The 238,028-nt window shown below is 41.1% G+C and overlaps 17 protein-coding genes and 2 pseudogenes across 21 annotated transcripts; 10 read left to right on the top strand and 9 right to left on the bottom strand.

Annotated features, from left to right (window-relative positions):
• The first annotated feature begins 3,920 nt into the window (after window positions 1-3,920).
• LOC146633626 (methionine-R-sulfoxide reductase B1-A-like) lies at window positions 3,921-6,093 on the top strand. Its single transcript, XM_085351590.1, has 4 exons — window positions 3,921-4,029; window positions 4,572-4,714; window positions 5,136-5,250; window positions 5,610-6,093. Exons 1-4 carry the CDS (start codon window positions 3,975-3,977, stop codon window positions 5,627-5,629), a joined length of 333 nt encoding a protein of 110 aa, XP_085207716.1. The 5' UTR covers window positions 3,921-3,974; the 3' UTR covers window positions 5,630-6,093.
• A 249-nt stretch (window positions 6,094-6,342) lies between these two features.
• On the top strand, window positions 6,343-7,852 carry LOC146633627 (methionine-R-sulfoxide reductase B1-A-like; annotated as a pseudogene). The gene is made up of 4 exons (XR_014906139.1): window positions 6,343-6,450; window positions 6,543-6,685; window positions 6,802-6,916; window positions 7,017-7,852. The product of XR_014906139.1 is annotated as a methionine-R-sulfoxide reductase B1-A-like (transcript).
• A 26,931-nt stretch (window positions 7,853-34,783) lies between these two features.
• Window positions 34,784-48,524, top strand: LOC146633628 (heparan sulfate glucosamine 3-O-sulfotransferase 6-like). The gene is made up of 2 exons (XM_085351579.1): window positions 34,784-35,277; window positions 47,906-48,524. Exons 1-2 carry the CDS (start codon window positions 34,784-34,786, stop codon window positions 48,522-48,524), a joined length of 1,113 nt encoding a protein of 370 aa, XP_085207705.1.
• An 11,229-nt stretch (window positions 48,525-59,753) lies between these two features.
• fahd1 (FAH domain containing oxaloacetate decarboxylase 1) lies at window positions 59,754-60,846 on the bottom strand. The gene has a single exon (XM_085351588.1). It carries the CDS (start codon window positions 60,769-60,771, stop codon window positions 60,109-60,111), a length of 663 nt encoding a protein of 220 aa, XP_085207714.1. The 5' UTR covers window positions 60,772-60,846; the 3' UTR covers window positions 59,754-60,108.
• A 291-nt stretch (window positions 60,847-61,137) lies between these two features.
• Window positions 61,138-67,560, top strand: LOC146633630 (hydroxyacylglutathione hydrolase, mitochondrial-like). Its single transcript, XM_085351581.1, has 9 exons — window positions 61,138-61,267; window positions 61,610-61,794; window positions 64,248-64,312; window positions 65,193-65,310; window positions 65,394-65,502; window positions 65,611-65,714; window positions 65,851-65,952; window positions 66,043-66,122; window positions 67,293-67,560. The coding sequence occupies exons 1-9, from the start codon at window positions 61,201-61,203 to the stop codon at window positions 67,390-67,392; spliced, it is 930 nt and encodes a 309-aa protein (XP_085207707.1). The 5' UTR covers window positions 61,138-61,200; the 3' UTR covers window positions 67,393-67,560.
• A 2,132-nt stretch (window positions 67,561-69,692) lies between these two features.
• On the top strand, window positions 69,693-74,756 carry LOC146633631 (hydroxyacylglutathione hydrolase-like protein). 2 transcript variants are annotated; one of them, XM_085351584.1, is made up of 9 exons: window positions 69,693-69,788; window positions 70,024-70,165; window positions 70,949-71,013; window positions 71,106-71,223; window positions 71,352-71,460; window positions 71,730-71,833; window positions 72,110-72,211; window positions 72,526-72,605; window positions 74,196-74,756. In XM_085351584.1, the coding sequence occupies exons 2-9, from the start codon at window positions 70,061-70,063 to the stop codon at window positions 74,344-74,346; spliced, it is 834 nt and encodes a 277-aa protein (XP_085207710.1). In that variant the 5' UTR covers window positions 69,693-69,788; window positions 70,024-70,060; the 3' UTR covers window positions 74,347-74,756. The 2 variants fall into 2 exon arrangements, with proteins under 2 accessions (XP_085207710.1, XP_085207709.1); XM_085351583.1 differs by lacking the exon at window positions 69,693-69,788 and having other exon boundaries at window positions 69,865-70,165.
• Window positions 74,757-75,299: 543 nt separating this feature from the next.
• Window positions 75,300-80,114, bottom strand: LOC146633632 (cytosolic Fe-S cluster assembly factor narfl-like). Its single transcript, XM_085351574.1, has 11 exons — window positions 80,049-80,114; window positions 78,967-79,062; window positions 78,739-78,882; window positions 78,522-78,651; window positions 78,301-78,435; window positions 77,637-77,755; window positions 77,411-77,540; window positions 77,258-77,330; window positions 77,000-77,137; window positions 76,588-76,745; window positions 75,300-76,201 (listed from the first exon to the last, which is right to left on the bottom strand). The coding sequence occupies exons 1-11, from the start codon at window positions 80,112-80,114 to the stop codon at window positions 75,960-75,962; spliced, it is 1,431 nt and encodes a 476-aa protein (XP_085207700.1). The 3' UTR covers window positions 75,300-75,959.
• Window positions 80,115-82,600: 2,486 nt separating this feature from the next.
• Window positions 82,601-83,617, top strand: LOC146633633 (transcription factor E4F1-like). The gene is made up of 5 exons (XM_085351874.1): window positions 82,601-82,607; window positions 82,717-82,898; window positions 83,004-83,124; window positions 83,229-83,381; window positions 83,529-83,617. Exons 1-5 carry the CDS (start codon window positions 82,601-82,603, stop codon window positions 83,615-83,617), a joined length of 552 nt encoding a protein of 183 aa, XP_085208000.1.
• Window positions 83,618-85,097: 1,480 nt separating this feature from the next.
• Window positions 85,098-89,386, bottom strand: LOC146633634 (cytosolic Fe-S cluster assembly factor narfl-like). The gene is made up of 11 exons (XM_085351573.1): window positions 89,320-89,386; window positions 88,238-88,333; window positions 88,010-88,153; window positions 87,790-87,922; window positions 87,569-87,703; window positions 86,908-87,026; window positions 86,682-86,811; window positions 86,529-86,601; window positions 86,266-86,403; window positions 85,854-86,011; window positions 85,098-85,460 (listed from the first exon to the last, which is right to left on the bottom strand). The coding sequence occupies exons 1-11, from the start codon at window positions 89,383-89,385 to the stop codon at window positions 85,219-85,221; spliced, it is 1,434 nt and encodes a 477-aa protein (XP_085207699.1). The 5' UTR covers window position 89,386; the 3' UTR covers window positions 85,098-85,218.
• Window positions 89,387-91,872: 2,486 nt separating this feature from the next.
• On the top strand, window positions 91,873-94,087 carry LOC146633635 (transcription factor E4F1-like). The gene is made up of 6 exons (XM_085351875.1): window positions 91,873-91,879; window positions 91,989-92,170; window positions 92,276-92,396; window positions 92,501-92,653; window positions 92,801-92,991; window positions 93,968-94,087. The coding sequence occupies exons 1-6, from the start codon at window positions 91,873-91,875 to the stop codon at window positions 94,085-94,087; spliced, it is 774 nt and encodes a 257-aa protein (XP_085208001.1).
• LOC146633636 (cytosolic Fe-S cluster assembly factor narfl-like) lies at window positions 93,820-98,657 on the bottom strand. The gene is made up of 11 exons (XM_085351572.1): window positions 98,591-98,657; window positions 97,509-97,604; window positions 97,281-97,424; window positions 97,061-97,193; window positions 96,840-96,974; window positions 96,178-96,296; window positions 95,952-96,081; window positions 95,799-95,871; window positions 95,533-95,670; window positions 95,121-95,278; window positions 93,820-94,729 (listed from the first exon to the last, which is right to left on the bottom strand). Exons 1-11 carry the CDS (start codon window positions 98,654-98,656, stop codon window positions 94,488-94,490), a joined length of 1,434 nt encoding a protein of 477 aa, XP_085207698.1. The 5' UTR covers window position 98,657; the 3' UTR covers window positions 93,820-94,487.
• A 1,470-nt stretch (window positions 98,658-100,127) lies between these two features.
• On the top strand, window positions 100,128-107,458 carry e4f1 (E4F transcription factor 1). The gene is made up of 14 exons (XM_085351568.1): window positions 100,128-100,254; window positions 100,507-100,637; window positions 100,731-100,815; window positions 101,589-101,770; window positions 101,876-101,996; window positions 102,101-102,253; window positions 102,401-102,591; window positions 103,540-103,779; window positions 103,939-104,050; window positions 104,870-105,087; window positions 105,168-105,366; window positions 105,455-105,618; window positions 106,660-106,719; window positions 106,868-107,458. Exons 1-14 carry the CDS (start codon window positions 100,158-100,160, stop codon window positions 107,231-107,233), a joined length of 2,319 nt encoding a protein of 772 aa, XP_085207694.1. The 5' UTR covers window positions 100,128-100,157; the 3' UTR covers window positions 107,234-107,458.
• A 3,065-nt stretch (window positions 107,459-110,523) lies between these two features.
• grid2ipa (glutamate receptor, ionotropic, delta 2 (Grid2) interacting protein, a) lies at window positions 110,524-141,038 on the top strand. 2 transcript variants are annotated; one of them, XM_085352382.1, is made up of 24 exons: window positions 110,524-110,605; window positions 111,989-112,242; window positions 112,333-112,665; window positions 112,746-112,900; window positions 121,656-121,931; window positions 122,924-123,009; window positions 123,089-123,158; window positions 123,542-123,838; window positions 130,214-130,365; window positions 131,751-131,927; window positions 132,365-132,471; window positions 132,600-132,747; window positions 133,609-133,940; window positions 134,859-136,187; window positions 136,236-137,249; window positions 137,383-137,470; window positions 137,866-137,955; window positions 138,092-138,288; window positions 138,376-138,531; window positions 138,824-138,910; window positions 138,997-139,126; window positions 139,297-139,415; window positions 139,514-139,678; window positions 140,894-141,038. In XM_085352382.1, the coding sequence occupies exons 1-24, from the start codon at window positions 110,524-110,526 to the stop codon at window positions 140,972-140,974; spliced, it is 5,925 nt and encodes a 1,974-aa protein (XP_085208508.1). In that variant the 3' UTR covers window positions 140,975-141,038. The 2 variants fall into 2 exon arrangements, with proteins under 2 accessions (XP_085208508.1, XP_085208507.1); XM_085352381.1 differs by having other exon boundaries at window positions 131,751-131,912; window positions 134,859-137,249.
• A 3,309-nt stretch (window positions 141,039-144,347) lies between these two features.
• slc5a11 (solute carrier family 5 member 11) lies at window positions 144,348-150,111 on the top strand. The gene is made up of 15 exons (XM_085352383.1): window positions 144,348-144,494; window positions 145,257-145,328; window positions 145,417-145,521; window positions 145,610-145,669; window positions 145,782-145,886; window positions 145,986-146,091; window positions 146,175-146,255; window positions 146,344-146,549; window positions 147,140-147,275; window positions 147,449-147,556; window positions 147,645-147,795; window positions 148,472-148,640; window positions 149,066-149,281; window positions 149,598-149,772; window positions 149,882-150,111. The coding sequence occupies exons 1-15, from the start codon at window positions 144,348-144,350 to the stop codon at window positions 150,109-150,111; spliced, it is 2,067 nt and encodes a 688-aa protein (XP_085208509.1).
• Window positions 150,112-150,576: 465 nt separating this feature from the next.
• Window positions 150,577-176,185, bottom strand: arhgap17b (Rho GTPase activating protein 17b). The gene is made up of 20 exons (XM_085352384.1): window positions 175,821-176,185; window positions 171,318-171,357; window positions 162,723-162,827; window positions 161,662-161,738; window positions 161,321-161,432; window positions 160,956-161,032; window positions 160,728-160,830; window positions 160,429-160,497; window positions 160,199-160,280; window positions 159,326-159,453; window positions 158,633-158,744; window positions 158,466-158,547; window positions 158,267-158,347; window positions 156,725-156,838; window positions 156,509-156,600; window positions 155,395-155,530; window positions 154,290-154,568; window positions 153,547-153,671; window positions 153,087-153,470; window positions 150,577-151,541 (listed from the first exon to the last, which is right to left on the bottom strand). The coding sequence occupies exons 1-20, from the start codon at window positions 175,871-175,873 to the stop codon at window positions 151,369-151,371; spliced, it is 2,424 nt and encodes an 807-aa protein (XP_085208510.1). The 5' UTR covers window positions 175,874-176,185; the 3' UTR covers window positions 150,577-151,368.
• Window positions 176,186-180,883: 4,698 nt separating this feature from the next.
• Window positions 180,884-184,160, bottom strand: LOC146633641 (meteorin-like protein). Of its 2 annotated transcripts, none has more exons than XM_085352387.1 (4): window positions 184,084-184,160; window positions 183,258-183,646; window positions 182,039-182,098; window positions 180,884-181,271 (listed from the first exon to the last, which is right to left on the bottom strand). In XM_085352387.1, exons 1-4 carry the CDS (start codon window positions 184,158-184,160, stop codon window positions 180,943-180,945), a joined length of 855 nt encoding a protein of 284 aa, XP_085208513.1. In that variant the 3' UTR covers window positions 180,884-180,942. The 2 variants fall into 2 exon arrangements, with proteins under 2 accessions (XP_085208513.1, XP_085208511.1); XM_085352385.1 differs by having other exon boundaries at window positions 183,240-183,646.
• A 2,632-nt stretch (window positions 184,161-186,792) lies between these two features.
• Window positions 186,793-189,605, bottom strand: LOC146633642 (chromobox protein homolog 8-like). Its single transcript, XM_085352388.1, has 5 exons — window positions 189,414-189,605; window positions 189,243-189,286; window positions 188,735-188,800; window positions 188,255-188,321; window positions 186,793-187,826 (listed from the first exon to the last, which is right to left on the bottom strand). Exons 1-5 carry the CDS (start codon window positions 189,480-189,482, stop codon window positions 187,044-187,046), a joined length of 1,029 nt encoding a protein of 342 aa, XP_085208514.1. The 5' UTR covers window positions 189,483-189,605; the 3' UTR covers window positions 186,793-187,043.
• Window positions 189,606-191,634: 2,029 nt separating this feature from the next.
• Window positions 191,635-195,705, bottom strand: LOC146633643 (uncharacterized; annotated as a pseudogene).
• Window positions 195,706-197,901: 2,196 nt separating this feature from the next.
• cbx4 (chromobox homolog 4 (Pc class homolog, Drosophila)) lies at window positions 197,902-204,903 on the bottom strand. Its single transcript, XM_085351591.1, has 5 exons — window positions 204,631-204,903; window positions 204,479-204,522; window positions 203,717-203,782; window positions 201,738-201,804; window positions 197,902-200,415 (listed from the first exon to the last, which is right to left on the bottom strand). Exons 1-5 carry the CDS (start codon window positions 204,901-204,903, stop codon window positions 199,015-199,017), a joined length of 1,851 nt encoding a protein of 616 aa, XP_085207717.1. The 3' UTR covers window positions 197,902-199,014.
• Between the last annotated feature and the right edge of the window lie 33,125 nt (window positions 204,904-238,028).

Here is a 238,028-nt window from a genome sequence, read left to right on the forward strand (position 1 = left end):
GTGAAATGTACCATACAGTCATTGATCATTACTAGGGTTGCCAACTCCCTGAAAAATAAATAAGGGACACCTCGTGGCCAGGGCCGGGCAACCCAGTTGTCTTCACCCTTCCCAGCAAGGCTGGACTGGGACAAAAAATCGGCCCGGGCATTTTGACTAGAGACCGGCCCACCAGGATAAAGATTGAAATGTGACGTCATTCAGGGATAAAACCGCAAAGGATTCTGGGAACTTGTGGCAAGAGGTACTAGCGCACGCAGGCTTTCAATTGAACTCAGTTACACAGCGATAAAAAGAAACCCAAAAAATGGCAAGAAGCTGTTGTATTATTAACTGCAATAGCCGGTCGCATGACAGCCACGGGAAGCCGATGGGTAAAGAGATCGTTTTTTTTATCGGATTACGTCGTTGAAGTGAAAATTTTTAAGCCATGTTTCCGAAGTAAGAGCCGACGGATGGTCTGGATATACCAAATATAACATCTCAGAACACTCCAGCTCACATGTTAGTCTGATCCAAGCATTCCCACAAAGGTCAGAGTTTTGTAGTAGTTAATGCGTCATTTTTCTTAACATAATTGGTGATATAGGTTACAAGCAAGTCTGGCGCTGAACAGAAATTGTCGCGCTATGCTCCTTTGTTTATTGTGCATAAATAGTGAATTGTCCTGACACAATATTGCGTTTCGCTTCTGTTATAACCATGGTACACTGACAAAACCATATACTTTTATTCACAAGATAAAACAGTTGTTTTGTATCACTAATTGTCCATTGCGATTACAACATACAATATTATTGTCACTGCTACATTTCTGTAATGCTACTGTAACCGGTTTCTGCTTCATCCCGCTGCAACAGTTCGGCCCAAACAGACTCCTCGACTCTGCGTTGTGTAGTGTTTTTAAAAAGACAAGGAGTCTCTGATCGATCGTTGCCACTTTATTTCCTGAATGGAAACAACGGTGCATTATCAGTGCACAGGCTCGCCACACACCACTCCGCACAGCACACTACGGCAGAACATCTCATTAGCATTCCGCTTTAGCATGCAGTTTCACACATTAATAAACAAATGAAAAGTACATAAAACTGGTGTTGGACATGTGTCCACTAAGCACTTATTACACTCGGTGCTCGTCAGCTAATCAAACATGTTTTATGTGTCTGTACTACTTAGCTATATTGTGTGCGGAACAATACAAATCACCTCTCGTATGGCTATGGCAGACTGGCAGCGATTACTGCAGCCAGCCACACCGAGAGGGGGGGCGCTGTTTCCCCATTACACTGATATTTGTGGCAAGTGGAATAATACCACATAAACACTGTTACACTACCAGAAATTATTTCCACTACTAATTAATTACCGTTGAGCTCAAAGGTCCTATTAATAAACTGTTAATGAATGTGTATTTATGAAGACGATTTGTGAGACTGGTAAACTTATGATATGTACAATAGTCTTTCGTTCTACACGGTGCGTTTCAAGGTCCTGTACCCATCCGTCGGTAAACTGTACCTGGGCTTGTTGCAGTGACCTGAAGTTACTAAACTTCATGAGTGTATGCACTCACTCCAAGAAGCGTATAATTATAAATCTGAGCGTGGTGAAAGTTGGGCAGCACGCTGACGTCTTTTGTCCACTCTTTCACTCCTTTGATTTTTTCCTCGTATCTTTTCTTTGTCTTTTCGTCGAGTCTGTCTTTGTACGGACCGGCATTGTTCTCCTTTTGTTTTGTACATTCCTTTTTTGTGCGGCAAAGAAAAAAAAGAAGGTATTGGAACCGGAGAATGAACGTTTTGCGGTGCTGCAAATGTTTGCATTTGATGCGGTACTTGGATTGTTTTGCCACGAGTTCCCGGCATGCAATGCGCGAAAATCACGTGATTGCTAAACAAGGGGGAGGGTGCATCCAGCCTCCTCGGCTGTAATTGGTCCAGCCCAGAGTCGATCATGACCAATTGGCCAATCCAACACCTTCCATTATATATACCCTTCCTAAAAAAAAAATAAATAAATAAAAAAAATCCATCGGCCCATAAAAACAAAAAATCGCCAGCGGCCCACCGGGCAAATGCCCGATGGCCAGTCCAGCTATGCTTCCCAGTGTGGTAGCTCTTTTTTTGTGTGTGAAATTATTTTTTTAACCATTTGACTTGAAGTTGATTTAAGCAGATGCATATTCTTTGTGATATGAACACATGGGAAACAAATGATCATTTAGCCATTTATTTTTAGCTCAAAATGACAACATTAACACAGTAAAACAGGTCTCCTTCTTAAACAGAAGCCTGTCATGCTTAACTTTTGAGAATATAAGTAAATCTTTCTTTAAAAGAACTCTGTCCTGCTTAACTTAAAATTATATAAATTAATAGAAAACAATAGAAAGAAAAATATTCTTGTAACTGTGCACATTTAGTGCATTTAGTACAATTGGCTTCAGTTGAGGTATTATTTCAGCTTTTCTAATGCTAATCAGCTGCTCCTGTTTGTAAACCCGCTTGTTCCCATGATTACGCATCATAACTCATCATCATTATTCATCTATGTATTACTTTTATGTATTAGTCATCTATTTGTTGTAATCATCTATCCTTACAGATGTTTATTACACAAAATAAGTTATATTATCACACTTCTGGCCACATAGCGCTGATATTCACTGCACATGCCCATATTAACTTTTTCCAGCCAGGTGTTTTCCTTTTCCCATTCCTCCCTGTGCTTTTGCAGCCTATTTTTCTTTCTCTGAGCGAACAAACATTGCTGCTCTAATGCTGGGCTCACACTGTGCGATTTTTGGCCCATTTTGAGACGATTTCTGAGTCGTGCGACGGATTTGGTGATCAGACCGATTTTGGCCTTCATCGTGCGTCGTGTAGTATACGTGGGGTAACGAGAAGCGATTAACACCTCACGACCAGCTCCCGATCATCAATCGCTCGTGAGGGTGTCACCGCAGCCGCTCACACTGCGCACGCGCAAACACGTAAACGTCGGTGAAAAAGACGGAGCAGCACAGCTGTGCAGCGTGTGATCTGGACACAAGCCATGGAGGCACAACTTGTAGAACTTTAGAAAGCTCATCCGAGCCTTTTCGATGTGGCATCACAAAATTATCACGACCACAACAACCGTGAAAACAGTTGGATTTACACTGCTGCTTAATCACAGCTGCCTGATCAGTGTTTTTCATTAGCAATTTAGCAAAGTTGATGGTGGTGGTGTGTGTGTCTGTGTGAGTGTAAGACAGAGAGAGCGAGCGACAGATTGTCTGTTATAACCTTCATTTTATGGAGGCACAGTGTGAGCACTCAGGTCGCATCAGAGCATCGGGCGGTATAGTGTGAGACCTGCATCGTGACCTACCAACTTCTAACCCCTGCGAGTCAATCGTGCAGTTTGAAAATCGCACAGTGTTTGCCCAGCTTTAGGTGTACTGTCATCCGAGACTTGCACCGCAGTGTCGGCGTTTGTTTCCCTGTTGGCCATGCTTGTTGTTGTGGTCATCTGTTGTCTTCCGGTATTTTCTCTGTAAGCGACCTTTCCTCGACCAATGAGATAATCTGAATTGTCATACTCGAATTGTCATAAGTGTGCTGTCAGCTCATTGGTCACAAAGCAGGAGAGGGGCTGGGAATTATGTTTTCAAACAAAGCGTTAATGCCATTAACATTTATAGACTACTTTTGATTCTCACTATATTACGGGACAAAGTGCGTCCCTTATTAGCTCAATACGGGACGTGTACTTTTGTTTCGAAATACGGGACGATTCCGTATTTTAAGGGACGGTTGGCAACCCTAATCATTACCCACAAAAAAAGAAAAAAGAAACAAAAGAAAAAAGTAGCAGGATGCTTTTAGTTTGAAGGTCAAAAACTTGGACCGGAAGTTGTTTTGTTTGCAACCGGTTCTTTCTGTGGACTTCAGTGTAGGTTCACGTTGAACATACGGAAAGAAAAAGCGATGTCTTTTTGCTCTTTCTTCGGTGGAGAGGTCTTCAAAGACCATTTTAAGTCAGGTACCGCTATGACTTTTTTTGTTTAAACTTATTGTATTTTATTTAATGTTTCTATATAACTTAATCGGTTTTGGAGACAGGTGAACTATCCAATACAGCACAAATAACTTTTCAAACTGCTGGTTAGCTCGTTCTAACTCGTACTCATTGTCCTATAAAACCTATTAGGAAGTACTGTTTTTATATCCATGGTCGCAGGTGATTGTGATGTAAATAGCGAAAAACGTTCAACCTGTTGTGTAACCATGTTCAAGTTACATAACAACCAGATTACCAAACTAGATTAAGTTTCACATACAAGGATGTCATTAAATTTTTTTTACATACCCTTAACCACAGCTAAAAAGGTAACGATATCTTTAAAGAATTAGTGTTTCAAACGATGTAAAAAAAAATCTTTATATATATATGTGTGTGTGTGTGTTTGTGTGTGTATATATAATAACTGTATATATTATATAAATGTACATATAATTTTAAAACTGCAGTAGAGACACTATCGCTTCATGTTACATAACAGTCTCCTGCCTATTATTCCTCAGGGATTTATGTGTGCACCAAGTGTGATAACCAGTTGTTCTCCAGCCGCTCCAAGTACGAACACTCTTCACCCTGGCCAGCTTTCACAGAGACCATCCATGAAAACAGTGTGTCCAAACATGAGGAGAGGCCTGGGGCATACAAGGTACCATAATTAAAATAGTTTTAAGTTTTTAATTGACTAGGTTCTTCTTCAACTGCCCATGCGCAGTTTCACATGTGTATGATCAGTTTGAATAGGATTTATATCACTTCATTCACCTGCTTGCTTTATACATGCTACTAATGCACATTCACCTAATGTATATATTATGTATAATGTTCTTCCTCCCCCCCACCCCCCTCTTTTTGCACAAGTCGAGAGGCGTGTCATGTTACATTTCACTGTGTGTTATACTTGTATAACTATGCATGTGACGAATAAGGAATCTTGAACCTACTCTCAAGCACTAGCTGGCTGTAAGTCAGAGGACTCCTGTGATGGACTTTCTTGGCTGCTCTAAATGCTGGTTAATTAATTTCTATCACTTTTTTCTCTTCTATCTGTCACTTTTGTCTTGTTCAAGGTGCGGTGTGGGAAGTGTGGGAATGGACTTGGTCATGAATTTGTGAATGATGGGCCGTCCAAAGGAGTCTCTCGCTTCTGAATATTCAGCAGCTCACTGAAGTTCATCCCTAAAGGTATAAACAGCCAGGCTATTTCTCCACACGAGGTTGAGACTAGTGTACCTGTCAAGTTATAATTTGTGATATGAGCCTAGGAATCGCGATTTGCAGTGAGCTCAAAGTTCTAGTGTTGTTAACCAGCTCCCATGTTATTTTTTCATCTTTAAATTTGCTTTAAAACCAGAATGTTATGTCCTCGTTCATGTGTGTAGTGTAGAGGAGCCTAAGGATGTGTTACTGTTGTGACACAGTCCTCAAAGGTATTAGTTAAAATCAAACCAGAGTTTAAACATTTCTTCAGAGGAGTTTCACAGTTAACTGTGCTCATCAAGATTTACATATTCCATCTCCTTTTCTTTGTCCCTTGTCCACAGATAAAGTTGATGGACTGTAAGGTGAGATTTCAGGAGTAAGTGCTGCTGGATGGATGTCTCTTTGCATTGCTAAAGGTGTGAACAGTCAATGAAGTACTCTGGGACAAAGCCCAGCGTGGGAGCACCAGAGCTCTGATGGACGATGGTCTCACTAGACAGCAAGAACAGAGGACAGCTCTCAACACATCTGCTATGCAATCATCACAGACTTTGCAACTTATTGATCACAACCTCAATGTCTCCATGTCTCCTTGGTTTTTATTTCGATTGACAGTGCAGTACTTATCACAGTCGTCCCATGAATCTTTTCCAAAGATTGCTCATTTAAAAAAAAAAAAAAAAAGTCCTAAACTCTTGTTTAAGGCGCTTGGTGTTGAAAATTAGGGGCCACGCAAACCTTTTTTCATTGAATGAAATGATTCCTGTGCAATATACCTCTCTCTCTAGAGAGGCTTTATGTAATAGGTCACAATAACCTGAATACACAGCAATAAAAAAATATATTTTAAATTATAAATAGACTATTTGTTAATGATTATATTTTTATATTCATTTGGTTGATGAATTTTTTGTTCCAGTATTTGTGAATGAAGGTAAGTAGGTATGCATTTTAGTTTTTCAGAAAATTGCCACCAGGTGGAAGCAATGAGAGAAGGATCGGGCATTACACAAGAGTCACGGAGCTGCTGACACTTGATCTGTGCACGAAGGTTTTTCAGGCCTAAGCTGGGCAACTGTAGAGATAAACTGCTTTGGCTCTGATGACTTTTGACTGAAATGGATGAAATGTCTCACTGCTCTTTTTCTGGTGGTGAAGAATATAAAAATCACTTCCAGCCTGGTGAGTGAAAGAAAGTGTGAGGCTGCATGTGACTGTGTAACAAGACACTGCTGTAAAAATATAGAAGACTGTGCCTCTTTCCTCATTCTCAGGTATATATGTGTGCTCCGAATGTGGCCACGAGTTATTTTCAAGCATGTCGAAGTTCGAGCACTCTTCTCCGTGGCCGGCGTTTTCACAGACTATCCGTGAAGACAGTGTCTCAAAACACCCTGAAGCTTGGGGACCGATAAAGGTAGTAAACAACATTTGTTAGGAAGCTTCAAATAATAAGCTGGACTAGATGTGATTTAACACTGTTACCAATCAGGTATAAGGTTTGACTTGCACAATCTGGATTAAAATACTTAGGTCTGTTGTGGGAAGTGTGGCAATGGACTGGGTCACGAGTTCTTGTATGATGGACCAAGAGAAGGGCTGTCACGCTTCTGAATCTTCAGCAGCTCACTTATGTTTATCCCTAAAGGTGACTATCAAGGGTTTCCTACATTGCACAGCTGGTTTCATACATTACACCCCCACTGTCCACCTGCAACCAGCTGTTGTTTCTTCTTTTCTCTAAACAGAAAAGGCTGATGGACAGAAAAGTGAGCAGTGAACGACAAGAATTTTCCCTCCTGCTGATGTGTTCACAGCAAATGAAGTACTCAGGATAAAGTTTAATGGATCTCCTGGGCACTGATGAGAAAGTGGACACTAGGAAGAAAGGACTGGTCTAAACAAATCGTTCAACTGTGAGCATACAACACAAAAAATAGCTACAGCTACAGGAAATAGCTCAAATTCAGCCACATTGTTTGAACTTTGCACTTTTTTTTTAACTTGTCCCCTGGGCAAAGAGTGTCAGATGTTTATCAGCCACAGTCTCAGTTTAAATTAACCCATGTCTGGGAAAATGTGTTAATGACTGTGTGCCAATGTCTAATTTGTGATTCCACCAGCTGATGGTGCTATATAGCCTAAATAAGCTTTGTTTTTCTGCATTATTAGTCACTCTATGATGTTACTGTATAAAAAAACAAAAAACCCTTTTGGTTTGATTGGTCCCAACCTCTAAAGCTCTCAGAGTTTCATGACTGGACTCATACAGTTAGAATCATAAGGAACTATCTTCATTCACACTGCGCTCAAGGAGTGAGCCCTACATGTGCTATAGTACCTGCCAAGTACCTCAAACACTGCACCAATTTGGCTTAGAGCATTGATACTGATTTAAAGTCATTTTAGTTGTTAATTTACCTTACGGTTGTATGAAAGTATCACATTGTACATCAGTTCAATATACATTTATTGGCTACTTTCTTAGGTAAACAGTGCTAATACTGTGTAGGATCTTCTTTTTCCTTCAGAACTCTTAATAAAGTGCTGGAAATATTCCTCAGAGATTTTAGTCCATTTTGACATGATAGGATCACACGGTTGCTCCAGGTTTGTTGGCTGCACATCCATGATGAGAATCCCGTTCCACCAGATCCCAAAGATGCTCTATTGGACTGAGATCAGCTGACTGTAGAGGCCAATGAGAACAATGAACTCACTGTCATGTCACGGCCTGAACTGTTGGTGCATGGAAGAATGGATCTGTGCTTTCATGGTATTTTTTTTTCCAGTCTTCTATTATCCAGTTTTGATGAGTCTGTGGGAACTGTAGCCTTTCTTTCCTGTTCTTAGCAGATTTCTCAGCTGCACATCATTTATGAGAATCCTGTTCCACCAGATCCCAATGATGGTCTATTGGACTGAGATCAGCTGACTGCGGAGGTCATCTGCGTAAAGTGTCCTATCCAAAAAAAACTGTTTGGGATGATTTGAGCTTTGTGGCATTGTTTGTTATCCTGCTGGAAGCAACGATTAGAAGGTTGTTCCACTGTGGTCATAAAGGGATGGACATAGTCAGCAACGATAGTTGGGTAACTGGTGTTTAAAAGGTTCTCATTTGGTGCTAAAGGTCCCAAAGTGTGCCAAGAAAATATACCCCATCCTATTACACCCCATCACAAGCTTGAAGCGGTGACACAAGAAGGGATGGATCAATGCTTTCATGTTGTTTACATTAAATTCTGACTAAATGTTGAGACTGATCAGACCAGGCGACGTTTTTCCCGTCTTCTATTGTGGAGTTTTGTTGAAAGCCTCAGTTTCCTGTTCTTACCTGAGAGGAGTAAGAAGTCTTCTGCTGCCTTCTGCTGCTGTAGCCCATCTGAGCCAAAGTTTAAGATGTTGCATATTCAGAGATGCTTTTCTGCATACCTTGGTTGTAATGGGCACTTATCTGACTCACTGTTGCAACTGTTATCAGCTTCATGCAGTCTGACCATTCTCCTGTACTGTCTGACATTAACAAGGCATTTTCACCCAGAGACCTGCTGCTCGCTTGACATTTTTTCTATGTGTGTGGGAAAATCCCATCAACAGTTTCTGAAATACTCAGGCCTGTCTGGCACCAACGACCATACCACATTGAAAATCTCTTAAACGACCTTTCTTCCTCATTCAGAAGCTCAGTTTGAACTTGAACAGATCCTCTTCACCACGTCTACATGCCTAAACTGATTGGGTGGTGAGATATTTGTTTTAACAAGAGGTTGAACTGATGTACCTAACAAAGTGTCCAGTGACCTTGACCTTGATTAGTGTGAACTGAATGACTGGAGTAAATAGAGAAGAAAGTCTCTATCAGCTCTCTGTACTCAAATTATCCTCATTCTCTGTAGCCAGCAACAACAAAGCAATGCTGAACTTATCAGCAACTTTTCACAGATGTTGTTCATTCACTTTAAGTAATTGTAGTAAAAGTAAGACGCTTCTGCACAAATAAGGCCTGATTTTCTTTTTCTAATGGAATTTAGGTGAGTTTTTTCTAAGATCCACTGATTGAGAGTGCTGCATATATCTGTACATCATGTCTCCACCGCACCGTGCTGTCTGCCTTTCAAGCCGGCAGCTTGTTTCCCAATCTAGATCCTGCAGTTATGGGGCGCTGAGCAGTAATACTCTGGTACAGACGTTAGGGGGTCGTGTGTGGGGTTTTTTTTCTCCACTTGGTAAAGTTTTCTAAATATCTCAGTAAGCAGCAGTTCTTGGCTGGTGGAGTGGTGGAATTTTAAACAAAGTGAGCATGTGGGTGTATATTCAACAGCTCTCATGCTGTTTAAGTGTCTAGGATGAGCAGGTGTGAAGCTGCTGATTTTCAAAGGCTGGTAGATCTAAGGGGGAGATGAAAGCTTCGCTGTCAGACAGAGGATTAAGAACGGAAGTGCAAACATTCATAGATTGTGATGTTAAAGTATTTAAAGCATAGACTTCTTTGCTCGTTTTAGCGGTGCTGATGTTTTCTGCAGCTGCATTTCCCAAAAAAACGAAAACAAAACACTAGTGGAACATCTCACCTGGTCAAACATCTCCCATACAACCTGTAAGTAACATATACAGAAATGTTACTGGATAGAAAAAGAGCATCAGTCTTTCACTTGGAAAAACTGGGAGACGCTAATTTCTCAGCGTATTTTTCTGTGTGGAAGACGCAAGGCTGAATGTAGGGTCGTGATCTCCAATCCTTCAAGCAGCGCTACATTAAAAATGTATACAATTCCATAAAAGAAATCCCTGAATGGGAACACTGAAACCACAGTCGGTAAATAAAGTTGTCACTGCATCCACAGTCCAAGGTAAAAGTCTAGCACGCTTCTAATTGCCTTCTCTAAGCAAAAGCTAATTTTAGGTTTTAGATTTTTTAATGGTTCAAAACCACAAAGCAGTCTTTTTGTAAATCCTGGATTTTGATGCTTACCAGCGCATAGTTTAAAAGTTAGTATCTCTCATGGTGTTGTGGTACGTTAGTGCATCTGGATTTGGAGCAAGAGATGCTGCCATCTCTTGATAAATGATGTGTTTTTCATAGCAGGCCTTGATTATTTTAGCAGGAATTACATCCTAGATATATTAACAGCATAGTAAAGCAGTCTGGTTGCTAATGTGGCTTGCCTGCAGTTGAGACCTGTCACCTACGGAAAATACATTTGGCAAACTATGAAACAAAAAACAGCAGCAGCTGGTCATTGTAGTTTCTCGTGGCCTTGTTAAAAGAAAATGTGATATGTACCACACAGCAGTAAATGTTCTCTGCAAGCCAGCTGCTGGCATCAAAAACTTGTTTAAACTAGTTTTTTTTAAAACCCAAAAAACCATAAACTAACATTTTAGGAAAGCACGATCAAAACAGCAGCTACAAATGTGCAGATATGATGTGATTTTGTCGGGTGTTTCTTGCTGTCAGAGCTTTGTCTAAAGTACTGCTCAGTTTTTCCACAGACTTTAAATCATCAGGCAGACTACACCGGGCCCAATCCCTCAAACTGTCAGCTCTAACCCTAATGTTGGCTCCAGTGTTTACCTCAAACTCTCATTAATTAACTAATACCTTCCATGTGACTGATTAGATGTTGCTCATTCTCTGTAATGTCAACATACGAGTGCACAGACTAAACTGCCCTCTGGGATGAGACAAAAATGCAGAGATAAACCAGATGTGACAACGAGAGATGGAGAGGAAAAGAAAATTGCTCCAACCCCACCTCCAACAAAAAAACAAAACAAAAACAGGAGTACAATTAGCATTTGCTATCTGTGAGAACAGCCTTTCTGGCTGGCATCTGAGCACAGCTGTATGGCCAAAAGGAAGCAAACAGGAAGGAGGAAGTGGCAATTCTCCGATAGAATCACAAGACAGACTTTATTTCCACTGACCTCTGTGTCTCATCCTGCTCGTAAACAAATGGGATCCTTAATTACATTAAACCACCACTGCTCCAAAGTCTTCCTCAGTTCCAAAGGCCAAGCCTCGAGGTTGGGCTAACCATATGTGTGTGTGCGCCAGTGACTCATTCACAGGACATCTTGCTTTAATTGTACCCTATATGAGGCTGTTGCTTAGATGTGGATGTTTACGGGCACTACACCTGCTTCTGTTTTGAGCCAAGCCAGACAAAAAAAGAAAAAAAGGGGAAAAAAGAGCTTATTTTGCTTCCACACGCCATGGCATTAGATTCAAGTTCATCAAGGTAGCAAAGCTCACTAAAACATCTGTCACCCAGTGGCTGCGCGTCTGCACACACCGCAAGCTGTGATCATTTTGCTGGAGGAATAAAGTGCCTGAATGCGTGACTGCAACTTAAATAAAGAGATATCCTTTCATCAGGGGGTAATATTTGCAGTATGTGAGCTAACCCACTATATGTCTCCATCCATACATACGTTGAGGGCCTGCCCTCCACATGTTTTAGGCATACATATGTTGGCCAAAACTCCATCTCCCTGCATAACGAATGAAAGAATAAACAAAGCTTTTATACGAGACACTGGTGGATGATTTCCGCTCTGGATCAAAGAAAGATGGAAACTCGAGGCGATCCAGGTTGGGCATAGTTATCAGGTCAGCATGTGTTCGAAGGAGACAGGGCTTAAACCGAAATGAAAATCCTCTTTGCAAGGTAAACCGCACCTCAATGATGTGTGGTTTACTGGAACTCATGTTATGTGCTGTGGGTATACAAAAAAGCATATCTTGATGACTTATAAACATAGTAAAAGCAGGAAGAAGAGTTATAAAACTACAGTTACTTTAAGGAGGAAACAATAGGCCACCTCACATTTCTGTTCTTTCCAGCAAAATGTCAAAGGTTTCAAAATGCAGGAGACAAAAGCAGACAGAAGAGCCAAAGCAGCGCACTGCACAGCTTACAGCATGAGGGCTCTCAATGAAAACAAAATAAACAACACGTGAAATCTCAGTGGCTTCTGCCACTTTATTGTCATCTCTATCACATTCCTGTCTGCGAAAGCCGCCGACTTCAAAAACACGGCGAGGGTTTTTGAACATATACATGTTTGCAAACATCACTCAGCTGCTATCTGATCTGCTTTAGAGAGATAGCACCCTGAGAGAGCAGCGCAGGTTGGTCCTAAAAGCTTCAAAGGAATACTTGAGGTGTGTGGCACAGGTATTGTTTGCACAGATCAGGCTAGGGTGGTGGTGGGTGGGGGTCGTTATTTTCGGGGATGCTGGACCGACTGAGGGATAAAAGCGGAGGTTTAAGAGGAGAACAAGACTGGCTGATTGTGTGCCCACATGACAACTTTTATCCGGCCTTGATCAGAGACTATACGGGGTTTGAAAGGCCTCAAAGGTGGGCACTGTAATCCAGGAAGGAACTTTGGGAAGGTTCTGCCCTCATGTCATGCAAATCTTTTTACTTTTCCTGTTATTTTTCTATATGAGTTCAGCCTCACAGATCACCAAAATGGTCAAATGGAGTCAGGGAAACCTTTATCAAAGCGCTATCTTCAGGCTATGGAAATACGAGCAAGGTTTAGGATTTCAGTTGAAAAGCTCGCAGATATTCAGAACAGTGACAGACTGGGAAAATGCAGTGTTTTTGTCAGCGCATGCCGAGAAATGTCACAAGTCTTTGACGTCTAAGTAAATGACTGCACACTACAAACATCTTTTTAGACATTTAAATTGTGCTGCAGAGAAGAAAGCAATTACTTCAGCCTTTCTCTGGGTATCGTGCCACAGAGTCATTTTTTTTATTCACATCCCACCCCCTTACCCAGACTACACCCACCCAGTCAGTTAACCCGAACTCCCTGCAATTTGTAGCTGCTCATCCTCTATCATCTTCATTAACAATCTAAGCATGCTTCATGTGCCATCCAGATCATACTGTGCGATTTAAAGAAGACTGCGAGCATGTCGATGCACACCCCTTCCTTGTTTGAGCCTGCATTTTTCTCTTACCGGCTGTCTGTATTTGCATTGTATATACACTGTGTACTGTACATATGGGGTTGCATAGAAATTGTAAACCCTTTACTCCCCACAGACCCCAGATGGGTGGTCGTAATAGTCAAAATTGCTCCTTTGGTCATGCTAATTGCTAACTTCTGTGCAGAAAATGTTCAGAGGTGCCTAAGCTCTTCATTCCACTCGACTCAATCAGAAACCTATAATCTACAGCATACATCATTCTCGGCCTCAGTCACTTGTATAGTATTTGACATTTTTCAGATGACTTTTTCACCAAAGATCAACAAGTAGAGACAGTGAGAGGCAAAAGAGGTATTTTTGTGAGCTTGTGTGCAGTGATAGCTACATCAACAGTTTGACAGTTTTTTAAAAGTGTGCTATGTTAGATGGGTACAGTGATGATACACAGATCAGGCATAACATTCTGACCACTGACAGGTGACGGGAATAACGCTGATTATCTCTTCATCGTGGCACCCGTTAGTGAGTGGGATATATCAGGGAGCAAATGAACATTTTGTCTTCAAAGTTGACGTGTTAGAAGCAGGAAAAATTGCCAAGTGTGAGGATTTGAGCAAATTGACAAAGGCCAGAATGTCAAACTCACAAAAGTGGTTCAAGAAATCCAGAACTAGACAATGGAGCAATGAAAGAAGGTGGCCTGGTCTGATGACTCAAATTGTCTTTTACATCATTTGGATGGCATTCAGGTGCGTCACTTAACCTGGGGAACACCTTGCACCTGAATGCACTATGGGGAGAAGGGTAGCCAGTGGAAGCAGTATGAGGCTTTGGGTAATATTCTGCTGGAAAACCTTGGTTCCTGCCATCCACATAATCAGATTTTGACACATACCACCTACCTAAGCAAACCATGTTCCCCCTTTCATTGAAACAGTACTCTCTGATGGCTGTGGACTCTTTCAGCATGATATTGCACGCTGCCACAAAACGAAAATGGTCCAGGAATGGTTTGAGGAGCACAACATTGAGTTTGAGGTGTTGACTTGGCCTGTAAATTTGCCAGATCTCAATCCAATCGGACATCTGTGGGATGCATGTTGGCCCCACCTCGCGACTTAAAGGACTTAAAGGATCTGTTGCTAACATCTTGGTCCCAGATACCACAGCACACCTTCAGGGGTCTGGTGGAGTCCATGCCTCCATGGAACAGGGATGTTTTAGCAGCAAAAAGGGGACCGACACAATCTTAGGCAGGTGGTCATAATGTTATGCCTGATTGGTGTAAATCATTAAGGGGCAGTTTACGGCCTGTAAGTTTAGCTTAACATAAAGCCATAAAGCAAACATGAGGATGTTTCTGATTAGCACAGAGAAAATCAAGCAAATCATGTTTTTCAAATCTATATGAAAACCAGAATGCAAAAGTACAGTTTTCCTAAGGGTTCATGCACCAGATAGGTACTTACTGCCAGGGAGGAGCAACGTCTGACAAAGAAGTAACTCAGCACGTAAACCGCAGGAAAATAGCAAATTATTGTTTTTACATCGCACTGCTTCAATAGGGCACAAGCGGGATGTAATGCGTGAGCTTTGGAGCTTAAGTTTGGAGAAAAAGAGCCGTCTTCCAAGTTAGCTTTAAGTGTACAAACAGGAGAATTATATGGATCTTCTTATTTAACTCACCATCAGGAAACAAAGGACATTCCTCAAAATACTGTTTCTTTAAAGCACATGTGAACTCTGTGACACTCTACCCAAAAGAAGAATAATGATTGTATTGTGTATTATATCTGTGAGATTATATCTGTGTGTATTGTATTTATATGTGTGTGTGTGGATGTGTGTGTTTATTTGTATGATCATATCTGTCCCCATGTATGGGGGCGAATTCCATACCTCCATCATAAACCCTTCAGCACATATTGTGAAACACACACACACACACACACACACACACCTGGTTCCTTAATTACTCTTAGATTAATATGTCTTCACCTTCAGCACCCACACCCGCAAACCTTCATTTACTTCCATTTACTTCTGTGCCAGAAGAGCACACATCCCCATCAACTCCTGTGAGCTATTCTGCAGTAATTGCTCCTCTTAGTCCTTCAGCCTCTCCCTATTGGCTTGTCAGTGCCCTGGATTTTTGCAGAGAACACCGTGTTATGCCAATATTAACGACACTGACGACAGAGAGCAGTCTGCGTTTTTTTCCCCCTTGTGTATCTTTAACAATGATTGGAGGAAGCGAATGATTGCTCGGTCAAGAGAACAGAATCCAAATTCTTTTAAAAATTTATTTTGGGGGAGTTCACAGAAGTAAAAAAACTTCTTTTGGACCAGCAAGCTCTGTTGTGTCCCCAAAAATCACAGCCCTCAAAACCTAAAGTGAGTCCAGATGAGAGCTGAAGGCAGAAGAAGAAGAAGGAGAAGGTCTGCGTGTGCGTGACTTTATGTGTGTTGGTGTAGAGGGGGTTTAAAAAGAAGAGGTCAGAGTCTCAGAATACATTCCCACAGGAATGAGGCTAACAGACAACCCGATGTGATTATCACCTTAGAACAAAGTGAGGGTGTGGCGGTGTCGGTTTGACTAAAGAGAGCAGATATGCAAAATGATAAATGTGTTGATGTGCAAAAGTTGAATTTACAACTAAGATTAAAGACATAACTTTTTTAATATAACCTTTAAAAAAAAACCCCACTCAGATAGCCAAAGTATAAAACTGAAAATTCACTTCGTTTGTACAAGAAAGTGAAAATTTGGGGCTGCAACATAGATTTTGGTGACTTTGGACACACCCAAGCTGTATCCCCTCCATTTTTTTTATCCTTTTGCTTTAAAATATGCGAGTTGAATGCATGCATTAGCACAAGATAACTGAAAAGATAATGCAGACACGTGTATGTTAAAGCAATATTAACACTGTCAAATGCTGGATTCAGATGAGCCAAACAAGTCAATCTTTAAAGTGAAAAATCCAATTTTTCACACCTCATCTATCTCCCACAAGGTCTGATATGTCACGTCTTTGGTACACTCTTGTCGCCCTTGGCCAGAACAACCATCAGCACCTTAGCTGATGGTTTGCTTGTTTGAGTCACACACAATTTCACATTCCAGTGAAACGCAGACAGGGCCCACGGGGGTGGAAGCCTATCTCCTGTTTCTGCAGCATAAAAACAGTTTGGCACACGTGCTCGCTCTCCCTCTGGCCTGCAGGATCGCACAGGACAGGTGAGACCTGACTCAACTGTGAGGCAATGGACAGAAGACTTCTTTTTTCTCCCCCCTCCCTTTTCATTTTGAGGCTGACAGTTCTCGTTTTCTCACAGCCGCGGTGACAGATTGGAATTTGGAAAACATGGGAAACTCCAGAAAAAGGGGGAAGACAAACTGCTTTGGTTTTTACAGCAGTAATTACAGTCAGTTAACACCCGCCTGATGACTGTTTGTGTTTTTATTTACAGACACACATTTACAGACTTGTTACACATGGGGCATTCGCTTCAGTTGATCAATTCACATCTTTTTCCCCACCCTTTTAATTGTTTTGGACCAGCCGAGCGATTGTGAAAATGGACGAGCGCCTCCATTTGGGTGGCGGTTCTGGCCCGGTAACAGTAGCACAGTGTTCAACCCAAGTGTCCGTGTCAGTGAACTGCACTGATGGAAAGAAAGTTGTTTTTCACGCAGTGGGCGGAAATAGATGGTGACAGTGACACATAAAAGGCAGGGCTGAGGTTTAGAGCTGACGTCATGGCAATCAACATTTAGGAGGACTGGGCCTTTCAGTGAAAGGAAGCCACACAGAGCAGCCCACAAGCATTTCACTAACAGTCTGAGACCGGGTACCGCAAGCTGTACATGAGCGTGCAGACAGGGAACAATAGGGCTCCACAGGCGCGTGGTTATATGTAGTATAAAAGCGTGAAGTTATAAAAGTCTTCGTGCATGCCAGTGCACTGCTTCACCTTTGCAGCTCTGTCAGATTTGGAGCCACATGACTTACTGAATCCCCCAAACTGAGCTCGAAGGCATGAAACTCTATACTCCGTCTCTTTTTTAACATCTCTTTTTAAACTTTCTCTCTCTCACACACACACAGCTCCTGTCACACAGGCAAAAACACATATAGGCACCCTTCACATCCCCGTCTCCCTGCTCCTCCGCCCTTCCTCACACACCCAATATCACTTAAGAGCCAACCACCAGATCCCATTTTTCACCACAGAGCTGCGGATTAGAAAAGAAGGCATTTCCCAAACGGTCTGCGGCTTATGTGATGACATGATTGTCATTCAGTTTAATTCCCTCCGTTCTCTTTAGATTCCTGCTCCCCTGATTCTGGTGCTACAATAAAGCACAGAAAGTAAATAAGAGTTAAAAAAAAGAAGAAGAAGAAAACACGAGGCTCCTGTAGGGACATGCTTCCTCGAAAGGCATTTTAGATTAAATTGTCAAGATGAAAGACGTATAGAAAATTGTTATGTGCAGCTGGTTTCCAGTCGGGGAAGGCTTTTGTGCATTTTTGTTTATGCAAAACATATCCATAGGCTTATACGTGCATAACTGCTACGTAATTGAAGCTCCTGGTTTTGGGGTATTGCCCAGATTTAACTCCAGTGAAGTCAGAATGAACGCCAGCGAACTCTCCCTCAGCTATAAATTATTCCCATGTTGAACTTGAGGAATGATGTGAGCCTAGCACTGTCTAATGCTTCCAAGGCCGTTCAAAGTCTTGCATAATCTCCGAACATCTCTCCTCTCAGATCTTTACTACATTGATCCATTTAGTGATGTCTCTATAAAGTTGCAGAGCAAGTCTGGGACTCCGAAGGTCCCGCTGGAGGCAAAACAAAGAAGAAAAGTTTGATACACCTGCGTGAAGGTGGCGGGACACGAGGGATGGTGGGTAGGAGGAGAAGAGGAAGCTGTGGGGGCAGAAAAAAGTGCGCGGCTGGAGAGATCAGAGTGATTTTGTTCAGTCCTCCATCTCCTCCTTCACGCTGTCCATCAGTCATTCTCACTGAGGTTGCTTACATTTGCAGATAAAAGTTAGGAAGGTGGGGCCTCGCAGCTGCTTTGTTGTGGGCCTTTGAATTCATCCTCACTGCCTGAGGGATCCACCACTGAGCATATTGCATGTAGGAAATAGTGTGCATGGCATCTGTTGTTGCTTCAAAGAGAGATTCAGGCACAACGTGCACATTACGAGCATAAAACTTTCTTTTTGACAAGAAATCTAGGCGAAAAGCGAACATTGTATTGTATTTTTTTTTTTTTGTATTTTTGTATTTATTTATTTATTGTCATTGTCAGAGAACAATGAAATTGCATTTGGGGCTTCCGTACAACCCGTAAATAAAATAATGAAGAAAATAATAAATACCCCTTAAAACCCAAGTGTAAATATTTAACCCAGTGTGACTCCAGTGCAATAAGACAATCCTTAGCAACAACATGAGAACATGACAAGTAAACATGAGAACATGACAAGTAAACATGAGAACCTGACAAGAACATTCATCAGAATCAGAGGGGGACGCTCTTTTGTCCGTATATACTACTTTGCAGTTAACTACTACGAAATGTCTTGCTGATATTCATTCCACACACACACACACACACGGTTCAGGCTCCATTTAAAGGAAAATACAGCCTTGCCTCTGCACTGCTTGATGAGTATCTCCTGGTTTCAAACATCTGTCATGATGGTTTTAAGGCGGGGACTCCAAACTCATTTTATATTGTGGGCCACATGCAGCCCACTTTGATCTTAAGTGACCAGTCAAACTCTTCTTTTTGATACTGTAAAATTTAATCACACATTTAATCCCTGGGATATTTTAACATAAAAAAGCGCAATTTTAACAAAACACCTCAATTTTCTTCATGATAAAGAAATGCTGCTTTGGGCCTAAAATGTAAAAAGAAACATGGGAAATTACAGAAACAGTTCACTTAGCTTATTGCACAAACTTTTTGTCTTTTGTTTTGGAAGGGGGCGATTTATGGTGAACCCACTGTAAATATCATACATTTCTATAGTACATAGTGAAAAAACTGGAACTTTCTTTCATTTAACGGTTAATCTTTTAATTATTTACTTTGGTGTAGTATGAATGAACATGGAGGAAGTCTTTATCAATGCGAAAAGCTGACAAACTTGTGAAAATAAAGTTAAAAATCTCAAATGTATGCCCTTCTTCACATTTCCAAAGCCATCCATTGGGCAGGATTGGAGTCTTTGGCAGGCCACTCTGGCCTCAGGGCCTAATGTTTGACACCCCTGTTTTAAGAGTTCTGCTGGGTTTTGCAAATGGGCGACAGCTTCTTCCTCACACTGGAAATTACACAACGAGAGTGGAACATTCAGCTTTTTGCTGTGCAGGATTTGTAATTTGCTGTAATGGCTGACACATGTACGCGCCATCGGCAGGCTTCCGGCTATGGAAATCTCTATCTGTGGTGCACACAGGGATGCGGCGCCAGCACGCACCTGCAGGCACAGCGGTGGGAAATATAGTCTGGACTGCACACATGCATACATAAAAACGTGAGCACACAGAGATAGAGAGGAGCATACAGGCAAACACACCCACAGATTGATATACTGTATTATCCGACCTCAATCCTATATACACAGATGCAGCTCACGACTTGTATATCACATTTGTTTCTTCAACACTGCTGCTGCCTGTTTGTTTCTTTAATCTCACTGTTTATATTTCTGCGTCCAAACCTGCCAGTATAACTCCAGCTAGGGCAATTAGCATGAGGGAAAAGCAAATAAAACGTCTGATGAAAGCAAAGCCCGGATCCTGACCTCACTCTGACTGAATGTGGCACTACAGCCAGCGGACGGTCATTTCCAAAAGCTGTGAATTCCTCGATGCCAAGCTGGCCTCTTTTGCAGTGGATTTACAATGGCTGTTTGTGTGTCAAAACATATCATTATTCTATATTTGCCTGGGTCATGTACGAATCCACAGAGACCTTTGTTTCAGCAGACGGCGGAAACTGCAATCACGGGCTCTGCAATTCTTAACTTTGAAAGCTTTTCCTTAAAGGAAAAGTTAGACACTGCGGGACAGAGCTATTAAGAGACTGTCAAGACTTAGATGAAAAGATTGATACCACTCTCCTATCAGGATGCTAAGAATACTAATAGCAATCAGCTAACTTGGCGCAAAGACTGAAAATGGGAGGGAAATCTGAAAAGTCACAAAATTCACCCAGGATCTACACTTGTGTCAAGCCAGCCTCCAATTCGAGACTTGCAGTCAAGCCAGCCTCCAGTTGATTTTACGTTCCCTGTGTATTCAAAGTATTACGGGAATGGATGTGGAAACCGGATTTCAAAATAAAAGCCAACTTCGAGTGAATTAACAGATATGTTAAGAACATAATAACATATAATTTAGGCTTTTTTTTTTTTTTTAGAAACTCTAATGTTACATCTACATGACACAGCCTTGTACCCTAATTGTGCCCTGTCAAGGCCATCTTATTTTGGATTTCAAAGTAAAAGCCCTGTGAATCTTCATTTTTGAACTACTCTTTCAATGAATTCATAATGCTCTTAAAAGCAAAAGTCGTATTTCCAAATACTATTTGAACTTTGTATCAACACTTTCCAACCGCAGTCTTTTTCACAGTAATACCATATCAAATAAATTCTTTCTGATTTTGCTTTTCATAGTAATGGCCCTTTGAAATTGCCGATATTTGACTTAATCTCCTAACGATTCAAAATGCTCTAAAATGGAAAATTCCTGTTTCCACAGGGTAATTCCACTTTAGATCAACAGTATACAGCCCCGCAGTGATACCATATCAATATCAAGTCATTCTGATTTTGCTTTCAAAAATAAAAGCCTTTTCAAATTGTCCATAATTGACCTACCTTTCAGTGATTTCAAAATGCTCTAAAATGGAAAATTCCTGTTTCCACAGGGTAATTCCACTTTAGATCAACAGTATACAACCTCACGATGTTACCATATCAATATCAAGACATTCTGATTTTGCTTTCAAAAATAAAAGCCCTTTCAAATTGTCCATAATTGACCTAACTTTCAGTGATTTCAAAATGCTCTAAAATGAAAAATTCCTGTTTCCACAGGGTAATTCCACCTTAGATCAACAGTATACAACCCCACAGTGATACCATATCAATATCAAGTCATTCTGATTATGCCTTCCAAAATAAAAGACTTTTCAAATTGTCCATAGTTGACCTACCTTTCAGTGATTTCAAAATGCTCTAAAATGGAAAATTCCTGTTTCCACAGGGTAATTCCACTTTAGATCAACAGTATACAACCTCACAGTGACACCATATCAATATCAAGTCATTCTGATTTTGCTTTTCATAGTAATGGCCCTTTGAAATTGCCGATATTTGACTTAATCTTCTAACGATTCAAAATGCTCTAAAATGAAAAATTCTTGTTTCCACAGGGTAATTCCACTTTAGATCAACAGTATACAACCCCGCAGTGATACCATATCAATATCAAGTCATTCTGATTTTGCTTTCAAAAATAAAAGCCTTTTCAAATTGTCCATAATTGACCTACCTTTCAGTGATTTCAAAATGCTCTAAAATGGAAAATTCCTGTTTCCACAGGGTAATTCCACATTAGATCAACAGTATACAACCTCACGATGTTACCATATCAATATCAAGACATTCTGATTTTGTTTTCAAAAATAAAAGCCCTTTCAAATTGTCCATAATTGACCTAACTTTCAGTGATTTCAAAATGCTCTAAAATGAAAAATTCCTGTTTCCACAGGGTAATTCCACATTAGATCAACAGTATACAACCCCACAGTGACACCATATCAATATCAAGTCATTCTGATTATGCCTTCCAAAATAAAAGACTTTTCAAATTGTCCATAGTTGACCTACCTTTCAGTGATTTCAGAATGCTCTAAAATGGAAAATTCCTGTTTCCACAGGGTAATTCCACTTTAGATCAACAGTATACAACCTCACGATGTTACCATATCAATATCAAGTCATTCTGATTTTGCTTTTCATAGTAATGGCCCTTTGAAATTGCCGATATTTGACTTAATCTTCTAACGATTCAAAATGCTCTAAAATGAAAAATTCTTGTTTCCACAGGGTAATTCCACCTTAGATCAACAGTATACAACCCCGCAGTGATACCATATCAATATCAAGTCATTCTGATTTTGTTTTCAAAAATAAAAGCCCTTTCAAATTGTCCACAATTGACCTAACTTTCAGTGATTTCAAAATGCTCTAAAATGGAAAATTCCTGTTTCCACAGGATAATTCCACTCTGTATTTACAGTATACAGCCCCACAGTGATACCATATCAATATCAAGTCATTCTGATTTTGTTTTCAAAAATAAAAGCCTTTTCAAATTGTCCATAATTGACCTAACTTTCAGTTATTTCAAAATGCTCTAAAATGAAAAATTCTTGTTTCCACAGGGTAATTCCACCTTAGATCAACAGTATACAACCCCACAGTGACACCATATCAATATCAAGTCATTCTGATTATGCCTTCCAAAACAAAAGACTTTTCAAATTGTCCATAATTGACCTAACTTTCAGTGATTTCAAAATGCTCTAAAATGAAAAATTCTTGTTTCCACAGGGTAATTCCACTTTAGATCAATAGTATACAACCTCACAGTGATACCATATCAATATCAAGTCATTCTGATTTTGCTTTCAAAAATAAAAGCCCTTTCAAATTGTCCATAATTGACCTAACTTTCAGTGATTTCAAAATGCTCTAAAATAGAATTTTGCTGTTTCCACAGGATAATTCCACCTTAGATCAACAGTATACAACCTCACAGTGATACCATATCAATATCAAGTCATTCTGATTTTGCTTTTCATAGTAATGGCCCTTTGAAATTGCCGATATTTGACTTAATCTTCTAACGATTCAAAATGCTCTAAAATGAAAAATTCTTGTTTCCACAGGGTAATTCCACCTTAGATCAACAGTATACAACCCCACAGTGACACCATATCAATATCAAGTCATTCTGATTATGCCTTCCAAAATAAAAGACTTTTCAAATTGTCCATAATTGACCTAACTTTCAGTGATTTCAAAATGCTCTAAAATGAAAAATTCTTGTTTCCACAGGGTAATTCCACTTTAGATCAATAGTATACAACCTCACAGTGATACCATATCAATATCAAGTCATTCTGATTTTGCTTTTCATATTAATGGCCCTTTGAAATTGCCGATATTTGACTTAATCTTCTAACGATTCAAAATGCTCTAAAATGAAAAATTCTTGTTTCCACAGGGTAATTCCACCTTAGATCAACAGTATACAACCCCACAGTGATACCATATCAATATCAAGTCATTCTGATTTTGCTTTCAAAAATAAAAGCCCTTTCAAATTGTCCACAATTGACCTAACTTTCAGTGATTTCAAAATGCTCTAAAATGGAAAATTCCTGTTTCCACAGGGTAATTCCACCTTAGATCAACAGTATACAGCCCCACAGTGATACCATATCAATATCAAGTCATTCTGATTTTGCTTTCAAAAATAAAAGCCCTTTCAAATTGTCCACAATTGACCTAACTTTCAGTGATTTCAAAATGCTCTAAAATGGAAAATTCCTGTTTCCACAGGGTAATTCCACTTTAGATCAACAGTATACAACCCCACAGTGACACCATATCAATATCAAGTAATTCTGATTTTGCTTTCAAAAATAAAAGCCTTTTCAAATTGTCCATAATTGACCTAACTTTCAGTGATTTCAAAATGCTCTTAAATAGAATTTTGCTGTTTCCACAGGGTAATTCCACTTTAGATCAACAGTATACAACCTCACAGTGATACCATATCAATATCAAGTCATTCTGATTTTGCTTTCAAAAATAAAAGCCTTTTCAAATTGTCCATAATTGACCTAACTTTCAGTGATTTCAAAATGCTCTAAAATGAAAAATTCTTGTTTCCACAGGGTAATTCCACTTTAGATCAACAGTATACAACCCCACAGTGACACCATATCAATATCAAGTCATTCTGATTATGCCTTCCAAAATAAATGCCCTTTCAAATTGAGCATATATACGACCTACTTTTTTAACGATTTCAAAATGTTCTTAAAAAGAATTTTGCTGTTTCCACAGGATAATTTCACTTTAGGTCAACAGTATACAACCTGACGATGTTACCACATCAATATCAAGTCATTCTGATTTTGCTTTCAAAAATAAAAGCATTTTCAAAATGCCCATATCTGACTTGATCCTGGAACAATTTCAAAATGCTCTAAAATGGAAAATTCCTGTTTCCACAGGGTAATTCCACCTTAGATCAACAGTATACAGCCCCACAGTGATACCATATCAATATCAAGTCATTCTGATTATGCCTTCCAAAATAAAAGACTTTTCAAATTGCCAAGATACGACCTACTCTTTTAAAGATTTCAAAATGCTCTAAAAGTGAAAATTGCTGTTTCCACAGGATAATTTCACTTTAGGTCAACAGTATACAACCTCACGATGTTACCATATCAATTTCAAGTAATTCTGATTATGCCTTCCAAAATAATGGCCTGTTGAAAATGCCCATAATTTACCTAACTTTCAGTGATTTCGGAATGCTCTAAAAAGGAAATTTTCTGTTTCCACAGAATAATTTCACTTTAAATCAACAGTATACAACCCCACAGAGATACGATGTTAAGATCAAGTCACTCTGATTTTGCCTTCCAAAATAAAAGTATTTTCAAATTGCCCATAGACGACCTACTCGTTTAACGATTTCAAAATGCTCTTAAATTGAAAGATGCTGTTTCCACAGGATAATTCCACTTTAGATCAACAGTATCCAACCCGACAGTAAAACCATGTAAATTTCATGTTGGTCTGATTTCGCCTTTCAAATTAATGGCCCGTCGAATTTGTCCATATGTGATATACTCTTTCAATTATTTCAGAATGTTTTAAAAATGAAAATTGCTGTTTCAACACATATTGGGTTTTCATTTTGAAAAGCAAAATCAGACTCAATTGATTATGACAGAATTGAATCATAAAGATGATGTAAAAGGAAGCTGAAATTGCCACTAGGTTGTAATTGATAGTACGTTTATATTTTAAGTCTGTGGAAAGATGTCATTCTAAATAAAGAAATTACAAAACAGCTTGCAAACCAACCATGACATCTTTCCACAGACTTAAAATATAAACGTACTATCAATTACAACCTAGTGGCAATTTCAGCTTCCTTTTACATCATCTTTATGATTCAATTCTGTCATAATCAATTGAGTCTGATTTTGCTTTTCAAAATGAAAACCCAATATGTGTTGAAACAGCAATTTTCATTTTTAAAACATTCTGAAATAATTGAAAGAGTATATCACATATGGACAAATTCGACGGGCCATTAATTTGAAAGGCGAAATCAGACCAACATGAAATTTACATGGTTTTACTGTCGGGTTGGATACTGTTGATCTAAAGTGGAATTATCCTGTGGAAACAGCATCTTTCAATTTAAGAGCATTTTGAAATCGTTAAACGAGTAGGTCGTCTATGGGCAATTTGAAAATACTTTTATTTTGGAAGGCAAAATCAGAGTGACTTGATCTTAACATCGTATCTCTGTGGGGTTGTATACTGTTGATTTAAAGTGAAATTATTCTGTGGAAACAGAAAATTTCCTTTTTAGAGCATTCCGAAATCACTGAAAGTTAGGTAAATTATGGGCATTTTCAACAGGCCATTATTTTGGAAGGCATAATCAGAATGACTTGAAATTGATATGGTAACATCGTGAGGTTGTATACTGTTGAACTAAAGTGAAATTATCCTGTGGAAACAGCAAAATTCTGTTTAAGAACATTTTGAAATCGTCAAAAAAGTAGGCCGTATATGTTCAATTTGAAAGGGCTTTTATTTTGGAAGGCAAAATCAGAATGACTTGATATTGATATGGTATCACTGTGAGGTTGTATACTATTGATCTAAAGTGGAATTACCCTGTGGAAACAAGAATTTTTCATTTTAGAGCATTTTGAAATCACTGAAAGTTAGGTCAATTATGGACAATTTGAAAAGGCTTTTATTTTTGAAAGCAAAATCAGAATGACTTGATATTGATATGGTATCACTGTGGGGCTGTATACTGTAAATACAGAGTGGAATTATCCTGTGGAAACAGGAATTTTCCATTTTAGAGCATTTTGAAATCACTGAAAGTTAGGTCAATTGTGGACAATTTGAAAGGGCTTTTATTTTTGAAAACAAAATCAGAATGACTTGATATTGATATGGTATCACTGTGGGGTTGTATACTGTTGATCTAAGGTGGAATTATCCTGTGGAAACAAGAATTTTTCATTTTAGAGCATTTTGAAATAACTGAAAGTTAGGTCAATTATGGACAATTTGAAAAGGCTTTTATTTTTGAAAGCAAAATCAGAATGACTTGATATTGATATGGTATCACTGTGGGGCTGTATACTGTAAATACAGAGTGGAATTATCCTGTGGAAACAAGAATTTTCCATTTTAGAGCATTTTGAAATCACTGAAAGTTAGGTCAATTGTGGACAATTTGAAAGGGCTTTTATTTTTGAAAACAAAATCAGAATGACTTGATATTGATATGGTATCACTGTGGGGTTGTATACTGTTGATCTAAAGTGGAATTACCCTGTGGAAACAAGAATTTTTCATTTTAGTGCATTTTGAATCGTTAGGAGATTAAGTCAAATATCGGCAATTTCAAAGGGCCATTACTATGAAAAGCAAAATCAGAATGACTTGATATTGATATGGTATCACTGTGAGGTTGTATACTGTTGATCTAAAGTGGAATTACCCTGTGGAAACAGGAATTTTCCATTTTATAGCATTTTGAAATCACAGAAAGGTAGGTCAATTATGGACAATTTGAAAGGGCTTTTATTTTGGAAGGCATAATCAGAATGACTTGATATTGATATGGTGTCACTGTGGGGTTGTATACTGTTGATCTAAAGTGGAATTACCCTGTGGAAACAGGAATTTTCCATTTTAGAGCATTTTGAAATCACTGAAAGTTAGGTCAATTATGGACAATTTGAAAGGGCTTTTATTTTTGAAAGCAAAATCAGAATGACTTGATATTGATATGGTATCACTGTGAGGTTGTATACTGTTGATCTAAGGTGGAATTACCCTGTGGAAACAAGAATTTTTCATTTTAGAGCATTTTGAATCGTTAGAAGATTAAGTCAAATATCGGCAATTTCAAAGGGCCATTACTATGAAAAGCAAAATCAGAATGACTTGATATTGATATGGTATCACCGTGGGGTTGTATACTGTTGATCTAAAGTGGAATTACCCTGTGGAAACAGCAAAATTCTATTTAAGAGCATTTTGAAATCACTGAAAGTTAGGTCAATTATGGACAATTTGAAAAGGCTTTTATTTTTGAAAGCAAAATCAGAATGACTTGATATTGATATGGTATCACCGTGGGGTTGTATACTGTTGATCTAAAGTGGAATTACCCTGTGGAAACAGCAAAATTCTATTTTAGAGCATTTTGAAATCACTGAAAGGTAGGTCAATTATGGACAATTTGAAAAGGCTTTTATTTTTGAAAGCAAAATCAGAATGACTTGATATTGATATGGTATCACCGTGGGGTTGTATACTGTTGATCTAAAGTGGAATTACCCTGTGGAAACAGGAATTTTCCATTTTAGAGCATTTTGAAATCACTGAAAGGTAGGTCAACTATGGACAATTTGAAAAGTCTTTTATTTTGGAAGGCATAATCAGAATGACTTGATATTGATATGGTATCACTGTGGGGTTGTATACTGTTGATCTAAGGTGGAATTATCCTGTGGAAACAAGAATTTTTCATTTTAGAGCATTTTGAAATCACTGAAAGTTAGGTCAATTATGGACAATTTGAAAGGGCTTTTATTTTTGAAAGCAAAATCAGAATGACTTGATATTGATATGGTATCACTGTGAGGTTGTATACTGTTGATCTAAGGTGGAATTACCCTGTGGAAACAAGAATTTTTCATTTTAGAGCATTTTGAATCGTTAGAAGATTAAGTCAAATATCGGCAATTTCAAAGGGCCATTACTATGAAAAGCAAAATCAGAATGACTTGATATTGATATGGTATCACCGTGGGGTTGTATACTGTTGATCTAAAGTGGAATTACCCTGTGGAAACAGCAAAATTCTATTTAAGAGCATTTTGAAATCACTGAAAGTTAGGTCAATTATGGACAATTTGAAAAGGCTTTTATTTTTGAAAGCAAAATCAGAATGACTTGATATTGATATGGTATCACCGTGGGGTTGTATACTGTTGATCTAAAGTGGAATTACCCTGTGGAAACAGCAAAATTCTATTTTAGAGCATTTTGAAATCACTGAAAGGTAGGTCAATTATGGACAATTTGAAAAGGCTTTTATTTTTGAAAGCAAAATCAGAATGACTTGATATTGATATGGTATCACCGTGGGGTTGTATACTGTTGATCTAAAGTGGAATTACCCTGTGGAAACAGGAATTTTCCATTTTAGAGCATTTTGAAATCACTGAAAGGTAGGTCAACTATGGACAATTTGAAAAGTCTTTTATTTTGGAAGGCATAATCAGAATGACTTGATATTGATATGGTATCACTGTGGGGTTGTATACTGTTGATCTAAGGTGGAATTATCCTGTGGAAACAAGAATTTTTCATTTTAGAGCATTTTGAAATCACTGAAAGTTAGGTCAATTATGGACAATTTGAAAGGGCTTTTATTTTTGAAAACAAAATCAGAATGTCTTGATATTGATATGGTAACATCGTGAGGTTGTATGCTGTTGATCTAAAGTGGAATTACCCTGTGGAAACAAGAATTTTTCATTTTAGAGCATTTTGAATCGTTAGAAGATTAAGTCAAATATCGGCAATTTCAAAGGGCCATTACTATGAAAAGCAAAATCAGAATGACTTGATATTGATATGGTATCACTGTGAGGTTGTATACTGTTGATCTAAAGTGGAATTACCCTGTGGAAACAGCAAAATTCTATTTAAGAGCATTTTGAAATCACTGAAAGTTAGGTCAATTATGGACAATTTGAAAAGGCTTTTATTTTTGAAAGCAAAATCAGAATGACTTGATATTGATATGGTATCACCGTGGGGTTGTATACTGTTGATCTAAAGTGGAATTATCCTGTGGAAACAGGAATTTTCCATTTTAGAGCATTTTGAAATCACTGAAAGTTAGGTCAATTGTGGACAATTTGAAAGGGCTTTTATTTTTGAAAACAAAATCAGAATGACTTGATATTGATATGGTATCACTGTGAGGTTGTATACTGTTTATCTAAAGTGGAATTACCCTGTGGAAACAGCAAAATTCTATTTAAGAGCATTTTGAAATCACTGAATGTTAGGTCAATTATGGACAATTTGAAAAGGCTTTTATTTTTGAAAGCAAAATCAGAATGACTTGATATTGATATGGTGTCACTGTGGGGTTGTATACTGTTGATCTAAGGTGGAATTACCCTGTGGAAACAGGAATTTTTCATTTTAGAGCATTTTGAATCGTTAGAAGATTAAGTCAAATATCGGCAATTTCAAAGGGCCATTACTATGAAAAGCAAAATCAGAATGACTTGATATTGATATGGTATCACTGTGAGGTTGTATACTGTTGATCTAAAGTGGAATTACCCTGTGGAAACAGGAATTTTCCATTTTAGAGCATTCTGAAATCACTGAAAGTTAGGTCAATTATGGACAATTTGAAAGGGCTTTTATTTTTGAAAGCAAAATCAGAATGACTTGATATTGATATGGTATCACTGTGGGGTTGTATACTGTTGATCTAAAGTGGAATTACCCTGTGGAAACAGGAATTTTCCATTTTAGAGCATTTTGAAATCACTGAAAGTTAGGTCAATTATGGACAATTTGAAAGGGCTTTTATTTTTGAAAGCAAAATCAGAATGACTTGATATTGATATGGTATCACTGTGAGGTTGTATACTGTTGATCTAAGGTGGAATTACCCTGTGGAAACAAGAATTTTTCATTTTAGAGCATTTTGAATCGTTAGAAGATTAAGTCAAATATCGGCAATTTCAAAGGGCCATTACTATGAAAAGCAAAATCAGAATGACTTGATATTGATATGGTATCACCGTGGGGTTGTATACTGTTGATCTAAAGTGGAATTACCCTGTGGAAACAGCAAAATTCTATTTAAGAGCATTTTGAAATCACTGAAAGTTAGGTCAATTATGGACAATTTGAAAAGGCTTTTATTTTTGAAAGCAAAATCAGAATGACTTGATATTGATATGGTATCACCGTGGGGTTGTATACTGTTGATCTAAAGTGGAATTACCCTGTGGAAACAGCAAAATTCTATTTTAGAGCATTTTGAAATCACTGAAAGGTAGGTCAATTATGGACAATTTGAAAAGGCTTTTATTTTTGAAAGCAAAATCAGAATGACTTGATATTGATATGGTATCACCGTGGGGTTGTATACTGTTGATCTAAAGTGGAATTACCCTGTGGAAACAGGAATTTTCCATTTTAGAGCATTTTGAAATCACTGAAAGGTAGGTCAACTATGGACAATTTGAAAAGTCTTTTATTTTGGAAGGCATAATCAGAATGACTTGATATTGATATGGTATCACTGTGGGGTTGTATACTGTTGATCTAAGGTGGAATTATCCTGTGGAAACAAGAATTTTTCATTTTAGAGCATTTTGAAATCACTGAAAGTTAGGTCAATTATGGACAATTTGAAAGGGCTTTTATTTTTGAAAGCAAAATCAGAATGACTTGATATTGATATGGTATCACTGTGAGGTTGTATACTGTTGATCTAAGGTGGAATTACCCTGTGGAAACAAGAATTTTTCATTTTAGAGCATTTTGAATCGTTAGAAGATTAAGTCAAATATCGGCAATTTCAAAGGGCCATTACTATGAAAAGCAAAATCAGAATGACTTGATATTGATATGGTATCACCGTGGGGTTGTATACTGTTGATCTAAAGTGGAATTACCCTGTGGAAACAGCAAAATTCTATTTAAGAGCATTTTGAAATCACTGAAAGTTAGGTCAATTATGGACAATTTGAAAAGGCTTTTATTTTTGAAAGCAAAATCAGAATGACTTGATATTGATATGGTATCACCGTGGGGTTGTATACTGTTGATCTAAAGTGGAATTACCCTGTGGAAACAGCAAAATTCTATTTTAGAGCATTTTGAAATCACTGAAAGGTAGGTCAATTATGGACAATTTGAAAAGGCTTTTATTTTTGAAAGCAAAATCAGAATGACTTGATATTGATATGGTATCACCGTGGGGTTGTATACTGTTGATCTAAAGTGGAATTACCCTGTGGAAACAGGAATTTTCCATTTTAGAGCATTTTGAAATCACTGAAAGGTAGGTCAACTATGGACAATTTGAAAAGTCTTTTATTTTGGAAGGCATAATCAGAATGACTTGATATTGATATGGTATCACTGTGGGGTTGTATACTGTTGATCTAAGGTGGAATTATCCTGTGGAAACAAGAATTTTTCATTTTAGAGCATTTTGAAATCACTGAAAGTTAGGTCAATTATGGACAATTTGAAAGGGCTTTTATTTTTGAAAACAAAATCAGAATGTCTTGATATTGATATGGTAACATCGTGAGGTTGTATGCTGTTGATCTAAAGTGGAATTACCCTGTGGAAACAAGAATTTTTCATTTTAGAGCATTTTGAATCGTTAGAAGATTAAGTCAAATATCGGCAATTTCAAAGGGCCATTACTATGAAAAGCAAAATCAGAATGACTTGATATTGATATGGTATCACTGTGAGGTTGTATACTGTTGATCTAAAGTGGAATTACCCTGTGGAAACAGCAAAATTCTATTTAAGAGCATTTTGAAATCACTGAAAGTTAGGTCAATTATGGACAATTTGAAAAGGCTTTTATTTTTGAAAGCAAAATCAGAATGACTTGATATTGATATGGTATCACCGTGGGGTTGTATACTGTTGATCTAAAGTGGAATTATCCTGTGGAAACAGGAATTTTCCATTTTAGAGCATTTTGAAATCACTGAAAGTTAGGTCAATTGTGGACAATTTGAAAGGGCTTTTATTTTTGAAAACAAAATCAGAATGACTTGATATTGATATGGTATCACTGTGAGGTTGTATACTGTTTATCTAAAGTGGAATTACCCTGTGGAAACAGCAAAATTCTATTTAAGAGCATTTTGAAATCACTGAATGTTAGGTCAATTATGGACAATTTGAAAAGGCTTTTATTTTTGAAAGCAAAATCAGAATGACTTGATATTGATATGGTGTCACTGTGGGGTTGTATACTGTTGATCTAAGGTGGAATTACCCTGTGGAAACAGGAATTTTTCATTTTAGAGCATTTTGAATCGTTAGAAGATTAAGTCAAATATCGGCAATTTCAAAGGGCCATTACTATGAAAAGCAAAATCAGAAAGAATTTATTTGATATGGTATTACTGTGAAAAAGACTGCGGTTGGAAAGTGTTGATACAAAGTTCAAATAGTATTTGGAAATACGACTTTTGCTTTTAAGAGCATTATGAATTCATTGAAAGAGTAGTTCAAAAATGAAGATTCACAGGGCTTTTACTTTGAAATCCAAAATAAGATGGCCTTGACAGGGCACAATTAGGGTACAAGGCTGTGTCATGTAGATGTAACATTAGAGTTTCTAAAAAAAAAAAAAAAAGCCTAAATTATATGTTATTATGTTCTTAACATATCTGTTAATTCACTCGAAGTTGGCTTTTATTTTGAAATCTGGTTTCCACATCCATTCCCGTAATACTTTGAAAACACAGGGAACGTAAAATCAACTGGAGGCTGGCTTGACTGCAAGTCTCGAATTGGAGGCTGGCTTGACACCAGTGGATCTACAGAGATCACGTTATGTGTCACTTCTGTAGTTTGCACAGAAACTGTAGAAGTAAAAAGTGTAAAAACACATTTTTTTTGCACTTTGGAGCGAAACATAGAGCGTCTGCTGTTTTTAGCCTCGCACTTCACACCCTACAACCGCTGACACTCTCTTGCCATTTTTGATTTTCTATACACACCAAATACAATATGTTAATAAGCCAGCTCCTTCTGTTACCTTTAAACACAACTGGCAAGATGTTTCACTCGTACAGAAATCAAAAGAGCGCATTTTCAAAAATGCCGAACTCTGTTTTCTCTGAGGATGTTAAAGAACGAAGGTGAATGATAATAAAAAGCATAAAATTCTCAATTAGTCGGTGCAGTGCCAAGTGGATTTACTATATCTGTCTGCTCCAGGGCTGAGCGTGTCACAGACAGATTATCTACCCTTTAACCCCCCCCATCCTCTCATCCGTTCAAACAGCCGGTGTGTTAATCAGGTTCAAAGTCTGAATTCATCTCGTTGCCTGAAGAAACTCTATATCTGCTCCAGCTCGGAGTCAGGGGAATGTCCCAGAGCCAATCCTTCCTGCTCACCCCCAAAGATGACACACTCAGTCTCAGATACTGTATTTATGGGAAGAGGGTACAAGAGAGATATGGGTTGCAGGTATCCCCTCCTTATGTTAGGCCTATTATTTTTGGGGGGGAGGTTTGTGCCAAGAGACCATGTGTTGAGCTTCAGAGTGCAAGAAGAGTACAAGAGGTTTTAGATAGACGTCCTCGGGGCTCGTGTTATTCACAAAGCTGACTGGGATGTCTATCATGAGTTCAAAGGGGCGAGGAAGATTTTCTTTGGTGGGGAGTCATCTTACATTTGTAAAACACTGACGTGGGCTCTTTAGAATAAAGTGCTCATCATTTTTTCCCACATTGCTGAGCTAAAGAAGCTAAATCATGTGCCTTACACTTGACTTGACATAAAATGACTAAATTCTTTATTAACTTATTAAAAAAATCATTTTCCTAATGGTGCTTTAATACGCTACAGTTGTTTTCTTATGATGATACATACTGTAATGATTTATTAAGAATGTTATGCCTCATAAATTTTTAATTATACAGGATAAAAAACCCTTCATCCTATCTGTGCTGGAACGATCTATCTATAAGATGTCACAGCAGGAAAAGGGTGGGGACATGTAAAAGGAAAAAGGGAGGGGTGTAGGGGGTGTAGAAGAAGCAAAGAAACCTTGAATGAGAGCTTCCAGGACCCTAGAGCGCACAGACACAACAAGCTGGAAAGTCTCAGCTAACTGAGTTTTAAAGGACAAACGATTCAAAATGATCAGAGGACATCTTTAGTAGCTCTTTTCTGAATTATTAATGTAACTTCTGACAAGTCCACTGTGCCACTCCACTGCTGAGAGAAGCTCCCCGTGTGATGGATCAGCTTTGCGCAACAGGTTCTCCAAAGAACATTTAAGCTCGAACTCTGATCCATGTAGGGAACAAAAAGAAGCATGCTGTCACCGCTTTGGCCCTTTGGCATCGAGCAGGAGATCAACTCATGGGATGTAGTGGATGCAGATTCAGGGTCAACTTTGGTAAGGCGCTGTCCAAAGTCTCGGTCTTTTTCACCATGGTCCTAATCTTCACCTACTTCTTCTACTGCCTCACCGGATTTTGTGATTCGGCTCCAAGAGCTGCATACAGACAAGAAACTTCAGACTTGGACTATGACATTTTGGACGATCTGCGGCCACCCCGGCGTCTCTTCCCCGATGCGCCGTTTCAGCGGAACCGCACAGGCTCCGAGGACGCTCCGGCTGAGCCGTCACAGAATACGCTGGACAGCGAAAAGGAGACTGTCCAGAGCAACGGCATCCCCGTGTCCAACACTTTCGGGACCAAAAGGTTTCCGCAGGCGATTATAATCGGCGTGAAGAAGGGAGGGACACGCGCCCTGCTGGAGTTTCTCCGCATCCACCCGGACGTGAGAGCGTTCGGCGCGGAGCCGCACTTCTTCGACAGGTTTTACGATAAAGGGCTGGAGTGGTACAGGTAAGGATGAACGCACGAATCCACTCATACAGAATGTGGCTGGCTTTTAGCCCAGGTTTGACCGCAAATCATAAAATGTAAAAACTGTAAATCGTGGACCATCGTAGGCAGTCCAAAACTTTAAAACGACACAGGGTGTCTGCTGTAAAAACCGATGTGCTCTTTATAAGTGAATCTGACGGGTTTATTTGGAAAAAGTTTGAACACGATTGCATATTTGGATGTCATGCGGGCCAATGCAGGATTGTATATGCTGTAAGGGTAAAGGGTCAGCTGAGCAGCACTGATGTTTTTGCTGACATCTTATCACCTGTGCAGATGTGCTGATTTCCTCCGTCAATAGAAGAGACAGCAATGCATTGGCTGGTTGATAGATTCGGATCAGCTTTAGACAATGCTCCCTCTCTTGTGCTGCTCTAGATCAAAAGGGCTAGTGAGGTCCCAGAGGAGCGTTTCATCATCTTGACAGCCATCTAAACACCATTTATTCACTTCAGCATGACATCCTGTATAGTGTTCCCCTTTTTGCTCTGCAACAGAGCCACAAAGAACCCATGCAAACATCACATCGATTACTCTAACATGTAAAATCTACAGCAAATACCTCATCATATACCATATAAAGCACCTTGGGGTGATTTGGAGCTATATAAATAACATGAAATTGAATTGAATTAGAGAATTTTAAAAAAGCAAAAACACAAAAATCTGATTGACAAGGAGAGCAAACACTGAGTGATGATCTTAGTTAATGTGATCGCACAGTTCCTTTACAAAAGGCACATAAAATGCTACTGTCATACTGACAGCACATGATTTGGGGTGGCCAGGCTGACCAGAGCCCTCATTTGGGTGTAGTTAAGGCCCTAAAGAAGGATTTATTTGTCCGTGAAGCTGGTCCTGATCATCTCCATATGTTCTACGAGCTTCTGGACATGATCCCAGCTGAGCAGCGTGTGAGAACACAGTGCCATTTGGGGACCTTTAAGCAAGAAAGGTGTCATAACTACACAGAGGTTTGACAGGGTACGGATCATGAATAACAGGCACTTTGATAGCAAGATGGTGTAATTTAATCTTCCTTTGCCTTATTTTCTAAACCCCCCTTTGCTGCCTTTTAATAGGGAACATAAGGACACATGGAAACGGTTTCACCACTGATAATTTTAGCATGCCGTTAAATTTCCTCTCTCTCACTTTTTCTCTGTGCACACACAAACACTCATATATACCGTATGTATGTTAGCAATCTTAAGCACTATGTTACCTATCCTCTGTCTCTCCATGCCACATTTACAACTCATCCTTCTCCCCAGATTCTTCCTTGTGACTTTCTCCTTCTCTCCTTGCTTCTCTTCTCCTCACTCTCCCTTCAGAATAGCAGAATGTGAAAATACCTGTGACCAAACTGGTGTTTCCGGGGCATTTTTTTTATGTGTGTTTTAATTAGGCTGACTTGTGCTGTAAAGCTGTTAGGCCTTAACGGTGTAACACAGCACTGCCACTAACACGGCCTGTAAAAACACGGCGTGTAAAAGGTAGATCAGTCGTGCAGTAATATCGCCTAAACCCAACGACAAATCTAAGTCACCACATGCAACATGAACATTTTTCAAAGTGTAGCCAAGTTAAGAGGTGTAATTACAGTAAAGTGATCACCTGTAAGTGTTTAAGAGATTAAATGGGAGTTCTGCATGGATATAACTGATAATACCTGCATTTGTTCACATTCACAGTATCAGAACGTGAATGTGAATTATGGTTTTGTCTTTTGCTGTGATTTTTTTTAAAGAAGTGAACTTCACTGAAAGTTGAGGCGGAGAAAAGTTGGAAGGATTAATGCAACAATGGAGAGCGACAGCAGCAACATGATACCGGATGAAATCACTGAAAGATGATTCCGCTGTTGTCACTGAATCGCAAAAATTGAGCAAATCTGTTTGCTGTCATCTGCAGTGACCCACAAAGAAGCCGCTGGAAGTTGTAGACAGCAGCATTTTGTGTATGTGTGTGTGTGTGTGTGTGTGTGTGTGTGTGTGTGTGTGTGTGTGTGTGTGAGAGAGAGAGAGTCAGTGACAGAAAGAACTTATCCATGTGGAACAAGCAAGTCCTCCTCATCTGACTGTCAGTCACAGGGTCAACTCTCTGTCACATCTGGATGTGACACACACACACACGCACACACTCAATGCAGTGTAAAGCAGGAGTTTAAGACAGGCTCTGAAAACGCAACCCCTGCTTTGACATTTAATCTTTCTGAAGTTCTCTGTCTCATTTCATCTCATAAGATAGAGAACCGATTGCTGTAGATATTCCTCCGGATCATCCATTTAATATTACCACAGCACTTATTTATCCATATCATAGGTGATAAAGTGATGATAAACCGCTTTAATCCTGAATCTTTTCCTTCAGACAAATATGACGTTTGCGTGCTTATATATCTGCCATAATCCCCATGAAAAAAAAATGATGCGTTGGAACTGCTGTTGATTATTTTTACAGACGAGTCACGATTTTATAAGTAACAAACAGCCGCTTGCCAAGATACATGGTCACACACTTGCATATCTGAAAGCAATTTGTGCACTGTCATAGTCTGCTCTCTTTCCTGGATGGAGAAATAAGCACAAACCGAAGGCGACTGTAGCAGATGGATGAGGGTTGTAATCTGTCATATTTGAGTCATTGCTGTCAGATGTTGGATGAAACCAGGGACGATCTGCATGCTGGAGACACTTCATAGATTCAGCAGACAGAAGTACCCTCCCGTGCGTGTTGTTCCAACAGCACTGTCTTCTCGAAGACAAGCTCAGACCTCATGCATGTGTGTTTTCCATTGCTTTTATCTGAGCGATCAAGTCAGTCTCCGCTCTCTTTCCCTCTCCGCCCTGTCTGTCTCTTCATGCCGTTCTCTCGTTTGCATGTGTGCATACGAGCCCATTACGGGAATGGAAAAGCCACAAATAGTGCATTGAAAATAAGGCAAAGATTTAACGGTTTTCTGTGTTGTTTTACGGCTTTAAAGAGACTTCACAGAGTGATGGGTTTCATATGGGACTTAAGAGCCACCGCAGAAAGCTGAAAAACCTCAGCTTTCCATGGCACAATAGTTGTAATTGTCACGGCTTTGTCACAGTGATGAGGCCTGGAGTGAGTAATGATTAAATTCTGTCTGATGACGTCAAAGTGAGCGCATTTATTTCTCATCTTGTAGAAGAACAAACTCTTTTTAGAAAGATTACTTCTTCATTTCTGTTTGAGGAAAAACTCAAGTTCTCATGGCTCATCAATATTTTACAAGGTTATCAATTAGCTGACCTGTAGTCTTGACACCGCAGGCCATGCCTGATTGGATTGCAATTAAAACATGGTATAAATCCATTAAGGGTAACAGCACAAGGGCAAGCAAAAATGCCAGCTCTGCTAAAAATTACATCAGAAATGGATTTATGCAAACAAGACTGGAAATAGATGACAACAGATCAAAATAAGAGGAGGACATGCCGATCTTTATGGGGTCAGACTGATATACACATTTGATTTTATTACTTTAAAACGTATAATCAGCATTTACACCAGCACCAAAATTTAATTTTATCCCTTGATTTTTCTAGCATAACCATTAAAATATACATATCTGCACATTTTAAATGTCTCTTTTTATTTATTTATTTTAGATTACTGTTATATTTCAGCTTTAGTTACTCTGGAAATCCTGACGATGAGAGTCCTAGCCAAAAAAGACAGCAGTGCAATCAACTAAGTTGCATAAACTAGACCACATGCACAAATATAAACAGAATAATACACAAATTAACTATACAAAAATACAGCTGGTGAAAATAAAGTACGACGACAACCAAAAATTTATAAACGTCAGCAGCAATGAAGCCTAAAACATCAATATTGTCTCACGCCAGAAACAAGGGTAATATTCAGGCAAAACATTTGCAGGATGAACGAACTGCATCCAAGTCATTTAAAATCGCCTTAGATTCATTTTAGTGTGACCACTTCCTTAAATTTTAGCTGATTGTATATAAAAAATGGACGCAACCACAGTGCGGTCACCCATTGGTTAGTGAAATGCTGGCTTGAAGCCTTAAGCTGGGCGCTCTCACTGCCACCATCAGACTTCACTTGTGCGTGGTGAGGATGGCAGCTCCAAACCGTACCCTGCTTTATCCTCCTTTTGGACTCTCATGGAGACTTTAAATTACAAAGTGAATGTCACGTTCTATTAGGTAAGACTTGAAATTTGCATCTGAGCCCACAAACTCATCAGAAAAGTGTTTAATGAGGTCATAGATCAAAGGAGCCAAAGGCGTGTTTTCCCACAGGCTGAGGTTTTGGAGAGACATGGCTGCTCACAATGTCACATCAACATGTGTTGCTGTAGGGTCAAGTGAATAAGACCCCGTTCACACCGGCCTTTTAAGAGGGGGAAAATGTGTATTCTCCAACCAGTTGCTGCAGGCTGATGGCAGGCACGATGGAATCTAGCGCTAAACTCTACATAGGCCTAGAGCTCTGGTTGGTGACCCATAGCAACCACCAGCAACCCCAACCAGTTGGCACAGACCTCCTTGCAGTTGCTTTGGTTGCCAGCAGAACGCCACAACTGCTGGTAATTTGCATGGAAAACGCCAAGTGGTCTGCAAACACTCATCAACAATCCTCAGAGCTGTAGCGAAGCTGTGAAAACAGCAACACAAACTAGAAGTTGCCTTCAAAGTAAAAGTTGCACCTTTTCAAATGTATTGGCTGCAGCACCGGAGTCAATCCTTTCTTCGAATGTGAACATTCTCTGTTTACGGTTTGCATCGCAGTTCTTTCAGTTTTCATTACGTGTTTGCAGACATGTTAGCGTCTTCTATGCACAATAATGTAACTGCTGTCACTGAAGGTTTGCAAACCTATATGTCAAGTATAATCCGTTCAGCTGAAAAAAAAAAAAGATATTTTCAGGCACTTTAGTCAGCTGGGACAGATTTGTGTGCACATCATTTAACAACTTATATCTTTAATATTATTTGAAGTATAAATAAGACAAGATATAGCCACAGTTAAGTCCATAAGTATCTGGACAATGACACACTATAATTTTGTGGTTTAACAAAATCATTGCTTTTTAGGATTTACAACCATTTCTATGCATAGCCCCCCTTTTGCATGTGCTCGCCCTGAGTCCAAATAACAAAAGTTATGTCGCTGTCTAAATACTTAAGGAACTAATGGTACAGTTTGGATTGTTCCAAAGTCATCCTGTGCTTTGTGCATGCTTTATCTCAGTATTATCCGAGAGGGGAGATTCAGGCACTTACCCTGTCAGTTTGGATTTTTGACAGCTGAAATGGTGAAAGTGGAGCCTAATGCACGTCCACGGGGGAACGTTTTCCAGAGTGAGGGTGATTTTCTCAACACCTCATTCTGTGCACAGCCCTCAGGCCATTAGCCTTAGACACTGAACATGGCTGATTGGTGTAACAGGCCAGGAAGTGGTCTCTGTAGTGTTGGGTTGTAGTGTGTTTTAATGGTGCCAGGTTTTGGCTGGACTTAAGTCTAGGTGGTATTATAAGGTTTGAAAATAGCCACATTCACACTTCATATGGTGAGAATTATAATAATTTGGGGTGCTTTGTAATCCATTATGGGGCGCCTGTAAAATCTTGGGGAGGTTTCTGTCTTGTCTTTTTCCCCCCCCCTCAGCTCTATGCTGCAGTTAGCTGGTGAGAAAAGTACTTTTTGAAGAAATAATAGTTTGGGCCAAAATTAAATGTTTCAAATGCTTGGTAGTCATGTTCAGTCAGGCAACCATTTCCAGAAAAGAATAGCGTGAGCCTGAAAAAACACGAGAGTATCCAATGGAAACACAATAATATGGCTCCTGGGAAATTTGAAAAGACTATGTTTTACCACATAGCTTCGATGTTTAAAGGGTTTGAATGAATCCAGATCTATAAAAGAAAAGTATGTATCTGATTCTCATAAGAGATGAACAACAACAGAGACACACTCACAATTTTCTCTTTTAGCTCCCGGGTTCATCAAACTTCAGCAAAATCTGTCTTGATTATTAAAAATCCCTGTTTACATATTTATGACAATGTTAACATGCTGATTTAATAATTATAGAGTTTTCACCGCCTTAGCGCAGGGTGTTAGCATGCCAACATTTGCTAATTTAGAAGATCACAGCAACTCTCTGCATGTCCTCCTTCACTGCATTTATGAATCTTTCTTCTGGTCTTCCTCCTGTCTGGCGGCTCCATATTAAGCATCCTTTGTCCAGTATATCCACTATCCCTACTCTGCCTGTGTCCAATCAATCTAAGCCTTGCCTCTACTCAACTTTGTCTCCAAAGTCCTCAACCTGGGCTGTCCTTCTGATATACTCATTTCTAATACTGTAAGGATGCCCAAAGAAAATCAGAGCATGCTCTTCAGCTCTGCCAACTCGAGCTCAGCCCTTTTTTGGCAGCCCCATCATGTCCAAATAAAACATCATATCAGGTCTCACTACCAACTTGTGGACCTTCTGTAACAAATCACCCCGACACTCATCGCCACCCACTCCACCCTCCTGCCTGCATTCTGTTCTTCAGCTCTCTTGCGCAATGACCTTTAATTTGGATGATTGACCTCATGATGGACCCAGTGGAGGTGGTGAGTGACAGGAGAATGGTGGCTAAGCTGTCATCACTGTTGGACAACATCTCCCACCCCATGCAGCAGACTGTGACAGCACTGAGCAGCTCCTTCAGTGGGAGACTGCGGCACCCACGGTGTGGGACGGAGAGATTTCGCAGGTCTTTCCTCCCCACTGCTGTCAGACTCCATAATAAAGACTTTAACTGATCAAACACACACATCCATACATATGCAATAATACTAAGTGCAATAATCCTTTCTGTCATCGTTGTATTTTTACTCAGTTGTATATAGCATTTGTATTTGTATTCTATTTTTATCTTATTGTATATTTATTTTATTTTATTCTACTGTATATAGTATTTTATTTTATTCTATTCTGTACAGTTGTGTACTGTATTTATTCTTATTGTATCCTAATTTTTGCCTCATAACTTTTGCACTGTCCACTTCCTGCTGTGACAAAACAAATTTCCCACGTGTGGGACTAATAAAGGTTATCTTATCTTATCTTATCTTATCTTATCTTATCAAGTGTTTAAACTCATCCACCTTAATTCCATCCATCCATTTGCTTCCGCTTATCCTTTTCAGGGTCGCTGGAGCCTATCCCAGCTGTCATAGGGCGACAGGCAGGGTACACCCTGGACAGGTCGCCAGTCTGTCGCAGGGCCAACACACAGGGACAGACAACCATTCGCACTCTCATTCACTCGCACATTCACACCTAGTGACAATTTGGATTATCCGATTAACCTATCCCCACAAGCTGCATGTCTTCGTACTGTGGGAGGAAGCTGGATACCCCCATGCAGGCACGCTGAGAACATGCGAAGACCTTCGCTTGCTGATAGATTCAAACCCAGATTCTCCCCCCAGTGAGAATTCTGCCCTTGTGGGCGCCAACTTCCCAGCAAAGCATCACGGACTTCACATCCTGTCAGGACTCCTAATTATAACTGGACATTCAGTCTTTAATTGGGCATCGACCTGCATAAAGTAATTCCTTTATAGATGGACTCCCCCCTTCCCATGTATGTGTGTGATTTTAACTCCTTTCCACCCACACACTCACACTCTGGTCTCTGTGGAAGTGTTGCACTTCAGCCAACCTCATGCAGAGAAAACCATTTACTAACTCCATTACTTTGTAGAGGAAAACATCATCCAATGCAATTAAAACTAGAGGGTGGCAACAGTTTTTTCTCGCAGCTGGGTTCCAATTGTGATCAAACCATCCAGTGGTCCTGTGACTGACACTTGCAGAGGTGTTTAGTGTGTTTGTGTCTGGTTGAAAGTCACTTCAGTGGTAACACACACACATACGCAATACTATTTGTAAAGTTTCTGCTCCACACTTTCTCATTCAATGTTTCACTTTCTACACATCAGCTTATGTTCTTTTCCAACTTTGATGTGTGACACTTTTAGGTCTCAAACATGGCGATAGCAGGGGAAAAACTGCACTTTGTATCCTAGAGACAATAATGCCTCCTGCTGTATGTGTTCACTTCCTTGTAGCTAGATGAGATTTGCCCCACACTCTTGTTTGTACTGGTTTAGCCCACCTTAGCTTGGTCAGAGGGGAATAGCAACATATGTTTCATCCAGACATGATGCTGTAAATCAAGGTTCCCACACTTATCCTGTCAGACTGACAGACTTTCCGTTGCCTCCAGGTTGCTTCTGTCACTCTTCGAGCATAGCGACACAGTTGGGAAATGTTTCCCTCAGTTTGACATTTATGCTCTCTCTCGTTTTTATAGCCTTGATTTTTCACCACCTGTTTAATTGGATCTCAGCTGAAAAGGCCTTTTGGTGTGGATGCCTGCCAAAGCAGAAGCCTCCTTCAGGAAGACCGTGTGTAGCGTATCTGTGATAACTGATGGAATTTCAGATCGACAAACCGACGTGATAATTGGATTTTCCGGCTCCACTTCTGTGCAGAATACCTTTTGTTTCTGCGCCGCAGGAGTATGTGGCTCCCGCTTCAGCGGGAGAGCCCATAATCTTGGGGGGCAGGAAGTCTCTTGGCCACATCCTTGTTGCCAGGGTTGTTATTTAATCTTATGATCCAGGCTCCCTCGAACATATCAGTAGAGTAATCAGCTCTGGAGCACTTCAGGGAGGAAAAGCACTACATCCTTTTAACAGCAGGGAGTTCCAGACTAGAGTGGCGAGTCAGCAAGTCTTTCCGATACAACGCTAAATAGAAAACATGTTTGAGTTCTTCTCTTTGCACATTTAAATGTTAACAATAGTAGGCTAAAAGGCATTTCCCTTAAGCTAAATCAAAGAGGTGTATGTAAAGCATATATTATTGCAGATTAATTGTCCCTGATCTGTTTACAGTATACTGACACCACATACAGACAGATTTATGACAGAAAATGGCCTCTATCGATTCTCCGATAATGAGACTGATTGTGATGAGGGAGATAGGGACCTGAGCAGAGTGGGGGTAAAGTCACAATTCATTAACTATTCATGAATATGGAAAGACAACTTATGGTCAATTACAGAAGTGTCGTTTATGTGAAGAAGTGAAGGAGAAATCCAAAACTATGAATGAGAAAGCAGAAGACGGACACTGTGGGTGTAAAGATGTTCATTTTCTCATCAGTATTCACTGACACCTCCGTGCTCAAATATGCACATGTGCAAAAAAGCAGTCATACACACAGCGACACACACTGAGCACAATCTGTCATATAGAGACAGACGTATTGATCAGACACAGATAAACAGGGGACGGGCAGGCAGTGATAGGCCATTTGCAGCTCTTGAAATTGGATAGTAATCAATTAATGGTCTTTTATTATGGGGATCATTTAATGGGGATGGATTGAAACGGCTTAACTTTAAATGCAGAGGAAAGACTCAAATCTCTAAAAGTTTCCTTCTCACTCAAAGTCATGTACTTTATTGTGCACTTTTAACCTTTGTTTCCTCTTAAAACTTCTACAGAGAACATTTTACATAAATAAGAGACCAAACTAAACACTGAACCACAGAATAGAGTTTCCATCAGGAGTTAAATGAGCAGGAACACCTTGTTAGTACCACATCTTTTTACTTTAGAGCTGACTTAATTCTTTGTGGCATAGATTTACTAAGTTTCTGGAAAACCTCCTCAGAGATTTAGGTCCACGTTGACATGGCAGTATCAAACAGTTGCCCAAGATTTGTCGGCTCTGTACATCCATGATGGGAATCTCTCGTTCCACCACATTCCAAAAATGTTCTATTGGGTTGGGAGCTGGTGACCTGAGAGGCTGTTTGAGTACTGTGAATCCAGTGTCATGTCCAAGAAACCAGTTTGACATGATTAGAATTTTGTGACATTTCACGTGATCCTGCTAGAAGGAACCATCAGAAGATGAGTACAGTGTGGTCATAAAGGGATGGACTTGTCTGTGACATTTTTAATTAATTAGTAATAAGGGTCCCAACAATCTACCGCCAGCAACCCTAACTGTTGATACAGGCAGGATGAATCAGTGCTATCATGTTGCTTATGTCAAATTCTGACCCTACTATCTGAGTGTTACAGCACAAATTCAGACTCATTAGACTAGGTAACTTTTTTTTCTCCAATCTTTTATTGTCCAGTTTTGGCGAGCTTGTGCAAACTGCAGCATCGGGTTCCTGTTCTCAACTGACAGGAAAGGAATCGGTGTGGTCTTCTGCTGCTTTAGCCCATCTCCTTCAACACGTTGTTTGTTCAGAAATGCTCTTTTGCATGCCTTGGTTGTAGTGAGTGGTTATTTGAGTTGCTGTTCCCTCCTGATCAGCTCAAAGCAGTCTGGCCACATCAACGAGGCATTTTCAGCCAGAGAACTGCCACTCACTTTTTTTTCAACCCTAGAGATGATTGTGTGGGAGAATCCCAGTAGATGAGCAGTTTCTGAAATGCCAGCCAGTCTGGCACCAACAACCATATTTTATTCAAAGTCATTTAAATCAACTTTTTTCTCTGTTCTGATGCTCAGTTTGAAATTCTGCAAGTCTTGACCATGTGTGCATGCTTAAACGCATTGAGTCGCAGCCAATTATATGTTTGCGTTAATGAGCAGTTGAGGTTAATGACGCTTAATGAAGCGTGTGTGAGCACTGTTTTTACGAAGAAGGTTAATGCAATTGCACAAAACCTATCTAGGTGGTCAAAAGTTCTTATAATGAGATTTTACTGTGTTTGGTTGACTTTGTTGAAGCGTTAAGATCTTCATTTTGAGTGAAATATCAACAGCCTATTTCTTGTTCTTCATTTGATGTACATTTTCTCATATTTCCCTGGTATATTGTATTAGATATGTTTTTAAAGAGCAAAAGTAAAGTCAGTGAACTTGCATGGACTACAGTCATCTGCTGCTTTGTTTCCGTGAAAGGGAAGTCATGAAACTTTGCTGAACCTTAATTCCCTCAGATCAAAGAGGAAACACTTTAAATAATGTGGGCATGCAACTGTCATTACTCAAGTAAACCCATTTGAAAGTGTTTATTTTCCTAATTGATTAAAAGCATTTTTACTACATTGCACTAATACACGGTTACTTTACAAATACTCATTAAAATAATCAGGAAAATGAAAAACAAATCCCCCCTCGGATGTCATCTACACTTCTGAATGGCCTTTTGTCATTGACATTTGGAGTTAATGCAAACTTGCAATCTGAAACAAATAAAGCACATATGCTCCATTACTTGTTTATTTTACGGGAAACCACATGAACGCTCTCTGTTTCCAGTAACACAGTAAAGGATGTGTTGGGTAAATGAACTGCAGGCGATTCATTTGCTGCTTTAAACATTGCTCATCATCCATTTGTCGTGCAAACAATTTGTTTCCGAAATCCAAATCCACCACAATGCTGGCTCAGGCAGTTTGTCAATGTTAAATGTAAACACATGAATAAATGCTGGACCTGTTGAACGCCATGTTTTCCCTCACTGTCTGTTGGCCAGATATTGCTGAAATAAGAGGAGTCCGCATCAGTCAAGGGTGTTTCATGCAGCTGTGACTCGATGGTTTTAAATCAAATCAGTAGAAGAAGAAAAACTTGCTTAATCATCTCAGGAGAGCAGGTGCCATGAAAGATAAATCAGCAGATTAGATGTCACAGCGCTGGTTAAAGCTTAAGGTACATTTTGCATCATAATGCAAAATCTATCACCCCAACACGGTAACACCTAATTTAGCACAAGTCTTTCCACTGGTATATTCTACCCAGCATCTCTCCTCATTACTGCCATGTGTTTAACACACTAGCTGAGCTCAGCAGCTCGCCATCCCGGTCGCACTTCCTGCAGACTTTGGCCTGCTTGAGTCCTTGTTGGAACCTATTGGGGAGGTGATGGTGAGGGGGTGGGCATTTTGCTCTTGCAGGAAGAAGAGGGGGTGGAAATCTGTAGGAAATTGCTGTTAAGTGGTTCTCGAGGCTTTGTGGTTTTGACTCACTGGGCCCGTGGTGAGTGGATGGTCCTGTTCTGCAGACCTTGCAGTGAGACCCGGAGGGGCTGTCTGGGGCCCTCGAACATTAACAGAGTAGTGTCTGAAGCTTTGATCACACAGATTTTGAGATGCTTTAATAGCAACAGTGTGTGATGTTCTTACATTATCTCTTAGTGGTCTTTTTGCTGAATGTAGCATGGGATTAAAACAGCAAGTGGTGCTGGTTTTGAGTTATAAACATGGAAACTTTATTGTGGTAGCTCAGAAACCAGTGGTGTAGCCGGATCAAGAGTGTTTTGTTGAGTTAAATACATGTAACATAGCAGGTTCACACAACTTGGCTCGACATATAACGTAAGCAGAATATGGACATAATGTCTTCAAGTGGCCAAATTTAAAAAAAAAAAAAAAACACTTCAAGAAATCAAAACAAGTGAAGTTAAGCTCCAGACCTGCTGGATGTACTGAAGTGAAATAGACTGTGTCAATATTTATCTGACAGTTTCTTCTTTTTTAATTTAGGAACCTGATGCCTCGGACACTCGATGGGCAGATCACTATGGAGAAGACACCCAGCTACTTTGTCACCAAAGAAGCTCCAAGTCGCATCTGCACTATGAATTGTCAAACCAAGCTTATTGTCGTCGTCAGGGACCCGGTGACGAGGGCTGTGTCTGACTACACCCAGACGCTGTCCAAGAACCCAGGGCTTCCATCCTTCCAGAGCCTCGCTTTGAAAAACTCCTCCACAGGTTTGATTGATACCACGTGGAGTGCTGTGCGCATCGGCCTCTATGCCAAGCACCTGGAGAACTGGCTCCAGTACTTCCCTTTGTCTCAGTTTCTGTTTGTTAGCGGCGAACGACTGGTGTCTGATCCAGCTGGGGAGATGGGCCGAGTTCAGGACTTCCTGGGTTTGAAAAGGGTTGTTTCAGACAAGCACTTCTACTTCAACCAGACAAAAGGTTTTCCCTGCTTGAAGAAGCCAGAGGGGAGCAGCAGACCCCGCTGCCTCGGAAAGTCTAAAGGCAGACCTCATCCCCAGATCCCCTCTGAGGTACTGCAGAGACTCAGAGATTTCTACAGGCCCTTCAACCACCGTTTCTACCAGATGAGTGGACAGGACTTTGGCTGGGACTAAGCAAGAGTCTTCTTTGTGGAGAGATGCTCATTTACTGTTTCCACAGGGCCAATGTTCTCAGGGTACTGGGAGAGACAAAGTCCATTCTGCCTCAGTGGAGTCAACACGACATGCAGCACTCATGAACTGTCACTGTTTTGTTGTATTTTGAGGCTCAGACGGACATAGTGCTGCTAATATGAAAACGACAAATTTAGTTAATGGCTTAAATATATAACCGTTAAACTGTTTTTGACATTCTTTATGTACAGATTAGAAGAAAAGGTGATATTTATAGTTTCTGTTGAATACAACAGGTATTTTTTTATTATTATTATTAAAGAAGTGTATTTATTGCGTGACAAAGCCGGACATAATACCAACATCTGACAGGACATTGGGAGTAATGTAATACTCTTTGCCTGCATTTACATATTTTCCAGTCTTTTGAATGCTACATACAGTTTGATGTTGCAGGACATTCCTCAGTGCATTGCAGTTGATATACCAATGATACCTCATTTGTAAATATTAAGTCGAAACCATGCGTAGACACATTCCATTTGTAAGTATTTTCCAATAAAAGCCGCATCATATTTTATATTGTAATTCCTGGATGGGATCAATTGTATCAGCTGTTACTCACAATAAATTGCTACTTTTGATCTGTGATTATTCTGAACCACTGTAACTGTAAAAAAAAAAGTGTTCAAATTACAGTGTATAAAAAATGTGCCTCTGATTCTCTGTGTTGTGAAGTAAACTTTTATCTGATGTGACAAACGAATTTGTTTTCATTTCATGTGTTAGCGTTAAGGTCAGATTTTGTATGGTTACATCAGGCTGCAAAATTGTCACCAGAGGTTGAAGACTGTACTGTACTGCCCATTCTCTATGTAATACAGTTTACACAGCTGGATCTTTTCATATCAAGAAAACAAAGTCCTGTGAAAACAAAGGAATGTGTAAGTACCATCCGTGAAAGTTTTTAGACTGTTTAAACGTTTTAAAAATATGGTTTCTTAGAGAAAAAGTGTCTCTGTGGCTCAGTTTGCATCAGCTTAAGGGATAAGTGGACCATCTGGGGGTAAGCTGACCATTTAAATGAATGAGTAAACCAATCAAATGAAGTTTAAATTTCAATATCTTTTGATTGCATTTAAAGAATAGAATAGAATAGAATAGAATAGAATAGAATAGAATAGAATAGAATAGAATAGAATATATCTATTGTCACTACCATACATATATTGTACAGTGCAACAAAATCTGATTTTCAGCTGTACAGGTGTTCAAAGAAAGATTATATTAATTAATGTTAATGAAAAATGCAAGACACAAGAAAACCTCCCCCCTAAAAAAATAAAATAACAAGTAAAACAGAGACATTATTGAGCAAAATTAAATAAAAACATAAATTAAAATGATTAAATAAATTGAATACTGTTACCAAAACTATCGGAGATTGAAACAAAGTAATGCCACTCAAATGAATAAAAAGAAAAAAAAGTTACCACCAGAATTTAACTGCCCCAAAAGTGAGATGTGTAGCATCAATATATGTTTATAATCAGGTGCAAAGTATATTCTGGTTGTCATCAGCGATGGGTTCTCTAGCAGTTCAGATTTAATTTAACTTCAGTGGCTTTTGAAGGGCTGAGTGGCTCAACTTAGCCCACACATTTGACTCACTTTGACCCAAAGGTGCCATTTTGGAGAAAACTAGTTAGCTCATTAATTCAGGCTAATATTTAGCTAAATTATTTGCACACATCATAAATACAAAGACAGCAGGCATTACATCTGATATGCTTTTTTTTTTTTTTTACATTTCTTTGACAAGCCAAATATGATATATAGCACTAAGATGCCAAAGGCAGTTTTTAAAGTAAATTGGTGTTGTGCACTCGTCTCAGGTGCATCACAGTCTGGCAGAAATGAGTTTCAAAATTAACAGTCACATATCAATAAAAGTGCCTCTCTGACTTCTTGGGCTGTAATCTGTCAACCATCCATCTCATGAACGATGTCACAAGGCTAAAGATACGTTCAGTTTTTGGCAAAATCATTTTTGTATATGCTTTATTTATCCAGATAAAAGTGTTTTTGATATTAAAATGCCATTTTCAAGAGGGCAGCAGAAATGTCATCACAGTTGTGAGTACAAGCTTGTGTCCACCTGCAGCTGGGCTTGTGACTCCTCCCAGTCTTGAATATAGGATTTTCAGCAAATTAGGTGAAAGTGAATGTGTCTGAAACACGACTCAGTTCCCCCCTTTTTTATATCAGTAATTTATTTCAAATATATGTTCTTTTGCCTCCGTTAATAACATGCTTCCCCATAGAAAAGAAAAGTTAACCAAAAGATAACTTCTTGCTGTCTGCCTACCACTTTTTCCCTATTGACTATAATTCTGATTGATAAAAGTTGTTTATTCAACTTTTGACAAAGTATTGTGCTGTTATCCTGGCACTAAGATGCTTTTATTCTTTCCTCCCTCTCTTTCTCTCTCACTTTGCCCTTGTTCACCCCTCCTCCCATCACTAAACTCACTCTCTCTGCCCTCTAGTCCCCAGTCTCTCGCGCTGCTTGTCCTTACCACTTCCATGCAGTGCGACCACATTACAGTCTGAGGTCTCCATGTGTTGTGGCCTTTAATTATGAAATATGTCAGATCACACAGAAAAAAACCCTCCTTTCACTCGGGGCTTACAATTAACAGCAGAGATCTTCTCTTTCATGGTGTATATTCCTGTGTGGAAGAAAATAAAAGGTTCCTGTGAAGCAACTAACAAAAGAGCTTGTGAAGTGAAATATACACATAGTGGCGTCATGCGTTTTTTAAAAACTAATTTACTGAAATATGTCTAACTGTTAAAATAACTGTTAAAACAGAATTTAAATTAAGAGTGAGCTTTGTTTGTGGAAACGTCAGTGGCTTGTGAATGAAATGGCCGGCTGCTTGCATGAGCATGCTGATGTGTGTATATGTGCAAGTTTAACATCACAGCACGCACACTCCTTACGTCTTCTCTCCTTTAGCTCCAGTCAGTATTTCTCTCACATTCCCCTTCTGTTTTATTTGTCTGGCATTAACGTTTAGTGGGTCTCACTAAAATTTTTAACATACTTGGCTCATTTCATTTGTGCCAACTTTTATTACTCTGTATTACCAGGCACGCTGATAGGGCACTGCCATTTTGCCGTGCCAGCCCAGCAGCAGGCATTAAAAGATAACTGATATCCCATTCTGCCATCTGGGAAAGATGTTTGTATCAATCTTCACAGGACTAGCCCAGTCATTAAGGGTGATTAAATCAGCAAGACATTCTGCATAATCTACAGCTGTCACTAAACATTGGTAATGATGTGAGAAATCTAATTGAGGTGAATGAAGAATTGGCAAGTGATTGAGAGCCAGGAACAAAATGATCTACTGCGCATTTATAAAAGTAGAACTTCATCCAACTTTTTAATAGAAGCAAATAAGTCTTAAAGTGTTGTCTCTGAATATGACCTCACGAGAAGCCGCCCTCTCCTTGCGGCTGCCGCAGCAGTCTGTCGACATCACCAGCATTTTGTCATATTTTATGACCGCCATCAATCCAGCAATTCACAAAAGTCTTGGTTTCATTTAAAGTGTCAGACTTCACCAGACATTTAAATAACAATCAAAATGTATATGGATGTATTTTACAATTCCAAACCAGTTTGTTCTCAGAAAACAACTCATTTTCATTCTAAAGAAAGAAATTGTCTCTGTGTTCACTAAAATATGAAATATCAAAGCGTGTATTTGCAGTTCGTTGGTTTTTAACCAGTCGTGATCCACAATGCAACTTTAAATTGCCCAGGTCTGTGTAGGCCTGTAAAAAACTAAGTAAACCCATAGGAATTAATAATCCAAGTAGCAGCCAGGTGCTTCTAATTAAATTAACTGATCATCAGCAACCACCTGTGAAAATGACAGGGTTTGGAAGTTTGCTGGCACATTCCGCTGTGTGAACGCAATGCCATCACAGTAAGAGTCCCAGCAAACTCACCTCAAGGTCAGACCGTGCCATTCTCAGAGAAACTGCAGAAAAGCCAGCTCATACTAACTGTTAAAACACGGTGGAGGAGGGGTCATGTTTTGGACCCCCTGCTACAGGACCTGAGCGCTCTGCAGTCAGTGATTCAACCATCAACTTCTCTGTATACCAAAGTACTCTAGAGTCAAATATGAGGCCATCTGTCTGACAACAATTGCTTGGCTTAAATTGTCTCATGCAACAGGACAATGATCCGAAGCACAGCAGCAAACAGCTGCTGAAAAAAGCCAGGTCAAAGTCTAGACCTCAAACTGTTTAAATTGCTGTGCCTTTCACATACAACAGAACAACAGCAGCGCTGTGCTAGGAAAACAGTTCTTTTCTATGGCTTGTGTTGAAGCAATAAAGGATTCCTGCTGCATCAAGCAAACTGCAGCACAAGCGTTTGGGCTTTGAAGACCTGCACATTTTGCAGTCAGGCAACACAAATTTTGGGCCGTTTGTTCAACATAGTAGTCAGTCACATCCAGATGAACAGAATGAAACTTTTAAAATAAAATTAAAATAATACTGTAAATTAATTAATTAAAAAACTGCAGTAATAAATGGTAATAAACCATTGTTACTCTGCAGTATAATCGAACCTCTTCTACACCTGCTCTTAAATGACAGATAACATAATGTGCTTTTTAAAAGTCAGAAAAGTGCTGTCAGGAGTGTCGTGTGTGGATGAGAGGACGGGAGGAAGGGACCCAAACGCTGGACTCACGGTGTCGGATAATGGTATTTATTGAAACGGCTGGCTGAAATGAAGTGACTGAACAGAACTGAACACACGGGAACGGCAGTGACAACATCAATGACACGACGGTGAACAGAAGGAAACTGAAGACTTAAATACTCTGACTAATGATGACGATTGCAGACCGGTGAGTACACAGCTGAACATAATCTGACTAATGACACATGCAGTGGAACTAGAACATAATGCACAGAGACAGAAGGTTGGCACAGTGAAACACAAGCATGTAGGAAACTGAACACGAACAAACTGAAATCGCTGGGTCAACGACCCAGGAACCCTGACAAGTGCTAACGTATACACAACATTTCCTCTAAGATTGCTTGAAATATAGATAATCTATAATACCATAACTGGTCAAAACAACTAAAATGCAAAAGATACATTTATAAATTGCACGTTTGTAATCCTCCCCTTGTCATGGGAACAGTAATTTGTTTAGCTTTCACCAGCATGCAGCTTCCAGTGATTTCAGTCTGCAGTTGCACGCCATCAATACAGAACATGAGGGATTTGTTTTTATGAGAGAAAAACTACCCAATGTGGATTGAGTTACAGGCCACGGTGACTATTTGAAATTAGGCATGATGGTGGATGTCTATTTCCTTCTTTTTTTTTTGATGACTCTCATTTTTGAATAATGGGCACCCAGCTAACTAATCAGAAACACTCGGGAGGGGGGGCTATGAACTGAAGACCACGCTGAGGGGAAGAGCGCTGATTTCTACACACCAGATTAAAAGTAGGATTAGCGTGTAAAAGTGGTTTCCCCTTTGAGCAGCCACAAATGAAGATAGTTCATACTGAGCACTCCACACATTTTCCACCCTTACCGCAGACTCCGTGGATTCAGGGAAGAAATGCTTGGGGATTTTCTCCCTTTTCGTTGTGGTTAGGCCTCACACTATCTTGTTAAATTTTGACTCCGCTTTTAATTGATGAGAAAGAAATTTGGGCTGGGGAGATTTTCAAATGCTCGTGGCAGTTCAGTGCAAATTAGGAAAACTTTTGAGGGACGCCGGATTAAGAACTTTTACAATAGGATTTTATAGCATTGTTTTTCTGGACACATTTCAGCACATGTTTCCATTTCTATTTTAGACTACAGAATACCAGCTCCAGTTTGCTTATTGAGCTTTGATTGGAAACCTTTACAGAGAAGCTTGCACTTAGTTGATGAGGTACAGCGTGTTGCCAAATGAATGGAAAGCTTTCACACTAAAAATAAAACTGTATTCAACTCTTCTGGAAACACTCTTTGGAGGAGCTTTTATTTTTATTTTGCTGCGTCCACATCTGTATGGAAGCAACGTGTTTCGCAGTTTAGCTGTTAAATCTGCTCCGGTTTGCCTTCCGCCAGCAGCTTCAAACAAAGTGTTAACAAACTGTGTGCAGTCAATCACTTTGAATGAAAGAGGTCTGCACCTGGGCGTCATGCATGGTTCTTTTTAATTTGTCAAAGACCCCATTCATTAGTCGGTGAGAATGAATTATGGCTCCGCAGTTTGGCCCGTGAAGATATAACACATCCGTTTTTAATTTCCTCCATTGTGTTAGTAATAACTAATGATTAATGCAACTGTCGTGTGCACACGCACAGGAGAGTCCATCAAACACGGGATAAAGACACATATTCACCGAAAAACCTCAGTTGATGTATAAGTATGCACATAGAGTCCTGTCACACGGAGCTGCTTTTATGCCTTTCCAAAAATGACATCAAATCAATTTCTTGGCCGTATGAGAGCATGTCTCTTTGATGCAATATGTCATATGCATTCCCTCTGACTCAGTCCTTCCTATGGTTGGTATTTTTTTCCCTAAGAATAGCCACACCACAGCCCCATCTGGTGACTTGCAGTGCAGCACGCAAATCTAGGCCTAACGAATGGTCAATTGCTCAACACACAGACAGACACGAGCTGGTAATCAAGGGATAACGCTTTATTCTCTCAGAGAATGGACAGTCCAACGTCTTATTTAAAAATTTATAGTTGTTTTTCAGTTAGACTCAACGCTGCAGCATTCTTGCCTTACACTGTATATTCAAAAAAACAAAGGCTGGATGCTGATTTAAACTGATATTACACACTATTATAAAACAAACTGAAAACAGTTCAGTTTCCCTTCAGTGAATCATTAAAGAATAGGTACATGTTCAAGCCTGTATTCACATGCACATTGTTTTTCATCTGAACCTGCGATATTTGACGCAATTACCTCAAGCAAGATGATACCTCGGCACTAAGTCTCGCGATGAGCTGATGGCTATTAACAAATGTTGAAACAAGTCTGCCAGAATATGCCATAAATGTCATTTTACAATAGATTTAACAGGTCTCAGATTCAACCAGCCACATCCTGCCAAATTATTCTACCCTGTAGTCTTTTTGTGAACCTCTGTCTTCAGACACAATATGTGGTTGTTTATTCTTGCATTGTGATAATCTGTAGATGAGGAAGTGTTCATAAATGTTGCCACTTTCCGCGTTTAGATTTTTATACATAGCACATCGCTGGTCCCAAATTCTACAAAAGCCCTAAACTCATCAACATTGAGTCAGTCTGGGATTACATGAAGTTACAAAATGTGTTAAATCCACAGGCTGAGGACAGTTTGCTCTGTCTATGATGTTCACTGTTACCATTCAAGGGACTGTGCATAACATTTCTGTCAATCCATTTTTTTTTTTACCCATTTCGGGGTCATGTTTGGGCTGGAGCCTATCCCAGCTGTCATAGGGCGAGAGGCAGGGTACACCTGCACAGGTCACTAACCTATCACAGGGCTGTCACAGAGAGACAGCCATTCACAGTCACACCTATTGCCAATTTGAACCATCACTTGACCTAATGTGCACATCTTTGGACTCCCGGAGGAAGCTGGAGTATCTGGAAAAAACCCACACAGGCACAGGGAGAACATGCAAACTCCACACAGAAAATCCGAGCAGGCCAGTAGCCTCAGCCTGTAGTGCTAATCACCACACGACCACATAACAATTCTCAGATACTAAATGCACACCAGCAGCTCTCTGACAATGTACTCTGATCGACTCTGTTTATAAGACTCAGTTACCACCTGGGCTGACATCATGAGTGATGTCACCGTTATTGTTGCTGAACCGAAAGACTGTGGTCCTCAAGTAATCCCTGCTCAAAGCGTCAAAAAAACCTTCTCAGGCTCGTTGACACGGTGCTGGTTTATGTGCTGAATGTTAAACCAGAGCTGAGCTCCAGCTTTGAAGCCGTTGTTAAAAACCTGTGAGGCTTTAATACCTGCAGTCACACGGGTACAATGAATAGTATGATTCATACCTCATAAAAGACGACACCTGTGAGCACATAGCATACTAACCCTGTGATGAGGAAAAAAATGGGCCATGGAAACATTTCCCAGCTCCTGAATCTAATTGAATCTGTCATAACTGTTCTAATGACAGACATACATAACCCCAGAGTTCCCTGCAGGCCAGGGCTTGGCACTAAGAGTGTTGCAGACAACATGCCCTACAGGTGTAGGAAGATGATGTATATAGACTCAGGTTACGGCAGATTGGCCTGGGACAGGCTGATGGAGGCTCTGATTGATCCTGAAAACAGAGAAGCCTGTGGGAGAATTGTCTCTGAACCTGGAAGAGAAGTTTAAAAGTCTAAGAACTATCAGGGTACGGTGAAGGTTGACATCCTAGAAGTCAAAATTACACTGGATGTGCAGAAACACCACAGCTGATAATCTGGGTTAATGGAGGCCCTCTTTTATGTGTCTCAGATTGTTTCAAGCAAATCAAAGAAAGTATCAAATGCAGTATTTAGGTGTGACGCAATTAAACATTCGGAAGGAAATACATCTCGGCTGGTTCAATGAGCAGCAAAATACACCCGGTTTAACAAACGCTTTGTTAGTTATACCTGTTAGGCTGCTTGTTAATGCAAATATCTAATCAATTACATGAGATGAGATGAGATAGCCTTTATTTGGCAGTTGCAGGTCTTTTGCCCACAACCGAGATGACAGACCTTGCCGACCGTACATACAATACAAACATCACATTGGGGAGACAGGTCAGGCTAGGTAGCGAGGAAAAAACATTGAAATGTGTAACACAAAAGGATAATACAGGAATGCACAGGTATCAACACACCATAACACAATAAACACAGACAAGCAACATGGGAAAGTGTTCCAGTGTGTACATCTCATCTGGGACCGCTGCAATCTTTCGACTGCGCCTCCAGCTGACCCGATGTCCACATCATGGGGGAGGTAACCGTTGGAGGTGGCGTTGGATAGGGAGGGTGATGCGTCAGTGAGTGCTTATCAGTATCAGTATATGTATGTGTGTGCGTGTCCATAGTTGAGCTGAGACAGTGTCCTTCGCCCCGCCAGGCTAAGTAAACAATCTTCCAGCCAACCCAGGTGGCCTTGTAGGGAATGGGAAGGAACAGTTGTTCGGCTCCAGCCTTGAGCCCACAGCTGGCGCCGAAGGGGTAGCCGCATTATGATGGTAATTTTTCTTTTGCAAACAACTCATGAGAATTTCAAGCTGTTTTTAACACTCCGATACTGGTCTCTCAATCTCCCGTTAATAGCTGCGAGTTTCTCCGTGACGTTATTAGCCGTCGATTCTGTGGTCTTGTCACTCTTTTTTGCTCACATAGCAGATTCTGAGACCTCACAACCGCATCCAACTGATCCGAGATGTTGCTTCCGCCCAGAGATGTTGTTCTGAGTTGATGGTGACAGCACCTTGGTGCGTTTAGGGTTGTTGACATGGACAAGAAAGCTGCTGAAGTTCAAACTGAGCATGAAAATGGAGAAGAAAAGTGACTTTTAGTGACTTTGACTGCGACGTGGTTGCCAAAGTATTTCAAAAACTGCTGATCTACTGGGATTTTCCCCCATAACCATCTCTACGGTTTACAGAGAAAGACCCGAAAAAGAGAAAATATCCAGTGAGCGTCAGTGCTCTGGGTAAAAACTTGTTACTTTGTTAATGCCAGAGGTCAGAGAAGAATGAAGGCAACAGCAAATCAAATAACCACTTGTTACAACAAAGGTATGCAAAAGAGCGTCTCTGAACACCCAAAGCGGATTCATCCTGTCTTGTACTAACAGTTCAGGTTGTGACATGACAGTGAGTTCAAATGCTCAAATGGCCTCCACAGTCAGCTGATCTCAGTCCAATAGAGCCTCTTTAGGATGTGCTGAGAAAGGAGATCCTCATCATAGATGTGCAGCCAACAAATCTGCAGCAGCTGTGTGATGCTAACATGTCAATATGGGCCAAAATCTCTGAGGATGTTTCCTGCACCTTGTTGAGTCTGTGCCGTGAAGAATTAAAGCACTTCTAAAGGCAAAAGCAGGTAGCTACAGTATGTACTGAACTGGCTGGTAAGTGTAGCCATGTTCCTAAATTAAGAACAGCTGGGTAGTGAAACCTGTATTTCAAACTCCCGCAGTGACAAATCTGATGTTACTTTCAGCTGCTCCCTTATTCACAGGGGGCGCCACAGTGGGTAGCTCCACATGTTTGATTTGGCAGATGTACTTTTTTTTTTTAAACTCCGGATGCTTTTCCTGATGCAACCCCAAAGGGATTTGTCTCTTCTCCTGGGATTGTAGAAGGACTTTTCACTCATTGGGTAAATGTGTAAACTGCTACACTATGGAACTGATCCCGTGCTAATCAAACAGGTTTTTTCAAACTGAATTCTTCTGAGGACAACAAACATTTTCAACCCATAAGCTTCTCTAAATTGTAATAATTCCTTAGATATATTAAAACTTTAATACTTAAATGAACCATACGTTTTGTTTTGTTTTTTGTAAAACTCATGGTCTTTCATGCAATTTACATCTACACTATAATGTAAGGAATGCTTTCTTAACGTTACCTGTACCTTACTGTTATTATTGTAATTTTAGATTTTACTATATAACCCACTGGGAACAAAAGCAATGCCACTAATTATTGTGGGGGGAAAAAATCAACTTTTATATCAACATTTTGAAGTAATTGTTTTTAAGTATTTTGAGTGTGTTTCAAACATCTGGTGTACAAGATTACGAAGAGACACTTTTTCAACATTAACATAAAAACATATATGTGATTATACATAGATCACATCTGCGCTGAGAATACTATTTGAACTTTAATGCATTTATAAAAAGATGAATACTGATATGAACTGTCATTACCAATGACAAGTATTTTTTTTAATGGAGGACTTGTTTTTATTATGAAATAGCTTTCTTATTTACTGTTTTATTTACTGTTTTCTGAAAAATATGAAGTTTCTCAAAAAGGAGAATACAAGATGCTGTTTTCAAGTTTCTGCAATCCTTTTATTTTTTACAGCAAATGATTAAAAAAGAATAATAAATTACAAAAATATAATGATCTAATGCTCATTTTAGTTTTGTTTTTTTACATCATTACACCTTTCATTTTAATACTATAAATTACTTCATAGTCTGGTGAAAGACATAGTGACACTGTGTGATGAATATGTTTTTTATATCATGGCTAAAATACAGTAAAATAGATTATAGTTGTCCTGATTTTGCTCAAACGGTGTCACGAAACTGTGTGTTGTACTTCGGCTCTTCTAAAATGCTGGGCAAGGCAGCAAGAATTGATCAGAAATACAGTCTCGGTGGCACAGCACTGCCATCTGCTGATGCGCAAAGATTTTAAAAAAGATTGAAGCACCTTCTCTTCACGAGTCTTTATTATCTCATCTGCCTCAGTTAAGTCTCTTTTCCCGCTAATGGTCTTGTCTGTCTACTGTAAAGCTCATCGTAACAATGTCCTCGATCCCAGCCTGCAGCTCATCGTGCTCCTGCACGGCGGAGACTCCTTTAGGGGTCCCGGTCAGGATGAGATCCCCTTCCTCCAAGGTGATGAAGTCGCTGATGTAGCTGATGAGATATGGGACGGAGAAGATCATCTGAGAGGTGCAGCCGCTCTGTCGAAGCTGATTATTTACTTTCAGCCACAGGCTGACCTTCGCCGGGTCAGGGATGCGCTCTTTGGGGATGAACTCGCTGACAGGACAGGAGGTGTTGAAAGCCTTGGCCATGGTCCAGGGCAGACCTTTGGACTTGCACTCGTCCTGGATGTCTCGGGCTGTCATGTCCAAGCACAGAGCATAACCCGCAACATGCTCCATAGCGGCGGACTGCGGGATGGCCGTGCCCCCTTTCCCGATCACCACCCCCAGCTCCACTTCATGGTGCAGATTAGTGGTGTAAAGGGGCACCAAGATAGGCGAGCCCTCTCTCACATATGCAGTAGGAGGCTTCAGGAACAAGACAGGCTCCTTAGGAATCGCGTTTTTCAGCTCTTTGGCGTGATCCGCATAGTTTCTCCCAACGCAAATGATCTTCCTCCCCCATTCCCAGAACCGGGAAATATTCCGTGCTGTCATCGTGGAGAACCGTGAGCTGTTTCGGCTGCCTTGATGCAGTCAGCACGAGTGTAACTAAACTTTGACCGACACCGTTTTGACCGCTCCGGAACATCAACCTACGGCAAGCCTGAAGGGACATGCGCAGAGCACAAACGTCGAATCAATGCTATCTTATTTGAGATAATTACTGGGACTAAAATGTAAAACAAAACCACTTACTAACTTTATTAAACTACTCTTGTGCAGAATTACGTAAACAAGTTAGACAGTCACGTGTAACTTGTTTACGTAAATAAATACGTAGATAGATCATTCCCGATCTATATACCCGAGACTTGATTGGCGGAGCCTTGGAGGGCAAAGGTCAAATGGAGCGGAGGCGGAACTGAACCAAAACCAAACTTTTCTGGTTTGCACAAACGTGATAAGACTTTAGCTACTGTTGTTATGTTATTCAAGTCACTAGTAGGGAGTGCCTGCACTCTATTAGGAGCTGCGACAGCCTTAAAATTCGGTACGTCCACACGGTTTTCTCTCATTTTCAGCCCGCGAAGGTTTAGCGTAGTTTTCGCTTGCTTCGCTGCCGTTAGGTGGGTAGATGGCGTTTGTTCGTTTGTTTATGTTTTGTCGTCTTAAAATGGGGGGAGCTGTCACATGAGCACAGCCGGCCTGTCTGAGCGCATACCTGTTTCGGCGGTGAGGTGTGTTAAGTTTCTCGTGTTTGTGGCATTAAACGAATGTAAGGCAAGGAGTATGTGAATATATTACAGAGGTACAGGGGACTAGAAGTTAAACTGTCCCGATTTCTGTCTGATGTGGCTCGGTGTTAAATATCGGCTTTTATCCCCTCATGAAGCTCCGGTGGAAGTCAAGGCCCAGGCAGCCGCCCTCCTTCACAGTGTGGTCAGGAAATCTAATCTGGTGGAGCAAGCAAACATGAAGATTGAACTGCTCCCTGCGCTGTCTGACAACTACATGTACCTACTGATCGATGTGGACTCCAGAGAAGCAGCTGTTGTAGACCCCGTGGAGCCAATAAAGGTCTGTTCAGTCACTGTATCATATCAAGTAATGTTATATAAACCAGTTGACAACACTTTAACACCAATGCAGAAAGTCTACCTACAAGTGATTGTGTTAATCTTTACACACTATTCAAGTCAAAATTGTGTCCTTTTACAAATATTTGATAGCAACATAGTTTTCTTTTTGTTTTGTCTTTTATTTATTTTTTTATTTTGAGCCTGAAAGTATTAATATTATCATTATTATTGTTGTTGTTACTATTATCATTATTATTATAATTATTACATGATATGGTATCTGAGGAAGTGTCTAGTTACAGGACAGTTTGCAGTTCGTTCAAGGTGCAATTGTACCTGCTGCCAGTTCACCTGAGGTTAGTGTGTGTGTGAGGAATAACCAAGTTAAATTAAGTATTTACTACACAGAGTACTGTAGTAGTTGCTTCATTTAAATGAGAGAAAGTGTGTGAAATAGTTTAGACATTTTTTTTGTTTAGTTTTTGTGTTTCTGACTGACTTTATGACTATACCTAAAATGATCCAAAATCTTATACTGTTGTACAGGTGCTACAATCTTTTGTAAACTGAGGCTGTTTGTGATGAAATGTGATTTTTAGATCTACCAGTGTGGGTCAAATAAAAAAAATGTGGTTTTAGGGAATCTTGTGTGCAAGTCATGCCTATGTGGGTTTTTTCCTTCTTTACTTTTTATTGGACAGACGTGACAGACGTCAAGGGGGACCTTGACACTGTCACGTAGACTGTCTGCGTCCTCACTATATTTGCCCAGGTTCCCACAGAGACCGGTACCAGCTGGTCTGTGAGATGGAGTGATCTCCAAACAGTGCACAAGAGGTTACATAGATGTCAGTGAGTGCCTTTAGGGATGGTGCCTTGACACAGACATGAGATTTGAAATGACTCAGCATGATGGTGCAATGGTTAGAAGTATTAGAATTGTTGCCTTTCAGCAAGATTATAAAGATACCTGAACTGGCATTTAGGTGAGTGTGGGAAACACTTGCGCAAGTTCCACACATGCAAGGTGTCCTACCACTGCCCTGAATAAACACATTAGTTTGCAATGAACAAGTTATTGAATTATTATAGATATTGTTATAGGCTGCAGTTACAAGCAGTTTTTTTATGACATATCAAGGGGCAGTGTTTAACAGTTGTAATAGTTTTGCATTGTTATATAATAAATCCCAAAAGTTGAGGTCATTAACATTTTCACATTGAGTAGAATATAATTAAATCATAATTTTTCTCCTGCTTTCAAGTATTAGATTTTTTTTTTTTTTCACTAAAAATGAATCTTGTAAATCTCAAAAAAACACTATCTGGTCTCTGAAACATTAATTAAGCATTAATCATCCAATTTTTTTAGATATGCTATTTATGCATATTCTATTTATATAATCTGTAGTTCAAAATGTTGTATAAACATTTATACCAGTTCTTAGCATGGGTCAAAACTGACCCCAACCATATTCTGAAGGCTTGAAATGCGAACAGTTTATAAGGGTTAAAATAGTCATTCATCAATGAGAATACATATAGTGTTCAGCATCATAACTCTGAGAGAATCCACTCTGCGTTTTGCTGGTGATATTGTGGACTTAAGAAAAATATATTATTGTTGTTGTTATTATTATTATTATTATTATTGTTGTTGTTGTTGGGTGTAGGTCAAAACATAACCCTAGACTATTGAAAACACTACGTAATTCTATCCAAGCGTGATAGATTTCTTCTTATTTATGTATTTATTTATTTTACTATTTTTATTTCATTATTTTTGTATGGGAGGTGCCTACTTTCAGGACAGTTTGCAGAAAGGTGCAGAGTACCTTATATCAGTTTGAGGTTAGTGTGAGAAAAGGTTAAGTATGTACTGGATAGAATACTGTAACTGTTGCAGGAAAATGCATCCAATCTTTTTATTCAGAGAATACTGAGAATGAAATTTGATATGATGTGCATTTTTATCTGCCCGACCTTTGTTTGGGCATTATAATGATATGTAGTGAAGGACAGACACAACTTTCCAACTACGCAGTAGTCCTTAGTTTGGAAGAAGACCAATCTCCTTTCAACTATATACAGAATCTGCATAGTTTGAAAGTCTACTATCAAGTCAAAGGTATTTATAATATTAGAAAATATCAAGTATTTGGTCATTGCTACATTTAAAACTAGCGTGTGAGTAAGAAATACCAATTTGATGTTTTCAGCAAGTTTTCAGCAAGTCTAAAATCCAAGAACCCTGACTGGCCCTAATAAATTAGTAGTAGGGCCCAAATCTGTGAATTCTCCATAGAAAAAGCTGTAACTAACAGCTTTTTCTCTCCTATTCTTCATTAAGACCTTTAATAACTAATTGTTGTTGGATACTTATTGATAAATTAAGTAGTTATATTGGCATGGCTCCACTCAGCATTTTTTTTGTGTGTGTGCTTTGAACAGGTTGTTGAAGCTGTCCGAAAGCATGGTGTAAAACTCACCACAGTTCTAACCACCCATCACCACTGGTAAGCTGCTGCTTATTTTATAACATTGATGAATTTTTTTTTTTTTTTTTCAAGATTATTTCTCCATAATAAGTAAGCTAAAAAAAATACTTATTGTACCTGTTAAGGCAAAAGATACATTTTATATTCATCACCATTACCATTAATATAACCACGTTCACATCCAACGTGCTGTGTGAACAAAGTATTAGGTCCACTCTGATCATGGAAGGCTGTGACTGCAAAGTAACCTACCTACTGTACTGTACTCACTCAAAATTTGTAAAGTCTTTTTTAGGACAAGGTATGCTTATATATTTCTCCACCAGTTTCTCACGCAGGGCTGCAGTAGGAGTCAAGTGATTTTGTTTGCTTTGATTTACTTTCTTTTAATTTTCTCATGCTGATGTGCATCTTACTACCTGGTCACATGCTGCATTTAGCAGCAGCATTCTCCAGTCTAACAAAGTGCTTCTAGGAAAAGCTTGTGGCAGACATTGTGTTTAGCTTGATGCTGGCTGACAACACAGACCACAAACTACCTGCATCATTATACTAGCATTACTATAGTAATGGTGCAAATAGCCTGCAAGAGAAGGAATGATGGCCTAAAAGGTGTTGCTGTGCAAACATGATCCCAAAACATCAGATGCTGAAGTCAGAAGATGCTCCTACTACTTAAGACGTCATCACCCCACCCATTTCCTGTCATTATGTTTCCCAGAAATCGGCAAATTGTCTTGATTGTTTTGCTGTGAATACCATTTACTGGTATTAAACGCTACTGCCCACTAAATGCACGCTTTATAAATAAACATTTCCTTTGGCTTCTTATGCTAAGAACCTGCTAAACCTGTATTGGACAAAAGAGTAATACCAACACACTAATTTTCTGTTTTAGGGATCATGCCGGTGGAAATGAGAAGATGTTGAAACTAATGCCAGGTCTGAAGGTCTATGGAGGGGATGACAGAGTTGATGCCATTACAAAGAAAGTTTCTCATTCCAACACTTTCAAAGTGAGACGAGCAAACTCTCTGCTCTGTGGTCCAACTATAAGCTTCAAATGAATGATTGCTCACTTATGTTTTTCTCTCCTCAGGTTGGCTCACTCCATGTTAAATGCCTTTCTACTCCTTGTCACACGACTGGTCACATTTGTTACTACGTGACCAAAGAAAACAGCACTGAACCACCAGCTGTCTTTACAGGTGTGGTTACTTAAGTTAAACATTTATATGAGATAAACTGCGAGTGTAAATAAAGACATGTTTTGTGTGAACTTAAAGGCCCTAAGAACTCCTGTTTTTCCCATGTAGGGGATACTCTGTTTGTGGCTGGCTGTGGGAAATTTTTTGAGGGTACAGCAGAGCAGATGCACAAAGCCTTGATAGAAATTCTGGGGCGCCTTCCTCCTGAAACGGTAACTGCAAACATAGGCGTTAATTTTACAGATTTTTAGGATGGAAAAGGAAAGACTTAAATTCTTCAGTAGTTGATGAGTTAACTTTGCTGTATGTTTAAGGTGTGTGACTAACTTTAGCGTGTTTGTGTTTAAGCGTGTCTATTGTGGTCATGAGTACACCGTCAACAATCTGAAATTTGCACGTCATGTGGAACCGCACAATGAAGTAATTCAGAAGAAGTTGGCCTGGGCAAAGGTACGTGATTCATACAGTAACCACTTCAAATCAGTTATCCTTAATTAATTAAAACAACTTTGCAATTTTTGTGTATTTATCTGTCTGTAGGAGAAGTGCAGCAACGGAGAACCAACTATTCCGTCCACTCTGGCAGATGAATTCACATTTAACCCCTTTATGAGAGTAAAGTATGTATAACTTCATTAAAAACAGCCTTGTGAAAAAGAGTTTTCACAGGACTTAATGTAGTCTTGTAAAAAACTAAGTACAGCAATACTACTTCTATAGGAATTTAGAGAATAAGCAGTAGCCAGATGCTGCTAATGAATTGGACTTAATTAACTGATTATCAGCGAGTGTGGACTTGTAGAAAAGCTGACATTTGGGCAGCTTGCTGGTCTGGCGCATTTAGGGGTATGTTAATATAACTAAGGTAATACAAGTCTTCCCAGGAGTAGATGTCCCGGCACAATCATCTAACAGTCAGACTGTAATGCTCAGAGAAAGTGAAAAAAAGAGAGCTCCATCTTAAACTTGACAGGCATAATTTAGCATGTTAAATGTAAAAGTTTGTGACATTACAATTAGAAAAATGCTGAACAAGTAGGGCTGGTTTGGAAGGGTTGACAGGAGAAAGCCTCTTCTCTCTACAAAGAACATGGCAGCATGACTTAAACTTTGTAAAGTTGGATCAAACCACAATTGCCTTTGGACAGACGACGCAGGAGTGGAGATGTTTGGCCATAATGTACAGCGCTAACACAGCATATTTGAGGTGTTATTGGGGTGATGATTTGGGCTTGTTTTAATCCACACGACCTTGGACATGTTGTCCAAAAGAATTTTAGAATCAAATGTGAGGTTATCTGTCCAGAACTTAAACCTTGGCCCAAATTGGATCATGCAACAGGATGACGCACAGGAGCAAATCTATACCAGCATTGCTGAAACCAAAAAGAGTGGAGGTGTTGCAATGGCGCAGACAAAGTCCAGACCTTAATCCTGATTAAAATGCTGTGGTGGGACCTTAAGAGTGCTGTGCAAAAACAAATGCCCACAACTATCAATGAACTGAAGCAACGTCATGTAGAGGAGAGTATGTCGAAGTTCCTCTGCAATGATGTGAGAGACTGCGAGTCATACAGGAAATCATTACTTATTGCTGCTAGAGCTGGTCTACAAGCTACTGAACCTGGGGTGCACTTACTTAGTACAGGGCCCTGTGAAATTTCTCTTTTTCACATCACTGTAGTAGTAATTACAGATGATTATAATTTGTTTTGAGGTACCTACAGTGAGAGTGCTGCCTGACTACATTTGTTTCTCCCCCCCCCCCCCCCCCCCAATGTGTAATTTAGAGAGCCGTCCGTTCAAGAGCATGTGAAGCAGACAGACCCTATCGAGACCATGAGAAGTCTTCGGAAGGAAAAAGATAATTTCCGAGTGCCCAAGGAGTGAAAGTGCACCAGAGTTGGCATTTCAACTGATTACAACACTGCAAGCTGTCAATTATATACTCAAAGAAATACCTGCAACTAATCTGTAAACCGACTGAAAAACAGCACATCCATTGCATTGACTTTAACTCAAGGTCCATTTTTTTCTATCACAGTGTTCAGCATAACATATTAGACTATAAATCTATAAATAAATCATTCTTTTAGATATATTTGAGTTTTTTGGGTTGGCAGTTTTAAGGAATAAATGGCCATTATTTGAATGTTTTAAAATGAGAAAAATGTAGTTATTCTGTAAATGTATCAGAAAAGTTATTTAGTCTTATGCTTTAATATATTGATGTTCAAACTACTGTTTCACTCAGCGTTTAAACATTTAACAAGACGAGGACCACATGAGTAACAAATGTTGGCGTATGTGGACACTTTCCGTGAGTTGGTTTAATAATAGGTAATCATTTCTTCGCCTACAAAACTTTGTATCAATGTTTCTTCATGTCATTTATTTTCACGCTTGCTTAAAAGATGCTAGTTTGGTTGTTTATGTGCAAAATACAGCATAGCTGCCTTTACATATAAGTAATCAAAGTGATCTGTGAGCTCAGCCTTGTCTACCTCTTGTGTCAGCATTGTTAGAAACCCCAAATCATATTTTGCTCGTAAAGTAAAATTTTTCAAGGACTATTGCATGAAGCAATTTGGAAAAAGCAATAAAGCACATTTGTTTCAGTAGGTTTACACAAAAGTTTGTGTCAATAAATTGTGTCATAAGCAAAATATATTCCTGATGCAGAATAAGGCCATTAAAACTGTTATATTCTCATATACATCTCATATTATTGGATTATTACAGTAGTAGAAGTTTGCCTTTGGCGAACGCTTTCATCGGTGTTATCTAACTTTTCCAGTTACATTTTGGGAGATGCTTTGGGTTATAATTGCTAAATCTTGTCTATTAGCAAACCATGGAATTAAGCTTCTCTCATGTCTAAATATGATGAAAGTATTAAGAAGCAGGTCCGGTAGCATTTTTTAAAAATAATTATTATTTTGTTTCATTTAGTAGGTGATTGATGTGGACACATTATTATTATTATTATTATTATTATTATTATTATTAGGACTGTGTGCACACAGTCCTAATAATGAAATTGAGGGGAAAAAAACATATGTGTAAGCACATTATGGATATGTAGCCATACTTAATCTGTGGGCTACTCAGAAACAATAGTTGTGGGCCTTTCAAAGAAGCCCGGAAAAGGGAACCACAGTTTATAAAATGTGTTTTTTCACCCACAAACTGTATATCTATTTTTTTCTAAATCCATACAGGACATATCTTTTACCCATTGCACATACGAGGGGGGAGAAGAGTCTTTCCACTTAAGTAAAATAGCTCATCTGGCCAGCAGTAATGAAAAGTTTAATGTTCTGTGTCTGGAGTTGGGCAACTTCAGGTTCTGGCCCGCACCAAACATAGCACAGAGTGACTCTGGTTTAATTTGATGCTGCATGACTTCAGACATTATATAGAAAGCAGAGGTCCAAAAGTTGGCCAACGAAGGACAGGATCAGTGCATATGAAGTAATCTACCAGGGGCACCCCCACACCTTCTACAGGTTGGGTCTGCCTCTGGCACCAACTTAGCCCTTAAATTCAATCTTAAATTGAATGAGTGTGTGTCGAGCACACAATGATATAATGTGAACTTGGCCAAGGATAGAGTCCCACAGTTCTTTTGTCAAATGAGAGTTAAGGTCCTGTTCCCATTTAGATTTGATGGCAGCTACTGAAGAACATTTTAAATTGGAAATTGAATTGTACAAGGCTGATATTATGCCCCTAGAGGCTGGATTGACTATTAAAAAGCCATACTTTATCCATTGTTTAGTAATTTGAACTATATAAATGCACCACATTCATGTTTGCTTCTATATAAAAACTCTTTGCAAAATAATGATTAGCCATCCTAAAAGGTGTCAGATAATGTCTGAAAATGCCTATTCATGCTTTACTAATAGTTAATTACTATTATAAAATAATTATAGTCTTTAACAATGTAAAAATGTGAATAATTATTTGAAATTTTAGATGTTAATAATTTAACTGGTTTTTATTTTTAACCAAGGCTTGTACATTTCCAGGGGCAGAGAAGCATGAATCAAGAAAAAACACATTGATAAATAAGCCCCTACGACACACACACACACGTATATATTTGTAACAAATTTAAAGGCGTTTGACTGTTTCCAGCTCGATTAAAAGGTCTTAGTTTTGACCCTTTGATTCCACGATGTCGCGATAACTTCTTCGTCTGACAGAAATGTGAGTTAATAATTTGAAGATGGGCACCGTCCAGCTGCAATAAACGACCTGATCGGTACACTTAAAGAGAGGTAGCTCTTCTCTGATTTTTTTAAAACTATTTTTAGATTTTAGAGTCATGTGACATCATCAGGAAGTACTCGGCTACATGACACTGTAGTTTACGGGCTGGCGCAGCTTACACCGGCCAGCATGCTTATATCGACTACCTGTTTATGCTTGACGAAGTATTTAACATCTCGTGCAGAAGACAGGTGCGTTCAAGTAAATGATTCATACGTTAACTAATCAAACCTCTTCTTGAAGCGTCGCTCACTGTGGTGCGCATGCGTGTGCGGGTACCATGAAGGTAAAGGTGATCTCCATCCTGGAAGACAACTACATGTACCTGGTGATAGAGGAGCAGAGCAAACAGGCGATAGCTGTGGACCCGGCTGTGCCACACCGGGTGAGAGACATTGTTGTGCCTGTGATTTAAAAATGGCGTCATACTTCAGAAAAGACTTCAACTTATTTTTTTGATCATCTATGTATCTAACAAAACAAGGAAACAGTTTAAAAATTGATTCAGTGAAAAATCGAAAACTGGTTTGTTAAAAATAAGGAAATTTTAAAAAGCAATAAGCAATATTCATAGATACTGTAGAGAAAGTGCACTACAGATACCATACTTGCTTTGAGAGTGTTTATGGAGAGGTCAGAGGTATACAGAGGTCAAAAGGAATTGCACTGTCTCCAGAGAAGGCATGATAGGGTGCAAAGAGACACACTCTGGAAGTCAGTATGAGGAAGTGAGGAGTGACAGAGAAGTAGGGTGATGCAGGACCTGTATGAGGACAGCGAGATGGTGGTGAGGTGTGTTTGCTATGATGAGGCAGGAGTCAGGCAGGAGTCTCTGTGGGGACTATCATGTTTGCAGCAGACACTGTGATTTGTAGTGAGAGTGAAGCAAAACAGAATACATGTGTGTGAATGAGAGGGCGACAGGTGTGACTCTGCAAGGGGCAAAAGAAGGGAAGGTGGATCAGTTTAATTATGAGCCAACAAAAGAAGAAGAATTTTAAGGGCTGCAATAAATGTTTGCTTTCCTCATCATTTAATGCACCTTGTACATTCTCCTACTATTACACTTTTCTGAAGCTAAAACAATCATAGGACAAAGAAGCTGCACCTGAGGACTGTTTGGCTGTTTTGCTTTAAAAGTGACTGGATGATTTTTTTCCCCCCACAGCTGCTAGAAATAGTGAAACGAGAAGGCGTCTCCTTGATAGCTGTTCTCACCACACACCATCACTGGTAAGAGGAGCGTTTCGTGTCAGGTAACAACACTGCAAAGCATCTCAGTCAAATTGAGGCTAATGGAGTAATTTGGTGCCTCTGCTTACTAGGGACCACGCTCGTGGGAATGAGGCTCTGGTGAAGGAGGTCCCTGGCCTGAGGGTGTACGGGGGAGACGATCGAATCGGGGGTCTGACGGATAAAGTGACAAATGCACAGGAACTGAAGGTGTCCACAAAGCACCTACAGGAGCTCGATGAAGATGCCGTTTAGCTGCGTTTTGAAATTTTACAAACCTGTTGTCTTTTTCAGTTCTGATTTTTTTTTTGCCTCGTTGTCCTTTTCTTCATCTGCAGTTTAGCTCCATCAATGTGAGGTGCCTGTTTACTCCCTGCCATACCTCTGGTCACATGTGCTACTTTGTTTGGGAGGATGAGTGCACTGACGCCCCTGCTGTGTTCACAGGTCTTTTTCTGTACACATAAAGAATCAGTGCACCGGTTGAAATCCAAGACACTAGTAGATTTCGCCATACTGCTTCTGACTGTACAGTAAAGGCAAAAAAAATGACTCACTTCATGTTGCAACTGTTGTGTCTTCAGGCAAATAATCTTAATAACTGATTTCTGAGTGGCTAGAGATATGAATACTATAAGTTGTCCATGTTGTGTGCGATGACAAAAACTGACCACTGCCTCCTGTGACATCCCCTTGTCCTTTCTTTGGGTTGCTAGGGGATACGTTGTTTATTGGTGGATGTGGACGGTTCCTTGAGGGTACAGCAGAGCAGATGTACCACAACCTCACCCAGGTGCTTGGTTCCCTACCTCAAGACACGGTTAGTGGAAACAAGAAATACTAACTGTTTGCGTATGCATGTGTGTACGACCTCTACAGGGTTAACAACAGCTAGCATGACCTCAGATAAGTCTAAATCACTATAGTGAATCATCACTCCACAACAATCAGTGAATTGAGGGCAGGACTGGCTCTCTTTTCACCCTTCATAGTACAAACTGTCTTAAAAATGGCACAAAGCCCAGAATGAGTAAAGATACTGAAGCTGTGCTGTGAGCTAATCCCTACTTTAAATGAGGCTTTGTTCATCTTTTAGAAGGTGTTTTGTGGGCACGAGTACACCATAAAGAACTTGAAGTTTGCCATGCTGGTGGAGCCAGAAAATGAAAAGGTTAAGGAGATGCTGAGCTGGGCCAGGGTGAGCATGATACAGGAAGCTGCTACAAGAATAAGGCTTGCAGTTTTCTCTGGTGTTAGCCTGTCTCCTGATACGCAAATATATACAGATTACATAGTAGGTGATCCACAACTATTTCCAGTGTGTTAAAGGCATTTCAGTTAGATCATTGTTGTTGTTGTTTTTAAATATCTTGGACAACAATGGTGGTCTGTTGCACAGATAAGTAATCCTTTACAGGCTTTTGCTGCACAGAGAATAGTCCAAGCCTTAATCTTTAAATACATTTAAATATGTTTATACCAGGTTTCTTAAAGTGTTTGCTGTCTCTGCAGGCAAGAGATGATGATGACAAACCCACAGTGCCATCTACACTGATGGAAGAATTCGAATACAACCCTTTTCTTCGTGTCTCGTGAGTCTGGATGTTTATGTATAGCATATATAGAGTGATGGGTCAGGTGAAACACAATTACTTTAAAATCAAGTTAGTCACTATAAGCAACCTTTAATTCCTGTTCCAGAAACAAAAACTCCCTTTGTGGGAAACCCTTTGGGTCATTTCCAGCTCTGTGCTTTACCAGCTTTGCATCATTCACAGTTTAAAATAACCCTTGTTTATGTTATAATGGCTCTTGGAACTGCCTCCTACTAACTAAGTAACTAACTTTCTTGTGATTGGCTACCCCTCACAAACAGATTAGATACATTTTCTAGTCACGATTCATCTTTGTTTATATTTTGCTCAGAAAATGGGAAATGGGTGGAGGGATTCATTGAAACAGCTACAAACATATACATCAAATAAAAGTATATAAGACAAAAACATATTCTGTACAATCCTAACAAGCTTTAAAGTTAATATTTGATATGACCACCTTTATTCTTTAATACAGCCTGAACTCTCTTAGAGAAGCTTTCTCATCATTTCTTTAAGTAGTCTTCAGGAAAAGTCTTCCAGACTTCTTGAATTAGCTTCAAAGCTCTTTTTTTGGATCATGGCTGCTTTTTGTTCTGTTTTCTGTCCAGATGATCCCACACTGCTTCAAAAATGTTGCAGTCCAGCCTCTGGGGAGGCCAGTCCATGACTAATAGTGTTTCACTGTTTGTTTTTCTATCCAAGTGTGCTTTTACTGCATTGACAGTGTCGTTTCCACATTGCACTGATCTTCAGTGCAGTTCTTGTGTAATTTGGCATACCTCAGCTTTGCCTCCCTGTCCTTAAAAATTGCTTCTTAACAGCCACCCTTCCACTTCCTGCGGCTGAACAGATTTTCCTATTTGTTAATGGCATGACTTTCAGATGGTGTTCATCTGCTATCAATATATATTTTTTTTTTTAGGCGTGCCACTTCTTCTTTTGTCTTCCACTTGTCCAGTTTCCTCTCTTTCTTCTTGGTTTTTTTTTAAGGACACTGTACACCAAGCTTTCAGCGAATAGTTTTTTAAGCTACTATTTTGTGTCAGTCAAACTGTATTATCTTTGGTATTTTTCATAGATGTAACTGTAACAAATTATGTGTTTTTGTTACAGGCTGCTAGAAACAAAGTGCCTAAAGATACTGTTTAAAATAGGTTCTTTGCTAATTTGTCACAACACCGGTTCATCACTTGAGTTGGATTCGTTGTTTATGCTCGAATGATTCATAGGTCAGTGTTAAGTGGCTGAGTAAATAATAACAATAAAAAAACATTCCTTTGAAAATGATTCACACTATTTTGCTCAAGACCACTTTAAAACGTTACAAGATAGTTTGATTCCTTGGAAGCAAAAGGGTGACTCAAGACTTGCACAACACTTCACGTACGACTGAAAAACAGGAAACGCTCAGTAACCGTGTGTTATTCTCTATGCTCGAATCAGTTTGTGGTCAACTGTTTTTAAAACCTGGACTGAACTAGAGGGAAGCTCTTAGTTTTCTCAAATATTTTAATTTTGTACTATAGTGTAGTGTAGTGGTGCATCAGTTGTGTTTCTTCCTTTTCAAATCTTTTTTTACTGCAGGGAGGAAGCAGTGCAGAAGTTCACGGGGAAGACTGACCCCATAGAGGTGCTGAGGGTCCTGCGAAAAGAGAAGGACAAATTCAAGAAGCCCAAGGAGAGACTTCCTCCTCACGCCATGCTGGCTCTGGAATGGGGGCTCCTCAGACCTTGAAGTCCACATTCACAGGCATCAGCAGTAGTATGTAAATCAGTTAACCAGAGCTAACAGAATGAGGATGAGGGTGAAAAACTGAATGCAGCGAGACACAAGACCTGTAGAGTGCATTGTTTTGTTGCTTTAAAACAAAGTCTGACCAATACACCCCTGAGTGCTGGTTAACCATCAAGTGGAATCCCCTCTTTGCATTTAAAATGCAGTACAAAGCTGCTGTCATTAAATATTCCTCAGAAACAAATTAATTTAGAGGCCGGTCTCCCAGTCTCTTACACACCAACTGCACCAGTTAACGTCTGTTAATACCAATTTTCAGTAAAACTGTCGAGATTACATTTTGTGTATTTATTGATTCAAATAACTGGTTTTGGAAGAAATGTAACCTTCAGTTCATTATTATTTGTATGCATGTGAAACTTTCATTGCTTTGATATTTACTTTTTTTTTTATAGACATTTTTCTGTCTGGTAACATTGCTACAGTTCTCTCATTTAACTTTTTTGGTCAGTTTAGAGATGATGTATATGTGTATATATATATTTCCTAGTGTCTTTGTCCTCTTAATTCTGGAAGTGAAAGCTTCAGATCTAATTTACCTTAATTTAAGTGAATTTGTTTGTCATTTAGACTCTACCTTGTGCTCACTATTTTGGGACAGGTATCGAATATGTTAAAGTGTATTACAAGGGTAGAAAAATACATGCAGTGAACATCACTATGAATGTAAATTGATGATTTTCATCCCAAAGATTACATGCACAAAATACAAGAGCCTAAAAGCTGTATATGGGAGTCAAAAGATTATTTAATAAAACATCGGTCTCAATCCATATTCAGGACACAGTGTTCTTTTTTCAGTAACTTATAAAACACACAGCTATAATTAATGTTTATTTTCAAAATGTGTACACACATGTAACGATCAAATCAATGAATAAATTTTGCTTACATTTTAACAGGTTTTCACATATTTACTAAGAATATATGAGCTTGTTGGCTGTGTCAACTTTATACCAAAGTTTTCAGCAGCACAAAGGTGGCCCAGTGGCTAAATCACTGCGATGACTTTTGCTGAACCTGTTCAAAGCAGGTTAAATGGCACATTTTCATCTTTAAATGCAATACAGATTCTCTGCTGGTGGAATACCTTACATATGTGCACGTTATTAAGCCGTATCTTAGTAACATCACAAATGAAGCTCAGCTGTAAAGCATCATCTCTGATTAGAATTGGATGACACTCATAGGGATCATTTTGTGTGCAAGAGTCGTCGTGTGATGTGTGAAATGCTCATTTTTTAATGTGAGTGTACATAGAACCTGAAGCAGAAATGCCAGTTTAACAGAGAAACTTGATAACCACCTCCATTATCGCCGACTCTGGTTTTAGGTTTTGTCAAGGCAGCTAAGGAAGAGACAGCCTGACTGTGTTGGTCTTCCTTCATTGTATACCCCTCTGCCATAAAGCTTTTAGGTGAGGAAAGTGTTTTACAAAGAGGTATTAGCAAACAAATATTATATATTTGGACGATCTGTAGACACAGCCTGTCCAAAATTTGTGCAAAATAAAACTCTGCAGAAACACTCTGCTGGACAACAAAAAACATGTATCACCACTTCATAGCGAGACCATTGGTCATTTTTTCCACAGTGTGGTATTGTGTGTGTAACAGCTCTTTGGCTCTTTCATCTCCTACACTGTTGAGCCAGGACTGGTACAATTCAGCTACGCGAGCGTCATCTTCTGGCAACAGGGGGCGCTCTGCTTTGTAGAGATCCTCAACTTTCTGGAGCAACTCCTTTTGGTTTTGGCCAGTCGAGGGCTTCACCTGCCCGCCGCCATTCAGGCATCCTGAACAAGAGGTAAAGACAAACATAGATAAACATTAAATAACAAACGGCAAGCTGATGTGACTATTGTGGAGTTTGTTTGTTGGTTATTCCCCTGACGATGTAATGCATGCATGTTGTACTATTCACTTCACAGATGTGACTAAATGCTGCATCTTATAATTTCATGTCCATTTGTATGTAGCAATGCCATTTTTAAAACATTCGGACCAGCTTATCGCTTAGCGTGGCTAATTTGCATGTAAAAATGATAGTGCTGAGGTAACAATTCAGTCTCTTATGTGGGTAACCTCCTATTCTAATAGGTCAAAAGTTCAATGGCTCACATGAAAAAGAAAAAAAAAAAAAGGTATCTGGAAAGTTGAACATCTGCATTTTTCACCTCACCTGATGGGCAGGCCATAACTTCAACAAAGTGGTAAGGCGATTTTCCCCTCTTGAGTTTTTGCACCAGGTTCTGAATGTTGCGGAAGCCGTAGGCTGAGGCAAAGCACAGCAGGACAACGCCATCTTTCTCTAGACTCACCTCCTGGAAGTCTTTATTCCTGTGGCAAAGAGTGATTGTGTCGGGTTCTTGCATCATATAAATCAACAGAAACTGAACATTCCCCTGACATGGTGGAGTGGCATAATCAGTCTCATGAGTAGTGTTACTTTGAGATGATCTAGCTACTGTGAATGTGCATCACGAGCACAGAATGTGTCCTCATTTATATTTGGTTTCGAGCTTGGCTGTTCCAGGACACATCACACCACCGTGAAGCGCTTCTGCTGCTTTAAGAAGAGGCGACATGCTCACCTGAGGGTCTTGTAGGTAAGATTCTTCACCTCCTCTCCGAAAAGGTGCTTGGCAGCATGTGTAAAAACGTGATGCAGGTAACCTCCTGATCCACTCCCAGCATGACTCAGGAACTCATCTCCACAGAAACTGCTGAACCTGTGATAAAAAAATAAATGAACAGGGAATGAGTCTAGCTATGCAGGTGGAATTGTATAATTACTTTATGTGAGTGAATTAACAAATGTAAAAAAAAATGCAAAATGAAAAAGAACGTACATTGTATCTGGGGCAGCAGACTCCAGATCATTAAGGGACACATTTTCCTCCTCCAGCATTTTCAGAACCTCCCCTTTAATAGATAGGAAAAATAAGACCGACGATAATGCGAGTCCATACGCACAAAGACCACTATAGGAGTAATCACTGTACCAGACGTGATGACACAATCCACTTCACGGGTCTCAGCGTTGGGCATGTAGAAGTCTGACCGTGAAGCCTCAAGTTTCTTGTCAAAGCAAGGCATTACTGCCACATGGTAGATCTGCTGTGGACTCAGCTTCTAAAAATACATGGAACACACATTTCAGCAGCCTCTCTTTTTGAGACTTTTGAACTGTGTATATTTACACCACTCCTCAACAAATACAAAGCTCACCTGTCGTTCAACAAAATAGCTTTTGACCAAAGATCCCATCATCTGCTGGGGGGAGCGAGTGGTACTAATAAATGGAAGAATATACTCCCCGTGAGTCTTCTCTGCATAACAGATCCACCCTGAACCAAAGACAGACACTTGCCTAAGACAGTCCAGGCTGGGTTGAAGAATAAAGTTGGTCAGACTAATTATTGACTTTCAAGCTTGTTAGAATTGTACAAACTCTGTGTACCCATTATCTACTCTATTTCAGTTTCATTTTGCACATTTCAATAAATCACTCCATCTATTTCCACCATTTTTCTAGCAAAATATAAAGAAATGAAGGGTGGCCCAAGACTTCTACACAGTATTATGTCAGTTATGTGGCCCATCACTGTTAACTAACCCAACTGCATACTGGATTACTAGATATTATTTGACACTGGAGGACTGACTTCTGTTAATTTAACCTTTGATCAAATCAATAAATATACCAAGTACCTAATAAAATTTTAAACATTCTATCTTTCTTTGTGAGAGTGGAACATTTTTTTTTTTTTTTTTTTTTTTTACACACAAGGACAGTAAACGATGAAAGACAAACAAGGATGACGTGAAAAAGGCAGGACCCTCCAACATCACTAATTTTACTTTGTGCTCCTGAGTGTTTCTGGTGGAATACCTGGACAGGCTGACGTTAGCATGGGCAGGGCCTTACTATCCTGTTCCTTCCTTTGGAAACGCTCCACAAACTCTCTCTGACTTTCCAGCAGACTAAAGGTCCGACTGAAGCTGGTATCAAACACATGATGAACTCCTGCAACAACAGTAACAACAACAATTTTCAGAGGTGACTATGTCAACCTAAATAAGCCCATTGTTTGAATGCATATTTACACTCACCAAGGTCTTTGAAGAACGAGGTAAGCCTCCTGCCTGCCTCACTACTGCTCAGGTTATAATGTGCTGCCAGGGAGGCTCTGGCCTGTGGTGACACTGACACCACCACAATCTTTTGCTCTGTCTCATTGGCCTGAAGTTGAAATGATTCACAGGTGAAAATGATGCCAGGCTAAATTATTAGTCTCATGTAAGTAGCATTCAGACGACGTAACTCTACCTTGTTCCTACGGAGCACTTTGAAGAGCTCTTCATGGCTTTGCTGTGTGATGAGGACACTCTCAGCTGAGGTGATACAGCCACTGCAGGCCAAACAGTCGTTCAGTGTGATCTTTGCTTTCTCCAACTTCTGCTTCCCACCATCCTAAAAACACATTTGATGAACTCAAAATATGGGGCGGTGCAATACCTGAAATTCAACAACTCAAACTCAAGCCTTTAAACCCACCTTGTTGACTTGTACATAACTGCCATCATCTTCTATCTGTATTTTGGCCACAGATTTACCTTGTTTCTTCTCTACTTTGACAGGCTTAACACACTCCTGCAGAAAAAAGTCAACAAGAAAAAAGAAATTAGCAATTTTTTAAATGCTAAATCCACATACAATGTTCTTTTAATTCTTTTATTGTTCTCAATTTTGGGGTTTGCCACGGTGGATCATCTTCCACCACCTGGCCCTAGTATCCCCTCCTGTCACACCAACTCTCTGCATGTCCTTTTTCACTACATCCATGAATCTCACTAAGGTCTACCTCTTTTCCCCATTCCTGCTTTCTCTGGTTCCACAAAGACACAGTGCAACACCTTCAGACCTTCTCTATCAACACTCTCAAAGCAAACATTGCTCCTTCTCGGAGCAACATACTGAAACACATACTGCTGCTCACTGATTGGTCACCTTCACCTTAGGTCTTCTTAACCTAACTTCCACACCTTTTTTCTCATATCTTCATGGTGTGGCTCATCAGCTTAATCTGGTTAAAAGGTTCACTAGGCATTTCATTCCTCCATAGGTATGTCATCTCGATCAACCGCCTTTCCATTCATGTACAATAGAAAACAATTTATGACAACGCCCAGAGGCACCAAAGAAAACTAAAACAACACAGGAAAAAGTATATGATAGGACATAAAACACAAAACCATTGCTAGCGAGCGCGATAAGCTCTTTTTAAAAGACTTGTTTCCAGCAGTTCGTCATACTTGCGTCATGATCGCTATAACTAGCAGTAAGCTAACTGCGCAACATCCGTCTCGTCACTTTAAAGTTCACGGATTTTACAAACTGAGACAAAATTACTCCAATTTATAAATATCGTAATATGGCGAACTTTGTTCGAAAACTACTCTATGTCAACTCACAACAGATAAGAACAGTTACGGTTAGATATGCTAGCGACTTGGGTAGGTTTTCTTCAATTAGTATTATTTTTTTATACATACACGTGAAGCTAATCACTCGTTAGCGATGTCCCACAAAAATACATATGATATTGTAAGATGTTACACGAGTGTTACAAAACCTGCCTGAGAAGGAGTTATAAAATCATCGAGGTCTGTCAGCTGCAGCACACCGCTGAAATGAGAAGCCATATTTACTGCCGTAAAGTTTACTCGTATGTCGCGAATAGCAGGGAGAAACACAGACACAAACCTTAGAAATGTCAACTGTATACCTATGTCAATAAATACATAAATTATATTGTTTTACGAAGCCAAAACACTGATACCCACAATTATCTTTTTTCTACGAATGTTTTCTTTAAAGCGTAAAACCACTTGACCCTTAAATGACCCCCCCACTGCAAGGTCATTTAAGGGTAAAAGATCACCAGTACATTTGCCAAAGTCTTATTTTTGTATTGCGTTGTTTAACTGTATAAAAAGTGATCCATATGAGGACAATCTTGACATGAGTAATGACACAATAAGTGTAAGGACACATGAAGTATATGAAGCCATTCATAGGTTGTCTGATAATAAATCCTCTGGTTTGGATCACATCACTGCAGAACATTTAAAACATGCTAGTTTAAGGCTAGCTCCTCTTTTAGCACTCTGTTTCACTGGGTTTATGATTCATGGCATATTACCAGACTCAATGCTGTGTATTTTACTGGTACCAGTTATGAAAGACAAAGCTGCAAAAGTGAGCTGTTTGGATAATTACAGGCCGATTGCACTAGCCAGTATTTTATCTAAGGTGTTAGAAAGAATCCTGTTTGATAGAGTTAGTGTGTTCATCTCTTCTCTGGATAATCAGTTTGGCTTTAAACCAAAGCACGGCACTGACATGTGCATATATGCACTCAAGGAAATAGTCAGGTTGTATAGGGCTAAAAATTCATCTGTCCTCATGTGTTTCATTGATGCCTCTAAGGCTTTTGATCGAGTGAACCACAGAAAACTTTTTGATAAATTGAAGACACGGGGAGTTCCTCAATACATCGTGAGGATTCTCTCTTACTGGTACGCTCATCAGAACATGCAGGTTAAATGGGGAAGCAGTATTTCTGCCCCCTTTGGTGTCAGCAATGGTGTCAGACAGGGTGGGATTTTGTCTCCAATTTTATTTAATTTATATGTCGATGATTTGTCCATACAGCTGAGAGCCTGTAACACTGGGTGTATATTAGGTGAAGCACTGATAAATCATCTTGTGTATGCAGATGACCTGGTTGTTTTTAGTCCAAGCAGTGCTGGGTTACAGGATCTTCTTAATGTCTGTACTGAATATGGTGTGCAATATGACATTGAGTACAATGCTGCTAAAAGTGCTGTTTTGATATGTAGAACCAAGCAGGATAAACAGCTAAATTTCCCTTTGTTTAAACTGGCACAAAAAACTCTTGAAGTTCATAAAAAGGTGAAATACCTCGGTCACTTTATTACTGAGCAAATGAATGATGATGATGACATATACAGACAACGATGTAAGCTCTATGTGCAGGCAAATACTATTGCACGCAAATTCAGCTTTTGTTCACTTCCAGTTAAAGTGGCTTTGTTTAAAGCGTATTGCACACCGCTATATACTGCCCCCTTGTGGTCATCCTACAAACAATGTAGCATGCAGAAGCTGCATGTTGCATATAATGATGCGATGAGAATCCTTTGCAGGATACCTAGAAGTGGTAGTGCCAGTCAGATGTTTGTAGCTGTGGGTGTCTGGACTTTTAAAGCACTTTTAAGAAAGTTAATGTTCAGTTTTAGAGAACGACTGGATGGTTCGAGTAACAGTATAATTTTAGCACTTACAGATCCGACAGTGAGTGGTTCCCGTTACTCATCCAGTCTCAGAAAGCACTGGTTAAAGTGTTTGTGTATTTATTGATTTATTTTAAGTAATTGTGTTTTATGTATATTATGGTTTTATATTTTTACAAATGATTTATATACTTATTTATATACATATATATATTTAATGGTATACCTTGTGTTGTGTGTGTGTGTGTTTCTTGTCTTGTTTTTATGGACATGTAGTCTGCCAATAAAGATTGAATTGAATTGAATTGAAATATAAATAAACAGAATTTAATGATTTTCAAACCTCTTAAACCCATATTTTATGAAAAAGCATTAATGATGCCTTTCCAGATGCCCAAGCTTGTAATTACATAAATATTAGTGCACACTCATAACATCAGAGATGCAGGCTTTTGACCTTAGCGCAGACGACAATCCCATGGTCTCTCTGTCTTTAATCCAGAGGACACTGCATCCATCTTTTCCAAAAAGAATTTCAGATTTTGACTTTATTTGACCGCAGATCTGTTTTTCACTTTGCCTCAAATCCATTTTAAATGAGCTTTGGCCCCGAGAAGCCGTGATACAGTAATTTTGATGAGATAATCGTGCCTGGTATCAGTTTAAACATTTAATGGTTTTTTTGTGTTCTATTGTGAATAAATTAAGGGTTTATGAGATTTAGAAATGGATTCTGTTTATATTTACAGTTTACACAATGACCCATCTTTTTGAATTTGGCTTGTATTTACCTGCATTTTCCACATTGTATTTTTCTCAATGTGTGTTTAATCCCAGCATTAATCTAAATCCTAAGAGGCTGAGATGAGACAATGTTCAGTATGTTAGTGACAAGTCTCTTCAGCTCAAGTTAACATTGTTTTAAGCTTTTTATTAGATTTCAGATTGAATTATTACTTTGGCTTTTTTTTCTTTTTCCTCCTCACAGATGTAAGCGACACTCAGTTAGGTCGAGGGCGCAGGAAGAAAACTGCTTCCCTTAAAGTGTCTGACCAGTCAGATGAAACAGAAGGAGTCGTATCTGACAGTGGTGACAGTGACAAGCTCATGTATAAAGTCAACACAGAGGGACGTTACATTTGCCACCTTTGTAAAAAAACATTTAAAACTGTGAGTTTGCATTTATTTTAATTGGAAAATGTAAACACAATGGTTATTAGGAGTTTATGTTGCTAATTTGGCCTGTGTGATTTATTCATTTTTTCTTCTTCTCAGACCAATATCTTGAGAACGCACATGAAAACTCACAGTGACCAGAAAAACTTCTCATGTGACCTATGTGGGACGTCGTTTCGAACAAAAGGTTCCCTGATTCGTCACAACCGTCGCCACACCGGTACGACGAGAAAACCGACGTCACACGAGACCTATTTATTTAATCCGACGTCATCTCGTGAAAATGACCTAACTACATTTTAAATGACATCTTTTCTCTTGCAGATGAGCGGCCGTATCGATGTACCCTGTGTGGCCAGGCCTTCAGAGAATCCGGTGCTCTCACCAGACACCTCAAAGCTCTCACACCATGCACAGAAAAGATCCGCTTTGTTCAGTACAAGGAAATCCTGGTCAGCAAGGATGGAGTGCAGAAAGGTTGGATTTAGCTCCTGTCTTTGTGTATTTGTTCTTAAGAAACTAGCTAAAAACTAACAAGTCGTCTTTATGGATGTATAGTCAGTTTAATTTATAGTGTATTATGCCTCAGTTTGAAGATTTGCTGATTCTTTGCGATTTGTTCAGGAATCGACGCTGATCAAGCTGCAGTGGCTGCCCAGCAAGAGGTTGTAGTTGTGGAGGAGCAGCAGCCGGTGGAGCAGGAAATGGTGTAGGCTGAGACTGCTGTGGTCAGTGTGGTAGAGTCTGGTTCCCAAGAGGTTCTCCATCAGGTCCACTTTACAATGGAGGTTGATGGAACTACACAGGAGCAACAGGTTAGGATGAAGATTCAAACACTATTTTTAAACTCTTGCTAAAATGCACACATAAGACATACTGAATCCTCTCCTTTAAAGTTATTTGGTGCATTTTTGCACGAGATTCTTTTGAGGCAGTTTAAAGTAGAGTTACACAGAATTTTTTTTTTTTCTTCAAATCTGCAAAGAGATGATTGCCAGCATTCATAATTTCTGGAACTTTTCTTTGATGTAGTTTTCTATTTGTTCAAATGTAACATTTCTCACAGTGCTCCAGCTTACTACAGAGAGCTTTCCTGTAAAAATGAAATCAGTTTATCCCACTTATATCTAACATGCTTTTCAATATCTGCACCCCTCTGTAATTACACTGGTAACATTGCTACAGTTCTCTCATTTAACTTTTTTGGTCAGTTTAGAGATGATGTATATGTGTATATATATATTTCCCAGTGTCTTTGTCCTCTTAATTCTGGAAGTGAAAGCTTCAGATCTAATTTACCTTAATTTAAGTGAATTTGTTTGTCATTTAGACTCTACCTTGTGCTCACTATTTTGGGACAGGTATCGAATATGTTAAAGTGTATTACAAGGGTAGAAAAATACATGCAGTGAACATCACTATGAATGTAAATTGATGATTTTCATCCCAAAGATTACATGCACAAAATACAAGAGCCTAAAAGCTGTATATGGGAGTCAAAAGATTATTTAATAAAACATCGGTCTCAATCCATATTCAGGACACAGTGTTCTTTTTTCAGTAACTTATAAAACACACAGCTATAATTAATGTTTATTTTCAAAATGTGTACACACATGTAACGATCAAATCAATGAATACATTTTGCTTACATTTTAACAGGTTTTCACATATTTACTAAGAATATATGAGCTTGTTGGCTGTGTCAACTTTATACCAAAGTTTTCAGCAGCACAAAGGTGGCCCAGTGGCTAAATCACTGCGATGACTTTTGCTGAACCTGTTCAAAGCAGGTTAAATGGCACATTTTCATCTTTAAATGCAATACAGATTCTCTGCTGGTGGAATACCTTACATATGTGCACGTTATTAAGCCGTATCTTAGTAACATCACAAATGAAGCTCAGCTGTAAAGCATCATCTCTGATTAGAATTGGATGACACTCATAGGGATCATTTTGTGTGCAAGAGTCGTCGTGTGATGTGTGAAATGCTCATTTTTTTAATGTGAGTGTACATAGAACCTGAAGCAGAAATGCCAGTTTAACAGAGAAACTTGATAACCACCTCCATTATCGCCGACTCTGGTTTTAGGTTTTGTCAAGGCAGCTAAGGAAGAGACAGCCTGACTGTGTTGGTCTTCCTTCATTGTATACCCCTCTCCTCACCTAAAAGCTTTATGGCAAAGTGTTTTACAAAGAGGTATTAGCAAACAAATATTATATATTTGGACGATCTGTAGACACAGCCTGTCCAAAATTTGTGCAAAATAAAACTCTGCAGAAACACTCTGCTGGACAACAAAAAACATGTATCACCACTTCATAGCGAGACCATTGGTCATTTTTTCCACAGTGTGGTATTGTGTGTGTAACAGCTCTTTGGCTCTTTCATCTCCTACACTGTTGAGCCAGGACTGGTACAATTCAGCTACGCGAGCGTCATCTTCTGGCAACAGGGGGCGCTCTGCTTTGTAGAGATCCTCAACTTTCTGGAGCAACTCCTTTTGGTTTTGGCCAGTCGAGGGCTTCACCTGCCCGCCGCCATTCAGGCTTCCTGAACAAGAGGTAAAGACAAACATAGATAAACATTAAATAACAAACGGCAAGCTGATGTGACTATTGTGGAGTTTGTTTGTTGGTTATTCCCCTGACGATGTAATGCATGCATGTTGTACTATTCACTTCACAGATGTGACTAAATGCTGCATCTTATAATTTCATGTCCATTTGTATGTAGCAATGCCATTTTTAAAACATTCGGACCAGCTTATCGCTTAGCGTGGCTAATTTGCATGTAAAAATGATAGTGCTGAGGTAACAATTCAGTCTCTTATGTGGGTAACCTCCTATTCTAATAGGTCAAAAGTTCAATGGCTCACATGAAAGAAAAAAAAAAAAAAAAAAAAAAGGTATCTGGAAAGTTGAACATCTGCATTTTTCACCTCACCTGATGGGCAGGCCATAACTTCAACAAAGTGGTAAGGCGATTTTCCCCTCTTGAGTTTTTGCACCAGGTTCTGAATGTTGCGGAAGCCGTAGGCTGAGGCAAAGCACAGCAGGACAACGCCATCTTTCTCTAGACTCACCTCCTGGAAGTCTTTATTCCTGTGGCAAAGAGTGATTGTGTCGGGTTCTTGCATCATATAAATCAACAGAAACTGAACATTCCCCTGACATGGTGGAGTGGCATAATCAGTCTCATGAGTAGTGTTACTTTGAGATGATCTAGCTACTGTGAATGTGCATCACGAGCACAGAATGTGTCCTCATTTATATTTGGTTTCGAGCTTGGCTGTTCCAGGACACATCACACCACCGTGAAGCGCTTCTGCTGCTTTAAGAAGAGGCGACATGCTCACCTGAGGGTCTTGTAGGTAAGATTCTTCACCTCCTCTCCGAAAAGGTGCTTGGCAGCATGTGTAAAAACGTGATGCAGGTAACCTCCTGATCCACTCCCAGCATGACTCAGGAACTCATCTCCACAGAAACTGCTGAACCTGTGATAAAAAAAATAAATGAACAGGGAATGAGTCTAGCTATGCAGGTGGAATTGTATAATTACTTTATGTGAGTGAATTATCAAATTTTTTAAAAAAAAAAAGCAAAATGAAAAAGAACGTACATTATATCTGGGGCAGCAGACTCCAGATCATTAAGGGACACATTTTCCTCCTCCAGCATTTTCAGAACCTCCCCTTTAATAGATAGGAAAAATAAGACCGACGATAATGCGAGTCCATACGCACAAAGACCACTATAGGAGTAATCACTGTACCAGACGTGATGACACAATCCACTTCACGGGTCTCAGCGTTGGGCATGTAGAAGTCTGACCGTGAAGCCTCAAGTTTCTTGTCAAAGCAAGGCATTACTGCCACATGGTAGATCTGCTGTGGACTCAGCTTCTAAAAATACATGGAACACACATTTCAGCAGCCTCTCTTTTTGAGACTTTTGAACTGTGTATATTTACACCACTCCTCAACAAATACAAAGCTCACCTGTCGTTCAGCAAAATAGCTTTTGACCAAAGATCCCATCATCTGCTGGGGGGAGCGAGTGGTACTAATAAATGGAAGAATATACTCCCCGTGAGTCTTCTCTGCATAACAGATCCACCCTGAACCAAAGAGAGACACTTGCCTAAGACAGTCCAGGCTGGGTTGAAGAATAAAGTTGGTCAGACTAATTATTGACTTTCAAGCTTGTTAGAATTGTACAAACTCTGTGTACCCATTATCTACTCTATTTCAGTTTCATTTTGCACATTTCAATAAATCACTCCATCTATTTCCACCATTTTTCTAGCAAAATATAAAGAAATGAAGGGTGGCCCAAGACTTCTACACAGTATTATGTCAGTTATGTGGCCCATCACTGTTAACTAACCCAACTGCATACTGGATTACTAGATATTATTTGACACTGGAGGACTGACTTCTGTTAATTTAACCTTTGATCAAATCAATAAATATACCAAGTACCTAATAAAATTTTAAACATTCTATCTTTCTTTGTGAGAGTGGAACATTTTTTTTTTTTTTTTTTTTTACACACAAGGACAGTAAACGATGAAAGACAAACAAGGATGACGTGAAAAAGGCAGGACCCTCCAACATCACTAATTTTACTTTGTGCTCCTGAGTGTTTCTGGTGGAATACCTGGACAGGCTGACGTTAGCATGGGCAGGGCCTTACTATCCTGTTCCTTCCTTTGGAAACGCTCCACAAACTCTCTCTGACTTTCCAGCAGACTAAAGGTCCGACTGAAGCTGGTATCAAACACATGATGAACTCCTGCAACAACAGTAACAACAACAATTTTCAGAGGTGACTATGTCAACCTAAATAAGCCCATTGTTTGAATGCATATTTACACTCACCAAGGTCTTTGAAGAACGAGGTAAGCCTCCTGCCTGCCTCACTACTGCTCAGGTTATAATGTGCTGCCAGGGAGGCTCTGGCCTGTGGTGACACTGACACCACCACCACAATCTTTTGCTCTGTCTCATTGGCCTGAAGTTGAAATGATTCACAGGTGAAAATGATGCCAGGCTAAATTATTAGTCTCATGTAAGTAGCATTCAGACGACGTAACTCTACCTTGTTCCTACGGAGCACTTTGAAGAGCTCTTCATGGCTTTGCTGTGTGATGAGGACACTCTCAGCTGAGGTGATACAGCCACTGCAGGCCAAACAGTCGTTCAGTGTGATCTTTGCTTTCTCCAACTTCTGCTTCCCACCATCCTAAAAACACATTTGATGAACTCAAAATATGGGGCGGTGCAATACCTGAAATTCAACAACTCAAACTCAAGCCTTTAAACCCACCTTGTTGACTTGTATATAACTGCCATCATCTTCTATCTGTATTTTGGCCACAGATTTACCTTGTTTCTTCTCTAGTTTGACAGGCTTAACACACTCCTGCAGAAAAAAGTCAACAAGAAAAAATAAATTAGCAATTTTTTAAATGCTAAATCCACATACAATGTTCTTTTAATTCTTTTATTGTTCTCAATTTTGGGGTTTGCCACGGTGGATCATCTTCCACCACCTGGCCCTAGTATCCCCTCCTGTCACACCAACTCTCTGCATGTCCTTTTTCACTACATCCATGAATCTCACTAAGGTCTACCTCTTTTCCCCATTCCTGCTTTCTCTGGTTCCACAAAGACACAGTGCAACACCTTCAGACCTTCTCTATCAACACTCTCAAAGCAAACATTGCTCCTTCTCGGAGCAACATACTGAAACACAGACTGCTGCTCACTGATTGGTCACCTTCACCTTAGGTCTTCTTAACCTAACTTCCACACCTTTTTTCTCATATCTTCATGGTGTGGCTCATCAGCTTAATCTGGTTAAAAGGTTCACTAGGCATTTCATTCCTCCATAGGTATGTCATCTCGATCAACCGCCTTTCCATTCATGTACAATAGAAAACAATTTATGACAACGCCCAGAGGCACCAAAGAAAACTAAAACAACACAGGAAAAAGTATATGATAGGACATAAAACACAAAACCATTGCTAGCGAGCGCGATAAGCTCTTTTTAAAAGACTTGTTTCCAGCAGTTCGTCATACTTGCGTCATGATCGCTATAACTAGCAGTAAGCTAACTGCGCAACATCCGTCTCGTCACTTTAAAGTTCACGGATTTTACAAACTGAGACAAAATTACTCCAATTTATAAATATCGTAATATGGCGAACTTTGTTCGAAAACTACTCTATGTCAACTCACAACAGATAAGAACAGTTACGGTTAGATATGCTAGCGACTTGGGTAGGTTTTCTTCAATTAGTATTATTTTTTTATACATACACGTGAAGCTAATCACTCGTTAGCGATGTCCCACAAAAGTACATATGATATTGTAAGATGTTACACGAGTGTTACAAAACCTGCCTGAGAAGGAGTTATAAAATCATCGAGGTCTGTCAGCTGCAGCACACCGCTGAAATGAGAAGCCATATTTACTGCCGTAAAGTTTACTCGTATGTCGCGAATAGCAGGGAGAAACACAGACACAAACCTTAGAAATGTCAACTGTATACCTATGTCAATAAATACATAAATTATATTGTTTTACGAAGCCAAAACACTGATACCCACAATTATCTTTTTTCTACGAATGTTTTCTTTAAAGCGTAAAACCACTTGACCCTTAAATGACCCCCCCACTGCAAGGTCATTTAAGGGTAAAAGATCACCAGTACATTTGCCAAAGTCTTATTTTTGTATTGCGTTGTTTAACTGTATAAAAAGTGATCCATATGAGGACAATCTTGACATGAGTAATGACACAATAAGTGTAAGGACACATGAAGTATATGAAGCCATTCATAGGTTGTCTGATAATAAATCCTCTGGTTTGGATCACATCACTGCAGAACATTTAAAACATGCTAGTTTAAGGCTAGCTCCTCTTTTAGCACTCTGTTTCACTGGGTTTATGATTCATGGCATATTACCAGACTCAATGCTGTGTATTTTACTGGTACCAGTTATGAAAGACAAAGCTGCAAAAGTGAGCTGTTTGGATAATTACAGGCCGATTGCACTAGCCAGTATTTTATCTAAGGTGTTAGAAAGAATCCTGTTTGATAGAGTTAGTGTGTTCATCTCTTCTCTGGATAATCAGTTTGGCTTTAAACCAAAGCACGGCACTGACATGTGCATATATGCACTCAAGGAAATAGTCAGGTTGTATAGGGCTAAAAATTCATCTGTCCTCATGTGTTTCATTGATGCCTCTAAGGCTTTTGATCGAGTGAACCACAGAAAACTTTTTGATAAATTGAAGACACGGGGAGTTCCTCAATACATCGTGAGGATTCTCTCTTACTGGTACGCTCATCAGAACATGCAGGTTAAATGGGGAAGCAGTATTTCTGCCCCCTTTGGTGTCAGCAATGGTGTCAGACAGGGTGGGATTTTGTCTCCAATTTTATTTAATTTATATGTCGATGATTTGTCCATACAGCTGAGAGCCTGTAACACTGGGTGTATATTAGGTGAAGCACTGATAAATCATCTTGTGTATGCAGATGACCTGGTTGTTTTTAGTCCAAGCAGTGCTGGGTTACAGGATCTTCTTAATGTCTGTACTGAATATGGTGTGCAATATGACATTGAGTACAATGCTGCTAAAAGTGCTGTTTTGATATGTAGAACCAAGCAGGATAAACAGCTAAATTTCCCTTTGTTTAAACTGGCACAAAAAACTCTTGAAGTTCATAAAAAGGTGAAATACCTCGGTCACTTTATTACTGAGCAAATGAATGATGATGATGACATATACAGACAACGATGTAAGCTCTATGTGCAGGCAAATACTATTGCACGCAAATTCAGCTTTTGTTCACTTCCAGTTAAAGTGGCTTTGTTTAAAGCGTATTGCACACCGCTATATACTGCCCCCTTGTGGTCATCCTACAAACAATGTAGCATGCAGAAGCTGCATGTTGCATATAATGATGCGATGAGAATCCTTTGCAGGATACCTAGAAGTGGTAGTGCCAGTCAGATGTTTGTAGCTGTGGGTGTCTGGACTTTTAAAGCACTTTTAAGAAAGTTAATGTTCAGTTTTAGAGAACGACTGGATGGTTCGAGTAACAGTATAATTTTAGCACTTACAGATCCGACAGTGAGTGGTTCCCGTTACTCATCCAGTCTCAGAAAGCACTGGTTAAAGTGTTTGTGTATTTATTGATTTATTTTAAGTAATTGTGTTTTATGTATATTATGGTTTTATATTTTTACAAATGATTTATATACTTATTTATATACATATATATATTTAATGGTATACCTTGTGTTGTGTGTGTGTGTGTTTCTTGTCTTGTTTTTATGGACATGTAGTCTGCCAATAAAGATTGAATTGAATTGAATTGAAATATAAATAAACAGAATTTAATGATTTTCAAACCTCTTAAACCCATATTTTATGAAAAAGCATTAATGATGCCTTTCCAGATGCCCAAGCTTGTAATTACATAAATATTAGTGCACACTCATAACATCAGAGATGCAGGCTTTTGACCTTAGCGCAGACGACAATCCCATGGTCTCTCTGTCTTTAATCCAGAGGACACTGCATCCATCTTTTCCAAAAAGAATTTCAGATTTTGACTTTATTTGACCGCAGATCTGTTTTTCACTTTGCCTCAAATCCATTTTAAATGAGCTTTGGCCCCGAGAAGCCGTGATACAGTAATTTTGATGAGATAATCGTGCCTGGTATCAGTTTAAACATTTAATGGTTTTTTTTGTGTTCTATTGTGAATAAATTAAGGGTTTATGAGATTTAGAAATGGATTCTGTTTATATTTACAGTTTACACAATGACCCATCTTTTTGAATTTGGCTTGTATTTACCTGCATTTCCCACATTGTATTTTTCTCAATGTGTGTTTAATCCCAGCATTAATCTAAATCCTAAGAGGCTGAGATGAGACAATGTTCAGTATGTTAGTGACAAGTCTCTTCAGCTCAAGTTAACATTGTTTTAAGCTTTTTATTAGATTTCAGATTGAATTATTACTTTGGCTTTTTTTTCTTTTTCCTCCTCACAGATGTAAGCGACACTCAGTTAGGTCGAGGGCGCAGGAAGAAAACTGCTTCCCTTAAAGTGTCTGACCAGTCAGATGAAACAGAAGGAGTCGTATCTGACAGTGGTGACAGTGACAAGCTCATGTATAAAGTCAACACAGAGGGACGTTACATTTGCCACCTTTGTAAAAAAACATTTAAAACTGTGAGTTTGCATTTATTTTAATTGGAAAATGTAAACACAATGGTTATTAGGAGTTTATGTTGCTAATTTGGCCTGTGTGATTTATTCATTTTTTCTTCTTCTCAGACCAATATCTTGAGAACGCACATGAAAACTCACAGTGACCAGAAAAACTTCTCATGTGACCTATGTGGGACGTCGTTTCGAACAAAAGGTTCCCTGATTCGTCACAACCGTCGCCACACCGGTACGACGAGAAAACCGACGTCACACGAGACCTATTTATTTAATCCGACGTCATCTCGTGAAAATGACCTAACTACATTTTAAATGACATCTTTTCTCTTGCAGATGAGCGGCCGTATCGATGTACCCTGTGTGGCCAGGCCTTCAGAGAATCCGGTGCTCTCACCAGACACCTCAAAGCTCTCACACCATGCACAGAAAAGATCCGCTTTGTTCAGTACAAGGAAATCCTGGTCAGCAAGGATGGAGTGCAGAAAGGTTGGATTTAGCTCCTGTCTTTGTGTATTTGTTCTTAAGAAACTAGCTAAAAACTAACAAGTCGTCTTTATGGATGTATAGTCAGTTTAATTTATAGTGTATTATGCCTCAGTTTGAAGATTTGCTGATTCTTTGCGATTTGTTCAGGAATCGACGCTGATCAAGCTGCAGTGGCTGCCCAGCAAGAGGTTGTAGTTGTGGAGGAGCAGCAGCCGGTGGAGCAGGAAATGGTGGAGGCTGAGACCGCTGTGGTCAGTGTGGTAGAGTCTGGTTCCCAAGAGGTTCTCCATCAGGTCCACTTTACAATGGAGGTTGATGGAACTACACAGGAGCAACAGGTTAGGATGAAGATTCAAACACTATTTTTAAACTCTTGCTAAAATGCACACATAAGACATACTGAATCCTCTCCTTTAAAGTTATTTGGTGCATTTTTGCACGAGATTCTTTTGAGGCAGTTTAAAGTAGAGTTACACAGAATTTTTTTTTTTTCTTCAAATCTGCAAAGAGATGATTGCCAGCATTCATAATTTCTGGAACTTTTCTTTGATGTAGTTTTCTATTTGTTCAAATGTAACATTTCTCACAGTGCTCCAGCTTACTACAGAGAGCTTTCCTGTAAAAATGAAATCAGTTTATCCCACTTATATCTAACATGCTTTTCAATATCTGCACCCCTCTGTAATTACACTGGTAACATTGCTACAGTTCTCTCATTTAACTTTTTTGGTCAGTTTAGAGATGATGTATATGTGTATATATATATTTCCCAGTGTCTTTGTCCTCTTAATTCTGGAAGTGAAAGCTTCAGATCTAATTTACCTTAATTTAAGTGAATTTGTTTGTCATTTAGACTCTACCTTGTGCTCACTATTTTGGGACAGGTATTGAATATGTTAAAGTGTATTACAAGGGTAGAAAAATACATGCAGTGAACATCACTATGAATGTAAATTGATGATTTTCATCCCAAAGATTACATGCACAAAATACAAGAGCCTAAAAGCTGTATATGGGAGTCAAAAGATTATTTAATAAAACATCGGTCTCAATCCATATTCAGGACACAGTGTTCTTTTTTCAGTAACTTATAAAACACACAGCTATAATTAATGTTTATTTTCAAAATGTGTACACACGTAACGATCAAATCAATGAATACATTTTGCTTACATTTTAACAGGTTTTCACATATTTACTAAGAATATATGAGCTTGTTGGCTGTGTCAACTTTATACCAAAGTTTTCAGCAGCACAAAGGTGGCCCAGTGGCTAAATCACTGCGATGACTTTTGCTGAACCTGTTCAAAGCAGGTTAAATGGCACATTTTCATCTTTAAATGCAATACAGATTCTCTGCTGGTGGAATACCTTACATATGTGCACGTTATTAAGCCGTATCTTAGTAACATCACAAATGAAGCTCAGCTGTAAAGCATCATCTCTGATTAGAATTGGATGACACTCATAGGGATCATTTTGTGTGCAAGAGTCGTCGTGTGATGTGTGAAATGCTCATTTTTTAATGTGAGTGTACATAGAACCTGAAGCAGAAATGCCAGTTTAACAGAGAAACTTGATAACCACCTCCATTATCGCCGACTCTGGTTTTAGGTTTTGTCAAGGCAGCTAAGGAAGAGACAGCCTGACTGTGTTGGTCTTCCTTCATTGTATACCCCTCTGCCATAAAGCTTTTAGGTGAGGAAAGTGTTTTACAAAGAGGTATTAGCAAACAAATATTATATATTTGGACGATCTGTAGACACAGCCTGTCCAAAATTTGTGCAAAATAAAACTCTGCAGAAACACTCTGCTGGACAACAAAAAACATGTATCACCACTTCATAGCGAGACCATTGGTCATTTTTTCCACAGTGTGGTATTGTGTGTGTAACAGCTCTTTGGCTCTTTCATCTCCTACACTGTTGAGCCAGGACTGGTACAATTCAGCTACGCGAGCGTCATCTTCTGGCAACAGGGGGCGCTCTGCTTTGTAGAGATCCTCAACTTTCTGGAGCAACTCCTTTTGGTTTTGGCCAGTCGAGGGCTTCACCTGCCCGCCGCCATTCAGGCTTCCTGAACAAGAGGTAAAGACAAACATAGATAAACATTAAATAACAAACGGCAAGCTGATGTGACTATTGTGGAGTTTGTTTGTTGGTTATTCCCCTGACGATGTAATGCATGCATGTTGTACTATTCACTTCACAGATGTGACTAAATGCTGCATCTTATAATTTCATGTCCATTTGTATGTAGCAATGCCATTTTTAAAACATTCGGACCAGCTTATCGCTTAGCGTGGCTAATTTGCATGTAAAAATGATAGTGCTGAGGTAACAATTCAGTCTCTTATGTGGGTAACCTCCTATTCTAATAGGTCAAAAGTTCAATGGCTCACATGAAAAAAAAAAAAAAAAAAAAAAAAGGTATCTGGAAAGTTGAACATCTGCATTTTTCACCTCACCTGATGGGCAGGCCATAACTTCAACAAAGTGGTAAGGCGATTTTCCCCTCTTGAGTTTTTGCACCAGGTTCTGAATGTTGCGGAAGCCGTAGGCTGAGGCAAAGCACAGCAGGACAACGCCATCTTTCTCTAGACTCACCTCCTGGAAGTCTTTATTCCTGTGGCAAAGAGTGATTGTGTCGGGTTCTTGCATCATATAAATCAACAGAAACTGAACATTCCCCTGACATGGTGGAGTGGCATAATCAGTCTCATGAGTAGTGTTACTTTGAGATGATCTAGCTACTGTGAATGTGCATCACGAGCACAGAATGTGTCCTCATTTATATTTGGTTTCGAGCTTGGCTGTTCCAGGACACATCACACCACCGTGAAGCGCTTCTGCTGCTTTAAGAAGAGGCGACATGCTCACCTGAGGGTCTTGTAGGTAAGATTCTTCACCTCCTCTCCGAAAAGGTGCTTGGCAGCATGTGTAAAAACGTGATGCAGGTAACCTCCTGATCCACTCCCAGCATGACTCAGGAACTCATCTCCACAGAAACTGCTGAACCTGTGATAAAAAAAATAAATGAATAGGGAATGAGTCTAGCTATGCAGGTGGAATTGTATAATTACTTTATGTGAGTGAATTATCAAATTTTTTAAAAAAAAAAAAAAGCAAAATGAAAAAGAACGTACATTATATCTGGGGCAGCAGACTCCAGATCATTAAGGGACACATTTTCCTCCTCCAGCATTTTCAGAACCTCCCCTTTAATAGATAGGAAAAATAAGACCGACGATAATGCGAGTCCATACGCACAAAGACCACTATAGGAGTAATCACTGTACCAGACGTGATGACACAATCCACTTCACGGGTCTCAGCGTTGGGCATGTAGAAGTCTGACCGTGAAGCCTCAAGTTTCTTGTCAAAGCAAGGCATTACTGCCACATGGTAGATCTGCTGTGGACTCAGCTTCTAAAAATACATGGAACACACATTTCAGCAGCCTCTCTTTTTGAGACTTTTGAACTGTGTATATTTACACCACTCCTCAACAAATACAAAGCTCACCTGTCGTTCAGCAAAATAGCTTTTGACCAAAGATCCCATCATCTGCTGGGGGGAGCGAGTGGTACTAATAAATGGAAGAATATACTCCCCGTGAGTCTTCTCTGCATAACAGATCCACCCTGAACCAAAGAGAGACACTTGCCTAAGACAGTCCAGGCTGGGTTGAAGAATAAAGTTGGTCAGACTAATTATTGACTTTCAAGCTTGTTAGAATTGTACAAACTCTGTGTACCCATTATCTACTCTATTTCAGTTTCATTTTGCACATTTCAATAAATCACTCCATCTATTTCCACCATTTTTCTAGCAAAATATAAAGAAATGAAGGGTGGCCCAAGACTTCTACACAGTATTATGTCAGTTATGTGGCCCATCACTGTTAACTAACCCAACTGCATACTGGATTACTAGATATTATTTGACACTGGAGGACTGACTTCTGTTAATTTAACCTTTGATCAAATCAATAAATATACCAAGTACCTAATAAAATTTTAAACATTCTATCTTTCTTTGTGAGAGTGGAACATTTTTTTTTTTTTTTTTTTTTTACACACAAGGACAGTAAACGATGAAAGACAAACAAGGATGACGTGAAAAAGGCAGGACCCTCCAACATCACTAATTTTACTTTGTGCTCCTGAGTGTTTCTGGTGGAATACCTGGACAGGCTGACGTTAGCATGGGCAGGGCCTTACTATCCTGTTCCTTCCTTTGGAAACGCTCCACAAACTCTCTCTGACTTTCCAGCAGACTAAAGGTCCGACTGAAGCTGGTATCAAACACATGATGAACTCCTGCAACAACAGTAACAACAACAATTTTCAGAGGTGACTATGTCAACCTAAATAAGCCCATTGTTTGAATGCATATTTACACTCACCAAGGTCTTTGAAGAACGAGGTAAGCCTCCTGCCTGCCTCACTACTGCTCAGGTTATAATGTGCTGCCAGGGAGGCTCTGGCCTGTGGTGACACTGACACCACCACCACAATCTTTTGCTCTGTCTCATTGGCCTGAAGTTGAAATGATTCACAGGTGAAAATGATGCCAGGCTAAATTATTAGTCTCATGTAAGTAGCATTCAGACGACGTAACTCTACCTTGTTCCTACGGAGCACTTTGAAGAGCTCTTCATGGCTTTGCTGTGTGATGAGGACACTCTCAGCTGAGGTGATACAGCCACTGCAGGCCAAACAGTCGTTCAGTGTGATCTTTGCTTTCTCCAACTTCTGCTTCCCACCATCCTAAAAACACATTTGATGAACTCAAAATATGGGGCGGTGCAATACCTGAAATTCAACAACTCAAACTCAAGCCTTTAAACCCACCTTGTTGACTTGTATATAACTGCCATCATCTTCTATCTGTATTTTGGCCACAGATTTACCTTGTTTCTTCTCTAGTTTGACAGGCTTAACACACTCCTGCAGAAAAAAGTCAACAAGAAAAAATAAATTAGCAATTTTTTAAATGCTAAATCCACATACAATGTTCTTTTAATTCTTTTATTGTTCTCAATTTTGGGGTTTGCCACGGTGGATCATCTTCCACCACCTGGCCCTAGTATCCCCTCCTGTCACACCAACTCTCTGCATGTCCTTTTTCACTACATCCATGAATCTCACTAAGGTCTACCTCTTTTCCCCATTCCTGCTTTCTCTGGTTCCACAAAGACACAGTGCAACACCTTCAGACCTTCTCTATCAACACTCTCAAAGCAAACATTGCTCCTTCTCGGAGCAACATACTGAAACACATACTGCTGCTCACTGATTGGTCACCTTCACCTTAGGTCTTCTTAACCTAACTTCCACACCTTTTTTCTCATATCTTCATGGTGTGGCTCATCAGCTTAATCTGGTTAAAAGGTTCACTAGGCATTTCATTCCTCCATAGGTATGTCATCTCGATCAACCGCCTTTCCATTCATGTACAATAGAAAACAATTTATGACAACGCCCAGAGGCACCAAAGAAAACTAAAACAACACAGGAAAAAGTATATGATAGGACATAAAACACAAAACCATTGCTAGCGAGCGCGATAAGCTCTTTTTAAAAGACTTGTTTCCAGCAGTTCGTCATACTTGCGTCATGATCGCTATAACTAGCAGTAAGCTAACTGCGCAACATCCGTCTCGTCACTTTAAAGTTCACGGATTTTACAAACTGAGACAAAATTACTCCAATTTATAAATATCGTAATATGGCGAACTTTGTTCGAAAACTACTCTATGTCAACTCACAACAGATAAGAACAGTTACGGTTAGATATGCTAGCGACTTGGGTAGGTTTTCTTCAATTAGTATTATTTTTTTATACATACACGTGAAGCTAATCACTCGTTAGCGATGTCCCACAAAAATACATATGATATTGTAAGATGTTACACGAGTGTTACAAAACCTGCCTGAGAAGGAGTTATAAAATCATCGAGGTCTGTCAGCTGCAGCACACCGCTGAAATGAGAAGCCATATTTACTGCCGTAAAGTTTACTCGTATGTCGCGAATAGCAGGGAGAAACACAGACACAAACCTTAGAAATGTCAACTGTATACCTATGTCAATAAATACATAAATTATATTGTTTTACGAAGCCAAAACACTGATACCCACAATTATCTTTTTTCTACGAATGTTTTCTTTAAAGCGTAAAACCACTTGACCCTTAAATGACCCCCCCACTGCAAGGTCATTTACGGGTAAAAGATCACCAGTACATTTGCCAAAGTCTTATTTTTGTACTGCTTAGTGTTGCCACTCATGACTCATAAAGGTCTCTGTGTAAATATGAAATGACTGTAACATAAGGCAACGAAGCATTGAAACAGGCGATGTGAAGCAGGGACAAGAGTTTGTTCCTTCTCCATTTAAATCAATACAAATGTAAGTTCATAAAATTAGACCTCTTGAAGAAGTCTCCCTTGCATTAAGTGCAATGCCATGGGCCATTATCAAGGTTCGATGTGAGCAACTACAGCCAGCATGAACCTAGACTACACACTTGTTACATGGATGTGGAAATTTATTTCTGCCACAGTAAAAAAAAAAAAAAAGTAAGGCAGAGCTGGGTCGAAATCTTGAGTTATTATCTCAAACTTTCAAGTTACATATTTCCACTTACTAAGTATCTTAAAATTTCGAGTTATTTATGAAATTTCAAATTTTTCAATATATCTAAAGTTTGTCTTACAAATAGCAAAAAACAGTTTTCTTCAGCAGTGGGAACATGTTTCTGCTGAAAATTTTTGTTTCCTGTCCATATGTTATGTATCATACATTTTCAAGATACTCAGTAAACTGACATTCTAACATAATAATCTGAAATTTTGAGAGGATGATTTAAAATGTCGATTTAGCTCTGGCATTAAAGAAGAAGAAGAAGAAGAAGAAGAAGATAAGTATTACAACTTAGAAGTGATTTAAAGTTACCTTTCACTCAGCAGTTAGCTCTAACCATACCAGGAAAAATACCAACTGGAGCATAACAGAAACCGTTGTTTTCCTCACTCCTTTAAGTTTAACTCATTTGGGATTAACTCGTTTAAGAGTGTGGGTGCAAAGGAGCACTCCTCACATGTATTATTGCCACCGGTTTGTGGGATTTCCCAGTGGTTTGTAAAGACATACATGTATACAGCGAGCGCCATTTATAGTTTGTTTTCTTCTAGAAATGTCTCTATATATTATTTACCCGTCACACGTCATTTCAACTGCGCATATATGAAGGAAAAATAGAAATAGAAATATTGTATATTCTTTCCTAATAAATCTTATATTAAATGTACTGAGCTGAATGAGAGCTGCCTGTATTATGTGTATGTAAACATGCATTTTCAACATAATGAATTTTCGCCTTTCTGTCCGCGAGAAGACATACGCACGCGCTCTTTGTTGTTATGACTACGGGGTCGTAAATCCGCCATGTTTTCCTCCCTTTTGCAGCGTTGCGACAGAGACGGAGGATTGAAACGACATGAGTGTGGAAAATAATCATACGGCAGAAAGTGAGCGGGAGCAAACGAAGAACGGCAATGAGACGATCACCATTCAAACCACGCTGGGAGACGAAGGTGAGTCCTCATAGCAGCTAAAGCAGATCTGAACTGTTTATTGATTATTGTGTTTGGGCCTAACTTCCTTCATCTTCAAATGTTGCTAACTGCCGTTAGCAAGATTAGCTTGTTTGCGACCTCGCCTCAGCGTTGTCCACGTTAGAAGTCCAGCCAGTATTTGGGAAAACTTTACAGCAGACAGGTGATGGCTTACTGCAAAAACAGGTGAGGTTGCCGCACATTGTAAGGGCTTGTTTCTGTGCTTTTTAGATGAAGATGTACACAAGTGCGGACGCTGTCAGTCCGAGTTTTCCACATTGGAGGCTTTCATCCAGCACAAGTTACACCACTGCAAACGTGTGGAGGCACGGGACGCCAGCAGCCTCGATGGCAGCCCAGAGGTATAAGATGTGATGTGTGTTTTCGGGGAACACTCTAAAATCGGAGGGTTTTTACTGAGTCACATCAGGTTGAATGCTGTAAAATTTTCACAGGTTGCTGCGGTCAATGGAATTTCTTCTTCAGAGGCGAAAACGGCTGAAGGAGCATCTTCAGCAGAGGCAGTGAAGACTACCGACGGTGAGTCAAGCAGCAAAATCTATTCCCCTGTTAGCCGTTTAGCTAATGCAATGATAGACCTCATAATACAAATTTTAAAAATGGATCCTTTGTAAATATAAATAAACAGAATTTAATGATTTTCAAACCTCTTAAACCCATATTTTATGAAAAAGCATTAATGATGCCTTTCCAGATGCCCAAGCTTGTAATTACATAAATATTAGTGCACACTCATAACATCAGAGATGCAGGCTTTTGACCTTAGCGCAGACGACAATCCCATGGTCTCTCTGTCTTTAATCCAGAGGACACTGCATCCATCTTTTCCAAAAAGAATTTCAGATTTTGACTTTATTTGACCGCAGATCTGTTTTTCACTTTGCCTCAAATCCATTTTAAATGAGCTTTGGCCCCGAGAAGCCGTGATACAGTAATTTTGATGAGATAATCGTGCCTGGTATCAGTTTAAACATTTAATGGTTTTTTTGTGTTCTATTGTGAATAAATTAAGGGTTTATGAGATTTAGAAATGGATTCTGTTTATATTTACAGTTTACACAATGACCCATCTTTTTGAATTTGGCTTGTATTTACCTGCATTTCCCACATTGTATTTTTCTCAATGTGTGTTTAATCCCAGCATTAATCTAAATCCTAAGAGGCTGAGATGAGACAATGTTCAGTATGTTAGTGACAAGTCTCTTCAGCTCAAGTTAACATTGTTTTAAGCTTTTTATTAGATTTCAGATTGAATTATTACTTTGGCTTTTTTTTCTTTTTCCTCCTCACAGATGTAAGCGACACTCAGTTAGGTCGAGGGCGCAGGAAGAAAACTGCTTCCCTTAAAGTGTCTGACCAGTCAGATGAAACAGAAGGAGTCGTATCTGACAGTGGTGACAGTGACAAGCTCATGTATAAAGTCAACACAGAGGGACGTTACATTTGCCACCTTTGTAAAAAAACATTTAAAACTGTGAGTTTGCATTTATTTTAATTGGAAAATGTAAACACAATGGTTATTAGGAGTTTATGTTGCTAATTTGGCCTGTGTGATTTATTCATTTTTTCTTCTTCTCAGACCAATATCTTGAGAACGCACATGAAAACTCACAGTGACCAGAAAAACTTCTCATGTGACCTATGTGGGACGTCGTTTCGAACAAAAGGTTCCCTGATTCGTCACAACCGTCGCCACACCGGTACGACGAGAAAACCGACGTCACACGAGACCTATTTATTTAATCCGACGTCATCTCGTGAAAATGACCTAACTACATTTTAAATGACATCTTTTCTCTTGCAGATGAGCGGCCGTATCGATGTACCCTGTGTGGCCAGGCCTTCAGAGAATCCGGTGCTCTCACCAGACACCTCAAAGCTCTCACACCATGCACAGAAAAGATCCGCTTTGTTCAGTACAAGGAAATCCTGGTCAGCAAGGATGGAGTGCAGAAAGGTTGGATTTAGCTCCTGTCTTTGTGTATTTGTTCTTAAGAAACTAGCTAAAAACTAACAAGTCGTCTTTATGGATGTATAGTCAGTTTAATTTATAGTGTATTATGCCTCAGTTTGAAGATTTGCTGATTCTTTGCGATTTGTTCAGGAATCGACGCTGATCAAGCTGCAGTGGCTGCCCAGCAAGAGGTTGTAGTTGTGGAGGAGCAGCAGCCGGTGGAGCAGGAAATGGTGGAGGCTGAGACCGCTGTGGTCAGTGTGGTAGAGTCTGGTTCCCAAGAGGTTCTCCATCAGGTCCACTTTACAATGGAGGTTGATGGAACTACACAGGAGCAACAGGTTAGGATGAAGATTCAAACACTATTTTTAAACTCTTGCTAAAATGCACACATAAGACATACTGAATCCTCTCCTTTAAAGTTATTTGGTGCATTTTTGCACGAGATTCTTTTGAGGCAGTTTAAAGTAGAGTTACACAGAATTTTTTTTTTTTCTTCAAATCTGCAAAGAGATGATTGCCAGCATTCATAATTTCTGGAACTTTTCTTTGATGTAGTTTTCTATTTGTTCAAATGTAACATTTCTCACAGTGCTCCAGCTTACTACAGAGAGCTTTCCTGTAAAAATGAAATCAGTTTATCCCACTTATATCTAACATGCTTTTCAATATCTGCACCCCTCTGTAATTACACTGCAGATACACTAGTTGGCAGTGGTGGTACTATTGAGGTTTTGCAGATGTGTGACTGGTAACCATGTGACATTAACTGGGATGTAACAAGCAAGGTGAAAATGTAGGATTAAGTGAATAAGGCCTGAGTCACACAGGTCAGTGACCATCTGGCAACCGCAGGTCATGAGGGGAAAAATAAGTTCACTGACCGGTTGCATGTGGTGGCTGCAGCTTGATGACAATTGCTGGGAAAATCATTGCTAAAGCCCCAGTCACACAAGCCTAGAGACCAGTCAGTGACACTGGTTTTCTCATAGCGACTCATCTCTCCCTGGGGAAAACATTGTGTATTCCTCGATCAGTTGGCAGAAACCTCTTTGTGATTATTTGGTTGCTAGCATATCGCTGCCATCGCCTTTAGTTTGCATGTAAGAGACAGACTTGTCTACAAAATGCTCACCAGCTACTCTCCGGGCTGCAGTGACTGGTGAGAGGCAACAGTCAGCTGCAGGATAGTCTAATGAAATTAGCACAGATTGTGTTATGACTCATGCTCTCTAGTTTAAAGCCTGTCATTCTTTCCTTGTCTGTGCTGTCGGTCTCTCTCATGTCAGGTGGTGGTGGAGCAGTCTCAGGCAGAAGCTCTGGCGGCTGCTGCAGCAGCAGGTGACAATCTCATCTGTCAGGCCATCATCAACTCTGGCATTGCACTGGGGACAGAGGAGACTGTAGTTGAAGAGACAGAGACCCCACATGCAACTGAGGAGATAAATAAAGTTGTTTCGGAGCACCCTGAAGCCGACGGAGGCGTCATTGAGATCCAAGTTAAAGAGGAGTTTGTGGAGATGGAGGAGGTAAGTACTGGGAGTGTGAATTGACACAGCATATACATTCACCAGACCAGGAAATGGTACGCTTCGTTATTTTGTTAAAAGTCAAGGTTTTTCATCACGAGACACTGTTGTATTTTCTTTCTGGTGCATTTTAAGTTTTCTGTGGTTTTTGTTTTGTAGGAAACGGGTGACAGTGGTGATCGGACATCATCAAAACTGCACACTTGTCCACACTGTAACCGCTCCTTCAAGGGATTGAATTATTTCCGCTTTCATGTTAAGGGCCATTTAGGTAAGTCTCTACCCAGCACTGCGACTTCATCAATTAATGGTTGTATGGAGGCTGTGTCAGAGTAAACTGGTATGAAACCACTTGACTACAGGAATCACATTCTTCATGGGCGTGTGGATGTTAAACAGCAAGGACTGAAGGTTGCTGACTCTAGCACTGCTAACGTTAGCTAAAAATACGACTTCATTATTAAAGATTGTTTGTCACTTTCCAGTGGCTCTTAAATATATGCTGAATATTCTTGCTACATTTAACCACACCCATTATACTGGTGCCAGGATTTTGTTTAAAAAAATATAGATAAATAAGTAATTTATTTATGTTTTAATTATTAGGCCTTTATTTTCACAGGGCAGTAGAGTAGATGGGGAAAGTGAGGAGAGCAAAATGTTGCGAATGACTTGGAGTCCACTCTGTCATTCACACGTCTTTTGGTTGCTTGCTCAACTTTGTTAGCTATACTTTCGTAATTTTATTTAACCTGTAATTTTTTTTATTAGGGTTAATGAGATTTTTTAGTCACCAGAGACCTCCCTCGTCCTTGTCATGTTTTTTTGTTTGTTTGTTTTTTTGTTTTGAAATTAACTCTCATCGTGTGACTCGGTCTTACCAACTTCCAACATAGTTGTTCCTGTTGCCAAATACAGAGAAATACAGAAAGTCGCCGCTGATTTCTCTATCGTTATTTACACTCTACAAAGTCATGCCAAGTGTGCTGGATTCAGTCTTTTGTTGTCTCAGTTCTGACCTTCTTGCTTTATAGGTGCCACTTGTGGTAAAAGATGTTTTGTTCTTGTGTTTCCCTTCCTCTTTATGCAGGTTATAAGCCCTTCAAGTGTACATTGTGCCATAAAGAGTTTCTAACTGGTTACCTGCTGAAGAAACACATGGAAGTCCATGTCAACGAGAGGAGATACAAGTGCGGCGAGTGTGGCAAGCTCTACAAAACCATCGGCCATGTACGGGAACACATGAGGGCACACTCAGATGACAGACCTTACCACTGTACCAGATGCAACAAGGCATACAAAACCAAGGTAATTCATTAAAAAAAATTCTTGAACTAATGGCATGGGGGATTTCACTCCAGTCTAACAGATTTTCTTCTCTTTCTCAGAATGCCTTGCAAGTGCACCAGCGGACTCATGGTGATGTAAGACCGTATGTGTGTCAGTTTTGCTCGAGGGGCTTCAGAGAGAAAGGCTCTCTGGTACGACACATCCGCCATCACACCGGCGAGAAGCCTTTCAAGTGCCCAAAGTGTGCACGGGGCTTTGCTGAGCACGGGACTCTCAATCGGCACATGCGCGCTAAAGGTCAGGACGACACACAAAGCCTAACTGACTTATGTACTGGCAGCACAGATGCAAACAGCCCAGTTAACACAACCTGTATTTATACCAGGCGGCTGCCATAAGGATGACGCCTGTGAGCAGCAGGTTGTTTTAACAGAAGGACAGACAACACTGGACAGTCCCGATGCAACAGCCATCATCTCAGACGATCCTAACGCTGTGTTGGTGGAGTTCTCCTCAGTGGTGGCAGACACACAAGAGTATATAATCAAGGTTAGCACTACAGGTTAACAGAAAACATAGTCTTTGCATAACAGTTATTAGATGGGCAGAAAAAAACAAAGCTGTTAAACAGTTGCTGTGAGGGGGGGTTCAAAGTTTGGAGCATGTTGCCAAATCTGTCCAGAGTTCAGTCACAGCAGGTGCTATTCTCTCTTTTAGATCAGCGACTAAAGTGCAAGCTGAAGTGTGTAATTTCACTCTTCAAGTTGTACTAAATGATTATATCTGCAGCGAACTGATTGGGTCGCTGATTACAGCCAAACAATTTCCTTTGCCATGTTTAGGGCCTAGATTACGAGATTTCCGAACCACAGCAAAATGTTGTATGTGATATTTCATTAGTTTTAAAGAGAAGTGTTACTGCAGAATGACTGGAATGGGGTTGAAATACTTGAAGAGCAATTTTGTATTCAGTGGAAAGTCAGAACTAAGGCAGTTTGTAAAGGTCTGAATTTCAAAAGGAAAACTCCTTTTATCTTTTTAAACAAAAAATCAAAAGTTTTTTTTAAACCAAATTAGTACTTTGAGCATTTTCCATTCATACCAGAGAAATTTAGTTTGAAAACCAGCAAAAACAAATATGACTTTTGTCGAGCACTGTTTGAAGCATTTTTTTTTTCTGTACAAGCTGCCTTAAGGCTGTGAAGCATTTGTAAGAATTCATGAACGCATATATTTGGCCTATGATTTTGTGGACTTGGGGACCTCCTGTTCTTGTGTCCATATGTGGGAAGATTGAAATAGGGAGAGCAGGAACTGGAAGTACATAATAAAATGTGCAACAGATATGACTTTGTCAGGAATTGTAATGTAGGTGGATTTCAAAGCAGCCAGTAGATTAAAAGCAACTGTGTGCACTCTAAATCAGGGCCAATTAGACTTGTACTCTGGAGAAGGACGTTGTGTGGTCCTGTTAGATACCTTAAGTCCATTTGCAGTCCACTCAAAGGATTTGTTTGCATGCATCCACAGTGTCTAAATAAACACAAAAATCCTGATTATTAATTTGCTTTGTTGTTTTCCATCATTCAGACACAAACGGAGGAGGAAGTGCAGCAAGAAGTGACGGTCATTGAAGACAGCCAAAATGAGGTTGGTTCACAAGGATTATATGAACGTGTGTTGGAGCATTTTGCAGAATATGTGAATCTCATTATTTGCTAAAATTCAAGTTGAACCCATATAGTGTTTTAAAAAAACAAAATGAAACAAAAAAGCCATCAAACTCTGTCCCTCCCAGATGGGAAACCACATCGTGAAGGTGGTGCAGAGACTCGTCAGCCAATCGCAGAGTGCGGGTGGCGCAAGCAGCCACCAGATCATTGTGCGAAATGTGGCCGAGAACGAGGAAGGCCTGTCCATCTCTGACTGCGGCGATACCATCACCATCGCCACGCCCGAGAGCCTCACCGAGCAGGTGGCCATGACGCTGGCCTCCGCCATCAGTGATGGCAGACTGCTGGCCAGGGCAGGTACAGCGGAGGGAACTGTTACTATGGTTACCACGGAGGAAACATTGGAAGAAGGAGTACAAGTGGTGCAGCAGCAAGAGGAATATGTCATCACCTCCCCAGACGAGGTGGAGTTTCAAACAGTCGTTGTATGATCAAAGCGGATGCTAACTACAGACTGTTGTGGCTTTGATTATGACTTTGTAGCCAGTAACTGTACAGTTTATTTGCACTTCAAGTGAAAAAAACCCAAACTAAGGCCAAAGTGTTTTTGATTCATGCGGTACACAAGTGTGCCACAGGACTACTGCTTCATCACACAGCTCATTTTTGTTGGTCGATCTACTAACATTATTCTCTTCATTAAATGTTTTGTCTAATTTGGGAACTTTTGGATCTTAAAATGATAGGCATGCACAAATGCATGTTTGTTTTTTGATGAAATAAATGAAACATGCCATTTGTCGTTGCCTAGTTTTTGGCAGTTTTTGTACGGCAAATAAAAATAGCTGTTTTTTACATAAAATGACATCATTTAATTTCAGTTTTTCCTTCCTTCATGTCTCGGTCAGGTGTGAAAAACACTGTGGCTGTTCTGAGCTGGTCAGTCACAATGAATCTCTAAGTTTGATAGATGTAAAAATATCAGATTAGCTAGAGTTTGCATCAAATAAATGCTATTTTCTTACATAGTTCAGTTTTTTTGGGGGGGTTTTTCCAGTCATGTTTTCTCTGAGTGGAAAAACTCCTGATGCTTCTACTTTGTGTCTTTGCTGCTTGACTAAAATAATGTGTTGTTGGTCATTTTACTTTATGGTCTTAAATTAGTTCTTATTTCTTTGTTGTAGAAGTGTATATGTGGCTGTAGAGCAGGGGTCGGCAACCCTAGGCACGCGCGGCACGCGTGCCACGGCTGGCACGCGAAGGGTTAACCGACGGTGATATTCTGTTTTTATGGGCCGATGATTTATTTTATTTATTTTGTAACGGTATAAACAATGAAAGATGGTGGATTGGCCAGATGCTGGCCGGTGTATAAAAATAACTCAGTAGTTTGGTGGTGGCTATGGCGGAGCTTCCTCAGATTCAGTAACATTAGCAAGTGGTGGAGGCCAGCAGGTGGATGAGGGAAAGGGGAGGCAAGAGGAGAGCCCCTAGGCGGCCGCCGGTCCGAGTGTGAACTGAACTTCAGGTAAGAAGTTATGACCTGTAGTCTATCTGGGTCAGATATAAACCAAGTTTAAGTGGAGTTTATTTTCGTTATGCTGACTTTTTACAGTCAGTTACAACAACTGGTACTGCAGCTGGGTGGGTGCTATGATGTTACTGATAGTGAACTTTATTTTATTCATAAGGTTAGTAGAGTTGCCAACCGTCCTGTAAAAAGACGGAATGTCCCGTATTCAGAGAAAATATTACGCGTTTGGTATTGAGGTGAAAAGGAACACAGTTTGTCCCGTGACTGACTCTTCTCTCATCCTCTCCCCTCCCTCTCCTGTTGCTTCTTCAATCATGAAACTGATCAATGATCAGCTGATCGGCTTTTCTCTCTTGTTTGTTTATCGCCTGCCTTGCGCCAGAAAGAGGAAACCAGCGGATGTCGCGCTAAACAACAGCAGCATGTTTAAGCTTGATCAGCTGTTGTTAGAATTGATTTAATATTAATTTCCAGTATCAGCTGATGTTTGCTGGAGCCACAGCTGTAAAAGCTGCTGGTCATGATGTCTGTTTGGATATGTGTTAAGAGGGAAACATGAAAATGAAACCAGGAGATGTCCTTACTGAATCATCAGAGCTGAACAGGTGATGGAGAAACAGGTTTACCTTTTAGGTGACATTAATGAGTTGAAGGGAAGTTATAAGGGAAGGAAGAAATACACGGATACATCCGTAGACTCCAGACACAATGCATTTTTGCGACTTTCAGGTGTATGGACCAATGTTTTATTTTCTGATCAAACCAGAAATCTTTAATGAGCAGCTAGACTTCTCTCGCATTAACTGGCTGAGTTAATGCCAGTTAATGCAACATTGAAGCAGCTGGAATCCATAGCTGTGTGTGTTCATGGAGCTTGCATTTTTACCTGCTGGGCATCACTACCTGACAAGTTTAACTGTCTTCAGAACATTGCAGAGGCCTTATTGACAGTACTTGGCTCTACATATCTGTGTGAGCAGATTTTCTCTCACATGAGTGTCTGAATGCTGGACACTCGGAGACCTGTGTCTCTGAGTGGGAGACCAGAGATCAGAGTGTATTAACAGACATGCCATATTGGCTCAGTTTATTTTTCTTATCATTGTTGTGAGGAGACCATAAATAGCATTTGTATTTTCTGTTGTACAGTTCATTTGCTGTTATGGATAAAAAGTCGTTTTTTGTTTCAAAATAGCTGATAACTATTTGCTGATAGCTGCGAACAAATATAATTCTATAAAGTGGTTCTATATAGTGTGTAACTATTAATATAGAGCGCTATTAAATTTATTGCTAATGCAATCATATGGCACACTGACTTCTGAGGAAATTTTAGATGGCACTCGTCATCAGAAAGGTTGCCTACCACTGCTGTAGAGTGAACACCACCTGCCGTCTTGGGAATCCTACCTGTTTTGAAAGCATACACACCTGGCAGGTAAAGCACAGCATCCACTGCTGTGGCTCCTTTGTAGGAACATGAAAGCACCGCTGTTCTGTCATAATTCCTACAGAGACAAACTGGATCTATTGATCCATTAGCCCTGTGGTCTTGTGGCAAATTCACTGTGGATGATTGGCTTAGCCAAAAAAAAAAAAACCCTCCAAAAAACCACTGTTGTATTTGATGTGTGTATAACCTTGAGCCTATCTGTAGGCTCCATCTCTGTAACCAGTGCTCCAGTAGCAAGGTTAGCACAGATGCTATAATCAGAGACGTGTCCCTGGCTCATACTCTACAGTTTCTGGGTCATCCCTCAGCCCTCTGAGAGGGCCTCATGCACATGAGCTACAGAGGGAGACAGAGAGAGGCTGGGAGTGAGAGAGAGAAAGGTATTTATAGAAAAATGGGGCTTTGCTGTACCTTTTCTCGCAAATAACCATTTCAGGACCAAGTGTGCATGTCCCAGTTTCCTGATCGTCAGCCACAGGGTTTGGACTGAGGCTGCTTCACCCAGGATGGAGAACCTGACTTTCAGACACTCTCCCTTCTCCTCCAGCCTCCACCACCACTGCCTCAGATTGCTACTTCTCTGAGAACAGGGGGAGGCACTGGCCTACGTAATCTCCAAATGTGACCTCTCAGGTACACTTGATTTACTTACGTGGGTAGAAGCCTTTGGAGGTAGTGAGCTCAGGTGAGGAGCAGCGTGAGGGTGTCCTGGGACACTCTTTGGCTGCATCGGCCCCCAAGCTGGGGGTGAAGATAGGCTGGCTGGAACGTGCCCTGCCGCAAGCCGGGCAAGGATGAGGCGTTTCCTGAGCAGAAAGGGCCGCTTCTCCCTGCGCCAGAGCAAGTCGGGAACTCGGAGTGCCTCCAAAGATTTCTGTAAGTCTATTTCTCAGAATGATAATTATTTTTATGCTATTCCCGAGGTGTTTCATCTAGTGGAAGTCAGATAAAGAGGGACGCTTTAAAAGGACCTGGAGCTCAGATGTGTATCTGTGTCACAAGCTGGAGAGAAGAGGACAAGAAAGTCTCGATAGTGCCGCTTATGTTCTTGCAGGGAGAGAAGATTACGATTCACATCTCAGTAGTAGCGATTTTCCAGTCTGTTTTAAAGCCTTAATCAGCTACTGTTTGTTTCTGAGATCAAACTCTGTGGGTTTTTGAGTCTGTATATATGTATTGTATTCACCGCCCTGAATATTCATCCCTGTGCTCTGGTAAGATCTGTTTTTTTATGTCTTGTTTTGAAGTAGAGTCTGACATTTTCAGATTACTTTACAAAGGCTTGCAGAGAATTTGAGCTTTTTAATTAGTCTTTTTTCTTTCTTTCTTTCTTTTCTTTTCTGTGTCTTTACAAGACGAATCATTTGCAAGAAGAAAAACAATTCTTTGGTGCTGGTTGTTGCGATTGGTAAATATTTTTTAATGTGTTTTCCTTTCCGGTTTTCTGCCTTGGGATCATGATGTCATAATTTATATTTTTCATGGAGTAGCGGCACTGGCTTGACTTGTTTGATCAAATAACTTGCATCTAAGTTTTCAATCTTGGCCACATACATGACAACTATGTACAAATTAGCTGGTTCTAATAAGCAACACTGTAATACAAATACAAATATGGATGCTGCAAAAGACAAGAACATAGACAGAGATTTTGGAACAAAATAAAAGCATCTACATGTAAAGTCAAAGTGCACTAAACAGTCCCAATAATGTCCTACATATATCTTCGATGCATTCGGATGGCTGTGGAAGACGAGTGATTCTACTGGGAGACCTACAGCAGCTTAATGAGGCCAGTGACCAGGGGAAGGTCGCTGGTTTGACATGTGGGCTAGATAGCAGCAGGCATAAATAACCTCCTTTGGTTTATTAAAAGTCAATCTTTCTAAAACAGAGAGAGTGCCTTGAAATTTTGCAGTTTCATTAAATAGACCAGTGCACCTGCTGCTACAGCTACAAGCAGCTCCATATCTCAGTTGGCCCATTTAAACAGTCGGTTTGACCTCTATTCTACAGCTCACAACCACCTCCACTGTATTAGGAGCTTTGGACCAGATTAGCAATGCTCTTTTTATGCTTTCAGAACATGCGATAAGCAGCAAAGCAGAGATGGTTTCACCCCTTCATAAAGTGCCTATTGATATAACCATCTTTGAGTCTGAGGCTTTGCTCTGTTAATACCTAATTCCGCCCAAGAAATGTATAAATGAGCTATTTCTTTGCGTCTCTCCAAGTTTTATTTCTCTCTCTGTTATCCAGACCTCGGCCTCCCAGCCACCAATCAGAACTGGCCAGAGGCATTTGGCTTCCGACTTGGAGGCACTGGGCCCAGCTATATCCTGTCTGTTGTAGAAGGCAGTAGTGCCTACCTGGCTGGCCTACAGCCCGGTGACCAGGTGGTGGACATAGAGGGCCAGGATGTGACCAACCTCAGCACACCGGCGCTGATCGCTTTGGCTCAGACCCTCAAGACGGTCCCACCGAGCATCGGGGTGGTGTCACGGATTGAACAGGTCAGCTGAAAGTCAATAACCCACATTCAGCTCTACAATGGTGAAGACGGTGCAAAGGTGGCAAACTTTATTCATTTTTTGCCCTCTCAGATCGACATCAACCCTGGCCCAGATGGCCGTTTTGGCTTCACCATTGTGGGAGACAGCCCCCTAATGGTTGAGGACTGCATGCCTAATGGTCCAGCTGGCCGCAGTGGCCTCAAGGCAGGGGACTATGTCATGGAGGTCAACGGCATTCCAGTGAAGCACCACGAAACAGCAGCCGCCATGATAAAAGCAGCTCAGGGACGACCTCTGCGTTTGGGTGTGCTCAGCATGGCTCGTCGACCCAAGCGGCTGAGCAGCAGCATGAGGGTGCTGTCACAGAGCGGTGATAGCGTCAGGGAGAGCCGGGCCCACAAGGCCATGGAGTTCAATAAAAAAGTAATTTTCTATCATTTTTCTGCATGTTTTGAATTGAAACTTAACATATTTAATGATGCCTTTTTTTCTTTCTCTGTCAGGTGGAGGAAGTGTTAGGAGAGGAGCCAGATGTGAAGGAACAGCTGTTTGAGGTGCTAAAGCAGTACGCTGCTGAGAGGGATGTGGAGAGCCTGGCTGAGGCCCTGCCTGATATTCTGATCACCGAGGAGCATCAGCAACTGATTGACAGTGTCAGGTAGCTATTCATTCACCCAGATATGCAATCAGAGAGAGACTTGGGGGTAAAACAAGCCTGACTAAATGCCATGTGCATCTTTCAAGAAGATTGGCTTCAATGATTTACTTCTTCTTATGCAGTGATTAACAACACTTTCTCAGAAAAACGGGAGTTTCTTAAAACTGTTCCTCCCGTACTTAGATGTCCCTGGAATACCAATGAGGGGGAGACTCACAGTGCAACACAGTTCTGATCATTTTTACATCTGGTTTCAGACCAAAGCCAAACCTGATATGATATTTAGTATTTAGACTTGGATTATAATCATCTCTTTCACTACTCCAAGCTGTATAAAATGCAAGCTCACGTACTCACATTTTATAGTCTTTACATTGGTTCCAATATGTTTCAGGAAATTCTTGTATTTACATACAGAGCACTAAACAGCCAGTTTTTTTTTCTTATCTCAGCTTCTTACAAAATACACTGCTGCTCGCTGTCTTCACAGGCTCAGAATTTGTTAGTTGTTCCCCAGTTTACGGGGAATTTTATTGAATCATTATTATTCAGTTATTTTTAAAAGACCTGTTTATTTCATCGTGTCTTACGGTGCCTTTTTATTGGCTATTATGGCACTTCATTTTCTTATTTATTTTATTGTTATTGTGAACAGTGCTGTGTGACTGCTGTACCCTGCCTCTTGCTTGCTCATTCAGCATTTTACTGTGTCAGGGGCACGTCAAAACCACACATAAATAAGTTTCTTTTATGTCTAACACTGCTCTTGGGTGCTTGAATGTCACTCTTCTGTTTCCCCCCCACCTCAGGTATAGTATGCAAAAAGCATATGATTAGAAGTGTGACCGCCGAATATTGCATTTCTTCCTTCTCAGCAATCATTGGAAAATCAAAACCCAAACCACAACACAGCTGCACACGCTTGCATTTCCGCTCTCTCTGTCTTTTCTGCTCACTTCACTCTCACTCTGGTTTTTTCTCGCTTGGTCTCTTTCTTTCCCACATCTCCCTGTCAGCTGTGATGCACTCTTTGATACACGCACCAGTTTTTTGTGTGGATCACATTACTGGATGCTCTTTATTCCCTCCTCTGCATACAGCTCTTAGCTGCTACAGCCAGTTTGCTGCCGGTGGATGAGATTTTGCACACATAGTAACACACAGTGAAACATGCAGATGCTCAATCTCCATCCACACAGTCGTGGCTTTGAAGTTCCATACTGGGAGACATTATGAGTTGCTGTCTCAGGTGAGTACCGAACAATTTGTCACGATTAATTTTCAGAGCGTTTTCAGCATATAACTGGTCATTGAGTTTGCCTTCTTTGGCATCTGTCGTGTGTGGTCATTTCTGATTGGTCATCAAGTAAACTGCACTGCTGTTAAAGCACTCTGTAACAAGTCGGCTGTCATAATCAATTAGTGATGAGTTTTCCCTGTGCCTCTTTTTTTTTTTTTTGGTGACGAATCTGTTCTACCTGCAGCTAAAAAAACAAAGCTGCTGTCCAGCCGTCTCAGTTTCATTTGAACACAGATGTCTGTCTCACAGCACTGATGGCTCATTTCCATCCTTAGAAAGCTGCCTGGGAAAAACAAATGGTTTGCAATGTTTGTTGTCCACAGGAGAGCCATCAATTATGCATTAGCTGCACCCATAGAGGACTGAGGACTGTTGAGCTGTTTTTCTCACTTTCAGCAATAACTCTAACAATAATTGTTTGAGTCTGTCTTTAAAAAAATCAACTCTACCTTCTTTTACCCACAATTCCATACTGTGGTGCTGAATCAGGAATGCTATAACCTTGAAAGGATTTGATGTACATGTGCTACGTTCCACGCTTTTGTCTTTGTGTCTGCCTGTTATGTTGCCTACAGCTAAAAAAAAGATTTGGAAGGGTTTTTTTGAGTTTGTAGTCTCAAGAAAGGCTAAAAATAAACTTTATATTCCACATTTAGAAGAAAGGTCTTTATGTTTCAGCTGAATCTTTAGTTTGTCTGTGGTGGGAGCCGTATGGAGTTGTGCTTCCAGGAGCTGTGCCTCAGGCGTTGTGTTGGTCGATGTAAACAGTTTCTGTGGACAATGAAATTTGTAATATGAATGCAATGTCTTCTTAGCTAATTTTGCTCAGACTTTCATGGTTCCCCATGAAAAAGCCCTCTGACTGCAGTTTATAGGCTTGACTTTCCAGTGAGCATCTTTTATTAAAACCATGAGGTTTACATTGCTCGTTTTGAGTGAAAAATCTCCAGATTAGAACAAGGTCCACAAAATTGAGTGCATGATCCCCTCACAATGAATTGTCATAATTTCAGCTATTTGCTTGTGACCTTTCTTAAAACTTCAGATGCATTTTGGTGCTAACTAGTAAACTGTGTTCCCCATTTATTGCATTTAACTTATCAGCATGACGGAGCTATTCAGAGCTGTTACCCTAGCCTGAATTTGCTGATACTGAATGCCTTTTTTGTCTCATTAAGTATACTGATTGTGCTATAACTCCTAATCGCAGTGATCTGAAAAGCTGTACTGGGAATCCAAGCCGCTGACTAAGGAATTAAGATGCCCGACAGCAAGATATACGATTATTAGTGTGCTCCGTCATGAGCCTGGTGCCTGTGTCGTCGTTCTGAGCGCGGAGAATCAAGTGTTTGCTCTCCTTCTGCCACCCAATCTGCCGGTCTGTGTCCCTCAATCACTGTTACTTACTACGACAGCCCTCACACACTCATGCACATGCATTTACACACGAATGTGAGAACACTCCACCCACCCTCTGATAATGAGGGGTCTGTGTAAGAGGATCTGAGGTGTGCTTAACAGCTCATGAAACTATTTCTTTTGTCCGCCTTGTGAAAACTTGACCAGCTGGGCCACACGCTGCTCAGTCTGCCTCTGTCCCCATCGCTGATTCGCCTCCCCTCCTCCCAAAGGATGTGTTCTATTTTTAAGCAGCCTACTTCTTTTAATAAAGTCTCTCTTAGGTTTCTGGCGCACTTGCCGGTGTCAATTCTTAAATGCTGTAAAGCCCAGGGGTCAGCAAGTGCTTAACAATTGAAATTAGCGACAAGCTGGGAGTACCTATTAGCTCTTTTGTTCATGTGGCTGTGCAGTGTTTTGATAACTTGTGAGTATAGTGAAGTGTCAGCCTTTGTCTGACACTGCATCCATATATAGACTTCAAAGGTGTGAATTAATTAGACTTTCACATCCTTTTGTGTTTGAGTGCCAAAATGTTTTCAGCTTCTGCTTTATGAATCAGTCTTTTCTGGTAGTTTTTGCACCAGTTTGGATACATTTCCTACCTAGCATACATGTAATGAATAGGGATGAATCACACAGTCACAACTGCCAAACTTCCTGCATGTTCACTTATGCACATTACAGTTTCATTGTGCTGACCTGCCTATGAAATTCCACTGGGGCTCCACACTCTTCTCCACTTCTCTCCTCTCTCCCTCCTCACTTACTCCTCTGTTCTTGTCATTCTTTCTTTCCTCCACTGAGGGAAGAGAAGATTTGTCACTCACTACCTCTCACTGCTGAATGATGGACAAGTCAATACTGAGGATTATCCTTTAACCGAGACCAAGAAGACAACCTTGTGTTGACCTCGAGCCTTTGCTTCTGTCTTTTGGTGCCTGTGGAGGACGAGGATAAAGGATGGGAAGGCACAAAGAGTGCTCCCCCAAACATGAAGTTGGAGAAGAGCTAATGATGCTGCCTGAGGATGTTTTGGAGGTGTGGAAGGATTTAAACCACAGCCACTCTTATAGATTGCTCCCTCCCTCTCTCTCATTTGGTCTCGTTCTTCATCTGGCTGCTTTCCGAGCCTGCAGCAGGCACCTTTGAGATCCAGGACACCTTTGCGTTTCTCATCTTTCTCTCCTTTCTCCTTTGTCCGGGAGAGTTGTTTGTTCAAAACTAGATGGGGACTAACTGAGACAGAGGGAAGGCATTTGCATTGCTTAACTGAGCTCAGACACTTCCTCAAAGCCCTGAAGAGCCATGGGAAGGGATAGGAGCCTTTCCAGACACTTTCGGTATGGCACTTTTTGTTTGATCTCAGAACAGTGTTCACTGTGCTTTGTGTTGTTGTGCTGAGCTGTATGTGAAGTTGCTGGAGCGCTGCTGCGCAACTATATCTGGTGGGCTTGTTATCAAGGTGTGTAATGATGATCAATTTTACACTTTGTGTTAGCATGTGAAAATGTCAAAACTAGAAATATCAGATTCCAGCTGGGATGAGAAAACCTCTAGATTTTAGCAAAACTCAGTTTGACATCTCCCAACAACCACTTTTGCATTTTCTTTTGGAGGCTTTTTAATTTCACTCTTTATTTTAACTTCACCGTGTCACATAGTGTGATTCCTATTTGCAGATTCATACTTGGCCCAGCTGTTAAATTAGCTGATCAGAAGTGGGTCTGATGATGATGATAATAATGGTTTTCTTGCACTGAGTTTCCCAGCTGATTGCAATTGTCACTCATCCCTCTGTGCATCATGTCCTTGATCCACCCCTCCCTCAGACCTAATTATAGATTTATCTCGCCCTCCTTATAATTGAGGGCATCCCAAGGCCTACATCCAGCTTCACTGGAGAGAAGCTTTGAAGTTTCTGCTCACTTGTTTTGGCTAAGCTAAACTTTTTTTCTTTTTTTTTTACAAGTAGAAGTTTCTTTGACGTAGGTCGGATTGTTTCAGCGGAGTTACAGTACAGGGATGTAGAGAGGGAGTACAGGCGATGACAGCAAAAGAAACCAATAACTGACAGAATGAAATGTGATAAACGTGTAAAAACTGGCCCCATTCTGTTTTGTATTTCCCCCCAACTCCGTTTGTCCGGGGAACCATGGCGATGTATGACTGTTTTTCAGGAAAGTTGAATGGCCTACATAGGGTGTAAGCGCAGAACATACAACTTCATTCCCAATAGTTATATGACCCTGGCCTAGAAAGAGCTCTAGTTTTCTGCCTTCTTTCTTTCCTAGTCTCATGACACTATCAGATTTTACAGCTCATGTCTTCATATCAGTCTCTTTTCCGTTTTTTGCCGTTACTTCATCAGCTCCTGCTTGTCTGTCTTTCCTTTTCTTCCTACTTTTTCTTTCTTTGTCACTCACTCTGGCTTTCTGCTGGCTTGGATGGATACTGTTTTCTCTTATGTATTGCTGTTTATAACTGGAGCATGGTCCTTGGAATAGCAGTACCAAGCAATCTGGTGTTACAGAATAACACATTGCTGCCCTCCAGGGAAGAGTTGACTTTTTGCTGCATGAATACACAGTGCACTTAATCATTGTCACCCTCATACACACATTTTTGGGTTCATAATTAACATGAATTTAGGTGGATGAAGCATTACCTATGGAAGAATTTTTGTCACTGATAACACTGAGGAGGTTGTCCCAACATGCTACAGAAAGCAGTAAAAGGGAAAGGGAAGGTTTAGAAGATGGTAGTGAGACCTGCTATGATGTATGGTTTGGAGGTGGTGGCACTAAAAGAAAACAGGTAGGGAGAGTTGAAGATGCTAGGAAATTTTATTGGGTCTGTCCAGGAGAGAACAGGAATAGAAATGAGTACATCAGAGGGACAGCTCAGGTAGTGTGACTTGGAGACAACGTTAAAGAAGCAAGGGTGAGATGGTTTGGACAAATACACAGGAGGGATAGTGAATATATTGGACAAATGATGTTGAATAGAGACCTGCCAGGCAGGAGGAAACAGGAAGACCTTATGGTTGTGGTGAAAGTGGACATGTATTTACTACAGTCTTTGAATCTTTTGTAAAGACTCTGTATTTCAGCTACATTTTCCAGATGAGCCTCAACACAAGTCTTCAACAATGTTCTGTGCATTAATAAACACTGTATCTGTGAAGTATGTGAAGAGAGCTTCTTTTGATAAAGTTAATGTGGGCCCGTGATTGCACCATGGGGAACGCCACTTGGCATACTACACTGTTTGGTTACATGAAAAACCAATTATCTGATAGTCACTGAAGCAACTTTACCACCTCAACTCACTCACTCACTCATGTTTCCATTTTTCCCTGATGATGGGTGTAACTGACAGTTATAAATCAGTTTTTGACATCAGTGAATAGAAAAAAAATGTACAGCATTGCTTTATCTAGTGTGTCTTTCTTCAGTGAAACAAAGAAGGTTTGCATAAGAGTGACTATAATTAAGTGCATTGTGTATTCATGGGTTTGGTCTTATGTCAGTGAGACTGCAAGCATCCAGACTGCTTTTCCATTATTCAAGTTAAGGGAAAATACCTGATGATGCTGCGAGTCTGTCCATGGCTGGGTTAGACCACGAGAGTCATTAAGTGTTAATGAGGTTGAAAAACATACAGCGAATCAGCAGTTAGTTCCCATATGTATTTGTGAGTGTGTTTGAGTCAAGGTGGAATAATTTCTGTACCAGGAGACACTGTGGAAAAGCAAACTGTAATTTTGCAGTGCTTCTGGCTTTGTGCTCTTTGAGTTATGCTTGTAATATACATACAAGTGTACTGCAGGTTTGTTCTTGTATAAATGTAATAAACCGTATGAAAGCTGCAGGTGCAACCAGTAAGCAAAATAAATGTCACAAGTCTTACCAACAGTACAAAAGTAGAGACTGTATTAAACTGAGTGTTTTGTTCTTGTGGATGATGAGCACTGGATGTTGGTAGTGGTTTAACATACAGCTTGGGAGTGCATGACCTCATTTATAGAAGTTTTAAAAGTCTCAGTCTGTATTTTTGGAACACCTGTGCATAGCTGGGTTTTGGATACCGATCAATGTGCAGTGTTCCAGGTTGGTTTTAATTAAAGCTATGGTCTGGTGTATATCAGTGTGCACTTGTAAAAACCTTTAAGTTTAAGTGAGTCATAACTTTGTGTTAATAATTCTCTAGAGAGTGAATATCTATATTCCCTCAGCTTTGCATCTTAAGATATTGGTATGAAGGCAACACACTACATAAGCAAGGATTTTTAAGAAACTACAAAACTGAGAATAATCTAATCTTTGCCTCCTAACGATATTCCCAAATGTACCTCTAAAATCACTGTGACAGCTTTGAAATCCAAAGTGCGCCGCTGAGCCTTATTGCGATTTAAATCAGAATTTATGCTGTGTACATGGAGCCACACTGGAACTGGTGCACTCTGAAAAAAACAAAGCACTCTTTCCTGCTCTGCAACAGTGGAAGCACCCAGGAGATTCACGGTGAAGTTAGAGAGATAGAGAGAGTTGTGTTGAGAATCGAGGGAGCATCATTTTGTAGGCAGGATGGGGAGGAAGATATGCAAAAGAGAAAAGGTGGCGGGGAGGTGCACGCGTATGTGTAACAGAGGAGCGCCCTATATTTAAAGAAGGAGCACACGATAGAACACTTTCCAAAACAGTTATTGGCAATATTTCTTCCATTTCTAGGTCACTTCTGTTGCTTTGTTATGCATTTTTCTTGTTCTTGCAGATAATTGGCCAAATATAAACCAGCAGACAGCACTAAGACTGCAAGAGAGTTTAATGGGACCAGACATTTCAAGCAATCTAAAAAGATCAGTGGCAAATGTCAGGTTTGGGTGTGAGTAGAAACCGTAAGAAAATGGTTCTTTATCAGTGTTTAAAGCTGATGCTAAAGATCTTAACCCTTCAAAGCCTGAACCATGAAATAATTGTGAGAAAATTCAAATCTTTGGAAAATAGGGTGTTCTTCTGACAAATTAAGAAAATAATTTCCATATATCATAAATATATTTGCTATATTTGGCTAATTTTTTTAGCAGTGTATTGCTTAAAAATGTATTGTGCAGTTTGGAAAAAATCAGGTTCATGATGTAGGCATTAAAGGGAGAAATTTGTATCAAATAAATAGCAGCAAGTTTTTTGATGCACGCAAAGCTTCTGAGAGGTTGTGCATCTGAAATACGAGCTCTCTTTGGCTTGATTCATTATTTGAAAAAGAAATTACAACTCTGTTTTGTTATTTTTAATCTCTGTGCATGAAACATACAAAAGATCGGGGGGAACTGGGTGCACTACCCTCATAACACACCCTTTAACACACTAAATTTAATGGCAACTTGATGTGAGGGTTTGCTTTTCCTTTAAGAAGAAAAAAACCCACATTTGGAGTAGATGATGGGAGGGCAAAATACCAGTAGTAGGGGGGGAATGAAGTGCTTTCTCCCAGAGGTGGCTCTGGCACTGAGCTTCCTCACATTTCGTATATTAGCAGTGAGCTGTCACTGATACTGAACACTTTTACCTGCAGCCGCTAATGTGACAGGATCACACAACAAAGCTCGTCTCTCTCTTTCATTCTCTCACTCACATGCAAACTCTCACGAAAATCACACACACACACACTCAGATGTTGGACCAGTTCTTTCTGCTTGCCTCGACACTCCCATGAGATGATACGGATTGAACTATTTTTAAGCCAATTAAGTGGATCCTGCTGTTGGAGCAATACGTAATCAGAACAAGAATCCCTCTGCAGTTTTGATACCTCGGACAACAGATGTTTTGAGACATTAGTATAAAGAATATGATTTTTGTTTGGAAGGTATAGGGTGAAATACTGCTTGTTTTTATTATATATGATACTGATCTCTTGTACAAATGTAAAAAAAAAAAGATTGCTGGGTACTGACTGAACACAAGAGAAGCTGAACTGGAAACTGCTCCTCCTTTGCTGTAAAAGCTTATCCAGTCTCTCTGGGGTTTGTTCTGATCCCACAATGTTTGTCAGGATCTTCATTCCCAAGAAGCACCGGGAGCGTTTTGACGAAGTGGTTTCCCAAAGCCTGATGAGCCGGCTGAAGGGGCGCAGCTTTAGTGACCCCAGCCGCAGCCACCTTCGCCGTAGCCGAAGCGAAGATCACCCCGAACGCCTTCTTGTCTCCACCCGCGCCAGCTCAGTGCCACGCACCCACGCAGAGGAAGGTGTGGTACCCCCTGCCCGAGGCATGCGCAAGACCACGTCACTCATAGCTGGCCACTCCAGTGGCACCACCACAAACTGCAGGTCTGTGTTAAGTAACAATGATTTTGGTTTTCCTTAAAGTTTATTTAGAGCAAAAAGATAGAGGTGCACAAGTCCCACCTCTGCAAAAATAATGAGCAGTATAAGAAATTTGGATTTTTTTCTGCTAACATTTAATCAGTTCCAGAGTGTGCTGGCTTCAGCTACACAGTATATGTCATTTTTAGTCTTCAAGATGCCAGTTTCTTTAAATAACTGTCTATCCTCCTATGTTTGATCACTGCACCTTTCCAAAAAAATCCCCAAAACTGCCTGAACCGCCGTCTCTGTGTAAGCAGGGAATTTATTTAAACTGGAACATGTAGGATTTCAGTGAAAAATAGACCCTTAAGTGGTAAAACCAGTGGCGACATAAACCTATTAGGACAGTCACGCCTGCTCTCTTTTCCTGCAGTGATGCCGTTTTTCATCATGAATTGACGTCATTCGCTTTTCCACTCATATAAACTCATTTAAAGATTTAATGCTGAGAGGTTTTTGAAAAACACCTTTAAACATGATTTAAGCACCCTTTCACCTTCTGCTAAAGTTATGGGAGTAAACCGCCACAAGACACTCCCGATCTCCTCGTTATACAGCTCCCTGGGGACAGATTGTCCATATTTAAGTAGGCTTGTTCATGCAGGATGTGAATTTAAAGTAGTGTGCTGAATATGGAAGTCTGCTCAGCTTCTTTCAGAAAAGGCAGACGAACTATGTTTAACTATGTTATGTGACTCAAGGCTACATTCACTGAGCTTGACAATTAATGAACTTTACCCCATTTATTGTAACAGTTTCTGTCCACTGGATGTTATTTTAATGATGTTTAAAAGTTTAAGAGGGCTTTCTTGTAACCGGTTTTCTAATATTTACTACAGTCGTGCTGATTTAGCCCCTGAATGTGATAGATTATTTCAGGTGACCTGCTTTTCTTTTACAACAAAGGAGCTCTGAGTATGGTTGTTAACTGAAGCTTAAATTTGCTTCTTTAGGACAGTGAGAGTTTGCAAGGGCAACATGAGTTTTGGCTTCACTCTCAGAGGCCATGCTCCAGTGTGGATTGACTCCGTGATCCCTGGTAAGAATGAAGCAGATAATGGACTTCAATAAGAACTCCATATAGGTAAACTGTCTGTCATTCCTTCTCTGTTCTTCAGGAAGTCCTGCAGACAAAGCCGGTCTAAAACCAGGAGACCGCATCCTGTTTCTCAATGGACTGGACATGAGGTTGAACTGCATAAACTGCACATATTCTTTGCATGTTTTTGCATAAAACAGTGCAAATCCTAAAGCAATTTGCTTGTAAAGAAATAAAAAAGAAGAAAAGTGATAGGAAGTTAGCATAAACATGTTGTTATGGTCCCACTGTTAAAGATATTTTTTTCATTTGTAAAATTTGGAGCCTTTGAATATATTACAAGACTGAAGTAAGACAAAATATGACAAGAAAGTACCCCCCAAAGCAACTTTTCATTCATTGGTTACTGGTTATTTGGATGACATAAGTAGTAGTGACATCACTAAATATTAAGTTTTAGCTTTTCTACTAAATAACTGGTAGACTGGTAGAAATGCCTTTGACATCCTGGATACCATCTGTCCGCCTGCAGGACCTCCTCCCATGAAAAGGTAGTGTCCATGCTGCAGGGAAGCGGTGCCATGCCCACACTGGTAGTGGAGGATGGGCCGCCTACATTTACCCTTGCAGAGCAGGACCTTGCAGGAGGCGGCGTTCCTACAGAACAGGCCCGCTCTCCTGTGCTCAGCTCCCTCCAGTGGGTGGCAGAGATTCTGCCTCCCAGTATCAGGGTTCAGGGTCGCACCTTTGGGCAGCAGTTGGAGCACCTGCTGACCATTCAGGAGAGATACACAATCTGCAAAGCATTGGAGAACTTCTTCCAGCATAGGTAAGCAAAGCACAGGGAGAAAAGGAGAGTATGGATAGAGACTAGGGGTGCAACGATACACAAAATTCACGGTTCGGTTCGGTTTGATACTTTGGTGTCACGGTTCGATATTTTTTCGATACAAAAAAATGTTCATGCCTTTTTAATTTGTCATTTATTAAAATTATAAATATATATTTTAACTCAAAAGTACAGTTTTTAAATTTAATGTTGCTGAAACAAAAGTAATTAAAAAAATAAATATATCTCAGGGCTCTCAAAATTTCAAAATCCCTGGTAGCCCTTCGGGCAGGGACTCTTCAGTTTTTGGTAGCCCAAAGTAAATTTAAGTAGCCTGAATAAAAAAGAGAGCAATTTTTTGATTGATGTTTTGTTTCCTGTTTTGTTTCCTTTACAATATTATACATTAAAGTATAATATTGTAAAGGAAACAAAACATTAATCAAAAAATTGTTGAAAAACAAATTACAACATTGTATAAAAATTACAATCATCAACTCAAATACTTGGTTCTAATTGAACAGAAATTTCTATGAACTTGTAAGAACTGTGTAGGACTTGAATCAGTCTGTGTCAGATCCTGAATTTGAAATTTCCGCTGAAGTCACGGGTAAGAGGCAAGTGGAACCAAGATCTAGGACATTTGCTTTTTGAAGTTTGCAAAGACTGCTAAATTTTGCCAGTGGTAGTTCACTCTTTGCAACATAGTACGCTGTTCTAAACAGATTTTTCAGGTTTATTTTTAGTATGTTATTTGCAATTGGTGTTTGTTCTGGGAAAGATATTGCAGACTGAGCAATAATGCATTTCTTGCATTTCTCATGGGTTCTAATGGGGGCCTTTCTTAAAATGACTGGTCCCAGTAACAAAGGCGCTTGTCGACTCAGAAATCGAGAGAAAACCAACAACACACCCGGCAGAACATTATGTTATTTACACGGGTGCACATAAGTGGTCCGCATGTGCGCATTCGCTGTCAAAATAAAAGACGCGCACCAGATAAGAAGTTGCAACGCAAGTTTGCATCCATATAAAAAGCACTGTTTTTGTCCGCTAGAGTGAGATTTTCACGGCACATTCCGCACCACATCTCTGTGCGTTCATCATTTGTTTGAAGCCAGCTCACCACCTGCAACCACTTTTCCGAGAATACGTGCTTCTTTTGTGACATTTCTTTGGAGGTGGAGGAACACCAAAGTAATTGCTTAAAGGAGCTTCTTCGACATCTTTAAGAGTTCTAAACAAATGTCTGTCCTCCTCCAGAAAATCTTATGTATGCAAACACGTGTTGCAACTTCTTATCTTGTGCGCGGTTTTTTTTTTTCTTCTTCACAGCGAATGCGCACCTGCGGACCACTTATGTGCAGCCCTGGTTATTTAGCTCGTCATATTGCAGCCACAGAAATTATTTTGTCCATGAAACCATAAAGCTGCACTTTCTTTTTGCCTTATAGTCTGATTTGTCATAACTTTTCCGTTTTGTGGTAAGCTTTTCTTTGGCTGTCACTTCTTCACCCTGACCTGTCTTATTTGGCTCAGCAGAACTAAAATATATATCCTGCTGCTTTTACACACACACACACACACACACACACACACACACACACACACACACACACACACACACACACACACACACACACACACAACGCTCAGCGATTCTCTGCGCGATCAACCTCTCATATGTTTAAGCTTGCTGCGGGAGATTTCACTTGTCATGTTTGCATAGTAAGCTAACGATTGATAAGACGATGTCAGAGGAATTGGTGCGCAAATTATCATCACTCACCAATCAGTGCTGTCGCTCTCTATACACAGTTCGCGCGATTGCAAAGTGAAAGCAAAAAACAAGCGCAAATTCAAACGCGATTTCAATATGTCACATATTGACAGTGGCTCATCGATGCCAATGACATAATTACCCAGCTACATTTCCGAAAGAATGCAAAAGCATTGACATATATTTTTCCTTCCTACAATAGCCCAACGGGCAGGGCAGAGATAGATTTTGGTAGCCCGACGTCCCGGGGCTAGCGATTTTGCAAGCCCTGTATCTGATTGAGGAATCATTCATCTTTGGAAAAGAGAGTTTATTACAGAGAAATGGCTCTTTCCAAAATAAAAGCTATACTATCCGCTTCTTCTGGGCTATATTCTCAGCAGCATATTGTAGCGGGTCAGGGCTGTTCAGGGTTCTGTTTGTACAGTTATGTTTTGTTTATGTTGCCATAGTGACGGGTGACGCCCTCTCGCTGCGACGGTGTGTCCTTCCGGGGTCAGAGGGCGCCCTGTGTGTTGTTGTTGTTGCTGCTGTGCGGTTGCCGCGCTGAGCAGTTAGCTAGCGGCAGTGTTCTTCTGCAGATGTCGATAAACGGCTGTGCTCCCTGGCTAGCTCACGGGAAGCAAGACCAAACGACAACTCCGTCTCCACCTTGTCTGAGCTCGCCACATTGGTGTCAGAAGTGGGATGATGGTGGCACCCCATGTTCTGACCCGAGTGACTTTTCCCCCTCCGGTCGTGACCAGCCGGTGCGCCAAAAGAAGGCACCTGGACATTTGCAAAGTGAAAGCAAAAAACAAACGCAAATTCAAACGCGATTTCAATATGTCACATATTGACAGTGGCTCACTGATGCCAATGACATAATTACCCAGCTACATTTCCTAAAGAATGCAAAAGCATTGACATATATTTTTCTTCCTACAATAGCCCGACGGGCAGGGCAGAGATAGATTTTGGTAGCCCGACGTCCCGGGGCTAGCGATTTTGCAAGCCCTGTATCTGATTGAGGAATCATTCATCTTTGGAAAAGAGAGTTTATTACAGAGAAATGGCTCTTTCCAAAATAAAAGCTATACTATCCGCTTCTTCTGGGCTATATTCTCAGCAGCATATTGTAGCGGGTCAGGGCTGTTCAGGGTTCTGTTTGTACAGTTATGTTTTGTTTATGTTGCCATAGTGACGGGTGACGCCCTCTCGCTGCGACGGTGTGTCCTTCCGGGGTCAGAGGGCGCCCTGTGTGTTGTTGTTGTTGCTGCTGTGCGGTTGCCGCGCTGAGCAGTTAGCTAGCGGCAGTGTTCTTCTGCAGATGTCGATAAACGGCTGTGCTCCCTGGCTAGCTCACGGGAAGCAAGACCAAACGACAACTCCGTCTCCACCTTGTCTGAGCTCGCCACATTGGTGTCAGAAGTGGGATGATGGTGGCACCCCATGTTCTGACCCGAGTGACTTTTCCCCCTCCGGTCGTGACCAGCCGGTGCGCCAAAAGAAGGCACCTGGACATTTGCAAAGTGAAAGCAAAAAACAAACGCAAATTCAAACGCGATTTCAATATGTCACATATTGACAGTGGCTCACTGATGCCAATGACATAATTACCCAGCTACATTTCCTAAAGAATGCAAAAGCATTGACATATATTTTTCTTCCTACAATAGCCCGACGGGCAGGGCAGAGATAGATTTTGGTAGCCCGACTGGAAAAATCGCTAGCCCCGGGACGTCGGGCTAGCGATTTTGCAAGCCCTGTGTTACAGGCATGGCCCTTTAAGGATGAAGCCTGATGGGAAATGTATTCGGGATGTGTGTAGCGGGACTGCCTGGTGTGTGTGTGTGTGTGTGTGTGTGTGTGTGTGAAGAGAGAGAAAGCGGAGAAGGGGAAAAGGTAACGGTTAGCTACAGAAGAGACGAAAAGAAAACAAATAAAAGGAATATAATAACTCCCTCAACAGCCAGAGTTGTGTCGGCGATGCTCGCGGTGAGTAAACTGTTTCAGCCCACTGTATGTGGTGTTCGTGCCTTAGAGAAGAAATAAAGTTCGGTGAAGCAGTTTCCTACGCCTCCTTCGATCTTTTTGCTAGCGGAGTTGACCTGTATAGTAAGCTGTTGCCGGTGTTGTGCCAAAAAGTGATTGTCTGCCAAAAACTGATTTCCAGTGTTTCTGTGTATTTTTTTATGTGTAATATCTTTACGTATGTTCGTAAATAGACTTCGGTGAACAGGGGATACAAAGGGGTTACATAAAGAATTAAAACATTATCTGTTTTTTAAGTATCTTTACAACTTGTACTTACATTATAACCAATCCGGTCCTTTATCCCCACTTAAAATATTTTTACAGAACTATTGTAATATTTGCTGCCATTTCTGCTGTCCTGTTGGGCAACTTACTCTTACAAAATACATTTTTAATGTTAATGAGATTTTTTTTACTGCATAAATAAAGGTTATATAAAAGTCGCTGCCAAAAACTGATTGCGGCTTGTATCTTGCTACACGAATGTTGTTTGTGGCTCAAGATGACTTTATGTCATCCATAAGGGATGCATTTGACATATGTTTAACATATTATAGCCCAACAAGTTACTTATAGCACTTTAAATATGAGCAATCGCTTTTTGGCAAATACCGGAAATCAGTTTTTGGCAGACAATCACTTTTTGGCACAACACCGGCTACGAGTCAGTTACGGAACCTTCAAGTAACTGCCAGAGGTTTCCTTACTATGGTTCGGGGCCGCGGATCTGGCACGGTAACACCTGTATCTGATTGAGGAATCATTCATCTTTGGAAAAGAGAGTTTATTACAGAGAAATGGCTCTTTCCAAAATAAAAGCTATACTATACGCTTCTTCTGGGCTATATTCTCAGCAGCATATTGTAGCGGGTCAGGGCTGTTCGGGGTTCTGTTTGTACAGTTATGTTTTGTTTATGTTGCCATAGTGACGGGTGACGCCCTCTCGCTGCGACGGTGTGTCCTTCCGGGGTCAGAGGGCGCCCTGTGTGTTGTTGTTGTTGTTGCTGTGCGGTTGCCGCGCTGAGCAGTTAGCTAGCGGCAGTGTTCTTCTGCAGATGTCAATAAACGGCTGTGCTCCCTGGCTAGCTCACGGGAAGCAAGACCAAACGACACCTCCGTCTCCTCGTTGTCTGAGCTCGCCACATTGGTGTCAGAAGTGGGATGATGGTGGCACCCCATGTTCTGACCCGAGTGACTTTTCCCCCGCCGGTCGTGACCAGCCGGTGCGCCAAAAGAAGGCACCTTGACATTTGCAGGACTTTGTGTGGGGTAATGGGGTCGTCGGGGACGACTGACCCCTTAGGTGGGGGCTATGTAGCGGGTCAGGGCTGTTCGGGGTTCTGTTTGTACAGTTATGTTTTGTTTATGTTGCCATAGTGACGGGTGACGCCTTCTCGCTGCCACGGTGTGTCCTTCCGGGGTCAGAGGGCGCTCTGTGTGTTGTTGTTGCTGTGCGGTTGCGCTGAGCAGTTAGCTAGCAGCAGTGTTCTTCTGCAGATGTCAATAAACGGCTGTGCTCCCTGGAAGCAAGACCAAACGACACCTCCGTCTCCACCTTGTCTGAGCTCGCCACAATATTAAACATATCAGGTCCCCATAAGGAGAATCATGTGCTAACGGCTGTCTAAATGACTCGGGTAAAGTTTGTAGCATGCATGCTTGTTGTTTTTGTCTGCTTCCACTTGTCTTTGCACTAGGATGATGTCGGCGTAAATGTGCAGTCATATTCGTTGTGTTCCCACTAGTGCTGTCAGCGTTAATCTCGTTGAAATGACGTTAACGCCACAACATGGCAAATCTCCGTTAACCAGCTACCCCTGCATGGGGCTAGACAGCCAACACGTTAAGCTAACTGCGCTAACGCACTAGTTCCCACCCATGTAATTGAGCATTGCGTGGCACATCCAACATACTGTTTTACTTTAGTCCATGATGCGCTTACCTTCAGGGTCATACGTCACATGAAAACCAAAATAATTCCAAACGCCAGATCTGAATGAGGGTGGGGGAGGTTCAATTTGCCATGTTGCAAGGAGAGCTTAACTTCTGTCTCGCTAGCTTGCCCTGCGCTCTTCCTTCTAACGATCCTGTCTGTGTTGAACGCTTAGTGGATCTGCGCTCGACAGTGCAGCCTAGGCAGTAGTCGAACGCAGATTCACTGAGCGCTCAACACAGACAGCATCGTCAGAAGGAAAGTTGATAAAATAAATTACAAATGTTGTATTGTTCGATACATATGCGTACCGAACCGAAAGCACTGTATCAAACGGTTCAATATCGATACGAGTATCGTTGCACCCCTAATAGAGACCATAGATTGTGTACTGTATAAGGGGGAGACAGAGAAAGCTAGTGACTCAATAATATTGCTAGTAATATATTAATATGGTTGTATTTTGCTCAGCTAGAAGCAAATTAAGTTGTGGGTTTGGATTTCAGTTCAGTTCAATAACTTGGGCCAACTACATAGATGATGGCCATACACCTGAGTTCAAATTTTCCTGTTACCCTCTAATTCCTTTGACCTCTAACTGGACAGCCAGGTGATCTCTGTCCCGTTGCCTGTGCTTCAATGACAGGAATGTTGACACTCTGATCGTGGATGTGTTCCCAGTGCTGGACACTCCAGCAAAACAGGTGATCTGGCAGTTTGTTTACCAGCTGCTTACGTATGAAGAGCAAGAGCACTGCCAGAGCAAGATTTCACGTTTTCTTGGATACAAATCCCCAGGTAAGTGCACAAATTTGTTGTAGTTTACATTTTTATGACACTTGGTATTACATATGGATTATGAAAATGTGTTTGTGTGTGAGATGGAGACTCTTCTAATGAAACGGCAGTGTCCTTTGATGTGGTCTCACTTTTCACATAACTTCAAATGAAGCAGTGGAGACTGCCAGCAAGACCCATTGCAGCCAACCTTTGCATGGAGGAAGTGGAAAGTAAAGCTCTTGGCTCTTTCACAGAGACAGCACCTAGCCACTGGTACAGATACATCAGTGACACCTGGGTCAAAATCAAAACTCAAGAACACAAAGCCTTCACAAGTTCCCCAGGGAAGATGCAAAGTTAATACAAAGATAATAATTTAATGTTTCTGGCTGTGCTGTTGTATTACGGAGGATGGAAGCCTCAACATTGAAGTTTACTGGAAGCCCACACAGACCAGTACCTACTCTTTGACTCCCACCACCCTCTGGAACACAAACTTGGGGTGATCGGGACGAATCGGGCAGAAAAAGTTCCCTTGAAGCACAACATCCCAGTGCACTTTAGACCCAACCACACACTCAGACAAAAACTGGTTCATCCCAAGGACAAAACTCCCAAACACAAGCTAAACAATGTAGTGTATGCTGTGCAGTGCAGCGAGGAGTGCTCAGACCTCTACATTGGAGAACCCAAGCAGCCGCTCCATAAACACATCGCACAGCATAGAAGAGCCACCTCGACAGGACAAGATTCATCTGTACATCTGCACCTAAAGGACAAAGGTCACTCTTTTGAGGATGCCAGTGCTCACATTTTGGACCGAGAAGAGGAGTAAAAGAGGTCATCTATGTCCGCTGTGAATCACCATCTTTGAACAGAGGTGATGCTTACGACACCAACTGTCAGCCACCTACAATGCATTTTTGAGATTCCATCTAAGGCAGCTCAACCCCCATTCACATCTTGTGTCAGGTGATCTCAACAGGTCATATGATAGGAAGGCTGAGAATCGATACGCCACTCACTGTGGTTTCATTCGAAGCCTCTGGTAGCAATGACTCATGGCTTGGCTTGGCTCATGTTACGATGCATAATGACCACCTCCTCAGAGACAGTTTCCCAATTTTTCCAATTTGTGGGACTCACCATCTTTTGGTTTAAGAACCGAAGAAGCTTCTTGAACATCTCCAAACAACTTAAAGAAGTCAGTCGACTTCGTTTCAAGCTCTTAGGACTACTATGACCAGGATGACTGAGAATCTGCAGAGACGTATGTCCTGATGATAATCACGGGTCATTTTTGGGGATCTTAAATAGAATCGCTAGTTCGGTGAAATGCAATCAACCCAGGTGCTGCAGCCCCTTACACTCCTGCATTGCAAATACATGTGTGTGTGTTCCAGTTCCACCTCCACCACCACCACCTCCCCCTCCTCCGGAGCCCGAGGTTGTCCCTGAGCCCCACCGCCGTAGCAGTTCCGTGAGGGTGACAGGGACCACGTACAGGAGCAGTGTGAGGGGACGTAGCTCTGATGACCTGGTCATTGGTACACACTTGGGCATGGGTACTGAACTTTACTGTCTCTGTCATCATCAGCAGCAACATTAACACCCCGACCACCTCGGCACGCTTGACTCCTATCATGATCATGACGCCATTAGCACTGATATTGTTATCATTGTGCCTGTCCACACGGTCCTGTTTAAATTCACTTATTGATCAGAATTAAATTTTCTTCAAGCTTCTTTTATATGAACAGTTTTGTTGAAATCACTACATGCTTTTACATTTGCATATTTAATGTATTATTTAATGTATTTAACATGATCCCATGCAGTCATGTAGTAACATCAGTCTAAATCCAGTATATCTCTTTGCTGATCTCACTCACTCTGCTCACTAACTCACAAGCCACCCAAAGCCCAAATACTAACAACACATGCAAAGCTGGAATCTATATTTGGGTCTATCTCACTCATAAGAGTCTAAGTTCTTCCAATGGTTGTGTTATCATAGGCCACCGTGCAGAGCCATTACTGGAGACGGGGATGAGGCTAGCTCCAGGAGAGAGACAGTCAGGGGATGGTACCTCTCTCCCTGAAACTCCCAACAACCTCACTAATGTACGTAGCCATGCCCATTTTAATGAGACAAGATGCATATAATAATGGCAATTAAAGAGTTAGGATAAGAATTCTCAAACCAGTATATATATATTTATATATTCGTTTGCACATTTTCACCATGTAAGCTGTCAGCAGTGTACGCTGAACTGGAGAACATGTATTCAGCCAAGAGGTCCAAGTCTCTGAAGAGTCGCCCGCCTCCTGCCCCTGAGAGTTTGCTGGATCTGGACCCTCCGTCACGCACGGCATCCCCTACGATACACCTTAACACAGGTAGCTGATTGTAGACGTTTGCATTTGGAGCTGGAGTGGAATCTTACTCTAATACACAAAATCTCCATCTGTCTGTACATCATGAAAACCTCCTATATGATCAGGAGCTGAGCACCCAAACCTGACACACAGGTACATCTTAGAGCCCTGAAATTTCTTATCGGTGTCACATATTATTGGGGCGTTGTCACGTTACCTAGCAACCACCTAGGTAACGTTTGTGTGTGTGTGTGTGTGTGTGTGTGTGTGTGTGTGTCTGTGTGTGAGGGAGAGAGATTTTAGGGAAAACATAGAAGTGAAGGGGAATGACAAAAAAGGGCTGCAGAAAAAGAAATATATACAAAAATCCTGGGTTAAACGAACAGATTTGTTTTCCTGCTGTACATAAATACACAGCAGAGCAGAGGTTTGAGACAAATACAAAATTTAATCTCCTCAAAAAATTCTTTTCCCAAGGGCTAATTTATTTTTTTTTATGACCCACGTGGGAAGGATCAGAGCAGTCCTCACAAATTAAATCTGGATCACACTGGGTTAGGCTCTGACGATTTAAAAATTTTACATCAGTAACAAAGTGCTGTCATCGAACACTGAGCTGCATACATATTTGGTGATGGTGGATGTGGAACTAGAAAACACACCATTAAGTACACCTGTCAGTCAAAAATTAGATTTCTCTGATAGTAATGTAATTACTGTATGTAATATGAACACGAGAATCATTACTTGTATTTGTTCTCATAATTCACTGACTGCAAGGTATCATTAAAGAGACATTTCTTTTAACTGCTACATTTCAACATAATTAAGAAAGCCAAGATTCTGTTGTCATCATTACAATATATCATTTCCTTGTCCTAGGTAGCCGCAAAGGCCCTTCATCCCATACATCCTGGCCGGAGCCTCTCCCCAGCCCCCCACAATCCCAGTTCTACCCATCAGGGTTAACAAGCCAGACCAGTGGGGAGTCCAACCCTTACATCAGCCTTGACAGTCCCCCTCCCTCACCTCCAGAACCCCCTGACTACCCGTCTAGCCCCCCTGCTCACCGCAGCAGCAAGCGCCGTTACACCTTCTCCAAACCGCCTCGCTCTGAAGACACGGACCGCTTTCTGGATGCACTGAGCGAGCAGCTGGGACAGAGGGTGGCAATTGTCGATGACTTCTTGACTCCTGAAAACGACTATGAAGAGGTAGAATCACATTAACACTGCACCAATTTTGCAAAGCACTGAAATGAAATTATCATCGAGTAACTGTTTAGCTACTGGGAAAACTAATGTTTAACTTTTCACAGTAATCAAAACTCCTTTAATTTCTACAAGGTGCTTTATGCAGTAAAAAATAAAATGCCTGTTAAATCCTTTGTGGCCACAAAGCACAGGACACACAAAGACATTGTTCTGTGTTTGTAATAAAAGATGCTGGGACATGTTTCCCCAGTTTGTTTAATATAAGATTTCAACAGTTTACCAGTTTAGTCTCTCTTGTTGTATAGGTCAATCTGTCTCATGCCTCTGGCTCCTATTTTGGAGTAGGTTATCTGCTTATATTTTTATTTTTGCAGTACAACATGTCATATTTGCTCAATCCAGCATGAAAGATGAATAAAAATTGTCTTTTCTTTATTTTTGTGACTAAGAATTGCATGTTTTAAAGGGTTCTATGTGCTTTATTTTAAAGTATTATGAAATTATCTTTGACCAGAATAGTCTGTTACCCTCAGTGAATTTCTGTTGTTTCTGTGACTTCAAACAACATCATAAAGCATCATTAAAATTTACTGCCAATCTTAAGGTTTTCTCATAGGTGGACTGCCTTGACCTTGGTGTTTTTAAAAATCAAAGACAATTTATAGAATAATATGTGTCATAGAGAGAGGTTCACAAGCTGTTGTTGACCTGACAAATAAATCTTCAAATGAAAGAGCATGTAAAGGATTTAAAAACTTAACTGCAGCATTTGCATTGAAATACATTGAGGAGGTTGTAGAGAACCTGCTTACACATTTATGTATTTTATTTCTGGTTAACTCTTGTAGTTTGACAAATGTACCAAAAAAATCCACTTTGGCATTAGGTCTAATGAAGTGTAATTGGTGTTAATGCCAGGATGTTGTGCAGATGGGCTTCCCAGATGAAGAGGATGATGATAATGAAGACGATTTGGTGGTGGATGAAGAAGAAAGTGGAGGATTTGTCGCTCCAGAGCTCAGCAGCCCGAGTGATGTCCAGAGCAGCAGTGGAGAAGAAAATGCCTCATCTCTGACCTACTCATCTTCCTCTGATCACATTCCCCCACCCCCCATGACCCCTCCTCCACCCCCACCAGTCCAGTTCAATGATCCACCTCCGCCTCCTCCGCCCCCAGCACCTGCACAGAGTCAACCGCAGCACCAACAGCAGCAACAGCAGCAGCAACTAAGCTACACTCCCGAACACTCCCCAAGAACATACGTGCCCATCCGCCGGAAATCCGGCCCTCCTCCCCCACCTCCTCCCCGCAGTAATCCACCACCTAAACGCCACTCCTTGCATAAAGTCCTCCCTACAAGGGAAGACCTACAGGTGCATGCTACCATACAAGAGCTAAAAGCCTACCAAGAGCAACAAGCCTACCAGGAAAGGCAAGCCTATGAGGAGCAACAGGCGTATAAGGAGAGGCAGGCATATGAAGAGCAAAAAGCCTTTGAAGAACAACAACTCCTGCAAGAGCAGCAGGCCTTGCAGGAACAACAAGCTTATCAAGAGAAACTTTTCAAAGAGAGACAGGCTTATGAAGAGCAGAAGGCATTCGAGGAGCAAAAAGCTTTTGAAGAGCAACAGTTGTACCAAGAGCAACAGGCCTACCAAGAAAGACAAGCGTACGAGCAGCGTCAAGCCTACCAGGAGCAAAAAGCATATGAACAGCGTCAAGCCTACAAGGAACAAAAAGCATTCGAGGAGCTTCAAGCCTACAAGGAGCAAAAAGCATTCGAGGAGCTTCAAGCCTACCAGGAACAAAAGGCCTATGAGGAGCGACAAGCCTATAAGGAGCAGCAAGCGTATCAAGAGCAACAGCTGCAGCAGATCTACCAGAGCCACCACTCGATGCCTGCCCAGCCAACGCAGCAGAAAGCCCATTCACCTCTTCCTCTTCAGTCCTTACCTCCTCTTCCCTCTCCAGACTCCGTCCATCACCACGCAAACCACCCTCTTTACATGATGCGCCAAGCACAGCAGCAGCAGGCCCACCAGACTCATCATCACCGACGTCTGTCCCGTTCTGCGCCTCCCCCACACCAGCCGTCACCCCAACCAACAGGCCATCCCAGCCAACAAGGTCAGTACGTAGAGGGCATCTACCAAAGTCATCAGAGTGTAAGACCCCAGCCCCACCATTCCTCAACTGAGATGCTCCACCAGATGCACCAAGCCCCGGCTCATCATTCCTCAGCTGAGGTGCTGCACCAGTTGCAGCAATCCCAGGCCCACCACTCATCTGCTGAGATGCTTCAACAGATGCAGCAAGTCCATGCCCACTACTCATCATCAGAAGTGCTCCACCAAATGCACAAATCCAAGGCCCATCATTCGTCAACAGAGCTCCTGCACCAGGCTCAACAGATGCAGCAAATACAGCCTCTCCACTCCTCCACCGAACTTCTCCACCAAGCCCACCAGATGCATCGAGGACAGCCCCACCATTCCTCAACTGAGCTGCTCCATCAAATTCATAAACCCCAGGCGCACCACTCCTCTACAGAGCTTCTTCATCAGGCTCATCAAATGCACCAACCCAAGCCCCATCACTCCTCCACAGAGCTTCTGCATCAAACCCAGCAAGAGCCTGCATCCCTCCCAGTTCAGCTAAATCGGGATGGCCACTCCCATCAGAGCAGGAGAAGTCTAAAGGGCCATCATCAAACTGAAGTGTCGGTGCAGGGGAGGCACCAAGAGCAGCAGATCCACCAAACCCACCACCCCCAGCCCACAAAACCCTCCCCCCAGAGACCCCACTCTATCCAGCAGACGCACCACCATTCCAGCACTCCTCAGATCCACCACATCCATCACATGACCCCACAGCCACCTCCTCAGGACTACCAGCACCAGATTCAGGTCATCCACCCTCCCCAGCAGCCTCACAGGCCCCAGCCCCTTCTCTCCACGTTTCAACCCCTGCAGCCACACCAACCCACCCTCTCCACTTTTCAGCCACTGCCTCAACACCCCCAGTCCTCCACCCAAACTGCCCGCCCACAGTCACAGCCCTCGCATCATTTGCTGCAATCTCAACACCAGTCACAATCCCACAGTAAGAGCCAGCCGCAGTCCCTCCCCCACTCTCTTTCTGACCCCACGGAGCACCTAGAGCCCCCACCACCTCCTCCTCTTCCCCCACCCTGCTCCCCTCCACCTCTACCAAGACCTAGTCTGTCCAGAATGGACTCCAACCATATGAGTGTAAAGAGGCTGCGCTGGGAGCAGGTGGAAAACTCAGAAGGGACAATATGGGGACAGGTGAGTTCTGATTGGAAGCCAAAGCTTCTCAAAGTGCCACCGAGTTTAGATTTAGAATTCTAAATGTAAAATATTTTGCAAAACTATAACATTTAGACCTTTTTTAAACTAAAAAAAATTGTGTTTCTAACAGTTGGGAGCAAATTCTGACTATGAAAAACTGCATGACATGGTGAAGTATCTGGATCTGGAGCTGCACTTTGGAACACAGAAGAGCGCCAGTGAGTATAAGGGGCTGTGTGCCTAACTGGAGTGCTTTTATCTGTGTGCACAGCTAAATATTCATAAGAGATAGGGAAGCCCAGTATAAAGAGTGAAAAATACTTTGATTAGTGATTCATTTGATGGGAAGACAACATTATACGTCAACATATCAGGTTTTCAGATGTCTTTAATCACAGTCCAAGGATACAGAGATTTTTAAACAAAGAACGAGGCAGCTTCCTCTTTGGGTTGAAGGACCTTGGCTTGATCTGTCATTGTACTCTATATAATTTGCCTCTAAGAAATCAATGTAAGCTATGTAAAAGGAAAATTTAGACTAAATCTGTTTGTCCAGTCTCTCTCACCTACCTTTCTAAATTTTGACATTTAACTTCCCCGGTCTAATTTTCAGTGCCTGCCCCAGAACCATCCCCTCAGCTAGAAACCTTCAAGAAGAAAGATGTTATAGAAATTCTGTCCCATAAGAAAGCTTACAATGCCTGTGAGTATGACTGCCTTTAATAAAATTTTTCAAATGTCATTTGTAATTAAGATGTCAAGATGAAAGTTAGAAACCATAGTTGTAGCTCTGTGAATCAGAGTTAAGTACTTTGATGATGATTATCTTCTGCCTCTAGCCATCCTGATAGCCCACCTGAAGCTGTCTCCAGGGGAACTGCGTCAGATTTTGATGAACATGGCCACAGACAGGCTGGAGCCAGCCCACATTAAACAGCTGCTACTGTATGCCCCCGATGCAGAGGAGGTCAAAAAATATGAAGAGTATAGACAGGACCCCAGCAAACTGAGCGAGCCAGATCAGTTTGTGCTGCAGGTACAGTTCTGGTTTACCGTTACCGGGCTACTTTTGAGTTTCATTGATCTTGCATTTATCTTGATCTGCCTGTTGTGCATATATCAGATGTTATCAGTACCGGAGTACCAGACCCGCCTCCAGTGCCTCCTCTTCAAGTGTTCTCTTCAGGAGAAGACAGAGGAGCTGAAAGGAGCATATGACTGTATTTACAACGCCTCCATGGAGCTGAAGACCAGCAAGAAGCTAGCTAAAATACTAGAGGTAGCCCTTATGTTCAGAAAGGTTATGTCACTGTAGATTAGAAACACATGAAAATACCACATACTTTTTTGACTAGTCTGTGAGATACTGATAAGAGACAGAGTCACTGTAGAAGCAAAGAAGGACATTCGCTAAATTATGTCTTTTTTGTGTGAAAGAAGAAGAAAAGAAGAAAAATTAAATTACTGGAGCAAAAAAATTACACTCATAAACTAGGGGTGAAAATTAACGATCAAGATAAATTACTGTTGATACAATAACAGATCTGCTTACTAATTTGTGCCCTGTTTAGTTTGTGTTGGCGATGGGGAACTACTTGAATAACAGCCAGCCTAAAACCAACAAAACTACAGGCTTTAAGATCAACTTCCTTACAGAGGTACACCGAATGATATTTAACATATTATGGAGTATTTATGTATGGGCTTGCATGTGTATTTTATGACTCCACAATATCGCGTGCAGCTGAGCACAACTAAAACAGTGGACGGGAAGTCAACATTTCTGCATATCCTGGTTAAATCGCTATGTCAACATTTCCCGGATGTGTTGGATTTTTCCAAAGATCTTACGATGGTTCCACTTGCAGCAAAAGGTAGATACATACATTTGCCTTTTAACATTCGTTGAGAGTGCCAAAAATGTACTGGCACGATTGTCAAATTTAAGTGGTTGTTTTCATTTTGGCTAGATCTGCTTTTTGTCTCTGAGCATCTTTTTCCTCTTGCCTCTGGTTTCCTATGTTGCACGCACACCTGCTTTTAGTAAACCAGAGGAACATCACCTCCGATCTGAATGACCTTCATACCACAATCCAGGACATTCGCTCAGCTTGTCAGAAGATGCCTGCGACCTCTGACGACCGCTTTGCTGTTGTCATGAGTGTATCCTTAAAACCCCCTCACTGGGGTCAGGGGACAAAGAAAACACTATGTAGTAAATAAGATTAAACATTTTTGTGCCTTAACTCTGTGGTGTTAAGAATTTCCTGGAAAACAGTCATCCTGCAATCCAGTCTCTGGAGTCTCTCCAACAGAGAGCCATGGAAGAATTCAGCAAGACTGCCTCCTACTTTGGAGAAGACGGCAAAGCCACAAATACCGAGGCCTTCTTTGGTATCTTTGCCGAATTCATAAATAAGTTTGAGGTGAGCAGGAAATATTGAGCCATTCTTCATTCAAATGATTATCTTTGTTGTGTCTGCAGCATATTTCCTTTGTAGTTCCCTCCCAGCCGTCTCAGTTGCTTTTGCTCAACCGCTTGTGATGCATAACCTAAAAGGTTGCAGATAAACAGTTGCACTGTGTTATCATCTGATGACTGCCTCATTACTTGCTATATTTTCTGCTTTGCCAGTGTTTTTATTTTTAGAGAGGGCCGTGCATTGTGTTTAGTAATGAGCACTGTCTGCATTAAATCAAAAAAGCACTCTGCTAGGTTACAGCACTGATAATGAGCTTCATGATGTAAACTAGCAGGGCCACTTTGTAAACACTCAGCATTCATTAACGTGTTCCAGCCCGCCAGACGTTTGATATTGGAGGTTTTAGATACTATACTTTAAATTTTAAAAAAGCAGAGTTTTGAAAAATGTAACACTGTTTTGCATATTTCTGTCATTTGCATTTAGTGTTCAGTATGTTAAGTGCAGCAGCTCTTTGCTTTTCCTTTTTCCTCTGCTGCTTTTTCTTTTTGAACTTTGCTGTGCTTGTGGTTTTCAAACTTATCAAACTTTTATTATTTTTTTGTTTTTTTACACCTGTTTATTAACATTTCTATGTAGTGAGTAGACCACATGAATAAAAGTACAGGGCTACACCTCTTTGTCTATGATTTCAGGTGTATAAAATCAAGTACCTGCCCGTACCTTCTGGTTTTTATAAACATCACTGGGATAAGTCAGTTCATGAAGTTTCTCACCTCCCAGATATTCCACAATCAACTCTAAAAGGTGTTATTGAAAAGTGGAGGTGTTTAAGAACCACAGCAGCTCAGCTACAAAGGGGCAGACCACATAAAGTTAAGAGCAGAGTCAACCAGTGCAACCTACATCATTAACATCAGCGCAAAAACTGTGCACCTGGAGCTTCATGGCATAGGTTTCCATGGCTGAGCACCTCCTGCAGGTGTACTGTACACGTGGCCCAGTACTTTTGTCCATATAAGGCACGCACAACGACTGTCACAAAAAATACAAATATATATCTAGAAATATTACATATTTCAATAAGCAGGATGCATGCAACAAAGCAGTTGGTTAGAAAAACTAAAAATAATACTACATGGAAAAACAAAGGATGTATATAAAAGTAAATTAAAAGAAAATCCTGCATCATCTTTTTTCTGCATTTCTTTGCCACAGAGAGCTCTGAGTGATCAGCAAGTTGCTGAAATCCCAAAAAGCCCCAGGAGTCCACGAATGGCCTCCCCGCTGGCCTGGTAACACACATGCACGTGTGGAGATTACAACATGCAGTTGTTCATACAGAACAAAGTATACCCAAGTACACAAACATCCTATATACATATACCAGTATATAAATACACTAACATACAAGCACATAAACCACACATCACAATACCAAGCAAAAAAAACAAGTTAGATGAAGGGAAAAGCAGAAACATTGGCATCAAAGACAGATAATGTAGCTTTAGACCAGTGTTGTACTATATTATATGTATCTTCAATGATGAAGACCAGTCAGTAGACTGCAACCTTGTTTAACCTTCAGGATAACTCTGCTGTTTGATAGTCGCTCAGTAACATCGCATAGTTTAAGTAATATTTCTCTAAGCCCTCTAAGTTTAGGTCATTGAGCACCTGCATAGTGCGGTACGACAATGATTTAATAAAATCTTTGTGGCATAACCACGATTAAGACATAGATCCAAAAATAGATATTTAATTTAAATATATTCACACTCGTTGGTTCAGATGAAAGTACAAAAAGCAGTTTTTGAATTAGTTTGACCTTTTTAAGGTGCCCACCGCACTGAATGTAACCTAAATTCTTTACTAAGTGATGCTTGTTTTCTTAAGTAAGTCCTCAGCTTAGGATGCTTTCTTTGCAGCACTCCTTTAGTTTCAGTGGAATTTTCCATTTTCTACCATGCCAGCTGTGGTGGTAAGATTTTTTTTTTGTATTGCTGTTGTATAATGCTTAACTCCTGACCCTACCAACTTGTGTATATTAATCATTGGCTCAAAGTCACTGTTGGTGGAATTTTCCATCTCAAACCGTGCCAATATACCAGTAGGATTTATTTATTTTTTGGATTGTTCATTTTGTTTCTGCATTGCTCCTATATAATGCTTTACTTCTTATCCTACCAACATGTACGTATATAAAGGTGACACTGGCTCCAGTCTCGAAGACACTGATAACAGATTGCCGAAGTGGGATTATGTGGATCTTACAGCGGGCACTGTGCAATAAATGAATGTTTAACTGTAGTCCACTGTTTGGTGTTATATCTATTAAAGTGTAAATAGGGATTATATTGTGCGTGTGGACTGTACAGAATAAGCCAGAATATGAAGAAAACATACGCTACAATTTATAAAGCACTTTGTTACTTTAATGTATTACCCAAGTATTTCTTTTACTGAATGTGTGATATGATGGGACCATAGAGTTATACCACTGAGAGGGCGAAATATCATATCGTGTAGCAGCATTTGATATCATTTTCACACACAACTAATAACGCAGTATACCAGCTGTTCAGATATTCCAGTGCTTTGTAAAAACTGAAGCTTATAGCTAATATTTTTTGAAATCATAAGACAAATTATTACGGTAACAGTTATGTGTGCAGTCAGTAAAACCTTTGTTTTCTAATGGTATAAGTTGTAATGTTCTGGCTAAAGTACAGAATGTAAACCTCTAAGGCACTGGCGTTCATTTAAGGCCTACTAAGTGTTAAGTCTGTGTTTTGTATTGTAATCTAAATCTGACAAATATAAAGAGCTGTGTGAGATCCACATTTGGGTGAATGTCTTCTTCAGAACTTAAGCTGTCTTTATACAGGAATGCTGAATGGACTGTATTTATGCCAGGGCAAAATCAAACACCTCATATACCCGTGTCCTTACAACCTGATTACTGCTCCACATGGCATTGCTGCAACCAGTTAATCTCTGCTACTGAGGTGCAGTGTTAATGAGCCTTTGTCTTTGTAAGATAAGCCTGTATCTGCATTTTTCTCTCCTGGACGTGAACACACACACAATCTCAATGTTACTTTGATAGCATACTATCACTGCCCACATCTTTAGTGTATTTTACATGCATTTAACACATTCAGCAATCACAGTTATTTTACTGGCAACGGGACTCTGTTGTGAAAAGACTTCCCTGTGTGGAGTAATAAATCTCTTACATTTTAACTACACCGTGTCGTGGACGAGGTAAAAGTGGAGTTTGATCTTTTGGAATGGAAGTGGAAGAAGCTTTGATTCCCAAGTCAATCATGACACATTTGTGAATCGGTTGGCTTGCACGAGTTGACTTGCAGAGAGCCCAGCTGGAATGATACAAAGTGTGACGGTGTACTGAAAGGTAAGCTTGTTTTATTCAATTAATATCCAACAGAAAGCCTAAGAGGGTAAAATGGCGAGCTGCAGTTGTTGCCGTTATCTCAGATATAGCTGTTTTGTCATTTTTAATTCTACTATATTGGAGGAACTTTGACTAAGTCTTAAACAAGCCAGCAGATGTGTTTAAGAGTGAAGTACTTTTGGTGCTGTATAAAGCAGTCTGTCTGACATGGTGGTCAACTCAACTGCACACGCGTACATATACTCATTGGCCACTTTATTAGGTACACATTGGGTTGCACAACTGCTCATGAAGGCAAATCTTTAATCATCTAATCACATGGCAGCAACTGTGCCAACTCAAGAGGACATGCTGAAGTTCTAACCAAGCATTGGAATGGAGGAGGTTTTTTTTATTAAGGTTGTTTGTGCAAGATGAGCTCGTCTAAATATTTCAGAAATTTTTGATCTGCTGGGATTTTCCCACACAACCAGGGTTTCAGAGAATAGTCCAAGAAAAGAGAGGATATCTAGTGAGCAGCAGTTCTCTGGGAGAAAATGCCTCAGACTAGAATGGCCAAACTGCTTCAAGCTGACAAGAAGGCAAATACCCACTTGTTGCAACTAAGGTATGCAGAGGAGCTTCTCTGAACACACAACATGTCAAACGTTTAAAGTAGACATGCTACAGTAGCAGAAGACCACACCGAATACCACTGCTGTCAGCTAAGAACAGGATACAGTTCACATGGATTCACCAACGTTGGACAAAAGGAGACTGTAAAAATGTTGCCTGGATGATGAGTCTTGATTTCTGCTGCACATTTGGATAGTAGAGTCAAGGTCAAGGTAACTTTATTTATACCCATAGGCAAGGTAAATTTGCTTTACAGAAAAATTATAGCATTTGGCATCCCTTCAAAAAAATAAAATAAAAAAAAGATTTGGTGTAAACAACATGAAAGCATGGATCCACTCTGTCAACAGTTCAGACTGTGGTGGCACAGGAGATTCCTGTCACATACGGTCAGCTGAGAAATCTGCAGCAACCGTGTGATGCTTTTGTGTCGATCTGGATCAAAATCTCTGAGAAACGTTTGCTAAACTAACTGAATTTATGCCATGAAGAAAAAAGCCAGTCCAACCCAGTTCTAGCAATGTGTAAAAAAAAAAAGAGTCTGGTAATTGGATTTTATGTCTGTGTTTAAGGTGAAAAGAATTTTCTACTTCATTCATTGTTGGCTCCTGAGACTGACTTTAAATTCTTGGATTCCAGATGACCTTTGACCTTCCAGTAGAATGCCAGGGGACCAGCGTGCCCCCATCCACATCGCCATCTCCAGGGCATGGCAGTACGCTTGACACCGTGGATATAGTGGTGCTGGTAATCTATTTTCTACTGGTGCTGGGAGTCGGCCTATGGGTAAGCACAGAAAATGATACCAACATTTTTACATGGCAATCTGTATTCTTTGTCATACAAACTAAAACGAATTCAGATCTAATGCCTTTAAATATAAAACATATTGTGAAGACCTCTGTATAGTATCTGTATCAGTGCTTTTTTCTTACTTAATCTTTGCAATCGGCAAATGTCCTTCAATGAGAGCAGAGTGATCTGTATCAAGCTTTATCAGAATTTACATTCCACTTTTTTATATTGCCCCTTTTCTTGCCCTTCTCCTATAATTAACTTCCTTTGATAACCTGGATACTCACAAATGGAGATTAAAGATCATATTACTGTCCAGCGACAGTAAGAATGCAGTGTTTTTTTGTTGATAACAACAAAGAAAACACCTCTAAATGTAAAAAGGTGGATTTGAGGTACCTGTGTTGACACATGAAGGCACATGAAGCTACAGAGTTCACCTACATGGGTGGATTTTGTAGCTCTACAAGCTAAAATAAGTGAGCCGGTGGGTCTGAAAGCCAGCCGGGATCTTTAGAAGCAGACGCATTGTGATAATTTATACACAGAAGATACGAGGGATGTTTAGATTTGGGATTGGGCAGCGAAATTTGGGTTTTGTGGTCCCTGAGATATGTTGTCTTAGAAGTTTTAGAAGCCTTTTAACTTAATCTCTATCTTACAAATAGATTCCATCTCATCATTATGAATAAATAGGTCTTCTGTTACTGTTACCTTTAAGAGGTTCTATAACATTTCCCATGTTTTTTCCAGTCCATGTGGAGGACAAAGCGCAGCACGGTGGATGGATACTTCTTAGCCGGGAAGAACATGACCTGGTGGCCGGTGAGTTGTGCAGAAACTCTATCTAGAGCACACTTTAAAAGTCAGATGGAGGCAAAATGTTCTGATTCGGACTCTCATCTATATTTAGGTGGGTGCTTCGCTGTTCGCCAGTAACATTGGCAGTGGACATTTCATCGGCCTGGCAGGGTCAGGAGCCGCAGCGGGAATTGGTGCCATTGCATACGAGTGGAATGTAAGAAAATAATCTGTCAAAAATAACTTTGATATGAAATATTAATAGGTTTAAATTCTTGATGGTGCTGATATTTGTTAACTGACAGGGTATGATGATGGTACTGCTGCTGGGATGGCTCTTCCTGCCCATTTATATTGCCTCTGGTGTGAGTTTTCTACACACACTCTGAACAAAAGAAACAATAAGTTGTTGCATGCATGATTTTGGTCATTTATTCCCCCGTGATCTCATAGGGCTTGACCTTATTTCTTCTACAGGTGACAACGATGCCAGAGTATCTGCAGAGGCGGTTTGGTGGTAGAAGAACTCAGTTGTTTATAGCCATCCTTTCCTTATTTATTTACATCTTTACAAAAATATCGGTAGGCTATAATCCACAATAGTGATTTATTTTGTGAAGCTTTATCTGGGTTAATTTCTTTCTAGTTTCTTAGCATAAACCTATGTGTGTTTTTGGCCAGGTGGACATGTATGCAGGTGCCCTGTTCATTCAGCTTGCCTTACAATGGAACATCTACCTGGCTGTGGTGCTGCTGCTGTTAGTCACTGCTATCTATACTGTAGCAGGTGAGCTACAGTCCCGCTCATGTTGGCTGTTCTGTATTTTACCAGCTTCTAGAAGTGCATAATGTGCTGTTTGCTGTTCACAGGTGGTCTGGCTGCAGTTATCTATACAGATGCAGCTCAGACTGCTATCATGCTGGCAGGAGCTCTGACCCTCATGGGCTTCAGTAAGTGAGGATATGAGTGAAAATCACAGCTTCCAGTTTCCAACCCTTTATGATCCAGCTGATCTGACTATTTTGTCTCTATGTGTAGGTTTTGTGGAGGTTGGAGGCTGGAATGCTTTCATGGAGGGTTACGGCAAAGCCATCCCATCAATTCGTGTACCCAACTCGACCTGTGGCATCCCCCGAGAAGATGCTTTCCACATATTCAGAGATCCAGTGACTTCTGACCTCCCCTGGCCTGGTGTTATTGTCGGCATGTCCATCCCCTCCATGTGGTACTGGTGCTCTGATCAGGTCAGTGATTTTCAAAGCTAAAGTTATGAAAGTTAAAGTTATGAAAGGAAGCTTTCCCCTCAGAGAGTGTTTAATCGGTAGAGTTCAAATCAATGGCTTCATAGGCAAACCTCGTTTCTACAGTGAAGGCAGTTCAGAGCTCGTGAGCCCTGATTTACCAACATGAGCATTAAAAATGAATTTAAGATGTAAGATGTCAAGAGATCTTTCATCTATAAAATATAAAAGTACAACTTAGAGCTTTTACATCTTGTTGACGCCGATTAAAAATTTTCTCTGGAGTACTCAGAGAGTTTTAATCTGAAAATCCTCATCTTGAGAATTACTCCGTAAAGAAGCTGGCATGTTTCAAAGGTCCAACTGAAGTGAGATAAGAAAAAGCACGGTTAGTTTTAATTAGCATTTACAGTCTTTCCAGATACACAGCAGCATCTGTTTAGCCCCTGATATCTTACAAATTCCTGAGTGATAGCAGTAAGCTTTGTGGTTCCATTCTGCCTTACATTACACAGATATGTAGTTACCTGCTTTACATATATATATTTATATATATATTTATTGGTCAGCTTTTAATTCGGGACTCTCTGCAGGTCATTGTGCAGCGCTCTCTGGCTGCCAAGACCCTGACCCATGCAAAAGGAGGCTCCCTGCTGGCTGCGTACCTCAAAGTTCTGCCCTTCTTTGCCATCATGATCCCCGGCATGATCAGCAGGATACTTTACACAGGTACAGTGAGAACTGTAGGCTGCAGCTGGAATACTGTGTTTGACCTTACTGCATATTATAACATTAGCCTCCATAATGGTGCTGAAAGTGTGTGAGGTATTTAGGTAACACTAAACAAAAATATTGTGGATATTTGAGTTTGACTGACGCGGGTGTGTTTCTACTGTGCATAGACGAAGTGGCTTGTGCAGAACCTGAGGTGTGCAGAGAGATTTGTGGCAATCCAGTGGGGTGTTCAGACATCGCTTATGCCAAACTGGTCATGGAGCTTCTTCCTGCAGGTGAGAGACTCTTTCTGCTGCACCTCGTTTCCTGCTTCATGCTTTACGTGACGAGTCTTTTATGGTAACTGTGCGTCTTTCCTCCCAGGACTGCGGGGCTTGATGATGGCTGTGATGATTGCTGCTCTCATGTCTTCGCTGACCTCCATCTTTAACAGTGCCAGCACCATTTTTACCATGGACCTGTGGAAGAGTTTCAGATCCCGTGCTTCTGAATGGGAGCTCATGATTGTGGGCAGGTATGTGACCGCGTCAGGGCATTCTGATATAAAACATGCAGCATGTATATCGTATGCTGAGACTGAAGTTTGAGCAGAAAAGCATTTCTGCACTTTATTCTCACTTAGAGCATCTACATTTGGAAAACTGAGCATAGTATTAGTTCAGTAAGTCGATCTTGTTAATGCCAACCTGCGTAAACTTTTATGATTCAATCAACAAATCTCACACAGGGGACACTGTTTAAGTTGCTGCTGCTGCCTCTGCAAGCTATTTTGAATCCCACCCCCACCTCAGCTCCTTCTTTTTATGTTGTCTGACTTAATGAATGTAATGTTTGTGGTCTTTGATGCCTGCTCTGTTCTGTAAGAGGCGTTTTGATGCTGCTCTCCCCGCCTCCAGCTTTGCATGCATGCAAAATGAAAGAGTGGGGTGATCCCATAAGAGAGCTCCTATATGAATTACTGCAGATGGAAATAACAACCTACTTTAATTAAAGTGGTCCTGTCTGAGAAAGCTTTGTATAAGGCCCTTTATGTGAGCTCATCCACCAAACTTTACTCAATAATGGCTAAATGCATTGTGTCGTTTAGATTCCAGCGCCTTTAGTTTTCTGCTCTTTGTCAAATCTGTGCATTGCAGAACCTCATTATTATTGCATAACGCCCGTTTTATGGTTTGATGTGTGTGCTGCAGAGTGTTTGTGCTTGTGTTGGTTGTGGTGTCCGTTTTGTGGATTCCAGTCGTCCAGGCCAGTCAGGGTGGCCAGCTCTTCATCTACATCCAGTCCATCAGCACTTACCTCCAGCCCCCCGTCTCCATCATCTTCCTCATGGGCTGCTTTTGGAAGAGGACCAATGAGAAGGCAAGATGTTTTTTCTTCTTCTTCAGAATGTTCTTGCGATTGATCAAGTAATTCATGGAAAATACACCCGCTGGTCACTTTATTAGGCACACCTGTTCAACTTCTCGCTACTGCAAATATCTAAACAGCCATTCGCATGGCAACAACTAAATGCTGCCATGTGACTGACAGACGTGTTCAAAACGACTTGCTGAACTTGAATGTGACAATAAGGAAATTTAAGTGACTTGGCACAGTTGCTGTTTGGTGTGGCATGCTTCCAGCAACTTGTTGAATCTATGCCCTAAAGAAGTTAAGTTCTGAAGGCAAGAAGCAGGTCCAACCCAGCATTAGTGAGGTGTAGCTAATAAAGTGGCCGTTGAGTGTATATTCATGTTCCATTACACTGTGTATAATGCTGATGTTCGACTCCCTCCCTGGTGCAGGGTGCTTTCTGGGGCCTGGCTATTGGCCTTGTGGTCGGGTGTATTCGTATGTTACTGGACTTCATCTACCCTGCTCCACTGTGCTATGAAGAGGACGACAGACCTGCAGTGTTAAAATATGTTCATTACCTCTACTTCTCCATGTTGCTGTCCTTCATTACCCTCGTTGTGGTGGTTGTAGTGAGCTTGGCTACAGAGGAACCAAAACCAGAGCAGGTGAAGCCACTGTTAACTTTCAAGAAAATGCCGACTGTCTTTAAACACACTTTTGCTAAGACATGAGCAATGGATGGATGGAAACATTACAAGGATCAGCTCATAACATCACTCTGTAGCACCACTAGGTGTCAATAATACCACAGGGTACATTTATAATGAGACTGTCTTGTTAATTACCTTTTAAAGTCTGAAGAGAACATTTCAACATATGTAGTGTAAGTCGCACCTCTCTACAGTACATAGATTTCTTTAACTCTCAGAAAGTTTGACTGTCACTTTTGTTTCTTTAAAAAAACAAAAAAAAAAAAAACAGATTAGTCGACTCACATGGTTCACAAGACTCGACCCAGTGAAGCCTCGAGAGCAGGTGTTTGCATCAGAGCAAAGCAGCACAACATTAGATGTAATTGCTATTCAGACTGATGATGTGGGAGCCACTGGGAGAGAGGTGGGAAGCAGCAATGGAAACGCGTGTCATCACAGGAAAGGTGGGTCTCTGTCCTGCTCTCTTTTCCATTTGGCAACTCTTCAGCTCAACGCATCTATGAGACAATTCCAAGTTATTTTTCCCCTCCCTCTCTCCTTTTAACCCTTTAGATTCAGCATCGTCTGCCAGCAGTGTACGCAGTCAGTCCAAGCTGATGTCTGCCCTCTACTGGCTGTGTGGGATGGAGAGACGGAACAAGGAAGATGATCCCGCTCCGCTTCCTGCACCTGAACAAACGATCTGTTCTCTGGAGGAAAAGCCCCGTCTACAACTCATTGTTAATGCAAACCTCATCATTTGCCTCTCTGTAACCGCCTTTATCATTGGTTACTGGGCTTGATGGGCAGTAAATGGACAAAGAATGGGCTGCATGAAAGACTGTAGAGATTTGAATGTTTTATTTTTTCACTCTTTGTAAAGTTTTATCTTAAAAATTATAAAAATGTGGTTGACTTTTTTGTAATACGAATCATATAAAAATGTCATGTCAATTGTTGCTTAAAAAACAACAACAAAAAACCCCTCAAGTAATGGACAGAGTGCAGGCAACTTGTTTTTTTCTTTTCCCAAAGAAGAGACCATTTGAGCAATAATATTTGGCATAAAAAAAAATCATTCAAGATAAAAACTGTTGAACAATCTTTATTTAGATCAAAAACGCATTGCGCAGTGCATTTTGTGCAGAAGAACCACCATAAAAATGCTTAAACAACCAAAACAAGAAAAGAAAAAAAAAAGCTGAAAATAAGGCAAAGCTAATGAGCCATAGTAAAAAAAAATTCTACAAATTTTAATCACATGCTGGAGTTTGGTCATAGCTTTTGAGTGTGATAGAAAAATCAGTTATATTTTTGTCAGCTTTGTGAATCAGGTCCATGGAAATCAAAGAAAATTCAAACTGAAAACTGCCCTGAATAACTAATAAATGGCAGTGTGTGCACGCTGGGATGGGACAGCAGTGGAAGAGAAACTGTTATATTGCACTCACACTAAAATATTTGGTCATTAGCAACCATAACAATGGCTCAACATTTGAACTCCGTTTGCTTTGACTAACAGTCATTTCCTTTGGTCCTTCATAGTATTGCTGTGGACATGAGGGAATTATTTACTCACTGAAAATTTTTCTTTATTTGGGTTTATGTGGTAAAACCAGATTCACATTTTAAAGAAGTGTTTGCATAATTGAAGATTTAATAGTAATAGTTTTAAAAAAAATAAAAAGATTAACTTTACCAGCATTCTGAAGCCAGCTGCGATATTCAGCTGCGATATTGCTGAGGTTTTATGTTAAAGCCCCGCTAGCCTTGTTCCTCACAAGGCCCTGCAGTCCAATCAGAGAATACCCAAGCAGTATGTGGAGCAAACCGTTTAATGTGCAGTCTAATGTGGAAAGTGATAGCTGGACAGGGCCCTTGTGGTCTGAACGACTAACTTAAGATGAGGTTTCTGGTGTGAGTCAGTATAGCAGAGGAAAAGGCAGCCATTCGTTTCCAGCGACACTCCGACATCATGTGAGCGGTACTTGAAGAGCCGGAGTGATTTCATTTTGAGTTACCCCGTCTTATGTTTGATCATAAACAGTCAAGCCCAGACTTTAAAAAGCGGTGCTCTCTGTCTGGATGCTGGGGTCTGGGTTCAGGGCTGGGGGGGTGTTAGTGGTAGTAGTGGCGGTGGCAGGCTCTTGACCAGCAGAGCTTTCCCGTTCTTCGTCCTCAATCACCTCAGGAATGATGGCTCTTCCAATCCCCTTTAGAACCAGGCCTCCTTCTGGAAAGGATGTTGAAGGGAACCAATCAGCAAACAAATCAATAAACCAAACCATATATAGACACACAGTTTTAGACCGGGGAGCTCACACTCACACATACAAACACGCACACACAGCAAGACACCAAGGATTGCTCTCATAAATAAATCTATTCTAACCAGCACTACTTGAGTAACTCTTTTTAGTTGGTGTGGCAGTCATGAGAGTTTCCTTGGTGTGTTCATCTTTAAATGCAATGCAAATTATTTAAAAAAATAAAAATCTGTTCACACACACACACTCTCTCTCTCTCTGTGTGTGTTAGTAACCACAAATACAAAAAATTGCAAGCATGTTAGTGTTGTTGCAAAGCATAGCTAAAGCCTAGGACAAAAGCACCAAGCCTACATATAAATGTATATGTGCACGCCCACACACGCCACTTTTCTCTCCCCCAGACAGATGCACATGCAGTAGACACAGACCGAGGTTAATGCATCAGCCAATCAGATCCTTACCATTACCTGCCTTACAAAGCTCATCTTACAGGCAGGCCCGCAGCTCAGACATCTGCAATATTTACACATATGCCGTCATGCATCAGATCACCACAGCTCTTTTGTAAGTGTGTGAGCCAAAAATGAGACAGTGAAACCAAAAGCCACTGAGCTAAATATAGCACTGCTCCGAGAAGAAGCTGAAATCACTCAATAACAGAAGTGAATATAGTACCAGCAGACGGCCAGCAAGTGAGTGAGTTCAATAATGGGAATGTCTGCACAAAGAAAATCATTTAAACAAAACCCACACCAAAGAAAGCTTCTATTCTTCAGTAGATCTGGTAACTTCCTTCAAAAACTTGTCTGAATAAACAACAATTGCCTTTTATCTATATTGTTTTCAAAGGTGGAGTGTAACCATGGTGGAAGTGGTCAGATGTTAAGTTAAAATGATACTTCACCATTACTCGGAGGTCATTTTAGCAAATATACATTTCAATATTTGTACTGCACTGTAGTTTTACTTCCCACTTTCACACCATTATAATTCATGATCCCATTGAAATCCATTTTACAACTGCATTACAGTTATTTACATGATCATTTCAGATTAATGATTTATTATGTGGTTTATTATCTGGGGTCGCATCAAATTTATCACCGTACTGTTATTTAATTTGCATATTCTTCTGTACTCTTGTATTTTTTTCTTGGTAGCTCTTCGAATGCACGACCCTTAAGTAGAGTTTTTAAAGTTAACAAAAAATAAATTAATAAATTAAAAAAAATATATTAAAAAAAAAAAATCACATCTTTGCAACCACTGCACTGCAAAAGTGGCCAAATCAACGATTACTCTGTTTAGAGGTTAAAGCTTTGTATGTACACATACAACTTATTTTAGCAATGTTTTTGTTGCAGTAGTTGATTTCTGCCACACTGTATTGCTGACACCATTTAAGTCGATGATGCAAACCTTTGTATTTGTATTTTAGTATAAAATATTTTTAGTATAGTATATTAATTTTATACAAAAAAAAGAAACTGAGACACAGACTGGTTTACCTGTTATGATCTTTGAGGCCGAGTTGCACATGCCATTGCCGCTGTCATTTGCTGCCGGTTGCGGAGGCGGTGGCATGCTGGGACGGGGTTTCGGTTTTGGAGCTGGCCTCGAGGGTCGAGGGAGAGATCCGGAGTGGAAGAGCGGCGGAGTGTCAGGAGGGGTGGGACTGCTAGGGGGAGAGTGCTCTGACTCTCCCTGGGCTTGTTGGGGTGTAGGCGGCTGTGGGGGTGGATGGCTCGGAGCTTGGATTAGGGCATCTTTGCTGTGGACACGACGGGGCGTGATGGGTGGGTGCTGCGGGGAACCGGGTGCTTGGGTGTTACTGAGCTGAGAGGCGAACGGGCTGGCCTGTTTGGGTGGGGCTGGGGCTTGCTTCTTGGTGCCTTCAGAGGAAAACGTACTTATTAAATCTCATTTGCTATATTAAACCACTAAAATAACAGATTTAGATTTCCTCACCTCTGCGGACCATGTGTGGACTAGGCCCTTTGGAGCTTCCCTGAGGGTGTGGGGTTCCTACAGCAAGATGGACCGCTGAACCATTCCTCTGCGGAGGCGGGGTGGACATGTGCTCACGGGCCGGGCTGTGAAAACACCACAGTTCCAATTATTAATCCATTTCCGTGTCATACACCCTTAACATTCAAGGATCAAGTGCGGCACCAGTGCTCATGCATAAAACCAACTGCACACCTTTCCATTCAAAGAATAATTATACTTGATTAGGTTATTACAGAAAGAATGACTCAAAAGGATCGATAAACGCACGAAGAAAGCACGGGATGCAAAAATCATGAAAGAAGTCCATTCAGCGGACGGAACAAGTGTTCAGTAATGAGACACATGCATAAAAACAAAGTCTTCAAAGCTTCAAAGTTGTTAAACCACCAAACAGACGAGCAGACAGGAAGGAAAGACAGCTTCTCTTTATAAACAGAAACCGAGAGTTCTGTTGATCATCACAAACAGAGGGCAGGGGGAAAGTTGTGCAAAGCATAACAGTGTTTTTCATTTATTTACATTATTAATTAATGAAGCAGATTTAATACTTGCAGACATTATAGACATTTTTATGCTCATGATTTTTTTGTGACGTCCAGTAAATCAAATTAATCAAATACATGGCAAACAAAGGGTGGCGAGCTCCGGATCGGATGATTGGCTGCAGTGGAGTACCGGTGCTACCTCAGCTCACTCCTTACCTGCTCTCCTCTGTGCTGAGCTGGGTTACAACCTGATGTTGCACTGTGGCTACCTGGACCCCACCAACCAGACCACCACCACCACCACCGCCAGCAACACTCAAGCCAGGCTGCTCAGCCTCTGAAGGAGGAGGAGGAGGATGGGGTTCGAGCTGTGTAGGAGTCCCGGCTTCCAGAGGGGGTAATGGGGGTTGGAAGGTGGGTGAGGTTAGTGGTGACTGCTTTCTATTTAAGACGCTGGTTCTGCGAGGAGCGGGCTCCGGCTGTTTGTTAACAGGGCTAGGGAGGGGGGGAGAGGGGAGAGTTCAGGAGGGCAAACCACAGGCCATCAGACAAGAGTGAAGGAGCAAGAGACTCAGAGACAGAAGTAAACAAAAACGACAAACAAAAACCCCCTCGAAAGAACCCAGCGAGAGCAGTGAGAGATGTTGTGATGTCGAGACAGAAAGAGACGCCACTTCCTGAGTGGAACGAAACCGGTTCAGAAAGAAGAACCCAAAGAGGACATAAAACCACATGAGTGACCTTTAAAATAGAACAACTTTGAACTGCAACATTAATGCGGCGACAGGTGAAATAGAGGAAAAAAAAAAAAGATGACAAAAATGCAAGCCCACGCAAAACATAAAACCAGCAACCTACAGTGCAACCTAAGCTTTAATTGGAAATTAAGGAGATAACACAAGAGTACACAACAGTAACACAAGAGAAATAAAAACTTGAGACATAAATGGATTCCCAAACATTATTAAAAAGGCTTTGTGTTTCATAAATGTTATGGTCATGTTACGGACGAATCTCAGCAAAATATAACTGATTAGCTTAAAACACAACAAATGTAGTGCACAAATCACACAAAGCATCATTTCCCTTATTTCACTTATTAGTAACTGGATTCGTGGGATCTACGTTAGACTGCGGCACAGCCTTGAAGTCTGGACTGGGCAGATCTTCAGTGGGCGTTTCAGTGACCGTGATGGACTCGTTGGCCACGACATAAAGGGCCGACACCGCTGGGCCCCTCGACTCCTGCCTGCTCAGTGTCTTGGGACGGGACGGCAGGGTGAGGGGCAGGCTGAGGCTGAGGTTGGGACGAGACAGGTACCTGTCTTTACGAGGGGTGTGACTGTCCCCGTCCTGCCCCATGCTGCCGGGGCGTTTCCTGTCCAGGATAGGTTCGGGGTCCGGGGTGGGTGGATGGCTGGGCAAGGAGAACATGCCTGACACGTTGAAGTCCACCTCTGGAGGACAGAAGCAAATTAAGCAAATTAAAAATGACCTACAGCTTGCAAGAAGACTGTATACAAAAGATGCACAAAGCCTCTGTGACATCACTCACTGGCCACTTGGAGCCATGATATTTTCAAGAGACGGTAGAGTGTGCTATAATCAGCTGACTCTAGGAGACCGTACAGGTGTATAACTTATACACCTACCAGCTAATAAGTGCCAACCAACACACAAACAGAATACTACAATTTCCCTCACTGAAACTAGAGTAACACACAATAAGCCTTTTTTCTCCAGATAATTTAATTAAAAATACTCAAAACTAGAGTCAAAAGGTCCAGATTAGTCACTCAAGTTAGCAAAATTGAGGACTAGCAGATACCTACAGACTCTGCATCCTTTTCTTTAAGGCTCAGTAAAGTTATTTTAAAAATGCACCCTCTGCTCAGCTGTTACAGAGTAAATTCATTATAGAAACCACAACTGAATAATAGTTGTGGATTTCATCATCATAACAACTTAAAGCTGAGCTTTGATAGTGAACTGGGTAAAATTATCATCGCAAAATCAGCACAAGCATGCTAATTTTAGAATTTGGTTAACAATGTGCTCTGAGCTTCAGCCACATCCTACAGAGCCACGAGCATGGCTACAGACTCTTAGCCTTGCTGGCTAATGTGGAGAGAAACCGTTTCAGCTACTATTCATCAATTTAATGAGCTTCAACATTTTTCAAAGTACCCACTGTCAACCCACAGAGGATGAGCCTGCGCGTTAACATTGTTGCATGAAAACTAAGTGCTGGCAAACTCCACAAATCAACAATGGAAATTTATGCAAATGTTATCTTTTGCAGCAGCACTCAACGGACGCATTACCACACGCTGCAAAGGTTCAGGTAGATTATATCATCGAGAATAAGCACGCCAAACAGCAGACAACAGACAGAGAGAAGGAGAATTATTGCAAATACAACAACAGTGTTTCACCTTCAGGGAAGAACCAGTCAGCGTGTTGGATAATAGGCTCAATGATGGCAAGTACATGCACAGATGTAGCTGCTGCCATCTCTGCCAGCGTCCTGAGTACGAGCACAGAGACGGAGATAAGAACGGGAGGAAGGTCAGTCAGCCTAAGAGAACGACGCGCTTTGCATTTCAGAATGATGACATAAAAGTGAGGTGAACCGTCCACGACATGCTCACCCTTCGGTCTTCGACCACAGCAGGTTAGGCCCCAGGACTATTGCGATGTTGCTGGGAGTCATTTTATTAACATCACTGTCCTGAGCCAGTTTAGCCAAGAACTTCACCAGATACCTGCAACGGAGACACAAACTGCCTTAAAAAACAAAAATATCTCCAAAATATTTTTCCCACCTTTAATCATACACTGTCCCCAACCTAGTGGGTTTCTGACTCCTCGAGAAAGTTACGGCCTTGCTGTGAATGTGGCCTGAGAGGCTCAACCAGTAAACTGGTTTACTAGAGCATCAAAGTAACATCTGGTACAGTGGTGAAATACGCACCTATTTTTCCATCTACAGTGCTGTGCAAAAGTCTTGAGCCAACCCTCATTTCTAAGTATTTTGCTCTCAAGGAGCCAGATGTTCTTGTCATTTTTTAAATTAATGTTGCGATTTTTTCCACTCATTTTTTTGTTAAGCGTATTAAACCACTTAACTCTGACTCCTGAACCAGTCTGACATAGAAAAAAGGGGAAATAAAGAAGGTGTTTAACTCACAGAAACAACCACTTTTGTGTTTGCACCTAACAAAGAAGCTGTAACTGTAGAGCCAATTTGTTACCAGCAGCCTTTTGAAAAGGCAATTTATTCCCATTGTTTAACCAAAAAGATGATTCTCAAAGAGCTATTTACTTAAAAAAAATCCAGCAGAGTTTTTAGACCTGATGCAGCATCTGAGTGATGCATCTGTCCCATTCATTTGATTCACCTTCTGTCCATTAAAGTCTCATCAGAAATGGTCTCAGTGGAAGTGGGGTGGGTTTCAAGAAGCTTAAAGAAGGCAAACTGGAGGAATATGTGGAGGTATGCCAAATTATACAAGAAATTCACTTAAAAATCCACTGCAAAATCTGTTGTGGTTTGGGGCCCCGCATTTTAGCCTGTGGTGTTTGAGATCTTGCCAAAATTGAATTATGAATACAAAAAAAAAAAAAAAAAAAAAAAAAAAAAAAGCACTGTCAGATTTGATCCAACATGCAATACCATCTGAAAAGTGCCCAAATGCCAACGGCTTCATTTTTCCGTATAACAATCATCTCAAACCTGCTGCCAATGCAGGAAAACCACACCTGGATAGAACAAACACAGTGTAACTATGGACTGATCTCTCCAGAGCCTGGACCTCAACACAGACATCATGTTGACAGAACAGAACAAAAGGCAGCCAGCATCAAAAGAAGAGCTTTGAATGTCCTTCAAGAAGTATTCCTGAAGACTACTTAATGGCAAAAAAAAGAACTCTCAGAGAGCACAGACTGAACTGTTCAAGAATAATGATGATATCTTTATCTTTTGCTAATTACAGCTCCAATTTTCCATTTTTCTGGCAATATATAAAGAAATGAGGGATGGCTCAAAATCTGGTGAATTCCTCACATGAATAAACATGTACAAAAAAGGTTACATTTAAAAAACAAACCAAAAAAAACAGCGTTATTTAAAAAAAAATAATAATAAGGCTGGCATAAATGATAGTAATTAAAAGAGTAATATAGAGTACCTGAAGTTGGCTTTGTGGGCCTTTGGCAAATGGTCACATGTCACCCACAAGGCCTGAAGTCTTTTGTCAGAGTCTAAGGTACTGAAACATTAACAACATTTACTGCAAACATACTTCACATGTATCTAAAGTTTATTAGTGCTGCACAAGTGTTTTACAGGACATTACAGGAGTCGTGTCTTTGTGTGCAGTGTCTTACTTGGAGGCCTGTATCCACTCATCATAAAGGCTAAATGTCATTAGAGGTTCAGGAAGTTCCCTGAGGTAGGACTTGAGAGCTCCTGTGTATCAAAAACAAAATATATGCCATGAGACAAAGACCTGGAGCTGATGTTTTTACTTTCTGTGGATTTGTAGAAGTAGTACCAGCCACGGCATGGGGATCAGAGTAGAAGCCCTCGAGCTGTGAGGTGGAGCAGTCCAGCGCTGCTTTCAACTTTTTCAATTTTGAAGCTCCAGCAGCAATTCTAAATAGACCCTGAAAAGAAAATAAGGGAGAGCAAGGTCACAGCAGTGCCTGGTTACAGGAGGCTGTTTCTCTCCTAAAATTAAAGAAGTGAGTCTGGGTTGGTAACACAAAAGAAGAAGTAATGCAATCGAGTACTGAATGTCTGCAAAAGTAAAGAGAAATGCTTTTGCTACCAACAGAGATGTGACTCTTTCAGGATGAGCACCAGACGGATGCACAGCAAGAAGAGGTTTGTTTCCATTTAGAAATGTCTTGAATCGTACTTCATGGGGAGTCTAGTGATACCGTTTCATTTCAAGAGTGCAACAGCGATCATACTAATGGGTAACAGATGCCTGTGTGTGCACACACACAGAGGTTTTATTCCCACAGGACAAAGACTGGCTAACCTCAAGTTGGCTGCAGATGTTTCCAGACTTTACATGCCATCATTTTTAAAACGCAGTCCACATGACCCACATGTCCTTCCAGTTCAAACACACAGGAGGTTTATGGGTACAAATTTAATCCAAATTCTGGTCAATTAACCCTCAACTTTGCCCTACTTTAGCAAAGTCTCCAATTTTCTTCTTCCATCTCTCCATCCGTACCTCCTCCTTCATGCCGGTCTCAAGCAGCATCATGACGCAGGCCTCAATCGGCAGAGCGATCTCACGGTTGGTCCTTTTCAGATGCTCCTCCAGCGCTGTGCCAAATGCCGGCTTCTCTATCCAGGAGTCTAGGTGAGACAAGCATCGGCAATGTTCTGCGTTGGCACTCGTTTCACTAACTGTCTGCAGTTAACTTCATGGCTTTCAACAATTTTTATATAGTTCTACAGCTGACAACAGAAATACCACATTCTTTATTTAGACTTTTAAATGAAGTCTTTGCAGGTATGTTTGTGTGATACGATTGCTCTTTTGTCATGTGCATGAAAACATGTAAAAAGCCAACTTGAAATCCAGTTATCCTGGCTTTCATCTGGATAAATCTGGGCCAAACAAATAAATCTATAATCAGATTACATCAGAAAGCTGATTCTAAGGTTCATATAAACACACTTAAAAAAAACAACCCCAAAAAACCCTCTAATGTGACGATGTAATTGTAGTGAGTCGTTTCACTATGTTGCAATAAGCAGTGCACTTCGCAAATGAGATAAAAGCTTCTTGTCATAAACAAATTCAACAGTTTGGGCCCCCCACACACACACACACACACACACACACACGTCGTCTGTGATATATACCAGCCAATAAGACAGAAAACCTGCAAAATTTATAACAGCACACCCTGCTAAGGGACCACAAAATAAACAATTATAATGTGAAGTCCTTTGTGAGAACTGTTAAGCAGGATGACAAGCCACTCTTTATTTCTCTAACCCTAAACCAGCAGATCAGCAACAAAAAGAAGAAGCAAAGTTTAAGTGTTTATGTTATTTACATGTTTAATAATATGTTTTGTGTCTTATTGTTCACCTTGCTGTGTCTGGATGGTGGGTATAACTACTTCCAGAGCTGCCAGAGACCTCCTGTGGTACTCTGCCTGGGTCTCTAATAACTGTTATACAGAAACACACACACAAAATCACATACACCAAATCTAATGTGAACATAGTACTTGGTTATCACACATCGCCTAGTAACTGTGTTACAGTGGAACGTTCCATATTTGCATTTCCATTACCAGTAAACTGAGGTGCACTCACCATCACATAATAGCGTGCATAGTCTCCCTCTTTAGAAGCAAAGTTGTACAAGTCTGCAGAGAGCTGGTCCTGCATGAAATGACAAAAGAATGACGTGTATGGTAAACAATGAGAAACTGTTCACGAAGACATGGATATGACAAAGCTATGAGCTTTAATTACTCGGTCCAAAAATGTGCATAGCATCAGTGTCCTGATTTAGTCCCCCTTATAAAGCCTTCTTTGTTCAGCCAGTTCATCAAATATGATCCTAACCTTATGCAGCAAGGCTCATGGGAAAGAGTCGACATGAAATCTACCTTGCATATTTCTACTTTATTGAGTGCCTCATCCATCTCGTCTTTGAGCGAGTCAACTTTAGCTGCCATGGCTGGATTGGTGGACTTGGTCGCCTGTAACCACCTGCAGAACAAAGGATTATTTAAGTAACCATGTTAGTGGAAACATTTGAAAGATTGGAGCCATACAAAGACTATTAATTAAAAAAAATTTTTTTAAAATTGTTATCAGGCTGTGTGGAAATGTACCGTGTTTTAGCAGAGTCATAATCGAGAACCAGCTTAGCAAGCTGCTTTCTCTGTTTCAGTATGTTGGGAATCTCTACCTGTGAGAGAAACAAGAGGAACCATGAGAACGACATGACTACACATGCACTGCAAAAGGTATAATGAGCACTTTTGAGCAATTTTCCTGTGAGAACCTTGTGTCAATTTTAAAGATACAGAATAGCAATGAACCCAAAACAGTGCTAAAGGCATCGTTGAATTTGGTACAAACACAAAGTTCAGCTTGATGTCTCTGCTGCTGGGTCTTTGTTTTTAAAATATAGTGCATGATTTTAAAGGGATTAAAAGGAAGAAGCCAATCAATGGTTGTATGCATGAGCTTTTACCTCTGCCAGCTGGTTGAGAGGATCCAGAATGTCTTTCTCCATCTGCATTTCATGCTGCAGCAGCTCAAAAGCCAACTTGCCCTCGGCTTCGCCACACACATCCATCATCTTGCTGTTCACGTGCACAGAGACATATATGCAAATATCCCAGTTATCACTACTTTTCCTCACAGCGAGTAAAACATATGTAAAGAGCTTCAGCTAGATCCCACATCCCATTTTTATTTAAATACTTTTACACTGATCTTGATAAACACTTACTTGTTCACCAATTTTTCCCATTTAAAGGTGATATTTTCAACTTAAACGATGCTGAAACTGGTCTTTCGATGGAAACTCACCCAATCATACTCTCTTCTCCAAGCTGACTGCCGCCCTCCTGCATGGTCTGGGACAGCCCGGTCAAGGGCAGCTTTTTCTACGAGAGAGAGAGAGAGAGAGAGAGAGAGAGAGAGAGAGAGAGAGAGAGAGAGAGAGAGAGAGAGAGAGAGAGAGAGAGAGAGAGAGAGAGAGAGAGAGAGAGAGAGAGAGAGAGAGAGAGAGAGAGAGAGAAAGAAAGAAAGAAAGAAAGAAAGAAAGAAAGAAAGAAAGCAAGAAAGCAAGAAAGAAAGAAAGCAAGAAAGCAAGAAAGAAAGAGAGAAAGCAAGAAAGCAAGAAAGAAAGAGAGAAAAAGAAAGAAAGAAAGAAAGAAAGAAAGAAAGCAGCTCAGTCTACTTAATAACGTTCACTTCATTGACATGTTTTCTTTTCTGATTTGGATCAGACTCAAATTAGTTGCACAAACACCAAAATACCAAATACGTCATATATTTAACTTAAATATGAATTTGCGAAAAGGGGGATATAAAGGCAGGTCTTACAGCATCAAGGAAACATGTAGACAACCCCCTCCCCAATTCAGCTTAGCTTCAGCTCATTTTTTTTCTCCCCTTCACTATCTATACCCTGCCTGCTGTGGCTCTACCCAACAGTTTAAGGACAACTGATCCAACCACGTTGGCTTATCTGTTAATTTCACTTTGCCTGCAGGAGTGCCAAACACTGCACCATCAAGATGACTTAATTTAGAAAAGTAATCAAAGTATGACAACGTAACAGGGATTCCTTCAGAGTTGCGTCAGTTTTATTGGCCTTTGGGCTGGGTCTGCTAAATGGTGATAGTGAAGCTGGAAGGAGAGTCTCTGTCATATCTATGTGTTACATAAGAAAAACACATGATAGCAGGGCCCTAGTTCAGAATGGCTGTCACAGTGATTCATCCTAATTATGCTCTTGTAAATGAAGCCATATCCAAAGTGTGGCATGTTGCTAACATGATGGGATGAAAAAGTGAAAATGAAAAAGCTAAATGATGGAATGAATCTGACAGAGAAAAAAAGAAAAAAGAAAAGGTGCCTCTTACATGTCTCTTCTCTGTGTCTGTGCCCAGCTGACCTTGCAGACAGGAAACCAGCCTCTTGTGCGTGTTGTGAGACACCAAACGAACCAGCTCCAGCCGCCTCTCGATCTGTGGGCACACACAAAAAAAAGAAGAAGAGAAGAAAAAAAAACAAAAAACAAAAGATAAAATGCAGTGTTATCAAATTAGAACAAGCAAAACAGGTCTACCGTGGAAGAGATCAGCTAACTGATTTAAACAAGGATGAAGGAAATAAGTGTAATGGACCGTTTAACCTTCCTGTTCAGCAGAAACAACACAGGTGAGGGCTACAAATCAAAATACAGATGCTGCACATGCACACATTCATCTCGCATATTTCCCACCCTGCTAGTGTTTTTGAAATATGACGGCAGTTGTAGGTTGTTTGTCCAATTCTGTTACATGGCGTGCAGCTCTGACAGCCAGATGGAAGGAATCAGAGTCAAGAGCAAGTCTTTACCGACAACAGGAAGCGAGAGATGCTATCAAAGAAAGCAGATGCATCAGTCTAACTGCAGGCCTGAGCTACTGGTAATGGAGGGCATCAAGCACACTTTCCCAGTGGTTTTCGATGTCTTTGTTTCTCTTTCACTCACATTTCCATGACCCCCTATAGCATGCTATACGTTTTGTAGCTTGACAAAACGGTTTAATTTTAAGAGGCTTGAAGCCAGCAACAACAATTCCACATTCTGCCCTCGTTTGCTGTCTGCTCCCAACTGATTTGACTAATTTTCTCTACGGTGGCCCTGAGTGCACAGGACACAAGTGAGCCAAGAAAAACACAATCACCAAATACGACAGCATGTGCAACATTTGGATAAAAATGCTGAAAATTAAGACAACAGTGATCTGCAACTACAAAGAACATAGCAGGATAACCAACACATATTTACACTTTGAGTTGACAGTAATCTTGTATTTTATTGCTTCATTTTTCCAGCACCAGGGTGGGACTGTGGCCTTTGGTAACTGAGTCACCAAGAAAAAACTATCATGTCCCACAAATCAGGTTGAGAGTTCCTCTGTAGCCAGACACTTTATATCGATGGGCTGATGGAGACTGTGGTTTGTGGGTATCGAGGCTGTCAGGTCACTTGGTGAAGACCTTACAAAAAAAATACACTTTTGAAGTTGTATTTGGGCGTGGCAAGACCCAAATATGATACGCTAGATTTTCTTATGCTGTATATTTTCTTATGCTGTATATTTTCTTGTGCCTTTTTCCTATTAGTATTTGGTTTTGGTCTTGTCAGCGTTACTGAGCGATGACCTCGAGTCTAAAAATGGGGCGGCCTGTGATCGAGTGTGAACCAGATGGGATGCAAATTAGCGCCTCCAAGTCTGTTGGTTCTCAGCTGGCAAAGGATAGAGTGATCGCTCCAAGTGGAGGAGTTTATTTATCTTGGGGTCTTGTTAGGACTTGTTCAGTTGCAGTGATACAGATGCCGTACCTGTCTGTTGTGGTGAAGAGAGAGTCCAAGCTGATTTATTGGTCGATCAATGTTCACACCTTCACCTATTGTCACATACTCTGGGAAATGACCAAGAATCTTACTTGATTGTGGATACAAGTGGCGGAAATGAGTTTCCACTGAAGGGTGGCCGGGCTCACTCCAACTTGCGAATTATATTTCTGCGCCAGATCTATGTCGAAACTTACACCACAACCAGAACCCCATTTTAGCCCTACGCCACAACCTTCTAAGTAACCTTATGTGCCCATCCCGAGAACTGTGACTACGCATCGGCTCGACACACTCCACAAAACACTTGGGTTGCGTGGAATGTTGCCGTGTGGGGATAAAAGGAGTTTTTTGTTACTACACAAGTTAGGACGCAAATTTCCCACAGAAGTCTAAATAAAGCTTTATAGATGAGGTGAGAAGTTCAGAGTAGAAAAGGAGACAGCTAAAGTAGTTCAGGCATCTGACCAGGATGTCTCCTGGGTGAGGTGTTCCAGGCATGTCCCACTGGGAAGAACCAGGACACAGCGGAGAGATTACATCTCTCGGTTGGCTTGGGAACGCCTTGGTATCCCCCGTGTAGAGGTTAGGACGTAAATCTCCCACAGACAAATACACATTTGCATTCAATACATTTTCTGGAAAATCTGCTTAGAAACTTGTAGTGGATACAATTTTATTATTACAGTTACTATTACAATTACTATTATTAGTGATTAACAAACATAAAAGGAGAACTTTACAAATCTTGGTATAGATAACTGGCCCAATAACTCTCTACTGTCAGACTGTCCTCAAATGCACCACCAGTGCAGAGTTTCAGGTACCTATAGTGACGTTGTGAGAATTACTGTGCTCTGCTGAGTTTTTAGTTCCTGACTCTTCCAGATGTGGGTTTGAAAAGTCTGCTAAAGATGGCAATTATAGAGAGAATTTACTCTGTAAATGATCAGCAGTTATGTGAAGTAAAAAAAAAATAATCTGCTGAAGCTTGCATAATCACCAACATGGTCTGCCATAAGTATCCACTTCCTCTTCCTGTTTCAGTATAAACATTTAACTGCAGCGCTAGATCTGAGAGCTGCTCATTTGCTGTCTGATCCCATCTTCTTCCTTCGTTTTCATCCTCCCAAATTCACTGATCTCCTTGCCCTGTTTGAGTCTCTCCCATACACTCGTACAGCTTTACTCCACCCTCCCTTTACTCTGCTCCTCCTTTCCTGCAGCTGTTGCAGCATGCCAAACCACATCTGGACTTGGCTTCCTTGCCTGGATCCAATTGATTCACTCACTATTCAGCTGATTCCAGTTCAATTGCATCCAGACTTCCAACACTTTTGGCCAGAAAGGAAGAAAAAGACCTGAGTGACTGCAAAGTGGGCGGTATTGTGGACTGAAAAGACTGGATAATCACAGTACTAGTGTTATTAGAGCATTTGGTTCTATTTATTGACTTCTTTTTTGTGAGAGCACACCAAAATAAACTGGGGACAGACTTCAAGATATTCTACAAGCTTGTCTATAAAATACTTTGTCATAAACTGCAAAGTGTTTTTTCACAAAAACCCCACAAACTTTTCTTTTGCTTGATCAGAACTAGAGATGGCAGAATACCACTTTTTTTTTTATGTCCGATACCGATATGAATCCGATATAGTGTGTTTTTTAATCACTAAAACTGTGTTTTTTAATATCTTGCTGCTTTTTGTATAAGTTCATACTCAAGTTAAACAAAACCCCCAAAAAACACTAAAGCTATTCTGTTATACCTGTATGCAAAAAATACACTGCACCCAAAATATTTCATAGTTCAGCAATACTGATCAATCTAATAAACTTAAACCTACTCAATCCTTCCTATTCTGGTATTTTAAAGAGTAAGCAACCTAACCAATAGGGTTCTAAAACTCCTAGCAAAGAAAAAAATAAAATAAAATAATAATATAGGGAACCACCCACCCTCCACCTCATGTTGCTTAATTGACGTAATCAACTTTAATTTGATGCAGGTTGGGGGGAAAAATGCACAGAAATTAATTATTTTTCAAGAATAATTAAATAGATTCAATATCTTTCTTCAACAGAATTGCAGACTGCACAGATCGTACCTTCCCAAAGGATAAAGTACTATAGCTTACTAGGGTATATTAGACTTAATAGTTACTATATACAGTAATGGACTTCTATACATTTTACATCAGATTAAAACTTTGGGTGTAAGATTCGGCTAAACTTTGCTAGATCCGCCCCTGCACAGTTACCAGCCGTGAGCTACGTAGAAAAGGATCCTGCTGTAGAAAGTAATATTAAATAAATTCTAACAAGGTTATCAAGGTTAAACGTGCTGATGTTGTTAAGCCGCTGGTTTCCTTTTTCTGGCGCGAAGTGGGCGATAAACAAACAAGAGAGACGGACTCGCGACAGAAAAGCCGATCAGCTGATCATTGATCAGTTTCATGATTGAAGTAGCAGCAGGAGAGGGAGGGAGAAGAGGCACTCCTCCATATATCGGTTGTTAAGCTTAACGTGGGAATGCTTTACAAACATTCAGAGATGAACTTTGTTACAGGAAAAATGATTCTATGTTTCTTTACCTTCTTTTAAATGTACAAAGATGCCCTTTTGTCTATGGTTAGATTAGTTTAGAATTATCCTTTTAGACTTTCCCAGCAAAGACATACTGTTTTGGGACATATTGTTTTAGATTGTTTTATCTCTCACAGCTTTCTCCCAGCTCTCTGCTGACGAGACTAGCGCCACATATGGAGTTGTTTATTTTATCTGTTTTGTATTTTCTTATCCTGTTCTCACTGTCTTTCCTATAAAAAGTGCCCAGCCTCTGTACACGTTGTGAGTTGTTCTGAACAGCTTACCCGTGTGAACGTTAAAGCATAAAAAGTGATCTTGTCTCATTGTGTCTTTATTTCTCCTGGGTCTTTTACAGAGTTTTCCCCCAACAAACTTACACACTTGCTTTACTTCTCTCTGGGATAACTTCCTCGGAGATGAAATGCCGCATTGCTAGAGAGGCTACAAATACACACAGCCGCTCTATCACGTGACGCATACTGCTGCAACGTGCTACGGTTATGAGCCGAGTTATGCCATGTCGCAAGTTTTGTGAGGTGCTTTTTGATATTTAATGGATTGGATTACATTTTTTATTTCTCTCCGATATCCGATCCAGTAATTTACGTCAGTATCGGACCGATACCGATACGTAATATTGGATTGGTCCATCTCTAATCAGAACTGAGAGAATATGAGAGGAAGTTGCTAAGATTCCCTACAGCACAGAAAAGGCATCAAGGACAGCAGATATGGGATTTATTAATTCAGATATGATGGTGGTGGGTTGCAAATTGACTTACACAGTATATTGGAATTAAATGGAGGTTTCAGTAGCATGCCTAAGTCATCAAGTGGTAAAGTTGGAATTGTTGGAATTACAAAGGGGGACAAAGTGTTTTCATACAGCCCTCTGAAGTCTTTTTATAAATAAATGAGATGTGCATATCTTTAACTCTTTATAGTGGTAATACAGCAGAGACAAGCTATGTGCGGGCTGGAACCGTATTAAAATAATAAATGGTGTGGTAACAAAATCTAATAAGTTTGTCTCAGGGTTTAAACTTGTAGGATCATCAGGAAGAGCCACCATTAAGGAAACAGAGAGATTCCAAGTATAAGAGTTGGGAAAAAAAGAAAAAAAAAAAAGATAGGAACACTCCCTGATCATAGGCAGAAACAAGCCCACACACAGACAATTAACACAACAGAAATGAGCACTTCCACTCTCCAGTTACTTGCTGTCCAAAGGTTTACAGTCCTACAGTCTACTTGCCAACTTTTCCCCCCTAAACAGCAATGAAATCAGAATAGAGAGAGCTGACAACCTCTGACCTTCCATAACAACAAAAAAAAAAAAAAACATGGAACATTTAGTGAGTCACACAGGATGCAGTCATGTTTTCTGGATTGGACTGAATGGCTGGTTAACTGCCGGCTGGCAGGTGACGCTGTGGCTGACCTTGTTGGCAGGCCGGTTTACTATTCGACGGGCCGATGACTGAGCCGAATTGAGACTTTAATGCAAAAACAAAACAAAGTGTCATGTTTGACTGAAAGGAGTAGTCTCACAAGTTATGTGAGAAAAACGTGTCTGTCCTTTAAATGTGTCTGTAAGTAACTGGTTTTGTTTACATTAGACTGGAAATATGACAAAGTGGTAAGACAGTTTTCCTCCAGCATTTAGCTTGTGATGAAATAGTAAAGGAGTTGTTTAAAATTTAGTTGTTTTTTTTATCCCAAGATAAGACAACCGGCTGGAGAACTCTCTACAGAGACTCCTGAGTTTTGTTTTTCCTCACCAGCCGTTTCACTGGTAGCCACTTGCTTGTTACACATTATCAATTATCAGTCCATCATGCCCTCATATCAATTTGAGTACTTAGGCATGGGTCCAGCTCTAGCCTTGCTCACTAGTATGAGATCAGGCAGCAGAGATACAATCCAGTCTGACAGCCGCCTCAACTCCCCCTCTGAAGCAGGACGTGTCCAAACAAGATGAATGCCTTAGCCAATGCAAACGACTATGGAAAAATGGAAAAGACTAGAAGTCATATAGAGTCAAATTTCAATTTGAACTTCTCAGGGAAGGCAATTGTGGAAGAGTGTGGGGAGGGGGAAAGGAAAACTTATTCTCTCTCTGTTCATGTTTGGAAAGAGGGGAAAAAAATAAAACTTTTCCAGGCAGTGTGATTAAATTACAATGGCGATACTGATTCACTGCTATGTGAATCAGTAGTGCAGCAGCTACACACTGTATGGAGATGACTAAACAGGCAGCAAATCTGAAAACAGATTCTTTGCGTGTATACGAGGTCTTCGTTATTTGCACAAAAGAACAGATTCTGACATGAGTTTTCCACTATGCTCGTCGTTTGCCAATTACATTCCTTACTGAGAGCCGGAGCTTAAGGAATTCCCAACAGAAAGCTCCTGTCACTCTGTTATTTGATGTCTTTGCCAATCATGGTTTATCCATAACAAAAACACCATCTTCCATCATAAGTGAGTTCTATGAGTGCACAGGGCACCCTAGGTCGCAGGTTGATGATCAATCAGAAATGCGTCTTATGCACTACTTTGTGTGAATGGGGTTCAGCGGTCAGCTGCTATCATAGAACTATGACTTCCTTGACTGAATGGGGGTTGGTGAGTCTTTTCCCCCATCAAGCCTTCATCTTTACCTTCTTCCACAAAAGTTGCTTTCTTCCCTGAACATGATTTATTCCTCTCAGTTTGTCATATTTATTCACACCATTTTCCCAACAGTGATCTCACAGTTTCACTAGCCAGAGCTTCCCCATCCCCCTCCGCCACACAGCGCTACAGTGGACATCAAGTATAATTTCAAGATAACAGAGAATCGCCAGAGCTTGCCTTGAGTGGAAAACCATAAGGCGCTTCTGCTGTGCCAAACCCTTGAGCTGGCTAGGCAATGCTGAATGAAAGACTAGCCAGTAAAGTTTTAATGGCAGCAGTTATACTCCGAGATTGCATACAGATTTGGCATCAACAAGGCGCAAAGGCACGATTGCTTTAACAGAACTTTTGCGAGGAGCTTGTAAGTCTTCTGATAACTTCCGTATTTTACTCTACCAGAAAATTATATCTAAACAAGCCGGTTTTACATGCAGACATAAAATAAGCTATGGTTAGGCAGTGAACAGGACATCTTTCATAGGTGGCAGATACCCAGTCCCAGTGTAAACATATTTTATCGTGTGCTGTGGGCAAAACCTGAACTGTTATAGGGGTTCAACAATAAAGTCCAGTGAGGCCCTGGAGTTTACTGGACTAACAGATTTGAGGAAAATTAAATGTGAAGTCATATTAAGAAACTGCCTTCAGAATGACATTTATTCTTCATGGTATACGTTTAACTAGGGGCTGGAAACATTTCTGAGAGATTTTGTTCCATATTTACATGATAGCATCACACAGTTTTGTCACATGTAAATCAATGATGCGAATCTCCTGTTTCACCACATCCCAAAGGTGCTTTATTGAATTGAGATCTGGTGACTGCATAATTCATTGTCATGTATAAGAAACTAGATGATTTAAGCTTTGTGACACAGCTATCCTGCTGTTATCCTGCTGGAAGCAGCCAACAGGACATGGATACGCTATGGTGTTACGCATATGGACATTACTAAGGGACTCAAAGCGTGCCAAGAAAATATCCTCCACACCATTACACCATCACCAGGAGCCTGAACTGTTAATACAAGGCAGGATGGATAGAGCCTCAGTTTCAGTTAGCTCATAGGAGGAGCGGCACACAAGTGTGGTTTGCTGCTGTAGCCCATTTGTTTCAAGGTTTGACGTTTTGTGTGTTGAGATGATTTTCTGCATAGCTTGGGCGTAATGAGTGGTTGAGTTAATGTTGCCTATGAAACATCATGCAGACAAATTCACTGCATTTAAGCACTGTTACATTTTTTCTAAATAAAGAAGGTTGCATTGACTTTCAGGTAGGCTTGGCAGCAAGGTTACTATAGTTACATATAACTAAACTAAAAATTTAAACTAGATGTGAAAACATGTTCATTTAGACTCTGGATGTTTACAGTACTATAGCACATTATGGATCAACACTAAAACTAATAAAAATTAAAGTAAAACTAAACATTTTCAAACTGATGAAAATGAAAACTAGAAAAAAAACTAATAAGAAAATACAAAACTATTATAACTCTGCTTGGTAGCCATTTAACTGATGGACTAAAAAAAAGCATTCAGTCGTGTCACATCCTGAAGGTGTTTTTGTACATGTGCATAAACTTGAGTTTGCTGAAATAAGCAGCTGCACCAGTATATAGGTCTCTTAAACCACAGATGTGAGAAAACTTTCTATGACATTTAGACTTTGTATTTATTATTCTTCTACCCGGTTACCACCATTAAAAACAGCATTGTTCACATTTGAGGATAAATGCTTATCACCTGCCCACCCCTCATTAGACTGCCAAATGGAATTTTTTAAAGATAATAAAAACTATTGGACGTAAAGTCCCTTTAAATAAGAGAAGATAAGATTTACCTGCAGGAGGTCATCGCTCAGGACCTCAGTTTTTTCAGCCCTGTGAAGAGAAACAAAGGCCAGTGGTCAAAGACTGAGGACATACAGAACACACCCGTGTCCTACAGCAATACAGGTGAGACACGAAAAGCTTGCACAAGAGAGTTATTATTGCATTTTACGACTATCCGGCATTGCCTTCATTTTTTCCTCAGGCTTCACTGTAGTAAAAACAGGTGTACCTCCTTCACGCAGTGTCATTGCAGGCATGTTAACCTGACTGGCCTGTTATCAGCTGAGCTTGGGTTTTTCCTCTCCTTTTTCTCCTGGTGGTTTTGGTGAAATATGAGACTAGTGATGCTGACATTATATGCACTTGTACTTATTTATGTATAGTGCATTTATTGCTTTTTGTGTACAGCTCTCTATTGCTAAATAAACTCTGGGACTCTACAGACCACCAAAGTTGAGCACAATCTCCAGCACAACCAGTCTGCAGTTTGCACTCTGTGCTGTATGCCTGCAGTAAGTGAACAGAATAAGCTGAAATCTACAATCAGTTGTTATAATGATATACTTATTTGCTACTATTGGTACCCCCAGGCAGTGGATGGCAGCCCCTCCCCGAGCCTGGTTCTGCTGGAGGTTTCTTCTAGTTAAAAGAGAGTTCTTCCTTCCCACTGTCACCAAGAGTTTGTTCATAGAAGGTTGTGTGATTGTAGGGTCTTTACGTTGCACTATAAAACCACCTTGACTGGATTGTTTTTGTAAATTAGCACTATACAAATTAAAACTGAACTGGATTTGTACAACCATGTTGAACATCGATGCATAAATGTAATGCTGATCCCCCTCCTGGTCTAAAAAACACACTTCCCCAGGTGTCATCTGCACCGTGTTTGTTATGGCAACACGTAAAGGTGTGCCTTTTTCTATGAAGTGAGGAGGAAGTTGCCAGGTGGCCTGTTGATTTCTGAAACACACCAAATACATGCTGAACTGTCGTAGAGTCTGTGGAAAATATTATGGCACAACAGCTCTCCCACATTTCTAGGAAATGCTGACAAAAAGCCAAACCCTTTAAACATCAGCAACTGTTCTTTAGCCATTTGATTTACATCTCGCTCAGCTGGTGAGATTGTCAAAGGAGTGATTGGTTTCCCCGTCAATAAATCCATCAACACATACACAGATGTTGTGTATTTATGCACAAATCTCTGAAGGCCTGTCCCCACCCTCTAACAGCACCAGCCAAGAAACACACAGTAGATTTACACCTTGCAGGGGATAAAATAATCCGCTCACATGCAAGAATTATTACCCAATACTGACGTGGGACACAAAAATAAGATTTTCACATTACACTCTCAAAATGCAGTACAAGCTTACCTCACTCATGCCTGAAATACTCTCACTGTTTAGCGAAACTGCTTGTGGTGGCTGTCTGCTGTCTCGAGCTCAGATCACAAATAAGACCAATTCACATTGGTAAAACTTTGCAAAGCATAAAATGAATAAGTAATTTTTTGAATGATTCTGAAGACAACTTTTACTCTGAGCTGCTAATTATGCTGTTCAGTACTCCATATGCAGTCTCTCAGATATTAGTGCGAGAGTCTGTGGAAGATTAAAATGTGAGGCATTACAGTGGATCACAGCAGAAGAGTCCTGAGTTCAAACCCGAGTAAGCCCTTCTTGTGAGAAGTTTGCACGTTCTCCCTGTGCTTGTGTAGGAAGATTAGTCTATGGTAATGCCCAGGACCGTCTTGCAAAGCAGTGACTCTAGAATGAAGCTGTGTGAGTGAATGTGCTCAATAAGACCAGAAAAAGTACCTGATATATGCCTCTCCATTTTCCATTTAATTAAATATCTCTAGGGTCTGGATGATGGGACACACCTCAAGGTGTACTTGTCAAAGCATCCTAATGAGGACCAGTCTGAGATTTAAAACCAATGCAGTCAGGACATTTTGAAAAAGTGGGGACCTTTTGGTTAGTCCTTACATCTCATCTCTTTAAAGGCCTGCTTGAGGGTGAAGAACTGGTTTTAATGTTATATTTATGTTACGATTAGCGTGAGGGTCAGTCAGTGTCTTCACAAAGATATTTACGCAAATGTGTGCATTTTTCTTGCCAATTTATTCCACATAGTCAGCATCAGATGTCCTAGCTACAAAATGGTTTTACCCAAACAAAGAAGAAACTGATTTAAAATAGAATATAGACAAATGGATACAAGTCAGTGACTCCAATGTATTAAGTAAACAGAAACTGAAAACAAGCCATTTATTAACATAATGCAGCTAGAATACCTCCACATGGATCCATATGACGTCATTAAACATTAGGCTTTACAGGCTTGTCTCTGAAGGAAAAAGCTGCATGAGCAATCTTTAGATTCCTATCAACACGGAATTAGAATCGATTGAACTGGAGTGGAGTGCAGCTTGGCTCTAGCCAGAAGCTACTGTTCTTAAAAAAACCGACAGCTGGAGCCGGACCTTGGAAAAAAAAAAAAAAAAAAAAAAAGGTGAAGGACAACTGTAACTGTAAAACATGCACCTGTAGGAAAACTGACCAAAACAAACACACAAAATCTTAAAAGCTGCTCGCAAAGATGGATCATATCATGTTTCACTGACTCAGTTTTGGTAAAGGACACTGTGTAAGCATGTCCTATAAAAACACGCTACCCTGCCATCTTCTACCGCAATGCAACTACATCTAAATTGAATCGCTTCCTCTTATTATTCACATGCAAATGAAATCTGGCTTCCTCTTTTATAAAAAACGACTTTGTGGCTGCATGGCGGCCCGAACCCTGCCATGCCTCTGCTGTCAACAGCTACATAAATGCTTACTCCACAAAAACTAAAAACCTGTGTGTGTGTGTGTGTCCAGCCTTTCCTGGGCCAAACAGAAAACCACAAATCATCACAAACTCTCACGCGGGTGGACACAGATTTACTGGTATATGATCTAGATCTTCACAGCCAGCTTAATTTCAATTCTGTCAAATTGTATTTGGAGCATTTATTAGCAGGAAAACCTTTTTTTGTTTTACCCCCGAGCTCGAGACAGAGATCTAATCTAGACCTTTATAACTTCACTTGATGGATTATGATGTGTGATCATGTGTAGCATAAAGACTGTGGGGGGGGGGGTGTAACATTTAACCTTAATTTAACTTGAGTGCTTTCTGTGATTTTTTTTTTTTTTTGTTTATTTTCTAGCTCCCACCCACTCTTACTTAAGCTGTGGTATTAATGGCACCCGAGGATTTCTTGCATGTTAAACTCGCCCAGCAGTAATCCAGAGTGGGTGTGGGCAAGCAAACTATTTTGCCTTTCAGTATGCAAGCTGTCATCCTGCCTTCTCAGTTGAGTTTTACTGCTCTTACACAACAACATGTGTAGTCATGTATGCAAGGAATCCAAGGCCAGCACCTGCAGGGTATCACTTGGAAACTAATCGACAGCAGTCTGGTTAATTAATACAGCAACAAATGGAGACACTGAATCAGAGACGCAGGAAGAAGGATGGTATACGTAGTTTGCCCTATCAACACCCATCAGGTAACATGCGTGTGAGCACATCCTACCCTGTAACTGAACATATACCTGCACATGTGAGTACATAGTGCAGTAAAAGGTGGGGTCATTCTTGGGTCCACAGAAGGGCAAGGAGGACTGTTGAGAGACTTAATTAAATAGGTGTTGATGACAAAAGTGAATTCAGAATCGAGGCCTCCTTCAAGTACACTAAAAGAGTGCAATATAGAGAGCAAATAGAAATATTTGTATTTATCTATTTAGCATATATTTAAGTCTCTCCATCCCTTACAGTGATGCCTCTTTATTAATATTTGCCACTGTTGTTTTATTGTTTGCGGTTTGTATGTTTTGATAGTATCACATGCATCCTAAGCAGGGCTTCTCTATTTAAAGAAAGACATACTTTCATTGCCTCCATTTGAGCCATTAATTTATTAAAGGCAATAGCTGTGATAGTACATGAACTGTTACAGCAGATTAGATGAGAGCCGTTTGTTCTCATCTAAAATTGGTTTTATGTTCAATAGATTATACAATCTAAAAGAACATTTGATTATAAGGTTATTAATAAGGATTTTAAAAAAATCTGTTGTAGCCATTTATCCATTGAATCCACTTACTTAATGCTAGTAAATTTAAATGTTTTCCCAAAGTTACAGCCACATACTTTTAAACCAAATCTGGAAAATCTACTTTTCAAACTTCTTGTATTTTTTGAAACAAACAAACAAACAAACAAAACATTGTTCTGGTATCTGGACAAGCTTTGTGTGCTTCTGACACAATTTCACTGCAATCTAAACCTTTAGAAATTCTCCAGATTTTTTTAATCACACAAAATCGTGGTCAGCCCCTCCGACACCGCCCACAATAAAAATCAGCCAGATGACAACAGGGAGACATAAATTAGAAGCGCTGGCCTAACACAATAATGTATGACATCACGTTGCAACAATGTTATGTAGCCTACCTTCCAACAGTCTGGTTGGCAAGTTGCTTCATACGATTAAACTGCTTCTTCATGTTGCAAGTCTCGTGAGCTTCTTCCTACAAGTCCGTAAAAAGTTTGCGGCACCAACGAACGCTGTCGATCATCCACCAAAAAAAAAAAGAAAAAAAAAGTTGCGCTACGTCGCAGCCATTGTGCTACCAAGACCTGACTTCCGACCGCTTTTAGTCACAAAAACTGAACAGTTTTCCTGGTTGAACCCGGTGACATCGGCCGTTACCGTTAAGACGCGCAGGGAAGTGAGCAGAAACAGCGGCGGACGACCTTCAGGGTCCCCATTGCCAAGAATGTCAGCGCTCCTGTTAGACTGGCTGATTTCTCTACTACAGCTGTGATAGGAAGGAGGAAGTGCTTTTACTTCCCGCACTGGAAGCCGCATGGGCCCCGTGGTGACATGTGATACCTTAACATGAAAAAAAAAGACTTTGGTCATTGCAAAGTCACATGTTTTAACGTGGGGATGAATTCTTCAGAATAAATATCAGAGTTTTAAATCGGGGGTGATTGTCAAGTAATGACAAATCAGAGAAACGTGACAGAAACTCATAAATGCAGTAGTATGTATTGTAGTGTGGTGCCAAAATATATTTTTTTAAAAACGTGGTTGTGATGCACGTGAAAGCCATTAAGAATTAATTAACAATAGCAGAAAATTATACAACTTTAACCGCTGCTTCTGGATCAGTCCGGGTCACTGCTCACCCGGATTGTGACTAACTGTCTGATTTCAGATCAGTTCGTCACCAACCAGCACAGAGTTTTCCGGAGTGATCTGCCGCCACCTTGTGCCTGTCACGCAAAGGCTTTGTTCAGCAGTTCTTCACCGATCAGTTTCATTATTAGACTCATATGGGCACGACTGCCTGTCTGGGTGTTGGGGGATTAATGTGAATGAATGGTAGTCAAGGCGGTTGTAATTCTCCCAGGTATAACCTTGTTAAAGAGCTCATAACTCTCTTAGCACCACCCCACCTTGATTATATTAGAAGGGCTGTTGATGGTCATTCCTGCTTGAGGAGCAATCATTTTACGGGAACTGTAGACCCTGTTTGTCACAGCAATGACTGGTAGGGACTATATGATCCCAATAAATTACAGCAAGCACGCAATCATTCCTGTGTGCCCTGAGCTGAAAACTTGTCAAACTCTGTTAAAGGTACTTTAAATGTGGTCATCTGCTGTTAAAGAACAACTAGTGCCATAAATAGTTTCTATGTATAAACTGTGATGTACTGCTGTGGGGAAAATGACCTTTTTTAAAATCAGTTACTGGACTAAATTATCTTTAATTAATTATTCTGTGGGGTTTATTCTTGTAAACCTGCCCTTTCACTTTTGCTACTATCCTTCTACCACAATTCATCCTCACAAATCATCACCATCCTACCTGCACTCTTTTCTTCTGTCTTTGCTTTGGATGGTTGATTCCAGGTATTTAAACTCATTTACCTTCACTGTCTGCCTTTCACGCACACACACATACACGCACACATGTATTCTTTCCATCTCACTTTTGCTGACATGCAGGCTGACACCTATCCTATAAATACAAATAGTTCTAATAATTGTAATAAACTATAAGAAACCTTAAGAAACTGCAAACTACTCAGCATTACTGTTTGAGTTGCTTTTCCTGTTGCCATGTGCACAATAGCTTCAGTTCTCCTCTGTGACACAGGAACTTTTTCATCTTAATGAATGACTGAGCTGTGCCGTGTCATGAAATTTAAGTGAACTTAAGTGATCCAAGGTAAACACTGTGCTCTGAGAAGACACGTAAGAAATTTGACCTTCAGGGGGAAAGAAAAACAGACAAGTCTGAACTTTTCATTTTCAGGTAATACGTCATCTCTGCATTCAGTGCCCTTACACCCTGCTTTGTCCTAATCTTCCCCTGTCATGAAAAAAAGGTAATAAAGAAACCTAATCAGCAAATACATTACACATTTACCTTAGCGAGTGCTCTCTCGCAATGTCAGGGCATGTTGTAAATATGCCTTCTTGCCGACATATTTATAGAAAAAAAAGTCAGATAAGCATCATTGCCAGATAATCTGACAAAGACAAAAGGAAAAGAACAAAAAAGGACACCAGAAAAAAAAGTAGAAAGTTCATTATGAGTAAAAAAAAAAGCCAAACAAGTAACACTGGTAGTTTTATGACTAACACTAAATGTGATGACAGAGACTGGGCAAAACAACTTTTCTTTCCTATACAATAAAATTAGACGTCTTTCACATTAGTAAAGGTGTGTGTGTTTGTGTAAAGTTTTTGCATTCTCTCACTGGCAGTGTTGGAGACAAAACAGTACAACGCTTCACACTGCAGTAGGTTTAATTTCAAATCAGAGTTACAGCTGATGATGGAACTCAGTTCACCAGCCTCTTCTTCAAATACAAAGAAAAACATGTTGTTTATCTGGAGATTAGGTTGGTATTTGTGTGTTAGACTGTATCTGCAATTTTATTTCAGCTTCAAATTACCAAGAGCGCGATAGAAAGTAATGTTCAACCAGATGCTGGAATGATGGCAATAAGACACAACTTTATAAAAGCTCTCAGACTGATGCCCTTTGTATTTTTTTTATTAAAGCTTTGGTCAGAATTGGATTATTTCAAACACAAATGCTGCCCATTTTCAAAAGGAGACCAAATAGTGATCTTTTCAGAGCGAAGAAACATCTCTGCTTCAGCTTTGTGTTGCTGCTACCCATGTCCCAGGTCTCTATAGCGGGAGCGGTGAATGCCTGCTCGGCATTGGAGGGTATCATGCTGTTTCCATATTGTACCCCTGGGCCTCCCCACAGCAGTGGCCCACATGGGAAAGCAGACCAGGCGGTGGGATAAACCAATTACCCCCCAGTCTGGGTGGACTCCTGCCGGCGCACCATGCAGCAGCTCCGGGCCGAGCCCTCCTAGGCTCGATCCCCATGAGAGCCTGCTGGAATTCCCAGAGATGAGAATAGTGTGGTCTCAAAGGCCTGCAGAGAGACTATATTTTGCTTGGAAATTTGACATGGTGGCCTCCTGGGACAAAGCTGAAGGAGGAGACTTCAAACTGTGCTTCCGTAGGATTAAAAAAAAACATTTGTGGAAGCCTTCATTTTTGTGGACCATTCATCAACATTAGGCACTTTTAGACCTTTATCCACTTCTTATACTCACAGATATCTCTGCAGAGACACATGCGAAGAAAATGGGCTTTTTTCTAAAACTCTGATCTCCAGAAATATTACCCATCTGCTAGAACTATAATAAAATATGCACATAACAAATTATATTTTCTACAGGTAATTACAAATTAACTTTTACTAAATGAGCACATTTTGGGTCTATATGCTGCTGTGCCTTGGCAGAAGCAAATATGAATACTAACAGGAATGATGGAGAAAAATCTAAACTAGAATATGAAACTGAGCCTAAATGTGCAAGAAGAGAAAATATTTATGGAGTTAAAGAAAACAGAGGGCTCTCCTCTCCTCTGACTTCTTGCATTCATGAGCCCTGATGGTTTCTAGATGACAGCAGCCGTGACAATGGTCATTATGTCTGCCAGAGGCCTAGTCGCCGCAGGGCCATTGTGTGTGCCCCATTCACCACACAGTCATTTACACTTTCATTGGCAGCTATTTAGTCCTCATAAAACGTTCAACACACCAATTTGTGAGCCCTGCTCAGCCAAGGAGAAGTGTGGAATAGGCTCAGAAAGCAGTTGCTTTAAAAGTCAATTAATTGTTCCCTTCTCCTGGGAGGGGCTGAAGGGGAGGATCCCCGGGCTTCAGGGGGCCTCACATCTGTCTATTCATCTTCTTGGGCCATGATGCACAGGCCACACGGCTCAAAAGAAACGCCCGATTCAGTCTGCTCAGAGTTGTGGCCAGCTAAGATTCTGTAATTCACTTCGAGGAAGGGTTATCCTATTATCATAAGAATCTGATTCCTGGGCGAAAAGATGTATTAAAGAGTGAAAGAAAACAAAAATGAGCTTGAAGGGAAGTTTGGCACTAAATCCTCTTCTGTGCAGACAGATATAAAAAAAAAAAACACAGATTATGCTGCATGCAATGAGAAAGTGGGTGGGAAGTCATTTAAGTCATCACAAAGGCACCTTTTAAGAGGCCAAAGCATATTCTGTCTAAACAGAGGGCCTCATGAAATGTCTGTTTTATTCATTGATCATGAGCTCATTGCACTTCTCAACACTTCATCAGACACAGTTATGAGCTGACCACAACATCTGTGCAAACTGTTTAAAAGAGTGTGTAAAAAAAAAAAAACCCATCTGTGGATTGATTGTGTAAATAATGAAATGTTGATTTATCTGTTACAAAAAAACATTCTTCTGAATAACATTATTTATGTTATTTATTTTAAAATGGCAAAATGAGCACATGAGAGCGACGGAGACGTGTAGACATATTTGATTTATTTAAAGCTCAGCAATCCGGAGTCTCAGTTGTTTCTAGATTTCATCCACTCTCCAACCGAAAAAAAAGAAAGGAAATAAAGTAAAATATCTACGGCAAACATCTCCAGCTGCAAGAAAAAAGATCACTGCACTGCGATCCTGAATCAGAAAGAAAAGAACTGCCTCGTGCAGGATCCAACAGACAGGAGTAAACACAAAACAGATGATTTCACAATGCTGTAAGTGATAAAACGTCGTATATATGTACACTCCTATTCAGTAAAACAAACTGGCAATAATAAATGGCTGTGCACCCTCCTGCCTCAGTTCATAGGGCAATTGTCACAGAGAGGCAGCAAAATGAACAACAGTTAATGCAGGGAGAGGCACAAAAAGAGAGCAGCAACTCAACCCCTCCTTATTCTCCCAGGACTGAGGGCATTGATGGAAGAGAGACAAAGGCCGGCCCTCTCTGAGCTGCAGTGCAGGAGGCCCTGCTGGTTAACTCTATTCTCCTCCTCCAAATTAGTTTTTATCACCAGCATTTCAGCGGCTTTTCGCTGCTGGTGCCACCTTGGTGGAACGTGACAGCAAGGATCTGAAGTGCGCCAGTGCAGAGGTGGTTAGACTTCTCAGCTCAGTATTGCTAAGATGACTCGCGCACACACACCCCTCCTCAGTCTAAAGGAAAGTCGCAGGAATTCTGGCGTGCCGTTCGGGCATTGTGGTAGACAGACAGGAAGTCTTTGTATCGCGGGGCACACCCTAACCAAGCTTCCCCAAAGTGTTCCGACCCAGTGAAAAGAAACTCTCCATCTCCGGGCTTGACGTGGCACTGCAGGAGTGTGTGGATGTGTCCACGCCAGGACTGACATGACACCAGTGGATCCAGATGTTGCTCAAACACTCCACTGCGCTGCCAGTACACCCTCGGCGCTGATACCTCCACTGAGGACATTTGACGCCGAGAGTCATGGGTGACCTTTTTGATGTAGCCTCGAACAACTTAAAAAGACAGGAAAGCAGAACCACGTGTTTACGCCGCATCCAGTGGATGTTTCAGATAAAGTGGTCACTTAATTAGGGGAAAAAGCTGGCTTGATGGGGGCTAAACAAAGGTTAAGTGTAACAAGACAGAGGACTATTTTTGAACTGGGACATATGAAGAACTACTCAAGCAGAGTTTAGTCTCCCTTTAAAATGAACAAACAAAAGCACAGACAAAAAATGTCACAGCCTCACTCAGCAGATCATCAACATCTATTTGAGTTTGTCTGCACTGCTGTTGTCCCATTATGCAGCCTAACATGAGATGGGTTTTGAAGTGTTGCCAGGTGGAGAGTGCATTCAGCTGTAATTCAATTAAATTTTGTTTATATAGAGCCAAATCACAACAACAACAGTCACATAAAGGCATTTTATATTGTAAGATAATGACCCTATAATAATAGAGAGAAAAAGCTCAGCAATTCCCTAGAAAGCATTGGTGACAATAGGAAGGAAAAACTCCCTTTTAACAGGAAGAAACCTCCAGCAGAACCAGGTTCAGGGAAAGGCAGCCATCTGCCTCGACCAGTTCAGGATGAGGGAGTCAGGAGAAAGGAGATCCTTTAGACAGTGGTGTGATGTACAAGATTATATTTCAAGGAAAATCTTACTGTTGCTGAGTCATTAAGATAAATTCAATGATGCAGCTGCAGGAAAAGCCAGAGGGAACAAGAACAATAGCAAGAGACGTGTCATCTTGTCATCTCGCTGAGTAAGATACCCACCAAAGTCGCTGCTGCAGATAGCCATGAGAAGTTCTGTGTCATTGCAGGGTCGACAGGATGCTGTGGGTGGAGAAAATCATTTCACAAAATTAGAAATGTGCTCTTTGCTGGGCAGCTTTGTGACTATCGAGTCATCTGCATCGAGTAATCTTCCGCTTGTTCTGCTATGTTGTTTCTCGCCTTACCCACTTCTCTCTGTCAATCACGTCCTCGCTCGGCCTGCTTAGCTCTCTTTTCTCTCCTAACCGTCATGATTCAAAGCTCTATAGCTGACAGTGACTGACAGAAAGGTGTCACTTCTCCTCGCCAACACTTCACTGACCTAAAATCTGACCCACATACCGGCTCCATTCATCCCCCTTCTCACATCACACACTGAAGAAACCATGGCTTGGCCAGAGGAATGCTGCTTCTAGCCTCTGCCCATCGCACCACCTCCAGATCAAAAACCCACGCTAGTCTCGACCCCACGTTTGACTCCTTTTGTATCTGCCTAATTGACTGACCCCGTGCCAATGCAGGAGCCTGCAGGAGTCAAACACTCCACCAGACTGGCAATACAGAAAAGATAAACCTGCAGCTGTCTATTATCGGCACAGAATGACATCACCACACTGAAACCAGCCTGCACACATGGATAAATGCTAATAAACAGACAAGCACAATGATAAGGCATTTGTGGAATCTGCAAAGTATTTGCAGTCTCAATTCAGGCCCTTGGCCCGGTGCCCTCCAGCCACTATGCAGTCTGCTCGGTCCCATCTGCTTTGTCCCTTGATGGAAACCAGACAACTAGACTGACCAGCAGCTGCATGCTGCAGTCCACAAGGCAAGACTATAATTCAATAACCACTTTTTTTTTCAAATTGGGAATTATGACTGGTAGGCAAGTCTCCCTCGAAGATCCAAATCTGCCTTTTGAAGTCACTATAGCAGTACATACCTCTGAAACCATGAGAAAGGTTTATATATATATATATATATATATATATATATATATATATATATATATATATATATATATATACGTGCAAACGTGACTTTAAAGCAGAGCCTTTACATTAATACTGCGATATTGACTGAAATGATTTTGCTTTAGCAAATAAGAAATATTAATACGTTCATAATGGTGCTTTATCGGGACCTAAAGCCAAATTTTGATTTAGGTTCAATGTCCTCGAACCAAAAGATTACTACTCACTCTCCAGCCCGCTGGGGCCGAGGTTTGGCGCAGCACTCCTGTTGGTGAGCAGCTCGTATTTGAAGCCCACCGTGCGTCTGTTCCGCGGTCCATCACTCTGAGGGCTGGCCTGGAGGTAGATTACGGGCTTGTGAGGTCCGTCTGCCCGGAAGCAGAACACCTGATACTCCGGCCGCCCGCTGTCCGTCACCAGCAGCTCCAGCTGCCCGGCACGCTCAATGAACACGCTGGCTCCGCCGAAGGAGGGAGACGGTTTGATGCAGATGGAGGTGTGCCGGGCGGAGGACAGATTGGGCTCGAGGACCACTCTGAGGGCCTGACCCGGGTAGACCCACCTCACCGAGCCCTTTGTACAGCGTAATCGCACCTGGAGTACAATCCTGGAATCCACGCCAGCTGCAAAACCGCTGGATTCGGGGGGAAATGCCAAATCAAATACTGCATGGATGTCATCACTACTAATAAAAACTAAATGGTTCGATCCTTAATAAATTATTCAACCATATTAATCTAACAAAAAACTCAAATGGACCAGATTCCAACTTATTTGTTTATCCCTTCTGCATTAAATTTAAAAAGTCTGTTCATAAATTCCGACCATCAGATCCGCAGATTTAAATATGAATTATTCATTAATGTTCTTTCATCTACCAAGCCTCCTGTTTTAATCCTCTTAACGGATTGTAAATGTTCTACAAAGCGAACGGTTTGAAAAAATATAAGTTACATAAGAAAAGTATCAAAGCTTCTCCCCAATCTTTACCCGAGGAGCAACATTGCACTCAGTATTTTCAAAAAATCGTTTAAAGAAAAGAAAAATCCCATCTGAAATCAGAGTTCTTACCTTCCAGTCCAGTTACACAAATCAGCTGCACAGCGGAGAGACAGAAAACACGTCAAAATAATCAGATTTGGCAACATCTCACCCACACAAAGATAAAAAACCCCAGAGAGGCTGGTAGCAGTGCATAGCTGGAGAGTTTGTCAGTGAATAAACAGAGTGAGGGCTTTCTGCTGCTGCTCTCTGAGGACTGGGGCGGGGGGGCATCGCTCCTGTGCTCTCTCTCTCTTTCTCTCCCTCTTTCTCTCTCGCTACACAGCAGTTAGCACACTCTCCCCTCTCTTTGTCAACCTCTAATTAGGAGCGATCCAGTTGTTGGGTACTGCCGGCCAGCTCTTTGTCTTTGCTCTATAAAGACACAATCGGTTTGAAGGCCCTCAGCCATCTGTTAACATCTTTGCGCTTTTCTGCACTGTAATTCATTCACTCCCGAAGTGTTCAGGGTGTATTATTAAGTTTTACTGGAGTTCTTAAGTTGTATTTTGTATCTGATTCATTCAACTTTCAAAAATGTTGCTTGCCATAAAATTGCTTTCATTTTCAAAAAAAAGTTACAGTTCCTGGGAGGGGAAAAACGTCTGATTTCAAATCCCCGACTGCGTTAAGAGAAGCCTGATCTCTGTATAGACATTCTTTTAGAGGCAGGCCATCTACAAACAGAAAGAGCAGGCAAAGGAGGAGGGAAACATGCATCCGAACTTGAGCTTCATCTAGTGGCGGGATGATGCACCGCAAGGTCTCCCCACATCTGGAAGGCAAAGTAAAGCCTGCTGCGGGCTTCTTCTGCAAAAGAGAGCGAGTGCAGGAGCAGGCTGCTCCCCTCCTGCCTCTAATTCTGCAGCTGGGTACAGAGTGGAGTGAGTCACTGAGTTGTCATCAAAAATTCATCCACTGAGGAGCTCTTCTGAATTTTTAACCTGCGGGGTCTTTGTGTTTAAGTAGGTTGGCATCCCTTTAAAGTCCCGCTGGTAGCGACATCTCGTGGACGTGTGCGGAACGTAACAGTAACGTAACTGATCCGAGAGCTGGCGCTTCGTGTTTGTCGAAAACGCCCTGACAGGAGGGGATTTTGACAATGAGTAGAAGCAGTCACGGGGACAGTCCCCCCCATCAGATGTCGCCTCAGCTGCTTGTAAGCCGCAAATATGGAGGAATCAAATCATACCCGACATTACAAGTGTGAAAATAGGCTTGGTAGTTTTTAGTCCCTGTTTACTATACGCCTTTTTAAAATCGTGAAGTTCTTTTTCTGGTATTTTAAATACGATTATAGAAGTGTTCGCCGCACTTCCGTTTCCCATTTAAATATGACCTTGTTTGCAGCTTCAGTTCAACATTAGAAAACGTTAAAGAGGTTAAAAATAAACAAACAAATTTAAAAAAAAAAAAAAGAAAAGCAAGAGTCAATTTCCAGGATCGGCTCACAGAGAGACAAAGCTAACAAAAAAAACAAAAACAAAAATGAATGGAGGCTTTGTGTGTGAAGCGTGACCTCTTACAGTGTAGACTGGATCCGGAGGCCAAACGAACCAAGGTGCTGCATATCATTAATAATAATATAAAAACTACAATATCTACACGATCAATCCATCGCTTTAAATTCGTGCATTTTGTATTTTTTTTATTTAACTTTTAATGAAATGTATTCATCGCTCATGTGCATTCGGGGCACGGGGTCACGGTGTCTGTGGTCATGTCTGCAGGCTTTATGTCCAAACCACAAATCACTCAAACTAATTACAGATGTGTGTCATTTACTGCGTTTATTTCTTTATTTATTTGACTAAATAAATTCAAACTGTTAACGCTAACACTCAATGCCTGACTGACAGTGGCGTTAAGGCCTCTCTGTGTCCATAACGTAAACGCGATCTCATCTACTGAGATAATTAATTACAAAAAAGAAAGAAACAGATTCAAAGATTATAACTTTGATTTTTTTTTTTAAATTTATTTTATTTTTTCGGTCTTAGGTTTTAAAGCTCCACAGTTCATTTTTTACTCTCGAGTTAAAACCCTTTTCTATTTTTTTTCTATTGAATTAAATGTAAAAACTAATGATGAAGTTCATGATTTCTTCGGCGTGACCTCAGGCCTTCACAGTATGAAGTGAAGTTCTTGGGAACGTAAGCTCCACCGTTTGGCTGCCTTGACAAAATTTCCAATCAAAATGTTTATTTTTAAACGATAAAAAGATTTTATCTGCTAACAACATTTTCCACGCCCACACAGATCAGTGCTTACAAAGACTTTGTCAGCTTTCACATGTTTAAATAAGCGTTTTAAGGTCAGGACTTGACGCAAAATATAAAGTCGCGATAAACAATTTTCTGGAGACACTTCTAAATATGAATCTGTGCATTTCCTCTTTGTCAGGAATGATAAAACATTACACATTATATTTACATTATTTTTGGATAATAATACACTCCCACGAATTAATATGAGCAAATTAATAAAAAAAAACCAATTACAATAACCTCTGATCTTAATTAAAATCGCGGTGTTTTGTTGAAGGATGCTGCAAACCTAAAGCTAGAAATTGGGCTGAATCACGTACAAAACTTCATCACAATTCAAACAAAACCACCTGTCAGCCAGCGAGAAATCGTATTTGGCATCGCTGTCAAAGAATGTTCCAACTGAATGAATTTTAGCCAGCAAAGATTGTTCCACAAAGATCGCGATCAGATAACTCTACAGAAACTCTGCAAGTATAAACAAACAGTGCAAAAAGAAATAGTGAGAGCGGGTGGACAGTCAAAGAGCAACAACAGCAACAACAACACTCCTTAAACTTCAGTTTGATTTTAATTTCATCAGCAGCGTATTAAATATCGGTATGTACACGTTTGAAAGTTACATAGAAAAAATATAGTATTACAGTAGGCCTGTTTGTTAGTAGCTTGTTACACAGTTACCTCCTTGGCAGGTATTGGCCTCCTCTGAACTACATGAAATACTCATCTTTTATCTTTGAAGAAGCCTTTGTCCGTGCTGCTCTCTCTGACGGTGACTGTCAGGAAGTTCAAGGTGACATCGGTTACGGTCACAGTGTCCAGGTGAGCGAAACAGGGGGTCCAGGATGAGGCTGGATGCTCGGAGGATTCGTGGATGGAATCGGTGTGTGAAGGTGAAGCTTGTTCCCGGGGCAGAGAGTTCTCGTTCGCTGCAGGCCGCTTCATGCTCAAACAGTGAATCCTGTGCCTCCCCTGCTCGCTTTTGCGCAAATCCGAAGCTAATGCGCACGGGTAAGAGAAGCCCACGCCCCCCAAATGTCTCTGCTCGCTGTGGGATTTGGGTGTTATCGTGGTTTCCTCCTGAAACCTCTTGGTCAACTGCATGAGGCAGTGATCTGACGTCTCCCCGTGATGATGCGGGCGTCGGCTGTGGTGAGACGTGGGCTCATTCGTGAACTTGCTACGTTTGGCGTCTGGCTCTGCTGAGCTGCTGCCGTCGTCTTTATCATAATGCATGTGCATTTTGGGTTTGCGTCCTCTCTTTTTGGGGAACTGCTGAGCAGCTGCTGGAGTTGTTCTGGGTCTTCTCTCCAACTCTGGTGGGCGAATGTGGACACTTTCCCCTCTGTTGACCGCGCTGGGCGGGAAGATTGTGGGAACCACGGTGCGCAAACCCTCCCTGGCCCTCGGTGTTATGATAGGCTCGGGGATGGGATAGGAAACCTGGATCCCTCTGGGAGCCTCTCTTCTAAATTCATACGTCTTTTCTTTGGCTTTGGCTTTGGCCTGAGGAAGCAAAAAAAAGAGAAGAAAAAAAACCCCAATTACATTTATGACGAAAAGTTTCCCAGAATTGAAAATTTTAAGTCTCTTGAGCAAATGTAAAGTTTTAGAGGCCTTGACCTAAAGTTTCTGTGATTTAAAGGGAATGAAAGGCTGTAAGAATGAAAATACTGTTAATATTCACATGTAAAGTCATGTAAAGTTCTTTGTCCAACATTACATGACCAGAAACCTTTGAGAAAAGAGATCTTTGGAGACATTTTTTCAAACTTACAATTGTTTTCAAAAAACTGAAACCACAGCACAGTGGCATCAAAGTTTATAGGAGTGCACACATCACTGAAATGATTCAGCCTGTGTACACATGAAGCCACGCCTCGGAAAGACAAGCGAATAAAACGGAATACCCAGAAATAAATACAAACACTCACCTTTAAAAGAAATGTCTCAGGCTTGGGTCCCCTCTTTTTCGGCCCGAACATCTCCCTTTCTCGCTCCCTGAAGAATTTTTATAAATCGTTAAAAGAGTCCGCACGACACAATAAACAATTATTTTTCATTAAGTCAATGATTAAATTGGAACATCTCATTTTACTGGACTATGGGCTGAAATTTAACCAGCTTTCATCAGCTTTCACTTGTAAGCTAAATACAAATCGAATAAAGCGAAATATATATGCATCTGTTTGGGATTTATTTATTTATTTTAAATGGGCGACATCACATCTTGCAGCTACTTAAAGTGGCTCTGCTGACACTTTCCTGTCAGGAATGGGGATGTGGGGCTCATAGATTTAAACCCAGACTAAATGTTTTATTTAAAGTGACACTTTTGCAAAATGCGCGGTGCCAACTCGATTCTGCAGGGAGAGGGAGAGAGAGGCCTACTTGTTTCACTGTCAAACCCTCACCTCTCTTCGAAGGCAGAGAAGAGACGTGCATCCAGAATGTTTTCCTCCGGCTCCCAAGTGCTGTACCTACGTCACAACAACCGAGAGGAGAGGTGTTTGGCGACACACAGACACACACTGAGAAACGCTCATTTGTCAATGCGCAAAAACACGCGCTCCTGACACTTTTATCAAAGCAATCTCGCTTTGCTCGCTCTGCAATTACAGACTACGTAGCAGGACAGTGACGCATGGTGAACTCAGCCATTGCTAAAGCTAGTGTAGACTTCAACACATCTCAGCGGGCTGAAAGCGAGATGTGTTCAAACACCTGCCAGGTGCACACGAGCCAGCAGGCGCACGGCACACGGCACCGCCGTACACCGAGTGCGTGAAATGCATTTTATTTTTTTTTTAAAAACAAACCACACATCCACAAAGCTGAGTAACGCCACACTGTGTGATGGTGCAGTTGTGCAAGCGGCCAGGATGGAGCGCTGTCCTTCACAGCTTCGGTTATTATACTCACTTCTGAGACCAACCCTTCCATTTCACGAGATATTCCCAACGACCCTGCAAAAACAGACCCACAACAGAGTCAGGTTATCAAATGTCTACGTGTCGACACTGCAAACGCACATGTTTGCGTTAGAGACGCAGAGACACAGCCTGCGGGTGGAGGAAAAAAAACAGCGAATACCCGTCTGATTCGCCGTTTAATGATGGACTCGGCTGCGAAGACGCTCTCACCGACAGCCGAGAGCTCCATGGTTCACCATGCACCTCGTTTATTTCTGTGTTTTTTATTATTTTTGGCTTCCCCTCGTCCTCTTCGGGTTGTTTAATTCCGCACATCCCATAATACGCAATCTGGGGAGGACGTCATCACGTATTTTTCTGTTGCCAGGCGCCGCGGTCGGTAGGACGGATCGTGGCGGAGCGCATTGGCTCAGTTGTTGCTACGTGCTCCGGATTTCTGAGTGAAGGGGCGGAGTCTTGTGCTGTGGCTGCTGTACAGGAATGTCTGGCACAGTGGACTAAGCAAAGTCAGAGGGTCTCGGGGCGGGTCTACTGACCCCCCCAGAGGTCCATGAGGGGGTACAAAGAGCCCTCCCCTACACGGCGAGAAGAAAACGCTGAATTCCACTAGAATAAAAAAGAAACGCGAACAAAGATGGAAGACTAACTCCTTTATTTAATGAAAGTTTGTATACTTAAAAAGCTCAAATAAAGGTGTAAAAAATCCACAAAATATAAGTCTATAAAAAGCAGAAGCATGAACTACTCAGCGCTAAAATAACAGGCTAATAATTATTATGATAATAATGACATGCAGATGCAAATGTATTAAATGAAACCGTATCAAGCTTGTACTGAGTAACCCCGGGTTACTGTTTTAACTGATCTACAGATCTAAATAATTTTTTTAATGACCTGTTTATTATAAAAACATAATTTAATGTTAGATGTAAGCAGTGTCGTGTTCACACGCCGAGTCTCTAAAGAAGGTTGTTCCCACTTGTTCCCATTGCTCCGTCCTTGAAACACTTTCACTGTCTGTGTCCATAATTCAGCCAGCATGGCTCAAATTACATAATAGATAATAGAAATATTATTTAAAAATACGAATTTTAAAATTGTCTGTTTTTAGCGGCAATTCCGGGACCTACTGGTGTAAATCTTTATGGCAGAAGAGAAATCTCTGGCACATAAAACAAAGTCGGTTTGTTTTAATTTGCTATTTCAATGGCAACAGTTATGGAAACGATTGTTACAAGAAGATCTAAAGAGTATGAAGAGCAAATGTACGCTTTAATTTTAAGTTCTGCAAATTAACGCACAAGCAGCAGCATCCTGTCAGAGTTTATCCTGGGAAGATGTGAGAGGAAACAACATGTCAGGGACTTTGAAACTTTGAGGAGAAAAAACTGTCCAAGTGAAATTTCCAATCAAAATTGTTAAATTTAAACGATAATCAGATTTTATCTGCTAACATTTTCCACGCCCATACAGATCAGTGTTTACAAAGACTTTGTCAGCTTTCACATGTTTAAATAAGCGTTTTAAGATCAGGACTTGACGCAAAATATAAAGTCACGATAAACAATTTTCTGGAGACACTTCTAAATATGAATCTGTGCATTTCCTCTTTGTCAGGAATGATATAACATTACACATTATATTTACATTATTTTTGGATAAAAATACACTCCCACCAATTAGCATAGAATAGAATCGAATAATCCTTTAACTGTCCCACAAGGGGAAATTTGGTTGTAACAGCAACCAGAAAGACACATATACAAACAAACAGTACACAGGACACAGAGCAGAAACATACACAATGTTTTACTTACATATTTACATCAAGGACAATGGTTACTATAAACAGAGTACTGTATGGGCAAACTAATTAAGAAAAAAACAATTACAATAACCTCTGATCTTAATTAAAATCGCGGTGTTTTGTTGAAGGATGGTGCAAAGCTAACGCTAGAAATTGGGCTGAATCACGTACAAAACTTCATCACAATTCAACCAAAACCACCTGTCAGCCAGCGAGAAATCGTATTTGGCATCGCTGTCAAAGAATGTTCCAGCAGAATGAATTTTAGCCAGCAAAGATTGTTCCACAAAGATCGCGATCAGATAACTCTACAGAAACTCTGCAAGTATAAACAAACAGTGCAAAAAGAAATAGTGAGAGCGGGTGGACAGTCAAAGAGCAACAACAGCAACAACAACACTCCTTAAACTTCAGTTTGATTTTAATTTCATCAGCAGCGTATTAAATATCGGTATGTACACGTTTGAAAGTTACATAGAAAAAATATAGTATTACAGTAGGCCTGTTTGTTAGTAGCTTGTTACACAGTTACCTCCTTGGCAGGTATTGGCCTCCTCTGAACTACATGAAATACTCATTTTTTGTCTTTGAAGAAGCCTTTGTCCGTGCTGCTCTCTCTGACGGTGACTGTCAGGAAGTTCAAGGTGACATCGGTTACGGTCACAGTGTCCAGGTGAGCGAAACAGGGGGTCCAGGATGAGGCTGGATGCTCGGAGGATTCGTGGATGGAATCGGTGTGTGAAGGTGAAGCTTGTTCCCGGGGTAGAGAGTTCTCGTTCGCTGCAGGCCGCTTCATGCTCAAACAGTGAGTCATGTGCCTCCCCTGCTCGCTTTTGCGCAAATCCGAAGCTAATGCGCACGGGTAAGAGAAGCCCACGCCCCCCAAATGTCTCTGCTCGCTGTGGGATTTGGGTGTTATCGTGGTTTCCTCCTGAAACCTCTTGGTCAGCTGCATGAGGCAGTGATCTGATGTCTCCCCGTGATGATGCGGGCGTCGGCTGTGGTGAGACGTGGGCTCCCTCATGAGCTTGCTATGTTTGGCGTCTGGCTCTGCTGAGCTGCTGCCGTCGTCTTTATCATAATGCATGTGCATATTGGGTTTGCGTCCTCTCTTTCTTTCTAGAACTGCTGGGACACTTGGAATGTCAGAGCAGCTGCTGGAGTTGTGTTGGGTCCTCTCTCTCTCCCCCTCTGTTGACCGCGCTGGGCGGGCAGATTGCTGGATCCACTGTGCGCAAACTCTCCCTGGCCCTTTTCTTTGGCTTTGGCCTAAGGAAGCAAAAAAAAAAAAAAAAAAAAAAAGAGAAGAGAAGAGAAGAAAAACAATTACATTTGTGACGAAAAGTTTCCCAGAAATGAAAATCTTAAGTCTCTTGAGCAAATGTAAAGTTTTAGAGGCCTTGACCTAAAGTTTCTGTGATTTAAAGGGAATGAAAGGCTGTAAGAATGAAAATACTGTTAATATTCACATGTAAAGTCATGTAAAGTTCTTTGTCCAACATTACATGACCAGAAACCCTTGAGAAAAGAGATCTTTGGAGACATTTTTTTAAACTTACAATTGTTTTCAAAAAAGTGAAACCACAACACAGTGGCATCAAAGTTTATAGGAGTGCACACATCACTGAAATGGTTCAGCCTGTGTACACATGAAGCCACGCCTCGGAAAGACAAGCGAATAAAACGGAATACCCAGAAATAAATACAAACACTCACCTTTAAAAGAAATGTCTCAGGCTTGGGTCCCCTCTTTTTCGGCCCGAACATCTCCCTTTCTCCCTGAAGAATTTTTATAAATCGTTAAAAGAGTCCGCACGACACAATAAACAATTATTTTTCATTAAGTCAATGATTAAATTGGAACATCTCATTTTACTGGACTATGGGCTGAAATTCAACCAGCTTTCATCAGCTTTCACTTGTAAGCTAAATAAAAATCGAATAAAGCGAAATATATATGCATCTGTTTGGGATTTATTTATTTATTTTAAATGGGCGACATCACATCTTGCAGCACAGCATCCTATCAGAGTTTATCCTGGGAAGATATGAGAGAAAACAACATGTCAGGAACTTTGAAACTTTGAGTTGCTATAGAGTTATTTAAAATAATGCACACAAACGCTTACATACTCTGTCTATAATAATAATAACAATAATATTAATAATGAAATATTTTTTTAAATGGCTTTCTTTCTGCTTGGACAGATCAGCCATTTATTTATTCATTTATTTAATTTTAAATAATTACTTATTGAGAACATAAAATCATTTCCAGTTATTAAAGAAATTATCAGAAAAAAATGCAGAAATTGTTGGCTTCATCATCATCATCATTATTATTATTATTATTATTAGTAGTAGTAGTATTACATTTTCTGGAATATCTTTGATATTTTTTAATGCGATTGTAACATTTATTCTGAGTATTGATTACTGGGGCAGGACTGTGCCTTCCAGTTGTATTTTCTGTGGGGCTCATGTTCGTTAAAATAATGCATGAAAATAAAATTAGATAAAAATAATATTAATAATAATGCATTTGGGCTTCTCTTGAATGAGTGGGTTTTTATTCTTAAACAGTCCTTATCACAGTGAATTGTTAGGCCATCCACGCGTGTCTTTCTGATGTCAGTCAGAAAGGTTTCCAGGTTTGAAATGTATTCCGCGCAGTTTATTTCACGTTGCTCTGAACAGCAAAAACACGAGGACGGTGCTTGAAATGCGCAATTTTCGTTCCAAGATTCTGCGACTTTTTTCCTCCTAAAGTTTATCTATTGACATGACAAACAGGCAAAGCTGCACGACCAGCTCAGAGTACGAGAGTGTATCAGTTGAATAAGTAAAGCAAGTCTCTGCACGGATTATTTGACATTAAACCTTCATGCTGATGTTGCGTTTGGCTGTGTGCGCGCTGCTGATCTGTTTTGATTGATAGTTTTTGGTCCATTGGCAATTTGTTTTGTCTTAAAGACTCTGCTTCGTCCACAGATGGATTGATCATGAAATTTTAAGATGATTAAAAATATTATCTGTAGAGGCAAAATCTCTCTCTATATATATGTATATGTATGTGTATTTGTGTATATATTTCGCCCCTGATCTCTGATCTTGAATTTTCACATGAGCGCCTCAAACAACACCTCAAGTGAAACTCTTGGAAACAGGAGGACAGAGGCGGACAGATGCTGAATTTAATTGAATTTATGTGAATCACTTAAACGTTTAATCTCATGTTTGGGACCTACTGAATAAAATGACTCCCCCCCCCCCCCCCCCCTCTAAAAAAAAAAAAGAAAACAGGAAGGAGGCACTCAGTCTGCTCTGAGGAGAGGCGCAGAACCAATTTGTCCGTCTTTACTCTCGATCGTCTGAGAGATCGTGGATAATTGGCTGATAAACTTGTGCTGCTGTCTGTTTTTTCTCTTCTTCTTTTTTTTTAATTTCCCAGCAGTGGAGCAGACAAAGGCGGGAGCGCAGCGGACAAAAGATGCGTTGTGGCTGCCGTCGAAATATGAACCACCATTTTGATAGTCATAGCCTGTAGACCGACATTTCCTGTCGGTACTAGAATGGCTGTACAGCCTACACGGCTTCTGCAGAGGCAGAGAGCGGACTGGTGCGTGCTGACAGGAGGCAGCCGCACATACAGACACGTTGCTGCTTCTGCGGCTCTCCATATTTGGCTGCGAGTCGGTGAAAAGTGGGTCTGCAGCAGCCGCAATGGCGACAGCCGTACATGAATAAACAGAGCTGGCTCTGTGAGAACATTATTGGCTCTCTGGTTTCTGGGCAACTGCTGCGCACAGCTCGCTGTCCTACTTACCGGGCGACATTTTCTGCTCAAGGTGGCTGCTCAGATGTTTTAAAAACAACAACAAAAAAACCCACAAGCGAGAAGATGTGAAGCCGTGTGGCTTTGACCTGCAGCCTGAATCAGACATGAGCGCATGATTTGAATTAGAAAGCATTATCTACAACAGCAAACGCAACCGCAGCTCCATGTCTAATTTCTCACCAGAACCTCTTTCAGGTTTCTTTAAGGCGCGGGGGGGGGGGCTATATGTGTTTTAATTGCTCTTTTGAAAGGAATGAGCTCCATTAAAAAAAAAAAAAGATGCTTAAGGAAATTTTTAAAAAGGGAGAAAATGAAGAGCCTTCGCTTCTATTTTGAATCCCTTCATATTTCTGTCGTTTCTGGGGTGTCGCAGGCCTCCAGCGGTCCACGCGCAGGGATTTAAATTAGAGAAGTGATCCCTGCTGCTCGCGCACTCCTGCGAGGCTGCACTGCTGAGATGAAACCGACACTGTGTGCAGGCTGCTGCTGGGTACGATGATAAAGGGGGTATGTGAAACATCACACTTGGTCTATAAATATGTTCCCCTGTTAAAACATGTTTCGGTTTCCTATAGCTGCTGATGCATGACTGGCTCACAGGTTCAAAGCCACGGAAGGCCTGTAGAGAGAGCCTCACGCATAGAGAGAGCGAGAGAGATTTCAAAAGCCAGGGTGGAAAAAAGCTGCATGAAATATATAAGATATAGGAAAATATCGACTAAGCTTCACCACTCTGAAAACAGAGTATGCGTTTATTTGCCAGTTTCAGTCGACCGCACACCTTCCGGTGGGCCTGTTAGGATTCATCGAGCATTTGAGACTTCAGCAGGTCACCTCAGCTCCCCAAAATGGCCACAAATACATTTCCAGTTCATCCACAAATAAATGATTCCTGGATAAATAAATAGTAACTCATAATCTATTGCCCGCTTTAGCTGAAAGTCTGGTTAATTAAGTCTATATTACAAGATTATTAAGGGGCCATTTCCAAAACGAAATCTCAGAGAAAGAGGGGGAATGGCCTGAAATGTTCGATAAAGGTTTATGTGAGAGTGTCATTTAGACCGGAAGTGAGCTCATTCTTGTAAAAATGCCAGCAGATTACCTCCTCATTATATGCGTCACCTATTGTGCCTGCAGTCTTCCACCTACGTAGGTGGAAAAATGCATTTGTTTATCAAAGAGGTTGATTTTTTTCCTCTCTGAAAATCAAGAAACTGATATAGTTGGTCTCCTAAAAACTAACTCTAAGTTGGCATTAATGTCAAGATTACAGGGCAGCTAGTCCGCCCCCCCACGCCCCCACCCAAATAATAATAATAAAAAAAAAATAGAAGAAAGCGACGTTAAATGGTTCACTTTGCTCCGGGATCACTTTTAATTAAACCTGGCAATAATATATTAATTATTAAAGTAATTAAAGGACTTCACATGACTCGTTCTGTAACGATAGAGCACCATTGTGGCCCTCTTTTGTAGGTTTTCATTTCCTTATATGGTTGTTTGATTTTGATCAGTCAGCTGTCACTGACAGACAATGACTTGACTAAAGAAACAACCAAAATACACCTCACACATTTCTCCGGGCCTTTCTGTTTGTCACACCATGCAAATGTTATGCCTCTAATCAGTTTGTAATCCTCTTATAACAGAGTAGATTGTTTCTCCGTACAGTTTCAGACCTGGCTCCAGGCTCCCCGGGCCTTCATAAAGTCTGGAAGAGGCCCACAGAGTTTGAAGGTGTCAAGAAAGGTCAGTGTTTAGAGATGATTCACAAAAAGTCGTGCACTCGAGTATCAGCCCTTTCTGTATGATGACAGTGCAGAAAAACTTGCTGTGTCATTGTGCCGCAGGCCACACAGACCTGTTTTACAGCAAGCTGGAAACACAATAAAGCCTCCTAGCAGACTGGTTTTTTTTTTCAAACCTCTTATTGTTGACGTCCTTTCCTTTCTGCATTGTGCTGGACGGCACAATGCAAAACAGCATCAGGCCAAACACCCTCCATGAAGACTTTCTTCTTGATAAAATCTAAGAATTACATAACCTCCTTCCTTCAGCAGATTTTAGATTCCTGCTCTGGATCAAGCTGCTATAGAAAAATAATTCTTGGGTAAGGTTTTAATAATACAAGTGACCGGTGCAGTTGTGCAATACAGAGCGCTCTTTGTGCGGGGTCATTAGTGATTATGCAACATGATCTGTTTTCCTATTTTGTTTTTGCTTAACAGCCAAGTTAATGTTTCTAAAGTTTAACGCTTCATTCTGTCCAAGCGTGAGCCAGGAGGCTTCAGACAAACTGCAGGGTGAGAGCATTGATACGCACGGCGGTTTTTACTGGAACTCTAAAGGGCGGCCGTGAAACGTTAGCCCATAAAAGGAAGCCAGTTCAAATTATAAACTGACAGCGCTCCCAGTTTGCCCCCAGCAGATATCAGTGCCACACATCAGAGGTCAAATCTCTTTCTTTATTGTGAAACATACCAGTCAGTAAGCTGCGCCAACAGCTGTAAGTCAGCCAACTCCGGGTATAACATACTTTATAACAATCATTTTGACTTTTGAAATGAGTGCAAGAAGGAATGAACAGAGTAAGGTGAAAGGAGGGGACGGGAAGAAGTAGCAAACAGACTCAAAATCATCCGAGAGGGTGAAACTCTTCAGTGGATTCACGCAACTTCTGATGCAGCAGACATCTGGGAAATGCTTCTCGAACGACATGCTCAGTGTCAATAAATATGCACTCTTCATTTTTAACATTATAGCATTTTTAGCATTCTCACTGGCTTTAAATGTGCATAAGACAGCCGTTTAGACTCAAATGTAGGGTACATCCAACAGCTTTGACATTTGAATTCTCAGCAGCATAGTCGAAACAGCTCGCACTCATCGGATTGCATGTAACAGTATACAAAGTCAGTCTCGTAACTCACATTTAATCTCTGTAGCATACTCATTTATGACCCTGGCAGCTTCCTTTTTTCCTTGTACAACAAATAGTCCTCACTTGTACTCCTCAGATCATAGGATGAGCTTTGAAAGAAAAATGAGATGAATGTTGTAAAGCAGTGTGACGTTAAGCCTTCTAACAAGACTAGCAGTGTTTTAAACTCCAGCAATATATCAGCAGTATGGTAATAAACCCCAATCTAATCAAGGGAGGGGGTGATCTTGACGGGAAGACACGTTTGATAAATGACACCATCTTCTTCATGTGCAACGGGCCTTTAAAAGTCTACATGTTATTTATTTATTTTCCTAAAATGATTCTTAAGTGGGAGAATGTGCAATATATTAGCAGATTGTGCAGGTTGCATCGGCTGCTGACTGCTTTTGCAGCGTCCCAGTAAAAAGAAAAGGCTGGGAACGTCACTTAAAAGCCGTCGTTGCAGCTGAGTGTGTCCCACTGTTGCCACTGTGTTTACACAGTTTTCAGACGCACCTGCTTTCCAAATTTGCATTTCATGGGCAATCATAATCCTTAAACCAAGCTGCAAACAAAACAGGCCATTTCAGTGTCAGGGTATTTGTCTGGGATTTAAAACCCCCCCCACAAAAAACAAAGAAAAATCAAAGAGACTAGCTGTTTCTCTGGTAGTAATGACACAAGTAAACGTGTGGAAAATGTAATTAAGTGCTTTCGAATTGATCTTTGATCAGCATATACTCAACAACGTCCTCTCTAGCTTCTATCAGGACCAAAATAAGAGATACCGTTAATACAAAAGACGTATAAACCTTCATACATCTCGGGTTATAAGTTTGGTACAGGTATGAAACAACAGCAAAAGTTTCCCATCAAGCTCCGTATGACAAATTAACAGATTTTAAACCAGAAATTATTTTCTTTTCTCGGTGAATATTTCCACCTGAATGTATTCGCTCAAATCCTCGAGGGCACTTTCTTGGCTATGACGTCACAGAGAGGAGTTACAGTATAAAACATTATAAGAAACATATTGAATTTTCATGATAAATTATAAATTTCCATATATACAAAATTCTGGTGTTTTTCTTCTTTTCTTTCTTTCTTCTTCTTTTTTTTTTTTAAACATATGCACATATGAACAGGATCGTCCAATTGGTAAACACTAGTCCCGTTTTATCAATAGTTTCTTAGAAAGAAACGTATTCCTTGAAGGTTACAGTGAGACTGTTTGTTGTGATGTCAGTGATGATGATATTTCCCATAAAAGGGGAGGTTTTTTTAACAGGCGCTTCTTTAGATGCCTCTGTGGATATCTGCGTGTCCTCTGTCACAGGAGGTGCATCTTTGACAGCAGGCTCTGGCTCCGGCGGCGTTTCTGCTGGAGCTTGCTTCTTAGTCTTTGGGCAGCTGAGGTCCATCGGCTCCTCTTGACTACCCAAATCCTCGTACGTACATACACCGCTCTGGCGTGGGCCGTTGCAGTGGAGGTCCATAGGTTTATCCTGAGGTGGCGTGACCACAGTGCTGGGCACGCTGAAGCTCCTCGAACTCAGGTAGATTTTGGATACACTCCTATCCTCCATGGGATCGGAGAGCTTTCTCTTGCGGTCAGCGGGAAAAGAAGGGATCCGGATCTGGTCGACAGCTGTTGGCGTTGGAATGTTGGTGTCAACAGCCCAAGAAGTCATAGGAGAGCTAGCGGTCAGCTGTAAGGGTAAATCGTCCGGTAAATCAGCTTGACCACGAGCCACTTCGGTGTTGTATTCCTCTGCTGTGCTTGGTGAAGGTTTGGAGAAATGCCTGTCCTTTGGGGAACACTTTATAGGATGCTCCGCTACAGAGAGGGAACTTCCATTACAAATCTCTTTGGGGATACCGTTCTCCAGGTGCTCCTCCAACTTGGTTGCATGTGCTGGGTTGTTTTCTGACGTCTTCATGTTTTGGGGTTTGTCTTCCCTTGATGATTCCCCGTGTTTACCCTTTGCACCGTGAACCTTGTTACTGTCCATATATTTGCTCATGACAATAACAATACGTCCGTTCTTGTTTTTATTCTTGATTATCTTCATTTTGCTGCTAATAGCACTCGGCAGGGTTGCATCCTTGGGATTGGGCTTAAGGGCGTGCTCACTCTCCGCCTCTTTAACAGCCGGTTTCCTCACTTCCACGGCCAGCTCCTTGACTTTGCTCAGGCAGCCTGTGTCTTTGTCACGGATCCACTTCTGCTGCAGGGCCAGAGGTAAGTTCCAGCCTGGATTTGCAGGTTTACTCGCTGCCTCCTGAACTTTAACCACCTCTTTGAGCCTAGAGGCCTGCGTGTCGTACATATTTGGGTCGGGCTCATAGTGGTGGTGCTTCTTGCTGTTTAGCTGATAGATGAACTTCTTCTTGTTGCTGGCCAGCTGGTCACCGGGGACCTCCTGGCTGCTGGGCTGGTACTGATGGTGCTTCTTGCTGTTCAGCTGGTATTGCTGAGGCTGGGAGCGCTGCTGTGCCTGAATGGGATCAGACTTCAGGTTGCCTTCTGCATCCTGAGATGTTTCTTCAAAACCAGCAGGAATGCTTGATCTTCGGGCAAACGAGGGCACCTTCAATAAGAGATGAGACTCAATTCAGCAATTTACCCACATTTAGACAAAGCTTGCACTGTACTCCACAATACGGTAACAAAATAAAGAAAATGTGAGAAAACTGACTGAAATTCTGGGATTGTTTAAAGTAAAATTAAAGCTCTTAACCAGAGAAGGGTTAGGGTTAAGTAACATACCGACCTTATTATGGAATCTCTGCTTATTTGGCAACACTAAAGGGAAGTGCTTATAACAGCCAAAATGCTTGTGCAAGATTTGTTTTCAGAAGTAGTAGTTTTTCTAAACTGCTAAATATGCATGATTTGTCATGCATATTTTTTAAAACTGAAAACTGAACTGAGTACACTAAGATAGCTTCATTAAGACATTAGTCATAACAGAATTGTGTGGTCAGGCTTGACAAAGGGGTGACTGTACCTCAGGAGGTGCAGCAGGTCATCTAATAATAGGAAGGTTGGTGGTTTGAAGTATACTGAAACCCAAGTTACTCACCAATGCTTTCACTGGAGTATGAATGTGTGTGTGGAAGTACAGCAGCAAAGCGCTGCATAAGAACCAGTCCATTTACAAAGCCGTTTGTTCTTTTATGGGTTGGGCATAAAAAATAATAAACTAACATTTGTTGCTTGAAGACCTAATATAAAAAATTATAAAACCTATCAGCGATCGAATAAAACTATCCAACGAGCTCTCAGCTCGCCGCCACCCTCCCACCATGTTGCCCCCTCCTGCTTTACCAGTACAGGCCGACCACGCTGACGTCAGAGACGCGGTAGCCGAACGATTTGACTATGACCTCAGGTCAGTGAAGTGCCACCTGACGTGTCACGCTCCATCTCAGATTGTCGGCCACGTGTGACTCTGGCAGGATGGTATGCCTCTTAAGGAGTGACAGTCCATAACAATCAGCTCCGAGTCGCTCAAAATATATAATCACACTTGGCTCAGGTCATGTAAGCTCAGGCCTTTAAATGCCTGAGCTGAGGAAATTAAAGCGGAATGCTGCTTTGAACCATATATTTTCGTCTTGGGATAACAAATGGCAACATGAAAGAAAACATTTCCACTGGTACTGATTCACTTGGTTCAAAAAACAATGAAAAAAAACCCCCTCAGGCATAAGACCCAGTTTCAGAATGAGTGAGGAGTGAAATTCAGCTGCACCCCCCCCCCCCTTAAAAAAACCAAAGAAAGAAAGCAACACACGATAACAAGACAGCAGCTCTAGCACACCTGACAGTATCCCTCCTGTTTAAGCCTTTGACAGATTCAGTGGAAATGTTTCTACGGAAACCGTGTTGTGATGACTCATACAATACCTGGAGAAAAAGATGTTTTGGTTTCGGCCCACGTTTTCGATATCCCATCAGCTGCTCTTGCCTCTCTCTGTGAAAACAAAGAATAATGGCATTAAATCTCATGCAACATGCTCGTCTCCCATAAACATATAAAATGCTTCATTTCCCAGACATCTTTAGAAACCTACACGTCTGACGCTTGAATTATTCAAGGTCAAAAGTGGAATTTTGATTTAGAGGACTAATGAATGCCCGCATGTGACCCACTGCAAAGCATTATGGTCCTTATTTGCATAGCTCTCCATGGTAATCGGTCCATTCCTTATTCTCATTATACTGAAGAAATTCAATTAAGGCTAAAGCAGGGAGAATCTCAAACATCCTCCCTCCTACAGCACACCCTTCCCTCTTCTTACATTCAATCTCTAATTAGAGTCATGAGGTACAAATGAAAAGGGATAAATACTACATTGTGGAGTACATCTGGGATACACCCTAATGCCAGGCCTTGTGCAAGACAACGCCTACACTTTGAAAGTGCAGGGTGAAGAGTATCAGATTAATAACAAACATCTACTGGAGCTGTTTTTATTGAGGGAGGAGATGCAGACGTGTGTTTTTGTAGTTGCACTGGCTAGACCAGGCCCGGTCTTTGAAATATTGCTCCCTGATATAAACCTCTACTCATCACTTGGCTCATAAATAACAGCAGTGGGCGAAGGCCGGCTGTACACAGGCGTCACCAGGCGCGAGTAAAGCCAGCCTATTGTTGCTACAGATGTTCAAACTATCGGCGCTGCCAGAAGATTGCCACAATAAACAGTCGACGCTGTTATAATGTGTATGATTTCAAAAAGGCGACTAACGGGGTGACCCCTATTCACAGAAGATTTGGCAATTACAGACTCCCTCGTCGAATCCCATCCCCCATCCACTGGGAGCAGAGAGGAATCCACACACACACACACACACAGTGCAGAGGCAGCACTCCATGACCATCAGCACACAGCCACACACACACAGAACCAGGCAGGCGGGCAAGCAGGCTGTGGGGGAATATGAGAGCGGTACACTGGAAACGTTGAAGAGCGCTTGCGTGTCAATTAGCCTTTTCAGAGAAGCAAATTCCTTTCCCCAGCCATCATGTCTTTACCCAGTCCCATGAGCTGCTGCCTCCTGGTCTACAGAGAGAGAAAAGATCTCAGGGGCTGCATGGGTCCAGCAACCCAGACAAGATGTAGTTGTTTGTGCGCTGTAGAGTTTGAATGAACTAACATCTCCACCTCTTAGGTAGACATTGACCCGTTCTTGATTGTTTTACGGGCCTCTGGGTAAACCCAGATTGATAGCAGGCTGTCAACACAAGCATCCAAGGTCCAAAATGAAGATAATTTCATAGGATGTGTCAAAACTGAATGCTGAGCAGAAGCCAGCCTAGCCTTTTGGCAAACTAATAGTGAGGAGAATCCTATCAGGCAGCAGCGTGGCCCTCCTCACATCGAAACCCACAACAAACCTGCTGTGCTCATGTCCTGAACACTAGTCACACTCTCCACAGTGCAGCTTATCCTCTGGCTCCTGACTGCACAGCAAATTAACGCGTCAAACATTATCACGCACAGATTACACTGCCTTTTAACTGTCCTTCATGCATTTTGTGGCAAATGCACCTTCTCCTGTTTTCTCTGTTAGATTGGCCAATGGCCATCCTTGTAGCTCTCCAGGCCAACAATAACAACAACAAAAAAAAAATCACATTTATTATGATAGATTTTTATAAAGAGAAAATGGAGGTCCTCGTGCAGATCCCTTCAGTCCATTAGCACATTGGGGAATTCTCAATATCATATCCCTAGAGTTTTTACACCAGGGAGAAAAGGAGGGGGGGGGGGGGGGGGTTAGCGCTAGAGTTACTAGCGCGCCCCTCCTCCCATGCCCTTATATGGCCATGGCTGCACTGGAGGCTGAGCGGCCTCGTCCGAAGTCCACGTCTCTCTCACCTGTGTTGAAACGCGACGAGGAGGCGCGGGTCAAGGATGTTTTCCTCTGGCTCCCATGTGTTGTATCTGCAGAGAGGAGCAAACAACTGTCAGAAAGCTGGCACGTGCAGCCTGGCTTTTCCACCCCCAGCTGACAGGCGCACAGGGCTTTGCCTATGACACACACACACACTCCCACGTCTTCACAACTAATGTGCAGTTAGAAAGGAAAGCTGTATCCAGATCTCCAGTGTAATGTAAAAACAAATGGTTCCCGCTTTGTTTTTTTTATTTTACTGTTATTAAATCAAGATGATCGAATCTGCAAGGAACCCCGCTAAGTCGCAGTGCCCGCAGCAGGTTACCAGTCATGGGGACATCCACTGGCAGAGGGGGGAAATGTCAAACAGAAAGCGTCTGTGTGAGCTCTCCAAACGCTTCTCCAGCACCAACATGCAGTCGGCCATTTTAGCACTCCTGTCTCGTAAAATTCGCTGGCAGAGCAGAAATAATTAAAACGGGATTACATGGCTGTGCCTAGCCCCCCCTTCCCTCGCATAAATTAGTGAAGGCATCCGCGGATACACTGAAACGCATACCGACCGCGCTCTTCCAGCTTCTACACACACTCACGTGCGCGCGTACAAGTCACTGTGCACGCTCGCCCTTCATGGTTTGCGTTTTTTTAAGTAACAACACTTGATCTTGTGACATAATATTGAAATGCATCGTTTCGATGCAGAATCGCTGGAAATGCATTAGAAAGCGTGCAGTAAGACTTACTTGGGAGACCAGCCTCGCCACTTGACCAGGTACTCTATCTTGCCCTGTGATGGTGGAGAAGGAGAACATTTTTTTAAACCCGACATTTTCATCGTCCGCGCTTTTTTTTAACCCCCATTTCTTTCCTACAAAGACGCTTCGTGTCTCTTTACCTTTCGTATGCGCTTCTTTTCGATCCCCTCCACCGCAAAGACGTGCTCTCCAGCGGCAGGGAGCTCCATTCTCGGCTCAATCTGATCGAAAGCGGACGGGGAGTAGATGTACTGCTGGCTACGCACAGTCGATGTGCCGTCCGCTCGGTGCGTGCTGTGCGCGCTTGGTAGTTTTCCAGTTGTATCCGAATTCAACTGTATCCCCCCCACCCCACCGCTCTCCCTCTCTCTCCTTTGCACACTCCACGGTCTTGGTACTGAGCGTACAGACATTCACAGTAGTGCGGCTGCGAGCAGCTCTGTTCGTGCAATAGCTTCAGCTCGCCGTGTGACGTCAGGAGGGGAGGGGGGCAGTGTGGATTGGGGGACCTTGCAGAAAGGTTTTTTTTTTTTATCCCGAGCGTACCGGACGGCGGGACGAATGTTTGGGAATTCAAATCAATCCCAACTTTATCGTCACGAGCACGAAACCCGCCCCTGTAATGGTGCTAATGTAATGCTTTGCTGTCAAACGTAAAAGTGGAGACGCTCGTGAACACCCCAGAAGCCACTGAAATCACTCTGAATGACTTTTATTCAACTACACTTCACGCACAGGTGTAGGTAAAAGGCAGACTCGTTTGCATCAGTCATGCAAATTAAAATGAGCGCGATACTCCAGCAGAAGTTAAGGTGATCTGTTTCCAGCAGTATCGGAGCAGTCGTGTAATACTGCGAGTGATTGGGGCTGAAATTCCGTTTAGTCACCTGTTTTTCTGCTGTGGAGCAAACACTGGTTTATCAAGAGACCAGTCTATAAGCGCGGGAACAAAGGTGGGCCCCGACCTTTTACGCGAGAGCCCAGTGTCACCAAAGCTCGGGCCATCACCCCACATCAGACTAGCTGACTAAGTTATTTAAAAGTAGAAGTTCTCTTTTTGTTTGCTATCCCTCTCCGTGAATCAGCACAGTTGTAGATGTGCACAGTGGAGCTTTCTAACGGCGCTGTGCAAATATAGGTCACACACGCTGAGATAGTCAAACCAGTGCCATGTTCCCTGGGCTCGGTGCTGTTAATTTGACAAACGAGAAAGGGGTTGCTGTGCAGCTTTTACTCTACCTGTGACAACTTTAAAGCAGTCGAATCAGCTCCCACAGCCCCTGATTCGACCCCATCCCCCCAGAAAACACCACGATAGCCTTTTATAGCTTGAAATATTGGCCGTATCCACATAAAGACAATTTAAATCAAGCGGCATAAACCACATGAGCAGTGAGCATGTTTTCTGGGCTGTAAATGTCATCCACGTTTAGTCAGCTGATTTATATGGACTTTATTAGTGCACAAAAGTACAGTTTTTGTGCGTAAATTGTGATCGCCACAAACCGTAATCAGCAAAAACGGCAAATTTCGTTTGTGTGCGATGAGCCGATGCTGCCATAAAGAAACTAACAAGCCAAAAAAGCCCAAGCTTTTCTCGCTTCAAAAAAAAATTCAGCACCACAAGGGTTAAAATGAAGCCTCTAAGCAGAGCGGCAGCGGACAGCCTATTAAATACAGGCACGATATATCTCTGCCCTGCCATATAAGGTAATGGCGCAAAAGCGCCGAAATATCGCATTTTACACTCTTTAATTCCCGAGTTTGAGCCCTGAAATGTGTGCTGGAGGGGGTTAAGAGCCAACCCGTCACAAACAAGCTCGATTAAAGCCAACTATTTATGCGCTATTCCCGTTTTTTCTCCATGCCCTTCATCCGCGGCCAGGGAGCGTATACGCCCTGCTTCCCTAGCAACAGCACGAAAGGGGAGAGAGAGGCAGAGACACAGAGGGGGGGAGAGAGAGTGAGAATTTAAGTTTGTGACAAACAAACAAAGGTCGTGACAAGAAGAATACGTTGTTAATCTTTTCTGTCGAATCGAAAAGCGCCTTCAAAATCGTCGAGCTCCAAACTGCACAGACCAAAGGGGGAAAAAAAAACACAAATCTGGGAGCTGTACAGTCTTCACAGTCAGCTCTGTTTACTCAACAGAAACCCAAAATACAAATTATCTATCATTTTATGTTTGTACCGGCGGGAGGGACGCCTGATGTCTGCGTCAAGACAAAGACATTCATTTAGAAAATCCTCTGACTCTGCTTGTCGGGGAGATCTGATCACAGCGCAACATCATGTAACCTGAATATATTTCACAATGAGTCTGCAATCAGTGGGCTTCATCTCAGTGGGATTTAATAATCGCGCATTATTCTGAATTAAAACACTGTTGCCAACACCAGGAATGACACTTTTATTATTTTTACAGATGTGTGAGGATTCTTTTCTTTCTTTTAGATTTTTTCCCCTCCCACACGAGCTTGAGCTCACTTTATGTGGACCGGTGTGAATGTTTTATTACACCTGCGATTTCCATTTGTCCCGAAGCACTGTGGTAATTTTTCTGATCACTTTGGAAAGTCATCACATGTAGATCGAATCGTTTACAGCGCCACAGCTGCGTGTTCTTGTTTGGAAATGAGAAGGTTTCTGGTGTTCCATTCGCTCCCCGTGCCCTCTCAGGAATGCGCTCAGGTGAGCTCATGCCCTGTTGCACTTGTTCACCTGTGACTTTTCAGAACGAGATAAACGTCGCTCCGTGGAAATCGACCAGATTTCGAGGGCAGATTCGATTGCCGACAGTGAGAAAAAGAGAGAGACACAGAGAGAGGGAGACTAAAAAACACACACACACAAAATACACAAAAAAGTGAGCGAGTATTTTATCAAAGGAAGGGCAATCAAAATCTACCGATGCCGATTCAGAGAAAAAAAATTACAGGTGGGATAAGTTTGTGTTGTGAGTCTTTGCATTTTATCCAGGAAAATGCGTCATAATAAACACCAAACGCGCCCAAGCAGACTGCACAGTCAACGCTGTTCTTATACATTTTTTATTAATTAAATAATTTCATTGTCAATAGTTCAAATTTTATGGACTTGTTTTTTCCTTTTTCTTTCCTTTTTTCTCCTTTCTTCTTATTTTCCCTAAGCACCAGAGTGTTTGCAGAAACCCCTCTCCACGTTTATTTTGTCCTTCCTGTGGCCCGTCAAGGTCAATCGAGCCGTTATCTAAAACACGAGGATAAACTCAGGGTCAACCAGTCTGTTTTTTATCTCCTGTTTGAAGGGACTCTTTTCAAACAACCTATGGCGTCATCCGCAACAAGGCTCTTCGTGCCACTGGTTCAGATTATTACTCAGCAGTGAGAGAAAAGAAACATTTTAGGAAACGTGTTTAGGTTGGCTACTTTTATATCAAAACTACAAACTTTTTTCTTTTTTTTAAATTAGAGGAGGTGTTGTGATAATCCTGAGTGGGAATTCTACAGAGGGGGGAAAACAGGCAAGATGCAGAAACTACATGGCTGTGTGTGTGTGTGTGTGTGTGTGTGTGTGTGTGTGTGTGTGTGTGTGTGTGTGTGTGTGTGTGTGTGTGGGCCAGGGTCAGGTAAAGTCGTGATCTATGATCTTTAGTCCAGCCTCAGCAGGAAGCATAGAAAGCTGAGTCTTCTGACCTTTTTTCTATTGCAACACCAATTCTTTCATCATTTTCCCTTTCCCCCCTCTTTCACACACACACACACACACACACTCTGCATACACACAGCTGGCTCACTCGAGGTGCAATCCACAAAATGGTGGCTCTGGGTAAGCCAGGAGGCCTTCCCTCCTTGGCACCTGCCACCCGCTGCATCAGGGCTGCCAGCTGAGGGAATCGAGAGAAGGGAGAGGAGGGAAGGAGGTAGCTGGGAACTTGTGACTGTTGCAGTGTTCAGGAAAAAGGAAAAAAAAACGTTGCAAAAAGATGGAGGATGGAGACAGCAGAGAGGGACGAAGAACCGTGGCCAAGCATCTGATTCATTCCTCCACAGAGGAAAAGAGAAAAGGGTTGACTGGTTTAAGGACAGAATACAAGGACAGAGTGGAGAGGAGGAGAAGGAGGATGAGGGGTGGGGGGTATTGCAAAAATGTTTAGAGGGCCCTGAGCCATTCTCAGAGTGCTCAGCAGGCAGTCATTAAGCTCCGCTATCAAACAGGCTGATGTGGCAAGGACATGCAGATGAAACAAGAATGGCGAAGACAGAAGAATCAGGGTCGCGCTGTTGCCGAAAACAGATTATGAAACCTCCGAATGACTGAAACAAAGGCTCTTTAATTGGCTACTGTAAATATGTGCTGTGATTCCCAAACGCGAGTCTGTTCGGGGATAATTACGCTGTTACAAAAGCTTTCTCCTTTCCAGTACCTGCATCCCCTTCTGCTTCAAGTGCTAACACAGAAATCTCTCCTTTCCTTTGTCTGCCCCTGACATATGTTTAATTATGATAATTGTAACAAATGAAAGCTATTAGGAAGTCATTCATCTTGCAGATTTTAATGCGCTATGAGGAACGGGTGGGGAGATTTGTGTGTGTGTGTGTCTGTGGTAGCTGGTGAAGGGTGGGGGGGCAACGGAAATTCCTCCTCCAGTGTCATTGTCACGGCCATTGTTGCGCCGAGGGGTGCTCCTCTGCCAGGGTGGCCCCACCACCACCAACACCCAGCGACCACCCTCCTTTCCTCCCTCCATCTCCATCACTTCTTTTCCTCTCTGCCCCCCCTCCACAAGCCTCCTTGCCTGCGAGGCTGCCGTCGTGTGGGGTTCACACCCTCCCCTCAACTCCACCGCCATACACTTTCCCCATTGATCCCCCGCCTCCTCCCTACCCAGGAGCCTGAGCAATAGGTGGGGGAAAGGGAGCCTGGGAGAGATAGGAAGGGGGGCATAGAGAGGAGTAGGCTTCCAGGGGGTTGGTAGGGGTGAGGGCCAAGGCCAGTGGAGGAGTAAGAAAACGAGGAGGAAGGGGGTGGTGCAGTGGAATTCTAGCAGACTGTAGCTGAATACAGGACTTGTCGATACTGTATTGAGCTGCAGCCATAGGCGAGGAGCGAGGACATCAGGCCGCTAACAGGGACGCATCTTTGTGTTCTAGCACATTGCCACAAATGTGCATTCAGAATGCTGCGGCATGCTGGAATCTCTTGTTCACTACCATCGGCGACAGATACTCTGCAGCTCCATGCAGCAAGACACAATAGTAAGCTTGTTCACGCAGCACAATAGTAAAGCACACAATAGCATGCTTTCAGACAACAATAGCTGAATAATCCACTGAGTAACTGCGTGGATTTTATTTTTTGTTTGATCTAAGGCAGAAATGAATCTTACTGGATGGGATGGTGCAGTTATTTTCACTGGTGCGAAGACCTCACAGTGGCAGGAACAGCTCTCTCCAAATGTGCCTTTGACCCAGTGTTCAGATTTAGCTCCCTTCACTCTAATGCCATGCTAATTATGAGTGACACAGGCCCTTATCCTGAGAGCTCCTTTTCCTCGCTTTTCCTCCTCTCCCCTCCCCTTCTTCCTCCCCCCAACCCATCTCCCGGGAACAGCTTATTTGCCTGTTTTTAATTGCGTTTTAATTTACATGTAAGCCTGCAAGCACCGTGATGAGAAGCTGGTTTTTTTCTTCTTTCTTTTTCCCCCCTTCTTCTTCTGCTTCCCCATTTCTTTCCATCTCTCTCACCGCTGAGGAATCATTAACCGCAGCTTTAAAGAAGAGGAAGGGCAGGCACGATGGAGCAATAAGACTCTACACTGCACAAACGGGCACAACAAACCACGGCAGGGGAAAAAAAACCAAAAAAAAACAAGCGCAGGTTCCTCTTTATGGGGTCAACACCGGTTCAGGAACAATCAAGTGTCCAGGGCAGAGAGAAACATGGCAGAGAGCGAGAGATGGGAGGGATAAATGGGAGGGGAAGGGTGGGGGGTGTTGCGAGCTGATGATGTAGATGAAGCGAGCATCTCTCCATCAAAATGCAATAAGAGGCAGAGTGGACAGAGAGCTCGCAGGTAGACAAGTTTAATGTGCTCGACTATCTATATGGAAATTCAGCCACACAGTGGGCTGTTCACTCTGCTGCTTCATTTTTCATAATTCACTTTGGCTTTTTTCTTTCCTTTTCTTTTTTTATTGGCTTCTCGGGGGGAGAGGAGCAGAGAGATAACGCAAGCTTTCTTTACTTGACAAAGAGCATGACAGGGATTTAAGATTTGTATAATATTTAGAGAGATAATCAAGCCGCCACGGAGCGTCTGCCATTTCTCACAATAAGGTAACTCACAAACTGCCGTCCACAGCAGTTCTAAAGTCACAGTATAAACAAAGACTTTGCTGCACAATGTTATCTATTGTTTTCATTCTTTGTATTTCACTCTCTGTTTTTTTTTATTTTACATTCTTGAGCTACACTTTCAGAACCTCAATTTAAAATCTCTCCAACTTGGAGCTGCGCATGCATCCTCTCTGTATTCACATTAGCATAAATCTGTTTTACATTATAGAAAACTTTTCCGACAATAAGCCGGAATACCCACACGGCTGTATAATCAACCCTCACACCCACTCTGATGGCCTAAGGCAAGCCTGTCAGGACTCATAAAAGCAGGGCTGGCAGTATGTGCGCCTGTCAGTCATCGCCCTGTCGCTCGAACTGCTGCACCAGACATCATACACTCAACACAGGAACCCGTTGTGTGTCACAGGTACTGCAGCTTACCACATCAGAACAGAAAGGCCTCTTCCTGAACACAACAGCACAGACAGCCTTTTGTCTGTTGCATGTCCTGTATTATCCCCCTCTGCTGTTCGTGAGGTCCTGTTGTCACTGCGACTTGTTGCAAATACGTCAATTCAGTGTAGCACATAGCACACCCATATGTACATAGCACGTGTGTCAGCTGAATCCCTTTAAAAACATTTTTTGTCTTGTTTCATGTTCTTCCGTGAGAAGAAAATAATCACTATTTGGGGGACTTTACTAATAATAATACAGTTATAGACAACGGGAAAACTGACCTGCACGACTGCCTGATGAAAGCTGAGGTCAATACACTTGGTTAATAAGAAAATTAGAAAAAGACGCCTATTTAAACTTGCTCATGCTGTTTGATTTGAGTTTATGACTTTTAATTCTTTTGTGTCTCTTTACTGTTATTTTATCTATGCTGTGGATTTGTTGCTTAATTGCTTCCAAGGTGTCATTGAGTGTTTTGAAAGGTGACTATAAATAAAATGTATTCTTCTTATTATTATTAACATTTCATTTCAGTGTGTTGGATCTTTGTTAGGTATGTAGAAACAATATTTCATAGATATAATACTAACCTTTCATGCGCATAGATCACTCCTTTCAATCAAAGACAGAAAATCAAGGCATAATTTAATGCTCTGTGGGATAAAACACATGGGTCTAGGATTAAACTAGGATTGCTGCACTGAAACTGCATCACTTCCAATGTAAGCGATGGAGGGAAAGAAAACCTGTAAAAAAATGCTTTACAGCTCAGCCAGAGTTAAGGTGATGCCTCCAAACCAGACGTGTTTTTAGTGCAGAAAGGTGCACCGGCGACCAAAAACTCCTCCACCGAATATGTCGCATAAAATAGACTTAAATAGTTATACAGACTCTAATGTTGCTGAAACAGTACTTGTATTGGACAAAGTATGTCACCGTGAACCAAATGTGAGCCACTCTGTTCTCCAGAAACAGAAAGCCTATATTCTTTTTGGCGTTTCTAAAGTCAGGAAGGAACCTTTGAGCGTGCCAACACTGTGATTCCTCTGTGATTTAAATACATTCAGATTTATTGGTGGAACTCAATGTCGAGAGAAATCCCTCGCAACAATAAGCGCCATCAGGCTCTCTAGTAACGCCTGAATCAGCAAAGCTTAAGATAATACACCAGCTTCTTCTTTGTTGGCCGTAAGATGCCGAGAAAATATTGCCTTGCTTACACTGGGCGTCCTGTGTGTTCCAATTCGATATGGTTTCTCCGTGATATATCTCTCTTGTCTTCTTGTGATGGTTATTTAAAGGGAGGCCCATGGATTTTCTCCCCCGCATAACATAATGGCAAATCAATAGCACAAGCCATACAGGGAAGAGTGGGCTTTTCATAGAGCAGCCTAAAGGATGGGAGGCTAAATTGAACTGGAGTTTTGGCAAAAAAAGGGGGGGAGGAGGGGTAGATGGATTTTAAAACTGCATTAAAAATAAATGTGTAATCATTCTTGTCTTTTGTGGGTCTGAATGAGAAATTTCTCCTCTTCCTCATCATCATCATCATCATCGCTGTTAAGCTGCGTGATTGTTTCTGAAAGTTCAAATGTGCAACAATTTTAAATTTGGGGATTTTGTTAATGTGCAGGTCAGCTAGCGTGTCTGAACATGTGACAGGCGTATGGAGGAGTGTGTTGTGCCTGAAAGGTCTCAGGTGTGTGTGTGTTTTTGTTGTGTTTGTGTGTGTGTGTGTGTATGTGTGCACACCTACTTATGCATGTTTTTCCCATGGTGAGGCCTGTCAGCCAGGAGATGTCTGACATCATCCACTGAGCGAGTAGGTTTTCCACTGCCTGAGTTATAATATATGTGTGTGTGTGTGTGTGGTGGGGCGGGTGTAGGAGGAGGAAGATGGTTGTTATCATGACTTATGGATTGGAAAGCAGTTCCTACTGAGCAGAGAGAACACAGGAGTGGTTACACAGAGGAATGCTGGGTTTTTTTCTTTCCTTTCTTCCCGTGGTCAGAGTGGAAGCGGTCAGGACAGAAGGATGAGGAGAAGACTGAAATCAAAGAAAAACAAGGAAATGAATCTCCGTGAACCACCAGCAGTGACGACAAACACCAGGGGAGAGAAGAGACAGCTGTCAAAATGCCTGGAGGTCTTCTTGTGTTTACACTTTCCATTTTGTCAGTCAGTGCCTCCTCCATAGTCTTTATCTCTGACACAGCTCGCAAGCCCTCCGTGACTCACTGCGCTCTGAAGTGCTGCGAACCTGTCTTTGCGGGAGGAGGAGGGAAGGGCTGAGGATCACCAGCAAATCCTGCTTAATCATTCCCGCCACCGCTGCTGCTGATAGCCTTTGGGTACGATTTAAGGATGGGGATAGTGGGGGTGGGAAATAAGGGAGTTGCACCACACATCCAGATATCATGACAGCTGAGGCAACAGTTTGTGACTGTTCAGCTTCACTCCCACACTGACCAAACTGAAGGTTGTCTTCTTTAATTGTGTGGCGAGTTGGAGCGCCCTCGTTGTGGTGAAGCTTGCCAAAATCTTGGTTCCTTAGTTGGAAATTTGTTGTAAAGAGCATTTATTGTCTTTTTCTTTTGGCTGAGAAGCGCTGATGACTAACAGGCTGTCAGGTTGATCCCACTTCTCTCCACGTGGGCGCAATCAGATCAAACACACTAAACTTCTAATTCATGCTTTCATTGGCAATGAAAGCATGAATTAGAAGTTTAGAAGTTTAGTGGCCAACACAAAGCATTTTAGGCAGTGTGCTGAAAAGAAATTTTTTTCTACCTAATGCACACAACACAGTAGATGATGAAGAGCTCTGGTGTAATTTTTTTTATAGATGATATTGTGTCACTTTATCATATCGCAGATCTTGGGGTGTGCCTCGTACCTTTGCAAAAACTCCACAAATAAACAGTGTGTGCCCTGTGCACGCTCAGAGGTTAGACTGATATTACTAAAAGTGGATTATGGGCAACATCACAGTTTCACAGGTTTTTCTTAAACACAAGGCTGGTGAGGTTTATTTACACGCACACACACATTTTCTGCATATACTGGATTGCCTGGTTTGAGTCTAGTCAGAGTAATAGAAGACAGAGCCAGGAGGAGAGCTGGGATGTGCAACATTAAACTAATGCTGAACTCTCACTTTTCCAACTTCCAGCTGAATCTGACTTATCGTGTGCATTATCTCGCTCACAGAGTCATGCATACGTGTAGAAATGTGCACACAGGGCTTGTTTGTCACCTTTTTCTTACTTCGGATGGCTTTGTTCTCAAACACTTGAAGCTAAAGAAGGCTGAATTGAATCTTCTAATTTCAGCAATAACAGATCATTTAGACAAAAATATACACCCTCAAAATTCTGCAGATTGCTCTGTCGAATGCAACTTACTGATTGGATAAAGTGCTATCTTGTGAAAGTACCCAACTCTCAAAGACAAACCCTTGTGGTCTAGGCAGAATCACACCACAATGTTCACACATCCTGCTAGAGGATGGATGCAGCTACAGAAACACAACCTAACAAGCTATGCAAAAAAACAACAACAAAAAAAGCTTTATGCTTGGTTGGACTCCTTCTCACACACACCGCAGACACTAACAAAATCTTTCTAGTTATCAATCATACATGTGAAAACACGCACAGCAGCCACTTGATCATCTGCTCTGTCCTATTTCTGCAAAACTGCCAAATCATGTTGTTTCTAGCAACGCGGCTCAGTGTGCATACCACAATGAGCACATGTTGCAAGGTGAAGAAAAGATCAAGTGCCACATTCACAAGTCCACTCATTTTCTCTACTGCAAAGGTTCTAAAATCAGGAAAACCAGAGGGACCTTCCACACTTAATTGCGTCTTGAGGACATGTAGTCTCCTTAAAGTTTAGTACTGTGACTGGATAGTGTAATTTGAGCCACAGCTCTGGGAGTTTGCCGTACAGGCTGTGAGCTCAGAGCTCCAAACACATATATTACGAACAGAATTTGGGGAGTGATGAGTTAGGATTATCTCCCCAGTCTATGGGTGAAGGGGTTGAAACAGCAGCCAGATGACATGTTGGATGGATGTGAAATTCTCCAGCTTAAATAGACTGCCGAATTGGGAGGGAAATAGAAAATGACTGAGAGTTGACTTCTCGAGCTATCTTAAAGGCTTCGCTCCCTCAGTAGTGGTTGGAAATGAGGAGTGCAAAAATGTGTTCACTGGACTTGAAAACCAGACTAAAATGAACTGAGCAAATGTGACTCTTTTAGTATTTTTATTTTTAACTAAACATTATCTATGAGGTAGGGGAAAAGATGCAAGAGTGTCCTGTAACACACAAAATAAGCTCTAATAAAATACATCCTGAAGTTCCAGTCGATAAAAGGACCAGCCAGTGTCCCGAACAGGGGCAGAAATGTTCAGGCACAACATCTGCAGCCTGAAGTTACTGCCTGCACGTCATTTACAAATCACCTCCAGTTTATTTAGTGCAACAAACTCCATGAGACTTAATTCGTTTTGCACCTGATTCCAGGCAAAAGGAGCTTCAAATTTAAACTTAGTGCCAGCTTTAGGGGCAGATAGAAGGACTTGAAACCAAAGATCATAACTTCCTGTATTTTTCTGATGGATGCAGGCCAGTAAGTTAGGTGGGAGCAGAACAAGAAGGGGCTTGTTAAGGAGAATATACCAGCTGTTGAGTCGCCACAATAAAAAAGCAACCACAACCTTTCTTATAAAACTCATTATTGCATTATTATTAATCTTTGGCTCGCTCTACAGTGTGTCTTTTGTCCTGTCTCCCTCCTGCTTCCTCAGCCTGGTTCTGCCGGAGGTTTCCTGTTAAAAGGGAGTTTTTCCTCCCCCCGTGACCAGGCGCTTGCTCAAAGGGGATCATCGGACTGTTGGGGTTTCTCTGCGTTAGTGTGGAGTCTTTACCTTACAATATTAAGCGCCTTGAGGCAGCTGCTGTTGTAATTTGGTGCTATATAAATAAAATTCAATTCAATTCAATTGAATATAAACATTGCAAAGATGCATGTGTATAACATCAAAATACTCCGAAACTGGCAAAAAACAGAGTGTAAGCAAAGTCTCTTTCTTGGCTCAAAGGAAAAGCAGAACTTAGCTTTAAAGTAAAAGGCAAGTTTTAACTTCATTTGTTTTCACCTGTTGCTGAATGTGAGGTGCAAAATGTTAACAGCGATAAAAACGTCCCCTGATATCTGCTAATCACCCATCAGCAAACATTTTTTGTGAAATAAATAAACTGCTTCCTGTTCATGTTATTGCAATAAAACACAAATTTTCTGCAATATTTAATTTTGACTCACGTTTCTAAAGCTGCTTATATTTGTGAATCCTCCATAAGAAAGTGAAGTCATTCCACGGGGACTAATGAGGGGCCCATTTAAATAACACACTGTCAGTCACAGGCAGGCAAACTCTGGACAGATGAATTAACTAGTGCTGCCTCTGCCCTATGGCCCACAATTTGACTGCAGTTCTCATGAAAGTATTGATAAAAATGGCCACATGAATGATTGCATCAGTTGCGTTATTGATGGGCACGCGGAGAAAGCGTGTAATTAAATAGTCCCCGGTGTGCACTCAGGTCATCCTGATCGCTATCAGCAATAAACAGGAGGTGGACAGCGAGGGGCTGGAGATCAATGCGAGTGTATCGGATTTCAAACCCGGAAACACAGATTTACCCGCCCCCTCCCCCAATGCAATTTTGTGGCATTTAACAACAAAATTTACAAGTGCAACCAGAAATCTGAACATCACCATCAAATATGCGTAATTCTTCCTCACACGATCTAATTTTGTGTCATGTTTCCTTGTCACACGTATATCTAAATCCTTCTCCCTCTGGGCTCGTGCGCGGTGACCTCTTCCATCATCTGCAGCGGAGAATGACTTTGATTCCTGTTTCGGCGCCTCGTCTCATCCATCTCTCGCTTCTCTCCATTGTCTGAAGCCGCATTTAAATGACAGTGATACATATGGCGCATTACAAAGACAAAAGGTGGACAAGGCCCAGTTTTTGCTCGCATAAAAACCGTGACAAGACCACGGCGCGACTCGACCTCACAGCGCCGCATAAAACATTCACGCGAGCTGGGAATTTAACGGCAGTGTCTTTAAAGGCAGCATCCAGGGACTTAGCCGGGCTGAGGTGTGCGCTGGGATCCCATTAAAATGCACTACAGAAAATGAGATTTGGGAGAGCCCTGTGAAAAACCATGCGTGTAATCATCTCTCTTTCTCTCTCAGTTTATCTGCGAAGGATTTGGAGGAGGCTTTGATTCCCCACCCGCCCTGCCCCCCCCCCCAACCTCCTCCATACCACACATTAATATTCATAGAGAAGATTTCTCTTTGCTGTCTGTTGTTGTAGCCCACAGACTTGGCTTATTAGGAATCTAAAATATGGTTTGCAGACTCTCTGATGGGAAAGGCTATTGTGATTTGTGTGTGTGTGTGTGTGTGTGTGTGTGTGTGTGTGTGTGTGTGTGTGTGTGTGTGTGTGTGTGTGTGAGAGAGAGAGAGAGAGAGGGTGATACTTGGCATCAGTCATGTTATGAATACTGCAGACTATTTATATTGATGCAGTAACTCTCATTATGTGCATATGCTTATTTAGTTTTTTCAGTAAAACCATTTTGGACTTGTTGTTTTTTTTTTTTTTTTGTTTTGTTTCGTTTTGTTTTTTTGCCGCTCAGTCTTTTGTTAATTTGTTGCCTTGTACTGAGAAACAGATTCAAAGGTCTGTGCTGCTCAGTCAGGGCTGACTGGTTGATCTTGCGGCTTGTTTTGGCCACTGTGGTGGAGTGAGTCAGAGTGAAAAAGATCGCTCTACTTTGCCTTTTCTGCATTGGTTCACGATGTGCAGAGAGAGAGAGAGAGAAAGAGGAAGGTGACTCATGTCTCCCATGAACAGCCTCATTAATTACATGCTTACACTCATTAAATCACCTTGCAGATCTCAGAACAACAAGCTCCACAATGGCAAAAACATTACGGCTCTTCTTCTTCCCTCAGTCTGACTATAACGTTTGCTTCTCCAAACCTTAAAACTGGAATAAATTTCCAGATCTTGTCTCTTTTACTTAAATATGCATTTCTCTTCCTATTACTTCTTGTTTTTTAGAGGATCAGGTGTGGCAGATGCCAGATGTTGGCCTACATGCAATATGCAAAACTTCCAGCTGTCTCTCTCTCTCCCTCTCTCTCTCTCACACACACACCCTATACCAAGTAGCCAAGTTTATATATTGAGTCTAATGCAACTAAATCTCATAATATTACGGTAAAATCAGCATCATGCTGGCAGTAGACTGTGCTACAGTGTTTAATAAAGTGGCTACTGGGTGGATATTAAGGTCAGGAAGCTGCATAACACAGGGGATTTATGTCATTAGAGAGATTACATTACAGATTTATGTCATCATTATAATCCAGTGTGTACAGATAATTTGAAATACATCTAACCATTTTTTTAAGCATTTGTGCCTTCATTCGATGGTAAAGATCAACAGGAAACACGAGGAGAAGGCAGCATAGTTCCCATGGTGCGTGTGTCAAACCACAGGCCACAGAGCGCTCAGTCATCAACGTTTTTAAGTGGTTAGATGCTCGAACATCTTTATCTGCATTAAAGCTAATAAAGAAAAAAACAGCAAGCACATTAACATGATACGTAAAAAAAAAATGCAAAAATCCCCCAAACGCATACTTAACATGCATGGGTAAAGCATGGCCTCGTGTCCCATCTGAACCTCTTCTCCAGATTACACTCATGTGAGAAGAGCGCAGTTAGTTCCTGCTCTCTCTCCCTCTCTCACCACTCTCCTCTTTCACATGTAAATGAGTCTTTAATCTCTGCTGCTCTAATAGACAACCATGGCAACGGAAGGCAGGCCTAATGAGGCAGGTTAAAATATGCCTGCATACAAGCACCACTCACACAATCAACAGTTTAAACAAACACCTACACACACACACACAACCACGCATTCGCTTGCATCCATGTAGTGTAGTCGTCGCCTATTGCTCCGCTGCTGCTGAAGTTGCTACTGTTGGAGAGAAATCTCTGAGAGCTTCTTCAGTTTCTAATTTTGGAGGCGGTTAATTGAGAGACACACTATTGCAATTCAAATTCAAAGCCTTTAAAAGATATTGTGCATATGTGTGTGTGTGTGTGTGTGTGTGTGTGTGTGTGTGTGTGTGTGTGTGTGTGTGTGTGTGTGTGTGTGTGTGTGTGTGTGATCAGTTGCCTGACTAATTAGGGAATCGGTTTAAACGAAGCATTAAATTAATGATCCATCCAGTCTGCTCCAGTGCATGAAAACCAGCATGAAATTTATGATCGTAAGTGGAAGTGATCTTTACAAAAAGAATAACCAAACACATAACTGACCTCAAACACAGTCAGCTCAACCAGCTGAAAGATGCATGGAACTCAAGATGCAGCGCTCACACACACACTTGCAGACACATGCACACACACACAGCTGATAAAGCTCTGAATACACCATTAAAAGGCACTCAAGTAGTTCTCATTTCCATGTGAGTGGTACTGATGCTACAGCACTCAGTTGACTGTGATTTACAGCCATATTAAATACATTAGACCAACATGTGTTTTCAGCAAAGGGTTACCCGCAGAAAAGCTTTTCAGCATGCTGCAGCACCAAACCTCACACACACACACACACACACACACACACACACACACACACACACACACACACACACACACACACACACACACACACATACACACAGTGAGTAAAGGACAACGGGGGGGATGCATGTTTGTTGCATGAGAGCTACAGTATAAGAGCGGCACACTGTAATTATTGCATTAAGAGGATCTTTGACAGCACCAACCTTTCAGTCCTGTTTTACTGGTTACTTACAGAACATTTTGTTCTTAATCTTTACAATTTAGCTGGCTCACATTCAAATTTGTATGGCTGTCTTTGTGATGATAATTCATTGTCTGGTTGACCTAAAACTAAACGGAACCCTCAAACAGCTCATTGATTCATCAAGTCTTCACTTCCAAGGTCTCAAACTGGTGCTAGGCCTCACAAAGACAGCCATCCGATTACCCACGCATGTAGGCTTACATCACATCAAACTTATCTCTTGAACAAGAAACTGCCACAGCAGCATTGGTAGATTTAACCAGAGATGTCATCATGAGATAATCATACTAATACTGGTGCTCTTTGGTCTTTTCATTGGTTTCCATTGTGCAATCACCAACTGTAACGGCACAATAGAAATAAAAAATGACAGCCATTTGTTAAAATCTAAATAGAAAATTGCAAATTACAGTAATGCTGCCCAAATAATTATTAGAAAAGCTCATTTATTCTATTCTACTTCTCCACGTCAGCTGTTCTGCAGCAAATGACCCGCAAAATGTTCCAAATCCCCCCAAAAACACAGCGCAGATGAAAAGAACCCGTCAGTCTGTGAGAGCTTCTCTCATCAATCTTTTTTTTTTTGTTTCATACATCCTCGCAGGGAGCAGAAGCTGACACGTTCCCACAACACCTTTCATTGTAATTATTCTGTGTACACCGACACAGTGCTATCACCTCACACTGAGGTCTGTTGCTACCCCAGCCTAATTAGCAATTAACAGTCCTATAGTGATGAAAACACCGTCCACCGGGATTCACTGCGGGATAACGGCTGTAAATAAGAAAAGAAAGAGCATTTGAAACAAGACTCGTACTTGTATCCTTTCATGACGTGTAATGAATCTAATGAGTGATTGTTTCGGGATATTAATAAATAAGCTACTGCTTGCTTTATGATTCCAGCATGAACATGTTGTTTAGTCTTGAGGATAAAGGCGTAGGCTGATGAGTGAAAAAACACACTTTGTCTTTCTATCTTTGGTGCAATGTTATTTTTGCCCTGAGGCCCAACACAATTAACACCCACTGCCAACTGGTAGGCTGTGTGTGTGTGTGTGTGTGTGCGTGTGTGTGCAAGCTGCAAACATCTCAGTGCACACATAAACAGCTTTAATTTATTTTTTCTATTAATTTAGGAAAAATACAGTTTTTCCTGACAGAATGAGCGCCCTGTCTCGATTATTAATGCGTTTACATATCTAAACACGCATCATGAGGGAAATTTCTGTTTGACTGATTTATGTTTTCATCATTTCCGACTCCTAATTAATTGCTCTTCAGAAGTTAATTTCTCAGTAAATCTGATATAAGTGTGCAGTAAAGCTGTGTTTGATTTGGCTCGCAAACAAGGCAAATTAGGGCAACACACACAAACTTGGAGTTAAAAAGAACACGCACGCACGCACACACACACACACACACACACACACACACACTCCTCAGATTGATCACTAAAAAGCAAATCAATGGCATTTGGACGTTTAGGAACGTATCAGTAAATCAGTTTAACTGGTTACAATACGAAACAATAAACCTTCCTTCAGAGGTAATGAAAGAGTAAAGTCCCTTCCATTAATTTATTGCCTCTGTGTGGGTGTGGGTGTGTATAAATGAAATACGAGTGGATAATCGCAGGCCAGGAATTTTTCTGGCAGTGTGACTGGGCAGGTTGGTATGCTGTCCAGAGGAATGCGGAACCTGGAAAGTCAAAACAATGTTCGACAAAGGAATGTGGGGGAAAAGTGACGAAGGACCCAAGAAGGGCCGCGGATGACAGGACCAGGGTAAGGGATGCAAAATAGAACCAGCCAAAAAGTAGAGAAGGAGGAAGAAAAGATCAAATGAGGGTTTTTTTTAAGTCATGCTGGAATAAAAATAGTGCCATCCAGATATGTCAAAGTAATGGGAAAACTATTAAGTATAGTTGGAATTTATAGCCTCTTCTCAGCCACCCCCAAAAAAACCACTGTGTGGAGCATGCTTTTAAGGAAGAAAAAAAAACAAGCATACGCACACTGCTTAGGTGCTCGGTTTATTATGAGGCTCTGAAATCCCTCCATAAAGGTGGTTTTGCCACAACAACCGTCTTCATTCTCCACCTTCTCCCTGCCTCGAGCCTCATCCATGTTCCAGCCTCCAGTGTCCCAATCCAGAATCGCTCTAAATCTGTGTAAATAAGGAAACGCTCCCATTTCGATGCAAACCGCAAAAGAAAAGATGCATGAAAAGATGTGTGAGCCCTGTAACACAATACAATTCAGAGGTGTGGAAATCTCCCCTCCTTAATCCAGAAATCAGTGCTGTGGAAAGAGGGATTTGGGGGCTGTCACTGCTAAGCTCCTTGTCCCTAGTGTATTATTGAAGCTGTGGCATAGAAGAGAAACACTAGGAGGATGATACCACCTCTCGTTCAGCATAAACAGGTTCTAGGAAAATAAGCAACTTCCCATACCCAAATTTTCAGGCGCGACATAGAGGAAGAGTGATATGGATGCTTATCTCTGTCCTGCATCTGGGTATACACAGCCAGCCTTAAATGCTGAGCCACAATCTTTACATGATTATATGGTGTAAGCTGGTGTCTGGAGGAGGAAAAGCTGGGTGAATATCAAGAATGCAAAGGTGTGTAATTGTTTATTAGCAGTTTCACACGTAGTTTTCTTCGTTTTTTAAGCTCCACAGCTTTTTAAAGATTACATGCAGACACCTGAGACACCTGCATTCAGACAGACAGAATGAATTCACTGAGAGATCTGTTCACACATATTTGAACACTGTAAAATAATTCCCTTAAACTGCAATGAATTACTGAATGTATTATAAGGTGTGTAATTCTCTCACACCTTCAGGTAATTGGAGGGGGAAAAAGCAGTATTGGAGCTGCAGTAATGCTAGAAATGGAGCTTAAGTGATTCTGGCACGCTGGAGCCATACATAAGGCACAAGCAATGGTGGGGAGGTGAGTGGGTCGCAACTCCAACCCTGTTCTATTCATAGACCCTGCCGATAACAGGTTGACTACTCTGGGAGAGCAGCGGGGACAGAGAGGGAGAGGGGGAGGGGGAGAGGAAGGTGATGGTGCGGAGACTAAGGGAAAGGTGCAGCAAAAATTCACCTGTGGAAAGGAAACAGAACGGAGCCGGAGGAAGGAAGCATGTTTTAGGGTTAAAGTGGGAGGATAAAACAGGGGATAACGAGGCATCTGGCGCAGAGAAAACACCACCCACACACCTGCAAGGCAGGAACCTCACACTTTCAAATAAGACTGCTGATGACAGTTGTGAAGAAAAGAAGGATTTCCATTGAAATAAGGTGGAGTGGGAGGCAAAACAATGCAAGGGGGAAACTGGAGGATTTCCAAAGTTGCAAACATGAAGAATCATGTCCCCCGACTCCATCTCCCCCTGTTACATAAAAATAAGCCTAACCCAACCTTATGAAGTGAGGCGACGGTGAGGCAGACTAGAGACAGACACAAGAAGCAGCTGCTGGGATGGGCCTATCAAACCAGACTCTTTTGGCATGCCCAAGTACAGTTCAGTTACTCACATTTTTAAAATAGCTTATTACAGCAGCAGAATACGGTGGTTACGGAGTCTAGGAGCTCACCACACCCCACAAATACGTTCCATTCAATTCAATTTATAAAGCGCTAAATCACAGCAGCAGTCATCATGAGGCAGTTTATATTACAAGGTAAAAACTTTATAATAAAAACCTCAACAATCAGCAAGCACTTGTTGACATTGAGAAGGAAAACCTCCCTTTTAACAGGTAGAAACTTCAGGCAGAACTGGTAATAATTAATGATTAAATAGAGAGTGATGTATGAACACATGGTGAGTGTAATAGGGAGAGTGAAGACGATTCAATACATCATGACAAGCCTCGGCCAGCTGAGGTCTGTTTCAGCACAACTAAGAAAAGGTTCATGGTCACCTGATCCAGCCCTGCTGGTGTGGTGGAGGGGTCAGCGCTGCACTGGAGAAAGGAGTGAGAAATCTGCAGCTTAAAAAGATAAAGTTAATTTACGAATGTGTGTTTGGTAAATGACTCTGAGAAAAGTGACTCATTGTATGTGTGAATGATGCAATGCAGCTTAAGTTAACTATGTGAACTATCTCATAAGTTTGGCTCTGTTCAGGTCAGATATGTGTTAGCGCAGGAGACCACGTCCTGTCTGTCGGCAGCAGAGGAAGCTGATGCGCTTGAAGAGATTAGAGCAGTGTTTTAAATACAATACCGGCAAATCACATCCTGCAGCCATCAGCTTTTACTGTATACTGTCTTACGTCGTCATCAAAAAGTCTTATTTGCTTTTAGCAATTGTTGAATTGGATTCAGAATGGATGCAATAAAAATAAAAGGTCCAACATTTCTTCTGACAGCAGGGGCTGTGGCTCAGGTGGTAGAGCGGGTTTTCTACCAATCTGCAGGTCAGTGGATTAATCCCTGAATGCATGCTGGAATAACCTTGAGCTTGACACTAATGCCCAAGTTGCCCACGATGCATTCATGAGAGTGCATGTGTGTGAATGTTAGAAAGCACTTAGGCATAAATATCATGTATGTAGTAGTAGACCCAGCTGAGTTGAAAGGTGCTCTGTTTAAGTCCAGCTTATTTTACCACAAGCTCCTCCAGACTGCAGGTGGATCAGTAAACAAGAAGCAGCATTTTTTGAGAGACAGAAAGAAGAATAAAAAAACAAGATCTTATACGAAATACTAGTATTTCGTTCATGAGGTCAAGATTGTTATTGAAGACAGATTTTGTTGGCCCAAATAAGTTTGGCAACTCATGTCAGTACAGAGAGACCACACAGGAAAAGAGTTTGGATTGAGATTTCCTCCAGTGACAGACTAGTCACCAAAGCCATCTGGCGGAGGCACAGGCGGACTCTTTCAAGCAGGCCTTGAGACCAAAAACAGAGCTGATTAAACACAAAGGGCAGCATTGGTTGGGGTGGCTTGCTTTAGGCACCGCTGACATTCATGAAGCCCGGTTTCAGTAATAGATCTGTTCATTTCAAGGCTTATCACACACACACACACACACACACACACACACACACACACACACACACACACACACACACACACACACACACACACACACACAGCATGGCAGTTTGTACTCTGAAAAGCTCTCACGGCATGAGCAATTTTATGCTTTCCTGTGATAAAAACAAGGTGAACTTTAGACATATTCTGTCAGGCTTTGAGCGTATTTCACCTGCGCTGCAGCTACTGTTAAGCTATGATCTTTTTCGCACAAGGCTTCTGTTGGTCTGTAGATAATTTCATTAATTATGGAGCCGTGAAACCAACAACAAGCATGTTCCAAAATACATAAATAAATATATAATCTGTTGATTTTATAGAAACGTTTCTGCCCACTTGACTTGATTCTCTCAGTTTCCTCTGACTGAGATTGGAGCTGCTTTTACTCCATGTCACATGGCCGCTCCATCGAGGAGCTCTGCCAACCTAGCCAAGCCCCCTATGCCAACGGAAATAGCCTCCTCTAATTTAGCTGGACCGGCTACATTCCTCGCCTAAAACAAAGCCATTGCTGTTCACCATATTAAGGCGATCTTGCAACAGATACCAGCTCCATGTTAAAACGGACTCTAATCCCCCTTTCATGCTGGCCTCTTGGTCCTCATCCAGTTGTACTAGTATTGACAATTGAACTCCCCCGGGCATGTGCACTCTCATTTTTTCTGGCTTTAGTAATAACAGTGATAATGCATTTTATAAATAACACATGTTTCATTACATGCAAATCTCGCAGGGGAAATGGGGAGAGTGGTGGGGGGTTAAGCTACGTGATAATTACAAGCAGGTAAAAACAGCATGGAAAAGAAAAAATGTGCAAGGGTTTAGAATTAGAGATCAGCTAGTGATAACTTGGAAATATTGTGATTATTAGTGGATCAGTGTTCTTAGGATTGCCTAAATGTGCTTGGAGGTGGACAGGGTGTGCATTCTAGATGGAGAAGACACCTCCTCCAAAATTCTAAGCCCCCTGTGCTTTATGTTACACCTTAGGCCCACAGGATGAGAAGGGATCCTAGACCTGATGATGCTTCAGATGTCATTTACACTTGGGTCAATCGAACTCTCCTTCCTCTTATCCACCCTGCTCATTTTCCTTCTCTTCTCCTCGCTCTCCCTTCACATGCTTCCTTCTTTCTGTTGCTCCCTTATTCTCCGTCGGAGCCCTGACCCAGACGTCTGTTCCCTGTCTGAGCTCCTGCCAGATTCCTGCAAGGGGAGGAATGCACAGGAGGGCCTCACCGAGTCGCAATTAACATTTCGTCATTGCCGTGCCTGCACCTATGCAGGGTGCTTAATGATGGCATATTCATGAAACGCAAATATTTGCACTGAAAAGCAGTCTCCAAGCGACCGGCGAGAGTAGAAGGGAAGATAATTGAAAGGAGCTTGCGGCACTTCTAAAAAAAAAAGAAGAAGAAGAAGAGCTGAGATAAATGGAGGGCTGTGCTTTAAAGGGACTGGTGGTAGCAAGAGGATGCCCTGTGAGGAGTGTGTAGTGACAGGAGAAAACCCTCTCTGTGGGGGACAGATGCGCATGCTGAGAGGACACCGGCATGAAAAAAGAAAAAAAAATCCTGGCACATCAATGTGAAGAGAGATGTAGAGAGAGCAGGAGAAGACAAGGAAGGGTGTCAGGTAGATTTTTTTTCTTTATTTTATAGAACAGTGCCAATTTAGATGGAGCATTTTAGAGGTATGCTTATTATACACAGAGAAGAAGAAATCAGAGGGAGAGAAAGACATGATGCACTGATTTTCCAAGAGGAGCAGACTGCATGCTGTCCTCCATTTCCCCAAAGAACATCCCTCCCTACTGCTGCCCCCAGCTGGGAGCGCACACACACATAGACACATACACACATGTGCGTACACACACACACACACAATCAAGCCTGGCTGTCTGGTTGGGGGAAGGGTATGCTGAGATTCAGAGAGATGGAGAGGGATAGTGATGGAGAGGGGAAAAAGGGATTGGTGAGGAGACAGTGAAGGAGAAGGATGCAACAAAAGGGAGGGGTTGATAAGATTGGGAGAAAAAGAAAGAAAGACGGAATTGAGGGGATGTCGAGAAAAAAAGGACCGCGAGCGAAGAGGCGAGGAGGTGGTGCGGCGGTAACAAAAGAAAAGGAAAAATCACGTTACATATGGCATCACTGCATTTGCGTCTCCATCTGCTCGCCAACAGTCAGACTATAAATCACCCACCTGACTCAGCATACCACTCTGTCCACACACACGCTCACAAACACGCCTCTCTTTTCATCATTCCTGTTCTGTCCGCCACCACACACAAACACAAAATTCCAGCAAAAATTCCCCCCTTCCAGAGAAGTCATTCAGGAGTCAATATCACAGCACACACACACCCACTCACACACACAACGCTCCTCTTCAAATCTGCACGCTTATACATGCACCCCAACCACCACCCCCAACCCCAAAGCACACGCATACATATACAGTATATGTGCACACTTGCACACACATGCAGTCCTAAACGAGACAGCTGGAGCTATCAGACCAAAGCCTGAGAGAGCCAGCTTTCTTCAGATGGATTTGAGATGTGGGCTTTACCGTATCATCTGCCAGCACTGCTGGGAATGAGACGTCACAATCATAAGAGCCTACTGCCTTATAAGGCAATTATCTCTCTCTCCCCCACCGTGCCCTCGCTCTCTCTCTCTCTCGCTCTTCTCCTCTTCAGTGGGGGGAGGGATGAGTGGTTTCAATTATGTGCGACAAAGACCAAATTAGGCACCTGGCAATTTCAATATGGCCTCTTTATCTGCATTAAGTTGATAGGATGTGGTTTTGATGGGGAGGTAATGTGGTTGCGTGCATCTCAGCCTCATGGATGAACATGCCTATTTGTTTGCACACAGGTAAACAACTTGCGTTTGTATTTTTTGTGTATTGCAAGAACAAGATACCTGCAAATCTTCTGGAAAATCTGAATAAGATGTTCTTTTATTTTATTTTCCCTTTCCTGACGAGGAAAAAAAAACACTGCACACTGTCGTGCACATTCCATTATGCCGGTCACACAAAAGCTCAGCAGCAGCAGCAGCAGGCCGTGATCGATCCGTCGGCAGCTTTGAGGGCGCATTGAGACTTTAGTCTCATTGACTACTTCACAATCAATAGTAGCTGATTACTGGCTGGTGAAACTAGCTAGAGTATCTGTTCTGCTGCTGTGGTTATGCACTGGGTTTTCACACATACAGACCACTGTGAGCACAGGATATAGACTTAAAAACCAGTAACTGCTCTTCAAAATTGCTCTCACACAAAGCACGCTGTAAAATGTGCAAATTGACAGACGCTGAAGTATAGATAATGTGTCTGAAGGAGGATGGGAGGTTGCAGTTGTATGGAAGCTGTCATCGGTCCGTCTGGATGCTGCACACATGTCCGTGAGATACGACAACAATAGGATGAATGCAGCTTTTATTTAAATGACCTTTTCGGCTATTTAGTTTAGCACAGTCCACCTAAACCTATTATCTCCTGACACCATATTTGAGACTGGAAAAATCAACTCTTCGTGTTGTATGAGTGTGCACTCAACCATCCCCTTTTTTCCATCTCCATGTATGGTGCTCCTGAGTAAGCTGTGAGGGGACCGGCGAGGCTTGCTGCTCCTCTCCTTCTCTGCACCTCTCTGGCAGCTCGGCGTCTGCGCGGTTCTAATCCACTGAGCTGCTCAGGAAAGAGTGCTGACGGTGCCCTTTTCCATCTACTATCCTCTAATCCAGCAGGGTACGGGGTCTGAGCGAATAATCCTGGATTAGGAAGTCTCCCAGTGGGGCGACCGTGGGGTCCCTTGTGGGGGCCCCGTCACAGTCAGCTGTGCCTGAGGCGTCGTGAGAGAACATAGCAGCCAATCCAAAGAAAGAAAGAAAAAAAAACAAAAAACAGGCAAACAGTGTCTGATTAGTAGTGAATTGGTTCAAACCTCGCCTTGTCACCCTGAGGGGAGCTGCAGTGCTTATTGGAGATGAATAATGGTAAAGAGGGATAATGGTGGATAGGCCTTGTGATGTTACAAGCGCTTTGAATGCAAAGATTTAGATTGAAGACTGGGAAGAACTGAGCCCCCAGCACTTTATTACAACGGGACACACACTAATTGATGCATTGTTGGAATGGCAACAGTTTTCTTAATGACATCCCTGAAACGTGTGTGCGCATATGTGTGTGTTCCCATCTTGACAAACGCAGACATATTTCAGCTGAGGGCTTCACAGTCTGCTGGGAAACCACACAGATGCTCAAAACAATCACAAATAGTGACACAAGATTTTACTCAACATGTGTCACGTTTCTCATGACGACTAAGGTGAAAGCTAAACCATGTTGGGGATGAAGAAAAGTCATCCACATAGATTGTACTGCCACCCCCACCGCACGCACTGAGCAAAGATGTAGCTGCACATTAAATGAAAGGACACTTTCAATCTCTTCAAATTGGCTTTCTCCTTAAACTGAAGGGAAAGGCAATTTTCATCATCTTCTCTATCTAAATCGATGACTCTCTGCCAAGCCTGCATATAGATGCAATTAAATGCAAATTAATGACACCGCGCTCTGGAGAGTTTTTCCTGCAGGTCAATAGAAGATTTGTATTTCGGTCACCCTATTAAAGATTGATCCAAAGCTCATCCCGAGGCTGAGAGTCAGGGCACAGAGTATTACCGTGGCTAACTAATCAGTAATCAACAGGCTTTTCCATCTGGGCATGTGACGTCCTCCCTCAGCACACAATCACCAGTTTATTTACCTGCATGGCTGCCCAAGAGAGACGAGAGTTTGCGTCAGTGCACACATCCCACGGCCCCAGTGAAGCACAACGGGGGACGGCAGGGACAGCAGGGAGGCTTAATACACTGAGCGTCTGTGTGGACACATCGTGGCTACACCTCAAGATGACTCCAAACTGTCAATTTCATCATCATGATTGGGTAAATAAAGTGCAAAGTGGCTACTTCTACCCATTTTTGTTGTTATAATGGACAAATAAGTTTGTTTAGTTATCTAAAGGCTGATGTTCTTCTGGATGTTTGCCATTCTGCAAAATTTTAGTCCATTTCTTGGTTGTTTTAGGATTTTCAGTCCTGTCTGTGCCACTCAGTACATCCATTCGTGCCCAGTGAAGACAATAAGCTTTTAAATCCTCATAAATATTTAGATATGTATTTTTAAAAAAAGGTTTAAAGATGTACAATTGTTGGAGGAGACTATTACAAGTTGTGGATTGATGCGTGTTTGGTTTGGTTTTTAGAGGGCCGGGATGATGTACAACACCTCGTCTACATTTGTAATAATAAAGAAACATGTCCCACAGTGCAACTCACTGATGTGTTTTTGTGTGTACTTTCAGGCAGCTGTAACCTACATACATGGCTGTAAACACAATGAAGCACCATTAGCAGATAGAAAAAAAAAGCACATGTTCAATCTTGTGCAATTTACTGAACTTTCATAATATGAAAGTAAAGGAAATGCTGTGTTTCCTTCCTTGTTCTGCCTCTACCAAAATATGCGAACACACACACCATCACCACCAGGAAACCCGGCAGGGAGAGGGAGGGGATCTGAGATATGCATGCAATAATAGAGATATGTGTTCGCATTCACCTGCACTTTCTCTGCATGTCACATTCACACAACCAATTGCAAAGTTAATGCGGCACACAGCACGCTCCGCAATCCATCTCAACACCTGTGACATATCTCAGAAGCATTCAGAGACTTAAAACAACCCACAAGCTCTAAAATACACACAAAGTCATAACATATATCTTCACCCCTGTCACCCTCAATCCCCCGTCTTACTACTCCCCCACCCCTCCGCCGTCCCCGTCTGCCTGTAGCTATTTTGAGAAACGCCTCATTTTCATTTCAATCTTGTGTATGATACAGTGCATGGCTGCCATAAGCTGACTCCTTCACCTAAATGACAGCAACAGTTGAACAGAGCACTGAAAAGACAGGCATTTGAAAGAGCTCCTATTGTGATGATAAGAGGGCAAGTCAATCTATTTGCATTTATGGATGAAAAGAAATCCTTTTTTTTTTTTTGCATTTTTTATGCATGAATAGAAGAAAAAAAGAGACAAGGACACAGATGTATATGGGAGTACGAAACCACCGATCAGCTTGTGTCTTCTGTCACGCTCGATCGGTTTTCCTTGCTGAATGATATCGGCAGCAATAAGCAAATGACACGCTACGCGGAGAGTGGAATTTGTATGGGAGATAGTGGCTCTTTTTCTGAATGTATCGCACTGTGAGTATTGCTGAGGTCTGAAGATCAAACGTAAGCCGAGCTGGATGAGCACTTTACCAGAGCAATGAGGCAGTAATTCAAGAAGCAGATTCTTCTTTAATGCCGCTGCAGACCTTGACTGTACAGAGACATGGTTCTCATACTTGCTGGGTAAATTCAATAGGTGAACCTGCTTTGCCCTTCTTCAAATTTCAGTGTAACTGATCAATATATAAATGTAGTGTTGCACTCGTGTGAGCGTAGTTTGTTTCGTATATCCTTTAAAAACACAGCTAAAAATGAGATGGCCCTAATTTAACTTGTCACTACTGTAAGAGATGCAGTGATGAGTTAGTGTAGTCTTTTATTTTTGTACCACTTGTAATGTGCATTCCACAGTGATTATGTAATTTAAGGTAATCAAAACATAACTGAACTGAGTAATGTTATATTCTTTGCAGCACCATACATACTGCTATCATGCTGAATTTGTAAGCTTGCTGACTTACAAACAAATGAATCATTTTAACAGTAAGAGAAAAAAATCCAGAAAAAAGAACATAGATAAAAGTTATAAATTAAATTTGAGTGAAATAAGTATTTGACCCCCAAGCAAAGCATGACTTAGTAGAAGCAGAGCAGTGAGACGTTTCTTGTAGTTGGTCACCAGGTTTTCACACGTCTCAGGGGGGTTTAGTCTGCTCCTCTTTACAGAAACCTAAATCCTTTAGGTTTATTAGCTGCTGTATGGATACTCGAAGACTGGTGAGGCCACTCCATGACCTTAATGTGCTTCTTTAGCCACTCCTTTGTTATCTTCGTGATATGTTTTGAGTCATTGTCATGCTGGAAGACCCATACATGACCCATTTTCAATGTTTCATAATGTTTCATAATGTTTCCACATCTCTGCCTGACTGTGGCAATGGTGCTTTTTGACTTGTACTCAGTATTTCTCGTCCTCCAAACTCGGTGGGTCGAACTGATGCCCTCAATTTCAGTTTCATCTGACCAAAGCACGTTTTCCCTTCCCTTCTCTGAACCATTTAGATGTTCACGGTCAAACTTAAGATGTGTCCCTGGTGTCCTTTGATTGCTCATTGCTCTTGCCCACGGTGGTGGACAGGATGGACAAGTGTGCGTCATACACATAAGAACTTGAGATCAGGATTCTGTCTGGATTATAATGACATGCAAATCAATTTATAACTTTAATTGAATGAGTTTTTCTCTCAATTTCTTTGTTGATATTCTCTCTCTGTTAAAAAACAAACAAAACAAAAACAAAAAACAACACTACTATAAAAATTAGACACTGTTGATGCCTTTGTGATCTGAGCAAGCTTACATGTTCAGCAGGGGATCAAATAATTATTTTCTCCCACTGCTGATATTTAACAGTACATTTGTTCTAGATTGCAACAGATTGACAGCATAAAACTACAGTCTAAGTATATTACTGCATGGTGACAGCTCAAGCAATGTGCCCAGTATGTAATGGCAATCTTTCCACTGAAACAAAGCTGCACATTAAAAGTAACGTCGCCATTATTCTTCCCTTGCAACTGCCTCTGAATGCTCACTGAGAAAAATCATGTCAGGACTTGCAAGTGACACATGTGGAAAAGTGCATGTGCAGCTCTGGCTAATAAAGTCGATCTATCACTGCAGTAACACCAGAATCCCCACTGCAGTTCAGCATGAGTCTGTCCTCTCATGCTGTTATCAGACACCCCGGTGGATCAGCCTGCTGACTGCAGCCCTGGAAGGCCCATTAACACCTCCAGAGGGTAAAGCCCAGCCCCCTCTATAAACAGCCCAGCCGGAGGTCCTTCCTAATGGGCTAAGCTCATTCCCAGCCTGGCCTGCTGCAGGTGTGGAAGCCGAGCCCTGTAATTGATAATTAGGGGGTAATAACCCAGCATTCAGTGCAGGCCTTAAGACAGGATAGTAGCCAGGCCCCACACTGTCACTCAGTCAGAGGCAGTGGAAACTAGAGAATTGAGGAGGAGGTGGGGGTTAAGGGCTATAATTCAACAAGGGGTGCATTTGTCTAGAGGTGAGGAAAAAAAAAAACTTGGAAACAATAACACATGTATACTCCGGCTGGATTTAGAGTATATGCAAGGACTGATAGAGAACACAAAGAGCCTCCACAGAACTCAAGTGCTTTGCGTAGGTCACTGATAGCGTGTGTGGGGCTTATGATACCACAGGTAACAAAGTGAAGCTGCAGCACTGTTGGGGGTGTGCTACAATAGGTCGACCATGTATTTCCACACACACCCATTTCCATGTTACTGTTAAACCACAGATTTTATCAAAGTGATGCACTAAAAATTATCTAAGTAGAAATAAGCAAAAAGCCTCCAACGGAAACTGCAGTTCTCAGGTAGACTTAACAAACAAGGTGATGTTTTGTGTCTTTTGTGCCTCCGTTGTGGTGTTTGATACATTTGGATGTTCTGCGAATGAAAATGGCAATTGTGCTTCTTTTTTTTTTTCTTTTTTTTTAAAGGGGGCAGAGGCCAAAGATTTGAGTAATGAAAAGTGGGAGTTTATTCATTTATGTATTTATTGTCATTTTCCTTTTATCTAGTTTCCTGTTATAGAAATGCATTAGCCCTGAAAGAAGCTATCAATCAGGGAGCTAATGGGTTGTAATTGCAGGCAGGGAGGCACCCACATCACAAGCGACGGGGTCCCTGTACAGTAGAGAAAGACCTACAGTGGATTCGGTCCCTGGGTGATCCCAGGTTAGAGGAAATTCTCAAGTCATTTTCCTTTTGAAACCATTACACTCATCTCAGTGCAATAATCACCCCGGCTAGTATATTTATGGTTTTAAACAAAAGTACATGGACGAAGTACGAGGGAGTTTCAGGGGGGGGGGGGGGGGGGGGGGGGGGGGAACCCTGACTGTGTTATTCATAAGATTTGAGGATTTTTCCAGAGAAATATGTCTGAAATTTGGTCTTCCTGGAACTGCTGAGTGGCTAAACCAGAATACCTGCTCTGAGTCATTCCACACACACAAAAAAAACAACACTCCGTCTGCTCCAGCGTTTCCAAGGAATGACAGCATCTGATACTCTCTATAGCTGTCCGTGATAGTCACTCGATTCCTGTCAAATGCCTGAGCCATCACTCACTCTCATTCTCTCTCACTCACACACACACACACACACACACACACACACACACACGGCAAACGGTAGAGGCTGAAAAGACTTTGCTAGACAGTTTAGGGTTGAACTCTGGGAAACACGCTGTTCAAGTTATTGGTTTACTGTTGGCTTTAAAAGGTTTTGGTACCATTATTGCTATTATTAATAAGAAGAATCTGACTAACCAAACATAACACAGGTGTAGTACTGTGATAAAGTCTTAAGTCTTCCCTCGTGTCTTTATATGCTACTTCCAAGATCCTGGAGAACCAGAGATTTCTGGAGATCTTTAAAAGTTTCACGTTTTCTGCTTTTTTCACTCATTTTCAGTCCAGTCCTTATACTGATCATTTTCAGATTTTTCTTTCCTTCTTTTTTATTCATTACAACAACTTAACACACATTATGAATAATTCAAGCATAAAAAGGCACCTAACTTAAGGAATGAACCAGTGTTGCATCGACACATAACAGACAACTTGGAAAAGAATCAATTTTAATGGATCTTTAGGCACTTTGTTACTAACTGCCTGTTGCATAAACATTGATTGGTTCACATTTCTTTAGTGAATCCACAAAGAAATGCCAAAGATAACACAGTTTGACTGGCATGAAATAATATTTTATGCACCAACAAGGCGACTCCCAAGAGCTACAAACCTAAAGCTTGATATAGCTCAGCATGGTGAGCAGTGTGTCCTTAAAAGAGTGAAGAGGACAAATGAAGAAGGGGCAGGACAGAAACAAGTCTAGAGTAGGTGAACAGTAACTGAAAGTAGTGTTCTTTAGAAAGAAAATCCTCAGAGATGCATCTGCTCTTCACTCAAAATTCATCGGAAATGGTCTCATTGGAAGGTTGGCTGACAAGAAGTCATTCTTAGTGGAAGGAGGGAGGAAAAAGGCTCAGGTATCCCAAATTACACAAGACTAAAAAAAAAATCAGTGGCAACCGGTCTGATGCAGTGTTGAATCCAAATTTGGATTCATGGCAATGATCTCCAGTAAAAACATGCCTGATAGAAAAACTCAAAACAGAAAATATACCTTTCACCAATTAAATCACTGAACATTTTCAGTACAGCTGTTCAGTTCAGTTTTTTATTCAGTCCAGACTTCAAAATTACTGAGGGAGTGAGGGATCATCTGGACCGAGGATGGAACAAAAGGCAGCCAACATCCAAAGAAGAGCTCTGAATGTCCATGAAGAAGCCTGGAGAACTTTTCCTAAAGACTACTTAAAGAAAATATTGTAGCCTGGATATGTCGTATTAGTAATAATACACTATAATATCTACATGGCTGAGACATTAGGTATTTTTTCTTTTGGTTCATTTGGGCATAATCTTGATACTTGCATTTATTTATTAGATAAAAAAAATACTAAATTTTAGTATTTTTTTAATCTTTATACAGAAAAATGCTGGCTCTAGTGCAGTAAACCCCATTTCTGCTTTATTTTCTACCAGATCAAAACAATTTATCCTCAAAATGAAATAAACTGAAATATTATTTAATCAGCAAAACAACAACAATCTTTCAGAAGTGCTTCATGAAAGCATTAGTGTCATTTTATTTCAGTCATTTTCAATGATACCAATGATAAGAATAGGCTCTTTTTTCCCTGTGACGTGTACAATAATGCATCAACATATCATAGAGCTTAACAGCTGTACATTCGTGACCACAACTCACAACAACCACCCCTGGAAATCGGAGTGTTCATTAATCAAGCTTGTGACTTGCAGTGTCCGTGTAAACAAATGTGATTTCAATGCTAATACAATTCACGAGCTCCCTTTCACACACATTCGCGCCGACCGTTGCTTTTCCGTTTTTCTGACTTTGCTCACTTCGCCGCAGCCTCCCCATCTTTAAAACTCTGCGGGCATCTCCAGCAAACAGCTGCACATGATAACTAATATGTCATTTACTGAGGCTGCTTGCTGAGAGATGCAGAGAACCGAAAGAAGGGGGAAGTGCGGCGGTGTGGGGGCGGTGGAGAAAGCCCGATTGAAGATCTTAATGTTGCGTTTTAGCAACAATTTAAAGATGTTTTCACTTAGAGGCCTGTTGCTCAAAATGTCTCAGGGACGTTTTCCAAGTGGAGATTGCCTTTAAGTCTGATTTAAGATCAGCACGCATCCCTCCTCAAAGCCTTGCTGCTAAAGCGGCTGGCTTGTCTTTCTAATTTATCTACCAGGTTTTTTTCTGCAGGGTGGCTGCTGCTAATCTGGTCGTAGGGCATTCTGTGACTCACCAGATGTTAGCGGCCAATCGAGTTTCCACACACACACACACACACACGCACGCACACACACATACATATATCAAAGATTTTAACACTTCTGTTGTCGAGTGAGACGAAGCAAAAAAACAAAACAAAAAAACACAAATACATTCATGTGAACTGATTCTTGAGTGTTGTCATTCATTTTAAGGTGAAGTGGAAAGACTTCTGGAAGGAAAGGGGGGAAAACAGACTAAAAACTGTGCTGATAATTTTTCACAAGGCTGTCTAAACATGGTTCAACACAGACGAGGATGAAGTTTCAAGTAGGAGAGAAAGTCATCAGTTTTTCCTGTCTGGATAAAAACCGCCGTCCGCGCTCTCTCTGGCGTCACACCCATTCGACACCTCGAGCAGAAAATACATTTCATTTGCTTTTTTATGCTAATGTGAAAACGGGAAGGGAAGAAAAATAAATATCCTATTGCTCAACAGGTAACATGACAGCCTGACTTTCTCAGAAGGAAGAATGTTGTTGTTTTTCTCCGGCTCCTCAGGAGAAACTACGAGAAGGTTCTTTCCCATCATCTGATGAGGAAATACAAGAAAGCCCTCAGGATGTGTTTGTCCTGTAAACACATTCTTACCTCTGTGTTTTCTAAAAACAATTACTGTACGCTGTGCCCTCTATATGTAAAGAACTGCTCATGCAAGGATATAATATTGCTAAATATTTGTAACTGTTGATATAAACGCAAAACATTCACTTTGTTTAAAAATCAAACAAAACTTAAACAGACCGCTAATCCATTCAAATTCATCATATGTAGGTTAACGCCTCTCTGTTAACACCAAAGGATCAGGTTTCACGTTAAAAATGTCCTGCTCAGACTTGAGATATGCATGTATAAACTTGATACTCAGACAAATATTCCACTGTCAGGACATGGGAACAGTGTTCAAAATGTAAAGTTCAAGTTATTGTGAATGAATCTCCAGTTTGTTTTGACCCTGGGTCAGCATCCGCAAGAATTCAGCCCAGTTGCCTCGGACCCTGATGTGACCCCCTACCCACGAAGCCCCTGGAAGAAAG

This window comes from Diplotaxodon limnothrissa, linkage group LG4 (genome assembly GCF_057381915.1).
Source record: "Diplotaxodon limnothrissa isolate DT_005_m linkage group LG4, D_limnothrissa_male_GT1.1, whole genome shotgun sequence".
Classification (NCBI taxonomy): Eukaryota; Metazoa; Chordata; class Actinopteri; order Cichliformes; family Cichlidae; genus Diplotaxodon; species Diplotaxodon limnothrissa.

Bases quoted from the DNA above. Each gene is read 5' to 3' on its own strand.
- slc5a11 (XM_085352383.1), top strand. From the start codon at position 144,348: ATGACCTTTGACCTTCCAGTAGAATGCCAGGGGACCAGCGTGCCCCCA. The intron at 144,495-145,256 runs GTAAGCACAGAA...TGTTTTTTCCAG, and splicing joins TGCTGGGAGTCGGCCTATGG to TCCATGTGGAGGACAAAGCG. The intron at 147,557-147,644 runs GTGAGAGACTCT...CTTTCCTCCCAG, and splicing joins CATGGAGCTTCTTCCTGCAG to GACTGCGGGGCTTGATGATG.
- LOC146633634 (XM_085351573.1), bottom strand. From the start codon at position 89,385: ATGGCTTCTCATTTCAGCGGTGTGCTGCAGCTGACAGACCTCGATGAT. The intron at 88,154-88,237 runs GTGGGTTTAAAG...ATGTGTTTTTAG, and splicing joins GTTATATACAAGTCAACAAG to GATGGTGGGAAGCAGAAGTT. The intron at 87,027-87,568 runs GTATTCCACCAG...TCTTTGGTTCAG, and splicing joins GCTAACGTCAGCCTGTCCAG to GGTGGATCTGTTATGCAGAG.
- LOC146633630 (XM_085351581.1), top strand. From the start codon at position 61,201: ATGTTATTCAAGTCACTAGTAGGGAGTGCCTGCACTCTATTAGGAGCT. The intron at 61,268-61,609 runs GTACGTCCACAC...CCCCTCATGAAG, and splicing joins TGCGACAGCCTTAAAATTCG to CTCCGGTGGAAGTCAAGGCC. The intron at 64,313-65,192 runs GTAAGCTGCTGC...TTTCTGTTTTAG, and splicing joins CTAACCACCCATCACCACTG to GGATCATGCCGGTGGAAATG.
- fahd1 (XM_085351588.1), bottom strand. From the start codon at position 60,771: ATGACAGCACGGAATATTTCCCGGTTCTGGGAATGGGGGAGGAAGATC.
- LOC146633642 (XM_085352388.1), bottom strand. From the start codon at position 189,482: ATGGAGCTCTCGGCTGTCGGTGAGAGCGTCTTCGCAGCCGAGTCCATC. The intron at 189,287-189,413 runs GTATTCGCTGTT...CTGTTTTTGCAG, and splicing joins TTAAACGGCGAATCAGACGG to GGTCGTTGGGAATATCTCGT. The intron at 187,827-188,254 runs GTGAGTGTTTGT...TTGCTTCCTCAG, and splicing joins CTGAGACATTTCTTTTAAAG to GCCAAAGCCAAAGCCAAAGA.
- LOC146633631 (XM_085351584.1), top strand. From the start codon at position 70,061: ATGAAGGTAAAGGTGATCTCCATCCTGGAAGACAACTACATGTACCTG. The intron at 71,224-71,351 runs GTGTCCACAAAG...CTTCATCTGCAG, and splicing joins CAAATGCACAGGAACTGAAG to TTTAGCTCCATCAATGTGAG. The intron at 72,606-74,195 runs GTGAGTCTGGAT...TTTTTACTGCAG, and splicing joins AACCCTTTTCTTCGTGTCTC to GGAGGAAGCAGTGCAGAAGT.
- grid2ipa (XM_085352381.1), top strand. From the start codon at position 110,524: ATGAGGCGTTTCCTGAGCAGAAAGGGCCGCTTCTCCCTGCGCCAGAGC. The intron at 110,606-111,988 runs GTAAGTCTATTT...TCTGTTATCCAG, and splicing joins GAGTGCCTCCAAAGATTTCT to ACCTCGGCCTCCCAGCCACC. The intron at 130,366-131,750 runs GTAAGTGCACAA...TGTGTGTTCCAG, and splicing joins TCTTGGATACAAATCCCCAG to TTCCACCTCCACCACCACCA.
- arhgap17b (XM_085352384.1), bottom strand. From the start codon at position 175,873: ATGAAGAAGCAGTTTAATCGTATGAAGCAACTTGCCAACCAGACTGTT. The intron at 171,358-175,820 runs GTAGGCTACATA...TTCTCTTCACAG, and splicing joins GCCAACCAGACTGTTGGAAG to GGCTGAAAAAACTGAGGTCC. The intron at 158,745-159,325 runs GTACGGATGGAG...TTTTCTTTTCAG, and splicing joins AGACCGGCATGAAGGAGGAG to GGTCTATTTAGAATTGCTGC.
- LOC146633628 (XM_085351579.1), top strand. From the start codon at position 34,784: ATGGGATGTAGTGGATGCAGATTCAGGGTCAACTTTGGTAAGGCGCTG. The intron at 35,278-47,905 runs GTAAGGATGAAC...TTTTTAATTTAG, and splicing joins AAAGGGCTGGAGTGGTACAG to GAACCTGATGCCTCGGACAC.
- cbx4 (XM_085351591.1), bottom strand. From the start codon at position 204,903: ATGTCTGTACGCTCAGTACCAAGACCGTGGAGTGTGCAAAGGAGAGAG. The intron at 204,523-204,630 runs GTAAAGAGACAC...CCACCATCACAG, and splicing joins AAAAGAAGCGCATACGAAAG to GGCAAGATAGAGTACCTGGT. The intron at 203,783-204,478 runs GTAAGTCTTACT...TCCTCTCTGCAG, and splicing joins TGGCGAGGCTGGTCTCCCAA to ATACAACACATGGGAGCCAG.
- e4f1 (XM_085351568.1), top strand. From the start codon at position 100,158: ATGAGTGTGGAAAATAATCATACGGCAGAAAGTGAGCGGGAGCAAACG. The intron at 100,816-101,588 runs GTGAGTCAAGCA...TCCTCCTCACAG, and splicing joins GGCAGTGAAGACTACCGACG to ATGTAAGCGACACTCAGTTA. The intron at 103,780-103,938 runs GTAAGTACTGGG...TTTGTTTTGTAG, and splicing joins AGTTTGTGGAGATGGAGGAG to GAAACGGGTGACAGTGGTGA.
- LOC146633641 (XM_085352385.1), bottom strand. From the start codon at position 184,160: ATGTTGCCAAATCTGATTATTTTGACGTGTTTTCTGTCTCTCCGCTGT. The intron at 183,647-184,083 runs GTAAGAACTCTG...CCCCGAATCCAG, and splicing joins TTGTGTAACTGGACTGGAAG to CGGTTTTGCAGCTGGCGTGG. The intron at 181,272-182,038 runs GTGGGTATCTTA...TGTCTTTTTAAG, and splicing joins TATCTGCAGCAGCGACTTTG to TTGTTCGAGGCTACATCAAA.
- LOC146633632 (XM_085351574.1), bottom strand. From the start codon at position 80,114: ATGGCTTCTCATTTCAGCGGTGTGCTGCAGCTGACAGACCTCGATGAT. The intron at 78,883-78,966 runs GTGGGTTTAAAG...ATGTGTTTTTAG, and splicing joins GTTATGTACAAGTCAACAAG to GATGGTGGGAAGCAGAAGTT. The intron at 77,138-77,257 runs GTACGTTCTTTT...TTTTTATCACAG, and splicing joins TCTGCTGCCCCAGATACAAT to GTTCAGCAGTTTCTGTGGAG.
- LOC146633633 (XM_085351874.1), top strand. The intron at 83,125-83,228 runs GTACGACGAGAA...TTTCTCTTGCAG, and splicing joins TCACAACCGTCGCCACACCG to ATGAGCGGCCGTATCGATGT. The intron at 83,382-83,528 runs GTTGGATTTAGC...CGATTTGTTCAG, and splicing joins CAAGGATGGAGTGCAGAAAG to GAATCGACGCTGATCAAGCT.
- LOC146633635 (XM_085351875.1), top strand. The intron at 92,397-92,500 runs GTACGACGAGAA...TTTCTCTTGCAG, and splicing joins TCACAACCGTCGCCACACCG to ATGAGCGGCCGTATCGATGT. The intron at 92,654-92,800 runs GTTGGATTTAGC...CGATTTGTTCAG, and splicing joins CAAGGATGGAGTGCAGAAAG to GAATCGACGCTGATCAAGCT.
- LOC146633636 (XM_085351572.1), bottom strand. From the start codon at position 98,656: ATGGCTTCTCATTTCAGCGGTGTGCTGCAGCTGACAGACCTCGATGAT. The intron at 95,671-95,798 runs GTACGTTCTTTT...TTTTTATCACAG, and splicing joins TCTGCTGCCCCAGATATAAT to GTTCAGCAGTTTCTGTGGAG. The intron at 94,730-95,120 runs GTGAGGTGAAAA...CCTCTTGTTCAG, and splicing joins AGTTATGGCCTGCCCATCAG to GAAGCCTGAATGGCGGCGGG.